Source organism: Caloenas nicobarica, chromosome 31, assembly GCF_036013445.1.
Source record: "Caloenas nicobarica isolate bCalNic1 chromosome 31, bCalNic1.hap1, whole genome shotgun sequence".
In the NCBI taxonomy this organism is placed as follows: Eukaryota; Metazoa; Chordata; class Aves; order Columbiformes; family Columbidae; genus Caloenas; species Caloenas nicobarica.
The window spans coordinates 2527500-2765574 of NC_088275.1; the positions used below are offsets into that span (position 1 = coordinate 2527500).

General features: G+C 59.1%; 23 protein-coding genes across 45 annotated transcripts; 13 read left to right on the forward strand and 10 right to left on the reverse strand.

The window, feature by feature from the left end:
• Positions 1 to 3851: 3851 nt before the first annotated feature.
• On the reverse strand, positions 3852 to 19586 carry PLEKHO1 (pleckstrin homology domain containing O1). Of its 3 annotated transcripts, XM_065653640.1 has the most exons (7): positions 19357 to 19586; positions 18501 to 18647; positions 9816 to 9956; positions 8675 to 8779; positions 6960 to 7061; positions 5691 to 6466; positions 3852 to 5449 (listed from the first exon to the last, which is right to left on the reverse strand). In XM_065653640.1, exons 1-6 carry the CDS (start codon positions 19384 to 19386, stop codon positions 5693 to 5695), a joined length of 1299 nt encoding a protein of 432 aa, XP_065509712.1. In that variant the 5' UTR covers positions 19387 to 19586; the 3' UTR covers positions 3852 to 5449; positions 5691 to 5692. The 3 variants fall into 3 exon arrangements, with proteins under 3 accessions (XP_065509712.1, XP_065509711.1, XP_065509714.1); XM_065653639.1 differs by having other exon boundaries at positions 3852 to 6466; XM_065653642.1 differs by lacking the exons at positions 18501 to 18647; positions 19357 to 19586 and adding an exon at positions 10280 to 10345 and having other exon boundaries at positions 3852 to 6466.
• A 1730-nt stretch (positions 19587 to 21316) lies between these two features.
• On the reverse strand, positions 21317 to 37328 carry VPS45 (vacuolar protein sorting 45 homolog). Of its 2 annotated transcripts, XM_065653755.1 has the most exons (16): positions 37310 to 37328; positions 36148 to 36213; positions 35943 to 36077; positions 35407 to 35467; positions 34458 to 34537; positions 33997 to 34065; positions 33651 to 33788; positions 33161 to 33271; positions 32846 to 32980; positions 32602 to 32715; positions 31804 to 31971; positions 29065 to 29223; positions 28801 to 28908; positions 28404 to 28525; positions 26219 to 26350; positions 21317 to 22445 (listed from the first exon to the last, which is right to left on the reverse strand). In XM_065653755.1, exons 2-16 carry the CDS (start codon positions 36199 to 36201, stop codon positions 22358 to 22360), a joined length of 1674 nt encoding a protein of 557 aa, XP_065509827.1. In that variant the 5' UTR covers positions 36202 to 36213; positions 37310 to 37328; the 3' UTR covers positions 21317 to 22357. The 2 variants fall into 2 exon arrangements, with proteins under 2 accessions (XP_065509827.1, XP_065509826.1); XM_065653754.1 differs by lacking the exon at positions 37310 to 37328 and having other exon boundaries at positions 21318 to 22445; positions 36148 to 36326.
• Positions 37329 to 41002: 3674 nt separating this feature from the next.
• On the forward strand, positions 41003 to 63153 carry OTUD7B (OTU deubiquitinase 7B). 5 transcript variants are annotated; one of them, XR_010607721.1, is made up of 14 exons: positions 41003 to 41115; positions 45347 to 45453; positions 46412 to 46558; positions 47289 to 47504; positions 52515 to 52616; positions 53328 to 53455; positions 55216 to 55328; positions 55745 to 55872; positions 56419 to 56568; positions 56744 to 56858; positions 57737 to 57821; positions 58825 to 60809; positions 60958 to 61006; positions 61150 to 63153. XR_010607721.1 is itself a non-coding variant. In XM_065653876.1 (12 exons), exons 2-12 carry the CDS (start codon positions 45381 to 45383, stop codon positions 60100 to 60102), a joined length of 2535 nt encoding a protein of 844 aa, XP_065509948.1. In that variant the 5' UTR covers positions 41003 to 41115; positions 45347 to 45380; the 3' UTR covers positions 60103 to 63153. The 5 variants fall into 5 exon arrangements, 1 of the variants encoding a protein (XP_065509948.1); XR_010607720.1 differs by having other exon boundaries at positions 58825 to 61006; XR_010607719.1 differs by having other exon boundaries at positions 60958 to 63153.
• A 1605-nt stretch (positions 63154 to 64758) lies between these two features.
• Positions 64759 to 71710, forward strand: MTMR11 (myotubularin related protein 11). The gene is made up of 15 exons (XM_065653877.1): positions 64759 to 64880; positions 64958 to 65085; positions 65799 to 65871; positions 65956 to 66098; positions 66187 to 66443; positions 66598 to 66685; positions 66759 to 66847; positions 66926 to 67047; positions 67130 to 67193; positions 67421 to 67491; positions 68051 to 68226; positions 68372 to 68536; positions 69324 to 69524; positions 70147 to 70386; positions 71382 to 71710. The coding sequence occupies exons 1-15, from the start codon at positions 64835 to 64837 to the stop codon at positions 71511 to 71513; spliced, it is 1995 nt and encodes a 664-aa protein (XP_065509949.1). The 5' UTR covers positions 64759 to 64834; the 3' UTR covers positions 71514 to 71710.
• A 1348-nt stretch (positions 71711 to 73058) lies between these two features.
• On the forward strand, positions 73059 to 77920 carry SF3B4 (splicing factor 3b subunit 4). Its single transcript, XM_065653702.1, has 6 exons — positions 73059 to 73191; positions 73924 to 74052; positions 74378 to 74920; positions 75479 to 75673; positions 76767 to 76937; positions 77424 to 77920. Exons 1-6 carry the CDS (start codon positions 73158 to 73160, stop codon positions 77606 to 77608), a joined length of 1257 nt encoding a protein of 418 aa, XP_065509774.1. The 5' UTR covers positions 73059 to 73157; the 3' UTR covers positions 77609 to 77920.
• Positions 77921 to 82243: 4323 nt separating this feature from the next.
• Positions 82244 to 94991, forward strand: SV2A (synaptic vesicle glycoprotein 2A). 2 transcript variants are annotated; one of them, XM_065653756.1, is made up of 13 exons: positions 82244 to 82509; positions 82629 to 83363; positions 84751 to 84931; positions 85357 to 85508; positions 85592 to 85725; positions 86564 to 86653; positions 86826 to 86936; positions 87025 to 87113; positions 88258 to 88422; positions 88499 to 88632; positions 88710 to 88913; positions 91716 to 91875; positions 94691 to 94991. In XM_065653756.1, the coding sequence occupies exons 2-13, from the start codon at positions 82784 to 82786 to the stop codon at positions 94872 to 94874; spliced, it is 2184 nt and encodes a 727-aa protein (XP_065509828.1). In that variant the 5' UTR covers positions 82244 to 82509; positions 82629 to 82783; the 3' UTR covers positions 94875 to 94991. The 2 variants fall into 2 exon arrangements, with proteins under 2 accessions (XP_065509828.1, XP_065509829.1); XM_065653757.1 differs by lacking the exon at positions 82244 to 82509 and having other exon boundaries at positions 82561 to 83363.
• A 2075-nt stretch (positions 94992 to 97066) lies between these two features.
• On the reverse strand, positions 97067 to 99538 carry BOLA1 (bolA family member 1). Of its 2 annotated transcripts, none has more exons than XM_065653764.1 (2): positions 99416 to 99538; positions 97067 to 98047 (listed from the first exon to the last, which is right to left on the reverse strand). In XM_065653764.1, exons 1-2 carry the CDS (start codon positions 99536 to 99538, stop codon positions 97643 to 97645), a joined length of 528 nt encoding a protein of 175 aa, XP_065509836.1. In that variant the 3' UTR covers positions 97067 to 97642. The 2 variants fall into 2 exon arrangements, with proteins under 2 accessions (XP_065509836.1, XP_065509837.1); XM_065653765.1 differs by having other exon boundaries at positions 97067 to 98070; positions 99416 to 99449.
• Positions 99539 to 101715: 2177 nt separating this feature from the next.
• Positions 101716 to 108422, forward strand: LOC136000075 (nuclear receptor subfamily 2 group F member 1-A-like). The gene is made up of 3 exons (XM_065653753.1): positions 101716 to 102031; positions 106286 to 106810; positions 108148 to 108422. The coding sequence occupies exons 1-3, from the start codon at positions 101716 to 101718 to the stop codon at positions 108420 to 108422; spliced, it is 1116 nt and encodes a 371-aa protein (XP_065509825.1).
• A 6442-nt stretch (positions 108423 to 114864) lies between these two features.
• HJV (hemojuvelin BMP co-receptor) lies at positions 114865 to 122599 on the forward strand. 2 transcript variants are annotated; one of them, XM_065653573.1, is made up of 4 exons: positions 114865 to 115018; positions 117703 to 117887; positions 119244 to 119746; positions 120477 to 122599. In XM_065653573.1, the coding sequence occupies exons 2-4, from the start codon at positions 117788 to 117790 to the stop codon at positions 121095 to 121097; spliced, it is 1224 nt and encodes a 407-aa protein (XP_065509645.1). In that variant the 5' UTR covers positions 114865 to 115018; positions 117703 to 117787; the 3' UTR covers positions 121098 to 122599. The 2 variants fall into 2 exon arrangements, with proteins under 2 accessions (XP_065509645.1, XP_065509644.1); XM_065653572.1 differs by lacking the exon at positions 114865 to 115018 and adding an exon at positions 116679 to 116883.
• A 7420-nt stretch (positions 122600 to 130019) lies between these two features.
• TXNIP (thioredoxin interacting protein) lies at positions 130020 to 133967 on the forward strand. Of its 2 annotated transcripts, none has more exons than XM_065653620.1 (8): positions 130020 to 130436; positions 131299 to 131371; positions 131479 to 131626; positions 131959 to 132061; positions 132195 to 132451; positions 132558 to 132714; positions 132817 to 132965; positions 133077 to 133967. In XM_065653620.1, exons 1-8 carry the CDS (start codon positions 130187 to 130189, stop codon positions 133110 to 133112), a joined length of 1173 nt encoding a protein of 390 aa, XP_065509692.1. In that variant the 5' UTR covers positions 130020 to 130186; the 3' UTR covers positions 133113 to 133967. The 2 variants fall into 2 exon arrangements, with proteins under 2 accessions (XP_065509692.1, XP_065509693.1); XM_065653621.1 differs by having other exon boundaries at positions 132817 to 132919.
• Positions 133968 to 136777: 2810 nt separating this feature from the next.
• Positions 136778 to 139851, reverse strand: POLR3GL (RNA polymerase III subunit GL). 2 transcript variants are annotated; one of them, XM_065653793.1, is made up of 8 exons: positions 139812 to 139851; positions 139520 to 139652; positions 138445 to 138574; positions 138019 to 138087; positions 137853 to 137909; positions 137694 to 137767; positions 137471 to 137584; positions 136778 to 137376 (listed from the first exon to the last, which is right to left on the reverse strand). In XM_065653793.1, exons 2-8 carry the CDS (start codon positions 139631 to 139633, stop codon positions 137290 to 137292), a joined length of 645 nt encoding a protein of 214 aa, XP_065509865.1. In that variant the 5' UTR covers positions 139634 to 139652; positions 139812 to 139851; the 3' UTR covers positions 136778 to 137289. The 2 variants fall into 2 exon arrangements, with proteins under 2 accessions (XP_065509865.1, XP_065509866.1); XM_065653794.1 differs by lacking the exons at positions 138019 to 138087; positions 139812 to 139851 and having other exon boundaries at positions 139520 to 139721.
• A 761-nt stretch (positions 139852 to 140612) lies between these two features.
• On the forward strand, positions 140613 to 143120 carry ANKRD34A (ankyrin repeat domain 34A). The gene is made up of 2 exons (XM_065653684.1): positions 140613 to 140808; positions 141397 to 143120. The coding sequence occupies exon 2, from the start codon at positions 141451 to 141453 to the stop codon at positions 142732 to 142734; it is 1284 nt and encodes a 427-aa protein (XP_065509756.1). The 5' UTR covers positions 140613 to 140808; positions 141397 to 141450; the 3' UTR covers positions 142735 to 143120.
• Positions 143121 to 143379: 259 nt separating this feature from the next.
• On the reverse strand, positions 143380 to 145633 carry RBM8A (RNA binding motif protein 8A). The gene is made up of 6 exons (XM_065653685.1): positions 145543 to 145633; positions 145156 to 145215; positions 144743 to 144820; positions 144352 to 144488; positions 144009 to 144145; positions 143380 to 143837 (listed from the first exon to the last, which is right to left on the reverse strand). Exons 1-6 carry the CDS (start codon positions 145607 to 145609, stop codon positions 143792 to 143794), a joined length of 525 nt encoding a protein of 174 aa, XP_065509757.1. The 5' UTR covers positions 145610 to 145633; the 3' UTR covers positions 143380 to 143791.
• Positions 145634 to 146617: 984 nt separating this feature from the next.
• LIX1L (limb and CNS expressed 1 like) lies at positions 146618 to 156835 on the reverse strand. The gene is made up of 6 exons (XM_065653867.1): positions 156541 to 156835; positions 152517 to 152680; positions 151238 to 151378; positions 150873 to 150968; positions 149714 to 149791; positions 146618 to 148890 (listed from the first exon to the last, which is right to left on the reverse strand). The coding sequence occupies exons 1-6, from the start codon at positions 156833 to 156835 to the stop codon at positions 148651 to 148653; spliced, it is 1014 nt and encodes a 337-aa protein (XP_065509939.1). The 3' UTR covers positions 146618 to 148650.
• Positions 156836 to 157405: 570 nt separating this feature from the next.
• On the forward strand, positions 157406 to 160534 carry PEX11B (peroxisomal biogenesis factor 11 beta). The gene is made up of 4 exons (XM_065653553.1): positions 157406 to 157518; positions 157596 to 157711; positions 158232 to 158433; positions 159241 to 160534. The coding sequence occupies exons 1-4, from the start codon at positions 157463 to 157465 to the stop codon at positions 159605 to 159607; spliced, it is 741 nt and encodes a 246-aa protein (XP_065509625.1). The 5' UTR covers positions 157406 to 157462; the 3' UTR covers positions 159608 to 160534.
• Positions 160535 to 161287: 753 nt separating this feature from the next.
• On the forward strand, positions 161288 to 165050 carry LOC135999941 (toll-like receptor 2). Its single transcript, XM_065653516.1, has 2 exons — positions 161288 to 161300; positions 162506 to 165050. The coding sequence occupies exon 2, from the start codon at positions 162522 to 162524 to the stop codon at positions 165048 to 165050; it is 2529 nt and encodes an 842-aa protein (XP_065509588.1). The 5' UTR covers positions 161288 to 161300; positions 162506 to 162521.
• Positions 165051 to 165647: 597 nt separating this feature from the next.
• ITGA10 (integrin subunit alpha 10) lies at positions 165648 to 178463 on the forward strand. The gene is made up of 30 exons (XM_065653540.1): positions 165648 to 165794; positions 166412 to 166523; positions 167038 to 167135; positions 167227 to 167309; positions 167419 to 167533; positions 167611 to 167738; positions 168210 to 168358; positions 169548 to 169698; positions 169845 to 170010; positions 170101 to 170174; positions 170423 to 170567; positions 171617 to 171765; positions 171841 to 171984; positions 172950 to 173153; positions 173258 to 173388; positions 173578 to 173744; positions 174447 to 174589; positions 174657 to 174764; positions 175516 to 175601; positions 175677 to 175818; positions 176149 to 176241; positions 176314 to 176390; positions 176472 to 176555; positions 176630 to 176714; positions 176793 to 176906; positions 176988 to 177074; positions 177168 to 177281; positions 177372 to 177467; positions 177556 to 177669; positions 177759 to 178463. Exons 1-30 carry the CDS (start codon positions 165743 to 165745, stop codon positions 177813 to 177815), a joined length of 3468 nt encoding a protein of 1155 aa, XP_065509612.1. The 5' UTR covers positions 165648 to 165742; the 3' UTR covers positions 177816 to 178463.
• Positions 178215 to 184905, reverse strand: RNF115 (ring finger protein 115). 3 transcript variants are annotated; one of them, XM_065653550.1, is made up of 9 exons: positions 184720 to 184902; positions 183644 to 183702; positions 182864 to 182915; positions 181439 to 181650; positions 181093 to 181164; positions 180867 to 180939; positions 180217 to 180310; positions 179364 to 179479; positions 178215 to 179262 (listed from the first exon to the last, which is right to left on the reverse strand). In XM_065653550.1, exons 1-9 carry the CDS (start codon positions 184777 to 184779, stop codon positions 179146 to 179148), a joined length of 855 nt encoding a protein of 284 aa, XP_065509622.1. In that variant the 5' UTR covers positions 184780 to 184902; the 3' UTR covers positions 178215 to 179145. The 3 variants fall into 3 exon arrangements, with proteins under 3 accessions (XP_065509622.1, XP_065509621.1, XP_065509623.1); XM_065653549.1 differs by having other exon boundaries at positions 184702 to 184901; XM_065653551.1 differs by lacking the exon at positions 179364 to 179479 and having other exon boundaries at positions 184702 to 184905.
• A 22-nt stretch (positions 184906 to 184927) lies between these two features.
• Positions 184928 to 190160, forward strand: POLR3C (RNA polymerase III subunit C). The gene is made up of 15 exons (XM_065653546.1): positions 184928 to 185009; positions 185739 to 185911; positions 186556 to 186811; positions 187089 to 187274; positions 187372 to 187460; positions 187667 to 187771; positions 187855 to 187947; positions 188052 to 188132; positions 188438 to 188489; positions 188588 to 188648; positions 188727 to 188877; positions 189131 to 189232; positions 189676 to 189725; positions 189803 to 189952; positions 190023 to 190160. The coding sequence occupies exons 2-15, from the start codon at positions 185765 to 185767 to the stop codon at positions 190102 to 190104; spliced, it is 1605 nt and encodes a 534-aa protein (XP_065509618.1). The 5' UTR covers positions 184928 to 185009; positions 185739 to 185764; the 3' UTR covers positions 190105 to 190160.
• A 54-nt stretch (positions 190161 to 190214) lies between these two features.
• NUDT17 (nudix hydrolase 17) lies at positions 190215 to 193074 on the forward strand. Of its 2 annotated transcripts, XM_065653548.1 has the most exons (9): positions 190215 to 190393; positions 190973 to 191110; positions 191177 to 191345; positions 191455 to 191480; positions 191565 to 191657; positions 191740 to 191838; positions 191919 to 192055; positions 192143 to 192360; positions 192647 to 193059. In XM_065653548.1, the coding sequence occupies exons 1-8, from the start codon at positions 190322 to 190324 to the stop codon at positions 192342 to 192344; spliced, it is 936 nt and encodes a 311-aa protein (XP_065509620.1). In that variant the 5' UTR covers positions 190215 to 190321; the 3' UTR covers positions 192345 to 192360; positions 192647 to 193059. The 2 variants fall into 2 exon arrangements, with proteins under 2 accessions (XP_065509620.1, XP_065509619.1); XM_065653547.1 differs by having other exon boundaries at positions 192143 to 193074.
• Positions 192706 to 207340, reverse strand: PIAS3 (protein inhibitor of activated STAT 3). 4 transcript variants are annotated; one of them, XM_065653545.1, is made up of 14 exons: positions 207273 to 207340; positions 202938 to 203343; positions 198908 to 198992; positions 198388 to 198438; positions 197996 to 198086; positions 197109 to 197243; positions 196853 to 196958; positions 196330 to 196403; positions 195760 to 195836; positions 195370 to 195497; positions 194896 to 195064; positions 194560 to 194693; positions 194100 to 194137; positions 192706 to 193779 (listed from the first exon to the last, which is right to left on the reverse strand). In XM_065653545.1, the coding sequence occupies exons 1-14, from the start codon at positions 207294 to 207296 to the stop codon at positions 193537 to 193539; spliced, it is 1761 nt and encodes a 586-aa protein (XP_065509617.1). In that variant the 5' UTR covers positions 207297 to 207340; the 3' UTR covers positions 192706 to 193536. The 4 variants fall into 4 exon arrangements, with proteins under 4 accessions (XP_065509617.1, XP_065509613.1, XP_065509615.1 ...); XM_065653541.1 differs by having other exon boundaries at positions 195760 to 195920; XM_065653543.1 differs by lacking the exon at positions 207273 to 207340 and adding an exon at positions 204614 to 204671 and having other exon boundaries at positions 195760 to 195920.
• Positions 204942 to 213664, reverse strand: ANKRD35 (ankyrin repeat domain 35). The gene is made up of 15 exons (XM_065653517.1): positions 212806 to 213664; positions 212497 to 212692; positions 212194 to 212346; positions 212028 to 212116; positions 211733 to 211797; positions 211374 to 211431; positions 211214 to 211284; positions 211032 to 211138; positions 210638 to 210750; positions 208398 to 210556; positions 207906 to 207995; positions 207756 to 207821; positions 207525 to 207665; positions 205836 to 205893; positions 204942 to 205751 (listed from the first exon to the last, which is right to left on the reverse strand). The coding sequence occupies exons 1-13, from the start codon at positions 213662 to 213664 to the stop codon at positions 207561 to 207563; spliced, it is 4131 nt and encodes a 1376-aa protein (XP_065509589.1). The 3' UTR covers positions 204942 to 205751; positions 205836 to 205893; positions 207525 to 207560.
• Positions 213665 to 213939: 275 nt separating this feature from the next.
• ARHGEF2 (Rho/Rac guanine nucleotide exchange factor 2) lies at positions 213940 to 231695 on the reverse strand. 5 transcript variants are annotated; one of them, XM_065653589.1, is made up of 22 exons: positions 231542 to 231695; positions 223668 to 223845; positions 223004 to 223071; positions 222815 to 222878; positions 222460 to 222589; positions 222271 to 222380; positions 222045 to 222191; positions 220634 to 220884; positions 219751 to 219876; positions 219417 to 219534; positions 219064 to 219321; positions 218191 to 218267; positions 217444 to 217613; positions 217251 to 217318; positions 216755 to 216949; positions 216531 to 216626; positions 216381 to 216448; positions 216238 to 216279; positions 216089 to 216139; positions 215367 to 215792; positions 214496 to 214689; positions 213940 to 214430 (listed from the first exon to the last, which is right to left on the reverse strand). In XM_065653589.1, exons 1-22 carry the CDS (start codon positions 231557 to 231559, stop codon positions 214229 to 214231), a joined length of 3057 nt encoding a protein of 1018 aa, XP_065509661.1. In that variant the 5' UTR covers positions 231560 to 231695; the 3' UTR covers positions 213940 to 214228. The 5 variants fall into 5 exon arrangements, with proteins under 5 accessions (XP_065509661.1, XP_065509658.1, XP_065509657.1 ...); XM_065653586.1 differs by lacking the exon at positions 231542 to 231695 and adding an exon at positions 229853 to 229983; XM_065653585.1 differs by lacking the exon at positions 231542 to 231695 and adding an exon at positions 227754 to 227836 and having other exon boundaries at positions 216534 to 216626.
• Positions 231696 to 238075: the final 6380 nt, after the last annotated feature.

Consider the following 238075-nt stretch of genomic DNA (forward strand, 5'->3'; position numbering starts at 1 on the left):
AAAGCCTCTTAATAGTCGTCTTCTGCTGTAGAGAGGCCTTGCAGTAATTCGGAACTTTTGCAGCTGCTCTCTTTGTCTGCGTTTGCTTTGAGTTATTGATTCTGAAGGGCATTTGCAACCTGATCCGATCCCCGTGAAATGTAACCAGAAATATTTCTTCTCAACCCCCTTCTCCCCATCCTGTCTGTGTTTTCAAGGCAGAGTTGTGCATAAACAAGATTCCTTGGCCATTAGCAGCCTTCAAAATTGTTCTTTTGCCAGGGTGCTCTTTATTCTTATAATGACACAATTTTCTGTCCGTGGAGCTGACACAATGGACACGCTGGACAGCGCAGCTCCTCATCGGGCTCTTTGTGCGGTGTTATCCCCGCATGGATGGGCCCACAGCACCGGCGTGCGCCGCACAAAGCACCTCTGTGCTCGTTGGGCTCTGGAAGCTCCATCTGGGTTCAGCACGACGTGCCGGCAGCTCTGGAAACTCCACCGGGGACCCTCCGGGGGCTGGCAGGAGGGAAAGGTGGAAAACAGGAGCGAGAGGTGAGGACAGGACAGGAGCCGAGGCTGGGCCTGGAACGCTGAGGTTATCTTGGACATAAACACCAGAGTAAGCGTCCACAAACAGGTATTTTGGGAAGCCGTGCGATTTGTAGAGCAAGAAGGAAAGTAGAGGTGAGGTTCCTGAAAAGCTCAAGACATCAGCCGGCAAAAAGAATTCCATCTTGGCTCTTTAAAGCTCTTCTCAGCGGGTTTGGGATTTCTGTTGCTCACCAGTCCAGCAAAGACAGTTGTCAGTTATTTTTCAACTTACTGCTTCTGCTTTTCTAAGTTCTGCATGAGACTCAACACAGAACCTTGGAAAACTCTTCAGGCCTTTCCAGACTCACAGAATAAAATCTGTCCAGCCTGTTCTTTAGACTTCTGAAATATCTTGGAACAACATTTGAATTCTGAGGGCTCATCCAGAGGAGTCGAGACACGGCATTTCTTAAGATGTTAGATTTTAATTTTTAATGTTAAAAATTTAAAAAATAGTCACTTTTTTGTGACAACAAAGCGCCAGGCAGCTTTTTGTGCAGGTGTTGGCGGGCTGGCGACGGCCCCGTTGCAGACACGTGTCCTGTGGTTGGTTTTAACCCGCGGACCCCCTGTGTTTGTGTCGTGGCGCGTGGTTCCTGCCCCCACCCACTGCCCAGCTCGCTGCCTCTGTCTGTCTGTCTATCAAGTATCTTTGGACTTCTCTAGGGAAAAAAATTCCCTGTGGAAACCTCCTTCTTCATCAGACTCCGCATCAGCTCAGACAGAGTGTGTCTGAGGTACAAAAAATACAGGAACGAGTGTATCCAGCTGGTTGTGTATCGCGACATGGCCTTGTTACCAAAGCGGAACATGTGGGGTTATAAATCAGGATTTTTTCCTTTTGGGTTGATTGGTGTGATTTGTAAATCTCTAATAGGATCTGGAAATCTGCAGCAGGGTTAATAAAACTGAGCTCATGGTTAGAAACGGGGAGTTTGCAAATCCCTCAGCCCAGCTCCTCCTGCTGCCCGGTGGTTTATTCTCCGCTTGACGGGTTTTGAAAGCGGGCTGTGGGAGTCGTGTGCAGGTGAGGGTGTTGAGATACGAACCAAGAAACAGGACATTTCGTAGGACTTACGAACGAGCCCAGAAATCATGAAAACCATGGGAGAGTTTAATGCTTTTCGTGTTCTGAGTTTGCTGGCAATGGCAACTTCCCGTGTTGCAGGATGGACAGGGAACGCTGGTCACTGCCCTTAAGAAAGACTCTTCTATTTCTTTCTTTTTCATTTTCCTTTAATTTAAAAAATTCTTTTCATCACAGCCTTAAAATCAATCAAAATAAACAAAGCTGCAGCAGACTGGAACAGTGTCCCACAGTCTGTACATATGGAAGGTTTAATTTACAGAAAAATCAGTGCAGATTTCTTTCCAAGAGCAACAACCCATTCCATTTATCCCCCCCCAGTCCCCTTGGTAAGAAGAGGAAAGGAGAACCTGAAATACAAGTCAAAGAGCAAAAGAAGGGATAGAACAAGCAACGATCAAATCAATATCATGTTTATAAATATTCTTTTGAGCAGTTGCAGCAAAAAATAGCACCTTCAAAGCCCCTTTGTATGATGTGTGGAAACCGAGGATTTTCAATGAGTTTGAGACATGAAATGATGGTTCGTTTATGGACAAGAATCAGCTCCTCCAACTTCATTCGCAAATGACTTGATTCCTTCGATTATGGGGTAGAGGAAAGTGAAAGAGGAGAATGTTCTTTTCTCCCATAAAGGTTAGTTTGGGGGATTTAGAGGGATTTTGGACCATTCTCTGATATCGATCGGGGGTTTTGTTCCTGGAGCTCAGATACAAATAGCTCTGGAAACCATTATTTATTGGGGGAGGTCTGAGGCTTTTTTGCAGTTCTGCGAATTGAAATTTGGTGCCAGTTTGGTGGGTAGAGAAGGGTGGAGGTGTTGGATGGGGGATGGTTTCTGCTCTAGATGTGGAAGGGAGGTGAAATTCCCAGAAATCGGGAACGTTGAACTTTTCTAGGACAGTCAGAGCCCTGAAGAAGAGTTAATCGGGATCCTTCACCCAATCGCTGCCACTTAGAAACTGGGGGGAAGTTTTCTTTGAAGGGGCTTTCTGTGGTTTTTTGGAGGGATTCCGGGATTCCTTTTTGCGAGGATCCAGACGGTGGATTCCCCAGGGGAAGACCCAGGAGGAGGACGGGAGCAGTTCCGAGACCGAACTGCTCCGTGCTCCCAGTTGGATTTACCATTTTTATGAATGTTTCTCATTGTCAACGTTTGCATAACACTATAGGTGAGAGCTGAAAGGGAAGAAAGTCCAAAATCCAAACAAAAGGCTTTGGGGAGTGTCCCTGAAGGAGAAGGTGGGGATGATTTTCTGGAACCAAATGCAGGCTGGAAATCTCCTTTGCGAAAAGGAGCTTGAATTCTCCCCACAGCTCAACACCTGAATCCCTGACTTGTGTTCTGGGCCGACATTCAGCCCATCAGCACCCCTGCTGTTCCAGTGCCTGGTTTACACTTCCAGCTCTTGCACCATCTACTTCAGGCAGTCGCTCGCCCTGATTCACGTGGCAGCTCTTCACCCTCCAGGGAATCGAGGCTCTTGCTCTTCGCATTCTTTTCTAAAACTGATTTGCCACTGCGCGTTCCCTGCGATGGGGCCAGTTCCTCTGCCGCCCGTGGGGTGAAGCGTTTCAGCGTCCAGAGGAGTTTTCCCTTTGGGTGACTTGCATAATAAAACTCACACGGGCTCCTGAACCCCCAAAACTCCCAAACAAAATCTGCTGGAATCCTTTTCAAAGGGTCTAGTGGCAATTCAAGGATAATTCCCTTCCGTCGGTGACTTGGGGGTGTTACGGTGCAGAGAGGAGAACTTTGCAAAATTGAGAATAGATTTTTAGAAACTAATAATAAGAAGAGGGCAGAATTCTAGCCCATGCAGGAGAAGGGGAGCGAGATCTTTCAATCCCGCATTTCTGCACAATATCTAGAGGCTCCCAGCGAGTTTCTAGATATTTTTGTGCAGTATCTAATAACAGGCAGAAGCCCCTGGCCCGGCCCTGGTTCGGCAGCGCGGAGCTCGCTGACCAGACCTGCTCGGAGGCTGATATTTCTGCTTTGGGGAGAATTCCACAATTCCAGTTGCATTTGGGTTGGAATGAAAACCATGTAAGAATTGCCTGTGGGAAAAAAAAAAGCGTCAGGCTTCTTGAAGGGGGATAGTTGGTAAAACAAAATGTTTTATTTTGACTTGGAGGGATTTTTAAGAAAAAATTCACATTTTTTATAATACAAAAATATTCCCAAGCGAAAAATACATATTTTGTGTTCTGAAAACTCATGGTTTTTTTCTTCCTAAGTTATTCCTTTTCCCTTTTCCCCTTTTCTTTTCCATGTTCTCTCAATCACAGAGCTGAACGGGAAGGGTTTTATCAGAGCAGCTGACGTGAGTTCTTTTTATTCTCTTTTAGGGATTATGCTTTTTCCTCTGATGCATCCAAACAGATCCTTGAACTGCTAGAAAAGGTAAGAAAAAAAATCATTGAAAAAACCCCAAATGCCGGCGGGGTGACATGTGTGTACCCCTGGAGGGCTGCAGCGGGGTGACAATGAGCGACACCGGCCCCACATTGTCATCGCAGGGTGGGCACAGAGCTGTGCCCGAGGAGAAGGTGTTTGCAAGGGCCAGAGCTGGAGTTTGGAAATCGTAAGATCTTCAGCAGTAGTAGTTCTAACAGGGAAGTGGGAGGAAGACTCATTAAAACAAACCAGAAATGGTTTTTTCGCAGCGCTGGCAGCTCCACGTCAGCACCACGAGCCTGGATGGTGAAGCTGAGCAGACACGAGCCGCTTTCCTTTCCACGGGAGCTCACCCGGTGAAAGAAAACAGACAACACCGACCGCTGCCAGGAATAACTCTGTTGGGTTTAATATTTTCATGGATTGGTTGCAATGTAGGTAAGGGAATTGGATTTTCTTTTTTATTTTAAAGTACCAGCTGGACGTTACCACATAGGTGCACTTTAAGCCCTTTGACACATCTTTGACATCCTCCTTTCCTGGCTTGCTGCTCAAAGGCGTGAAAACTGAGCCAGCTCTTGAGCCAGGCACTCAGCGTGCCCGCCAGGAGGGTATTGGAGCTCTCGGCCGGGCTCAGCTTTCCTTTTGGTGGGGCTGGTGCTGGGCGGGGGGAGCAGCGAGGACAATCCATTGCAGCCCGGCAGCACAAACCGAGGAACAGAAGCAAACCTACCAAAACTACTTTTGGCTCTTGGTTTCCAGCTGCCGCCTGTAAACCCTGATTTTGCCATTTCCCCTCAGCTCAATGCAAAAAAAAAAAAAAGAAAATGGAAAAAAAGCCAGGAAACAACCCCCCCAAACATCCCGTATGGGGTGTCTGTTAAATTCAAGGCTTTGATCCTCTATTTGCACAGAAAGGAAGACATGGAGCTGTGAGCTCCGTTGGCCGGGGGGTCTGTAAAGCACAGGGGCCGGGCGGCTGTGGGGACACGGGTCGCAAACCTCTCGCCCTCCTTCCGGAGGGCTCCGAATGTACCACAGAAACACCGACTGCCCACCCGGGAGTTCAGCAAACCCCAGCGCCGCCGCCTCACACCGGAGCTCAGCTTCCACTTCCCAGCGTCTCCACGACAGCTCCTGGATAACAGGGACTTGCAAGCGTTGGCTGGGATGGACACTTTTGTTTTTGTCACTTATTTCCAAGAGGACGGTGAGGGAACAAGACGAGAGTCTTGGTCAAGGAGCTCAGACGTTACGAGCAGCAAAGCCAGGGCTTACAGGAGCATCTGTCCCTGTGGTTACACACATGCTGCTCCGGGCATGCAGGGACGTTCTCTAGGAACTGGCGCTTTCTTCCATCCTCGGAGCGGGACACGAGTTGGGGCCTGCGGTGCAAAGGGCGCTCTTTAAAAAAGGAGGTATAAACGAGAACGGGATTTACTGGAACGCGGGGGTTGTTTCATGAGGGGATGTGACGGAGGAAAGGAAGGCTTCAAGCTTTGAGAAGCAAATCTGGGGTGAGAACAGGCACCTTTTCACTCTTTTGAACACTGTAAATAATAATAATTAAAAAACCAAGGCGGAACAGCCGCCCACCCCGGCCCTCCCTCCCGATCCCAGGCTTGCCTTCACATCATGCTCTTCCTGTACTGAGACTGTGAGCTCTGTCTGCCTTTGCAGTCCGACTGCTGCAGTTCCAAGTGTCTGTACAGGTCCCTCAGCTCCCGGATCTCCTGCAGCACCCTCTTGGCCTGGCTCCACGTGGAGGACGCCTCCCCCAGCAACCGCTCCGATTCCTGCAGGATCCTCTCACAGTCCGACTTGGAAGATGATGAGGAAGAAGAAGAGGTGGTGGTGGTGGTGGTGGTGCTGGTGGTGGAATCCTTGGTCTTTCTCTTGCCTTCCCCGTAGCCCTTCACTTCTGTCAGCAGTTCCTGAGTTTTTTCCAGTTTCAGTGCAACCAGTTCTTGTATCCGGGACAGCTGCTCCGGTTCGGCCGAGGCGAACTGAGCCTCCAGCCCCCTCCTCAGCACCGCCCGGTGCGCCGAAGAGTCCCGGCGAGACAGAATTTCTTCCATGGAGGCACATTTATTCTTTTCTGAGTGCGAGAGCTTTTTGGGGACCTGCGGCGTGTACATGGTCCCTTTGTCAAAGGAGTCATTGCGCTGCCCGGATCTGTCCCACGAGGTCACCTCCTGCCTCGGGAGGCTCCCTGTCCGGCCTTTCTCTGACGGTTTGACGTTCTCGGAGTCTGAGCGGCGCCTGCCAGCGGTGAGATGAGCCACTGACTTATCCAGATCCACCCGGAAACTCTCCTCGCAGGTGCCGTGATCCTCGGGAGAAGCGTCTTCCTCCTGGATCAGGTCGAGCGTCAGCATGCCGTCAGACGTTGAGGTAGATGCCTGAAGAAACAGAGACCCTCAAGATCATGGAGTCCAACCAGAACCTCAATCCAGCACTAAACACGTCCTGAGAACCTCATCTCCATCTGTTCAACCCCTCCAGGGACGGTGACTCCACCACTGCCCTGGGCAGCCTGTTCCAATGCCCAACAGCCCTTTAGGGAAGAAATTCTCCCAAATTTCCAACCACAACCTCCCCTGGCGCAACTCGAGGCTGTATCTTCTTGTCCCATCATCCCATCCCCTGTATGGCCGCTCTCTGTCAGGAACTTGAAGAATTCTGTCATTTCCAGCATCAGGAAAAGGGGTGTCGGTGATGGCAAGCTGCCACTTTGCCAAAGGGTTTGCACAAAGCAACAATCTACAAGAACAGAGGACCAGATCCAGACAGCTCTGGGCCTTATGACAATTTCCAGTTCAGCTCTTCTTGCATTTCCTTATAAATGAAACCTAAATTTTACCTACAGAGGCATCTGGAACTTGTTGTACATACCACAGCCATCAGATGTCCTCGTGTGGGTGGGCGCCGGGAGTGCTGGATCTTGGCCCTGTCGCGCGTGGGGTGCGCCAGGTAGCTGTCCTCTTCCACGGTGACCTGCGGCGGGACACAGCCTGTGAGCGCCTGCACGGACCGGCCGTTCCCACTCACCGCCTGGCGCTCCTGGCTGCCCAGAGTCTGTCCCAGCCAGCGTGTCCGTCCCCTCTGTGCCGAGATGGCATCGGATCTACTTAAGTCATTCCTGACAATTACTAATCCCTGCTTGTAGAGATTTTGGTTGCAGCCTCTCCCTGAAACAATCTACACCATTGTTTGCTCTGCTGCTTTCTGCTTTAAAGCTTTTCCGACAGTCTGACCTTCGTTTTCCTTCGCTACAGGGTTTTGTGTTGCCATCCATGCGGACACACAGCATCGCGGCAGCGGTAAGTTAAATGGGTGTAAAATAGATTTGAGACCAATCTAAACCAAAGAATAGTTGTTGTGAAGCGTTCGAGTGAGACAACGTTGAAACGCCCTGTCAAACTGCAGCCCTGGTAGCGAGGGCAGAGCCTTCTCGAGGTAGTTAGCATTTAAACCAGACTGAGCCATGCTCAGACTGATCTAAGCCTGGCCTCTGTCCACTCAGCTGTGGTTTTAAGCGTACACTTTGTTCCTTTTTCTAGTAGAAGCTGCTCCGCATCATTGTGGAAGTTCCTTTGGGAGTTCTGTGCAGCACTAACGCTGCCGTTGGGAAGCGGTAGCAGCCGTGCTGGTCCACTCGGTGTGGCTGTGTCCCTCCTGGCACCTCATCCCGCTGGTTGGCCCTTCTGTTTTCACTAAATCACTGAATTGTTTCGGTTGGAAATACCCTCAAGATCATCGAGTCCAACCGCTACCCCAGCCCTGGCACTGCCCCATGTCCCTGAGAACCTCATCTCTGGGTATTTTCAACCCCTCCAGGGATGGTGACTCCAGCACTGCCCTGGGCAGCCTGTTCCAACACCCCACAGCCCTTTGGGGAAGAAATTCTCCCAAATTTCCAACCTCGACCTCCCCTGGCGCAACTTCAGGCCGTTTCCTCTCATCCTGGCACTTGTAAATGGAGATTCTGACTTGACAGAAATACATCCGCCACACAGCGCTGAGAAGGCAGATTAAACATTCCTGTTTGGACCCTAAAGGATTTGTGAAGTTGAAACGTGCAGAAGTCCCCGTCCCTCAGCCCAGCTGGGGCTACGGGCCTGTCTCTGGAAGACGGTGACTGAGGGAGGGGTTGGTGGGATGAAGATGGACCGGGATGGGCTGACAGATGGTGCCGCGCTACTGCTTTTCAGTTAATTCCTTAATTCAGTTCCACTACTTAAAGCTCCTTTGCGAATGAGCCCATGGCGTCATCCCCCAGGAGCAGCGGGCGGGAGGAAAGACTCCCCGAAGCCCCGGGAAACCATTCCCATGTGAGGGCTCTGCGGTGCCGGGACGGGACAGAGCCCCTTGTCCCCGCTTTGCAATCAGCACTGCAAATTAATCCCTGGGCTGGGATTAAACTGTCCCAAACCTCCAGCAGAGCCCACTCTGTAGGTGTTGGTGGCTGCGTTTGAGTGCAGTCCATAAATAAACCTCTTTGTGTTTCTTTTAAATAGAAAAAAACTGGCTCCAGTTGTCTAAAATCTTCAGCCAAGGTTAAAGAGGAGACAACAGAGCCCAGGCCCAGCCCCCGGAGTCCAGCTCACCTCGTCTAGGATGCGGTTTTTAGCGCGTGTGATGGCAGAGTTGAGGGCGTTAATCCAGGACTCTTTCTCTTCCGGACTCACAGCCAGGAAGATCAGATTCGGTGCCTACAAAAGAGAGAATTCAGGTCAGTGCCAAAGACTAAACTCATCCGGGGATGCTTCCGTGCTGTCCCTGCCCACAGCAAAGCGACGTGGCCTTGGCTGCCTTGGCTCCGTGGGAAATGCGAAGCAGAGCGGGTCCTGCAGACGCCTCTGCCGCTCTGCTTCTTGGCAGCCCTTTGCAAAGCAGACCCGCAATACCTCACAAACCCCAGCTTTCCGACCCAGAACCCGTGTGCATCTCGACATCCCCGCTGGCTGCAGCTCCTCCTTCCTCCCTCTTCACTTCCCACACACCAGCCCAGACTTTGCCCTCCTCAAACGGTGATGCAGCCTTTCTGTGCAGCTGCTGCTCACGCGCCATTTCTCTGTCTGTTGTACCTGCAGAAAGAGCTGGATTTTCCATCCTTTACTATATTCGTTGTACACCGAGGGCAGAGCATGCCTGAAAACGTGGCTCGTATAGGGAATATAGGGTTTTTTTTAAGTTAGATACTCAGTAGAAATGAGTTTTAGCCTCAGAAGCATTTTGTGAAATTGTCCAGAATTAAGTGCTTGGGTGTATTTACTCAGTGCAGCAGAGACCTGAGTCCTCTCGCAGCAGAATCACAGAATCATTTTGGTTGGAAAAGAGCTTTAAATTCATGGAGTCCAAGCGTTCCCCCAGCCCTGGCACTGCCCATGTCCCTGAGAACCTCATCTCTGTGTATTAAACCCCTCCAGGGATGGCAACTCCAGCACTGCCATGGGCAGCCTGTTCCAACACCCCACAGCCCTTTGGGGAAGAAATTCTCTCAAATTTCCAACCTCAGCCTCCCCTGGCACAACTTGAGGCCATTTCCTCTCGTCCCAGCGCTTGTTCCTTGGGAGCAGAGACTGAAACTCTGTTTCTCTCTCCATCTCTCCCTGTTCCTATCGATCCTGATATGGTTAAGGGTCATTTAGATATTTTTAACCAATCTGGGCTCCCACACAACTGGGCCTCTCCGGTTTCCCCCAGTGACGGTGTCGGGCTCTCGGGAGCAGGCAGAGCTGAGCGTACCGTGTTTCCAGGCTGTCTGGAGTGGGCGAGGGTAAATTTGCTGTGGTTCTTTTTACTTCTGCTTTTGGACTTCCTGAGCTCTTCACATTTCTCATAATCACTCAGGTCAAACATCTCCTGGATGTTTTTTTCATCTTTTACCTGCAAAATAAAACAAAAAACCAATCCAATGACAGCCTTGCAGATGTCAGACAGAGAGGCAGGAGCTTTTTGTTGCAAGGCAGGGGGTGCACAGGGGGGTTGAACATCCAGAACGTGTCCTGGAGCTTCTGCTCTGGGATGTGGTCACTGAAATATTGTGCAAAAGTTGACACCTTAAGACACAAATTCAGGGACAGCACTAATAGCTGGGCAGTGCTATGCTAGTTTTGGAGGGGGAGAAACAGATTTTCAACAGGATCGTTTTGACTCGAGGCTCTTCTGGAACTAGTGGGACATACTTAGAAGGATAACTTGAAAATCACCGTCTCCTGGGTTAATTCCTGGGGATCCCTCCAGGATTTAACTGCTTCTCCCACCCCAAAGTCACCGGGACTGGGCTGAGCTGCCACACAGGTGTGATCAGACATGGTGTCTGTGTTGGGGACCCTCCAAACCAACTCGGTTCCCTCCAGCAGCAGGAGGAGCCCGTCTGCGCGCAGCTCCATGCGGGGGACGTGGCCAATGAAAGGGACAATCCCATTAGCGCTCCTGCTTTCCTGGAGCCAGCACCGCCAAAGTTGGAGGGATCAAGATTAACACTTGCTATTTTTACCCCGTCAGCCTGCGCCGACAGCTGATTCGGGGGGTGGATTACCCATTACCCACCAAGAAACACTTGTTGTTTCTTCTTTTCCAAGAAACGCTTGGTTGGCCTTTAGAGAGTCACCGAGTGGCCACTTTGCAGCTCTGACGAGGTCTATTCCCCAGCACTTTCTGGATGAAGGCACACAGCTGTAGATAAATACTGCAGAGGCTTAAATTGCAATTAAAGGCGTGACTTGCACAAGGTCACGGAGGCAGCGGCTGAGCTGGGGAGGGAGCGGGTTCGCGGTACTGCCCCACGGCAGAGCCCTCACCACAAGGTGTTGTTGCTCGGGGAACACAAAACCAAGAATTTCGAGCCTGTCGTGTGCGTGGCCCCGTTAGTTTTGTGCACCCTCCCTTTTCCTCACTCCCTTTAACACCATCTCCTCGCATCGCACTCCTACAGCACAGGAGCTCTGCTTTTTCCACGGCAAACACAAGGCGTGTAGGTAACGGGATGGGACAGAACTTGGGTTTTTTGCACGTCCGCTAAGGACAGAACTGCGGCAGGTTTAAATCCGGCTCAATCTGCTAATCCCAGCCCAGCAGGGTCAGCGCTGGCTCCGCGGGGTCTGGGTCCCCTGGGCGCTGGAAAGGCGGCCGGTGACGAGGCCTCGGCTTTGGATTTCCTGAAAGGAAAGGACTCCACCCCATTTAATGAGTTTCCTCCCGACTTTTGGGAAGCACTGAAGGAATTCCCCATGATTTTTTTTTTCCAAGATAATTTAAATAAAGAGGCTGACTAACGTGCTATAACCAGATAAACTGGCCATCTGGCCTTGTGTAATGACTGCGATTCCCCCTCCATCCTTTTTCCTTCTATCCCCTTAGTTTGTCTTCAAGAACAAGGAGGCAAACACTGCACACAGCTATTCCTGAACCCCAGCAAACATTTCTGATTTCTGCTCTTAACAACAGCCACTGTCTCCGGGCTGTTATGAACAGATATGGAAATATCTCTGGCAGACAATGTCTATCTAAATATCCTCCCCGCACACTTCTAATCAGCTTTTATCTCTTCCCAGCGCTGTCCTACAATCCACCTCTTTCCAAGAACCTCGGCGGAATTTGCAGCAGGAAAAGCTGATTTCCCCGTGAGCCCCGAGCGGCGACACGGCAGCCGAGGGACGAGTCCTGACTCCAGATGCTTCCTCATGTAGGTCACTGGGACTTCACACTCGGTAACATAACGAGGCCATAAAGTGAACGGGGCTGTAATTTCGTCATTTGGAGGTGGCTTTGTTCTGCCCCGCTGGTGGGAAGAGGCATGGGAGGCCAAAAAATAAGGAGGTGGGGGGTGTGAATTACAGAATACAGCAAGCTCAGGGGCAGGAGAGGGTGAGGGTTGTCGTGCAGCTCATCTTCTGTAAAAAAAAACCCAAAAAATACCAAAACCAGGCAACTCCTACCTCACAGCTGCCCGGTACGCAGTGAGCCAAGGGCCTCAGAGCCTCCTGGGCAGGTAGGTCTGGATTTAAAGGATTAAGGTGTATAAATCCCAGCGATTGCTGCTGCTGGCTGTGCTGTCCATATTGCACCTACCCCAGGCAGGCAAAACAACTTCTTACCCTCCTAATGCTCCTACAAATGCTTCCACACTCCAGCTATGCCAGGTGAGGGAAGGGAAACTGAGGCACGGAGCAGGAACCCACGGTGTCCCCATCATGTAAGACAAAGGGTCCCTAAACGTTCTCCCCTGGAGCCGTGAGCCCCCCAGGACACCTCCGGGGGCAGCTGCAGGTGCTGGGGTGTCGCTCATCCTGGCCTGTGGACAGCAGTAGCTGCGCGCATTCCTCATGGCCTCGCCCCGCAGCTGCTGCCCTGCGGCCGCCAGGAATCCCCGCGGACACGCCAGGACCCACGGCCCTTCTCCCCGACCCTCACAGGCTTTATTTCTGTCCTTGCTGCTTCCAAAGGGCTGTTTCCCCCCTGCAAACGCTCCCTTGCAGCGTTCCGGCAAGGGGAGGATCCCCGATGCAGTTTAAATTAACTTGGGCGGCTTGTTAAAATTTCCTCCCTTGTCAATTTGTCACCTGTGACGACTCTGAACCTCTTTGACTCCTGGGGTCAAACCAAGAGCAAAGTGGACGAGCGGTTGCTCAGTCACCAGGCAAAGTTCTGTGGTTTTCCTCTTTTTTTGGTGGAGATTTGCCTGAGCAGTTCCCTGTTGACATGCGACATGCTCAAAGAAAATGCGGAAGGGACAGAAAAAAATCACAAGATGCTGAGTGTAATGTATCCATGAGACACTGAGGAGGTCAGAATGTGGCTTGGGGAGTAACAAGAAACCTACAGATTCTCAGTAAAGCTGAATATCCAAACATGGGCAGTCTCGGGGACGGCAGCAGCGTCTTCCCCTCTCAAGCTGAGCTGGAAGTTTCACTTCCTCGAGCTGAGCGGTTCTGCCATCCAGCAAGGGACAGAGCTGAGCGAAAATCAGCGACCGTCCCCTGCTGGGCACTGGGGAGGCCAAACCGCGAATCCTGGGGGCCGTTTTGGGGCCGTCAGCTCAGGGCTCAAAATGGTGATGCCAAAATCACCTCAGGGCTCAAAATAGCACCAAAATCACCTCAGGGCTCGACATGGCGGGCAGAGGGGTGGCGGGATCACCTCATAGACAAGAAAGAGCTTGAGGAGCTGGAGCGAGTTGAGAGAAGGGAACAGAGCTGGGGAAGGGGCTGGAGAAGGAGGTTGAGGTTGGAAATTTGGGAGAATTTCTTCCCCAAAGGGCTGTGGGGCGTTGGAACAGGCTGCCCAGGGCAGTGCTGGAGTCGCCATCCCTGGAGGGGTTGGAAATACCCAGAGATGAGGTTCTCAGGGACACAGGGCAGTGCCAGGGCTGGGGGAACGCTTGGACTCCATGATTTTAAAGCTCTTTTCCAACCAAAATGATTCTGTGATTCTACCAGCACAGGCTCAGAAACACCGCAAGTGCTTTGCACGTTCCATCACACGTATGTGGACTCTAGACACGACTTTAAATATGTCCACACCCCCTTCCAGGCAGTGCTGTGCACTGTTCGATGGCACCGTAACAAACGAGGAGCCAGAACAGACTACTTTTCAAGTGCACTTGTCCTTAATTGAGTCGATGCTTTTGCTGGCAAACAACAAAAGGCTGAAGGAAGCCCCGAGAAGCGTTTCCTCGTTAACATCTCGTCATCAGCGAGTCCGTCCGTGCTGTCTGGCCAGCCCTTGCCTTCCGGAGCGGCCGCGGTGGCCCAGCTGTGTCTGTGTGTCTGGCCGCCCTTCCCCAGCACAGAGCGATAACAAACACAGCAACAATTACCAGAAATTTGCAGAGGGGGAGGGACCCGGCGAGGAGGAGAGCGAGGGGAAAGAATGCAAAAATGATATTAAGAACGTGGTTTTTGCTTAGCAGAGCTCAGCTCACTTCAGCAGATCTTCTCGCGTGTGGTTTCTGCCCTGAATGCTTTTTTTGGCCGATGAGCAAATGCTAAATAATGAAGTTTGGGTTTTTTTTGCAGAAGTTCACTGAGTTTGCTTGCAGCAGGGGTACAGATCGCTGTGCCGGCTCAGAGCCCTGCATTCAACACGGGCTGGAAACCTCAGCTCCCATTTTAGTGCAGGGTTGGAAGAGCAAAAGGTGTTGGAGCAAATTTCACAGCTTCCAAAGGCTGATGCCCTGACAAGAAAACCATCACTCAAAAGCCCTGTTTGCATTTTTCCAGGTATAAAGTATATTTCCTCTCCTTACAGACCTGGTTTGTGCCCAGGCTTCCCTCTGGCATTCACACCTTCTCCTAACAGAGAGAAATAAATCAGGGCAAGTCTCTAAGCCCAGCTCCTCCTGAAGCAGCACAGTGATTCCCAGCAGGAATACTGATGGGATTTGGGGAGTTTAACACGACCTGTGGGATTCCACCTTTTGGAAACCGCCGTCCAGCCCTTCCAGATCTCAGACGGGTCTCGTTCCCCGCCCTGAGGCGACGTCTTTCCCAAGGGAACCCCCGTGTGTGACGATTCCCCCTTCCCGGGCACCTCGTGCCTTAGGGAGAAGAGTGTTATTAACCCTGCTTTCCAGATGGAGAAATTCAGGTGAAAGTAAATAAATGACCCGTTTGAATTAATGTAGTGAGCACACGGCAGACCCGAGGAGTCCTGGTATTTAAGCCCTTTTTCTGCGCTGATGGGGAAAGGCTGGGAGTCCCGCTTTACCCGCTAAACCCGCCTTCTGCTCTAGAGCAGCCGCTGAGCTTAAGAGGAGCTGACAGCAGACACTGAGGTTAATACGAGGTCAACTCGTCAGCCCCATCCGCCAAATCCACGTTGCTGCGGCGGCTTTGATGGAGCAAAAATAATTTATAGCAGAGGAGGACTTGGATCTTTTGCTGAATTGAGCCTCCTTGCCCATCGCTGCAGGAATCGGGCTGAGATGCAACCTGTCTAGTGGCCGTTTCCACTCGAGTTTTTTATTTGTGTCTCTTCAGGGTCTCCACTATTTAATTCTCCCTCCGGCTGCATCCAGCGCCCGCCCCACGGCCGCGGTTCCAAAGCAGAACGGCCTCTCACACAGCCCATCAGCACAACCCAGCAGCGGCTCCGTTTTCTCCACTGGCCGTAATCTGGTATGTGAAAAAAATTTAAAAAACCCAAGGCCCTGTCCTGTTCTGCTCAACAAATCCCAATTTATGAAGCTATTTGCAGGAGCCGCAAGCACCTGCTGCCGGGAGAGCGAGTGTGCGGAGGGAGCAAAGCTCGGAAATGCGCATTAGGGCCTGGCGACGGGCCTCCCCAGAGCAGATCATAGAATCACAGAATCATTTGGGTTGGAAAAGCCCCTCAAGATCAAGTCCAACCATAACCCACCCTGGCACTGCCCCATGTCCCTGAGAACCTCATCTCTGTGTATTTAAACCCCTCCAGGGATGGCGACTCCAGCACTGCCCTGGGCAGCCTGTTCCAACGCCCCACAGCCCTTTGGGGAAGAAATTCTCCCAAATTCCCAGCCTCACATCTCTTGGGTAGGTGAAAGCCTGGCTGTGCTGAAAATTAAACATCCAGTCCGTACCAAACAGACCCGTTGCGTGTTAAAAGACCCGTCTGCCTTTGAACAAAAACTCTCAGAAACACACAAGCGCCAGGCAGCCACAGCAGACCTGTCCCCCTGTCCAGACACACACATGTCCCTCTGTCCCTACACACATGTGTCCCCCTGTCCAGACGCACACATGTCCCTCTGTCCCTACACATGTGTGTCCGTCTGTCCAGACACACACGTGTCCCTCTGTCCCTACACACGTGTCCCTCCGTCCAGACACACACGTGTCCCTCTGTCCAGACACACGTGTCCCTCCATCCAGACACACGCGTGTCCCTCCGTCCAGACACACACGTGTTTTTCCATCCAGACGCACATGTGTCCCTCTGTCCCTACACACACCCGTCCCTCCGTCCATCCACACACGTGTGCCGCACACCACGTGCCGCAGCCGCCCCGTAGCCAGCGATTCCCAGTGACACAGACGTATTCCTGATTCCCGGTGACACAGACATGTTCCCAGTGACACAGACATATTCCCGGTTCCCGCAGGCGCCGCGTCGCTCGGGCGCACACGTGCGCCCAGACGTTCCCTCTGTAACCGCGTTTCTGTACAACCGCAGATTCTTCCATATAAAGACATCGGCGGGCGCCGCTGCCTGTTATTTATGGGCTTTCACACACATATTCGTACACGTAGAGCCGCTGCTGCTTCAGCTGCACGTGCGCTAGGGGTTTATTTTCCTCGCTAAAAAATGCACGGAACAAACACAAGTGCTGCTGGGTCGGGAATGGCGCCCAGGTCTGCTGCGCTCAGAGCGCGCAGGTTTTAAAGAGGGTGGATTTGAGAGGGAGGGACAGACAGATGCATCTTATTCCTGCGCATCTTCATCCCTGTATTAATACATTCTTGCTTGCGCAGGGTTTCCTGCTCTTTAGCCAAGCGGAGCCTTTTGCTGGCGGTTTATTCTCCGGGGTTCAAGGAGTTGAGGTACAAAGAGAGACAGAACCACCCACCGGCAGCACAGGGTGTGGGGACATCCCAGTGTCACCGCAGCCAGCGGCGATCCAGCTGGGCCTGCGGGGCGGCCACGAGTTTGGAAAACACTCTTTTTTCGGTTGTCGTTTTCCCCAGCAAGATCCAGAATCCTTCCCCTCAAAGGGAGTTCACACTCTGCCCGCCTGTCCGGCTCCTTCCCCTGCTGAGAGGGACCCCAAAAGTTCCTCTGTCTGTCTCAAAGTCTCCCCAAAACCACAGACACAACCTCCCTGCTCACTCAGCTAGAAATTACAGGTTTATTCAGTCTAATTGCTGAGATTGAATCACCATCTCTGGAGGGGCTGAACAGACAGAGATGAGGTTCTCAGGGACATGTTTAGTGCCGGGGTGGGGAACACTTGGACTCCACCTGAAAGGTCTTTTCCACCCAAAATGATTCTGTGATTCTATGGTTACTTCTCTTCCAGTTCCTGGCCCAAAACCTCCAGTTCTATCCCCATTAAACTGGGCTTAAGTATACATTTCTACTCAAGCACGTGCTGCTTTGAATTGGGACCCCAGTGCAGAAAAACCATTGGCCCAGCCCGGTGGAACACGAGGCCGCAGGTGAAACCCTTCCCGCCGTGTCATCTGTCTGTCCGGCACTTTCTAAACTCTGCTCCGCGGCCCCAGAGCTACGTGAGCCGCTTGTCGGTTGTGCCAGACGAGCTGGTGACAAATCTGCGCTCCAGACTCCGCGGTACTCCCCGAAAAATAAATAGATAAATCACAGGTTTTGTGTCTCATCAGCACTGGCGTTGTCTCTAATATTTCTCTTTTCTGTCTCTGGACCTGCAGGCACCGTCTGTTCCCCACGCCCGCGTCTCTCTCGGTCCTGGAGCAGCCAAGAGACGAGGTGAGCTGTGCAACGCCAGCACATGGCTAAGCGTGACCTAGGCTGTCAGGCCGCGCTTAGGCTATTTCTGTCCTAATAACCCCTGATCCATCTGTGATTCAATTAGCCTCTAAATCAAATTACGCTTAGTGCTCTGGACCCTTTTATCTCTAAAGGGATAAAGCTGGGCCAGGTAACGACGCATCTGAACAACAGACCCCCCATCAGGGAGTAACCCACCGGTGGTTTACCCCACATCCCCTGTCCTAAGCCTGGCCTAACTCCAGCTGGCCCCCGCGCCTCGTCTCAGGGCACAGCTCTCCCCGGAGTTTGCAGGGTGTCAGCAGAGCTGGGCCTGGGGATTTCTTCTGATGAATTGATCAAGACAAAACCAAAGCGGGGGGAGCTGTGCAAGGACAGCGGGATCCCAGCCGGCCTGGCAGTCACATCCAATTAATTCTCAGTAACCACCACATTAAACCCCAAACCCTGGTTGATGTCGAGCAGAGACGAGGGGGGAGGAGAAGGGATGCGTTTTTTTTTCAAGAAGGTGTTGCATCCGTGCTTCAATTTCCCCGCTGTCCTCTTGCAGGGAGGAAAAACAAATATAAGAAATAAAGGACCCGTAAATGGCTCGATTCCAGTCAGGGACCAGTTCTTCCCAGCCAGCCCAGTGCGGCAGCGGGAGCGAGGGCAGCGTCACACTGAACACCTGAGCACGGGCACCCGAGGAAAAGCCGTTTGGCCGCAGCAGAAAGAAGGATGAAGGTTTGAACCCTGGAGAAGCGAATCCTTCCGTGTGCACCGCGCTGGGAAACGTCTCCCAGCTGGGAGAGTTGCTGGGGCTGCCACAGACCCAACCGGCTCCCAACGCGGCTCCTCGCGGGGTTTGGGGAGAAAACCACCCGAGAGAGACAGAGACCTCCACAAGGGGCTGGGGACGGGACTGAGAGGCTGGAGCTTTTCATATGCAAAGGGCAGGAAAAAGAGGGGGATGGGAAAGGAAAAGGAAACCGATCCTACCTCCTTCTCTGAGATGTAAAGCTGATCTCCCTTCAAAACCACGTAACGGTTTTTCCAGATTTCCCTAAAAATGCCTTTCCCGCAGAATTTCCGCACCCAGCCGACCTTCTCTGGCTGCGCAGGTTGCTGGTTTCCATCCTGGTGCCCCTAACACAAAGAGAGGGGGAAGGAAACGGGCGGAAAAACGGGATTATTCTTCATTTTACGCTCCTTGTCCCCCCTCCCTCTTCCCCCAACTTTGCCTCCCTCCCCCGGCCCCTCTCGGCGCCGCCGCCGAGGGGTTCGATTCCCTCCACAGAGATTTTCTGCTGCAGACGTGAAGCAACAACAATAATCCCGAGGCAACAGTGCAAAAATCGCAGGCAGGGTTTCCCCCGCGCATTATATAAGAAAAGCTGTTGTGTTCCACCCGCACAACGTGCGTTTCCCCGCGGAAAGAGGAACGGGAGGGTGTTGGGCAGAATTTAAACCGGCGGCTTTATTTCCTGCAGCAAAAATTGCGGGTTTGAGCCTTTTATCAATCCATCCTAGCGGTAAAAATCTGCGGCCGGGTTTTTATTGCGGGTTTCTGGATGGAGAGCGAGGAGATCCGTGGGCGCAGCGGCCGCACGGCGCGGAGCCCACACGGAGATGGTGTCTCGGTGTTTTATCATCTCCTTGCCATCGAAAGATGCGCAGGGCCGTGGCGCGGCCGTGAGCAGAGGAGGAAGGCGAGTGGCCGCTGCCCCGCGTCGCGCTCGCATCTGCCGGGGGGCTGCTTTTTCGCTAAGCGAGGGTGGGGGAGCAGAGGCTGAACTGGAAACCAAGAGCCAACCCCCCTCCCCAAGCCCCCCTGCGCAGAACCCGTCGCACTCACCCTTTTTGCAGAATTGTATTTTTTCATCATTCCTCGGCGCTGGGAGAGCTGAGGGGGGTTGGCGAGGGGCTCCTGTGGGGTCCCGAGGAGGGCGGACGATCCTCCTCTTCCTCCCCTTCCTCCCCGTCGCTCTGCAGATCACGGGCGCTCTCTGGTTACGCGCGGAGCCGCCCGGCTCTGTAATCCATCCTCACACCCCCGCGCCCCCCCAGCTCCATCGCTGGGCTGCGCTGGGCGCGCTGGGCCGGCCGGGCCTCCCGCTCCATCCCCAGCGCGGTGACGTCTGAGCGCGGCTCGCCGCCCGCCAGCGCCTTTTTTAATTATTATTCTTTGTTTCCCACTCGATCTGCAGCTCGGTGGGGGCGCGTGGGGTCGGGGGGGGACGCGAGCGGACGGCGCATCCTCGGGTGTCCCTGTGTCACCGCAAAATAAACCTTCGTGCCGAACGGAAAAGCGCCCAGGTGGCACCGGGAGGGTCTTTCTGCCAAGAGGGTTTAGGATTTTAAAGAAAAAACCACTTTGCAGAGAGTGCTTCCCTGGGAGGGGCCAGGGAGGGTCTGGGAGCAGGTGAATAAAACCCAGCGAGGTTTAGATGCTGCTTAGAAAAACCCCCTTTTTCTGTTTATTCCGTCTCCCTATAAATCCTGCAAGTGCAGAACTACCTGAGCTGGGGCTGAGGTTCCAGACTGGGCTTAGAAGAGGGATGCATAAAAAGAGAGAGAAAACCAGAGAAAGGAAGAAGTAGTTGTGTTCGGGTGAAGAAAGAGGTTGAGAAATTGTCCATCAACCCATCGGCTGCTGCTGTACAGTGCAACCCTTCCGGCCGCCCCTTGGTCTGGCGCACACCACGCCGAGACCTCAACCCAAATCCTCTGGAATGAACGCGTTGAGGATCCCGACGATGCCTCTTAAACCACGACCTTCTGCAACCAAAGCAATTCGTGGAGTATCTGCAGAGGTTTTGAGTGAGGGGCTGGGGGGCCGTGTCTTTCCTTGTTGCGTCGCTGGTGTTTCCGTCGTGCTCTCCAGAGCCATGGGATGTGAAAACAAATTCAAATCCACCCTCTGAGACGCTCGGAGCAGGAACTGCCACGTCGTGCCTCCGTTTCCCCAGTTATACCATGAGGATAATGATAGTTGTGGGGGTTTTTTTGACAATTTTATTTAAAAAGTGGCTCAGCACTTTGTTCCTTCCCTTATTCTCGGTGGTAAATTTAGCCCTGGCTTAGGTGGGTCCGGCGCGACAAAGCGCGCGAATGGATTTAATAACATTTAATACCATCTTGCTGTGTTTTGGGCAGGTCGCGCGGGCGCTGATGGCGCCGGTGGCAGCGGGACGGGCTCGTCGGGCCCTTCGCACCGAGCGCTTTCCTTCCTAGCCCTCTGCGTTGCACCGGGACCCGACGCGCCGCGCACGCCCGGCCCGGGGATCCTCGCTGGGGCTTCCTCGAGGGGTTTGTGCTGGGGTAAAACCCCCATCTCCACCATTTTTAAACAGCTAATGGAAGAATTTACTCTTTTATTAGCTGCTAATTAACTCAGCCTGGAGTCTGATGACCTTTGTGGGTGGTTGTATTTCCAGCAGCGATGTCATTTTTGTTTCTGGTCGCAGGATAGATCAAAAGTCTCTAAGAAAAAAGCAACTTGTGGCCAGAGCCGGGAGCGCCCACCTGCCCACAGAACCAGAAGTATTTCCGTTATAATGTTACAAAACTACAGCGATCGCTTCTTTCCTACCTTTTGTTACATGAGCACAAATATATCGTTGTTCTTAAAATGTAAGAGGGAGGGAAAGGACCTTGAAAATGGGCAAAATGAAGAGAATGTCTCTCAAAACCCGTTTGCGTCCTGCTTGCCGTCCCCAAACACCCTCTGTGCTGCAGCCCTGAGGTTGCAGTTTTGCTCCCTGCGACGTGTTGATTCATAATAAACAGTTACCGAAATATCTTCTTGCTGCAAAAGCCGAACAACAAACGCTCGCGGTTTATTTCTGTGTTAACGCCACCACGCGCCAACCCCCCCGCATCGTTTTGCCTCTGGATGTTGAGTGTGAAACTGCTGCTTCGGAGAGGAGTTGAGTTTAATTAGGATGTGTGGGTTTTCTTGTCTCTGGAGATAATTACAGCACGATGGGAGAATTGACCCCTGAATTTCCGTGTAAGGGCCACGACATGGAGCAGGAGTCCTGCTGAAATACGTGACATTTTCCAGGAGTGGAGGCAGAACTGCAGCTGGAACCCGTCTCTGACCTCAGACCTTCCGAGTTTGAGCCAAGCTCATCACGTTGGCTTAAGGCAGGCGTGAGCCAGGGTTCAGGCAAACCAACGTGAAGCTGCCGTAGGACACCGGTTATAGAGCCAGTGGAAGGGCCAGAGCAGCTGCAACTTCTCCAGCACCTCCTCAAGATCTCCAGCTCTGCGTTTCCCGCGGGAGGGTGAACCCACCTTAATCCCAGCCTAACCAGCCTAAACCCCCCGCTGAACCTTCGCGCCTCCCGCGTTCCTGCCCAGCGGCCGCTCTCTCCTCGCACTGCGGCTTTCAAGCGCTTGCAAATTGGTTTATTTTGGCCGTAAATGACGTGCCCCGTTACGTGTTTCACCTGCGACATTTTCCCTTCCTGCCCCGACTTCTACCCCGGTGGTGCTACAAAAGGGATACGAGGAATCATTTAATAGACGAGAGATTCAGCAGGACTCAAAATATACAGACAACGAGCAAAGAGCGTCTCGTGCCCATCAGCTCCGCCGCACACAGCGCCTGGGCCAGGATTGTTCATCGGGGACAAAACCCGCGCGCTGGGACGAGGTTTGTCCGCGGTGACGCTTTTCCCCGCAGGTTCCCGTTCCAATTCCGCATGTTCTGAGCCGCGTTTGTGAGAAGACGAGGAGGGTTCCGCAGTTCGGGGCACGTCCTGGTTCACCGGGGCAGATGTTTCTGGTTCCCGTTGAGGATCCGGCGCTTTGGGGAGCTCTGGGGGGCCAGACGAGGGTTTGTCCGGGATTCACCGTCTGCTGCTCGACCGCAGCGGCGCTTGGGAGCTCTCGGTGGCGCGGCCGCGGAACCCAGAAGCCGTCACCTCCTCCAGGAAGCTGCCGAGCAAAGAGACAAGGAACAACTTTTCACTCATCCAGACACAAAATAACCACAGACTGAATGGTTTTGGTTGGAAAAGCCCCTCAAGATCATAGAGTCCAACCATAACCCAGCCCTGGCACTGCCCATGTCCCCGAGAACCTCTTCTCTGCGTATTTTCAACCCCTCCAGGGATGGCGACTCCACCACTGCCCTGGGCAGCCTGTTCCAATGCCCCACAGCCCTTTGGGGAAGAAATTCTCCCAAATTTCCAACCTCAACCTCCCCTGGCGCAACTCTAGGCCACTCCTCATCACACTTGTGCTCCAGCCCTTTCACATCCTCACTTAACGTGACCAATTATCATTAAACTCCAGCCCGACTAAGCGCGGCTCCTCCTGGGCTCAGCTCAGCACCTGCTGGGCACTGGCAGCTCCGCTCACCCCAGTAACAAAGCCGGGAAGTTTTCCAGTGGCCCCGTTTGGTTTTGTGCTCCCTCCCCGGCTTCCTGTGTGACCAAGGGCAGGAAAGGGCTGGCTGGAAACTCCTGCGGGGCGTCCGCCTCCCAGCTCCTCATCCTCATCCGCTGCTGCCTCCTCCCAGCTCCTCATCCTCATCCGCTGCTGCCTCCTCCCGGCTCCTCATCCTCATCCTCATCCACTGCTGCTTCCTCCCGGCTCCTCATCCTCATCCGCTGCTGCCTCCTCCCGGCTCCTCATCCTCATCCGCTGCTGCCTCCTCCCGGCTCCTCATCCTCATCTGCTGCTGCTTCCTCCCGGCTCCTCATCCTCATCTGCTGCTGCCTCCTCCCGGCTCCTCATCCTCATCCTCATCCGCTGCTGCTTCCTCCCGGCTCCTCATCCTCATCCTCATCTGCTGTTGCCTCCTCCCAGCTCCTCATCCTCATCCGCTGCTGCCTCCTCCCGGCTCCTCATCCTCATCCTCATCCGCTGCTGCCTCCTCCCAGCTCCTCATCCTCATCTGCTGCTGCCTCCTCCCGGCTCCTCATCCTCATCTGCTGCTGCTTCCTCCCGGCTCCTCATCCTCATCTGCTGCTGCCTCCTCCCGGCTCCTCATCCTCATCCTCATCCGCTGCTGCTTCCTCCCGGCTCCTCATCCTCATCCTCATCTGCTGCTGCCTCCTCCCAGCTCCTCATCCTCATCCGCTGCTGCTTCCTCCCGGCTCCTCATCCTCATCCGCTGCTGCTTCCTCCCGGCTCCTCATCCTCATCCGCTGCTGCCTCCTCCCGGCTCCTCATCCTCGGTGTTGCCCGCCCTCCCATTTCCAGCCTCTTTAAACCCGGCTTAAATCAATACCGAGCCGCACGGAAACCTCTGGGCACTACCCAGTCAGATCTCAAGGAAGTTTGAAGCCAGTAAAAGGCTTAAACACGCACTCAGGCTTCATCCCAGTCTCTCTGGATGATTTTCCAAGGAAACTGAAGGGGTTTGAGGCTGAACCCCAGGGACCCGGCAGATTCTCCTCAACGTGACTGTGCCGTGTCCAAAACCTGATTTAACCAGGTCCCTGCGATTCCGCCCTGTGCACACACCAAAACTGGGATTTTTTCATCCCGACCATGAGTATTTTTTCACCTCCAACGCTTTAAAGCATCGACTTACGGTGTATTCACCAGAAAATGCCGATTTCTCCTTCGCAGATACGCTTTAAATCTACAGCTCTACCAACATAACCAGCTCCAAAAGCTTGTTTGTCTCTTTGTAAAAAATAAAGCTAACTCTGGCTGTCCCTTAAGCCCGGCCTAAGCACGGCTGCTGAGCCCAACTGGAGCTGGAGCGGGAAGAACAATGAAAACCAGGGATTAACGCGCTTACCCGGGTGGCTCGGGCATTACCAGCCAAATCGCCTTGTTTATTGTGACATATCGACCCTAATCCGGCAAAAATCAGCAACAGTTCATTAAAGGGAGGCCGGGGATCAGCGGAGGAGTCGGGACACAGGGAAATCTGGGGCTCTGCACTGGAATATCTGTGATTTCACGCGTTTTGCTAAAATTGCGGTTAAACTCCTCATTCCTCCGCTGTCCTGCTCCTCTCTGCCCTCCCTTGAAAAGGCCTCGAGATCCCCCACTCAAAAATTCGGGTTTTTTATCATTTCAGTGGCCTCCTTTTAGGAAACCTTCCCCAACGCCCAGGGAACGCCGCTGATTAGGGTATTTTCATCCTCCCCCCGCGCTTCCCAGGCAGGACCCAGAAAAAGCAACAACCTTGTTTTTTCCTTTTTCCTTTTTCTCCCCCACTTCATTCTTTGAAATGCAAGTTTTGAGGCGGCATCCTCGTTTCTCCCTAAATAATTCAAAGGCTGCGCCAAAACCATCGGAGCCCTAACGAGCTGATCCCACTCATTACACAAATCCGCCCGTGGAGCCGGCGCTGAGTTTTCCCTGTTCCGTCCCCAAAAAAGTGACGGCTTTTGCCGAATCTGCCACATCGATGTGTGGATGACGGGACCAGACGCTGCGAAAAGTGGAGCAGGAATGTCGGGAAGTGTCAAAACCCACCTCAAAACATGAGGTTCCAGTGGATTACCAGCCTGGTTTTACTTTGGTGTCCTTGCAAGATGACGATTTATTGAACTTCCTCCGTTTTCTCAGTCAAAAAGCAGCTGGGATGTCCAGCGATCTCTTATTCTTCCTATTTCTGGGCTTGGCTGAAACAGGATTTAGTTCAAAGGCCACTTGTGGAGCAGGAGGTCGACAAGCTGGGTAATTTGGGCCAGAATCGCTCAATATGTGGGCTAATCCAGACTTGCCTTTGTAACCCAGTTCGCCAACGCAATTTGCTCCTGTGCTCACAGCAGGTTTCCGATAATCTGACATTAAACTAAAGCAGGAGCCAAATTTCAGGGAATTTGGGTATTTTTCTGAGCAATGAGAGGGGCAGCTGAAGTTTGGGATAATTCCTGCTCCTGCGCGGGCACTTGTGGAGCCTGAGGCTCCTTTAGGGCGTGCAAAGGAAGGGCAGAAGCGCAGGGATTTCATAAACACCCCGCCAGGCTCTGCCGCGGCCGCAGCGCACGGACACGGGCTGAAAAGCCAGCGGGTTCCTCGCCTCCTCGCCACCCCGAGTCCACCTGTCAGTAACTGAGATTATAAAGCGCTTGTCAGCTGGATTTGGGACACACGACACGGGGTGTGAACAGCAAGTGTTCCCGCAACTCCCAAAGCTGCTAACCCTCAAAATTTCACCCCAAACGTGGAGAAGCGTTGCTCCGCCTTCCCTCTGCGCAGCTGCCGGACGCCGCCGCGGGCGCTCCCAGGGTTTAAATGTCACCAATTTCCTGCTGCGACACATGGGGGAGATGCGGGTCACCTGTCGCATTCCTGCGTCACCTGTTCCAGCGGCTCCCGGTCACAGGGAAAGGAGCGCGGCGCCAAAAATTCCTGCCGGCCTCCCCGGAACGGCAACTGGGAGCGTCCAGCAAACCAGTGTGGAAAGCTGCATTCTGCAGGGAGAACTGGGAACGACCCGGAATCGCAGAGCTCGGCTCTGATCACAGGTACAAGAAACCGCCGCTGGCAAACACTCCAGGTTTCAACGAGCGCTGAATCCCTGCCGCTGCGCCGGCTCCTTGTTCCTATTAGAGCCTGCGGCCAATTATAAGCAGCAAAAACCACCCAGATTGAGCTCCCTGACCCTGGACTTGGTAAAACGCACGTTGAACCTCGAGCGGGTCCCAGCGAGCAGAGTTGCGCTCGGCCCGTTTTGCTGCGCTGCGAAGGTCCCTCGACCGCCCCGCGGAAGCCGCGGGACCCGGCGCGTTTCTCACCTCCTGGTGTTGTGGATGGTGGTGCCGCCCAGCACGATGCGCACGCCCGCGGTGCTGCGGTTCAGGTTGTACACGGTCAGCGCCTCTTCGTACGTCGCCCCCCCGATGATGAAGACGATGATGTCCTGCGGCCTAAAATAACAACGCCAACGGTGAGACGGGATCAGACAACACCCACAAGGATCAATCCCGGACCGCAACGATTCCTCTCCCCAGACCACCTCATTTTTGTGATGTTCTGCGCTCAAGACTAACAATAAACGGCTTTTTAAACGTTGTCTCCCCTGAACGTTTACACAAGGTGCTAACGGGCTGTAAAAGCCGCCTCCGCGATGCCCCCGCGCTGCAGCGCTGATGTTTAATGCATGACGGAGCCGCTGCCGCGGGGGAACTCCATTGATCTGGAGCCAAACGAGGACGCGAGCGGCGCGGCGCAGGGTTTGCTGGCTGGTCACACCATTATTGGGGTTTACGCCTCAGTTTAAACCTCGGAGGTTCCGTTCCCTCACCAGCCTGGGGACGTGGGATGGTACAGAGATGGAGAGTGAGGGGAGAGGGGGGAAAGGAGGGAAAAAAGAGGGCCAAAGGAGAATTCTGCAGAATTGCAGCTAAAAGGTGCGGATCACATCCCATCCGTCACCCGCAGAGTCCGAGCGGCCGCGTCTCCACACAATTAATTTTCTGTTGCCGTCTCAAACCTTGTCTCTGCTTTCCAAGCAGCCACTTGCTGCAGAGCTGGAATTCACCCGTCTGCGATATCCAGCACAAAGATGTGAAATCGGATGGAGAAACCCAGGAGGAAGGATAACCCGGTGGGATGGGACAGCTCAGGTCTGTGCTGGGCTGCAAAATAAACTGGAAATGCCTCCGAGATGAGAAAATTTCCTGCGTGGACATTATATCGAATTTCCGCACAGTTGGGATCGCTGGGTATCAGGAATACGGCGCAGAATATACTTCTTTTTGCTTTGGTATTATTCCTGCCTTCCTTGCAGGATTTAAGCTTGGCTTAGGGGAGCGGCGGCAGAACTGCAGCCTCTCCCAAAGCCTCCAGCATTTACCCTGCCGAGTTCGCCCAGAGCAGAAAGCAAAACCACGCAGAGGCGAAAGAACACAGGGACCTCGCTGCTCCCCCCAGTGCCAGGGAATCACCACCTCTAGCCAGGGCGAAGCAGAATAAGTAATTCCAGAAGAACCCCCAGACCAGTGGGCTCAGCGGTGAGCGATTCCCCCTGCTCTGCTCCTCAGGCCCAGTTCGCGGCTGGATCTCCTTGGGTTAATTGCCAATTGAACAGCAGAGGAAAAAACAACTTTCCTGAACGAACAAGGCCAGAGTTTCCAAAACACCTCCCAAAACCAGACTAAGCTCAAGAGAATCGATCTGGTTTAGCCATGGTGTCGCTTGCCCAAATCTTCAGGGCCGTACGCGGAGCTGGATGGAAAAGCCAAAGGGTTCCACAGCTGACGTTGCCAAAAAAGGAGATTTTTGCGTTCCCTGCCCGAGGGGATCCCTGGCCCGTCCCTTCAGACGCGCGTCAGCTACCGACGGCTCTGAACACTTCCCAGTTCTTTCCAATTTCCAGCGCTGCATTTGGAGCAGGAGCTTTTCCTCCCTTGCACCAGTGTGATGTTTAATACAGAAAGAAATAGTTCAAAAGAATCCTTTCAATTGCAGCAACCGCGGCCCTTTGATCAAAAAATGCAAAGCCTGTCAGCCTGACCTCCTGCTGAACTGCCGCCAAGGCCGTGACGCGAGGGGAGCGTCGCCGGCCTGCCTGCGGCTCTGATGCTGTTACACTGAGTTCTGTGCAAGTGTTAACTTGAAATTCCTCGCTCCGTTGGTTTGGCACTAAGGCCAAACCATCGAGCGGGTCGTTTTCCTCCAAACCCGATCACGAAAACGTGTTTTGAGATGCGCCCCCGTTTTCATGACGTTGGAGATGAGGATCCCAGAGATGAGGTTCTCGGGGACTCCATCACCTTAAAGCTCTTTTCCAACCAAAATGATTCTATGATTTCAGCCTCTCGGGCCACCTACTTGAGAATACACAAAAAGACCTTCGCAATCAAGACATTTCTCTGCCAGGCTCAAGTTTTGTTCATCCCCAGGCGAACAGCAAAGCGAGCGGCGCTGGGAGGAGCAGACGCGCTCGGTTCCACCAAACCGCCCCAAATTGCCCCGTACCTGTCGCGGAGCGTGTTGGGCCCCAGGTAGGGGAACTGGCTGTCCCGGAGCTTCCCCTTGATGAGCTGGTCCAGCGTCTCGTGCAGCAGCGGCTGGTGCTGCGTGTACACGTTCTCAACGCCCTGCGGTGCGAGAGCAGCTCCGGTTACGGGTTAATCCAGCACAGCAGCCGGGGAGAGAGAAAATCAGCAAAGATGCATAAAAAAGCAGCGGCATCTGATAGATACATCACGCATTAAAGTCCAGATTTAGAGGGGCTTTTCAGCAACTAACCCCTTGGTTTTCAGTAAGAATTATGGCCTAAAAGCCCAGTGCACTGATTACTAAAGCTCTGACAGCTGTGACGCAAGTAATTTTGACCAAAAGTGTGGACATTTCACCTGTGGCAGGTCCGTACCTTCAGTCCTTTGAGGAACTGTTTGGTGATGGCCACGGCGTCCTTGGGACTGAACAGGTCGCTGCCCCGGACCCGTTTCCCTCCGTACTCCACGACGGCCGACACGAGCTGGACAGACAGAGAGAAAACAGAACAGGAGTGTTCTTAACCCGGGAGAGCAGCTGCCAGGGCTCCACGAGGTGCTGCAGCGACCGCCAAGGAGCCGGGAACATTGATCCCAAGCAGACAGCGTGGCCAAGGTGGATTTTCCACCTCGGCGGGTACCTTTCGGTATTTGTCGGCCACGCCGCGGTTCTTGAGCTCGGTGAGCAGCCCAGGGAGGCTGTTGCTGCTGTGCCGCTCGTAGTGCAGCGCGTAGAGCATCACCAGCCGCGCCGCGTCCAGCTCCGTCACCCGCGGGTTCCGCAGCAGCCGCCGCACGTTCTGCGGACACAGGCGCAGCAGGGTGAGCAGAAAGCCCTTCAAAATACCGTAAATCAGAGCAACACGGACCCCGCTGCCCGGCGACAAATCCGCCTGCAGGAGGAACGTGAGAGAATGAAACTGGCGTAAGAAACACAGAGTGCGACGGAGCGCCAGTTGCTTTTGGGTGTTTTCCTGAAGCTGGGAGTTCCCAACCCAATTCCGTTGGCCGTTTTTAACTCTTTGGGGTGAGCTCAGGTTCCTGGACCAGACACAAAACTTGAATCTCTGCCCTTCCCTTCCCAACCTGAGCCAACACTGGCCCGCGGGTTCCATCCTCAGATTGACTATAAGAAAAAAACCAGCGAGGACAACGACCCAAATTCCATTTTCTTTTGGAAGATGCGGGGCAGAAGCATCGAAATCTCAGGTAACCTCTGGATGTGACAAGTGGAGGAGCAAGTATCAACCACTTGGAAGTGAAGGAAGAAAGGAATCAAAGTCTGAAAAGAAAGATTACTGGAGGTAAATACAGAAATCTACAGTTATTACTTCTAATACGGAGATGATTACTTTTTCTGCTGAAGAAAAGATGATCCCGTCATAAATATAAATGAAGAAGCTGCCTGTTGAAGTGCAGGCCCTTTCCCAAGAGGTTTGATCCCCGGCACATGCCATGGCAGGATAGAACTGCTTGTGTAAACTGAAAATGAGCTGTATAAGAACTCCTCGTGACACCAAAAAGCTCCTGTTTCCTCTCTGCAACCTCCCAGTCGTTGTGTTGAGTCAGAGTAGAGATAATCGGAGTTGAGAGAACAAACGCTCCCCAAACTCCCAGCACCGGTGGGCAACGGGGAATCATCCAGCAGCGAAACCATGTCGGGAAAGTGTTGGCATTATTTACCATTCGCTGTAATTTGTTTGCCTGGTCACACAAAATACAGGATAAACCCCTGGCTTTGAGGAGGACCAACGGGGCTCTCCGTTAACCTCGGTGAGCCCGAATTCACCTGTGCGGGTGGGCCGGAGCCGCGGGGGGACGTTTGCTGGCAGGAGTTTCGCTCCCGCGCCGCAGGGCAACGCGGCGAACAGCAAAACCATTGTCCGCGCCAGCAGCCGGGACTCCGGCCCCCCGTCCATCTCCCCAGGCTTGAGCACCGTCGGGATGCAGAGCAGCCCAAGTGTGCTGTACCAAAATGAACAATCGCTCGAGTGACATCAGCGGGAGGACAATTCCGCCTTTATTTGGTGCTCTGCCTCATTCTTTATTGTTTCTGTGGCCCTGGCCCTTTGCTGCCATTAGGGAACAGCCCGGGGCAGCTCGGAGATACCGATCTCTCGCCTAAAAAGGCACCGGGTGGTTTTGCCTTTATTCCGTGCTTTTCAGTTGGGAGAAATCCAACAGAGCCCTTTGGGCTGTGAGCAAACCGCGGGCAGCTTCTCCGCGTTCCAAACTGCAGGAATACTCGGTTAGTGCAGACTAAGAGCTAAATTAGCAGCCAAGCGACCCCCGGGATTCGAGCCGGGGACACAACTGCATCGCCACCAGACCTTCACGTCCTCCCTTTCCTAATGCACCTGAGAGAACTTCAGAAAAAGTCAACCAATATTTCCCGAAATGGCCTCCAGCGCCAAGCACGGAAGTTTCAAAAATCAGCTCTGCGCTGGGTTAATTAATTAATTAACAGATCGCAGCACAGACACGAGGGGCTGACGGATCCAAACTCAAATATGTGACGTTTACACTGCACAAGCTGGATCTAGAAACAATGATCTAGCGAGGAATTGAAGTCTAAAATTGCCGTACTGGGAGTGGAGAATAACAGAAGCCAAGAAAATATGTATTTTAAATCTGTTGAAGATGCTTAATTTTCTAGCCAAACTGTTTCTCTGCTGTTGTGTGAAGGAGTCTGTTAAACGGTTAACTTCCACCTTAGCTATAAAAAATGTAGGAATTGGTTTTAAATCCCGAATCGCTGGTTGAACTTCCACAATAGCGCTATTTTCTGGGCATGCTCAGCAGCCACAATCCGTCACTATCGACGTCCCACAGACCCTGGGTCAGGTCACAGAACCCCGAGCCAGCGCGGGTCAAACTCCCGGCTCTGCTCAGCCAAAGCAGCCTCTGTTGGGCTTTTTCAGCCCTCTTTGCCACAGAAATCTTTTCTTTCTGAGGCTTTCCATTGTTTTTTATTTTTAAAAAATGTAAAAAAAGGTAAAAGCAGCTCAATGAATTTCAGACAATTTCAAGGATTCCATTTCTTCTCCCCAACAAATACAAGATTCTGCACAGGGCTCCCAGTTGTTATTTTTCACTGGTGCCTGTTGCCAGGAGCCAATGGAGCGCACAGAATGCAGGAACGTTGGCTCGTGAAATGTAAAGACAGAATTTGCAGAGACGCTTCTCGAGCCCGTTATTAACGATGATTCATCCCCATCTGAACCAAGCAGGGAGGAGGATCATCCCAACACCTCCCGCCGCAGCCCCGCGGGACGTCCGCGTGCGCAACTCCCACGGGCTGCCAGCAGCACTGGGGCAGTTCGGGACCAAACCGGCCGCGTTTAGACAAAGCTCAGGGTCAGTTTTGAAGCGTGAGGTACCTGGAGGGCGCTGGAATGGTCGTTCTGACAGGCCAGCTCCTGCTCCACCTCCGACACCTCCAGCAGGTTCCGCTCGGCGACCAGGCGCGAGAGCTCGCCCACCACCGTCACGTGCTTGGACACCGTGCCCGACATCTTCCTGAACTGCGGGTAGTTCTCCACGAACGCCTGCCGGGGACACCGGGGCAACCGCCGCCTCAGCAGCCACGCGCGAGGCAGCGGGCGCGCGGCCCGGCCGGCATTCACACCGGTTCACGTGCGGCAACGCAAGCGGGAGCGGCGCGGGAGCGCGGATGTCGGGCACCGCAGCCCCGGGAGCCCGTGGGATTTCTCCAATTACTGCGATTTCTGGATGCGCTTTTGATTTATTCTTAAAGCGCAGAGACGGAATCTCCAAAGACATCGCCAGGATTCTTTAAATCTGAATCAACAGCCTGTGCTCTGCGCTGTTGCCAAGTGGCCCAGCTCAGGTCTAAAGTCCATATTGGACTGAGCTCCGCACTTAAACCAGAGCTTAACAACTCAGCTCTCGGGCTTTGGGATTCCGGCTGGCTCTCCGCAGCAGTTACGGAATAAGCGGGTTTGCAGAACGTGCTGCAGTGGTGCAGAATCGAGGCGCTCGTTACAGAACCACCGTAACAAATGCAGCACAAAAAGGAGGTTCCCGCTCCGCAAAACCAGCACGGCACCGAGATGTGCCCAGGTGGTACTGGCGGTGGGACAGCAAGTCGTGATCTGCGCTACCCCGCGACGGACGGGCTGTAAAAATCCCCTGGGTCACACCTGGATTGTCCGTACCTTCATATCCGCAATGGATTCCAGCTTCTGCTGCTCCTTGGGCTTCCTCCTCTGGAAATCCTCCATCAGGTTCTTGATGTTGCTGCCGATCTCCGCGAAGTTCAGGTACATGTTCTGCGGGGAACAAGAGAGAAAGCAAGTCAGTTCCACGCCAATTTTTCACATCGCCACCTCAATGCTCACTGCAAAGCTCTTTTTAGGTGGCAAAACCCCGAGCGGAACTCGATCCCACCGAGACACCTACGTTGGCGTAGAACTCGTCGTTCTCGGCGGACAGAACCACCTCTCGCAGGTCCTTGCTGATCCCCGGCACCCGCGAGAGGTCGATGCGGTTGTTGTTAATCCCCAGCAGCTCGTGGACCATCGCCTGGTACGTCCACTAACGAGCGTGGCGAAAGAGAAAAGAAAATCATCACCTCAGTGAGATAAATTAACAGATTTCAGGCTGTGACTCAAACAGAAGCCAGTTGAGATGAGGTTCTCAGGGACGTGGTTTAGTGCCAGCGTTAATGGTTGGAGTCGGTGATCTCAAAGGTCTTTTCCAACCCAAATTATTCACCTGGTTCAGCAAGGGGGTGATGGCGTCATCAGAGCGATCCAGGATGAGCAGCAACGGAGGAACCTCCGTGCGCCGAAAGTCAAACAGCTCGTACTCCTTAGTGATCACTTGCTGTCAAGAAAATGAAAAATAATAGATACAGACCTGAGAAACGTTTCCTCTTGGTTTGGATACAGGCGAATAAAAAGCGAAGAGCTGGTGGAAAATAAGTTGTGCTGCTGTATTAATTGACGCTGCTAACGAAGAAATAATAACCTGCTCTCCAAAGGCGCTGGTAACCTACTGCGATTTCTGATGCTCACGGGAAATATAGTTTTCCACCCGCTCTCTGGTTGAGAGCGGAGAGGAGGGATGGGACTCACCCAAAAATAAAGGACAGAATTTACACGAATCACCTGAAAAAGGGTATTTCTCTCCAACGGATCAACACGTAAAAAAGTGAAATGAAATCTGAGCAGGTTGCTAAGTTGCTGGCAGGTTGTGAGCGTACCTTCACGCACTCGGCCAGGCGCTTGGCGGGCTCGGAGGAGAGCTGGTACCGGATCATGGGGCACTTCTTGAGGGACAGCAGCAGCGCGGTCAGTCCCTGCGTGCTCCTGGACAGCTGCGCCGGGTCCCAGTGCCGGCCCTGCGCAGAAACCGCCCCAAACTCACCTCCGCTCTTAGTGCTGCCACTCTTACAGCCCTAGAGCAAAGTGGAGTTTGAAGGAGCCACGAGCTGAATTCCCCGGAACTCCTCTCCTTGTAAGGACCAGCTTACCACTGCGCCCAGTTTGTTGTGGCCACTGGTCTATTAGCTGTAAAACAAGGTGCTTTTTTTCACTTTTTTTTCATACCTGGCAGCAGCCCAAGAGGTTGAGAGAAAACACGTGTGGATTCACCGCGATGTAATCGCCGTAGAACTCCTGCCAAGAAGCAAAAGCCGATTGTGACGTGCAGCCCCACAGCAGCTGCATTTTCACCCAAATTACACCCGGATTGTTTCTCCTGCCTCCACCTGAACCTCTCAAATCCCTACACGTGCGCTCAGGACTCCACCGGGTGTATTTTTCAAGCATGAAGCTTCGTTGACACCACAAATAAAGAAAAGGGCAGAAGCAGCAGCGGCTCTGACAACCAGAGGACACCAAAACCAGATGACACAGGAGATTTTCTTTCTTTTACTTTGTAATCCCACGTGTATGTTCATCTCTTCTTCTCCAAGAACTAGAGTCCTCCCCCTACCAAGTTTAGTAGCCTGTACATTTGCTTTGCTGGTGTTTTGGGATTAGATCTACTGAAAATATTGAAAATTCACCTGAACTTCAGCCACGACTTCCTGCTCATCAGCCTCAGCCAGCGCCTTCACGTCACTCTTGCTGATCACGTTGCTGAAATCTGAAAGAAAATAACAGCAAAAGAAAAGGCAGGCTCTGTGAGTGACACAAAACCACCACGGAACCGTATGACCCGATTTTCCCCTGGAGAAGGAGCCAGCGATGGATTAAACGCCCCGTTTCATCGTCTGTCCTCACACCCGCCTAATTAAACACCAGCACGTCCAGCCCAGGTGCAGTCCGGAGATATTTATGCGTAAGAAACAAGTCATTAAATAGCTGAGCGCAGCGAGAGCTGCATCCGCGCTCCCAGCGCCGTCCCCGCAGAGCGGCAATGACATCTAGAGGCCACTCCACTCATTCCCCAGGACCTCCCCAGGCGATGCCTGTGCCCGAGGACCAGATTTAGTTATTCTGCTTCATTTCCCAAAACCACAGAGTATTTTGTGGCATGAGAAACACCCGCTTGATGCGCCAGACACCAGGAGACGCCGCGCAGCAGGTTCAGTCCAACCCTGCCACGTGAAGTCTCTCCAAACCCCATCTCTGAACTATTTACCTTCCAAATTTGGGCCAGTTTCTCATCTTATGCACCTCTGTTTTCCTCACCTCATCCCCAGCACTGACCTTATGAAGCTCCAAAACCCCAGAAATGTTCAGGGATGAGCCACATTGGAGAAACGCAGACTTACGGTGTTGCTTTGTAAAGATCTCTTACAACCTGCTTTGGTTTAATTATTTTATCTTATAGGTATCCACCCTTTGCTAAAAGAATTTGGTGACCTAGAGACTAGAAATCCCCCGTTCCCTGGATTTTCGTGCGGTTCGGTCAGCGGGGGCGCTCCCAGCGTCTCGCATCTGTATTTTCTGCTGAACGTCAGATCGGTCTCTGGCAAGTTGGACTCACTGGACAGAACAGGATGTACTTACAAATAAAATAGATGCTGTACTTTGGCCTCCGCAGCTCCTGAATGAGGAACTCCACGTTCTCCTGGACAAAAACAGCACCGAGGTGAGCAGATTTTAAAAATGTGGAATAAGAAAGGTTTGTGGTGACCTGTACCCCCTTGACATGGAATTATAGATTCATAGAATTGTTTGGGTTGGAAAAGAGCTTTAAGATGGAGTGTAACGGCTGGCACTGCCCCGTGTCCCTGAGAACCTCATCTCTGTGTATTAAACCCCTCCAGGGACGGCGCCTCCAGCGCTGCCCTGGGCAGCCTGTTCCAACGCCCCGCAGCCCTTTGGGGAAGAAATTCTCCCAAATTTCCAACCTCAACCTCCTTCCCCAGCTCCGTTCCCTTCTCCCAACTCACTGCAGCTCCTCAAGGCCTTTCCTGGCGTGAGGGTCCCAAACCCGCCCCCAGGATTCCTGGTTTTCCTCCCCATTCGCAGGCAGGGCCGCTCGCTGCCGCGGTCGCGCCGGTGCCGGCACACCCGGGCCCTGGTGGCCTCTGGGCTCCTACCTTGGTGGGCCGCAGGAAGCAGATGGCCTTCAGGTGCTTCATGGGCTCCCTGTTGGCGGAGTCCAGGCGCTCGAACAGGTAAACCTCCCTCTGCAGGATCTCGGACTGGGTGTACACCATGCTCACCGCGCCGGTCTGCGGAGGCGCGGACACCGTCACCCCGGCCCCGCCGCGGCCCCCGCCCCGCGCCGCCCGCGCCGCTCACCGTCTCCCGGTCCATGAGGAGAACCTTCATGCCGGGCCCGCTGTCCTCGATCATCTTGGACACGTACTGCTTGACGGCCAGCACGGCGTCCATGGCCGCCCCGCCCGGCTCCCGCAGCCGGGCCGCGCCGCGGGGCACGCCGGGAGCTGTAGTCCGCAGTCCTCCCGGCGTGCCCCGCCCCTTCCGGAACCGCCCCTTCCCCGGGGCTCGGTCCCGCCCCTTCCGGAACCGCCCCCTTCCCCGGAGCTCGGCCCCGCCCCTTCCGGAACCGCCCCTTCCCCGGGGCTCGGCCCCGCCCCCAGCCGCTCAACCCCCCTTTTCCGCCCCCGAAAAACCCCAAACCGCCTTTTCTGCCCCCAAAAGACCCCAAACCGCCTTTTCTGCCCCCAAACCCCCTTTTCTGCCCTCGAAAAACCCCAAACCGCCTTTTCTGCCCCCGAAAGACCCCAAACCGCCTTTTCTGCCTCCAAAAGACCCCAAACCCCCTTTTCTGCCCCCAAAAGACCCCAAACCGCCTTTTCTGCCCCCGAACCCCCTTTTCTGCCCCCGAAAAACCTCAAACCGCCTTTTCTGCCCCCAAAAGACCCCAAACCCCCTTTTCTGCCCCCGAAAAACCCCAAACGGCCTTTTCTCCCCGCGCCAGGCACTAAACCCTTGTCTTTCCCCCTACCAGGCACTAAACTCCCTTACCCCGCCACCCGCAGGCACTAAACGCCCCGTCTCCGCTCCCAGGCACTGAACCTGCTTTTTCCCCCTTTTTCCTCACAACCCGGCACTAAACCCCCCTTTTCCAACCCCCCGGGCACCAAAGCCACATCTTCCCCCCACAAGCACTAAACCCCTTTCCCCCCCAAACTGGGCACTAAACTCCCTTTTTGCCCCCCAAACCAGGTATTAAAACCTTTCTCCCCAAACCAGGCACTAAACTCCCTTTTTCCCCCCAAACCAGGCACTAAACTCCATTTTTCCCCCCCGAACCGGGCATTAAACCCCTTTCCCCCCAAACCAGGCACTAAACTCCCTTTTTCCCCCCAAACCAGGCACTAAACTCCATTTTTCCCCCCCGAATCGGGCATTAAACCCCTTTCCCCCCAAACCAGGCACTAAACTCCCTTTTTCCCCCCCAAACCAGGCACTAAACCCCTTTCCCCCCCCGTCATACCTGCAGAAGTTCAGCCCCTCCCTGGCAATCCTGTTTTCCAGCAAACAAAAGGTAAAAAAAACCCCAAACCCGGCATTAATAGATCACTTCAATACTGCGCATAACAAAGTGATGGGGGCAATTGCGTCTCACGGGAATTTCTCCCCAGTACAACCCACCGAGTGACCCGGGATGAAGGTCCAGGCCTGGGCAGGGTGAACACAACAACAACGTGCCGTAATTTCTGTTTCAGAAGCCCCGCGGGGGTCCCGTGTCCCTGTCCCCCGTAATGTCCCATTTTCCGGGAGCCTCGACCTTCATGGGACAACTGGTGCAACTGGAGCTCGGTCTATTTTGCCAACTTATAAAAGAGAAAATCTGCGCTGTTCATTCTGCTGCTGTTATTATTCCTGAGCGTGACGGTTTTGGAAAAGGGTTATTAACGTTCCTAAAAACGCGCTCACCGAACGTGCGCGTTTTATACCCAAAACGGGGAGCAGGTGGCGATGGAAAACGAAAAGTTATTTGCAAACCTTGTAAGTCGCTTTTCAGAAAAGCTGACGCGAGGGAGCTCGGCTTCTATTTCATCTGCCGTTCTGCTCCGTCTACATTTAATATACATCAAAATACATCACGGAAACGGGAACAGAGCTTGAAATTTTTGTGTTTTATAGGAAAAATAAAGTTGGCTGGAAATCTTGAAGCTTTTTCCCAACCAAAATGATTCTCTGATTTTGCAAATCCCATATTTTGGGAGCTTTTTTCCTCCTTTTCGCACCATTCCAATCTCTTCCATCACTACTTCTGCTCCTCATGCCCAAATTTACACCAATTTTTATATTTCCGCTTGTCCCGTGGAGCAGCAAATCGAAAGAATGTGCTTCCAGGTTCAAAGTACCAGAACGTGACAGAGTTTTATTAAAAATCGGGTAATTCTCCTCAAGACCAGCGGCTCCGCTTGAGGAACGTCCAAAGCGCGGGTCCCGTTAATCGCGGCGAGAACGGAGTCGGGATTAGCGGCTAAAAAGGGCCCCGCGCTGTCACCCCCTATTTATAGCAGGTGATAAATGATTAAATCCCGCCTTTCACTTCTAATTAAGCGACTCCCCTGCTCTCCCACCCGCGCTTGGATCTCGGCCTTGGCGAGGAAACGCTCTTCGTTACGGGCAATTGTTGACGTCACCTCGTTATATTTTCATCATATTGTGCTTCCCCTTTTAACAGTGATGAGAGGGGGGGAAAAAAGCCAATAAACAAGCAAAGGTCCCTTTGGGACTTTTGTAAACCGTGTCTGTATGTCAGTTATGGGGAGTTAACTGGCCACTGTGAGGGGTTTTTTTGGAAAAGCCAAGTGAGTTTTAAGGCAAGAATAGCTCTTTTATAACCCCGCTCGCCACGGCCTTTAGAAATCTTCTTTGCAAATGATTCCGGAGTGTAAGTCAAGCTGAGAAGGCTCCATGTCTCCGATCCCAGCAGGTTTTCCCCTTGGCCAGTGAGACAATTTCTGCACGAAGCCCAAACGCCGGCGGTTCCAGGCTCCCCAGCTCCTCGTCTCGCTTCTCGCCGTCCGCTCCTGCGCCTTTATCCCCTCAACTCCAATCCCTGATCCTCTTTGCGGCACTTTTCTCCTTTATCCCGACGTCCCCAATCAAATCCAGGCGAGTCGCAGCGCTCGGTTGAGGCCGCGCGTTAATCTCCGTTTGCGGGGGTGACGTGGAGCACCGAACGGTGCCGCGGGTGTTTGATGACAATTGGCAATTGGAGAGATCAGCCCGGTGCTCCTTGGGGTGTTAATTGTGCTTCAGAAGAAAGGGAAAAACTCGATGTTTCGCCTCTTTGCGCGAAGCTCTGGCTTCGTTCCTCGTCACCAGCCTGAGAAGTTGCGCCAGAGGAGGCTGAGGTTGGAAATTTGGGGTAATTTCTTCCCCAAAGGGCTGTGGGGCGTTGGAACAGGCTGCCCAGGGCAGTGCTGGAGTCGCCATCCCTGGAGGGGTTGAAAATACACAGAGATGAGGTTCCGAGGGACACGGTTTGGTGACAGCGTTGGGGTAACGCTTGGACTCGCCGTCACCGTCACCATCACTGTGCCCAACACGTGGTTTCAGACGCAAGGGCAGCACCAGAGTTATTGACGATTATTCCCAAAGCAGTTTCTCCCACCTGCGGAAACGCTTTAAACTAGAACTGGCAGAAAAGAGGCAAAACTGGGCTTTATCGCTGAGCCTGGGCAGTCGCTGGGAAGAACCAGCCAAGGCGACAAGCTCAGGAGGACGACGACACGGAGCCAGCGCTGGGGGGACAAAAAAGCCTCTGGGGAGGCCGGGACTCCACGGCACAGACTGTTCTTTCTTTACTGGACTTTTCTCTGCCCCCGTCACGATAAACAATCCTTTTGTGCGAGGTATAAACAACGCCGGCTCACTGGCGGAGAACAAAGGCCGCGATTCAGCGCCGGGATCAGCTGAACGGCTGCGCATGATGGGCCCCGACACCCCCAGAGCTTTCCCCGCCGTTCCGAGGGAAACGCGGTTGTGCAGAAGGACCAGGAGGGCAAACCCACCCGCCCCAGCTCTGTCGGGATTTACCAGCCTGTCCCGATACGGTGGCACCACGAGCGTCCCCGCGCCGGCCACCAAAACCCCCGGGTTGGCTTCTCGCGGCCGCGCGTCCTCCTGGTTTTGCGAAACAAAGTGAATGGCAGCGCCGGGCGCATTTTCCGCGTTCCTCACGCCCACGGCCTCGGGGACCCCTTGGGAGCTGGGGGGCACGGGGGGGCACAGCCCCGCACTGGGGACACGAACCCCGCGGGGGGTTATGGGCCCCACACTGCAGGTTTAGGCCCCGCAGGGGGACTAGAGCCCCACACTGGGGTACGGACCCCACACCGGGGGTTCAGGCCCCACATGGGGGTTCAGGCCCCACACTGGGGGTACGCACCCCACACCGGGGGTACAGACCCCACATGGGGGTTCAGAGTCCACATGGGGGTTCAGGCCCCACACCGGGGGTACAGGCCCCACATGGGGATTCAGGCCCCACACCGGGGGTACAGACTCCACATGGGGGTTCAGAGCCCACATGGGGGTACAGACTCCACATGGGGGTTCAGGCCCCACACCGGGGGTACAGGCCCCACATGGGGATTCAGGCCCCACACCGGGGGTACAGACTCCACATGGGGGTTCAGGCCCCACACCGGGGGTACAGGCCCCACACCGGGGGTACAGGCCCCACATGGGGGTACAGACTCCACATGGGGGTTCAGGCCCCACACCGGGGGTACAGACCCCACATGGGGGTTCAGGCCCCACACCGGGGGTTCAGGCCCCACATGGGGGTTCAGAGTCCACAGGGGGGTTCAGGCCCCACATGGGGGTTCAGGCCCCACAGTGGCCCCTCCGGGGGCTTACAGACCTTCCACAGGCTTCAGGCGGGCAGTTCAGGCCCCACTCGGGCCGTTCAGCCCCGCGGGGTTCCCGGGCCCCACTCGGGGTTCGTTCCCCCCGGGGCGGGTCCGCGCCCCTTGTGCCGTCACCGCCCGGCCGCGCGGGGGCGCTCCTCCCGCGTGCCCACTCCACGTTCCGCGCATGCGCCGTCCCGCCGCCGGGGGAAGGAGGCGGGGCCGCCTCTGCGCTGCCATTGGCTGAGCGCAGCCCGGCGGGGCGGGGCCGCCGCGTGCGCCCGCCAAAGCGTTCCGGGCGGGAACGGGGGCGGCGCAGCGTTCCGGGCGGCGGCGGCGGCGGCTCCGCGGTTCCCCCCCCGCGCCGTCCCCTCCCGCCCCTCCGGGAGCCTCGGCCGGGACCGGAGCGCCATGGAGCCGCGCACAGGTACGGCGGCGCCCGCCCGCGCTCGGCGGCGCCAGCGGGAAAGTTGTTCGGCGGGACCGGGGCCTGAGGTGGAGGCGGCGGCGGCCTCGGGTCCCGCGTGGGGTCCCGGGGGGTCCCGCCTCAGGCCGGCGGGGCCGGGGGTTCCCCCTGGGGCGGCGGCCGCTCCGCTGGGTCCCAGCCCGGGGCCGGCCCTTGTGCCGCTAAACCGGGGCTGGCGGGGGCTTCGCGTGGCGCCGAGTCGAGCTTAACAACTTAGGCTCGACTAAATCCCCGGGGGGACGGAGCCGGGCTGAGGAGCGGGCGGCGGAGCCCGCAAACCTGCGGCGTCCTCGCGGGTGCTGCTTTGGGGCCGGACTCCCGCGGCCCGCTCGCTCTCCCCCGGCGCGGCCCGAAGCGCGTTTGCCGTTGAGACCCGTGCGGCTCCTCGAACCCCGAAAAGCTCCGTCGCCCTCGCCGTGCTGAGGGTTTCGCCTTTTGTTTTCGTGCCCGTTTCGCTCCGTTAACACCGACATCCCCGCGCAACGCCCGGGCTTGGGCCGCGCTCGCGACACGAGCTTCAAAACAACCCCAGGAGTTTAAACCTCGGCTTATTCTGGGAGGAAAGGGAGTTTGTGGGGCAGCGAAGCGACAGGTTTCCTCGCCGTGGGCTCCCGGCGCTCTCTCGTGGGCGAGGAGCCGCCGGTGACTCACGGCTCCAGCATCCGCCGCCACCGCGGGCGCGGGGAACGTCGAGGGAGCCGCCGGCGCCGCCGTAACGGGAGCGCCGCGGCGCCGCCGGCTCCCGCTCCCACCCGCCTCGTCCCGCCGCGCCCGTCCGCAAAGCGGGCCGAAACCAGCGCCGAGCACGCCGCGATCCGTCGCACGCCGCGATCCGTCGCACGCCGCGATCCGTCGCACGCCGCAGCGATTCGCGGGGGATTACTTTCGCCTGTGAGTCGCAGACCCAATAAAGGCATTATTGTCGGAAGAGCCGAACTTGCCGGAATTCTCCGCATCGGGTGGCTGGAAATGGCCGATTTTCTTCGTGCCGCCCGTTTCCAGCCCTCGAAAACCGGGCGCCCGCGGTCGGACCCTCTGGTTTGTGTCCGTCGCGGATCTGTACGTCGTGACGTGAAGAGCGTGGGAGCTCCTGGCGCTCACTTGGGGCTTGAAGCATCGCGGCCGCTTTTTCTTCGGCGCTTCTTTTCTTCGTGGTGATTAAAATTTTAAAAAGAAAAGCCTCGCGGGACCGCGAGCGCCGTTCCGCGGGTTGCGCCTCGTCGCCCCGGCGTAGCCAGAAAAATGTTATTTTCCCTGGGAAACGCGAGGGATGTTCTTGACGGAAAACACATCGCCGAAGCTGCTTGAGCGGCGCGTGTCCGCGTTGGGTCGTTTTGGGGGAGAAATGGGGTGTTTCGCTACTTGAACTTTTCCGTTTGATGCGTCTGGAAGGGGAACGTGTGGGGATGCTCGTGAGCAGAGGTGTGAAACGTGCGAATCCCCGCCAGGAATGGAGGGATTTTAAACCGGGGCCGTGCACCGGATACTTGTGAAGATCAGGACCGCGGGCTTCCTAGTGCTTTAATTCTTTGATGTTTTAGGGGTTTTTTTGCCTGAAATGGAATTCTTTGCGCTGAGAAAACCACGTTTATTTGAGATACGTGCCTCGCAGCCGGCTAAAACGGGACGAGAACCTAATTCAGATCGTTATATACTTAATATAATTATGGGGAGTCAAAACCTGCTGCTTTTTTTAACATAATCCCCGTCGGGGTTTGTGCCGTTGTTTCGCCTTCAGGATCCTTTCGAAACAGCGATCCGGGGGCTGTAATTGATCCGGAAAATCGCAAAACTCTCCCCAAAGAGGAATCGGTAACTTAGAGCGATGACGACGTGGGTGGGGCCTCGGATTTAACGAACCCGCTGGGACTTTTCTGGCTTTTGGGTGATTTTGCGGCTCCGTTCCTGCGCTGCCGCCTTCAGCCCGACTTTTGGAACAATCCGGGCGTTGGAATTTGCGGCCGCTCCTCGCATCTGTTTATCCGTTTTCCTCTTTTTTTTGCCTCGCGAAACGGCTCCGACGATTTGCCGGTTTGATTATTTTATATTCTATTCTTTATTTTATTTTTTCCCCCCTCGATGAACCCGCGTCCCGGCACCTGGTCGGGGCTTAGCGCCCGTAATAAAAGTATTAGGTCAGGGCAGGTTCAGCGCGGCGGCTTTGTTCTGATTAGCCTCGTTAATTAGAGCGGGGCTGGCACCAGCATCTTGCGCGTTAGACGTGGAATCCGCTAATTGCCCATTTTCAGGTGGATTTTTGCTTCAGGAGCTCAGCAGGTTTCGGTTTTGCTGCCCCGCTGGTGGAGCTTTGCAAAGCCGAAGCGACTCTGCGCAAAATCCTGCTGGTAAAAGTCAGTTTTGGGGGGATTTTTGGCACCTCCTGCCTCAATTTTCACCCGAAATCCCCCCAGGGTGCAGATTTTTGGGGTCCTTTTGCCCTTTTCGTCGCCCCGTTGGGTCGTTGCGCTGACTTTGCGCTCCCGTCCAAAGAACCACGTGGGGAATCCGGGGCCGTCGCAGTTTTGCGCTTCGAAAACTGTTTCTGGAAATACCTTTTTTTTTGAACGTTGTGGGGGCGACGAGTTTCACGTTGTGTTTAACGCTTCGTTTTGACGTTAGCCCTTAAAAATACATTCTTTTCTTTCTCTGAAGTTCGTGGTCGAGATGTTAACAAAATAAGAAAATTCAAGCCCCTCAAAATCCCGATCCTGGAACCGACGCTGCGCCTTCCGCGCCCCGCAGGGCTGTGGAGCGGGCGGTTGTAAATTTGCGCTTTTTTCCTCTTGTATTTGCCCACAACTGGTGCAGAAAAGAGATTTTTTTGGAACTAGAGCTCAATACGTCACCGTATAGTATATATACTATCTATTACATATAACATTTATAATAATACGTATTATATGTATACGCGATAATAACGAGTTTGTTATTTATTAGATTAGAGTCTCGTGCTCTTTTGCAGGCGAATATTCGGAATGTTCACCCCGCTCTTTGCCGCTGGCGACGAGGCAGATGCACTTGCTGGTTGTCCCGTGATTTTTCCCCAATATCGCTTACAAAATACTCCCGTGGTTTTGGTGCCCGTCCGTCTCCTACCTACAAAAGCCCCGCAAATCCTTCCCGTGTCTCATCAGGGTGAGGCTTAATTAAGCTTTTTAGAGCGTTTCCCAAGTATTAACGAACTTGATGTTGTGACATCCCTATGGGATAGGTGGGTTTTTAAAATTTATCCCAAAAAAGCCGTTTTTATCCACGCGGGCGCTGGGAAAATCGCTTTTCAAAGGACGTTCCCCCGTCACCGCGGGCTCGACGTTGTCCCGGGCTGCTCCGAAAACGGGGGAATTCGCAGGATTTTGGGGGCGCCGATGTTGCGAAATGACGCGGTTTCTAAAAACGAGGAGTCGCGGCGGCTTCTGGTTTTTACCGTTTTTATCGTGACCCCTTTAACTGCAAAAAACCCACCAAATCCCGCGGTTTTTTGGCCGCTCTCACCTCCCGCTCTGCGCTTCTGCCTCCAGGAATGCGGAAAATCGGGATTTTTTGAACACACACACACACACACCTTTCCGAACCTTAAAACTTCAGATTCACGTAATTTACCTTCGGACGGGCAGTTTTTGCTCCATCCCAGGAAGGACACCCAGGCTGGCGCCTTTATTTTTTCTGCAAAAAAAGGAATTGGTGCTTTTAAAATTTTTTTTCCCCAAAACGGACTTTTTGTTTTGCATAAGCAACATTCACTAATTGCAGCGGTTTGGCCTTTTATTGGGCTCCCTGCAAACGCGTCGGAGGAACTTTGCGCTTTCCCACTGCTCCCAAATAAACTCATTTCTCCTCCCGCCTCCTTGCCCACGATTTTGGAAATCGAAGCTCTTTTGACGTGAGAATTGGGGTTTTTTGCTGAATTCGCCACTCCTGGAGTTACTACAGCGCGTGGGTAGAAAACAGCAAAATTTGGGTTTTTTTGTTTTTTTTTTTTAATTTTCCCCCCCCAGTTATCAATGAGTTAAACAACAACCCCAAAGCACAATTAATTTTAAGGGGCAAAAGTTGATTTTCCTCCTCCTCGGGGGGCACCGACTCACCTGCTATTTGATACTTCCCGGCCGTCTTGGTGGTTAATTATTTTATACCCTGTGAGGCGAACCCCGCGCTTCCTTTTTTTAATGTTTTCTCTGTTTTTTGTCCCCAGATTGACGCCCGGGAGGGACCCATGAGCCCGCGCCATGGACATCGTCCTGTCCGACTTTGTGCGCTCGACGGGGGCAGAGCCGGGACTGGCCAGGGACCTGCTGGAAGGTACCGAAATCGGGGATAAAACAATAAAACAACCACCAGGGCGGGGAAAAAAAGGGGGCGAGGGCGACGCTAAAATCGCGGCCCTGGTGAAATCCTGCTGCGGTTTCTCGTCCCGCGGCCGTCGGGCGACGGGTTTTGAATTTAAAGGGGGTCGAACGAACGCGGAGCGCGGGGGTCGCCGCCCGCCGCAAACGCTCGGGATTATTTTAATTTTAATTTCTGGCAGCGGCGCCTTGGGAAGGCGGAAGGAGCGAAGGCTGCCTGCGTTTTGAGGGCGATATAGGGGTAATTATAGAGGCAAAAACGGGTTTGTACGGGGACGTCTCATCCGGCTCGCGGAGGCGGTTTGATTGCACCGGTAGAAATTGCCGTTTGGCCGATAGAAGTTGCCGTTTCATCGCCGTTCCTGCCAGAGCATCCCCATAAAACCCCGTTCGCACCCAGCGCGGAGGCTCCTACCCCACAGCACCGGTTGCTTTAAGGGGATGGAGATGCTCGGGATGTGGGGGTTTTTTTTCTTATCGTCCCTTTTTCTTGTATAATTCGGGTCGTTTTTGTTGTTGCTCCTCCAGGACCCGCACCGGCTGCTCGGGATGCTCGTGAATTCAACTGAAATTGATGCTAAAATCTGTATCTTTAGGCAATTTGCTCCACCCGGCACTCGCAGCATGGATTTGTAGCTTTTTCCTTTTCACAAATCCTGGGGTTTTGCTGGGTTCAAGGCTTCACCCTTTAATTCTCATTATTTTTTTAAATTTCTGTTAAGTTTTACAGCGGAAGTCTGGCGAGCTTGTGGGTTTCGTGGTGCGCTCGTATTCCGGTTTCTGGCTTTAGGTTCTTTGTTTCGAGTCAGGATTTCAAACATTCTCTTCCGGAATAAACATTTGGGCGGCAGAAAAGCTCGGAGCGGGTTTTTTTCCCCTCAAACTCTCTTTTCCCTCCTTCTCGTCCCATCCAGGCAAGAACTGGGACCTGAGCGCGGCCCTGAGCGACTTTGAGCAGCTGAGACAAGTGCCCGCGGGGAACCGCGGGTGCAAACCCCCCGAAAAAGAGGCGCCCCACGCGGGGCGGCCGCCGCTGCAGCGCCAGGATGACATTGTGCAAGGTCGGTGTCCGTCCGGTGGCTCCCACACAGCCAAAGTCACCAAAAAATAAAAAAAATAACGATGAGGCGGATCGATGGAATCTTCCTGCTGCCCGAGATATTTATACGCTGGAGCGATCCGGCCGCTCGCAACCGAAAAGAAAATACTAAGCTGAAGGCAGCGGTTGAATGATTGCTTCTGCAAAGCTCGCTGTAAAATCGGCAAAGTAACAGACTCTTAAAACCACGTTTTAAAGGTTTTAAAAGTAGCGTTTCTTAATCAGCGCCGGGGCCGGACCGAGGGTGTCCCTCCATAGCTCTGCCGCTGATCAGTTGCTCATACGTGGCTTATATTGACAGAAAAATTCCATATTCGTGACAATTCTTGACACACATCAACGTGTTCCACACCTGTTGTAACACAAGCTGTCTTTTAAGCAACGCTAAGCAACATTCGTGTGTTTCTCAGTTGCTTCTCGGTTACCTATTTTAACAGAATATGTCGTAAATCTGTGATAATTTTAAGAATAGGGAAGGATTACCAAGTACAAAGATCTTATGGTTACAAGGTCTGCTTATACAAAGACCCTACGGTTACAAGGTTGGTTGATCTTTAAAGTTTGCTGCCTTAATATTCTCCTAACCCATGAGTTCTGTAATTCCGTGAAATACAGTCTAATAACTAGGAATACGGGCGTCACTTCTGCGCTCGTTCAGGAGTTTTCCCTTGTTGCCTTGGTCTGATTCTCAGAAAAACGCCTGTCTCGCGGCATCTCCCACGCCAGCTCCGCCATCGTCTCGCTGGCCCGCTCGCACGTCTCCAGCAACGGCAGCAGCGAGCACCTGCCGGAGATGCCTGTCTGCACCTTCCAGCTGCCCGACCTCACCGTGTACAGCGAGGAATTCCGCAGCTTCATCGAGCGGGACCTCATCGAGCAGTCCATGCTGGTGGCGCTGGAGCAGGCCGGTGAGTTTTCGTCGGCGCGTCTCTGCAGCGGCGTGGCAGGGGAGGGAGCGCGCTGCGGGGACGCGTGTCTCGTGGAGTCCTAGGATTGTTTCGTTTGGAAAAGCCCTTCAAGATCATGGAGTCCAACCACAACCCACCCCGGCACTGCCGAATGGCCCTCAGAACCTCATCTCTGGGTATGTTCAACCCCTCCAGGGATGGCGACTCCGCCACTGCCCTGGGCGGCCTGTTCCAACAGCCCTTTGGAGAAGAAATTACCCCAAATTTCCAACCTCAACCTCCTTCTCCAGCCCCTTCCCCAGCTCCGTTCCCTTCTCTCAGCTCACTCCAGCTCCTCAAGCTCTTTCTTGTCATGAGGTGATCCCGCCACCCCTCTGCCCGCCACGTCGAGCCCTGAGGGGATTCTGGTGCCCTGGGGCCGCCATTTTGAGCCCTGAGGTGATCTCGGCCCCCCTGGGGCCACCGTTTTGTGTTTTGAGGTGATTTTGGTGACCCAGCACCACCGTTTTTTGTGCTGAGGTGATCCCGCCACCCCTGGTGCCGCCATGTCGAGCCCTGAGGTGATTCTGGGGCCGCCATTTTGAGGCCTGAGGTGATTCTGGGGCCGCCATTTTGAGGCCTGAGGTGATTCTGGTTCCATTTTGAGGCCTGAGGTGATTCTGGGGCCGCCATGTTGAGCCCTGAGGTGATTCTGGTTCCATGTTGAGGCCTGAGGTGATTCTGGGGCCGCCATGTTGAGGCCTGAGGTGATTCTGGGGCCGCCATGTTGAGCCCTGAGGTGATTCTGGTTCCATTTTGAGCCCTGAGCTGATGGCCCCAAAACGGCCCCCAGGATCCGAGGTTCAGCCTCCCCAGTGCCCAGCTGGACGACATGATCTTTAAGGTCCCTTCCAACCCAAACCCTTCTGTGATTCTACGAAATTGTGGGTGTCGTCATCGCTCGTGCTGCTGGACGGTGACACTCAAAAAATTAAGCTGCATTATCTCACCCCCTGAGCTTCTGTGTGCCCCGCATGTCCTGTCAGAGAAGGTGGGAGAAGTAATTCCTGCGTAACAAAAACAGTAGCTCATCGCCACTGGCAAATATTAGAAGCGATTACAAACACTTTAGATCGATGATGCATTTTATGAGCTGGAAAACTTGTCTGCTGGCTTTCGGTTTGCCTGGGGAGGAACCACCTCCCGAGTGCAGGTGGATTTGTTTTCCAACACGCTCTTTTCCTCCTGAATAGTTGCTGAGTGATCTGTAAATAAGACTGAGCTGAATGAGCGGGAGAGAAAACCTAATACATGTTCCTAGGCCAGCTCATGGTTGGGGTGGGGGACAGAGGGACGCCAGGCAAGATTTCACCTCTCCTTTGCTTTTGTCATGGATGCACACACCTAGAAGAGAATTTCTTCGGGAATAACGTATGTTCTTAACATCAAATGTTCGCTCTCTCGTGCTCAAGTGTTCCCGTAGTAACTACGTTTTGGAAATGAGCGCTCGTCTCGTGGTTTGGAAAGGAACACTCGATCTGAGCGATCCCGTTACAGCAGCGTTGCTGCCGGGCGATGGTGAAGCCGTCGCGCCTCATGCGAATAAAACATCCCCATCTACACCTGGGGTATCGAATTGCTGTGTTTCAGCCCAAATTCTGGCCGAGGGAATAAGGGGCGGCTGCGCTTTTGCATCAGTGTGCTGGGGATGCTTCCTGGCCTGCGAGACAACTTTAACATTAAGTAATTGATTTTTTTAAACATGCCTTTTGAAGACTTAAGTGTATCTGCGCTACGTATGTGGGTTTGTTATAAATGGGTGTTTATTAAAGGGCTGTACTGCATGTATAAAATATTCCAAGCTTAATTTGAAGTAGGATTTTGAACGTGGCGCTGTGATCCGCGGTGGCTCCCGTTATTAATTTAGTACGTGCTGTCCTTAGGGGATTAAGCAAATATTTTATAGACCAATAAATGTCCAGATATTCTCCTTCTACCCAGAGATCCCTTCACACCACTGTGGCAGAGCAAGCGCCTTAAAATGGCTGTAAATTGTAATGACATCCTCTGGGGAAGCTCTTAACACGCTCGGACTTGGATGAAAAGGTCTTGCTGGAGCTGAAAATTTGGCCCTTGCCGCAACCTGAAGTGTTCTTTGTCACAAACCTCGATGGGTTCAGCCTTGCCCCGTGTTTTTGAAGATGCAGAGCGTCTTTTCTCGTTGTACACAAATAAAAATCGGGAAGAAGTGGAATTAACCCCTGGGTTTGACAGCTTTGCCGTGGTGCTGAGGTCAAGCTTTCTCCTCGGGGACACGGTGCCTTCAAAAGTATTGGCAAGAAACCTCCTGCTTCGTGCTTCCGACTAATATTTAATGAATATTTATAGGCGGACTATTAAAAACTGCCAAGTTAAGACATCAGCGTCCTCGCTTCGTCCAGGAACGGCAACGGGGTTCCTCGTTCTCCAGGAGCCGCCGTCCCGCGTCTCGGGGCGGGCGATCAAAGCAATGGGTGCCTTGGCGATGCGTCACCCGGCTTTTGAGCGGCTTTTCGGCCCGTGCGCGAGCAGAGACACGTGTGGACACGTCCCCCGCTCTGCCTGACCCACCCGGCATCCGACCCGCAAATATTTTCGCCCGTAAGTCACAGGCTGGGCTGGTTCCCGGCGCAGGGGACGGCCGGGTGACGGAGCACTCGCAGCGTCACTTGGAAGCCTTTGATTCCCATCCTTCCCAAAACGCGTGAGAAGGCAGCTACCAATGTGTAAATGCCTTCAAACAAGCTCTTGTTGCTGCCAGGTCCTGGAATAAAAACGTTTTCTGCAGGTGTTGCTTTTCGCCAGAGATGGGCTCCTCCAGATTAGATAAGGAGACTCCAGGTGAATTATCTGATTTGAGAGATGCGGAGCTCGCTCGCTTCGGCATGGATGCTGCTTCTCCCAGGGTCTGCGGAGGTGGGTGTTGGAGCTGTCACGTCAGCGCGAGGCCGAGTCATCCCTTCGTCACGCAGCGAGCGCGGCCGCCTCGTTACAGCGCCGGTAGCCTTGGGGGAGCCCTTTGCCTTCCCGTGAGCCAACCCTCGTCTTCGGGCCCGGATGAGGCGCCGTCTCTGCTCCTTCCAGCTACCCTGACCTATGGAGATGGTTCCTGTTGGAAGGAAATGACGGGATTTTTACCAAACGTCCGTCTTTGCCTGCAGGTTCCTGATCGCCGCTGATTTCTGTAGCAAAACCAGCTGTGCAGCAAAACTGGGGCCAGCAAGAATCGTGGTGCCGGTGGACGTCGCCGACCTGGTCCCTCAAGCGAGAGAAGATCCCTCATGCTCTTAAATCCCATTATCTTCCTCCTAGAGCTCGCTCCTAATAACCACATGCAGAGAAATATGTTGTTTTAAATGCTTCTCGAGGGCCCCTCAGCCTTTCCGCCGCCTCGACGGGAGCGGAACTTTGGGAGGAGGGTTTGGGGAACGTGGTTCGTTTCGCGACAGCTCCTCTTGCGTAACTGCGAAGCCGCACGAGTGACTCGGAGCTGCAAATAGAAGCAGAAATGCCTGCCCGAGGTGTGTCCCCTCCGAATCGCACCCCAAAGGTCGCGAAACCTCCCAAACGCTGACCGGAGACGCAAACACCTCCCACCCTCCTCCAGCCGTCAGAGCAGCAAATTCTCCAGGAATGACATTGAAATGGGTTAAAAAAAAAAAAAAGCTACAGAAGCGTTATATTTTTGTCAGAAGCTGCTTTGCTGCTGGGTTTGCTCTGCTGGCCCCGGGCCATTTGGCTTGTGCAGGCGCCTGGGCCGTGCCAGGAGCTGAATTAGTGAAAATAGGCGGCTTTTCCGAGCGGATCCATTGTCCCCGGCTGCCTACGAAACACTCTTCAACTCCAGCGGGTTCCTTTTCCCCCTCGCCGAGAAATCGCCTGCCTGGCGCTGCAGTTAGCGCCGTGTTTTTGGGTTTTCCTGTGTTTATCTGTGCTTAAAAATGCAAGTTTTTCCATATTTAGCCCCTCTACAGCTGCTGTTGCTGAGGCCGTGCAAACAATTTCAAGAAATCCTGTGTCTGAGAGCCGGGGTCTGTGCTCGGGAGTGAATTCATTACAAATCCTGGGAAAAGGCTGATTCTTTTCTGCAAGAGCGATTTAAATTGCGATTTTTTTTGGAAGCCCGAAGAGCATCTACCAGCCAAAAAAAAGCTGTGTGTTGCACAGGATCTGCTGCAGAAAAAGCTGCCGGAAAAAGTGGCAGCCAAGGGAGAGGCAGCGCCTGTTTTTTGAGGGAATAGCAGAGCTGGGTTGGGAGTTCAAAGTCCTAATTCAGCCCAGCTTTGTTCCCTTGATAAATGTTTAACCTCCCGTCGCGCTCCACTTGACCGCGGCGTGTGTCATTTTTTTTCCTAACTTCTATTTTTAGCTGCTCTCGACTTGAGTTACGACAAGTGCCTTATATTACCAAAAAGCTGCTATTTTTAAATAGCGTCGAGCGCTGTCAGTTTGTGTTTTATTGCCGGGATCAGCAAAAGGTCCTGAGGATTGTACCCAAACCAGGGAGCAGGGAAAGAAATGACTGACGTGAGATGCTGGAAATAGGAGTGATTTGGTTGTAAGAAGAAAGGAAAAAAAGCAATTATTGGCTGGAAAAGTCACTAGGCACCATTTGTGACGGGCACTTCAGGGGGTGTTTTCAGCCTGAGGGTTTTGGGGGTTTTTAAATAAGTAGGATGGGGGGAGAAATGGAGAAGAGGAGAGTTCTGGGCTGGCTCCTAATTAATTCTAATTTGTGTGACCTTAATTTCAGGCTGGCCATTTCCTTGCATCCCTGTGAAGCGTCGCAGCTCCGATCTCCCTTTTTCCTTTTTTTTTTGCGTTATTATCATCTTACGATCATCTTCCTTCCAGCCGCGGGCCGCGTCTATAACCGCTCGTCTCTTCGGGTGCTCCCCCTGCAAATTAAGCAGCTTTCCGTCCTCGATGGCATTTTTCGAGTCCCGTAGCTGCGTCCTCGGGCTCCGTTTTCACTCCCAAATGTTCCCTCAGGTCGTCTGAACTGGTGGGCGAATGTGGATCCCAGTTGCCAGAGGCTTCTCCCACTGGCCACGACCGGCGACGGGAACTGCCTGCTCCACGCCGCCTCCCTGGGTAAGCGCTTAATTCACCAAAAAACCACCAAAAAAACCTCAGCTCTGGTCAACGTGCGCCGCGCCGGAGCCTCCTCCCTTGTTTTGGGTGCAGAACTGACCGTTTCCCACCCATTCTGCACCGTTTCCCACCCATTCGCGACGCTGCGGCTCTGCAGGAGAGAAGCGGGTTAAAGGAAACGCGCTGCCAACACATTATATCCTTCAAAAATACCTTTTCCCATCTATTTGGCAACTTTCCCTGTATTTCTGAAGGCAACATGAAATAGCGGAGCCGGCCCTTCCCTCCTCTGGCACGGCGAAGTTTCAAGACCCAGGTTTGAATCCATCGTAGTAAATTTGCAGAGGTTTCCAGGCTTTAAAATCTGGCGGTTTGTGCGTTTCCTTCGTGGTCCGTATTGCGGACGTGGCGAAGCCGCCGGCTTGTTTAACCCCGGCTCATTTTCCCATCAGACGTCGCTGGGATTTTTGCCAACAAATATTTTGCTGCATCTGCGAGACGCTTTAGAGGTGGCAGCATCTCTGTTGATCTGTGTGAAAAACCCCGCGGGTGGAAAATGCGGGTTTTAAACCCCAAATTGTAGTGTTTAAATTGAGAAATGGTCGTTTTCCCGCCTCTGTTTCCCGATGTCCCCGGGATGTTGGCAGATGGACGGGGCGACACCGGCTGCTCCTCATCCTCTGCTGCTCTTTCTTTTTCACCCCCGTGCAGGTATGTGGGGTTTCCACGACCGAGATCTCATGCTCCGCAAATCCCTGTACACCCTGATGGACAAAGGCGCCGAGCGGGAGGCCCTGAAGCGCCGCTGGCGTTGGCAGCAAACGCAGCAGAACAAGGAGGTAGGAACCGGACCCAGCGCCAGGGCAACGTCTCCTAAAACACCCCGGGGCCGGGAGATGCTTCTATCGGGAGAAAATCCTGAATTTTGGGCAGCTCCCTGCCTGGCAATGAGACGTATCCTTCAATCTAAATCTCTGGCAAAATTCTCTTTATTGCAAGGTAGGAAAATTCCTTTTTTTGAACCGTGTTCTGCCCAGTGTTGATGGAAAACAAACGTCACCTTCTGTGTTAAGATCCAGCAGGATGTGATGGTCAAACTGGTCCTTTTTTTTTTTTTTAAGAGAAGAACGACGCTGGGGCTTTGGTCTCTCCAGCGATAAAGATCAATCGCAAGCGTGGAGCAAACTCCAAAAACTCACCACATTCAAGGCTTTTCGAAGCCGTGAAGCCCCGGGGGCCGGGGGTGGCGTCTGGAGCTGCAAAGTTTCCAGGTGCCCCCACCTGGCTCAGGTTTTGCGAACAGGGTCAACTCGTGTTTCCTCGTTTACTCTCCGGCTTCCTTTCTGCTTTCGGAAGGGCACAAAGATTTTTCCTATCTCAACAGTTTGCAGAAAAAAAACCCCACACCACGTTTCCCTGTTTGAAGCAGAGTAGTTAATAAATAATCGGAGGTTTTATTGCTCTTAAAAGCGTGTTTTGATGCATCTCTTTAAACTGCCCGCTGCGGAATTGGCCATCAGCAAAGTACCGTGTCTTGCAAATCTTGAAAAGGGCTGAGAACGGCTGCGGGTGGAGGATCCACTCGCAGTCCCGGGCACGCGCGGCGGGATTTTGGCGGCCGGTGCAGGTGGTGCCGCGGGCCGGGACGCGCCGGTCCTGCTGGGTTTACGAGCTCGTCCTTTCGAAAGCAGCTGCAAAGACGCAGCCCGGGGGGACGGGTGTTGCGGGAGTTTCACAACCCGCCGCGGGTCGCGATGTTCTCCTCGTGCGCTTTTCCTTCACGAGCTTTAGATCGGCGAGGAAAGAATTGGCCTGGACGACGTAACCAGGAGCAGAGATATTAATTAATCCCCCTCCCGCAGTCGGTCGCTTTGGAAGGTTTTTCTCAGCTTGTTTTTTCTCTTTTTGAGGATTTTGGGTGTTGTTTGGATGGAGGAGGAGGAGGGTGAGGCCACTGCCCTTCCCCTCGCCTTCCCCAGCGTGGGACCCGAAATCCAGCAGGCTCCATTGGACCTTTTTTGCACAGTTTTATGATTTTTTTTTTTAAGATATTTCTCCCCTTCCTTCAATAAATGCAGCTCCTGCCGCTTTTCAACTCTGGGATTGCGTTGGAATCTGCTGGAAAAGCTTCTGCATTCAAGGGAAATGGTGTAATTCCTGAATTTCGTCCTTAATTCAGGCTTCATAAAGTAGGGGGGTTGTACCAAAGGTGACGTTCTTAAACTGAGTATTTATGGATGCTGTGGTGGCTTTTCCTGGGTTTTTCTGGAGGAAAATACGTTCTGTAGTTCAGCCAGTCGAATTCTCTGTCCCCCGGTAAATTCTATCATCTTTAATACTGGATTTAGTGTAGGAGTGAAGGTTTCCTCTCATTCTGTGGGTTGAAACATTTTCTTCCACCCTGCAAAAGGGCAAACTTTCATTTCAGGCAGGTTATCTTGAGAACACGGATTTGGAAATGTCTCTCTTGTTTTTTGCATAATACATTGATTATTTTTGCATGAATCCATAGAGAAAAGCTGTCGCCTGTACCAAAGCCCCCTGCAGAGGCTGGCAGGCGTTTCCCTGGAGGATTTGGGCTTGGTTTGGTGTTTTTCAGTCCGGTCTGGTTTACACGGAGGACGAGTGGCAGAAGGAGTGGAACGAGCTGATCAAGCTGGCGTCCAGCGAGCCCCGCGTGCACTATGGCACCAACGGCAGCGCCTGCGCCGGGTACGTGCGGGGGAATACGTACAAAATAACAATAATCCCAGATGTAAAACACGGCCAATATCTTCCCTCGGCGTACAGCTCCAAAACGAGAGTCGTAAGCCAAAGTTGGGGGTTTCTGCAGCGCTCGCTCTGTATTTTGCGGACGCTTTATCACTGCAGACATCCCAAGTAAACACTATTTTTGAGGCTTTTTAGCTAAAACACTCCCAGAAGTGCCAGTTTCCTGGTTACAAACCTCGTCTTAGGACATTTTATTTTTTGGGTCTACGTCTTCAAATCCTAAATCAGATCCAAGATCAAACCGTTAATGTGACCCACCTCTCGGCGGCTGCCTCTAAATACTTTTTCCCATATTTAAAAGCGACGATTAGCTACGCGAGGGGGGAAAACTGAAATTTCTTTCTGGCTTCCCGCAGCGTGGAGGGCTCGGAAGAGCCGGTGTACGAGAGCCTGGAGGAGTTCCACGTCTTTGTCCTCGCCCACGTGCTCAAGAGACCCATCGTGGTGGTGGCCGACACGATGCTGCGCGACTCGGGCGGAGAAGGTGACAATCCCGCTTTTACGCAGTTTTTTGCTCGATTAAGCCGGATCGTTAATTGGAGAGCAGAGCGCGGGGGGATGAGACGCAGCTCGGTATCGCGCTCTGAATTTTTGCTGTTTCTAAGAGCATCCGTGTATTTTATTTTTCTTTTTTCTACTCCTTTTGCCCCCGCACGTGTGTGTAGAGCTGGGAAATTCTGCTCCCTGTGTCGTATTTTCCGCTGGCAGACTTAATTTCCCGTCAGAAACCATTCATTCAGTTACTGTCATTCTGCGTGCAAATGCGAAGTTGTCTTGTGGGGGAGTAAAGAAAAGGTTTTTTTATAGAAAAAAGCAGGTTTGTTTTGCAGCTGCGTTCCTCCCACTGTCAAATAAATGTCTATTTTGGGTTGTGGTTTGGTTTTTTTTAGTGTCCCTCGGGCCGACAGATAATTGCAGGTGAGACCTCGAATGAAGCAAACGGCTCGTTCTGGAGCAGTTTTAGTGTCAACAACTCGTAAGTCTTTAACCTATTAACAAAAACTAACAAACCGCCCTGATTTCTTTCCAGCCTTCGCCCCGATTCCCTTTGGGGGGATTTATCTGCCCCTGGAAGTCCCGGCCAACAAATGCCACCGCTCGCCCTTGGTCTTGGCCTACGACCAAGCGCATTTCTCTGCCCTGGTGTCCATGGAGCAGAAGGAGCCCGCCAAAGACCAAGGCAGGTGCTAAATAAAGATTTAAACCCGTAGAATACTGAGAGCGGCCCCGCGGAGGAGGACTCGGGGTTCACCTTATTCCGTACCATTTGCGATCAGACGCGGTGGCCGCTCGCCCTCCACCGTGCCGCGTTGGGTCCTTTTGGGCGTTAAAAGTGGTGTGTTTGTCTCGTGCAGCCGTGATCCCGCTGACGGACTCGGAGCACAAGCTGCTCCCCGTGCACTTCGCCGTGGACCCCGGCAGGGACTGGCACTGGGGGAAGGACGACGGCGACAACGTCAAGCTGGCCAGGTTGGTTTCCCCACCAAAACGGGGCGTACTCGGGCACCCACCAGCTTTTTCTCTCGTTTCGTTCTCTTCCGACACCCCCATTTCCGGACGTTTTGGGGAGGATCGGGACGTTTCACGAGCTTTGTTGCCACAAGGTTAAAAAGGCGTTTGCTCCAAATCCTGAAGCTCCAGGCTGGGCGTAGCTCAGAAACGAGCAGTGGTGGCGCATTGGCCATCGCGTTCACCCAAAAAAAGGGGTTTTTTCCCCATTCCTCACTCCAAGATCATCAATATCTCCGAGCGTGGGTCTCCAGAGCTGCCAGACACCTTATTTTTGGTTGGGAGCAGTGAGTTTCCTCTTATTGAGTATTTAAGTATTAAAATTCAGGGTGGGTCCTACCATTTTGAGGGTTTGGAGCCAGTAGAAAAGACTCCATCCCTGTTTTTTTAATAGAAATAATTTTTTTTTCTTCTTTTTTTTTTTTTTTTGGCGAGTGGGGATGTTTTGAGAAAACGTCTTTATCTTTCCTGCAGTTGTTCTCATGCAGAGGAGGATCGTTTTGAAGCCAGCTCTGTTGAGATGCCCCACATCCCCTTTTTTATTAGTTGCCGCGTGTACAAGGAAGATTATTTGTCGAGTTAATTCATAGCCAGCTTGATTTTTTTTTTTTTTTTTTTTTTTTTGACATTCAGGAATCTTCTTCATTCATTTGAGTTTGAATCGCAAGGTTTGGACGGCTACAAAAACGTTCCTTTTGTATCGCTACCGTCCCGATGCAATTTTACCTGTCGTGTTAAAATGCGCTTTAATATAAAGACGACAGGCAAATAATTTTGAATACAGAGGAGAGAATCTCAGTTGTTCGAATTAAACTTGACCTTTTTGTTTAAAATTCCAGTGTGACGCTGTCGCTGGAAGCGAAGCTGCACTTGCTGCACAGCTACATGAATGTGAAATGGATCACGTTGCCTTGTGACACGCAGGTAAAGAGACCAGAGTGTGTCTTTTCTTTTTTCTTGAATTATTTAAACCTCCCTTAATTATTTAATCCTCACCTGGCTGCTTCTCCTCCACCTCAGCTTCTCTTTGCCTCCAGAAATTGCAGCTGATGTTGCTCGGAGCTGATAAACATCTTGGTTTTTTGCGTATATTGTTTTCTTAGAGCTTTTCTCGGCTGTTTTAGTGCAGACTCGAAGCGTGGCCCTTTTCTTCCTGCAAAGAAAATCCCTGCTGATCTTGGCTGTGAAAACAGAGAACAAATGTGATTTAACCGCGTTTTAGTTTGAACTCGCCACTGCGCAGGAGCAGCTCTGGCTCCTGTGTTTCTTCACATCAAAAACGCCGCTTTATTTGCCTTTAAATGCTTCACATAGTGCAATTCTGACAACACATTATCGTAAAATTGTGCTTACACATGTTATTTGCTCCCTCATTGGTTTTGACCTTTTTCTTTTGACAAAAATCGCTCTAAGCCACCTGATTAATTCCTGTGGAAGGAACACAAGTTCCTTCCACACAATCGGTCATTTTTAGTTCAAATATTTTAAAGCCAGCTCCATTTTCAAAGAAGAGTTTTTAATGTGTTGGGTTTATACATGTTAGAATCCTAATCTTCAAACAAACCAACCCAGAAAGTCTTTCCAGGACTATTTTAGTATCTGAGCAAATGTTAAAGATGAAGCATGGCTCAAACTGGCAGCAAATTAATTGTTTGGGAACCTTTCTATTTTACGGTGGGACTTGATGATCTCAAAGACCTTTCCCAACCTAAATGATTCTATGATTTCTTAGTTTTTCCCCTGAAACCTCAGCAAATTAAGACAATTACGGACTAAGACATTTACAGCCGCTGAGGCCACGTCCCGCAGCGCGTTTCGATGTTGCCCCCTCCGTTCAAATCCCCGCTTCTCCGTTTCACCTTCAGCCCGAAAACCCTTATCTGAGCGACTTCCCAGACTTTGATATTTCTATTTTCTCCCTCCCCAGGCGCCGCTGGCGCAGCCGGAGTCTCCGACGGCCTCGGCGGGCGACGACGCTCGTTCGGCCGCGGAATCGGGCGAGTCGGACAAGGAGTCGGTGTGCAGCAGCTCGGCCAGCAACGGCGGCAGCAGGGCCAGCAGGGACCGGGACAAACCAAAGAAAGACCGGGAGAAAGAGAAGGAGAAGGACAAAAAACGGGCAGACTCGGTCGCTAACAAGCTGGGCAGCTTCGGCAAGACCTTGGGAAGCAAATTGAAAAAGAACATGGGCGGCTTGATGCACAGCAAGACTCTGAAGGGCGGCGTGAGCAACGGGCAGGGAGACACCTTGGAGAAGAAGAAAAAAGGCTCCTTGAAGTCGAGGAAAGGCAGCAAAGAGGAATCGTCCCAAGGAGACTTGGTGGCTCCCGTGGAGAAAACCTGCCCGGGGAAAGTGGCCCCCGAAAAGCCCTTGGACCCCCACAAATACAGCAACGACGTGCGGCTGAGCCTGAGCATCCTGCGCGCCGCCATGCAGGGCGAGCGCAAGTTCATCTTCGCCGGCCACCTCAAAACCAGCAACCGGCACCAGTACCAGGAGGAGATGATCCAGCGGTACCTCCTGGACGCCGAGGAGCGCTTCCTGGCCGAGCAGAAGCAAAAAGAAGCCGAGAAAAAGGCGCCGGGCGGCGGCGCCCCGGCCAAAAAGCCGGAGCCGGACGCCCACAGGGGCGAGGAGCTGCTGCTGCCCCCCGCGTACCCCCAGCCCCCCGCCGCCTACACCATCCACACGCCCGATTTGGCTCTGAGCGCCAAAATCGCAGCTTTTCCCTCCGGATATTCGGGTGTTTTCACCTTCCCCAGACCCTCTGCGCTCGCCGAGGGGCCGCGGCCCCCCGCTTACCCGGACGGCAGGCGGCAGGTGGCGGGGGGCTCGTGCGCCAACCTCCCCCCCTACGCCACCTTACCCCGAAATTGCGCCCAAACGCGGGCGAATCCCCCCCAGACCAGCCCTTCCCACCCGGGGAGATTCTCCCCCACGGACACGGGCGTTCGCCCCCCCGGCCCGGCTGAAAGCGACGGCTCCGCCTGCCTCCCCCCGCACAGCAACGGCTGCCGGGACCCCCCCGAGCACGGAGCGGCGGAACGAAACCAAAACCGGCTGTTCTACAGCGTGCAGCAGACCAAATGCAAGCAGCCGAACTGCGGGTTTTACGGGCACCCGGAAACGGGGAATTTCTGCTCCTGCTGTTACAAAGAGGAGCTGAAACGCAGGGAGCGGGAGGCTCTGGTGCACAGGTTCTGAGCGCCCCCATCTTGGGACCCATGGAAAAATGGGGAATGCAATAATATATAAATATATATGTTATTTTTTTTAACGCCCCCTCCGCGCTGCTCTCCCCGGAAGGAGCGAGCGGGTATTTGGCCGGAGAAGAAACAAAAGGGGGTTTTGCTGGCGGGCCGGAGGATGAGAGGGGGCGAGCGGGTGCGCTCAGGCTGGAAATTGGGGGAAAAACTCTGCAAAACGATCCACTAAACCAGACCAAAGCTTTCGGAGGAGGGAGCAGCGCCCGCTTCGACGGCCCCGAATGGAGCGAAAACACCCCGACACCTTCAGTTTGGACATCGCAGACCTTTGGAAGGAGAGAATTTTGGGGTTTTTTTAAACACCGTTTTTCTTTTCTGTTTCTTTTTGCCGGTACTGAGCGCAACTCAGTTGGAATTGGACGTGACTGAGGGGTTTTTTCGGTTGAACTTGCCCAAACGCGGCCGCTTTTATTTTTCAAACATTCTTTTAAATTCTTCCTTGGGGTGGGGGGACACGGGGGCGCTCGCGGCGCTCGACTGCTTTTCAGGTTTGTTGGTTTCTTTTCCTGCAGAAGTACTGTGCAAAAAATCCCCCGAAAACGTTCTGTTTGAACCCGACTTAGTAAGAACCGAGAGTAAAAAACGCAAGGTCAGTGTCTCCAGCCAGCAATAACCGTCGAGAGAGGGAAACGTTGCGTCTGGGAGGTAAATCCCCCCGCGATAACTCTTTTCTACTTGAGCTACTCCTGTACTACCTCGAATTAACTCGGCTCCATTTTGCTGAGCCACGTTTAACTGACCTTTAGGCTGAGGAATATTCAAAAGCTTTTTTTTGTTGTTTTTTTGATAATAGGGCTAAAACAAGCGAAAACGTCGAGGAAAAACAATTAAAAAGCGAAGCGGTAACTAAGCGACGTGGGCCAGCGCGGCCCCTTCTCGCCCCGTCCCGGTGAAGCGGAGGTTTAACTTTAGCACTGCGATGTTTGCACAGATCTTGGCTTTTTTTAATCTTTTATTTTTTTCCCCCTTTTTTTTGTAACCGCAGCTCGCGAACCGGCCCCGACCCCGCGCGGAGCGACGGCCCCAGCGTTTCACCGCCTGCGAATAAGCCGCCAGTTCTACCCGCCATTCGGAGCTTTACAACGTTCCCTCGGTTTGAATTTTTTTTTTTTGGTATTTTGATTTTCCAGAAGGCATCAAACTATGCAATTAATTCCCTTCCGCGGAGAAGGGCCGAAAAACCCAGGCAGAGGAGGCGAGAAGTGTACTTAGCGCTGGCAGAATCACCTGAAGCCTTATCCTCACCAACACGCTAAGGCTTGGCTCCAACCTCCACCTTTTTCCCTAAAAAACCCCAAATTCCGGCTTTTTTCCGAGAGGCGGTGGCCGCGCGGGGTCGTTTAACCCGAGTCCTAACGGCAGTGGCTTCTCTGCGGGTTTTAAACCCCCCAGCGACGGTTTAACTCGAATTTCTGTTCTCGTTGGTTTGAATTAAACTGCCGAGCTTAGCTAAGCCTGGCCTAGGGCTTTCATGTCCAGCTGGGGCTTTGCTTTCAGGTCGCAAACGCCAGACTGCAAATCTTCCCCTCAAATGGTGGTAATTCCCATTTATTTTAACCGGGGGTGGTTCCTCGGCAGCTTCACCCCAAATATTCAGTGGAAATGTTTAAAAAAAAAAAAAAAAAACCAAACAAATTTTGAAATATGGGGGCTACTTGGGGTTTTTTGTTTGGTGTTTTTTTTTTTTTAACCAATTTCTGCTGTTTATTTTGCCCAGAATTGCTTTATTTTGCTTTGGGGAGGATCCTGTGCTTTAATTTTAGAAATGTGGCCGCATTGTGCAAAATACTGGTTTAAAGGGGAACAAAGTGGGGAATATTGGTGGCGGGTTCCCCATTTGTGTCCTCCTCAAATTTCAGATCTCAAATTTCAGGTCTCAAATTTTGAATCTCAAATTTCACATAATCTCAAATTTCACATTCCCAGAGCTGCTGGAACTTCTCCTCCTCCTGAGGGGTTTTTTTTTTGGGGGGGAAGCAAGTTTTTGTTGTCCCGAGTGAATCGGGACAGTCCTGGGGACGGAGCCCACGCCGCGGGGGGGACACAGAACTGGTTTTTAAAAAACCCAAAAGGAAAAAACCACCCAAACAATTGAACTTCAGGCAAAGGTTAAAAAATCTTTCAAGTATTTTTTCTCCAAAAGCCCGGATTTTGCTGTTCCCCGACCTGCTTTTCCGCACCACCAGGGATTTTTTCAGGTCATTTTTGTTTCCTTTATGGTGAAACTTTTGGTTTTTAAGCGACTATTAAATCCAAATTCTATTTATTGACGTATTCTCCACCACCTGCTGGTTCCTAAACACTAAATCCGGGGCGTGGAAATTCCATCTTTTTCCGGCACCTGTTATTTTCAAGCTGGGTGGGGGGACTCGCACTCCAAAATCCCTTTTGTTTGGAGGAAAAGCACCAAATTCCCCCCCCGGGAGGGTTTTTCAGGCTGCGAATTGGGGCCGAGGTCAGAAACCAAGTGCACTTAATGGTGTTTTCGATACCAACGTTGGTGCCGTCGGGCCCTGGCTGCGGTAAAGAGATTTTTTTTTTTAAGGGCAAAACCCGTTAATTGAGCATTTTAATTTATGAATATTGACCTTTCACTGCCGTTACCCTCGGTGGGGAGGAGCCCACGAGATGCTTCGCTTCTCACTAATCCCCCCAGGAGTGACCTGAATTAATTCCACGATTGTTCCTTTGCAAAATATAGATAATTTTTTTTTGTATGTTTGTTTTTATTTCAATTCAACGTTAGGTTGGCGACGGGTTTTTGAAGCCGTGGCGAGCGCGTGGCGATCGGGCTGTACCCCCGTCCTCCCGCTACCGGAGATCTCACCGACAATAAACCAAAATCCCACTAATTCACCCCAGAACGGCGCCCGCGACTCTTTTTTCCGCTCCACCCCCCAACTCCAGCCCCAAATTCCCTTTTTTGGGGCTGCTCTTTGCCCCAAATTATTGGATTTTTCTTATTCTGGGGGATTTTTGTGCAGCGCAGCGTCCTCTTTCCTGGCGTTTGGGGACGATTTCCTTTGATTTAAATACCAAATTCAGACTTTAACTGAAAAAATAAATCCCTCCATCCCCATTTTTGTCAAATTTACTATTTTTGGAGGACCCTTTTCCCAAATTTAGACAGTTCCATACCCAGGGAAGGTTTTGCGCAGCACAAAGGGAGAATCCAGCCGCTCGCTGACGCGGAATATCTTGGATGCTGAAGCTAAAACGGGTTTAAAAAGAGGAAAATTGGCTTTTGAGCGACGGCTCCAGCTGCGTCCGTGCTGAATTCGGGGGGTTTGGGGTGGATTTGAGCCCCGTCTCGCGGGGTTTCACCGCCTTGGGGTTTTCTCTTCCATCTCCCGGTGTTTGCTTTGGCTGTCCCCGGGTTTCGGGGCGTCCCGGGCTGACCCCGCGCTGGCGCAGCCGCTGCCCCAGCCTTGGACAGCGGCCCCGCAGGAAATTCCACCGATTTCACCGCGTTCCGGAGCCAAAAACCCGACCTAAAAACCCAGGGACGCTGCGCCGGGTGATTTTCCTGCAGGAGGAAATGGGGGTGCACAAGCTGCAGCCACCGACGCCCCCAAATCTGCAGGAAATGCGCCTCAGATTGGTTTTAAGCTCGAGGGTGTGTTGGAGTGTTGCTGGGCTGCCCCTAAGCCTGGCCTAGGCCGGGTTTATCCCCCTGCGCTGTCTTGGCTCCCTGGCAACCGGGGTTTGGGGTCCCCAGGGGGTCCGGGGCACCACAGGGCCACTGGGCACCCGCTGCCGGGGGGGTCGGGGTCCCCGTGTCCCTTTGGCACCCCGGGCGGGTTTTGGGGCGGAACGCGGGGTGTTGGGGGCCGGGAGGAGAAGGTCGTGCCTGGGCCGTGAGTCACCGGGGAGAAACCGGTTCCTCCCCAAGCGGAGAGGCCAGGGGACGGGGGGGCACCCCGAGGGGGGGGGGGCAGAAGGGATGGGGGCACCCCGAGGGTGGGGGGGCAGAAGGGATGGGGGCACCCCGAGGGTGGGGGGCAGAAGGGATGGGGGCACCCCGAGGGTGGGGGGGCAGAAGGGATGGGGGGACGCCGAGGGTGGGGGGGCAGAAGGGATGGGGGCACCCCGAGGGGTGGGGGGCAGAAGGGATGGGGGCACCCCGAGGGTACGGGGGCAGAAGGGATGGGGGCACCCCGAGGGTGGGGGGGGCAGAAGGGATGGGGGCACCCCGAGGGTGGGGGGCAGAAGGGATGGGGGCACCCCGAGGGTACGGGGGCAGAAGGGATGGGGGCACCCCGAGGGTGGGGGGGCAGAAGGGATGGGGGCACGCCGAGGGTGGGGGACAAAGGATTAGGGGGCCCAGAGGGCGGGGGGGCCCCGGCGCGGGGCTGCGCGCCCCTCGGCTGGCAGAGCGCCACTTTCGGGGTGCCGGGGGCCGCGTGGACCCCGGCCCGCACCCTCTGTCTTGGGGTGTCCGGGGCCGTTGCGGGCACCCCCAGCCCCGCCCGTCACCGCGGGGCTGCCCCCGCTCTTTCGGGGGGTCCCGCGCGTCTGCTGCGCCCCGGGGCCGCGGGCCGGGAGCGCGGGGTGGCGGCCCCGGGGCGCCCGGCGGGGGGGTGGCGGGGGCGGCTCCCGGGGCTGGGGGCGGGACGGCGGCCCGGGCCGGGCGGCGGCGCTCGGGGCCGCCCGGCCAAAGTCCCCCCGCCATGAGCGCGGCCCCGGGCGGCCGCCCGGCCTTCCCCGGCCTGCCAGGTACGGCCGGGCCGGGATGCTGGCGGGGAGCGGGTCTTGCGGGGGGGTCGGGGCTCACCCAGCGGCCCGTCCCGCAGGGGAGCTGGTGCTGGAGGAGGCGGCGGGTGCCCGGCGCTGCGGGGACGGCGGAGACGGAGGCGGCGGCGGTTCCGTCCCCGGGACGCTGCTCTGCACCAACCGCCGCGTCGCGTTCCTGCCCGCGCAGGTGGGAGCGGGACCGGCCCGGGGACCCCGGACACAGACCCCCCGACCCCCGGACAGGGACCCCGGACAGGGACCCCCCGGCCCCCCACCCCAGCTGCGTCCTGACCCCTCCCAGGGACACCCCCACCTCATCCCGACCCCCAGCCCAGCTGCACCTGTGCCCCGTCCCAGGGGCATCCCAGTTCCATCTTGATCCCATCCCAGTAGCGTTCCAGCTGCATCCTGGTTCCATCCACACCCCATCCCATCCTAATCCCGTCCCATCCCATCCTAATCCCATCCCATCCCATCCTAATCCCATCCCAGACCCATCCTAATCCCATCCCATCCTAATCCCATCCCAGACCCATCCTAATCCCATCCCATCCTAATCCCATCCTAATCCCATCCCATCCCATCCTAATCCCGTCCCAGACCCATCCTAATCCCACCCCATCCCATCCTAATCCCATCCCATCCTAATCCCATCCCATCCTAATCCCATCCCAGACCCATCCTAATCCCATCCCATCCTAATCCCAGCTCCATCCTGGCCCCATCTCAGCCCCATCCTGATCCCCATCCTGGTTGCACCTTTGCCTCATCTTAATCCCACCCCAGCCCCGTTTTATCCCACCCCAGCCCCATCGTCATCCCATCCCGCCCCCCCCTCGCTCATCAGCCCCAGAACCGACACCGTCACCCCAGGACGCTGGTTTCCATCTCCCCCCGCAGGCCCCCGGCTCCCGCGCGTCCCTGCGCAGCGAGGACGACGTGGCGCTGCCCTGCATCCGCGAGCTGGTGGCAGGTGACGGCGGCGGCCCCCGGCCCCCGGGTGACGAGCCGGGCAGGTCCCCGGCGGCGCTGACCCCCGTGTCCCCCCCGGCCACAGCCAGCAGCTTGGCCAAGCCCAAGGTGCTCACGGCCGCCTCCACGCTCAAGTTCATCCCCGAGGAACTGGCCGTTTTCTGCCGGGATTTCCGCCTGCTCCGCTTCCACTTCCACGAGGACGGGCTGGCTCCACAGGCCTTTCGGGTGGGCGGCCGGGGGGGGGCGCGGGGGTCTGGACCCTCAGCTGGGGGGCGGTTTGGGGCACGTCCCCCATCGCGCCCCCGCCGTGCAGGTGGCCAACGCCATCGCCCAAGCGCGGGAGGCGGCCGCGTGGCTTGGGGACACCGGCGAGGGACGCGGCGGCTGGCCCGGCCCCCCCGAGACACGGCCGGAGGGCGAGGAGGAGGAGGATGGAGGTGAGGAGGACGAAGGCTGGGCCGCCACGCCGCTCTTCGAGACCCTGCGCGACTGGGAGAAGGAGCTGAAGCGGCTGGGGGCCAAGGGCTGGAGGGTCAGCGCCGTCAACGAGCGCTTCGACATGGCCCCCAGGTACGGCCCCCGCCCCGGACGCCGGGGTCCGCGGGCCCCCCGCGCCCCAAAGGCACCAGGGAGGGGGGGGAAATCCTCCCGTTTGGCAGAAAACACCCTCTAGAAACGACCCCCCTGGATTTTGGGGGTGCACCCACCGCATGCCCCCCCGCAGCCTCCCGCGCTACCTGTGGGTGCCCAGCGGGCTCCTGGACCACGACCTCAAACGGACCTTCGCCCACTTCCAGGAGCGCCGGGTGCCCGTGAGTGCCGGGGAGGGCGCTGGGGGGGCGACGGGGGATTTCTGGGGGGGGTGTCACCCCGTTTCGCCCGCAGCGCCTGTGCTGGCACCACCCGGGCGGGGGGCACCTGCTGCGGGGCGCCGGGTTCCACCCCGCGTCGGAGCCGGGCGGCGAGGACGTGAGGTGAGGCTGGGGGCGCGGGGGGGGCCGGGGGGGCCGTCCCCACCCCGTCCCCACTGGGGTCCCCCCGTGTCCCCCCAGGTGCCTGGAGGCTCTGCTGCTGGGCGGCCGCGGGCCCTGCGTGGTGGCCGACGCCACCGAGCTGCCCTCGCTCGCCGACATCCAGCTCGCCCACCTGAAGCTGCGGGCGCTGTGCCTGCCCGGTGAGCGCCGGGGGGCACGAGCGGGGACCCCCCCCTGCGTCCCGCCCGGGTCCCCGTTCTGACCCCCCCTGCCCTTGGCCAGGCGCGGCGGCCGAGGAGAAATGGCTCTCGGCGCTGGAGGGGACGCGCTGGCTGGAGCACGTGCGGTGGGCGGGGGGGATTTTTTTTGGGGAGGGGGTAAAACCTCACCCCAAACCCACCCTTATTATGGGGGGTGGGCTGCCCCCCCATTGCGTGATGGGGGGTTGCAGTGGGTGCATGGTCCCCCCCCCCTCCATGAGCCCCCAGGGTGGGCTGCAGCCCCCTGGGGGGGGGGAGTGTTTCGGGGTGCCCTGACGCCCCCGTTCTTTTCGGCCCCCCCCCCCATCCGCAGCACGTGCTTGAGAAAAGCCGTCGAGGTGGCGTCGCTGCTGGCGGGGACACGGTGCTCGGTGCTGCTGCAAGGTGGAGCGGGGGGACACGGGATGGGGGGGACAGGATGGGGGACACGGGATGGGGGGGGACACATTGGGATGGGGGGGACACAGGGATGGGGGGGACACAGGTATGGGGGGGACATTGGGATGGGGGGGACATTGGGATGGGGGGGACACAGGGATGGGGGGGACATTGGGATGGCGGGGACATTGGGATGGGGGGGACACAGGTATGGGGGGGACATTGGGATGGGGGGGACATTGGGATGGGGGGGACACAGGTATGGGGGGGACACGGGATGTGGGACACGGGGATGGGGGACACAGGGATGGGGGGACATTGGGATGGGGGGGGACACAGGGATGGGGGGACACTGGGATGGGGGGGACATTGGGATGGGGGGGACACTGGGATGGGGGGGACACAGGGATGGGGGGGGACACTGGGATGGGGGGGGACACAGGGATGGGGGGACACTGGGATGGGGGGGCACAAAGGGATTGGGGGATGCACCGGGATGAAGGGCAAGCCCCAGGATTCGGGGTGACCCACACTGGGGCCCCCCCCACCGCCCGTGCCCCCCCAGAGCCGTCGGACCGGGACCTGAACTGCCTGCTGGCCTCGCTGGTGCCGCTGCTGGGGGACCCGCAGTCCCGCACCCTGCCCGGCTTCCAGAGCCTGGTGCAGCGCGAGTGGGTGGCGGCCGGACACCCCTTCCCGCGCCGCATGGGGCTCCTGCGCCGCCGCGGCCCCCGCGACGAGGTGACCCCCATTGTGTCACCCCGTCCCGGGGCTGTCACCCCGTCCCGGGGCTTCCCCTTCGTCCCGGTGCAGCCCCCAGTCCCCCTGTGTCCCCCCATCCCGGTGTGTCCCCGGCCGGGGGGGGTGACGGGGTGTCCCCCCCCAGGCCCCCGTGTTCCTGCTGTTCCTGGACTGCGTGTGGCAGCTGGTGCGGCAGTTCCCGGCGGCCTTCGGCTTCACCGAGGCGTTCCTGCTGGCGCTGCACGACAGCAGCTTCGCGCCCTATTCCAGCACCTTCCTCTTCAGCTGCCAGCGCCAGCGCGGCCGCCCGGTGAGACGGGGGGGGCACACGCGCTCCTGCTTCCCTTGCGAAAACGTTGGGTTTGGGGGCTTGGCCGTGCTGTGCCTCAGTTTCCCCATCTGCATCCCCAATCGGTGATTGATCACAGCCCCGTGCCTCAGTTTCCCCATCCGTGCCCCCAATTGGGGATTGATCACAGCCCCGTACCCCAGTTTCCCATCCGTACCCCCAATCGGTGATTGATCACAGCCCCGTGCCCCAGTTTCCCCATCCGTACCCCCAATTGGGGATTGACCCCCAAATCTAAAAGCTTCTGTTTCCCCCTCCCCATAGCACAAGTCCTGTGCCTCAGTTTCCCCATCTGTACCCCCAATTGGGGATTGATCACAGCCCCGTACCCCAGTTTCCCCATCCGTACCCCCAATTGGGGATTGATCACAGCCCTGTGCCTCAGTTTCCCCATCTGTACCCCCAATTGGGGATTGATCACAGCCCCGTACCCCAGTTTCCCCATCCGTACCCCCAATTGGGGATTGATCACAGCCCTGTGCCTCAGTTTCCCCATCCGTACCCCCAATTGGGGATTGATCACAGCCCCGTACCCCAGTTTCCCCGTCCGCATCTCTGACCCGGGGTTGGCTTTTGGCTGCTCCGTGCCTCGGCTTCCCCATCTGCACCCCAAATTGGGGATTGACCCCCCTATCTAAGAGCTCCTGTTTCCCCCTCCCCACAGCTCAGGCCCCGTGCCTCAGTTTCCCCATCCTCATCCCCACCTGGGGATGCCCCCCCGCACTAAAACCTCCGTTTCCCCGCGCAGCAGTGGCCCCCCAGCCAGAGCTACACGCCGGTGGGCGGCTGGCGGGAGCGGGGGGGCGGCGCTGCCCGGGGGCTCCCCCCGGTCTGGGCCTGGGGGCTGCGCTACAGCCGGCAGCACCGGGCCCGATTCCGGAACCCCGCGGGGGGGGGCACCCACGCCCTGGGACCCCCCGACACCGCCGACCCCCCGAGCCCGGACACGGTGAGTCGGGGGCTGCTTTGGGGGACCCCTGGGGAGGGACCCAGGCGTCCGGGTTGTGTCCCCCCCCGCGTCATCCCCTGCAATTTGGGGGGGGGGTCAGTCCCTTCGTGGCGCCATGTGCCCCCCAAACGTGCCCCAGCGCTGACTGAGGGGTTTACCCTCTGGCTCCCCCCCCACTTTTTCCCCCCAATTTCTATATTTTCCCCCTAATTTCTGTTTTTCCCCTAATTTCTATATTTTCCCTAATTTCTATTTCCCCCCTAATTTCCATTTTCCCCCTAATTTATATTTTTCCCCTAATTTCTATTTTCCCCTAATTTCTATTTTCCCCCTAGTTTCTGTATTTCCCCCCTAATTTCTATTTCCCCGTAATTTCTGTATTTCCCCCTAATTTCTATATTTTCCCCCTAATTTCTATATTTCCCCTGTAATTTCTATTTTTCCCCTAATTTCTATATTTTCCCCCCTAATTTCTATATTCCCCCTCATTTCTAAATTTCCCCCAATTTCTGTAGTTCCCCCTAATTTCTATATTTTCCCCCTAATTTATGTATTTCCCCCAAATTTCTATATTTCCCCCTAATTTCTAGATGTCCCCCTAATTTCTGTTTCCCGTTCCCAGCCCGACGCCGCGTGGGCCGGGACCGTGTTTGTGCTGAGCAAGGGGACGCTGTCCCCCCAGCCCCTCCCCTGGCGGAGCGGCCGCCCCCCCCCGCGGGGGTCCCGTGGGGCCCCGTCCCCGGGGCGGCCGTGGGAGCGGGGGGGACACGGGGCCCCCCCGGGGCTGCTCGTCCCCTGCGCCGCGGGACCAGCCGTGCGGCTCTGGCGCAGATGTTACCTGCGGGGGCTGCCCGAGGCGCAGGTGGGGAAACTGAGGCACGGGGGGCGTGGGCGGCTGAGCCCGTGTCTGTCCGTCCATCCCAACCCGTGTCCGTCCATCCCAACCCATGTCCGTCCATCCCTGTGTCTGTCTGTCCCAATCCGTGTCCGTGCATCCCCATGTCTGTCCATCCCAACCCGTGTCTGTCCATCCCAACCCGTGTCCGTCCATCCCTGTGTCTGTCTGTCCCAATCCGTGTCCGTGCATCCCCGTGTCCATCCATCCCAACCCATGTCCGTCCATCCCTGTGTCTGTCCATCCCACCCCATGTCCGTCCATCCCACCCCATGTCCGTCCATCCCTGTGTCTGTCCATCCCACCCCATGTCCGTCCATCCCACCCCATGTCCGTCCATCCCAACCCGTGTCCGTCCATCCCACCCCATGTCCGTCCATCCCTGTGTCTGTCCATCCCACCCCATGTCCGTCCATCCCACCCCATGTCCGTCCATCCCACCCCATGTCTGTCCGTCCCCGTGTCCGTCCATCCCAGCCCGTGTCCGTCCATCCCACCCCATGTCCGTCCGTCCCTGTGTCTGTCCATCCCAACCCGTGTCTGTCCATCCCACCCCATGTCTGTCCCTGTGTCCATCCATACCTGTGTCGGTCCATCCCACCCCATGTCCATCTGTCCCACCCCGTCCATCTGTCCCCATGTCCATCCATTCCCGTGTCTGTCCATCCTGACCCGTGTCCATCTGTCTGTCTCCATGTCCATCCATCCCAACCTATGTCCATCCATCCCACCCCGTGTCTGTCCGTCCCACCCCATGTCCATCCTGACCCGCGTCTGTCCATCTCACCCTGTGTCAATCTATCTGTCCTTGTGTCCGTCCATCCCACCCTGTCCATCCGTCTGACCCTGTGTCCCTCCATCCCAACCCGTGTCTGTCCATCCTGACCTGTGTCTGTCCATCCATCCCCTGTCCATCCGTCCCCGTGTCCATCTGTCCGACCCCGTGTCCGTCTGTCCCGCAGCGCGGGCGCTTGGCCGCGTCCCCCGCGGCGCTGGCCGAGGAGCTGATGCTGCTGCAGGACCGGCTGCGCACCTGGGGGGTCACGGGCCCCCCCACCGAGGCCGCCGACACCCCCCTGCCGCCCTCCCGGTGACACCCCCAGAGCCGCCGGGGCCCCCTCCAGCCACACAGGTTTGGGGACCCCCCTCAAGCGGTGCCTTTGATCTGTGTGCCCCCTCCCTGGGGCTGGATCCTGGGGTGGGGGCGCAGAGCCGGGGGGTGTCCCCCGCTGTGTCCCCCGCTGTGTCCCCCGCTGTGTCCCCCGCTTCCAGCACGCACGGCGATTTCTAATCTTCCCGTTACGTTTCTGCTGCCTCGGGGGGCGCAGGGTCTGGGGGGGCCCGTCCGGCGGGGGGAGCAGCATCGGGCCCCCCGCGGGGCGTGTGGGGGTTCGATGCCGCAGGGTCCGCGGACCCCGAGGAGCGCGGGCCGGGGAGCCCCGCGTGCCCCCGCGCCGAGCCATTAAAGTGCCGTTTGGTGGTGACCGCGTGTGGCCGACGGGGGGACCCCGGAACGGGGGCGGGAGCGGGGCACTGGGATCCCCAGAAATGGGATCCCCCGGAAATGGGATCTCGTGGAAATGGGATCCCCGGAAATGGGATCCCTGGAAATGGGATCTCATGGAAATGAGATCCCCGGAAATGGGATCCCTGGAAATGGGATCCCTGGAAATGGGATCTCATGGGAATGGGATCCCCCGGAAATGGGATTCCCTGGAAATGGGATCTCGTGGAAATGGGATCCCCCGGAAATGAGATCCCTGGAAATGGGATCCCTAGGAAATGGGATCCCCAGAAAATGGGATCTCATGGAAATGGGATCCCCTGGAAATGGGATCCCTGGAAATGGGATCTCATGGAAATGGGATCTCATGGAAATGGGATCCCCCGGAAATGGGATCCCTGGAAATGGGATCTCTGGAAATGGGATCCCCAGGAAATGGGATCCCCAGGAAATGGGATCCCCAGAAATGGGATCCCCCGGAAATGGGATCTCATGGAAATGGGATCCCTGGAAATGGGATCCCCGGAAATGGGATCTCATGGAAATGAGATCCCCGGAAATGGGATCCCTGGAAATGGGATCCCTGGAAATGGGATCTCATGGGAATGGGATCCCCCGGAAATGGGATTCCCTGGAAATGGGATCTCGTGGAAATGGGATCCCCCGGAAATGAGATCCCTGGAAATGGGATCCCTAGGAAATGGGATCCCCAGAAAATGGGATCTCATGGAAATGGGATCCCCTGGAAATGGGGTCCCCTGGAAATGGGGTCCCTGGAAATGGGATCCCCTGGAAATGGGATCCCTGGCACTGGGATCTCCTGGCACTGGGATCCCTCAGCGCCAAGATCCCCCCAGCACTGGGATCTCCTGGCATTGGGATCCCTTTGAACTGGGATCCCCTAGCCCTGGAATCATTCAACACTGGGACCTGCCGGCACTGGGATTCCCCCGGCACTGAGGGCCCCTAGCGCTGGGGCAGCGCTCCTGGCCGTGGCGGTGACGTCGCCGCCCGTCGCGACAGGGGATATCGCGACAGAAGGGCGGCAACGCCCACCCGCCCACACTCAAGATGGCCGCCGCGCCTTCGCCGCTCTCAGCCGTGACGCCGCTTCCGGGGTGGGCGGTGTTACGCCTACGCGAGGTGGGGGGGGTGTGGGTTTGCGTCTGACGTCACGACGCGCGGCGTTGCGTGACGGCGGCGCGGCGCGCGCGGGAGCGGGCGGCGGGACAAGATGGCGGCGGGGCCGATATCCGAGAGGAACCAGGGTGAGCGGCGGCGGACGGCGGGGGCGGACACGGGCGGCGGCTGAGCGGGGGGGTGGGCAGCGGGGGGGTGGGCAGCGGGGTGGGGGCGGCGGCGGGCGGCGGCGGCGGCGGCGGCCTCACGCTCCATGGAGATAATCCGGGGTCTGGTGTCCCCAGAGAAAAAGGGGCGGGGGACTCCGGGGGCCTCCCCGGTTGAGGTGCAGTTGCGGGGGGATCCGGTTAAAAGTTTAAGGGGGATTTATTGAAAGGCTGAGGAGCTGGGGCTCTGGAGCTGGAGAAGAGGAGACTGAGGGCTGAGCTCATTCATGGGGATCAATATGGAAAGGGGGAGTGTCAGGAGGATGGAGCCAGGCTCTTCTGGGTGACAGCCAGTGACAGGACAAGGGGCAATGGGTGCAAACTGGAACACAGGAGGTTCCGCTTGAATAGGAGAAGAAACTTGTTCGCGGTGAGGGTGCCAGAGCCTGGCCCAGGCTGCCCAGGGAGGTTGTGGAGTCTCCTTCTCTGCAGACATTCCAACCCGCCTGGACACCTTCCTGTGTAACCTCAGCTGGGTGTTCCTGCTCCGGCGGGGGGGTTGCGCTGGATGAGCTTTCGAGGTCCCTTCCAACCCCTGACACTCTGGGGTTCTGTGACTCGAGCGGTTTCAGCACCAAGCCCTCAACTCCTCACGCAGCTGAGATTTCCAGCCTCACGGCTTTAACTATTTTTTTTTTTTTAATTTCTCTCCAGATGCCACCGTGTACGTGGGGGGGCTGGATGAGAAGGTCAGCGAGCCGCTGCTCTGGGAGCTCTTTCTGCAGGCGGGACCCGTGGTCAACACCCACATGCCTAAGGATCGGGTCACCGGCCAGCACCAAGGTGAGGTTTTGACTGGCTTTTTTTTCTCTAAAAATCTGGATGTTGAGTAAAATATTTTAGCTGGGGACAGCTAGAGAGAAATTACAGCAGGGAGAGAGATGATCCCCAGGAAAATCGTCTTCCTTTCCCAAGCAGGGCCTTGTGTAGATGAGGCTCTTTGGGTTAGTGCTGGAATTAGGTTACGGTTGGACTCAATGATCTCGAGGGTCTTTTGCAACCAAAATGATTGTATGACTGTTTTTTTTTTTCCTATGAATAAATCAAGGAGGGTCAAACAAGCCGTGTGTCTCCTAAAGCTCTTTTTTTGGGGGGGGATTTATTTTAGGTTATGGGTTTGTGGAGTTCCTCAGCGAGGAGGACGCGGATTATGCCATCAAGATCATGAACATGATCAAGCTGTACGGGAAGCCCATCCGCGTGAACAAAGCTTCGGCCCACAACAAAAACCTGGACGTGGGCGCCAACATCTTCATCGGGAACCTGGACCCCGAGATCGACGAGAAGCTGCTGTACGACACCTTCAGCGCCTTCGGCGTCATCCTGCAGACACCCAAAATCATGCGAGACCCCGACACGGGCAACTCCAAGGGTTACGCCTTCATTAACTTCGCCAGTTTCGACGCCTCGGACGCTGCCATCGAGGCGATGAACGGACAGTATCTCTGCAACCGCCCCATCACCGTGTCCTACGCCTTCAAGAAGGATTCCAAGGGCGAGCGGCACGGCTCGGCAGCCGAGCGGCTCCTGGCTGCGCAGAACCCGCTCTCGCAGGCCGACCGGCCCCACCAGCTCTTCGCCGACGCTCCTCCGCCCCCCTCGGTCCCCACGCCTGTTGTCACCACGCTGGGACCCGGTGTCACCCCTCCAGGTGGGTAAATGTCCCCGTGGCGGCTGCGCTTGCGGTGCTGGACTCGTTAGCCATTAAAATAATGAACCCCGTCAGCAATTGCCAACCTAAGGGTATGTAAATCATGTCAGTACTTACTGACTATGTAAATAGTCTGGGGTCAGTCCTCTCCTTAAACAAAAATAAGAATGATTTGAAGAGCTCTCCTTGCCGTTTGAACATCCTGGAACGTGCACGATTAATTGCGGTTTTTTAATGCGTATCTTGAGACTGTCAGAGTGTCCTTTAGATGAACTTTGCTTACTACAAGCTCATTATAATATGAATTAATTAATATTTGTTTTCTTTTTTCTTTTTCATTTTATTCCCCCCCGCATTTCCCCCCCCTATTTCTCCCCATTCCCCCCTATTTCCCCTTTTCCCCCCCTTATCCCCCTTACCCCCCCTTTTACCCCGTTTTTCTTTCTTTTTTTTCTTGTGCTTTATCTTTTCTCTTTTGTTCACGGCGGGGTGTTTTGCGTTGGTTCATTTGCTGGTGCTTCTCTCCCCGCCTCAGCCCGTTCTCTTGTCTCTCGCCAGGTCTCCCCCCGCCCGGCTCGTTCCCCCCGCCGGTGCCGCCCCCCGGCGCGCTGCCCCCCGGGATGCCGCCCGCCATGCCCCCCCCGCCGATGCCGCCCGGTGCCGGCGCCCCCGGCCCCCCCTCGGGAGCTGCGCCCGCCGGGGGACACCCCCCGCACCCCCACCCCTTCCCCCCGGGCGGGATGCACCATCCAGGTAAGGAAACTTGATTTTCCCCGGCTTTCCCCATTCTAGACATTCTTTTAAAATAATTCACTCATTTCCAAGTTGTTTCGAGTTGAAGAGGGACCCCGCACAAAGAAAACCCTGAGCAGTTATCCCCTCGCAGTCTAAAATTCCCACCCCTTGTGTGTTAATTCAGGCAAACTGGAAAAATTCGGGTGTGGGGTCCCCCTGTTCTTCACTAAATCCCTTAATCTTCGTCAGACGGGCCATTTCTCGTTTCTGCGGGAAATTGTTTGTCCTCTACGGACCGGATATCAATCCAAGTCCTGCCCTTCAGTCGCTATTTTGCGCCCGCGAGAAAAACAACTCCTGGGCAATAACCAAAATATTCTGGTTTTTCATCATCTTTTAGACGCTCCTTTCCATTCCTCTGCTGACCTCTCGGGACGCAGCCTCTACCTCCAGACTCTGGTTTCAAACGCCAAAATGAAGCTAAATTAACAATCTAATTTCATTTTTGTTTAATTCTGCCTGTTCTAAAGTGCCCCCTGCCCCTGGCGCTGGCGATTAGGCAGCTTTGTGTGATCGCCAGTGAGCAGATGGCAGCTGTTTGTCCCCGAGTACCAGCTGGATTGTTCAAGCTTTAAAGCAGCTAATTACACACGGAAGCCCTGCGGAGGAGAGAACCCACGTTGGGCTTTTTAAAAGGGGTGTAAATAAGAGAATAATAGAAAAAAAAAGTCGATTTGGAGGGACACGGGGTGAGCTGCAGAGTCAGGAGCTTGGCCAAAATCTCCCAGGATGGGGATTTCTGTCCCAGGATGGGGATTTCTGATCCAGGGTGAGGATTTCTGTCCCAGGATGGGGATTTCTGTCCCCAGTCTGCACCCCACCTGCTGTCACATCGTTGTCCCCCACACACTTCCATCCCAGCAGCATTTCCTGTTCCCTCTTGGCGGCGAGCGCTGCGTTTTCTCCCTTTTTAACCTCACTTTGGGAACAGAAACCCCTTTGCAGACCTTCTTTCCATACCCGACAACTGGATTGAAGGCCCCTCTGAGCCCCGGGTGCCCGCACCGCGCGTCCGCCCACGTTCCGGTGTAACGAGCTCGTTTTTCCCCAGGAATGCCGCCCATGCAGGTGCACCACGGCCCGCCGGGGATGGGCCAGCACCACCCCGGGCCGCCCGGCTCCGGGGGGCAACCTCCCCCGCGCCCCCCGCCCGGAATGCCGCACCCTGGACCCCCGCCCATGGGGATGCCACCCCGAGGACCTCATTTCGGGTCACCTATGGGTGAGTGGGTGCTGCTGAGGGACCTGGGGTGGGTAGGTTGGGTTTGGGGAACAATTTATTCCCGGAAAAGGGTTGTTGGGTGTTGGAAGAGGCTGAAGTGGTGGAGTCACCATCCCTGGAGGGTTGAACAGACGGAGATGAGGTTCTCAGGGACAGGGGGTGGTGACAGAGGTGGGTTATGGTTGGAATTGATGATCTTGAGGGGCTTTTCCAACCAAAATTCTGATTCTGTGATCGTGGAAGGGTTTGGGTTGGGAGGGACCTTCAAACAGCATCTGGTCATGGGCAGGGACATCCCCAACGCATCAGGGACATCCAGCGAGACCAGGGACATGTTCAATGGATCAGGGACATCCAGCCAGACCAGGGACATCCTGGATCAGGGACATCTCCAAGCAGAGCTGGCACCGCGGGTGGGTTTTGGGGCGGAACGGGCTCTTTCTGTGTCCCCCGCGGGGCTGTTAACGTGTCGCTCTGTCCCCGCAGGTCACCCGGGCCCCATGCCGCACCACGGGATGCGCGGCCCCCCTCCGCTGATGCCTCCGCACGGCTACAACGGGCCCCCCCGCCCCCCGCCCTATGGCTACCAGCGTGTCCCGCTGCCCCCCCGGCCCGCCCAGAGACCCCCCGGGGTGCCGCCCCGCGGCCCCTTGAGGGGCCCCCTCCCCTAAACGGGCCGGCAGAGCCCCCTCCCTGCCGGGCCCCAAACTTTCCTGTCCCCTCAGACCGACGTCACCGCACCCGAGAGGGGCCGGTGGGTCCATCCCTGTCACCCCTGCTCTGCGTTTCCCCCTCCCCACCTTTAACCCCTTTTCTTTTTATAACATTCTTTTTCATTACTTTTCCTCTCCTCCTTCATTTAGTCTCAGCCTTGAAGATTTCTCAAGGTACCTTTACCGGTATTTTTTATTTCTTTGTAAAGCAGGGATCTCCCTTTTACAAATAAAGCATTTTAAGCCCATGGAGGGGTTGTCCCTCTGAAATCGGCTGCTGACGCCTCTTCCCTCGCTTGCAGCTCGTGATGTTCATCAGCACCTGAAAACTCTTTGCTGATACTGATCCCGCGGATCTTTTCTTGGTGAGACACTAAATTAGGGTCGATGCGCCTGGTCTCTTGCTTTCTCCAGGCTGGTTTTGGCTCCGTGGAATCTGGTGCACCCGTGGTGATGGAAATAAATGATCAAGCCTTAAAATTCTGTCATATCCTGGGGCGTATCTCGTCCCAGAGAGCGCGAGGAAACGGGCAGGACATTTGGACCGATAATTTGGCAGCAAAACCTGCTCCCTGTGTCCCTGCCAAAATCAAACAACTCCGATGAAAAAATGGGCCCCGGCACAGTCGTACCCTGGAATTTGGTGCCATTTGCTCCACGGCTTGAGATTTAATTTTGCAGCAAGGCTGGTCCAGGCTTCCAAAAACCTCTATGTGGGAGAGAACAAGTTCAGTTTTAATAGCAAAATAAAACCACAGATGCTGAGTCTTGTCCCTCTCGTAGAACGGTCCGGACAGGCTGCGAGAGCGCGACAAGAACCATAAACCTGTTTCTCTCCCAGCACCTGTTTTCTTTTTTAGTTCCGTCACCCCCGGGTTTTATCCCATCACCCCCATTTTCACTTTTATCCTGTCACCCCTGGTTTTTATCCCGTCATCCCTGGTTTTTAGGCCCTGCCCAAAGGAAAAAGCCGCTCCTGTCACTCCCATGACGCGTTTTACTCCGGTTATACACATTGAAGCTCCCGGCTGCTCAACGCGGAGCTTTGGTGGTGACAATGTGGCACATGAGTCACTGCTTGATGGGCCCGAGGAAGCCGCGCTCAGCGCTCCGGCCCAGCCTAACAAAGCTGGGGCTCGTTAGGCACGGGATTAACCCGATGGAGCACGCGGGGAAGGACACAGGGTGGGTAAAAACACCAATGACGCAGCAACGATCCCCTTTTTTGGGTTGTTTCCAACAGGATCTTGATTATTTCACAGCTTCCAGTTTCCTAAATCATTCTCCGTGCTGGTACCAGGGGCGTGGACTGGTCCGCAGCACTGTTTGCCTGGTCTGAGCGCTGGGTTTTTATTATTATTGTCAATTATTATTATTATTATTGCTGTTGATGTCCGGGCACTGGTTCCTACCCTGGCTGTGCTTGCTTCAGCCTCAAGCACACCTTCCTCCTCCTCTCATTAAATGATGGTCTGCTGGGGACTGGGAGTTACTGGGAGTTATTGGGAGCTACTGGGAGCTCAGCACAAGCAGTTCAGGAGAAACCCGTCCCTGTCCCCTCCGATGGATTTGGGGCGAACGTCCTGAAGCTGAGACCGGCTCAGCTCATCACACGTGTGCTGCGAGTCAGGGGGGTCAGGGAAGCTCCAGCTCCCCAATTTCCCACCAATTTGGGGCAAATTGGGGTGGGTTCGGGTACCCCAGACCGTGATTTGCATCCCCGCAATAGCCCCGTCCCCCCCTAAAAAAATACGTTGGTGGCATTTGCGCCCTATCGCAATGGGGGGGGGCCGGGTCTGGCCGGCCCAGGCGGAGCCGATTTGATGCGAAAAAATGGGAAATTGAGCCCCGGGGAGGCCGTGACTCAGATTTCCCAGCCTGCGCTTCCACCCGCGGCGCCTGCAGCTGCGGTTGGCGGCGGGAGGGGGACAGGGACATCACCGCAGCCAAATCCTCACGGCTTCACCGCTGCCGATCCCCGGGGAGGGGGCACCGGTGGCTTAGACCCCCCCTTGCCACCGTCATCTTCATCCCAGCGCCTCCGGTACCGCAGCATCTTCATCCCGGCGCCTCCAGTACTGCAGCTCCTGGGGGAGCTCCCCGCGGGGCATCACCCTCCTTTGGCCGTGGCTAATTAGCGAAGAGGATTAACGAGCCCCCCGTTTTGCGCCCGGCGTGCCCCCCCGGCTCTGTCGCAGCCCTCCCCGGTGCGATGGACTCTCCTAGCGCTCAGCGCGTGTGGCGGAGGCTGCGGCGCTAACGCTGGTACCCGGCAGCTCTCGTCTCGCCGTATCCTCTCCCGAGCATCCTTCGGAGACGGACGCTGCGCCGAGGGCTGGATCCCAGCGAGGGCTGAAACAGGTGAGGAATAAAGCAAAAAATACCTTTGATAAAGCAGATTTTCCCCCCTTCCTCTCCCCGCTGCTTTTTAATTAGCATCCCCGAAGCCGCCGTGCCGTGGATTGGGGGTTCGGCTTCGCGTTTTCCACTCACTGTGGCCATTTTGTCCGGGAAAACCTTTGCCTCTGGCTTCGCTCTGGCTTTTTCTTGGCGTGTTTAAGGGCTTCTCGTCCCCCCTCGGCGTGCGGCCGGGGCGGCTGTGCCGGCGGGGCCGGGGTCTGGCCGCGGGGATGGGGTATTTACAGCGGGGGGGTTTGGGGAGGGGGCAGCGCTGCAGGTTTTGGGGGGGGGTGTTGGGAGATGACCTTGGCCGTGGGTGATTTGAAAACTCTTCTCCCTTGTCGCCATGTTCTTGCCATCACGCAGAAAGGCTGGGGGGCTGCGGGGGGGTATGGACCCCACCGAGCCCCCAGGGCTGCGGCTGGCAGGAGGGAACTGGTCCAAGGGCCGATAACCTTGTCTGGGGCTGGTGGTGGCCACTCCGGATGGGGCCGGCAGGGCCGGCGACGTGTTTTTTGCCACCAGAACAGCATTTTTCGGGACCCCCCCCCCCACCCCCGGCTCTTGCGTATAAGGTGCCTCCGTCTATCCGTGATTTCTGGCTGGCTGGTGAACGCAAAGCTCTGATGGCCAAAGCGTCTGGCGCTCCAGGCTCCCCGGCTCGTTTGGGGCAGCGTCGCCGTCACCCAGCCCGCCCGTGACCTTGCTCCCCATCCTCATCCTCAGCGGATATTCGGCCTCTGGCCGCTCCCCTGTCCCTTCTCCCGCTTCTCTATACGTCCCGGGCCGTGTAGCGGTGTCCCGGCCGCCTCGGGAGGCACCGCAAGGAGCTGCCGGCCTGGCTGGAGCCAAATGACCTTGGCCGTGAATCGGCTCCTTCCAGGGGCGGCGGGTGGCACCGGGTTCCACCCGAGGAGGGGACCGGGGTGTCCCCTGGGTGGGCACAGGGCTGGGGGCGTATTGGTGATTTTTTACGCTGCTTAAAAGCACCTTAAGAGCTTAATGAAGAAATTGGGGGGGTCGCGTTGTGCCGCAGCAGCGTCCCTGGGTCCCCGCCGGCTGCGCAGCCACTGTGGGGTGTCCCCCCCGGGAGCGCTGCCGCCAGCCCCGGCTATTTTGGAAAGGCTAATTTTAGCTTCCCCGTCCCCTCGCTCGGGGAGGGGGGACGCGGTGCCGGCTGCGTCCCCGTCCCCGCGGCTCGATTCCTGCCTCCTCGGCAGAGATAAAAATAGTGTTTTGGGGGGGTCACGCCAGCCCCCGCGGCTGGGCCGGCAGGGCCCGGGCTGGGCGGCTGTGTGTCCATCCCGGTCACGAGCTGCGCTGGGCTCTGCGAGGCCTGGGGGGGGACACCGCGCGCCCTTGGCAGCCTGTGGAGCGGGGGATGCGGGATGTGTGGGGACAGGGAGATGCCACCCCCCAGAGACCCCCAACCCCACCTGCCCCCCTGAACCTGGGGCACCAACACCCAGCGCTGCGGCCGCCCTGGGGGGTTCTGGGGACCCTGGTGACCTTGGCGGGGGACGGTCCCCTCGCTGTCCCCTCGCTGTCCCTCCAGTGCTGCTGCTGCTCAATCCCACGGGTTCCCAGGAAATCTGGGGGGTTTTGGTCCAGGCCTAGTTTTTGGTGGTGACTTGCAATCCTGGGCAGATGGCGCAGGGACAGTGACGTCCCCTGATGTCCCCCCCGCTCCCTTGTCCTCTGTCCCTTGTGGGGACAGCCATGGAAGGGCCCGATTCTGGCTGCAGCCCAGGGGCGCTGGGCCGCGTCCCCCCTCCTGCTGGCGACGGGCAGGGGTGTCCCCTGGCCCGTGCTGTCACCGGGGACCTGCCACCCTTGGGGTCACCCTGTGGCCCGCTGGGGTCAGCTGACCCCCCTGGCGGTGTCCCCGGGGTCCCCAGGCTCCGTCCCCCCGCGCCGCCACCCCCGCTGCCCGGGGCAATGCAGCCGCGTGGCCACGCCCCCCTCGGAGCTCATTGGCTGAACAGCTGGGCCGCGCCTCTACAGCCCCATTGATGGTGGTTGGTGGCCACGCCCCCTGGAGCTCATTGGTCCTCGGCCGGCCGCACCTTCCCAGCCCCATTGAGAGGCCGGCGGGGCCTTTTCCCGCAATGGGGCGGGTGGGGACGGCGGGGTCCTTGGGCCTGGGGGGCTCTGGCCTACGGACGGGTGGGGGACAGAGGGGCTGCGGGACCCTCCTGCTCCCTCTGGGACCCCTCACTGCGGGGATCCCCGCCGTGGGGCCGATTTGGGGGGCACCGCAGAGCTCTGGGCTCAGACCCCTCCCTGTCCACTGGGGTCCCTGGGGGGGCAGATGGGGCAGGTGGCCTTGCAGTGGCAGGGGACACAAGGGACACCCCCCGTCCTGTTTGTCCACGCCAATCCTTCCTTCCTCTCGCCGCACTGATCCCGCAGCTACCGCACTCCCGTCTCCTGCCGGCTTATCGATTCGGGAAGTACCGGTGGGTTTTGGTTCAACCAGCAGCTGGCAAAAGGGGACAGAGGGAGGTGACCGAACACCACGGCTGTGCGAGGCTGTTCCCACCCTAAACCAGCCCCCGCTTGTGTCTGGGCTCCTCAGGTCTGGGGTCCCCCGGTGTCCCCTCCCAGCTGGATGGGTAGTGCCGTCACCCGTCTTTCCGCATCCCACCGCGGTCCCCGGGCGTGAGGGCGCAGCCCCCGACGCAGAGACCCCCCCGTCTCCATCCCGGCGTCCCGGCCCGTCCCACCGGCACCATGGACGAGAGCTTCCGAGACCGGACGGCGTTCATCCGGGGCGCCAAGGACATCGCCAAGGAGGTGAAGAAACACGCGGCCAAGAAGGTGAGCAAGGGCATGGACCGCGTGCAGGACGAGTACACCAAGCGCTCCTACTCCCGCTTCGAGGAAGAGGAGGACGATGACGATTACGCGCCCCAGGACGGCTACTACCGGGGCGGCGAGGGGGCCAACGAAGAGGAGGGGGCGTCCAGCGACGCCACCGAGGGTCACGACGAGGAGGACGAGATCTACGAGGGCGAGTACCAGGGCATCCCCCGGCACGACTCGCTGAAAAGCGGGGAGCGGCTGGGAGCCCAGCCGGCCGCCGGCGCCTTCGATGACAGCGAGGGCCAGCGGCGCAAGGACAAGGAGGAGCTGGCGCAGCAGTACGAGCTCATCCTGCAGGAGTGCGGCCACGGCCGCTTCCAGTGGACCCTCTACTTCGTCCTGGGACTGGCCCTCATGGCCGACGGCGTGGAGGTGTTCGTGGTGGGCTTCGTCCTGCCCAGCGCCGAGAAGGACATGTGCCTCTCCGACTCCAACAAGGGCATGCTGGGTGAGGAGGGGACGGGGGGACAGCGGGACGGACAGGGGGACGGAGGGACTTGGGGGATGTGGGGCGAGATGGGGCACGTGGATGCAAGGAGATGGGGATACGGGGGGACGTAGGGGCTATGGGGGGATGTGAGGGACAGGAAGACGTGAGAAGAGGCAAGCAGATGGGGACGTGGGGGACATGAGCAGATGGGGACGTGGGGGGACATGGGGGACATGAGCAGATGGGGACGTGGGGGGATATAGGGGATGTGGGGGGACATGGGGAACTGAAGGGACACAGAGGGTACAGGGGATGTGGGGTGGCACGAGCAGATGGGGGACAGAGAGGGACACAGGAGGGACAGGGGGACATGGGGAGATGTGGGGAGAGATGAACAGGGGGGGCCCTGGGACCTGTGGGGATGTGAGAGGACATAGAGGGACGTGGGGGACTCGGGGAGATCACAGATCAGGGGTCACAGAGGGTCTGGGGGGACGTGGGGAGATGTGGGTGTTGGGGACACGGAGAGGAGTGGGGGGACACGGGAGATGTGGGGGGACACGGGGGGCACAATCCAGGGGGGCACGGGGGGACCCGGGCTCTGGGGGGGACACCACGAGCTGTGGGAGGGACACGAGGAGATCTGGGGGGGCCATGAGGATATGGGGGGGCACAGAGATGCAGCGGGAGATGGGGGGGGCGGGAGGAGACGGAACCCCCCAGGCACACGGTCAGTGGGGGGCCGGAGGGTGAGGACGGCTGCGCGGTCGGGCTGTGCCTCACGGCCCCCCCGGCCCCGCAGCCCCCCCGGCTGATCCGGCTGCAGCCGCACGGCGGGGGGGCCGCGCGGAGCCCCCGGCCCTCCTGCGCGCTGCTGCTAAGGGGACGCTGAGCGCGATCCCTGGGGGGGCTGCGGGCGGCAGCGCCGGCCGCGCTGCGGCGTGACCCCCCCGTCGCAGGTGGCCCCCCCTTCCCTGAGACCTGGCAAACACGGGGCAGGAGTGGGGGATCCTGGGTGCCCCCCCATCCTGTGGTACCCAAATAAATCAGGGGGCTGACCCAGGTGGGCGTCCCCGCCCCATTCATACATGGGGCTCAGTCCTGGGGGTCCTCAGCCCTGATGGTCAGCACCTCCGTGGGGTGACTCAGGCTGCTCTTCCCTGTGTCCCCCAGGACTCATGTCCCCCTGTGTCCCCCCCCTTGTCCCCAGGGCTCATCGTGTACCTGGGCAGGATGGTGGCGCAGGATGGGGACATCTCTGTCCCCCCCATATCCCCTCCGCCCCCCATTCATATGTGGGGGCCCCCAGCACCGATCACTGTCACCCTCCGTGGGGTGACTCAGGCTGCTCTTCCCTGTGTCCCCCAGGACTCATGTCCCCCTGTGTCCCCCCCCTTGTCCCCAGGGCTCATCGTGTACCTGGGCATGATGGTGGGCGCCTTCGTGTGGGGCGGGCTGGCGGACCGGCTGGGCCGAAGGCAGTGCCTCCTCATCTCCCTCTCCGTCAACAGCGTCTTCGCCTTCTTCTCCTCCTTCGTGCAGGGCTACGGCACCTTCCTCTTCTGCCGCCTCCTCTCGGGTGTGGGGTAAGGGGGGACAGCACCCCCAGGGGACCCGCAGCACCCCCAGGGGACCTGGGCGTCCTGAAACCCCCCCGTTTGCGGTGGCGGTGGGGGGGTGACACCGTTCTGTCCCCCAAAGCATTGGTGGCTCCATCCCCATCGTCCTCTCCTACTTCTTGGAGCGGGTAAGGGGGGGACAGCACCCCCAGGGGACCCCGAGCACCCCGAGGGGACCCGGGCAGCCTGAACGCCCCCAGTTGTGGTGGCGGGGTGGGGGGTGACACCGTTCTGTCCCCCCCAGCATCAGTGGCTCCATCCCCATCGTCTTCTACTTGGTGTGGCTAAGGGGGGAACAACGCACCCCAGCGGGGTCCCAGGTGTCCGGGTACCCCAAAACTCCCCATTTGCGGTGGTGCGGCAGGGGGTGACACCGTTCTGTCCCCCCCCAGCATCGGTGGCTCCATCCCCATCGTCTTCTCCTACTTCTCGGAGTTCCTGGCGCAGGAGAAGCGGGGGGAGCACCTGAGCTGGCTCTGCATGTTCTGGATGATCGGGGGCATCTACGCCTCGGCCATGGCCTGGGCCATCATCCCCCACTACGGTAAGGACGGCCCCGGGTCCCGGAGGGTGCCACGAGTTCGGGGGGGGCTCAGGAGCACCCCCGACACGTCCCGTTCTCCGCAGGGTGGAGTTTCCAGATGGGCTCCGCGTACCAGTTCCACAGCTGGCGGGTGTTCGTGCTGGTCTGCGCCTTCCCCTCGGTGTTCGCCATCGGGGCGCTCAGCACCATGCCCGAGAGCCCCCGCTTCTACCTGGAGGTGAGGGGACCCGGGGGACCCATCCTGGGGGGGGCGTGTGAGGACGGACCCTCCGCAGCTGGGTGGCGGGGAGGTGGGCAGGGGGCCTGAGAGGGCGGTGGAGATGGGGGCGCCCAACTGGGGACCAGCAAGGGGGTGATGGGGACGCAGGGACCCAACTGGGGACCAGCGAGGGGGTGATGGGGACGCGGGGACCCAACTGGGTGATGGGGACGTGGGGACCCAACTGGGTGATGGGGACGCGGGGACCCAACTGGGGACCAGCAAGGGGGTGATGGGGACGTGGGGACCCAACTGGGTGATGGGGACGCGGGGACCCAACTGGGGACCAGCGAGGGGGTGATGGGGACGCAGGGACCCAACTGGGGACCAGCGAGGGGGTGATGGGGACGCAGGGACCCAACTGGGGACCAGCAAGGGGGTGATGGGGACGTGGGGACCCAACTGGGTGATGGGGACGCGGGGACCCAACTGGGGACCAGCGAGGGGGTGATGGGGACACGGGGACCCAACTGGGGACCAGCGAGGGGGTGATGGGGACGCAGGGACCCAACTGGGGACCAGCAAGGGGGTGATGGGGACGTGGGGACCCAACTGGGTGATGGGGACGCGGGGACCCAACTGGGGACCAGCGAGGGGGTGATGGGGACACGGGGACCCAACTGGGGACCAGCGAGGGGGTGATGGGGACGCGGGGACCCAACTGGGGACCAGCAAGTGGTTGGTGGGACCCTGAGCAGTTGATGGAGGTGGGGGCACCCGGGCAGGGACCCCAGGCGGGTGGTGGGACCCCGGGTGGGTGGGGGGACGTGGGGTGAGCCCAGGGTGTCCCTTGCAGAACGGCAAACACGATGAGGCCTGGATGGTGCTGAAGCAGGTCCACGACACCAACATGAGGGCCAAGGGCCACCCCGAGAGGGTCTTCTCGGTAAGGACCCCCCAGCCCGGGGCTGGGGACACACAATGCCGGGGCTGGGCTCCCGCGGGAGCCGGGGGGAAACTGAGGCACGGGGCGGGGATGGGGCCCACCTGGGACCCTCGGCTGAGGCTGGCGCACCCCAGTGTCCCCAGACTGGTGTCCCCACCCCGTGGCCCCGCAGGTCACCCACATCAAGACCATCAAGCGGGAGGACGAGCTGATCGAGATCCAGTCGGACACGGGGACGTGGTACCGGCGCTGGCTCGTCCGCGTCCTCAACCTCTCGCAGCAGGTGGGGACGGACCGCGCCCCGGGGTGTCCCCGTGTCCCCTCGTCACCCCCCGTGTCCCCTCGTCACCTCTCGTGTCCCCGCCGTGCAGGTGTGGAGCAACTTCCAGCAGTGCTTCGCGCCCGAGTTCCGGCGGGTGACGCTGATGATGATGGCCGTGTGGTTCACCATGTCCTTCAGGTGGCACCGCGGGGACACCCGGCGGGGCTGCGAGGGCACTGGGAGTGCTGGGAGGGAACTGGGAACACTGGGATGGGATGGGACTGGCAGCACTGGGATAGAACTGGGAGGGGACTGGCAGCACTGGGATGGACTGGTGGCACTGGGATGAACTGGTGGCACTGGGAGAGGACTGGCAGCACTGGGATGGACTGGTGGCACTGGGATGAGCTGATGGCACTGGGACAGGACTGGCAGCACTGGGGTGAACTGGTGGCACTGGGAGAGGACTGGTGGCACTGGGACGGACTGGTGGCACTGGGATGGACTGGCAGCACTGGGATGAGCTGATGGCACTGGGACAGGACTGGCGGCACTGGGACAGGACTGGCAGCACTGGGATGAACTGGTGGCACTGGGAGAGGACTGGTGGCACTGGGACGGGACTGGCAGCACTGGGACAGGACTGGTGGGACTGGGACAGACTGGTGGCACTGGGAGAGGACTGGTGGCACTGGGATGGACTGGTGGCACTGGGACGGGACTGGTGAGACTGGGACGGACTGGTGGCACTGGGAGAGGACTGGTGGCACTGGGACGGGACTGGTGGCACTGGGATGGACTGGTGGCACTGGGACGGGACTGGTGGGACTGGGACGGACTGGTGGCACTGGGAGAGGACTGGCAGCAGTGGGACAGGACTGGTGGCACTGGGACGGGACTGGCAGCACTGGGATGAACTGGTGGCACTGGGAGAGGACTGGTGAGACTGGGACAGACTGGTGGCACTGGGAGAGGACTGGCAGCACTGGGACAGACTGGTGGCACTGGGACAGGACTGGTGGCACTGGGATGGGACTGGTGGCACTGGGAGAGGTCTGGTGGCACTGGGACGGACTGGTGGCACTGGGACAGACTGGTGGGACTGGGATGGACTGGTGGCACTGGGACGGACTGGCAGCACTGGGATGAACTGGTGGCACTGGGAGAGGACTGGCAGCAGTGGGACGGGACTGGTGGGACTGGGACGGACTGGTGGCACTGGGACGGACTGGTGGCACTGGGATGGACTGGCGGCACTGGGAGAGGACTGGTGGCACTGGGACGGACTGGTGGCACTGGGACGGACTGGCGTGGCGGTGCCGGGCTCACCTGTCCCCCGCAGCTACTACGGGCTGACGGTTTGGTTCCCGGACATGATCAAGCACCTGCAGAACATCGAGTACGCGTCGCGCACCAAGCTCTTCACCCGCGAGAAGGTCCGGCACTTCACCTTCAACTTCACCCTGGAGAACCAGATCCACCAGGGCGGCGAGTACTTCAACGACAAGTGCGTGTCCGCCCGGGGGGGCCCGCGGCTCGTCACGCGTGCGGAGGTGACGGGTCCCTTCCCTGCCGCCCCCAAGGTTCATCGGGCTGAAGATGAAGTCGGTGACGTTCGAGGACTCGCTCTTCGAGGAGTGTTACTTCGAGGACATCACCTCCAGCAACACCTTCTTCAAGAACTGCACCTTCATCTCCACCGTCTTCTACAACACAGGTGGGGTGGGGGGGTCCCCGAGCGGGGGGTGACAGAGATGGGGGTGACCCCACCGAACCCGCTCTTGGTCCCCCCAGATCTCTTCGAGTACAAGTTCATCAACAGCCGGGTGGTGAACAGCACGTTCCTGCACAACAAGGAGGGTTGTCAGCTGGACTTCAGCGACAACAACAACGCCTACATGATCTACTTCGTCAGCTTCCTGGGGACCTTGGCCGTCCTCCCCGGGAACATCGTCTCCGCGCTCCTCATGGACAAGATCGGCCGCCTGCGCATGCTGGGTGGGTGGGAGGCGCCGGGACCGGGCTGGCCGGGGAGGCGGTGGGATGCTCGGCTTGGATGAGGTTCCATGGGGGAGCGTGCTTGGGTTGGAGATCGTGGGATCGTAGAAGGGTTTGGGTTGGGAGGGACCTTCGAAGCTCATCTAGTCCATGAGCAGGGACGTCTTCACCCAGATTGGGTGGCCAAGTTGAAGGAGATGTCTCTGCTCAGGATTAGATGGGCTTTGAAGGTCCCTCCCAAACTAAACCCTTCCATGATCATAGAATCACAATTTTGGTGGGAAAACACCCTCCAGATCACGGAGTCCAAGCGTTGATGCACCCCCGGCACTGCCCCGTGTCCCCGAGAACCTCATCTCTGGGTATTTAAACCCCTCCAGGGACGGTGACTCCAGCACTGCCCTGGGCAGCCTGTTCCAACGCCCACAGCCCTTTGGGGAGAAATTCTCCCAAATTTCCAACCTCAACTTCCATTTATCATGACAACATCCGAGGATGTGGCTCTGAGTGACCTGGTCTGGTTGGAGATGTCCCTGATCTGGTTGGATGTCCCTGATCTGGCGGGGATGTCCCTGTTCTGGTCGGATGTCCCCGATCAGTTTGGATGTCCCTGTTCTGGTCGGATGTCCCTGATCAGTTTGGATGTCCCTGTTCTGGTCGGATGTCCCTGGTCTGGTCGGATGTCCCCGATCAGTTTGGATGTCCCTGTTCTGGTTGGATGTCCCCGATCAGTTTGGATGTCCCTGTTCTGGTCGGATGTCCCTGTTCTGGTCGGATGTCCCTGGTCTGGTCGGATGTCCCCGATCAGTTTGGATGTCCCTGGTCTGGTCGGATGTCCCTGGTCTGGTCGGATGTCCCTGGTCTGGTTGGATGTCCCCGATCAGTTTGGATGTCCCTGGTCTGGTCGGATGTCCCCGATCAGTTTGGATGTCCCTGTTCTGGTCGGATGTCCCTGGTCTGGTCGGATGTCCCCGATCAGTTTGGATGTCCCTGATCTGGTCAGATGTCCCTGGTCTGGTCGGATGTCCCCGATCAGTTTGGATGTCCCTGATCTGGTCAGATGTCCCTGGTCTGGTCGGATGTCCCCGATCAGTTTGGATGTCCCTGTTCTGGTCGGATGTCCCTGGTCTGGTCGGATGTCCCTGGTCTGGTTGGATGTCCCTGATCAGTTTGGATGTCCCTGGTCTGGTCGGATGTCCCTGGTCTGGTCGGATGTCCCTGGTCTGGTTGGATGTCCCCGATCAGTTTGGATGTCCCTGTTCTGGTCGGATGTCCCTGATCAGTTTGGATGTCCCTGGTCTGGTCGGATGTCCCTGTTCTGGTCGGATGTCCCCAATCAGTTTGGATGTCCCTGGTCTGGTTGGATGTCCCTGGTCTGGTCGGATGTCCCCGATCAGTTTGGATGTCCCCGATCAGTTTGGATATCCCTGGTCTGGTTGGATGTCCCTGGTCTGGTTGGATGTCCCCGATCAGTTTGGATGTCCCTGGTCTGGTGGGGATGTCCCTGGTCTGGTTGGATGTCCCCGATCAGTTTGGATGTCCCTGGTCTGGTTGGATGTCCCTGGTCTGGTTGGATGTCCCCGATCAGTTTGGATGTCCCTGGTCTGGTTGGATGTCCCTGATCAGTTTGGATGTCCCTGGTCTGGTTGGATGTCCCTGATCAGTTTGGATGTCCCTGTTCTGGTCGGATGTCCCTGGTCTGGTCAGATGTCCCTGATCAGTTTGGATGTCCCTGGTCTGGTCGGATGTCCCTGGTCTGGTTGGATGTCCCCGATCAGTTTGGATGTCCCTGGTCTGGTGGGGATGTCCCTGGTCTGGTCGGATGTCCCCGATCAGTTTGGATGTCCCTGATCTGGTCGGATGTCCCTGGTCTGGTCGGATGTCCCCGATCAGTTTGGATGTCCCTGTTCTGGTCGGATGTCCCTGGTCTGGTCGGATGTCCCTGATCAGTTTGGATGTCCCTGGTCTGGTCGGATGTCCCTGGTCTGGTCAGATGTCCCCGATCAGTTTGGATGTCCCTGTTCTGGTCGGATGTCCCTGATCTGGCGGGGATGTCCCTGATCAGTTTGGATGTCCCTGGTCTGGTCGGATGTCCCTGGTCTGGTTGGATGTCCCTGATCAGTTTGGATGTCCCTGGTCTGGTCGGATGTCCCTGATCAGTTTGGATGTCCCTGGTCTGGTCGGATGTCCCTGATCAGTTTGGATGTCCCTGGTCTGGTCGGATGTCCCTGATCTGGTCGGATGTCCCTGATCAGTTTGGATGTCCCTGGTCTGGTCGGATGTCCCTGGTCTGGTTGGATGTCCCTGATCAGTTTGGATGTCCCTGGTCTGGTCGGATGTCCCTGTTCTGGTCGGATGTCCCCGATCAGTTTGGATGTCCCTGGTCTGGTCGGATGTCCCTGGTCTGGTTGGATGTCCCCGATCAGTTTGGATGTCCCTGGTCTGGTCGGATGTCCCTGGTCTGGTCGGATGTCCCTGGTCTGGTCGGATGTCCCTGATCAGTTTGGATGTCCCTGGTCTGGTCGGATGTCCCCGATCAGTTTGGATGTCCCTGTTCTGGTCGGATGTCCCTGCCCATGACCAGCTGCTCCTTGAAAGTCCCTCCCAGCCCAAACCCTTCCGCGATCACAGAACCACAGACCCGTCTCGGTTGGACAAACCCCTCCAGCTCATCAAGTCCAACGGCTGACCCAACCCCGCCAAGCCCACCTCTCAACCGTGTCCCCAAGAACCTCCTCCCCGCGGCGCTGCCTCGGCGCCCCCGGCAGCCCCGGCCCTGACGTGGCCCCGTGTCCCCCGCAGCCGGTTCCAGCGTCATGTCCTGCGTCAGCTGCTTCTTCCTCTCGTTCGGGAACAGCGAGTCGGCCATGATCGCGCTGCTCTGCCTCTTCGGGGGGGTCAGCATCGCCTCCTGGAACGCGCTCGACGTGCTCACCGTGGAGCTCTACCCCTCCGACAAGAGGTGCCGGGGCTGCGGGGCAGCTTTGGGTGCGGGGTGCGAGATTTGGGGTGCTGGGGGGCAGGTTTGGGGTGCTGGGGGGGAGCTTTGGGTGCGGGGTGCAAGATTTGGGGTGCTGGGGGGAGCTTTGGGTGCGGGGTGTGAGATTTGGGGTGCCCGGGGGAGCTTTGGGGTGCCAGGTACGAGAGTTTGGGGTGCTGGGGGGGGAGGTTTGGGGAGGTTTGGGTGCTGGGTGCGAGATTTGGGGTGCTGGGGGGGAGGTTTGGGGTGCTGGGGGGCAGGTTTGGGGTGCTGGGGGGGATGTTTGGGGTGCCAGGTACGAGGGTTTGGGTGCGGGGTGCAAGATTTGGGGTGCTGGGGGGGAGCTTTGGGTGCTGGGTGCAAGATTTGGGGTGCTGGGGGGCAGCTTTGGGTGCTGGGTGCAAGATTTGGGGTGCTGGGGGGCAGGTTTGGGGTGCCGGGGGGGAGCTTTGGGGTGCCAGGTACGAGGGTTTGGGTGCGGCGTGCGAGATTTGGGGTGCCGGGGGGGAGCTTTGGGTGCGGGGTGCGAGATTTGGGGTGCTGGGGGGGAGCTTTGGGTGCGGAGTGCGAGATTTGGGGTGCTGGGGGGCAGGTTTGGGGTGCCAGGTACGAGGGTTTGGGGTGCTGGGGGGGGAGCTTTGGGTGCGGGGTGCGAGATTTGGGGTGCTGGGGGGCAGGTTTGGGGTGCTGGGGGGGATGTTTGGGGTGCCAGGTACGAGGGTTTGGGTGCGGGGTGCAAGATTTGGGGTGCTGGGGGGGAGCTTTGGGTGCTGGGTGCAAGATTTGGGGTGCTGGGGGGCAGCTTTGGGTGCTGGGTGCAAGATTTGGGGTGCTGGGGGGCAGGTTTGGGGTGCCGGGGGGGAGCTTTGGGGTGCCAGGTACGAGGGTTTGGGTGCGGCGTGCGAGATTTGGGGTGCCGGGGGGGAGCTTTGGGTGCGGGGTGCGAGATTTGGGGTGCTGGGGGGGAGCTTTGGGTGCGGAGTGCGAGATTTGGGGTGCTGGGGGGCAGGTTTGGGGTGCCAGGTACGAGGGTTTGGGGTGCTGGGGGGGGAGCTTTGGGTGCGGGGTGCGAGATTTGGGGTGCCGGGGGGGTGCCAGGTACGAGAGTTTGGGGTGCTGGGGGGGGAGGTTTGGGGAGGTTTGGGTGCTGGGTGCAAGATTTGGGGTGCTGGGGGGGAGGTTTGGGGTGCCAGGGACGAGGGTTTGGGTGCGGGGTGCGAGATTTGGGGTGCTGGGGGGGAGCTTTGGGTGCGGGGTGCAAGATTTGGGGTGCTGGGGGGCAGGTTTGGGGTGCTGGGGGGGATGTTTGGGGTGCCAGGTACGAGGGTTTGGGTGCTGGGGGGCAGGTTTGGGGTGCTGGGGGGGATGTTTGGGGTGCTGGGTGCCAGATATGGGGTGCCAGGTGGGTTTTGGGTGCTGGTACAAGCCTTGGGGTGCTGGGTGCCAGGTGTGGGGTGCTGGCTGCTGGGTACAAGATTTTGGGTGCAGGGTGCAAAGTTTTGGGTGCTGGGTACAAGATTTTGGGTGCAGAGTAGAAGATTTTGGGTGCTGGATGCAAGATCTTGGGTGCAGGGTACAAAGTTTTGGGTGCAGAGTACAAAGTTTTGGGTGCTGATTTAAACCATGGGGTGCAGGGCACAGGATGTGGGTGGAGGGCACAAAGTTTTGGGTGCAGGGCACAAAGTTTTGGGTGCTGATTTAAACCATGGGGGGCAGGGCACAGGATTTTGGGTGCAGGGTACAGGATTTTGGGTGCAGGGCACAGGATTTTGGGTGCAGGGTACAGGATTTTGGGTGCAGGACTTTGGGTGCAGGGCACAAAGTTTTGGGTGCAGGGCACAAAGTTTTGGGTGCTGATTTAGACCATGGGGTGCAGGGCACAGGATTTTGGGTGCAGGGTACAGGATTTTGGGTGCAGGGCACAGGATTTTGGGTGCAGGCTGCAGGATTTCGGGTGCAGGGCACGAGGTTTTGGGTGCTGACTTAAACCATGGGGTGCAGAGTACAAGGTTTTGGGTGCAGGGCACAAAGTTTCGGGTGCTGATTTAGACCATGGGGTGCAGGGCACAGGATTTTGGGTGCAGGGCGCAAAGTTTTGGGTGCAGGGCACAAAGTTTTGGGTGCTGATTTAAACCATGGGGTGCAGGGCACAGGATTTTGGGTGCAGGGTACAGGATTTTGGGTGCAGGGCACAGGATTTTGGGTGCAGGGCACGAAGTTTCGGGTGCTGATTTAGACCATGGGGTGCAGGGTACAGGATTTTGGGTGCAGGGCGCAAAGTTTTGGGTGCAGGGCACAAAGTTTTGGGTGCTGATTTAAACCATGGGGTGCAGGGCACAGGATTTTGGGTGCAGGGTACAGGATTTTGGGTGCAGGGCACAGGATTTTGGGTGCAGGGTACAGGATTTTGGGTGCAGGACTTTGGGTGCAGGGCACAAAGTTTTGGGTGCAGGGCACAAAGTTTCGGGTGCTGATTTAGACCATGGGGTGCAGGGCACAGGATTTTGGGTGCAGGCTGCAGAATTTCGGGTGCAGGGCACAAAGTTTTGGGTGCTGATTTAAACCATGGGGTGCAGAGTACAAGGTTTTGGGTGCAGGGCACAAAGTTTTGGGTGCTGATTTAGACCATGGGGTGCAGGGTACAGGATTTTGGGTGCAGGGCACGAAGTTTCGGGCGCCGATTCAACCCGCGCCGTCCTGCCCGCACGTTTCCCACGCCGCGCTCGCGTCCCCCCCCGAGGCCGCGCAGCACGAACCCGCCGCCCCCACCCCAATTCCGTGTGTGTCCCCCCGCCAGGACGACGGCGTTCGGGTTCCTGAACGCGCTGTGCAAGCTGGCGGCCGTGCTGGGCATCAGCATCTTCACGTCCTTCGTGGGCATCACCAAGGCGGTGCCCATCCTCCTGGCCTCGGCCGCGCTGGCCCTCGGCAGCTCCCTGGCCCTCAAGCTCCCCGAGACGCGGGGGCAGGTCCTGCAGTGACCCCCCCCCCAAAAAAAAACCCCTTCCCTTTGCCCCCCCCAAATCCCAGCTCCCCTCCCGTCCCCCCTCGCCGGGGGGTTTAGTCTCGTTAGACACTGTGAAACGTCTTTTCTTGGAGCATTCGGGGTTTTTTTTTTTTGTTTTTCATTTGCACTTGGCCCGCCCCCCCCCCCCCAAACCTCCTGCGCCCCCCCCTCTCCGTGCCCCCCCCCAACCCACCCTGTGCCCCCACCCCCCAAGCCCTCCTGCCCCCCCATTTCTTTTCTCGGTGTCACCCCCTCTGTGAATTGCTGCTCACTCCTGGGGGGCTGAGGGTGGCGGGGGGGGGACAGGCCCTGTGCCCCCCCAGCGGAGCTGCGGGACCCGGGGAGGAGGAGGAGGATGAAGGCTCCGTCCTCAGCCCCATGGCGGGGCCGGGGGGGCCGGGGACGGCTCCGTGCCTCAGTTTCCCCATCTGGCAGGATGGGGGGGGCGGGGGCCATCTGCACCCCGGGAGGGTTTGGGGGGGCACCTGGGGGTGCACAGAGGCTGGGCAGGCGCGGGGCCTCGGGTGGCTTGGGGTGCATGGTGTTTGGGGGTGCTCGGCCCAGAGGGGTGCGTGACTCGGGGTGCACAAGGCTTTGGGGTGCACATCCCTGAGGGGTGCACAATGCTTTGGGGTGCTCAAGACTTTGGGGTGCACACCCCTGAGGGGTGCACAATGCTTTGGGGTGCTCAAGACTTTGGGGTGCACACCCCTGAGGGGTGCACAATGCTTTGGGGTGCACAAGGCTTTGGGGTGCACACCCCTGAGGGGTGCACAATGCTTTGGGGTGCTCAAGACTTTGGGGTGCACACCCCTGAGGGGTGCTCAGGGCTTTGGGGTGCTCAAGACTTTGGGGTGCACACCCCTGAGGGGGTGCATGTCTTGGAGTGCACGGCACATTGGGGTGCCCAAGGCTTTGGGGTGCTCAACCTGAGGGGTGCACAAGGCTTTGGGGTGCACAAGGCTTTGGGGGGTCCTCAATGCCTCGGGGTGTACAGCACATTGGGGTGCTCAAAGATTTGGGGTGCTCAACCCTGAGGGGTGCACAATGCTTTGGGGTGCACAGCCTTAGGGGTGCATGGTACATTGCGGTGCTCAAAGATCTGGGGTGCACAAGCCTCTGGGGTGCACGGCACGTTGGGGTGCTCAGCGTTTTGGGGTACACGGCGCATTGTGTTGTGGGGTGCAAACCCCTTCGGGGTACCCCAGCCTTGGGGTGCACGGCATTTCAGGGTGCACCCCATCTTAAAGCACAACTTTTTGGGGTGCAAGGCACCTTGGGGGGTGCACGGCACTTTGGGGGGTGCACGACCTTTTGGGGTGCACGATGCCTCGGTCTGTGGCGCACTTTGGGGTGCACATGATTTGGGGGTGAAGAGCCTCTTGCTGAGCACAGCACCCCCAAACCTTCACCTAATTTTGGGGTGCAGTGCTGCCCCCCCCATGGCTGGGTGCCCCTGGACCCCCCCCTTTTTGGATAGGAGGGGGGCACAGCTGCATTTTGGGGTGGGGACACCCAAAACTGCCTTTTTTGTTTTTAACTCGGTTTTTAAAGGATTTTCTTTTTCAGGAGTGCTGGTGCGGGGGGGCACAGGGTGTTCCTGCACACCCCCCCCCCCGCGCCCCCTTTTTTCCCCCCAATCCCAGAGCACAAAACCACCAGCGGTTTGCAAAGCACAAAGCGACCCCCCCCCGCCAAAAAAATAATTGGGGTCCAGGGGGTCCTGGGGCTGTGTCCCCCCCCCGGGTGGGTCCCCAACAAGGGAAATGTTGGTCTATGCAAAAGCGCTTTGCGCAGCGCCCCCCCCAATTAGGGCAGAGCCCCCAATTAGGGCAGCCCCCCCCCAATTAGGGCAGAGCCCCCAATTAGGGCAGCCCCCCAGCATCACGAGCAGCCCCCCCAAGCGATCGAGCGGCGTGTGCTTCATCCCCTCCTCCTCCTCCTCGTCCCCCCCTTCGGTGTAGCTGGTCCTTTTGGGGAGCCCCCCCGCCCCCCGTAGTTCTGTCCGTACAGTCGTGCCGTGCTGTAGTTTTTAGATGTTTGTAAATTAATTAAACTTAAAAAAAAAACCCAACCAAAAACCTGTAAGATTAAGCAAAAAAAAAAAAAAAAAAGAAAAAAGATGCAAAATCCGCCCCCCCCCCAAAAGGATGATCCAAGTCCTGGTTCTGAGCTGCCCCCCCGCATGGGGGTGCGTTTATTTTTGGGGTGCACCTGAGATGGTGAATCCATTTAAGAATTAAAAGGGGGGGGGTCACCCCCTACATCCCCCCAAAATTTGGGGGGGGAGCTTGAGGGGAGGGGGTGAGGTCAAGGTGGGACCCAGGGGGTGTCTGGGTGGGGGGGTCACCCCAATGTTTTGTTCCCCCCCAAAGTGGGGTTGAGGGGAGGTTGTGGGGGCCGGGGGTACAATGCAGGGTGGGGAGGGGTCACCCCAATATTTTTGACACCCCCCCCTAAAGTGGGGTCAGGAGGTGTCTGGGTGTGATGTGGGGTGGGGGGGGGGTCACCCCAATATTTTTGCCCACCCCCAAGGGGCCATGGGGAGGTTGTGTGGGGTCCGGGGGTGCAATGCAGGAAGGGGGGGGGGGTCACCCCAATATTTTTGCCCCTCCCAGAGGGGTCAGGGGGAGGTTGTGTGGGGTTCAGCGGGTGTCTGGATGCAGTGCAGGGTGGGGGGGGGGGGTCACCCCAATATCCCCCCCCCCCCCAATTCCCGCTCCACCGCGGCGTCACCGCCCGTCACGGCTCCCCGGGCGCGTCCGCGTCCCGCTCGTGCTTGGACCCCCCCATGCAGGGCGGGCGGGGGGGGACGCGGGGGTCGCTCTCCCACTGCTGGGGGGTCCTGGCGACGATGGCGAGGGCGTGCAGGGGTCCGGCCAGCTCGGCGCTCAGCGCGGCGTGCACCAGGCGGTGCCGCTGCAGCGGGGACATCCCGGTGAAGCGCCCGCTCACCACCACCACCGAGAAGTGGCTCTCGGTGCCGGGGGGGCCCCCGTGCCGGGGGGAGTCGTCCAGGACCTGCAGGTGCGTGGGCTGGAGGGCGGCGGTGAGCTTGGTGCGGATGGTGCGGGCCAGCGGGCCCTCGGCCATGGCTACCAGCGCCCGGCGGGTGGCGACCAGGACAGGACCCCGCATCCGGGGGGGCTGCGAGGGACACGAAAACGGGGCTGTGGGGTGGGAGGAGGGAGAATGGGGGGGCTAAGGGTGATGAGCTTGGGGGCGCTCTGCAGGATCAGGTCCCATCTATGGGGGTGGCAGGACTGGGCAGTGGATGGGGGGGGGAGTTTGGAGGGGGCTCTGCAGGATCGCACCCCCAAACCAACCCCCCCTGTCTGCAATGCACGGGTGCACCCCAAACCAACACCCCCTGTCTGCAATGCACGGGTGCACCCCAAACCAACCCCCCCGTCTGCAATGCACGGGTGCACCCCAAACCAACCCCCCCCCGTCTGCAATGCACGGGTGCACCCCAAACCAACCCCCCTGTCTGCAATGCATGGGTGCACCCCAAACCAACCCCCCCTGTCTGCAATGCACGGGTGCACCCCCAAACCAACCCCCCCTGTCTGCAATGCACGGGTGCACCCCAAACCAACCCCCCCTGTCTGCAATGCACGGGTGCACCCCCAAACCAACCCCCCCCGTCTGCAATGCACGGGTGCACCCCCAAACCAACCCCCCCGCCTGCAATGCACGGGTGCACCCCAAACCAACCCCCCCTGTCTGCAATGCACGGGTGCACCCCCAAACCAACCCCCCCTGTCTGCAATGCACGGGTGCACCCCAAACCAACCCCCCTGTCTGCAATGCACGGGTGCACCCCCAAACCAACCCCCCCTGTCTGCAATGCATGGGTGCACCCCAAACCAACCCCCCCCGCCTGCAATGCATGGGTGCACCCCAAACCAACCCCCCCCGTCTGCAATGCACGGGTGCACCCCCAAACCAACCCCCCTGTCTGCAATGCATGGGTGCACCCCCAAACCAACCCCCGGGTCTGCAATGCAGGACTGTCCCCCCCCGTGCAATGCAGGGCTGCACCCCAAACCTGCCCCCCCGCGTGCCATGCGGGGGTGCACCCCAAACCCCCCGTGTTCAATTCCGGGGTGCACCCCAACCCCCCCTGTCTGCAATGCACGGGTGCACCCCAAACCCACCCCCCCATGTGCAATTCCGGGCTGCACCCCAAACCCGCCCCGCCATGTGCAATGCAGGGGTGCACCCCAAACTCCCCGTGTTCAATGCGGGGGTGCACCCCACAACCCCCGTGTGCAATTCCGGGCTGCACCCCCAGCCCCCCGTGTGCAATTCCGGGGTGCACCCCCACCCCCCCATGTGCAATTCCGGGGTGCACCCCCCAGCCCCCCGTGTGCAATTCCGGGCTGCACCCCACTCCCCCCGTGTGCAATTCCGGGGTGCGCCCCAAACCCCCCGTGTGCAATTCCGGGCTGCACCCCACTCCCCCCGTGTGCAATTCCGGGGTGCACCCCACTCCCGCCCCCCGGCCCTCACCCGCGCGCCGCTCCGCTCCGCTCCGCCGCTGAGCACGCTGGGAAATGGAGTCCTCCCGCCCCCCTCCGCCCCCTCACGTGACCCCCGCGGAACTACAACCCCCACAATGCCTCGCGGCCCCATTCGCGCCCCGCAGCTCCGCCTCGCTCTGATTGGCTGCGGCCCTTCGGCGCTCCGAGGCGGGGAGGCTGATGACGACACCAACGCCCCGCCCACATGTCCTTATATGGCGCGGCGGGGCCGATCCGGGCGGGGCGTTGGCTGCACGTGACGCGCGGCGGACGCGGGTGAGGACTGCGTGTCCGTGCGGGGACACGCGTGGGACCCCCCCGGAACCCCCCCGGTGTGCACGGGTCGCTGCGCAGCCCAGCCCGGAGCACAGGGGCCCTGCGCACACCCCTGTTGCACAAACCCCCTCGTTGCACACTCGTCCCTGTGCACACTCGTGTCCCTGTGCACACCTCCCTTCGCACACTCGTGTCCCTTCGCACACTCGCGTCCCTGTGCACAGCCCCCCTGTGCACACTCATGTCCCCGTGCACACCTCCCTTTGCACACTCGCGTCCCTGTGCACAGCCCCCCTGTGCACACTCGTGTCCCTGCACACTCCACGCCCCTCCCCATTGCACACACGGACCCGTTTGCACACGCAGACATCGCATACCCAGGTCCCCGCACGCGCTCCCGCCCTGTTGCCCGGGGGCGGGCACCCCCACGCCCCCCCCGCCTCGGACAGGCTCCGTTCACCCCCCCCGTACTGCGGCCGGTTCCTCCCGGGGGGGCCGGGCTCTCGCTGCCGCCGGCACCGGGCGGGGGTCGTGCCGGGTCCCCGCGGGGGGGCGGCCAGGGCTGGGGCAGCACCAGCCACCCCGGGGGGGCCGCTGGGACAGCCCTCCCCCCGCCGCCAGCCCGGCCCCCCGCGCCTCCCGCAGCTCCGGGCAGCCCCGCGGGGAGGAGAATTAACTTTTTCTCCTCCTCCTCCTCCTATTCCTCCGCCGCCGTCAGTCCTTCCCCGTCCCTGTCCCTCTCCCGCGGCTCCGCCGGCCCGGGGGGTCCTTCCCAGCCCGGGGTCCCCTCGCCATCCCGGGGCTCCTTTCCCTCAGCCCGGGCGCTCCCTGTTCCGGGGCTCCTTTCCCCGCTCCCTCATCCCCGGATCCCTTTCTCCATCCCGGATTCCCTCCTCCATCCCCGGACTCCGCTCTCTATCTGGGGCTTCTTTCCATCTGTCCACCCCATCTCCATCCCCAGACCCCTCCCCACCCCAGGACCCCCACCTCCATCCCCAGACCCCTCTCCCCACCCCAGGACCCCCATCTCCATCCCCAGACCCCCCTCTCCACCCCAGGACCCCCATCTCCATCCCCAGGACCCCCACCTCCATCCCCAGACCCCTCTCCCCACCCCAGGACCCCCACCTCCATCCCCAGACCCCTCTCCCCACCCCAGGACCCCCACCTCCATCCCCAGGACCCCCATCTCCATCCCCAGACCCCCCTCTCCACCCCAGGACCCCCATCTCCATCCCCAGACCCCTCTCCCCACCCCAGGACCCCCATCTCCATCCCCAGACCCCTCTCCCCACCCCAGGACCCCCACCTCCATCCCCAGACCCCCCTCTCCACCCCAGGACCCCCACCTCCATCCCCAGACCCCTCTCCCCACCCCAGGACCCCCATCTCCATCCCCAGACCCCTCTCCACCCCAGGACCCCCATCTCCATCCCCAGACCCCTCTCCACCCCAGGACCCCCATCTCCATCCCCAGACCCCCCTCTCCACCCCAGGACCCCCATCTCCATCCCCAGACCCCTCTCCACCCCAGGACCCCCATCTCCATCCCCAGACCCCCCTCTCCACCCCAGGACCCCCACCTCCATCCCCAGACCCCTCTCCCCACCCCAGGACCCCCATCTCCATCCCCAGACCCCTCTCCACCCCAGGACCCCCACCTCCATCCCCAGACCCCTCTCCACCCCAGGACCCCCATCTCCATCCCCAGACCCCCCTCTCCACCCCAGGACCCCCACCTCCATCCCCAGACCCCCCTCCCCACCCCAGGACCCCCATCTCCATCCCCAGACCCCTCTCCACCCCAGGACCCCCATCTCCATCCCCAGACCCCTCTCCACCCCAGGACCCCCATCTCCATCCCCAGACCCCTCTCCACCCCAGGACCCCCACCTCCATCCCCAGACGCCCCCTTTCCGTCCGCGGCTCCTCCTTTCCCTCCGCACCCCGTTCCTCCCCACGCCTGCCCCAGAACACCCCGTTCCCCGCGGGGGCTCCCTCCCTTCCCCCGGCATGGCTCTGGCGGCGGGGCCGTGGCCGGAGCCTCCTCTTCCTCCTCCTCCTCCTCCTCCTCCTCCTCCCCCCGGGGTGCCGGAGGCGGCGGGGAAGGCGCCGGGGGATTGCCTGGTGTGCGGGGACAAGGCGAGCGGCAAACACTACGGGCAGTTCACCTGCGAGGGCTGCAAGAGCTTCTTCAAACGCTCCGTCCGGCGCAATTTGTCCTACAGCTGCCGGGGGGGCCGGGACTGCCCCGTGGACCAGCCCCACCGCAACCAGTGCCAGTACTGCCGGCTGCGCAAGTGCCTCCGCGTGGGGATGCGCAGGGAAGGTGCGAGCTGCGGGCGGAGGGGCCGGAGGGACGGCCGGGGGGGACGGGAGGCGGGGGAGAGGGCGCGGGGGGAGGACACGGGGTGGGGGAGAGAGGGAGAGGGTGCGAAAGAACAGGAGAGAGCATGCGAAAAGGAAAGAGGATGGAAAACGCGAAGCTGGAAAGAGGATGGAAAAGGAGAGAGGGTGGGAGAGAGGATGCAAAAGGAGAGGGTGCAAAAGGAGAGGGCATGCGAAAAGGAAAGAGGATGGAAAACGCGAAGCTGGAAAGAGGATGGGAAAGGAGAGAGGGTGCAAAAGGAGAGAGGGTGCAAAAGGAGAGGGTGCAAAATGAGCGGGTGCAAAATGAGAGGGTGCAAAAGGAGAGGGTGCAAAAAGGAAAGAGGATGGAAAATGCGAAGCTGGAAAGAGGATGGAAAATGCGAAGCTGGAAAGAGGATGGAAAAGGAGAGAGGGTGCAAAAGGAGAGAGGGTGCAAAATGAGAGGGTGCAAAAGGAGAGGGTGCAAAAGGAGAGAGGGTGCAAAAGGAGAGAGGGTGCAAAAGGAGAGGGTGCAAAAGGAGAGAGGGTGCAAAAGGAGAGAGGGTGCAAAAGGAGAGAGGGTGCAAAAGGAAAGGGTGCAAAAGGAGAGGGTGCAAAAGGAAAGGGTGCAAAATGAGAGGGTGCAAAAGGAGAGGGTGCAAAAGGAGAGGGCATGCAAAAAGGAAAGAGGATGGAAAACGCGAAGCTGGAAAGAGGATGGAAAAGGAGAGAGGGTGGGAGAGAGGATGCAAAAGGAGAGGGTGCAAAAGGAGAGGGTGCAAAAGGAGAGGGCATGCGAAAAGGAAAGAGGATGGAAAACGCGAAGCTGGAAAGAGGATGGAAAAGGAGAGAGGGTGCAAAAGAGGGAAAGAGGATGGAAAAGGAGAGGGGATGGGAAAAGGAGAGAGGCTGCAAAAGGAGAGGCTGCAAAAGAGGGAAAGAGGATGGGAGAGAGGGTGCAAAAGAAGGTGTGAGGATGGAAAAGCAGGAGAGGGGATGGAAGAGGGAAAGAAGGTGGAAAATAAGGTGAGAGGATGGAAAAGCAGAGGCTGGAAAAGAGGCAGAGCGGATGGAAAAGGAGAGAGGGAATAAAAGGAGAGAGGATGGAAAAGAAGAAGGGTGCGGCTGCAAAAGGGAGAGAGGGTGGAAAAGGAGAGAGGATGCAAAAAAATACGAGAGGAGCTGGAAAAGAAGGAGAGAAGTTGGAAAAGAAAGAACGGAAAAGAGGGAGAGGGGGTGGAAAAGAAGGAGAAATGCTGAAAAAAGGAGAAAGGATGGAAAAGGAGATGGCGCAAAGGGAGAGGGGATGCAAAAAAAAAAGCAGCGAGGATGGAAAAGGGCAGGGGGTGCAAAAGGGAGAGGATGCTGAAGAGAGAAAGGCAGGAGCGACGAGGAACAAGCAAAGGCAGAAAAGGAAAGGAGGGGGGGAAAGTGAAAAAGAGGGAGCAAAAATTTAAAAAATTAAAAGGGGAAAGGGAGGAAAAAAGAGAAAAGAAAGAGAGAGAAAGAGGGGAAAGGAAAAGAGAAAAGAGGGAGTGAGCCCCGGTGGAAAGAAAACAGAGAAAGGTGAGAGCAAGAGAAAGCAAAAAAGAGAAATCGAAAAGAGAAAGAAAAAGGGAAGGGAAAGAGAAAAGAGCGTCTGGAGAAAGAGAAAGTCAAGGGAAGAAAGTGAAAGGGCCGGTGGGGAAGGCAAGAGAAAGAAAAAGGGTGAGAAGAGAAAGAAAAAGGGTGAGAAGAGAAAGAAAAAGGGTGAGAAGAGAAAGAAAAAGGGTGAGAAGAGAAAGAGCAAACTCCTCATTTAATGGTTTTTTGGGGTTTTCCCTCCGGGAAAGGCTCTGCCGGGGGAGCCCATTCCTTGTGCCGCTTCATTGTACCATCGCGTAAACTCCTCTTTTCAACTTGAAGTTTCTCCTGGGCTCAGCTCAGGCTCCGTTTATAAAGCCAGGTTTATGCCATTTAGTTTTCCTCTCCGTTATACGTAGCCCGGGGATGTGGCTGTTCAAAAATGTGGGGGTTAGAGGGCAATAAACCAGGTATTCTTTAATATATTAAGAATTCAGCTTTTTGGGAGGATTGTCCAGTAAATTTGAAGTTAATTAGTGGGAATATTTAGCGCAACGGGGATTAAAATCGCATTTCGAGCTGCCAGCGATGTGCTGGTCGCTCTGTCTCCAGCCACCCCATCATCACATTTTTGGGGTGATTTTCTTCTTCTTCTTCTTTTTTTTTTTTTTCCTCAAACAGCCACAGTTTTGCAAGCAGGTTTTTTTTTGGGGGGGGGGATTTGAAGCCCAAAATGGTGCGTTGGGGCATCGGCTTCTCTGCGCCGAAGCCTCGGCGGCAAATCTCTGCTTGAGTTAAGGGCTCCTTGTTTATATCCGAGGTCGTCATTTATAAATTTAGGATTTACAGATAATTACGGTGAGGGCCCCGGCTGGTGGCAGCTGCTCAAACACCCCAAAACCAGAGAATTTACTCCGCAACCCCCCGGCGGTGCCGGCGGCGGCGACGCTCCCACCCAGGAAGTCACTATTTTAGCATTAAAAAAAACCCCCAAATCACGATAATTGCAAAGTTGCCTTTTCTAGCAGAAAAAAAAAAAAAAATTAAAAATCCTCCAAATGTAAAAGTTGTCTTTTGTAGCATTAAAAAAATTAACAAAAGTTCAGATAAGGGGGGAAAGGGACCCCTTGGTGTCCTGCACGAGTAAATGGGAATTAGGTGGGACTGGGGTCAGGGACAAAATCAGCTCCGTTTTCTCTTTTTTCCCCCAAAAAGGCCTGTTGGGTGTGTGTAGGGGGTATTTTTGCAGGGACCCCCTTGCATCAAAACATCCGCCCGCTTTGTGCCGAATGAATGGGAATAAATCCCTGGGCAAAACAAACCAAACCACACCAAAAATCCGCGCTCGTTTGGGGTCAGATTTGGGCTTTTTAAAAATCGTATTTTGTTTTTTAAATGTTCATTTTAAATTTTTTTTTGATTTTTAATTTCGATTTGATTTCGTTTCATAAGCTGAGTTTTGATTCAGAATCGCCGCTGGTTCGTGCCGAGCTCCAGCACGTTGGACACGACGTTATTCCCCAGGCAGAGCCCCCCCCCATTCCCCCCATACACCCCCCTTAAATCCGATTTTTGGGGCGATCCCGGCTGCCCGGAGACGCGTGTGAAGCTGCTGTGGGGATGCGACACCTCCAGGCGTGAAAAAACACCCGTGGGGGGAGTTAAACTTTATTGGGAATTGAAGTTCTTGGGTTGGGCTGCTCCGTGCCTCAGTTTCCCCACCCCGTGGCGGCTCGAGCTGGGGTGCCCCGAACTCACCGATCCTTGCACCCCGTGATGCTCCTATCTGGGGAAAAACAGATTAAATCTGGATTTCCCGAAAATCATCCAGGATGAGCCCAAGGTGCAAATAAACCCAAGAGGTGGGACCCAGCGGGGACCTCGTGCCCCCCCCAGCATCTCCTTGGGGACCCTCACTAACAGCAGCCCCTTGCAAGAAGGGGGGGTCACCAAATACTTGCACAGGGCCCCCCCAGAATCCACCGTGCTCTATTTTATGGCCGTCCCGGATGAAGAACTTGGGATCTGGGGCTGAATGGAGCTTGGGAATCACCGGGGGGGGGTTTGCCCAGAGTTTGGGTGGCACGTCCCCCTCTACCAGGGATGGGGGCACTTATGCAATCCTGGGGACCCTCCAGCACCCGCCCCAACCCGGTGCATTTAATCCTGGGGGGACCTTTTAGCACCCGCCCTGTGCCCCAACCTGGGTTATTTAATCCTGGGAGGTTCGGGGGGGACACCCCAGTGATGGTGATGGGGCAGGACACCCCCAGGGCTTTTGCAATCCTGGGGACCCTCCAGCACCTGCCCTGCGCCCCAGCCTGGTGCATTTAATCCTGGGGGGACCTTTTAGCACCTACCTTGCGCCCCAGCCTGGTGCATTTAATCCTGGGGGGACCCTCCAGCACCCGCCCTGCGCCCCAGCCTGGTGCATTTAATCCTGGGGGGACCCTCCAGCACCCACCCTGCGCCCCAACCTGGTGCATTTAATCCTGGGGGGACCCTCCAGCACCCGCCCTGCGCCCCAGCCTGGTGCATTTAATCCTGGGGGGACCCTCCAGCACCCACCCTGCGCCCCAGCCTGGTGCATTTAGCCCCGGGGCGCTCGGGGGGTGACGCGGGTGCCGGCGCCGGGCGGGGGTGGGGTGCTGACCTCCCGCTCCCCCCGCAGCCGTGCAGCGCGGCCGCATGGCGCCCCCCCCGAGCAGCCCCGGCCAGTACCCCCTGGTCCCGGGGGACCCCTACGGCGGCCACGGCTACTTGAGCGGCTTCATCTCCCTGCTGCTCCGCGCCGAACCGTACCCGCCGGCGCGCTACGGCGCCCTGCAGCCCGGCGGCGTGCTGGGCGTCGAGGGCATCTGCGAGCTGGCCGCCCGGCTCCTCTTCAGCGCCGTCGAATGGGCCAAGGGCGTCCCCTTCTTCGCGGAGCTGCCGCTGGCCGACCAAGTGGCCCTGCTGCGGCTGGGCTGGAGCGAGCTGTTCGTGCTGACCGCGGCGCCGGCGGCGCTGCCGCTGCTCGCCGGGCCCTTGCTGGCGGCCGCCGGGCTGCACGCGGCGCCCGGCGTGGGGCCCGAGCGCGTGGCGGCCGTGGTGGAGCAGGCGCGGCTGTTCCAGGAGCAGCTGGAGAAGCTGCGGGCGCTGCGCGTCGACGCCGCCGAGTTCGCCTGCCTCAAGGCCCTGGCGCTGTTCTCACCCGGTGAGCGGGAGCGGGCGGCGGGTGGCGCGGGCGGTGGTGGGCGTGCGGGGAGTGAGCGGCTTAATGGGCTGGGGGGTAAGTGGGGTGTGGTTGAATGGGGTGTGGTTTAATGGGTGTGGTTTAATGGGTGTGGTTTAATGGGTGGGGCTAAATGGGGTGTGGTTTAATGGGGTGTGGTTTAATGGGTGTGGTGAAATGGGGTGGGGCTAAATGGGGTGGGGCTAAATGGGGTGTGGTTAAATGGGGTGGGGTTAAATGGGGTGGGGTTAAATGGAGTGGGGTTTAATGGGCTGTGGTTTAATGGGGTGGGGTTAAATGGGGTGGGGTTAAATGGGGTGTGGTTAAATGGGGTGGGGTTGAATGGGGTGTGGTTTAATGGGGTGTGGTTAAATGGGGTGGGCTAAATGGGGTGGGGTTACATGGGGTGTGGTTAAATGGGATGGGGTTAAATGGAGTGGGGTTAAATGGGGTGGGGTTAAATGGGGTGTGGTTGAATGGGGTGTGGTTTAATGGGTGTGGTTTAATGGGTGGGGCTAAATGGGGTGTGGTTTAATGGGGTGTGGTTTAATGGGTGTGGTGAAATGGGGTGGGGCTTAATGGGGTGTGGTTTAATGGGGTGTGGTTTAATGGGTGTGGTTTAATGGGTGGGGCTAAATGGGGTGTGGTTTAATGGGGTGTGGTTTAATGGGTGTGGTTTATTGGGTGGGGCTAAATGGGGTGGGGCTAAATGGGGTGTGGTTAAATGGGGTGGGGTTAAATGGAGTGGGGTTTAATGGGGTGTGGTTTAATGGGGTGGGGTAAATGGGGTGTGGTTAAATGGGGTGGGGTTAAATGGGGTGTGGTTTAATGGGGTGTGGTTAAATGGGGTGAGGTTACATGGGGCGTGGTTAAATGGGATGGGGTTAAATGGAGTGGGGTTAAATGGGGTGGGGTTAAATGGGGTGTGGTTGAATGGGGTGTGGTTTAATGGGTGTGGTTTAATGGGGTGGGGTTTAATGGGTGTGGTTAAATGGGTGTGGTTAAATAGGGTGGGCTAAATGGGGTGGGGTAAAATGGAGCGGGGCTTCATGGGGTGGGTGTTGATGGGTGCGCAGGGAGTGAACGGGCTGGGGGTGACTGGGTGGGGCCGAAGAGGGTGAGGCTTAATTGGGAGGGACTTAACGGGGTGGGGGGCAGGGTGCACTTTAATGGGTGGGGCTCAGGGTGGAGGCTTAATGGACTGGGTGGAGCTTAACGGGGTGGGACTCCAAGGGGCGGGAGCGGGTGCTGTGGCGTGGCGGGGCAGGGCAGGCTGGGGCGGCTGGTCCCGCCGTGCCTCAGTTTCCCGTGTCCCGCAGACGCGGCGGGGCTGTCGGAGCCGGCGCGGGTGTCGGGGCTGCAGGAGAAGGCGCAGTGCGCGCTGGAGGAGCACGTGCGGCGGCAGCACCCGGCGCAGCCCGCGCGCTTCGGGCGCCTCCTGCTGCGCCTGCCCGCCCTGCGCGGCCTCTCGGGCCCCGGCATCCAGCAGCTCTTCTTCAGCCGCCTGGTGGGCAAGACCCCCATCGAGACCCTCGTCCGCGACATGCTGCTGGCCGGGGCCACCCTCAACTGGCCCTACGGCCCCGTGCAGTGACCCCCCGGCCGGGGCCGGGGCCCCCGAGGAGGGGGGACACCCGGGAAGGGACCCCAAGGATGAGGCCCTAAAGATGGGACCCCCAAGGTTGGGGACCCAAAGATGGGGATCCCAAGGATGGGGATCCCAAGGATGGGGATCCCAAGGATGGGACCTCATGGTTGGAGACCCCAAGGAAGGGAACCCAAAGGTGGGACCCCAAGGATGGGGACCCAAAGATGGGGATCCCAAGGATGGGGATCCCAAGGATGGGGATCCCAAGGATGGGACCTCATGGTTGGAGACCCCAAGGAAGGGAACCCAAAGGTGGGACCCCAAGGATGGGGACCCAAAGATGGGGATCCCAAGGATGGGGATCCCAAGGATGGGACCTCATGGTTGGAGACCCCAAGGAAGGGAACCCAAAGGTGGGACCCCAAGGTTGGGGACCCAAAGATGGGGATCCCAAGGATGGGGATCCCAAGGATGGGGATCCCAAGGATGGGACCTCATGGTTGGAGACCCCAAGGAAGGGAACCCAAAGGTGGGACCCCAAGGATGGGGACCCAAAGATGGGGATCCCAAGGATGGGGATCCCAAGGATGGGGATCCCAAGGATGGGACCTCATGGTTGGAGACCCCAAGGAAGGGAACCCAAAGGTGGGACCCCAAGGATGGGGACCCAAAGATGGGGATCCCAAGGATGGGGATCCCAAGGATGGGGATCCCAAGGATGGGACCTCATGGTTGGAGACCCCAAGGAAGGGAACCCAAGGGTGGGACCCCAAGGTTGGGGACCCAAAGATGGGGATCCCAAGGATGGGGATCCCAAGGATGGGACCTCATGGTTGGAGACCCCAAGGAAGGGAACCCAAAGGTGGGACCCTAAGGTTGGGGGCCCAACAAAAGTGACCCCAAAGATGGGATTCCCAAGGATGGGACCTCATGGTTGGAGACCCCAAGGAGGGGACCCCAAAGGTGGGACCCCAAGGATGGGGACCCAAAGATGGGGATCCCTAAGATGGGACCTCAAAGAGGGGATCCCAATGATGAGACCACAAGGGTGGGACCTCATGGTTGGAGACCCCAAGGAGGGGAACCCAAAGGTGGGGGAACCAACAGATTGGACCCCAAAGATGGGGATACCAAAAATGGGACCTCAAAGATGGGACCTTGAGGATGGGGATCCTAAAAATGGGACCCCAAGGATGGGGACCTGGAGCCAGGGATGCTGCTGGGGATTTTCCCCTGTATTTATGGCAGAAAAGCAGATTTTTGGGGGGTTAAAACCACGAGCGCCAGCAGCGGACAATTATTTATAAAGAGAAGATGAAATAAAATAAGAGCCTATATCATATCCTCATTCCCTTCGGAGGCAACAGAAATATCTATTATTGTTCATTTCCTTAAAAACTGTTTTTTTCCAATTCTCTGTGCAACCCCTGCCCTGCAGCTCACGGATTACTGGGTTATTTTGTTATTTTAAATTTATCTCATTAAAAAAAATAGAATTCTACAAATTCAACGCTCTTTTTTTTCCTCTTTTTTTTTGGCTGGAATTGGAAGGAAAAGTGACGGTGGGTGGTGTCAGTAACGGTCCCATTCTCATCCCAGTGTGTACCACAGTCTGACCCCTGCATGGTCCCAGTCTCATCCCAGCAAGCCCCCCAGTCTGGTCCCAGTATGGCCTGGTCCCCCCCGCAGCTCCGGGGTGGGGGGAGTTGCTGTTTTATTGCCGATTTTTAACAGCCCATTAGAGAAAAGTCAGAAATGGCCTTTTCAAAGCAGCGGCCCCATTTCACCTCCTTATAAATAATACGTTAAATAAACACGGAGCAGGACACGGGGTTTTAATTCAAGGACAAGCTGGAAAAGGCCACAGCGAAAAGTTATTGTCCTGGAGGGGGGGAGCACCAGGACCCAGCGGGGGCTTTAATCCCCTCCCCGGAGGGACGTGAAATCCTTATTAAAATATCCCAATTACATCGATAACGTGAGCGGGAGCTGCAAATCCATCGTCGATCAGAGCCGAGGAGCCCGTCGAGGGGCTCGGGCAGGACCAGCGCCCCCAGGTTCCAGTTCAGCGCAGCAACTGCCCTCCCTGCCCGGGGGAAACTGAGGCACGGCGGGGACAGGACACCCCCGTGTCCCCGCCCCCCAGCCTGGGAGAGCTCGTCAAGGTCGCGGCGGTGCCGGGACTTAATTTACAGCCCTGACATTAATGCACTGGAGAAAATCCGGCAGCGCGACGCTGGGCGGGTTATATACGGCGGGAGGATTTATCGTGAGCCCCTGTCTGTCCCCATCCCCGCCTTCAGCTCCATCTCTGTCCCCGTCCTCATCCTCATCCCCATCTTCATCCCAAACCTGTCCCCATTCCTGTCCCCGTCCCCATCTTTGTCCTCAGCCGGGCAGGGGGAACCACCCTCATCCGAATATGAAGATTTGGGGGAAAAAAAAACGACCAGCCAAACAAATCAACAAGAAAATAGTAAGGGTGACAATCCCCCAGTGCCGCTGCCCCCTGAACTGCGGTCAATCACCCCCCTGGGACCTCCTGCCCCCCGCAGCCTAATTAAGTCCCTAACGAGCTTAATTCCCTGTTGAGCCAACACCACGGTCCGGCACCCCCGGCCCCCATCCCGCTCTGTGCCTCGGTTTCCCCAAAACAGGGAGGGGGTGGAAAGTGGGCTGAAAATTAGGGGTCCCCAGCACCCGCGTCCCCTCCCTCATTAACCGTCCCCTCCTTCGTTAACCAGGCGCTTCGTTAGGCTCGACGTGCCCTGGGGATGGGACAACGGGCCGTCCCCACGGCTGCTCCCCTGGCAATCCATCCTCCGGAGAAAAAGCGCAGCGCTCGCCGGGGCGGGCGCCCCTTCCCGTAAGCGCTCGTTAATTTATTAATTACCATTAATTGCAGGATTACAGGACGTGGAAATCAACCGAGGTGACGGCGATGACGGTTTGTGGCGCCGCGATGAAGAATCGTCTGGTGCTGGGTAGAAAGGGACAGGGGGAGCGTCGGCTGGGGACAGAGGGACGGTGGCACCAGCGCTGGCACCGAGGGACACGCCGGGTGGCTGTCCCCTCGTCCCCAGGCCACTGTCCCCAGGGTGGGGAGGCGGGACACTGGGGACACCGATGCCATCGATGGGGTGGGGACACCGGTGCTATGGGAGGGACGGGGACACTGGTGCTGTGGATGGGACACTGGGGACACCAATGCTGTAGATGGGACAGGGAGCATCTCTTGTGCATCCCTTGAGCTCGAGCATCCCTGGAGCCTGAGCTGAGCATCCCTTAAGCTCGAGTATGGCTTAAGCCCGAGCATCCCTTAAGCCTGAGCATCATCGATACCCGTGCGGCCGCCGCCCCCTCCCACGGCCAGCGAAAGGTCAACCCCTGACTAGTTCGTTATCATTAGCGAAGGCCAATTTAATCACCGCCGATGACGAATAAATCACGGCGGACAGACGGGGGCACTTCCCCCCCCCGCCTCAGAGGTTGACGAATCTCCCGCTCGGTTCCCCACCCCCGAAACCCGGAGGTTTTGGCTGGTTTTGCCCAAATCTGAAAGGACGTCGTAAATCAGCATCCATCAGGCTGTCAGCCTGAAGGTCAAGGTCACGGTGGGAAAGGTCAAGGGCCGAGCGGGGCGGGGGGGCGGGCGGAGCTGGGGGGGCCGGGGGGGCCGTTGGGGACACCCAAAACCTGCCCCGTTGCGCCCGGGTCCTGCTCGCGGTGGGTTTTGTCACCTCCCGCGGGGACGGGCAGGTAAAGTCGGGATTAGAGGCTCAAGGGGTGCTCAGGCTTAAGGGCAAAAATCAAACCAAAAGCCGCCCCGCCCCGGCAGCAGCCCCGCAAAGCCGGACTTGCCAAGGCCGAGCCCAGCCGGCCAAGGCCCCAGCTTTTCCTCGCTTCCCCCCTCCCCACCGTCCTTTGCTTCCCTTTTTTTGATTCCCCAACCCCCTTTTTCTTGCTTTTTAAAAATTAATTTCGTTTCAACCCGTCCCCAGGTCCTTGGGTGCTGAGGACGTCGCTGTCTCGCTCCGTGCCTCAGTTTCCCCTGAAAAAGGACAAAATTCCCCATAACCCCCCCAAAAATCTGGCGGAAAAAAATCTGGGGAAATATCAGGTTTTTAAGAGGCACGATCTGAAAGCTCCGATTAAACCAGTGATTAATAGCGTCCTTATTTTCCATCGCTGAATCCTTATCCCCTTTTTGCCATAATTTGGGGGTTTTCTCCTGTTTTAGTGGCCTCGGCCCAGCCCTTCTCGGCCTGCACGGCACGTAATTCACATCGCTCCAGTAATTTAGATCATTGCGGTTGCAAATCCGCCTTTTCTCCCGTTTTGTGCCCCCAAGATGCCCCGGTGCCTCTTATTTAACTTCAAAGCCCTGACGCCTTTTTAAAATCCAGGAGGGCTAAATCCATTACTTTTGTTAAAAAAAAAAAAAAAAATTAAAAATTTAACCTTTAGCAAAAGGCAGAGAAGTTGATTATAGGAAATCTATACAATTTCTATAAAATAAGGACAGGAATACGTCATTTCTTTGGGCTCGGACGGACTCTGAATTTATAAAGAGGAGGAGATGCCACCAGCTTTAAGTCATGGCCCTTACCGGGTATTTAGAGACCAGAAGAGACAAAAAACATGAAATAGAAAATAAAATAAAATATAATAAATAAAGTAGAAAGAAATTTTAAAAAGCCAAAGCAAACTTAGATTAAGCCAACATACCTTAAAATTTAAAAAAAAAAAAAATCACCCCTCAGCGTTTTTATTTTCCAAACTGATTTCTTAAAAAAAATAAATGGGGGGTTGGCTTGGGCTTTTTTTGGTTATTTTTCCCCCAAAAAGCAAGGCCAAGGAATTGAATAAATTTGAGGTTTACGGCTTTAGAGCTCACTGTCGCGGGCCCTGGATGGCACTGTGGAAAGGGGGAGAAAAGGGGGAGAAAAGGAGGAAAAAAGGGGGAAAAAGGGGAAAAAAGGAGGAAAAAAGGGGGGAAAAGGGGGGGAAAAAGGGGGGAAAAAAGAGGGGAAAAGGGGGAAAAAGGAGGAAGAAAGGAGGGAAAAGGGGGAAAAAGGGGGAAAAAAGGGGGGAAGGGGCAAAAAAGGAGGAAAAAAGGAGGAAAAAAGGGGGGAAAGGGGGGAAAGGGGGGAAAAAGGGGGGAAAAGGGGGAAAAAGGGGGAAAAAGGGGGGGAAAGGGGGAAAAAGGGGGGGAAGGGGCAAAAAAGGAGGAAAAAAGGAGGAAAAAAGAGGGGAAAAGGGGGGAAAGGGGGGAAAGGGGGGGAAAAGGGGGAAAAAGGGGAAAAAAGGTGGGAAAAGGGGGAAAAAGGAGGGGGAAAGGGGGAAAAAGGAGGGGAAAAGGGGGAAAAAAGGGGGAAAAGGGGGGGAAAGGGGGAAAAATGGGGGAAAAGGGGGAAAAAAGGGGGAAAAGGAGGGGAAAAGGGGGGGAAAGGGGGAAAAAGGGGGAAAAAGGGGGGGAAGGGGCAAAAAAGGAGGAAAAAAGGAGGAAAAAAGAGGGGAAAAGGGGGGAAAGGGGGGAAAAAGGGGGAAAAAGGGGGAAAAAGGGGGGAAAGGGGGGAAAAGGGGAAAAGGGGGAAAAAGGGGGAAAAAGGGGGAAAGGGAAAAGGGGAAAGGGGGAAAAAGGGGGAAAGGGGGGAAAAGAGGGGAAAGGGGGAAAAAGGGGGGAGAAAGGGGGGAAAAAAGGGGGAAAAAGGGGGAAAAAGGTGGGAAAAAGGTGGGAAAAAAGGGGGGGAAGGGGGAAAAAGGAGCCCTTTGGGCTGGCGGCCCCGCGGCCCCTCCGCCCCCGGCTTTTTCCAGCCCCGCAGGGGCCGCGGGGCCGCGCCGGGCCGTTTGTCCCTCCGGGAGGGTCTCGGAGCAGCGGGACGGGCGGTTTTGCTCCGGGGACACCGGCGTGGAGCGGACGAGGGGACACGGGTGGCACCTCCACAGCCCCACAACCTTCTCCAGATCGTCCCCCTCCGAGATTTTGGGTCCTTCCCAGCAGCTGCTCTTCTCCGGGACCCCCCGAGCAGCGCGGGGGGAAAGTTCAGAGCTGGAGAAACCTGGAGAAGAGTTAAACTCAACTCCAGACTTGGCGTCTTCACGGGATTTCCCGTCTCCCTCCTCGCTCCGGCGCTCCAGGTGCTGCCGAAGTTGGGAGCTGCCTGCAATCCCCAGGATTTCTTTGCATCCCCAACCTGCTCGTTTTTCCCCCGAAGCCCGAGATCCGCCGCTCCGAACGGTCCGGCCGGGACCCCGTGTCCATCTCGCCCTCTGTTTGCCCACATTTAAAGCTCGTGCCCGGGAATCCTTCGGTTTCTCTTTCCCCCCCATTCCCCTCCCCACCAGAATCCGCCTTTCGGGATCAAAAATCTGCCCGGCTATTTTTAAAAGCCTCGGCTTCGCCCCCCTCTCTCCTCCGGCTCGCGGTGACGGGCCGAGCTGCCGTCAAAGGTTCAGCTGTTTTCTGCCCCCCCGCCGCGCTCCCGGGGCACTAACAGCTGCGATTCCATCCCACCCGGAGCCAAATCTGCGCCGGGACCGGGATCCACGTCCGCGGGGTTTAGGGGCATTTGGCGACTTGTCCGGCGGCGTTTGCTGGGGTAAGTGGGATGCTCGGTACCCGGATCCTGGGGAGCGATGCTGGGGGGCAGGAGCGTTTATCTCCCGTTAGAGACCCGACGCCTCTTTAGACGCATTTTGCTCAGTCTCCCCATCCCCACAGGCCATTTCTGGGGGGCAAACCCGGCGGTTTTGCAGCAGGTTCGCAGACACGACCAATGCCAAGCTAGGGCTGGTCAAATCGCATCAAACCCGAGCAGATTAAATCTCCAGAAGTCAACGGTTTGAACCAAAAGCCCTCCCCGAACTCATGGCGTCAGCGGTTGGGCTGCAGACGAGCTGCGACCGCGCCGTCCCCACCCTTTGGGGGGTGACACGGCCCCAGGTGACAAAACACCCGCTTGGCACCAAAAATCAAGCGACCACCAGGATCAGGGGCTGTTCCCCACTCCTGGGGCACGGGGAAAACGTCATTTTTGGGGGGCAGGAGGGGGGATTTTGTGACCCAACTGCCTCCTAAATCAGCTGATTTTACTGGTGGGAAGCTGGGGGGGAACATTGGCTTTTGGCAGCGGTTTGGTCACAGATACTTTTGCCTGGGTGCTGTGACTCTGCCAGCTCGGGATTTGATCCTCGACATACACGGGACCAGAGGAAACGGCCTCGAGTTGCGCCAGGGGAGGCCGAGGTTGGAAATTTGGGGTAATTTCTTCCCCAAAGGGCTGTGGGGTGTTGGAACAGGCTGCCCAGGGCAGCGCTGGCGTCGCCGTCCCTGGAGGGGTTTAATACCCAGAGATGAGGTTCTCAGGGACACGGGCAGTGCCAGGGCTGGGGGAACAATTGGACTCCATGATCTCGAGGGGCTTTTCCAACCAAAGCGATTCTGTGATTCCATCAGACCCGTGTCCTCACAACGTACGCTACAATACGGGTCTTATTTTTTTTTGGTTACCCACCATTTCTCCTCTCTGCACCCAAACCCTCGCGGGTGGGATTTCGGGGAACCTGGTGTCCCCCGACCCCTGGGGACACCGGCCACCGTCAGCCTGTGCCCTGTCTGTCCCTGCGCCCTGAGAGGGGACACTACGAGAGACACGGCTAAAGAAATTATTCCCTGGGGGAAATTCAGTGTTTTTCCACGGGGACGCAACATGACCCAGGGAAGGAAAAATCAAGGATCTCCAAGGATCCTGCAACCCCGTGAGTGACATGCCCCCGTGTCACCGAGTGGCATCACCCAACTAGGGGGGTTTGGGGGCTCCCAGCTCCTCCTCGGGCTCCTCCGCCCGCCCCGTGTCACACACCGGCCCCCTCTGCCACCCTCCACTTGTTGTTCTTGGCTGGGTTTGAGCCGGTCTAAATTTAGGCGGGTCTATTTCAACACCCATCCCCTGCCCCGCGGGGGGGACGAGGACGGAGCAAAGGTAACCGGGGAGGAAGGGCAGGGACCGCGGGGTCCCATGCGGGGGCTGCTCCCCGCGTCCCCTGCCGGGGAGGGACACCAGCACCTTGGATTTTATCCATCTGCGAGGCCATGGAGGTGCCCAGGACTGAGGCTGGCGTTTTCTCGGCTGTCATTTCTCTGGCTGTCACTCACGGTAGAGCTGGGTGACAAGGACAAGCCGGTCCCTGTGCGCACTGCGGAAGGAGCTACTGGTACTGGGAACCAGCTGCTGGTACTGGGAACCAGCTCCCTCTCGGCTGTCATTTCTCTGGCTGTCACTCACGGTAGAGCTGGGTGACAAGGACAAGCCGGTCCCTGTGCGCACTGCGGAAGGAGCTACTGGTACTGGGAACCAGCTGCTGGTACTGGGAACCAGCTCCCGGCACTGGGAACCAGCTCCCGGCACTGGGAACCAGCTCCCGGCACTGGGAACCAGCTCGTCTCTGGCGGACTCAGATGCAGGTGAGTGGGGCTGGGACGAGCGTCCAAGTCACAGGGTATTGTCACCAGCACCATGGGGGGCTCCAGGGTCTGGTCCCGTGTCCAGGTGGCCCCAAAAAGAGGGAGGGCTGGGGTGTCCGAGCCCCCCGGCTCCATCTGCTCTCCCAGGTGGCATCACCTCGGGCTTGTGGAGCATCTCCAGCCACCGCTGCCGCCTTCGTCCCAACGCCATGGGGCTCGGGACGTCCCAAAGAAGGTCCCATCGCCTGCAAGACTCATGGCTGGGCCTCTCCTGGCCCCGGCCAGAGCCACGTTACACATTAACCAGCTGTTTATCTGCCAAGCGCTGGGACAGGGACAGGTCCCCTCTCTGTCACCATCTCCTGGGGATTTTGGGCACCGAGAGGTCACAAGCTCCTGTGAGCCCCAAGAAAGATGTTAAGCCTGGTCAACCAGGGTTAAGCCAAGCAGGGCGAGTGGTTAAGGGCTGGACTTGATCTGAAAAGGTTTTTTTAGAGAATCAGAGAATCATTTTGGTTGGAAAAGCTCCTCGAGATCATCGAGTCCAACCATAACCCACCCCTGGCACTGCCCGTGTCCCTGAGAACCTCATCTCTGGGTATTACACCCCTCCAGGGACGGCGACTCCAGCACTGCCCTGGGCAGCCTGTTCCAACACCCCACAGCCCTTTGGGGAAGAAATTACCCCAAATTTCCAACCTCAGCCTCCCCTGGCGCAACTTCCCCAGGTCCCTCAGCTGCTCCAGCCCCTTCCCCAGCTCCATTCCCTTCTCTGAAGTCGCTCCAGCACCTCAAGCTCTTTCTTGTGTAATATCCCAGGGCAGCCGCACTTATAATCCGGATTTCCAACCCTTGGTGAGGAACCCCCCCGGGTGAGGACCCCCCAGGCTCTGCATGGATTGGAATGGGGACACCCACCTGCTGTAAGAGCCCAGGGCAGCTGGACAACCCTGGCTTCTTCTTCCTCCGAGCTCTCTTCTTCCTCCTCCTCTTCTGCAGGCATGGTAAGGAACCGCACGGGCAGAACCGTCATTCTGACGAGAGTCCCCATGGGTGTGCGGGGGTGGACAGGGATGGCAGAGCTTCTGGGAGGTGACTGGAGCAAGGAGAAGGTCCTTGCATCATGCCCTTGGCCACCAGAGCCGTGCGGAAGGGCTGGCAGCATCCCCAGCAGCATCGCCTGCCCCTAGCAGGGTGTTCCTCTGCAAGGACAGCATCCCAAGGAGAGCATCCCAAAGAGAATATCCCAAAGAGAGCATCCCAAGGAGAGCATCCCAAAGAGAATATCCCAAAGAGAGCATCCCAAGGAGAGCATCCCAAAAAGGGCATCCCTAGGAGAACATCTGAAAGAGAGCATCCTCAAGGAGAGCACCCCAAAGAGAGCACCCCTAGGAGAGCACCCCTAGGAGAGCCTTTAAAAAGCTCCATTATCTCCCAAAATAAGATGGGGACAGCAGGGCACAGCCCAAGTTCGAGGTCTTCCAGTGAAAGGCACCAGCCACATCCACCACTTGGTCCCAGCAGCTCTGCTAGGAGAGCTGAGACCTCCACCCTCCAAAACTTAAATTAATTTCGCAGCACCCTGCCCAGCTCACATTCACCTCCTGTGAGGGCAGCCATCCCTTATAACCCCTAGCTTAATGAGCTAAACAATCCCTGCCAGGGGGTGTTCGTTGGCTCTTCCCGGAGCTGTGGGACACGGCACGGCCTTCTGCAGCACCAAGCAATCGCATTCCAGGGGCAGGGTGCCCTTGGTGCCACCAAGCCTCTGGCCAAGGAGCGACCGCACAGCCCGGCCAAGGTTGACATGGGAAGAAGGGGTTTCCCAGCTCGGAAATTTTGTCCCTTTTGTCCCCTGGCAAGGCCGGGGTTGGAGAATCTCTGTCCCGGCCACGTCCCAGGGCTGCGGTCCCAACGGCTGCCCTTGGCTCTCGGCCCCGCGCGTGCCACGGGTACCACCTCCCGTCCCGGTTGGTTTGGGACACCCCATCGGCATCTGCACCGGGACGTTTCTGCAGCGGGCAGCCCTGCATTCGTTCCCCTCAGGCGTGAAAGAAGCAGGTCAACTAAACTGGCCACCAAGCTCGTTAAAACTGGGAGATAAGTGCTTCCAGAAAGTCGCTCCATCATGAGATCACGAGGTAGTCTGTTCATCTCCACAAACCCTTTGGGGAAGAAATTATCCCAAATTTCCAACCTCAACCTCCGCCGGGGAGAGGAGACCAACATCCCCCATGCTCCAGCCTCGTCTCAGGTAGTTGTAGTTGGACTGGGCTGGGTGGTGGGAGGAGAAGCAGCTGCCACCCCCGCCAGGTCCCACAGCTCTACTGGGATGCTCCGAGCCGTCCCGTCTCTCCCAGTTTCTTCCCAGTGCAAGATCCTGCGCTGCAACTCGGAGTACGTGGCCGCCACCCTCAACCTGCGCGGTTCCACCAGGAACGCCGCCTTCTGCAACGCGCTCCGCTCCTACTCCCACTGCACCCGCAAGACGGCCCGCACGTGCCGGGGCGACCTGGCCTACCACTCCGCCGTCCACGGCATCGAGGACCTCATGATCCAGAACAACTGCTCCAAGGAAGGTCCCACGTCCCCTCCCCGGCCGCGTCCGCCGGCCCCCAACCACCAGGGCTTCGAGTCCCTCGACATCTGCAACTACGAGAAGAGTTTTCTCTACAAGCACGGGCAGCCCCCCAGCTACCAGCACTGCGCGGCTTTCGGGGACCCCCACATCCGCACTTTCCACGACGACTTCCACACTTGCCGGGTGGAGGGCTCCTGGCCGCTCTTGGACAACGACTACTTGTTTGTGCAAGCCACCAGCTCGCCGGTGGCGAAGGGCTCCAACGCGACGGTCACCAGCAAGGTAATGTAGGGCTCGACGGCAAACCCACGCGTCCCTGCACCCCCGAAAATGGCTGGAGAGGCTAGCAATACCTTCAGCTGAACCCAGGTGGGACCAGGAGTGAAGGTCTGCAGGCATCAAGGTCCTTGAGGGGACAGGAGAGACATGCAAACGCTCCCATTGCTGCCTGGGGATGGGTTATTGTGAGGTCCATGGGTGACCTGGACAGTCATAGAGTCATAGAATTCTTGAACCATAGAATCATGGAATTCTTGAATCATAGAATTCTTGAACCACAGAATCATGGAATTCTTGAGTCATGGAATTCTTGAATCATAGAATTCTTGAACCATAGAATCATGGAATTCTTGAATCATAGAATTCTTGAACCATAGAATCCTAGAATCGTAGAATGTCCTGAGTTGGAAGGGACCCACAAGGATCATTGAGTCCAGCTCTTGTCCCTGCATAGGACAACTCCAAAATTCACACTTAGTCTCTATGGTCTTGGCTCCACCTCAGTTTTCAGGTGGTTAAACGGTATTAAAGAAAGAAATGACAGATAATAAATAAAGGAAGAAAAGAAGGAAATGTTGCTTCCCCAAAAGGGTGGCGGCAACGTGGAAGAGATGGTTTGGGGCAAAAGGAGGATGAATCAGTGAAGCAGATGTGTGGGATCTGTGATCTCAGTCATCTTGAGGGTCTCTTCCAACCCAAATGATTCTCCAGTTCTCTGATCCCCTCTCTGCAGCTCACCATCATCTTCAAGAACATGAAGGAATGCATTGACCAGAAGGTTTACCAGGCTGAGATCGACAACCTCCCAGCGGCTTTCGAGGACGGCTCGGTGAACGGCGGCGAGCGGCCGGGCGGGAGCAGCTTGGCCATCCGGGAGCGCAGCCCCGGGCGGCACGTGGAGATCCGTGCCGACTACATCGGCACCACCATCGCCATCCGCCAGGCCGGCCGCCAGCTCTCCTTCTCCATCCGGGCGGCCGAGGAGGTGGCCCGGGCCTTCACGGAGGAGCAGGACCTGCAGCTCTGCGTGGGCGGGTGTCCCCGGAGCCAGCGCATCTCCCGCAGCGAGTGCCGCCGCGGCCGCCTGCCCGCCGAGACGGCCCGGGCGCTCTGCAAGGAGATGCTGCCCGTGGAGGACGTCTACTTCCAGTCATGCGTCTTCGACGTGGTCACCTCGGGGGACGCCAACTTCACCATGGCGGCTCACGGGGCTCTGGAAGACGCCCGGGTTTTCCTTCCCAACGTGGAGAAACTGCACATCTTCCAGGCTGGGGCAAGCTGCCCGCGCAGCTCTTCTTCCTTCCTCCTCCTCCTCCTCACCTCTGGTTTTTGGGTTGTTTTGTTGCACTTTTAAGTCTTGCTGGCATTGGAAGAAGGAATCGGAGACCCAGACCTTGGGAGGTGGAAGATGGAGGGACACCGGTTTGCATCCGCTGCCAGCACTGACTGGACCTGGTTCCTCTCTCGAAGGCAGATCACTTTTTCTTCCGTTGGATTCTGATGCTTTTTCTTTTTCCCCAAAGACCATAGAATCATCAAATCATCAAATCCCAGGTTGGAAGGGACCTCAAGGATCGTCTGGTCCAACTTTTCTTGGCAAAACACGGGCTAGACAAGCTGGCCCAGCACCCTGTCCTGATGAACCTCAAACGCGTCCAACGTCGGGGAACCCGCTGCTTCCCTGAAGAAATTATTCCAACGGCTGATTGTTCTCATTGTGAAAAATCTTCTTCTCCTCCAAGAGCCTGATGAGGACATTGCAGCTGAATTAAAAAAAAAAAAAAGAAACATGAGGCGAAGACACATTCAGAAAACCTCTCTGCCCCTTAAGGCCTTTCCAGAAACTCACTTTGCACCTTTTTTTGCGGTGTTGCCACAGCAGATTTTTACTCTGGGTCCTTACAGATTCCGAAATAACAGGCTCCAAGCCCAGATCTCAATTTTTAGCAGTCAAAAAAAATCCTATTTGATGGATTTTGGGGCCCTTGACCCAGCTGCTACCAGAGTCACATGACGAAAATTGAGGCAATAAATCAGGTTTTGGAGCGCCGTGACCAAGGGTTGGGATTTCGGGGCTGGAAACCCACCATTTTGTACTGTATTCTCCTTTTTCTGGATTAATAACGTGCTGATTTCCAGCACCGGGAGCTGCAGAGCGTCAAGTTCCTGACATTTCAGGCTCCCGTTGCTATTTTATTTTGTTGTCTTGGCACCTGTCTAGGACTCGATTTAGCCAGTTCTGGACTTTGGACCAGTGTTGAGTTTCAGTGAGGAAAAATATCCCCCTTGGGCCCAACTTTGCTCTGTCACTGTCACAACCCCCTTCAAATCCAACCCAGGCCGTGGGTTTCGCTTGTAAAAAAGAGAATTAATAACGAAAAAAGATATAAAAAAAGACGGTATCGATGGGCAGGGGAACAACGAGCCGATGTACATAAATATAGAGCTGAATCCAAATTAGATGTTTAATATATTTAAGAGGCTTTAAGTAAAGCAGATAGAGTTCTATATGATCAGAAATATTTTCTGTATGCATTTTTTTTTTTTTAATAAAGAGGACTTATATTAAAATGCAGCTTGGGAGAACTGCAGCTCATCCGGGTACGGAGGATCTGCTGAGCCACAATGGGAGGTTTTATAATCCACATGTTGGTATCTTCGCAATTTTTGGTCATTTTTTTGTTTCCTCTGGCCAAGGGCGCAAAGAGTAAGTACAGAACATTTTGGAGAAATCTCCACGTGTTTCCTCCTCTGACCCGCGCTCGAAGCACTCGGTGGCTTTTTTTTGGTTTTCTCCATTTCTTCACTAATCCCCGAAGGTTTTGCCATTAAAAGTGTCTATTTTCGAAGTCCTCATTTCCTGCCATCCGCCTTGTTACTTCTTTGGTCGGCAGCAGCAGGTGAAGATAATAATATCTCCCCTGCCCCCCCGAGTCCTTTCACCCCACAGCATTTTGTGGGCTATATTTACCCTGGTGAGCGGGTGTCCATCTGTCCTGCTGTCACAGGAGGCTGCGGGTCCCCCCAGTCCCAACCTCCCCCCGGGTAAAACCCTCCGGAGCTGGATGTGAGAAATACAATTGAACAGACAAACCGAAACAAACTAGCAAAAAGAAAATAAAACAATAAAAAACAAAAAATAAAGAAAACAAAATAGCATATGACATATAACATACGACACATGACATATAACATCTAACATATAACACACGACACGACATGTAACATGTAACACATAACACGTAACACATATGACATATAACCTATGACCTATAACATGTAACACATAACGCGTAACACATAACATATAACACATGACATATGACATGTAGCATATAAAATATAACGATAAAATAAAAACCAAAAACAAAACACAAGAAAATAAGAGAAAACAAAAGGAGAAAGAAAAGAAGAGAATATAAGAGAAAAGAAAAAAAATAATAAAAAAATCTAAAAATCAATCAAAAAATAAAAGTAAAATAAAAGTAAAATAGAATAAAACCAAAATAAAAATACAATAAAAGGCAGCCGCTTCCAGGGTGTGAAAACTCGGCTTTTCCACAGCACCCAGCGATGCCACACAGCTACCAGAAAAAGCGTCACGGTCAGATCTGGCGATGCAAAATAGAATTATCCTTTGGATTTTGGAGCCACTCAACCAGAATTCCACGGGGGGAGGGGGAATTTCCCCCTGGAGAGCCCAGGATCCCGCTCCCCGGCGAGCACGGAGCCGAGCGGGGCCGCGGTCACCCCGGCCCCAACCTCCTGGTGCCTCCAGAGCCACCAAACGGGGCCACAAGTGTCCCCAGGACTCGCCGCCCCAGCTCTGTCCCCACCGCGGAGGGTGACGAGAGCCCACCCGGACCCTCGCAGCTCTTGCTTTGATGGTTGTTCAGCCTCAACTCTTCCCAACCCGCCCACGAACGTCCCGCTGGGGAGGGGACAATGAACTGGGCTCCAAGGGCTTCGTTGCCCTTGAAAAGAACAGCGGGATTTCCTGGGTCTACCTGTGAAAGGTGGATCCGAGACCCCTCACGCATCATCCACCTGCCAAAGCCCATCAGAAACATCAAATATCTCCCGTCAGGACCCATAAGCACCATCGAGTCCAACTTCTCCTCGCAGGGCTTCCTAAACCCAACCCAGCCGACCAAGAGCATCCTCCAGACGCTCCTTGAAGACTTGGGCCGGAGAGGGGACGCTGGACCACCCCGAGCAGCCCACGGAGCTCTGAAGCTCCCGACTCTGGTTGGAGCAGGTCCTGGGGAGTCCCAGCAGGTCACGAAGCCACCACACCCCTCACGCCGCCGCTTAAACCCGATCCGCGGCCTGGCCGAGCTCCAGCGGCCAACGGGTTTGTGCCTGTTCTCCAAACCCTTCCCGGCTCCGCATCCTCAACGGCTGCCGAGGAAGCAAGGCCATGCGAAGACGTGTTGAAGCCTGCAAGGAGAAATAAAAAAAGACCTTTCTACCCCTGACAAATTGCAGTCGGAAATAAAGAAGTGGAACGTAGGCCCGGGTCCAAGCCCCGCTGATGTCAACAAGACTATTTCCATTGACATCAGGAGAGTTTGGATCTCGCCCTTAAATTTCCAAGCATGTGCAACCTGCTAAAAAAAGACGTTGGCAACACCAGACAATGTCTTTGGGCTGTTTTGTGTCCAGATGCCCAACCTGGGCGGTTGGAGCAAGGGGATTCCTAGTCTGGGATCAGAGCTGGGCTTTGCCAGGCCCAGGTTGTCACCAGCGGGAGGGTGTGACAAGTTGGGGACAATCTGCTGCTCTGACATCCCGTCCCACCCCGATTCTGCGTCGTTCGCGAAAAAGAACCTCAAAGCACAGAAAAATTTAAAGAATTAATAGTAATAATAATAATAATAATATATATAAAAGAAATAAGCTGCCAGTGGCATTTGGGCAGCAGGTGCGCGAAAGCCAGATCTCGGGAGGTCCAACCTCCCTGTGTCCTCATGAAGTGGCAAACGTCACCCTTATCACCCTCTTCCAGCCATTCCTTCCTCTTCTTGTAAATACACAACGATTAACGCCCATCCTCACCTTTATTTACATGCTCAAAACACGAGAAATTGGCTCAGAGAAGCCAAAGTCAAACGCAGCTTCGCTTCCCTCCTCTGAAACTTTGTACCCAGGGCCGGGCAGGCCGAATACAGGAATACAATCCAAATAACACCATTGTATTAATAATCCAAATACACCAATATCATCCCAATACACCAATATAATTTAAATACGCCAATATAATCCGAATACGCCAATATAATCCACCCGAGCAGCCCTCCTGTGCCATTCCTGGTGAAGCCTCTAGATGTCCACACAACCCAAAATATGAGAAAGGACTTGGGCAGACTCAGCAAAAAGGATGTCGTTCATCCTCACCCCAAACGCCACCAAATGCTCCCAGAAAAGTTCCACCACCCAGAATCACTGCCTGCGACATGGTGAGGAGGACCAAGACGGGGTTGTCCCCCCCTCAATTTTAGGCACCCAACCTGGTTCTCGAAATTCGGGAGCTCGGTGTTCGGGGTGAGCATCCCCGCTCAGGCCCCCCAGCAGCCTCTGACTGCTGAAGAGTAAGAAATTTTCCTTATTTCTTCGCTTTCTCCAGCATCTGGGGCCTTTTGAGGGACAAAAGCAGGGACGGAAGCTCAGGAAACCTTTTGCTCTACGATACTTTTTTCCTCCCTCTGTCACAACGTGTTTCAAACCCGGTCGACACCGAAGGCCAAGAGGGGCCAGTGGGTCGGTTTGGCCGAGAAACGAGCCGGGTTTGTGCTTTGGGAAGAGGCAGGTTTGGCGGGCAGAAGGTTGTGCTGGTCCTGCTGTGCGTCTGGAGCCCGCGAGGGGTCATGTTCTCCCAGCCCGAACCTCCTGGAGCAGATGACACACACGGGACTCTGCAAAGCCCCAACTCAAATTCCTCTTTGTTTATGGATGACTGAGGGCTGAGTTCAGCCTCTTTTCGCAGGCGCTTGGCTTTCCGCTTCCTCTCTTGCAAAAAAAAAAAAACAAACATAATCTGGTCAGAAAAAGAAGTGAAGAAATCCCATCGTGGCAAAGCGTCATGTCAAGAGATGGAAATTTGGGATTTTGGGGGGGAAAAGTCCTCCTGTCCAAGCCCCGAGAGCATTTCTCTGTGTTCAGCGGGGATGGGCAAGGGAAAAAGGGGATCCCAAGCTGTGCCCCAAAGCATTTCAAGCCTCTGGAGCACAGGCAAAGCAGCGAAAAAAAAGGTGAATTTTGCAAATCCCAAACAGGGATCTGCCCTGAGAAGTTTCCAACCCATTCTGGGTCAATCCCTGGGAACGCCGCTGCATTCCAGCCACCACAAACCTTCTAATTCGCACCAAAACTGCTGCTTTTGTTGAGAAACTGAACCAGAGACATTCCCCTCCTGCCTCCAAACCCAGAACCCTCCGGCAGCCCTTTGGCTGTCGAATCACAAGCCAAGCGTGGGGACAAGTGGTGGCTTTCCAGGAGCCACCGAATCCCACGGCCCCTCGTTTTCCAGCCGCGTGATTGATGATGTTCCCGGGACACAAACAACCGACCCGCAGGAAACGTCTTTTCCTCCCTGGCTCCCGCACCACCGGCACGCTCTGTCCCTTCGCTCGGGACATTGCGAATCCCTCCCCGTCCCCCTCCTCCTCCTCCTCCTCGCTTCGAATTTGCTGGAAGCAACCATATACGGTGGAAAAAAAAAAATATACGGAGAAAACCTCAGCGAGAAGCTGCAGGCTCCGGCAGAAAGCGGCTCTTTCCAGGGGCGGCAGCGGTTCTCTGGAGACGGGCGCAGGACGGGACGGGTTGGGGTTCTGCAGGTCCCCAAAACTGGGGAGAAAAAATACTTGTATCAGCATCCAGCTTTTATCATAGAATCACAGCATCATTTTGGTTGGAAAAGACCTTTAAGATGGAGTCCAATTGTTCCCCCAGCCCTGGCACTGCCCATGGCCCTGAGAACCTCATCTCTGGGTATTAAACCCCTCCAGGGATGGCGACGCCAGCACTGCCCTGGGCAGCCTGTTCCAACGCCCCACAGCCCTTTGGGGAAGAAATTACCCCAAATTTCCAACCTCGGCCTCCCCTGGCGCAACTCGAGGCCGTTTCCTCTGGTCCCGTGTATGTCGAGGATCAAATCCCGAGCTGGCAGAGTCACAGCACCCAGGCAAAAGTATCTGTGACCAAACCGCTGCCAAAAGCCAATGTTCCCCCCCCAGCTTCCCACCAGTAAAATCAGCTGATTTAGGAGGCAGTTGGGTCACAAAATCCCCCCTCCTGCCCCCCAAAAATGACGTTTTCCCCGTGCCCCAGGACTGGGGAACAGCCCCTGATCCTGGTGGTCGCTTGATTTTTGGTGCCAAGCGGGTGTTTTGTCACCTGGGGCCGTGTCACCCCCCAAAGGGTTGGGCCGGCGCGGTCGCAGCTCGGCTGCAGCCCAACCGCTGACGCCATGAGTTCGGGGAGGGCTTTTGGCTCAAACCGTTGACTTCTGGAGAGGTTTGGCCTCCCCAGTGCCCAGCCCGGAGGGAATTACAAGCAGGATTCGGATGGTGGGATTAAGGGCAGTTTCCAGGTGTCACCGACACAAAGCGCGGCGCCCGAATCTGCTGCGCCTCCCCGGCCGTACGCAATTCCTTTGCCGTGACCCTGGGTTGCAATGAGTCACCTCGGGGCCTGGTTTCTGGCTCAGCCCAACCCTGCAGCTCTTAAACCGGGTTCTTCCCAGCGCCGTGAGTCATTCGGCTCTCCCTGTCATTGCTGGGAGAGAATGGGATGGGTTGGGTTGGGACCTTGAAGATCGTCTCGTCCCAACACCTCCCACCAGACCAGGTTGCTCCGAGCCCCGTCCAACTTGGCTTTGGGCACTCCCGGGGATGGGGCACCCACGACTTCTCTGTTCCAGGGCCTCACCGCCCTCCTGGCGAAGAATTCCTTCCTTAGATCTAATCCAAATCTACAAATCCACCATCTTGCAGCTTCAAACCAACCCGGCGGGAGCGAGGAAGCTCCCACGAGCTGGTCTGTGCCCAGAAACCCAACTGGCTTCTCTCCGCTGCCCTTTTTTTTTTTTTTTTTTGCAGAATACGTGACATTTCGAAGCTTTTGCTTTTATAACCTAAAATCCCGCGGCGTTTCCAAACCCCTTGCTTAATTCAGGGCGCTTGCTCGCGTGGGAAACCTTGCGAACCAAGTCGTGGCCCCGAGGAAATTCCAGCTGCTCCTTCTGCAGAAGGGCCGGGGAAGCATTTCCAGTGGGGTAAGGGTCAGCGGAACACAGGGCAAAGCTGACTGACAGATAAAGAGAAATTTGGAGAGGATCTGGGCTGTGGAACGTGCCTTGGACCGTCTCCTTCTTTGGCTCAGGGCTCCATCACCCTTTGACATCGCCGGAATGTGTTTTACAGTCCGATAGCTGGATGCGGCTTTTTTGGAATGACGAGCACCGAAGGAAACTGGAGAGCGAGAGCGTAAACACGGCTCTGAATGGCACGCCGGGGTCTTTGGGATCAAATATCCCATCGCTGGCAAAGCTGGAAAGAGATCTCGTTTTGGCCAAATTAGAACAAACCTGTAATTCTTCGTTAATCCACCACCCTTTTTTTAATTTCTCCTGGCGTGGCGGGAGACAATGGGCTGAGCCGGCCGGGGCCAGAGGCGGCAGGAAAAAGGTGCATTTCCTCCGTTCATACCCGATCGCGAAATCATTTGCTCGCAGTAAGGAAATTCACTTGGCAGGCTGGACGGTTTATGCCCGGAGGTTTATCTGGCCGGTTTATCGGTTTATACTAACAGGTGTGAATTAACTCCGGGGGGGGAAGGAGAGGATGGCGGAGAAAGAAAAGCAAGACCCGTGCCAGAAACACACAGATAAACAAGCTCCAAAGGACAAGGGAGACGATTCCAAACAAAACCCACATCCCTTTTCCTCATTCGGGGTGGGGAGCTCTTAGAAACCCCCATTTTTTCCTTTCCTGCCCTGTTGGGCGGCTCCAAAAAACCCATTATTTTCCCATTTCCTCTGCTCTCTGTGTTTTCCTGAACTTAAGGGCTTCTAAAACCAAGGGTAAAACAGCCCCCTGCCCGTCCGGGAGGAATGTGTGCTCAGCAAAAATGGTCTAGGAAGGAAAATTTGAGAGTTTCTCCGAGTCAAAAGGCTCCTATGGGGACAACACAACTGTCCCTGCTCCCTAAATTGGGGCTGGAAACCAGAGACGGGGCCCCTGCCCTGGGCAGAGTTTATCAGGGGGATGTGGCTTGTTTGCCACCCCTTAGATAAACTTGTTGACAAAAATAAATTTAAAAAAAAAAAAAAAAAAAAAGTCTCCCATTTTCAAACAGCTGGACCTTGTGATCTTAAAAATAAACATTTCTCATCGGTGACTTTCTGCCCCATTCGCTCCCCCGTCAAGATGACGGATCCGGGGAACGGGGGTGTCACGCTTCCCCTTTAGTGATATGACGGGGTGTGGAGAGGGATTATTTCAGGATGATTTCGGGGAAGGGCCCCGAAACGCAGCGGGTGTGGGGGGGGTGCGGGTCCCCCATGGGGCGGTCATGGGGGGCTGCAGAAAGTGGCAGATTTGGGGGAAATACCCCCGCTCCCCATACCCCACAAGGAGGGGGAGAGGCCCCCAGGGTCAGGCCTTGCTCCCCTACCCCAAACCACCTCACACAACGCGGGGGCGGCTGGGGAGGCTGAGGAAAAGCCTCAGGTGCTGGGGGGGGCTGTGGAAATGCCCCCGGGCTGCCCAGGGGGGTGCTGAGGAAGGGGGGGAAACGCCCTGAGGGGTGGGGGGAAGCACCAGAGGCCCCGTGAATCCGCTCCCAGTTGGCCCAGAACGGCAGGACCAGCCCCGTTAAGTCCCAAACTGGGAACTGCCCCCCCGAGGGGGGTTATCCCCCTCGCTCCTGCCTGGGAACATTACGTCCTGTTCCCTGCGCCTCATTGGCCGCCGCCGCCGCCCTTTCTCGCTCCCCATTGGCCCGCCGCGCTGTCACTCCGCTCCCCCTCCCACCGCCCTCCTCCCGTGCACACGCTCCCCTCTCCTTCACACGCTGTCCACGCTCCGCACCCGGCGCCCTGATTGGCCGGCCGGGCCGTAAACAAGGCGGCGGCGGCCAATGGGGGCGCTGATCACGCGAGCAGCACGCCTGTCCACGCGCCCTCAGCGTGGCGCCGCTACCATCAACACGCGCGGGCGGGGGGGCGGAGCCTATAAAAGCGCCGCGGCCGCGGGGGCCGCGCTCACATCGCTGCGGGCGGCGGGCGGAGCGCGTCGCTGCAGCCCCGGCAACCCGAGGCTCGGACCAGCGCTTTTGCTTAAAAATCCGGACGCCTCCGGTCAGCTCCTGCCCCGTGCGGCGCTCCGGTTCGTTTCTCGAGTGTTAGCCCACGCTCCCCCCCCCCGCCGCCACAAAGCCATGGTGATGTTCAAGAAAGTGAAGACTTTCACGCTGGCCTTCAGCGAGCCCGAGAAGGTTTATTGCAGCGGGGAGAAGGTGGCCGGGCGTGTGCTGGTGGAGGTGGCTGAGGTGACCCGCGTCAGCGCCGTCAAGGTGCTGGCGTGCGGGGTGGCCAGGGTCAACTGGGCCAAGGGGCCGCAGCAGTGCAAGCAGGAGATGGAGTATCTGCGCTTCGAGGACGTGCTGGCCCTGGAGGAGCAGCCCACGGGTGAGGAGAAGGGCTGGGAGGTCATTAACCGGCAGCTTTTCCTGCTGCTTGGTGTCCCGGAGGGGTGGAGAGTCTGTGGTTGGGTGTTGGGGTGAGGGGTTGTGGTGGTGGGATGGGAACGGGCGGTGGGGCTGGGATGGGAACGGGCGGTGGGACTGAGATGGGAACAAGTGGTGGGGTTGGGATGGGAACGGGTGGGCTGGTGGCCCAATCTGGGGAGAAACAAGCAAATTCATTGAAACCTACAAAGAGGCAGAGGGGGCGCTTGGCTGAGCCAAGTCCCAAGTTTGAAAGCCGAGGGGTATAAAGCAAAAGCTGGAGCATGGAGAGCGACACCGTTGATACCTAAAACCAGCGATTAGGTTTATTCAATGAGCTGGTTTACGGTGTCGGCGCGGTTGGCAGAAGCGCTGTGCCCGCGGGCAGCGAGTGCCGCGGTTGTGTCACGGCACAGAAGGTCCCGGCGCGGGCAGATCTCACCCCAGACAAGGGAGTTTTTCCTCCTGGGTACAGAGAACTGCCCCCAGCAGCTTCCTCATGGGGCTTCTCCCAGAGATAGAGACTTGGCAGAGCGTCCCGGGAGATAACGGGGTGACGCGGAGTCTGGGAGATCAAGAGATTGCGGGGAAAGAACCGGCGGGTTGGTGTTACCGCGAACGGGAGGGTGTGGTGAGGGGACGGGGCTGGAGCGCAGCGGGACACGCTGTCCCGGCTCCCATGGGGGTGTCGAAAGGAGGAGTGAGATGAAAGGAGGAGTTCCCGGCTTTGGGGACGCGGTGTCAGCAGAACGGAGATCACACTTGAGAACAAACCCACGGAGCTTCAGCTGACGTTTCCCTTCCCCTTTCTTTCCTTTTCCCAGATGGGGACGGCTCCGTAATCCTGAGACCCGGCAATAAATACGAGTACAAATTTGGATTTGAGCTCCCCCAGGGGTGAGTACGAGCTGAACGTTGCCTCTTAAAAAGAAAATTAAATTAGATTGTTACAGAAAAGTGCGTCTGTTGCTTGAGATGTGTCTAACAAGTGTCTCATTCCGCAGGCCTCTGGGTACCACGTTCAAGGGCAAGTACGGCTGCGTGGATTATTGGGTGAAGGCTTTTCTGGAGCGCCCATCCTTCCCCACCCAGGAGATAAAGAAACGCTTCGAGGTGATGGATCCCGTCGATGTGAACACTCCGGAATTGTTGGTAAGTGCAGCTTTACCCCGAGAAATTTGGGTGTCAGCAGGCGTTACGAGAAAGAAAAGCCTTTAGGTAGGGTCAGTCCGACCTCTGGCATTAAGACTCCCCTAATGAGCTTTATTGTTGAGCAGGGATTAAATACTTAGTTGTTAAGAAGTCCTAGTTACTTCTAGAAATCTACACCAAGCGAGGGGCTTGTTCTGCTTTCACTTGGCTGCGAGACGCCTGAGCCTTGTGGGGAACTTGAAGTTCTTGTTGCAAAATAAGAGGAAGGAAGGAGAGGTGGGATGGGAGCAGCGGGAAGGTTGCACCTCAATAAATACCTGATTTCTCCACAGTCCCCAGTTGCTGCCAAGAAGGAGAAGAAGGTGTCTTGTATGTTCATCCCTGATGGACGCGTGTCGGTCAGCGCCCAGATCGACAGGAAAGGGTTTTGTGAAGGTAAGAGCTTGTCCTCCCTTCTCAGAACTGGGGAGAAAGGGGGCGTTGGGACACGAGGGGGAGCGTTGGGAATACCAAACAGGCAAGGAAAAAGCCCCTACTTCGCTAAACACTGCATCATCTCCCCCCGCAGGCGACGACATCTGCATCAACGCCGACTTCGAGAACACGTGCTCGCGCATCGTGGTGCCCAAAGCCGCCATCATCGCCAAGCACACCTACCTGGCCAACGGGCAGACCAAGGTCTTCACCCAGAAACTCTCCTGTGTCCGCGGCAACCACATCATCTCGGGCATGTCTGAGTCCTGGCGCGGCAAAACCATCCGCGTCAAGAAGCTCAAACCCTCCATCCTGGGCTGCAACATCCTGCGCGTCGAGTATTTCCTGCAGGTGAGGAACGGGGCTTGATGTTCTTTGTCCTTCTTCGGTCACTGCGTGATTTTTGTCCCCTCTTGGTCCCCGACGTGCTGTAAAACTCTGTTTTTCCCTCTTGCAGATCTACGTGAGCGTCCCCGGCTCTAAGAAAATCATCTTGGAGCTGCCCCTGGTCATCGGCAGCCGCTCGGGCATCGGCAGCCGCAGCTCCAGCATGGCCAGTCAGACCAGTTCCGAGATGAGCTGGGTGGACTTGAACCTCCCCGATGCTCCGGAAGGTGAGTGGGGTTTGGTGACAGCGAGAGGTCGAGTTCAAGGGGCTGAGATGGGGGAAACGGAGATTTTTTGGGGGAGCTGACAGGTCCCTCTGTCCCTCGCAGCCCCCCCGTGTTACCTGGACATCGTCCCTGAAGACCATCGCCTGGAGAGCCCCACCACCCCGCTGCTGGACGACCCCGAGGGCTTCGACAGCCCCATCTTCATGTACGCGCCTGAGTTCAAGTTCATGCCACCCCCCACCTACACCGAGGTGAGCAGCCGAGCTTTGCCTCCGGCCTAAACCACCTCAGCGGGTTTTGTTTTTAAGTCTTGAGGTTAAAACCTCGAGGCGTCTCAACACTCTTTCTGCTTCCTCCCGCAGGTGGATCCCTGCATCGCCAACAACAACGTGCAGTGAGCGCCGGGGCGGATGTTCCTCTCCTGCTTTTGATTTTTGGGACTAAATCCGCCGTGCGGTGACACCCGCCCCGGTGCCAGCGTCCTGCTGCGGCTCCCGGCGAGCGCGGAGGTGGCCGAGTGTCCGGAGTCTGTGTGTTCCCTCCCGTGTCCGAGGTTTTGGACCTTGCCGACAGCCAAAATCCTGGGAAAAGCCCCAAACTCCCTTTGGTGCTGGAGAATTGTGAGCAGGGGAGGTGTCGAGGTCACAAACCCTTCGGAGAGGCAGAGTCCAGCCTAAAAAAAAAAAAGAATGTCCAGAATCGATGCCACACACCGTCCTTGGGGACACACGCGACCCGCGTTGGTTCCCTGTCTCTGAACGCACATGTGTGCAAAGCTTGGGACTAAACCCGGCTCAATGACAGCGGGGTTGTTGGTTTTAAACTTAAAATCCTTTAATCCCGGAGTGCAACCCGTCCCTGGTGCTCCTGCTGCTCTGGGGGGGAAGCACCAGCCCCGCTCCAAGCAGCTAAGCCTGGCCTAGAGTTCCATCAGGAAGCCCTGCCTGCTAAGCCTGGCTTAAAGTTCCAGTTGGGAGCTTGGCTAGGCGGCAGAGCTGGTTTATGCTCTGTAATCTCAGTCTGTATTTTCTCAACCCACTCAACCCGTGGGACGGGGAGAATCCCAGCTGCCTCTGACTGTTAAAAAGACACAAAAATGTTGAAAAAAATCCTTGTTTTCTACTGGTTTTGTATTTGTTATTTTGGGGGGGGGGGGGGGGGGCGAGCGGGGAAGAGAAAAATGTTCTATTTTGTACTGTTAATATTTCTGCCCCCATGGGGTGATGTTTATAATAAAGAGACAAATAAAGGTTGTGGCGCCTCTTGCATTTGACCTTGGGGAAGGGGAGGGGGGACAGGGAGGGGACAAGGTCCCAAAACCTTGGGGTCACCGTGGGGGGGTGACACGTTCCCTCATCCCCAAGGAGCCACTGGGTCCCTCCTGCAGTAGAGCTGCACTCACAAGACTTAGAAATTACTCAGATTTTTTGTCCGCTTTTTGCTTCCCCTTTTCCTCTTTTTCTTTCCTCCTTTTCTTTGCCTGTTTCTGCTTTTTCTTTCCCCCCTTTTTTCATCCTGTTTTCCTGCCTTTCTCCCTTTTTTCCCCTTTTTCCAGACCCCCCTTCGCAGCCCTTTCCCTGCTCAGCCGGGCTGCGCAGCCCCTCTCCGCTTCCATTTTTCCAGCGCAAAAACCCCAAAATTCAGTCAAAAAAGCAGCGTTTGGATCCACACCCACCAGGAGAGGAAACTGAGGCACAGGGAGCTGGGCTGGGGTTGGAATTCCTGGTCCTCATCACTGTTTTAGTGACACCTCCCCCTGTCCCCCCCCTCAAGAACTATTTTTGGGGAAGTAGGTGAAAGGTGACGGAACAAAAAACAGGCGGTGACGCCAGCGCGGCGGCATCGAGGAAGAGGAAAACCAGCCAAAAACAGCCGCGACCTTGACCGTGGGCTCCGCTCCCTCACCCCTCCCCGACTTGGCAGCCCCCCCGGCACCGCGGGGAGGACACAAGTGACAATGGGGTCCTGGATCCCCTCTGGCTGCCGTGCCTCAGTTTCCCCATCCCGGGACCCTCTTTCCCCCCCTCCCACCCTTATCCCCCCGCTGCTGGCAGCACCGGGGGGGGCCTCATCAGCCGCTCTGCTCCGTGCCTCAGTTTCCCCTCCTGGGGACACCGCCAGGCGTGGGGCTCAGCCACAGTCCCCCTGCCCCGCTGGCACTGTCACCGCCCCCTGGGCCACCCACAGGGACCCCCCAACTGGGGGACCCTCCAGGCCCTGGCTCCCCCGTGCCTCAGTTTCCCCTCCCGGGGCTGCACGCCGGGGCGCGGGGCTGAGCCGCTGTCCCCTTGCCCTGCTGGCACCGTCACCATCCCCGGGCCACCCTCCATCCGCCCCAGACACCTACGGGGACCCCCCCAATCCACGGGGGGACCCTCCAGGCTCCATCTCCCCGCATGCCTCAGTTTCCCCTCCCTGTGGCCAGGCGCGGGGCCCAGCCGCTGTCCCCGTGCGCGGCTGGCACTGTCCCCGTGCACGGCTGGCACTGTCCCATCCCGGCTGGCACTGTCCCCGTCCCGGCTGGCACTGTCCCCGTCCCCGGGCCGCCCTCCAAGCCGGCGAAAGGTCGCCCCCCGCTCCGAGCCAAGTATGGGCAGAAAGAGCCGCGCTGGGGGGGCAGCGGCCGGGGAGGGGGGGACACCAGCCCCAGGGGGTCACATCCTGCCCCCCCTCCCGTGTGTCCCCCTCCCAGGGGTATTTTCACCCCCGCCCGGTTTTTCTCCTACCTCTTCAGGGGATGGTGGCGGCTGCACCGAGTTGCACCAAAACCAGTGGGTTTTCTGCAAAATAAGAGAGATTTAGGCTGCTGCCCCCCTCCTGGGGGGTGACGGTGCCCCTGGCCCCAGAGCCGCCCCACAGCCCATGGCGGGCGCCGGGGGGTCCCTGCGGGTGGCCCGGGCTGGCAGCGGCCACCGGGGGAAAAGGACACGGGAGGACTGGGAACGAGGAGGGGAATTAACTGGGAACGGGAGTGGAAATGGGCTGGGAATGGAATTGGACTGGGAAGGGACTGGGAATGGGGAGAGGAATAGGGATGGACTAGGAATTGACTGGGAATTGAATTGGACTGGGAATGGGATGGGAATGGACTGGGAATGGGATGGGAAAGGACTTGGGAATGGGATTGGACTGGGAATGGGATGGGAATGGACTGGGAATAGGATGGGAATGGGAATGGGATGGGAATGGACTTGGGAATGGGATTGGACTGGGAATGGGATGGGAAGGGGAATGGGGACAGGAACGTCCCCAAAGGGCCACATGGAACATCCGCAACTTCGGGGGGTGTTTGATGTCACCCAAACTAATGTCACCCAAACCCGCCAGGGGGTGACACGGGGGACCCCAAACCCGCCGGGGGGTGACACGGGGGACCCCAAACCCCACCGGGGGGTGACAACCGCGGGGGCAGCTGCTGGCGCTGGGCACGAGGAACCACAGGGAAACTGAGGCACAAACCCGGGCGCAGCTTTTCCAGCCGGGTTTATTGCTGGGGGGGTCCCGCTGCCCCCTCCACGTGACATTATTTATTTGCCCCAAGGAAACCGCCCCCGCAGTCCCGTGGCGGCGCCGCCACCCTTGGGGACACTTTTGCTTTGCGGGGGGGCGGGGGGTAGGGAACAAGCTGCTGCTTTTGTTTGGTTTTTTTAATTACCCAGGGATTAAAACCGGCCATAAACAGGAACCTTGCCCGGGGGGGGCAGCACCTCCCGTCACATGAGCTTCACGTGAGCGGCCCCGGCTTGTTCCCTCCTGCACAGAACACCTCGTGCCCCCCCCAAAAACACCTTTTCCCTCCCAAAAAATCCACTTTCCCCCCCGCAAAAAACCATCCCCTTTCCCCCCTCCCGGCAGCTCGTCCGGCCGCTGGTGCCTGTGCTGAGTTCACCGAGGCTCAGCCCAGCCCCTAAACCAGCCCTAAGTGCGGGTTTGGGGGGGGAAACCTCATGGGGACCCCCCACCCCAGCCCTTCCCCCCCGGGCTGGAGCGGGGCTGGAAAACCCAATATCCGCCCCCCACCCCCAAAATCACGGGGGGATTGAGGCCAGGGGACAAAACGAGCTGGAAATACACAAACTCACTTTAATTCACCCCAAATCTATTTTTAAAAAAGCCCCAATGTTAAAAAGCTGCCAAAATAAGGCAGGGGGGTGGGGGGGCCCATCACCCCTAAACCCACCTCTTAAAGGGACAACGCCACCCACCGCCGGCCTGGGGACAGGCTGGGGGTGTCACCCCCCCCGGGGTTTGGGAACCCCCCGGGACCCCCCCAAGTTGGGGACAGCGGGTCTCCCCATGTCACCCCCCCAATCTGGGGTGTCCCCTCCGTCCCTGGAGCACAAGTGCCACCTGCTGGCTGGAGGGGACGGTGACAGGGGACCCAGGCGTCCGGGGGAAGCTGGTGACAGAGAACCCTGGTGTCCTGGGCGGGGGGGTGACGGGGACCCCAGTGTCCCGGGGGGGCTGGTGACGGGGGACCCAGAGATCTGGGACAGGGTGACAGGGGACGCTGGTGTCCTGGGGGGGTGACAAGGGATCCTGGGGTCCCGGGGGGGGTGTGACAGCGAGGGGGGGTCAGTAAATGGCCTCGTCCATGTTGTCATCGCTGTCCCCACCAAAGTCCTCCCCGTTGTCGAAGTAGGACATGATGTAATCGGTCTCCTGGGGACAGAGGGGACAGGGAGGGGGTGAGGGGACACCCCAGCCCCCCCGCCAGGGTGACCCCCCCGCAGTGTCCCCCCCAGCCCCATGTCACCTCCTCGTGCTCCTCCTCGTCATACTCCTCCTCCTCCTCCTCCTTCCCTTCTTCTTCCTCCTCCTTCTCCTCTTCCTCCTCCGATGTCACCTCCTCCTCCTTCTTCTCCAGGCTCTAGGGGTTCAGGGACCCCCCCCAGCTCAACCGGGGGGGCAGACACCCCAAAATCCTCCCAGGGACCCCCCAACACAGGGGACAGCGGCCGAGCCTTCGGCCTCAGTACCTCCAGTTTTTTAATGGTCTCCTCCTTGTCGAGCACGATGCGCTGCTTGGACTTGGGGATGAGGATGGTGGTTCCTGGGGGGGGCAGAGGGGAGTGTGACCCCCCCAGAGGGACGGGGACAATGCGGGGACAACAAAGGGACAATCTGGGGACACTCACGGCCTTTCCGCAGCCGCCGCACCCGGATCTTCAGCTCCTGCGGCAGCCGCCTCCAGTCTGGGGGGGCAAAGCGAGGGGGTCAGACACCCCCCGAGGCCCCCCCAAGGTCCCCATGTCCCCCCCCAGTGTTTCTGTCACCCCCCAGGTCCCCGCGTCCCCCCCTCACCCGGGTTCCAGTCGATGGCGCTGTCGACGGGGCTGGAGAGCTGGTACTTGTCTGAGTAGCGCTCGATATCTGGGGGGGCCATGAGGTGGGGGGGTCACACATGCGGGGACACCCCGGGGTGCAAAGCAGCTGGAAATGGGCACAATGGGGCGGGGGGGGGACGTTGCAGGGGGGTTGGGGGGGCACGAAATGGTGGCGAGGGGGTGATGGGGCTGGGGGGGTCACCACAGTGAGGGTGTCTGTGGGGCTGGGGGGGTCACCAGAGTGACAGCGGGGGGTGATGGGTGCGGGGGGTCCCACCACGGGGCTGGGGGGGCGACGGGGTCCCCGCTGCATTTCCCCCCCTCTCTCCCCACCCCTGCCCAAAGGGGGTGCAGCGGGGTGTGTGTGGGGGGGTCACGCCCTGGGTGCCCCCCCAGCCCATACCTCTCCGGGGGGCCCCCGGTTTGACGAAATACGGGAGGTTCTTCATGGCCCCCCGCAGCTCCTGCTTCAGCGCCAGCATGTACTCGCCCTCCTCCCCCCCCGGCAGGGGCGCCGCGCGGTGCTCCAGGGGCTGGGGGGACGGGGGGACAGGGGGGACAGGGGGGGACAGGGGTGATGAGTGTCAGTGCTCCAGGGGCTGGGGGGACAGGGGGGACAGGGGGGACAGGGGGGGTGAGTGTCGGTGCTCCAGGGGCTGGGGGGACGGGGGGGACGGGGGGGACAGGGGGGGACGGGGGGGGCAGGGGGGGACGGGGGGGGCAGGGGAGGTGAGTGTCGGTGCTCCAGGGGCTGGGGGGACGGGGGGGACAGGGGGGACAGGGGGGACAGGGGGGACAGGGGGGACAGGGGAGGTGAGTGTCGGTGCTCCAGGGGCTGGGGGGACGGGGGGGACAGGGGGGACAGGGGGGACAGGGGGGGTGAGTGTCGGTGCTCCAGGGGCTGGGGGGACGGGGGGGACGGGGGGGACAGGGGGGGACAGGGGGGGACAGGGGGGATGAGTGTCAGTGCTCCAGGGGCTGGGGGGACGGGGGGGACAGGGGGGGACAGGGGGGGTGAGTGTCAGTGCTCCAGGGGCTGGGGGGGCTGGGGGGACAGGGGGGACAGGGCGGGGACAGGGGGGGTGAGTGTCGGTGCTCCAGGGGCTGGGGGGACAGGGGGGACAGGGGGGGACAGGGGGGGACAGGGGGGGACAGGGGGGGTGAGTGTCGGTGCTCCAGGGGCTGGGGGGACGGGGGGGACGGGGGGGACAGGGGGGGACAGGGGGGGTGAGTGTCGGTGCTCCAGGGGCTGGGGGGACGGGGGGACGGGGGGGGACAGGGGGGGACAGGGGGGGTGAGTGTCGGTGCTCCAGGGGCTGGGGGGACGGGGGGGACAGGGGGGACAGGGGGGGACAGGGGGGGTGAGTGTCGGTGCTCCAGGGGCTGGGGGGACGGGGGTGACGGGGGGTGACGAGTGTGCCCGTGCTCAGCCCCCCTCGGGGGGGTCACACACAGCCCAGGGACCCCCCCGGACTTACCGGGAAGAGCGGGGAGGGCTGGAGCGTGGGGGGGGGCAGCGCGTCCCCCTTCCCGATGCCAACGGCCTCCACGTTGAACGTCAGCTGCCCCCGGCCCCGGCCGCGGGCCGCCATGGCGGGGGGGCCGGGGGCGCTGGGGGAAGGGGGGCACGATAGAGGGGGGGCCCGTGTCGGGGGGGCGGCCCCCCGAGCTAGGAGACTTCCGGGGGGATAAGGGAGAGGGAGGTACGGGGCAGCCCCCCGGACACGGGGACACACGGGGCAGCCCCCCGGCCCCCCCGGCCGTGCTCACCCCGCGCATGCGCAGCCGCTCCACGTGCGTCCGGGATACGCGACGGTCGCAGGGGGCGGGGCGCGCTCCTTTCGGAGGCGGCGGAGCCAATCACAGAGGAGGGGGCGGGGCGAGAGGCGGGGCGGAGGAGATGAATGAGTGAGCGAGCGAGTGAATGGGGCCGGGGGGAATGAATGGGGCCGGGGGGAATGAATGGGGCCGGGGGTCGGTACTGGGGGGCAATGGGGAGAGAGGGGCTGGAAGGGAAACTGAGGGGCGCAGGGCTTGCCCCATAGCCCCCAGCCCCCCCGCTCTGTGGCTTTGCTGCCCCACAGCCCCCCGTGCTGCTGCTCCGTGGCCCCCAGCCCCACCTCGCTGTGTTGTGACCCCCAAACCTCGCTGTGTTGTGACCCCCTCAGCCCCTCTGTATCGGGACCCCCAACCCCATGGTCGCCCCAGTCTCTGATGTCCCGTGACCCCCAGACCCCTGTGTTCTGCCCCCCAGCCCTGCTGTGCTGTGGCCCCCCAGCCCCACTGCATTGTAACCCCCAGACCCCTGTGTTCTGCCCCCCAACCCCACTGCCCCATGACCCCCAGCCCCCCTGTGCTGTTGTCGTCCCCAAACCACATCTCTGTGTGCTACGATTTGGGGTTTTTTTTGCACACCGAGTGACAGAACCCAGGCTCGGGGACAACACTGCGACCCCCAGGCCGGCCCCCACGGCCGCCCCCGCCGTCGCCCCCCCGCGCAGGCAGCTCAGCGCAGCGGGTGCGTCGCTGCCTGCGCCGCCGGGTGATTCATCCCACTCCGGCCCTCCCCGCACCGGCAGCTGCCAAAAATAGCGATGCAGCGGGGGGAAAAACCCTCCAAATAACCTCCCCTGCCTTCTCCCCCCGCCCGCTACGCCGGCAGCCGGGCCGGGATGGCGGCCACGGCGCGATGTCCCCGACACCTCCACCACCGGGACAGCGGGGACCAGGACCCCGCGCTGGGGGACGCGATGCTCCGGTTGCCATGGTAACAGAGGAAGGGATGGGGGAGAGAGGGGCGGTTGGGGGGAGTCTCCTCTCTGGGGTGTCCCCCCCCACAGTGGGGACGGTGCAGCCCTGAGCGCCAGGCCCGGGCTTGCTGGCAGCCGGTGTATTGGGGGGGGCGCAGCCAGAGCCAGGCGGGTGAACCGGGGGGGTAAAATGGGGGGGTCGTGGTTTCTCCCCCATTTTCTTGGCGGGTCAGAGCTGAGGAGCAGGATGAGCCGCGGTCACCATGGGAACGGCGCGGGCAGGGATGTGGGAGGTACCGGGGGGGGCAGGAGGGGACACAGGAGGGGGACACGGGCAGGGGGTGAGGAGGGGGCGCAGGAAGGGATTTGGGGCGTATGGAAGGGAATGGGGGGGGACAGGGGTGCAGGAAGGGGGTGACAGGCAGCGGGATGGGGGACACGGGCCAGGGACATGGCAGAAAGGCCCAGGGAACCGCGGGCTGTGCCGGTTGGTGGTATCCACGGGAACCGTCCCCTCGTGGGACCCAGGTGGGGAAACTGAGGCAGGGACTCCCATCCCGGAGGTTTGTGGGGGGGAATTCGACCTGCACCGTGTCCCCTTGCAGTGAGCAGGTGACACCTGGGGACCGTCACATCCCCCCGCTGCCATAAACGCCGCCATGCCCAGCCCCGTCCGCCGCCCTCCCGGTGCCACCGGGCCGCCCGGCGCCGCCGCCACGTTACCGGCCGACGGTTCGGCCCTGCTGCGCGCGGTGGCCCAGGGCAAATTCCGGCTGACGCGGCTGCTGCTGGAAGGGGGCGCCTACATCAACGAGGGCAACGCCGCCGGGCACACGCCCTTGATGGCGGCTTGTGGTGCCGACTACGCCGACCCGCCGGAGCAGCCGCGCATGGTGCGGTACCTCCTGGAGAACGGCGCCGACCCCAACATCCCCGACAAGACGGGGAAGACGGCGCTGATGCACGCATGTGCCCAGGGCGCCGGGCCCGGCGTGGCCGCGGTTCTGCTGGCCCACGGCGCCGACCCCAGTGCCCGCGATTATGCCGGCGCCTCGGCCTTGGTTTACGCCGTGGAGCGCGGGGAGCGGGAGACGCTGCGGGTGCTGCTGGACGCCTGCAAAGCGCGGGGGAAGGAGGTGATCATCATCACCACCGACACGTCCCCCTCGGGGACAAAAACCACCCGCCAGTACCTCAACTCGCCCCCGTCACCGGGGCTGGAGGGGAAGCGCTCGCCAGGGGTTTGCATGTCGCCCTCTGACATCGAGGTGCGGGCAGCGGCGTCGCCGGCCGGCAGCGAGAAAGAAGAGGAAAGGGACATTTTCTGCTTCCCCCCCCCGCCACCCGTCACCGCCGTCCCGGACCTCCCCCGGGGCGCACGGGGGCGGCCGCTGAAACGCCTCAACTCTGAGCCCTGGGGGTTGGTGGCTTCGGGGACGCCGGAGGGGACGCGGGGACCCACGGCAGAGCGGTTGGTGCCGGGCATGGAGGGGCTGAGTCTGGGGGGGCGCCCGCGGCGGCACAGCGTGGAGGGCCGGGAGGCAGCGGGGCTGCCGGGGGCCGCCTGGGCCGAGCGCGTCCCCCCGGCGTGTCCCCAACCGCTGCCGCGCCGCAACACGGCCCCCGAAACGCCGTGGGGGGGGAAACCGCGCCGGGACCCCTCCGAAAACGAGGGGCACCCCCAGAGTGGTGAATCGTCCCCCCCCGGCACCCGCCGGCGCCCACCAGGTTTGCTGGAGCGTCGCGGCTCCGGGACCCTCCTGCTGGAGCCCTGGGCCCCTGGGAGGTTCCTGCCCCCCCTGCCCCCACCCCGCGCGCCCCCCCCGGGCCCCCCCTCGCCCAAGGGCCGCCGGAAGCTGCTGCGGCGCCACTCGATGCAGCCGGAGGAGCTGCGGCTGCTGGTGAACTTCCAGAGCGGGCTGGCGCCAGAGCCGGGAACCTAGGGACCCCCCGGGTCACCCCGCCAGCAAAAAGCGGCACCCGGATGCCTGGGTCCCACTCCCGGTGTCTTTAGGGACCCTCCCAGGCCGCTCTGACGTCCCCCGGCTGCTCTGGTGTCACGGCAGGGCCTCCTCATGCAGGTAGTGGCACGTTCACTCTGAAACCTACTGATGCCCGCGGGCTCACGCCATTTCTTCCATCGCTGCCGTCGGCAGAAACTTTGCACGACCCCAAATTCCTTCAGGAGCTGGAGTTCCCCCCACCCCGTCCCTCCCCGGGGGTCTCCCCCTATTTTGGGGTGCGGGGTTCCCGTGAGGGGGTGCAATAGGGTGGGGGGGCAGACACTGTCGGTGTCCCGGTGAATAAAGGCTCCATAAATAAAACTATAGCTTCCAAATGGTAATTTTAAGGAAAAATGGCTTTTTTTAAACAAATAAATTGTTTTACTGCCAGCCCCGGGAGCAAGAACTGGGATTAAGAAACGAGATTAAGAGCCGGTTCAGTGACACCAAGTGATTTTTAGGCAGATCTAAAATTAGGACGGACATGCGGAGGGAACCGGCGCTCGGTTACGGCTTCTGAGAACGTTTAATTAAGGACAAATAACGAGAAGATTTTTTTTTTTTTTTTTTTTTTTTTTTTTTTTTTTTTTTTACACAAAATGAGAATTACTTAAAAGGCCGAGTTCACTCGCAAACGTCAAATCAACAGAATAAACCCTCAGGAGGTTTAAGGAACATTTGTCTGGGGAAAAAAAAGTAAACTTTTCTCCAGAAAAAGAGTGACCGAACCGCCGGGTCGCTCCCAGGGGTAACAAAATGGTGAAAAACGTTGCAGTTTGGGCCAAAACTGGGCGCGTTCACCCCAAAACCGAGTGAAAATGACCCCTAATGCCTCCGGTTTTGCTTCTTCGTCACGTTTTCTTGATTAAAACCAAGAAAAACGTTAAAAGAAGCAAGTTCGCCGAAGTGACGAATCGTTTTACGGCTCCGACGCCCCCTCCCCCCGCCCCAGTTCCCTCCCAGTTCCCCCAGTTTGGCGGTTGGGGACGAGGCTCCGTCACCGGCGGCGCCGGTCGGGACTCCTGCTGCGCCGGCGCCCGCCCCTGTTGGGAGGAAAACCTGGGCTTAAACTGGGAAAAGCTGGCCTTAAACTGGGAAAGGGGGCTTTAAACCAGGAAAAGGGGGTTTAAGCTGGATAATGGTGGGTTTAAGCTGGACAACGGCGGATTTAAGCCGGACAACGGCGGATTTAAGGCCGCCCCCCCGTTCCTCACCTCCTCTTGCTCTTGGGGGGCCCCCGCACGAAGCACCAGTCCACGCTGATCGGCTGCCCCATCAGCTCCTGCCCGTTCAGCCCCTCCATGGCCGCCTGCGCCTCCTTGTACGTCTCGTACTCGACCAGCGTGTAGCCCTGGGCGGGGGGACGCAGCCTGAGCCGCGGGGGGGCCCCAAAAACCGGGATAATCCCCCCCCGAGCCCCTTCGATCCCGGGGAACGGGCACAGAACCGCGCAGCCAGCGCCGTGTCGGTGGATTTGAGGCGAAACGGGGGCGGCGAAGCAGCCGAAAAGCTCGAGGCGGGGGTCGAATTCCGCCCCCCCGCCGCTGTCTGTCCTACCTTCAGGTAGCCCGTCCGTCTGTCCAGGTTGAGGTGGATGTTTTTGATCTCGCCGTACTCGGCGAATTTGTCGTGGATGTCTTCTTCTGTTGCCTCCTCGTGAACGCCCGTGACGAAGAGGATCCAGCCTTCCACCGCTGCGGGGGGCGAGGAAGGGACCCCCCCCCAGAATAATTAAGCAAAGAACGAGCCGCACGCGGGCGGGAAGAGACCACAGAGCCCCAGAGACCAATGGTCTTGGTTTAAGCCGACATTAACCCCAGCAAAGCGGGGATTTTCCATCCTGGGAAGGGCTGAACCCCCACATTGAGGCAAATCCGCCCTGTTTTGGCGCTGCCCCCCCACCCTAAAACCCACGGGGGGAGGTGGAAGGTGCCCCCGTGATACTCACAGCGCTGCGGCCCCGGCTCGTCCCCGTCCTGCTCCACGCTGTCGTAATCCTCGCGCGCGCGGGCCCGGGATCCCTCTTCTGGGGGGAGAGAAATGGGGCGCCAGAGAGAGAAACGGGGCGAGAGAGAGAAATGGGGGGGCAGAGAGGGAGAAATGGGGGGGCAGAGAGAGAGAGAAATGGGGGGGCAGAGAGAGAGAGAAATGGGGGGGCAGAGAGAGAGAGAAATGGGGGGACAGAGAGAGAGAGAAATGGGGAGACAGAGAGAGAGAGAAATGGGGGCCAGAGGGAGAAATGGGGGCCAGAGCCATCACCACGATAACAACGGCACCCAGGCAACCCCCAAAACACGTAAAACTCCCTCCAAAACACGAAGACCGAGGGGTTTCGCCGCAGCCCCGGCGGCTGCTCCTCACCTGAACCGAACCCTCGACCCTTCCGCTTCTTGGCTTTTTCCTTCAGCTTGTGGATGCTCTCTGGGGGAGAGAGAGGCGGGTCGGGGCCGCGCAGGGGACCCGGAACGCGGCGGCGGGGTGGGCAGGACCCCCGGGCCGGGCCTGGCCCTGAGGGGCGCAGGGAGCAGCGGGGCCGCAGCGGGGCCGCAGCGGAGCGCCCCCGGGGGCGGCGGGAACCGGCCCCGTGAGGCGCCACCGGCCCGAGCGGCGGGAAGCGCCACAGGCCCCGGGCGGCGCGGGGAAGCGGGGCCGGGGGGAACGACACGGGCCGCGCCGGGACAGGAGGCGGCGGCAGCGGGGCGGGGCGGGGCCGGGCGGGCTCAGGGGCGGCCGCGGCGCCGCTCTCACCGTCGCCATCCTCGTCCATGGCGAAATCTTCGCCTCCCGCCTCATGTAAATCCAGCACGTCCGCCATCTTGCCGCTCTGCCTGCCGCCGCCGCGGGGCACGCCGGGAAACGCGCCGGAAGTGCAGCCGCCATCTTGGGGAGGGAGTGTGGCGGAAGAGCCCGCTGCGCCATCTTGGGGAGGGAGTGTGGCGGAAGCGCCCGCTGCGCCATCTTGGGGAGGAAGTGTGGCGGAAGGGCTCTCTGCGCCATCTTGGGGAGGGAGTGTGGCGGAAGGGCTCTCTGCGCCATCTTGGGGAGGGAGTGTGGCGGAAGCGTCGCCGCCGCCATCTTGGGGAGGTCAAGGCATCTCGCTGGCGACGCCATGTTGGGAAGGGCGATGGGGCCTCTCGTCACCCCCAAACTGGGACCATACTGGTGGAAACTGGGGTGACAGGGGGTGACAGCAGGTCCCAGGTAACGAGCCGCTGCACAGGGACGAGTCAAAGGAGAAGCTGGGGGCAGGATCTGCCGCTTCTGCCCCAGAAGAAGGGAAAAGCCACTAGAGCGACTCCAAAATCCCCTAGTTTATTGGCTAAAATCATTTAAAAAAATCATAAAAAAAATCATAAAATCAACGACACGTGAAGATTTACCCTGTCAGTTTTGCTTTAGTTACTGGCCTGAAGAACAACAACCCCTTTTGGATGCTGAGAAAACCTGGATTTGTCCAGTTTCTCACCTTCCAAGCGCATCCGGAGAATCAAAACCCACAAAAATCATCAAATATCTTTTCTTTTTTCCCTTTTTCTTTCCGCCAGGACAAACGGAAACACCGTAATCCTCCCCGACCCACTCGGGAGTGGCTCCTGGCAGCGGCTCGTGTAGCACAGAGTCACAGGGAGCTTTGCTAAAAACATTAAATTCCTGACGCGCAAAAGCGCTTTTTTTTGTGTCATCGAGTTAAAAACACCAGACAGGGCAAAAATAAAAAGTGATAAGTCACCGTTTCACACGACACGCGGGTGCGGAGAGACCTTAAACCAGAGCAAAGTGATTAAAGCCGAATATAAAATCTGGATATCGCAAGATTGAAATAAAAACCCCAACTCCACGGTGTTTATAATCACATTTATAAACGTGTTAAACATCAATACTGTCGTGTAAAGAGGCTGCGTATCAAAAAATATATAAAACCAACCCAAAATAGGCTCATTAGGATGAGAATATAAAACTAGGATACCTACAGATAATGCAATTTTTTAAATCTCCATCTCAAAAATCAAGATTATTGCTCCAAAAATCAAAGAGGGCGAGAGGGACGAGCAGAATCCCAGCGGGTTTGAACCCAAAAAAAAAAGGTCAAAGAAAGAAAAAATAAAATTTTGCCTTCAATTTCTTGTCCCGCTGAGACACCGCTGGCTTTTTGGGGCTAAAAATGGGGAAAGTAGGAAAGGAAAGAGGAATTAAGTGGGAACAGGTGGCTGCTCTGACTGTGAACTTGAGCTGTAAGACGAGTTTAAAGTCAGAAAGGGCGTTTTTTTAAATCTAAAATCATCTAGATTTAGTCTTGATATGTTATACGAGGAATAGGGAATTATTTCTTTTTTAAAATAGTGCATATAGGGGTTGTGTTTTTGGTGAAAAAGGTGTAAATTTGGCCCAGCAAAGGGTCAGACCTCTGGATCTGGCAGAGAAGAGCTGGGGCCAAACCTTAGTCTGAGCTTCATCTGGATCCGCACTCTGGTTTAGAGGCTTAAACTCAGTTTAATTAAACAAGACTTGCCTTTGCAAGAAAGGAGCTCAACAGCTTCCCCTCCAACGAGTTCGAAAACTCAGGCCAAGCTTCAACTTGGCCCTGCAAAGCCTGACTTTTGGGCTGGAACAGCACGTCCACCTCTCCTGGTTTTTGCACGTTTCTCCAAAAACCTGACATTTTTCCAGCTGGTCTGGGGAAGCCAAACAACTGCAACGCTGCGTTTGTAGCAAAATAAAACCCGCCGGGGCTCGGGCTGGGATTTGAGCGTCTCCGTTCTGCCAGACAAGCCTAAACCCAGGAAAAACCTCAAGAGGACCGAAAACGAGCAGAGCAGGAGGTTCAGACTAATCAAAACCGCCCAATGCGACCCCTTAATTACCTTGGAATTTGTTGTTCGGTGCGTTATTTACATCGAGAGTTAAGCAGGTCCTACTACAAGTGAAAAGCTGAACAGACACCAGCGTTAGGCTGCGAGTCCCGCCTAAGCCTGGAACGGGAACCCTGGGGGCTGCTCCCACAGATTTAAGTCTGGCCAAAAGAAAATCCTGGTTTTTAAATCCTTTTTTTTTTTTTTACGGTTTTCAATCCCTTTTAGGCACTTGGGAGCATTTCCCCCGCATGTCGCGTTAACGAGAACACTGCGGTTCGTTTGGTTTTGCAATTAGTGTCCTTCCCAAGCTGGAGTTTTGCTAGGCCCTGCCTAGAGCATAAAAACAGGAGAGAAAAAGCCAAAAGCGGGTCTGGGTGACGTGCGCCAGCTCTAAAGAACCGCGGCTTTGGGGAAAAAGTGCTACATTTCAGGGAATACCACTGACCAGATAGTACCGATGGACGGATCTTCTGTGTTAATCCCGAAAAAACGGCGGTTTTAACACCATCTTTTAACAAAAAAGTGACATGAGGAGGAGCGGAGGAGTGAGGCGAGAAGCAAGGTTTAAAGTTTAAAAATCGAGGATTGACGTTTAAAAATTGAGGACTGAAGTTTAAAAATCAAGGATTAAAGTTTAAAAAGCTGTACAGGGCGTCGTTTTTTCTAAAAAAAAAAAATCTGTTTAAAATGTGCAAACGGGCCACGATTCTGGAAGAGGTGACACCAGAGAGGGATGAACCCCCTGGATGGATCTGCGGAGCCGGGGGGTGAGTAGGAGTGGGAGGTTTACTCACAGGATCCTAGCAGGAGGATGGAGCGCACTGCTTAAAAATCAAGGATTAAGGTTTAAAAATCTGTACAGGGCGTAGTTTTTTCTAAAAAAATCTGTTTAAAATGTGCAAACGGGCCATGGTTCTGGAATAGGTGACACCAGAGAGGGATGAACCCCCCGGATGGATGCGCGGAGCCGGGGGTTGCAGGAGCGGGGTTTACTCGCAGGATCCTAGCAGGAGGGCTGCGTGCTGCCCAGCTGCCCCGCGGCCAGCGTCAGGATGTCTTTTTTCTCCTTGTGGAAGCGCAGCTCCTTCCCCGCCAGTCGCGCGTCGTCCAGCTCGCGCTCCGTGGCCGCCAGCTCCCGCGAAAGGGCCCCCGGGCTGCTCTGCTCCCGGTTCACCCAGTCCAGGGCCATCTGGTTGCGGATATCGTCATCCAGCGCGCGGTGGGAGTAGTGGGCCAGGACCTCCTGTTAGGGGGGACAAGGGACACGTGGCACGGCTGGAAACGGGCTCAGAAAACACACGGAGCGCGGGGAGGGGGTCGGGGGCTTCGCTCAAGTTGCGCCAGGGGAGGTTGAGGTTGGAAATTTGGGTGAATTTATTCACAAAAGGCTGGTTGGGTGTTGGAAGAGGCTGAAGTGGTGGAGTCACCATCCCTGGAGGGTTGAACAGACGGAGATGAGGTTCTCAGGGACAGGGGGTGGTGACAGGGGTGGGTTATGGTTGGAACTGATGATCTTGAGGGGCTTTTCCAATCAAAATGGTGATTCTGTGATCATGGAAGGGTTTGGGTTGGCAGGGACCTTCTAACAGCATCTGGTCATGGGCAGGGACACCCCCAATGGATCAGGGACATGTTCAATGGATCAGGGACATCCAGCCAGACCAGGGACATCCCCAATGGATCAGGGACATCCAACCAGACCAGGTTGCTCAGAGCCGTGTCCAACCCGACCTTGGGTGTTCTCAGGGATGGGGCATCCACCACCTCTTTGGGGAACCTGGGCCAGGGTCTCCCCACCCTCGGCATCAAAAATGGAGTTTGGAGATGGGATCTTGGGGACAATTTCTTCCCCAACGGGCTGTGGGGCGTTGGAACAGGCTGCCCAGGGCAGTGGTGGAGTCACCATCCCTGGAGGGTTGAACAGACGGAGATGAGGTTCTCAGGGACAGGGGGTAGTGCCGGGGTGGGTTAATGCTTGGGCTCGATCTTAAAGCTCTTTTCCACCCAAAATGGTTCTGTGACTCTAAGGAGGAGGTTGTTGTCACCCGGGTGTGGGGACAGCTCACCTGGCGCGAGCACTGCCGCTCCCGCATGGCCTTGAGGCTGCCGTTCCAGTGCAGCAGCTGGAACACGGTCATCAGCTCCTGCAATGGCAACAGAAAGTCAGCGGCGATGGGACACGGGAACGCGGGTTCAGCATCACGATTGTCCCCAGCGAGGGGGACGCAGAAGCGAGAAGGACTTGGCAAAATCCTGCCCGCTCCTTCGCGATGGGGAGGATCACAGAGTGTGTTCGCAACCCCCGAGTCTGTAAAGAAAAGATTTCCAGCGTTAATGAGCTAAGGCTGATCAAAAACAGAAGAAAAGCACCGAAGCAGGGAGGCAGGAGGCAGCACCAGGACCGCAGATCCCAGCTCACTCCACCAGACAGAAATCCCCGAGGATTAGAGAGGAGACAAAGCTGCCGACACTTCCCAGGGACTCAGGATTGTGACTCTGTCACCTCCGAACCTTTGAGAGCAGGTGACAATCCAATATCTTCCACGCAAACGTTTCTCTCCCAAAGCCACACACAAATTTTCCTGCAGAAACTCTCCAAACGCTGGGAATCTCCAGAGCGGACTCTCCCTGCATGAGCAGGACCGTTCATGTCGGTGTTTCCAGCCCAGGGAAAGGAGCCGGGTGAGAAATCGGCTGCGGGAAGAGTTTGCGACAGCAAAGAGCCCAAACCCAGCGACACAACTGACTCAAGGCGCCTGCTCAGAGAGAAACCCAAACCCGCTGCGCTCGCTGCAGCAGCTCCTGGCTCGTTTCTCCGCTTCAATTTGTCTGCACGAGAATTGGTTTGAGTTACTTTGGAAGCCCGAGTTTAAATTAAAAGGATTCAAAGAATCGTTTTGGTTGGAAAAGAGCTTTAAAATCATGGAGTCCAACCACGAACCCACCCCTGGCACTGACCCACATCCCTCAGAACCTCATCTCCGCGTCTGTTCAACGTAACAACACTTGTAAAGACGCATAATTCCACAATCAAAGTGGTTTTTGGATGAAAGATCCTCCCCAGCTCGCAGAGAAAAGCCCAATCCCAAGTATTTCGCCGCTACACAAAGTGTCACAAACCCTGAGCTGCGCTCTAAGAGGAAAACCCCACTTTTGTGTCGAACCCATCACCGAAAGCTCCGACCAACCGTCCCTTGAGCCGCGGCGTTAAACTGTGAGCGGTACCTGGAACTCCAGCATGGATTTGCCCTTGTTGGACTCCAGCATGAAGCGGAACGCGCCGATCCCGGTGTTGGGATTATCGGCCTCCTCCCGATTGCCCTGCAGGGGATATTGCACATGAAAAACGCGATTCCCAACCAAATGGGAGTTTTGTTCTCCTGCCCTGCCTGATCTGCACAATAAATGCGAGAGGAACGCGGGACTGTGTGGGAGGGGAAGCAGGAGAATGAGAATTAGGTTTTAATACTCAGAAGTCACCGGAAAAAAAACAACCCTGCCATAAAGAGTTCCAGATGTAAAAGAAAACTCTTCTTTGAGGCTGTTTTTCCCCAATCTGTCCCCGGCAATGGGGCAGCGAGAAGCCTTACATTGAAAGACGCCAGTGCCTCCGAAACGCTCTTCTCGATGAACTCGTCCGTGATGCGCCGCGAGGGATGCTCGTTAAACACCGAGTTCATTAGCGCGATCTTGGCGGCGCTCCTTCGGGCTTCGGCCTTGGTCGGGCAGAACTGAGGGAGAGACAGACGGCGTCAGGACAGACGGCGAGATGACCGAGGTCCCTGCGGCCCCACGCTCCAAATTTCACACAAAACGTGGGAATTCGGGGGCGGCGTTGGCCGGTTTGGGGCCGTCGTTGCTCTCAGACATCCTGAAATCATTAGTTTGAAACCACAGTTATCCCGACCATGCTCAGCCCCCAGAATTACGGTAGGGAGCTGAACTCAGCACATCGGGAAACGCCAGCGTCAAACCAAATTAATTGGCTTAAAAGCAAAACGTAACCAAAGGACTCTTAAGTGCGAGGGCTGATCTCTGGGACGGGGAGCTGCTCAAGATGTTTCTTTTGGAAACGTTTGTCAAACGAAGACGAGAGATTAACGACCTAAAGCCGCGATGACGAGGGAATCCGAAATGCAGCCGGGACCCGCTGTGATTTTTGGACCTTAATCTTTTGAGTGAAGTGTTTGGGTTGGACTTTTTCCTTTTAAACAGAAAGAAGGGGAGAAATCATCGATCCAATGTTGCGTTTTGATTTCTCGAGTGCTTTGGCACCTTGAGAAGAGGTTCTGGGGCAAAGCCAGAGCCCCTGCGAGGAAATCGGGCTCCACCAGTTTGTCCCAGTTGCATCCTGTAAATAAATCCCAGCGCTTTGAACTGGGAAGGAGAAGGAATTCCCAAAACGGGCCAGTCTCACAGTTTTCTCTGATACTGTGTATTTTCCCTCAATGTGCAGGGAATACACCCAAATTTAGAGCCAAACCTTCCCAGGTTGAAGCCAGACAATTAGAAACACTTATTAACCAGCTTGAAATTAAAGTGGGTGACAGGCAGAGCTTCACATTGGCAGGAAAATGTTTATGCCCACCACAAAAAAAAAACTAATTCCGGTGGGGAAAAGATTCTCTGAGCGCCCAAATTAGGCTAATGAGGAGAGCGAGGGACGTACCTGGAAACTGAGCACCCAGATTAGGTTAATGAGGAGAGCGAGGGACGTACCTGGAAGCTGAGCACCCAGATTAGGTTAATGAGGAGAGTGAGGGACGTACCTGGAAGCTGAGCACCCAGATTAGGTTAATGAGGAGAGCGAGGGACGTACCTGGAAGCTGAGCACCCAGATTAGGTTAATGAGGAGAGTGAGGGACATACCTGGAAGCTCCCGAAGCAGCTGCCGCCCGGCAAGGTGACGTAGCAGACGTAGGGGGGGCTGGAGGACGGGACCATCTCATACACAACCAGGGCCCCGTTCTTCAGGTCGGCCCCGCGCGACTGCTTCATCTGCCAGAACTCCTGCAGGGCCTCCACCACGTTCACTGCAACGAGAACCGGGGTCAACGAGGAAAATACAGCAGCAGCGCGGAGCCGAGAGAAACCGCAAAACGTCCCGAACTTGGCTCAAAACACCGTGACCGAGACACACGGAGCAACCCAGGGTGTAAAAGCGCAGGGGAGAAGCGAAACGTCTCGGTGCAGAGTCCCCCTTCGCAGGTTAAAACCAGGATTAGCTTCGTTACACAAAGCTTTTTTCCAGCCCAGTTAGGAAACAGAGCTGAAAATGTTGAGTTTTGGTAATTAGAGTCTCTTCAGGAGAAGGGAATTTTAAGGAGCGCCAAATTTCGAGCACGCACAGCCCAAATCCACACGATTAAATTCTCCTCCTTTTTAAAGAACATTAATTTAACGCCAAGCCGGCATCTGCTTGCTCTCCTCATTTCTGAACCCCCAGTGTCACAAAAACTCCCTTGAAGATGTTCTAAGTTTACCCCCCTTGTTATTTTGTCAAGATTTGGGTAAGAAAAATGAACTTTGTAGTATCTAATGCCCTAAATCCCTCGTTTTAAGCTTCTTTCTGTGTTGAAGAGTTTGCCGGGCAGCTGTCGGCACAGCCCTCAGCTCCTCCGAGACTCTTTAATCCCGGCAATCGCTTTGGATTATTTTCAAGTTGTTTTTTTATTTTGTGAAGAAAAAAGCAAGATGGGCAAAAAAAATGGAAATTGCCTTGAAATCTGAATTGGAAATTGGGCTGAAAACGCCATTTTCGGCCCAAGACAAGGGCTCCTCTGTGCCAGACACCGGGCGGTTCTTCATGGGTCAGACAGCTGAGAAACAGCCAAAAAGGAGCTTTTTCTCCCCAGACTGCGTTCAAGGCTTCCAGCTGCCACCGGCAGGACGGTTTTTAGGAGACAAGAGAGTAAAACACCGAATTAAAAGGCTACAAATGCTTCAGAACAATATGTTTTTGTACATCACAAACCAGCGACGTGGGGGAAAGGGGCGGGAAATGGGAAGTTTTTTTGCTTTTCGTCCTAAATCCCATTGCGTCTCACGTTTGTGAGAATGCAGGGAGACCCTGCGTACCCTGAGGGATCCTAATCCTGTATGGAGCATGAAACACGATGCGGGGCTGGAAAAAAAACAGAGAAAACCAGAAAAACAGAGAGAAAAACGAGGGGGTGGAGTGAAGGCAGGGAAAGGGGCTGAAGATGCTTCGCATCCAGGCTGAGGTCACGTCTAACGGGAAACCCCGCGTGTAAATGGAGATATTTTAATAAAGATATATAAATCTATATCAATAATAAAGATATATCAATAACAAAGATATATCAATAATAAAGATACATAAATATAAAGATATTTTAACCGCCTGCAAGCAGAACAAGTCTCACTCCCAGCTCAAAACGCTGGAATTTGCACTATTGGCACCAGTTGACACCTTTATCACCTGTTTGTTTGCATTTTTGAGGGCAGGAAGTGGAGATGCTGCTGATATAGAAAAGAAAAGAAACGTCGTCACCCATGTGGGGAAGAGCCGCGGATTTTACCAGCTGGATTCACACCAAGATAAAAAAGACCCAGCGCAGAGGGGCCGTCGCTCCGTCTGCTTATTGCTCCGTAACCCACGTCCCGTACAACGACCCCACGTCTGACTCGTGTGTTAAATCCCCACCGAATAAGCGATTCCACGTGGCGCTGGGCCCCGCGCAGCCGGACAAGCTCATCCCTCCTGCCAAACCCCGTTTGGAGGTTTTGGAGCCTCCGAGCGGCTCCTGGACCCGCTGCCCGAGCCGGAAGAACTTGGGAACTCAAAACAGTTGCAAAGTGTCTCCTTTTTGGGTGGGGTGGAAGATTCTTTCCATCGCAAGGCCGCTAAAATATGTGCTTTAAGCTTTTTTTTTTTTCATCCCACTTCTGTGCTTTTTTTTTTTACTTTTTATTTAAAAACCAGGAGCTTACAAGAAACACAGACGGAGGGACCGGGCGCCTGCGATTCAATATTTGCAGCACCTCACGCCCCCAAAACAGCCCCTTCCAGCCCCAATTTCTCTTCCCAGCCGCAGAGTTTTTATATCACAGAACCCAGGGGGATCTCAGGAAAACCGCAGCCCGGGGCTGCCCGGCACAACCCTCTTTTTTGGAAGAAGTGAGCTTTTTTTTTTGTCCTGACATCAGGTCGAAGTAAAGGAATTACACAGAGGGGACTAAATCGCTACTGCACGAGCACCCTCCTTGTAAAAACATCTAAAAAAACACCTGAAAAAAATAAACAGCCTCTTCTTTTCTCTAACTTTACCACATTTACCTGCTACAGGTACAGCTCGAGCAGGAAATCTCCATTTTTCTGCCTGGCTCAAGTTCCCACACCCGTCTCGTCACCCAAATACCTGCGTTGTCACCCAAAAATCAGCTTCGTCACCCCAAATCCTGCCCACCCTGACCTCATCTTCTTCCCCTCATTTACAAAAGCAAAAAACCCACATCAAATGAAGCCCAAAGAAAGCCAAAAGTTTGCGTTTAAGAGGCCATGGAGCTTCCCAAGAACAGCAGACTCAGGAACGTTTCTGAGCTTGACCCCTGAAACCGCAGGATTCCCGAGGAAAAAGCAGATCTGGTTTTATTTTCCTCACTTTTACGGTCCTCACTTTCTCATTTTTGGCACAAACAGCCCCAGAGAGATGGGTTTGGATTGGGGATTCTCACCTTTAATGTCACCCAAACCATCCAAGCTCACCCTGCATCCCCAGCGTGAGGAAAAGTCCCCAAAAACAGAAAAAAAAGGCACTTATTACTGACATTTAACCTGATGACAACAGTCAAGGGCGGCTCCTTGGTCATTTTTAGAGCCCGTTGTGTGGGCAAAGCACTAGCTGGGATGGGGAAAATCAGCACAGGGGCTACCAAATCTCTTCTTTTCCCAAAAATCGTGGATCTGAGGGGAAAAGGGGAGCAAAGGGAAGTGGGTTCGGGGAAAGAAGAGGGTCCTGGAGAGATCTGCACCTTCAATTTATGCAACAGTCCATGGAGCAAGGAAAATGGGTTAGAAGAGGAATCCCAGACGAGGGAGAATTAGTGGAGAAGGAGGGCTGGGAAAAGGGTCTGAAACACGAGGAAAAGGGGGAGTTGACACCCTGAGAATGTCCCAGACCCTCCAGCGATGGGATGGGACAGGAGGCGTCTGGGGGAGGAAAAAGGGGCTAAGAAAAGCCCCAACCCACCGGGGCAGAGCGAGGAGAGACCATCCCATGGCCCAGCGGGGGGAGATGGGGAACGAGATGGAGAGAGAAACCAGCTCAAAGGAGCAGCCCCGGGAGGGGGGCGAATCCCACAGAATCCCAGAATGTCAGGGGTTGGAAGGGACCACGAAAACTCATCCAGCGCAATCCCCCTGCCGGAGCAGGAACACCCAGCTGAGGTTACACAGGAAGGTGTCCAGGCGGGTTGGAATGTCTGCAGAGAAGGAGACTCCACAACCTCCCTGGGCAGCCTGGGCCAGGCTCTGGCACCCTCACCGCGAACAAGTTTCTTCTCCTATTCAAGCGGAACCTCCTGTGTTCCAGTTTGCACCCGTTGCCCCTTGTCCTGTCACTGGCTGTCACCCAGAAGAGCCTGGCTCCATCCTCCTGACACTCCCCCTTTCCATATTGATCCCCATGAATGAGCTCAGCCCTCAGTCTCCTCTTCTCCAGCTCCAGAGCCCCAGCTCCTCAGCCTTTCCTCGGCAGGGAGATGCTCCACTCCCTCCAGCATCTTGGTGGCTGCGCTGGACTCTCTCCAGCAGTTCCCTGTCCTGCTGGAACCGAGGGGCCCAGAACTGGACACAATATTCCAGCTGCGGCCTCCCCAGGGACGAGAAGGCGCCGAACGCGGGACCCCCCCGCCCCCCGGCCCCGCTCACCGCGGCCGTAGCCCTGCGTGTGCTTGGCGAAGCTCCTCACCACGGCCTCCACCGCCTCCCTGAGCACGGCGGGCGGCCCGGGCCCGGGGGGCGGCGGCGCGGCCGGGCCCTGCAGCCCCAGCGGCGGCGGCGGCGGCGGCAGCGCCAGCCCCGGGCCCAGCGCGGGCGGAGGGGCCGCCCCCGCGGCGGGAGGAGGCGGCGGAGGGGCGGAGGCGGCGGCGCCGGTGACCCCGGGGCGGAGGGAGCGGAGCGTCCCCAGGCCGGGCTGCGGCCGCTGCGCCCGCACCGACTCCATCACCGCTCTGAGGGGAGAGCGCCCGCGGCGGGGCGGCTGTCACTCACCGCCCGACGGGCCAATGGGCGCGGGGATCGCCACGGGGAGGGGGCGGGACGGCGGCGGGAGGTGGCCAATGGCGGTGGGAGGTGTTGAAAGCGGCGGCGCGCCAATCGCAGGGCGAAGGATCGCGAAGGCGGGCGGGGCGGGGGAGGACTGGCCAATCACAACTTGCTTGCAGGGCGTGGCGAGGGCGGGGCGCTCTGGCCTTGCTTGGGCCAATCGCAAGTGAAGGGCGCGGTGACGAGCGGCAGCTGTCCAATCACGCTGCAGGAGTGACGTGAACTACAGAGGAAAGAACGAATCAAAATGCAAAGCAGCAGGGGTGGAGGTACGGGTTACAATCACGTCGTTATTGGTCGGGAGAAGGCGGTGGAAAAATGGCAAAGCTAACCAATCAAAACCTCTGTTTTGACGGGACGGGGCGTGGCCTGCCGCATCCAGCCAATAAGAACGAGGCCGTTTTGCTTTCCTCCCAGCCGCTGCGTGGCGCCAGCTCCCGTTTCCGTGCCGCTTCCGCCGCGCTGCCGGAAGTGGTTTCGCCGCCGCGTCCCCGGCGAGGCCGCGCAGCCCCGGGCCGGCCCCGCCATGGACGCGTGGGTGCGGTTCAGCGCGCAGAGCCAGGCCAAGGAGCGGCTCTTCAGGTGGGGCCGGACCGCGGGGCCTCCCGGGGGGGACCCGGCGGCCGCGGGGGCCCCTCACGCCGCCCCGTCTCTTCCAGGGCCGCCCAGTACGCCTGCGCCGTGGCCGCGGACGCGCTGCGGAGGAGCGGGGCGAGCGCCGAGGCCTTGGCCAGAGTCCGGCAGCTGGAGGCGCATCTCAGCCTGGGCCGCAAGCGTGAGCGGGGGGGGAGCTGCTAAATTACCCTAATTGCCATTAGTTACAAAAGCCGTGCCCGTCGTCGACCCCTTGACCCAACCACCACCTGCAAAAACGGGATGTTTTTCAAGTTTTAGATCCCTGAGCGAGACGAGAGATGAAGTAAAACATTGTTTGGAAGCAGAGTGCCTAGTTTGTATTAAACTACTCGTTAATAGATGTGTTGTAAGTAAGAAACTAAATAGTTACAACCAACGTCATCAATTATTTCTTAGTGTAGGTATGTTCTATGTTAAAAATTTACAAGAATTGTAATCAATATGTAGTAATTGTGTGGATATAAACAACACAAGCGCGTCCAGTGGTTGGAGCGCTTGTGGAGGGTGAGCCCAGCGCTGGTAAAATAAAGATAAAATAGAGACAAAACCAATCCCTGCTGAACAGCATCATTGGCTCTGCTGTTCACTTGGTTTCAGGGGGACCCCTGGGGACCCTCCCCGCCCCCCGGTGACCGTCTGTCCGTCTGTCTGTCCCGCAGTCGTGCGCCTGGGCAGCTGGGCCGAGGCGCTGGAGGCGGCGAAGCGCGGGATCCACCAGCCGGATGCGGTGCTGCGGTTCTGCCTCACCCTGGGCCACCTCAACCGCGCTCTGTTCTGCGCCTGCGACAACGTCCTGTGGGCGGCACGGACGGGGCTGCTCCCCGCGCTGGACCAGGACAAGTGGGGCCAGAGATCCTTCAGGTGAGGGGGTCAAACCTCCGTTTCCGGGGAGGGTTTGGGCTTTTCTTTCAAGGGGCAAAGCAGCAGGATGGGAGGAAACGGCCTCAAGTTGCGCCAGGGGAGGTCGAGGTTGAAAATTTGAAAAACTTCCTCATAAAATGGAACAGTTGGAACAGGCTGCCCAGGGCGGTGGTGGAGTCACCATCCCTGGAGGGGTGTAAAAGTCACACGGACGAGGTTCTCAGGGATGTGTTTAGTGCCAGGGGTGGGGGAACGCTCGGACTCAATCTTAAAGCTCTTTCCCACCCAAAACGCTTCTTTGGATCCTTTAAATTTAAAGTCGGGCTCCAGTGGTAACTGGGATCGGCACGTTCCGCTTCATGCTGGAGTTCCAGGTACCGCTCACAGTTTATTTAACGCCGCGGCTCAAGGGATGGTTGGTCGGAGCTTTCGGTGACGGGTTCGACACACAAGTGGGGTTTTCCTCTTAGAGCGCAGCTCGGGGTTTGTGACGCTTTGTGTAGCGGCAAAGTACTTGGGATTGGGCTTTTCTCTGCGAGCTGGGGAGGGTGTTTCACCCAAAACCCACTTCGATTTTCTGGAGATTCCTGGTGCTTGGCAAGTTTCTGCAGGCAAATTTGTGCGTGGCTTTGGGAGAGAAACGTTTGCATGGAAAAGACTCGATCTCGAGGCTCTTTCTCAACCGAAATGTTTCCACGATTCTCGCTTGCATTTTATTTTCGCAGCCGGATGTCCCGGCCCGCCGTCCCCACCTCGTTTTCCCCTCTCTTTGCTCTCCTCTCGCTTTTCTTTTAATTCTGTTTTTAGATATTACCTCTTTGCCATCGTCCTGAACCTGAGCCGCGACGCCTACGAGCTGCGGATCCTGCTGGAGCGCGAGGCGAGTGGAAAACGGGCAAAAAGCGCCGAAAACGGGCGCCAGCCCCGCGCCGACACCCGGTTCCAGCAGCTGAGCCTAAAGCTGCAGATCCAGCTCCGGCTGCTGCTCCGCGTCCTGCAGAACAACCCCCCGCTGCTGCTGGACCTGCTTAAGAACGCCTGCGACATCTTCATCCCCCTGGATAAGCTGGGCTTATATAAAACCAGCCCGGGTTTTGTGGGGCTCTGCGGTCTCACCTCCTCCATCCTCTCCATCCTCACCATCCTCCATCCCTGGCTTAAACTCAAGCCTTAGTCATGCCCAGAGCCTTCCTGCAGGCTTAAACCTGGTTTAAGCGGATATTTGTAGGGTTAATCCTGGTGTTGGGCCAGGACTAAAGCTGAGTCTTGCTCCCGTGGCTGCGGAGCTGGGAGGGAGTCGCTCGGGCTGCAACGCTCAAAAAAACCAAAATTTGGTTCTTTTTCTCCGTCGGCTGCAACGTTTTTCCAGCTTTTTGAGGGGTTTAATGTTTTCCCCTCTTTTTTTTAGGGGGGGTTTGACCCCAGATCCAGGGCTGGGGGTGACTTTAGCGTAAACTGCGTGTGTCCAGAGCCAGTTTTATCTTGTTTTTAAGAAATTCACACCCAGGCAGAGCGTGAAAGGACTTCGCCGGGTGTTGGGAGCTGAGTTTGGGGTCAGTTCTCGTGGTTTTGAGGTAAAACGGGGCATGTTTTGTCCCCCACAGCAGAATATTTGCTTCATTGCCCCTTTGGGCAGAATTTGCTCATTTTCCTTGGGTTTGGGAGACTTTGAGCTCCAGCAGCTCCGTGCACAAATAGCTCGGCCATCCGGGTGCGTCTGCGCTGTGGAAAAGGCTTTTTTGGGGCTGAAAAATCGTGATTTTCATCGCGCGAGAGGTTTTTCTTCAGTCCGGACGTGGCACCAGGACCTTCCTGGCACTTTACATTCAGCATTTCCTGAGTTTTTGGGGTGAAGTGGGCAGGAAAAAGGCCAAATCACTGGGACAGGCCTAAAACTGAGCTGAACTCCACGGAGCTTTAGTGAGGAGGAGTTTAATGGAGCCGGATAATGAAGGTGGAAGAACCGGTCGTGTCGGGGAAACGCAGCAAATTCCCCCAACGCACTTTTCTGCGGGTAAAATTCCCTTAATTAGGGAAAAATTGGCGTTAATTGGGCTGGGGCTTCGTTAGCCAGTGCCTAATGGGGGGGTGGGGGGGGGGGCGGTGACCCCACTGTGAGGGCTGCCAAATTAATAAAAATATTATAGAGAGAGATAATATATCTGCTTTTGTATATAGAAATATTTTGTATTTGTTTAATTTTCATCATTTTCCTCTTTATTTCCTTTTCCTATTGATTTCATTTTCAACCCTTAATTTTTTACCCTTATTTTCCCCCTTAATTTTAATTTTTATATTATTCAATTAATATTTGATGTTAAACTTGCATCTTAGGGCCCCCCCGCCATCTCCACCGCTCCTATTTTACACCAAAACCCCCCGATTTCTCCCCAGAATCGTCTTTAATAATAAAAAAAATGACACTTATCCCCCCTGGGATCCCCCAGTGTGGAGGGATGGAGCTGGGGGGGGCACTGGGAGGACTGGGGGTGCTGCTCTTGGGGGCACTGGTTTGAACTGGGGATACTGGTTTGGACTGGAAGCACTTGGCTGAGCTGGGGCTACTGGTTTGAACTGGGAGTGCCGGGACGAGCTGGAGGCGCTGCTTTGAACTGGGAGCACTGGGCTGGACTGGGGGCACTGGTTTGAACTGGGGGCACTGCGCCACGCCCGTCACAAGCAGTGTCGCCGTTTCGGGGACACTTCAGCCCCCCCTGCCATGCACTGGCGGCTCCAACCCCCCGGGGGGGGCAGAAAGTGACCAGGGCTGATGTCCCCACCCCGGTGACACCGACACCCATCCTGTTGTCCCCATGTCACCCGCGTCCGCTCCCGCCCCGTGACACCGGCCGGACTCGTCCCCCCAGGTAGGGGCTGCAGGTGATCGGGGGTTGGGGGGGCTATTTTGGGGGGTGACAAAGGTGACAGGAGTGTCCCTGCGGCACGCGGGGAATGAGGAAGATGCGGGTGGGGATGAAGGTCGCTCGTGCCTCAGTTTCTCCACGTGGGTGCGGGGTTCCCACGGGGGGGACAGACACAAAGGGACCCTGAGCGGGGGCACTGGGGACCCCCCACCCCTGCAGATCCCCCCCAGCACATTTTTGGGCCAATTCCAGGTGTTTTTCCTCCTTTCCGTGCCAGCGCGGGGAGGAGCGGCTGGCGCGGGGGTGACATTTTTAAGGCTCCTGTGTCCCCCCCGGGGCTGGGGGGACAATCCGGGGCGGCTGTGACCGCGGGGGGGGCACGTCTGTCCCCGCAGGACAGACCCCCACTGGGTTTTCCCCAGTTTCCTGGAGTTTTTTAGGGTTTCTTTCCCTCCTCCCTCTAATAAAAACACCCAGATGTGGCTGCACCCCCCGCGGCTGCTGAGCACAAGTTCGACTCTGTGTGAAAAAGCCCATTTTTTAGGTTTTTTTTTTTAATATATTTTTAAAATTTGTTTAATTGGAAAATGAAACCCCACCCACAATCCCTGCAGCGCAGCCAAGCGGGGGCTCAGCCTGGGGGGGTTTGGACTCTCGGCTTGTGGGATCCGGTGGCCCAAATCCCCCGGGATCTGCCCCGGGATCTGCTCTGCAAGCCCCCGGGGATTTGAGGTGTGTCCCCCCTGGCCTGGGGACCCTGGGACATGGTCCCTGGGATCCAGTCCCTGATCTCCCCCCCAACCTGAATACGGTTCCTGATCCCCCGGGGATCCTCCAGCCCCCAGCGCCCCCGTGATCTGTTTCCTGAGCCCTGGGATCCAGTCCCACCCCCCAATACCGACCCTGTTTCCCAGGATTCAAACCCTGATCCCTCTGGGATCCAGTTCCCAATTCCCCCAGTCCCCCGGGATCCAGGATCTGATCCCTGGGATCCAATCCCCGATCCCCCGGAGATCCAGGATCTGATCTCTGGGATCCGATCCCCAGTTCCCCCTGGGGTCCAGTCCCTGAGCCCCCAGGGGAGGATTCACCCATCCCCATCCCACTGGATCCAGGTGCCACCTCCTGCCCCTGGTGTCCCCCCAGAGCTTGATCCCGGGGTTCGGGGACCCCCCGGTGCCACCGCTGACCCCCCTCTCCCGCCACAGGACGGCTCGGCCGCCGATGCCCGGATGCCCCTTCCAGCCCCGTCCCTGCCGGTGGTGGCACCTCCCCGTGTCCCCCGTGTCCCCGCCGGACGCCATGCGTCCCCCCCCGGCCCCCGGCGCCCGCGGGGTTTGGTGGCTGGCGCTGCTGGCGCTGGCGGGGGGCGCGGCGTGGCCGCCGTGCCAAATCGACGCTGCGGGCGGGACGGGGCTGTGCCGGGGGCAGGACCTGGCCCGGGTGCCCCCCGCTCTCCCCGGTGGCCTCCGTGAGCTGGACCTGTCCTACAACAAGCTGCGGGAGATCACGGCGGCCGATTTCGCCGGCATGGCCCAGCTCCAGCGCTTGGACCTGGCTTACAACAGCATCTCCCGCATCGCGCCGGGCGCCTTCCTCTCCAACCCCCTCCTGGAGCATCTCCGGCTCTTCAACAACTCCCTCGACCACATCCCGGCGCCGGCGTTGGCGCCGTTGGCCAACCTGCGTTGGCTGGACATGTCCAACAACCTCTACGGCAGCGCGGCCTTGGACGGCGTCTTCGGGCGGCTGCGGCGGCTGCGGGAGCTGTCGCTGGGGGGGCCGCTGCTGCGGGACATCTCCCGCGGGGACTTCGCCGTCTTGAAGGACACGGCGCTGCACAAGTTCGCCATCAAGTCGGCCTCCGGGCTCCTGCACTACGAGGCCGGCGCCTTCTCCTGGCTCAACACCACGGAGCTGTGGTGCGACGTGGCGCTGGACGAGAGCGCGGCGGCTCTGCCGGCGATGCTGCGGGACCTGCGGGACAAACCCCTCGAGCTCCTGCGCTTCCGCAACCTCTTCGAGTTCACCTACTACTCCGGTGACGCCGACCCCTTTGCCGGTCTGGCCGAGTTGCGGGTCACCAAGCTGGTCTTCTACCGCGGCAAGTTCAACGAGAACCTTCTGCGCTTGGCCTTGCTCAACATCCAGCGCTCCCGCGTCCGCGACTTGGCGCTGGTGGCCATCGACTTCGCCCGCTCGCCGCGGTGGGACGGCTCCGGCGTGGGGACGGCGGCTCCGCGGCTCGACCGGCTCTTGCTGCAGGACATCAGCAACCCGGACGTGCTGCGCTTCGACTGGACCTTCACCTGGCTGAGCGGCGTGGTCGCCCTCTCCATCATCAACGTCAACTTCAACTACGTCCCCTGCGACGCTTGGGGCGAGATGCGCAACGTGGAGGCCTTGGACATCTCCAACAACCGCCTGGAAGACGCTTTTATCTACAACCAGCGCTGCCGCTACCAGGGCATCATGCCCAAGCTGGAGAGCTTCACCTTGGCCACCAACCAGCTCCTCAGCCTGGCCGTGGTGGCCACCTTGACGCGGAGCTGGCCCCGGCTCACCCGCCTCGACGCCAGCCACAACGGCTTGGGCGGCCTGCGGGAGACGTGCCAATGGAGTCCCGCCTTGCGCTGGCTGGCCCTGCGCCACAACCGGGCGACGGTGGGGACCTTTGGGTGCCTGCCCACCACCCTGGAGTTCCTGGACCTCTCCTACTCGCAGCTCGACCGCTTGGACATGGACTATTTCGCCCGGAGCCCGCGGCTGCGGGAGCTGCGCTTGAGCGGCAACAAGATCAAGTTCATCCCGTCGGAGTGGACGTGTCCCCGCCTGGAGGTGCTGGCCATCGACGGCAACTCCTTCGGCGTCATCAACCGCGGTTCCTTCGTCAACATGCCGCGGCTCGTCAGCCTGGCGGCCGGCAACAACCCCTACCACTGCGCCTGCGACCTGCACCTCTTCTTGGAGGAGACGCGCCGGCGGGGACGCCCCGTCCTGGCCGACTGGCCCCAAAACTGGACCTGCTACCACCCCGAGGCGCTGCTGGACACGGCCGTGGCCGCCTACGCCCCGCGGCCCTTGGAGTGCGACGTGCCGGCGCTGGTGGCCGTGGCGGTGGCCAGCACGGCGGTGGCGGTGGCCGCCTGCGCCGTCCTCTGCTGGAAGCTGGACGCCGGCTGGTACCTCCGCGCCACGTACCGCCTGACCCGCGCCAAGTACGGCGGCCAGCGCGCCGCGGGCGCGCCGCGGCGCTGCTCCTACCACGCCTTCATCTCCTACAGCCGCGCCGACGCCGCCTGGGTCCGCCGGGAGCTCCTGCACCGCTTGGAGAATGCCACCCCGCCATACCGGCTCTGCATCCACGAGCGGGACTTCACGCCGGGGCGCTGGATCATCGAGAACATCGTGGAGAACATCGAGAGGAGCTCCAAGGTCGTCTTCGTCCTGTCCCGCAGCTTCGTGGACAGCGAGTGGTGCAACTACGAGCTCTACTTCGCGCACCAGCGCGCCGTGGGGCTGGGCGCCGGGGACGTCATCCTGGTGGTGAAGGAGCCCGTCGAGGTGCAGGGCTTGCCGCGGCGCTTCGCGCGGCTCCGCAAGATGTTGGGCACCAAGACGTACCTGGAGTGGCCCCGCGAGGCCTCCAGACGCCCCTTCTTCTGGCTGCAGCTCCGCAGCCTCCTGGGGGCAGCCGGGGAGCTGGGGGGGGGCAGCGGCGAGGGGGACGCGGCTGTGGATGTCACCATGTAGAGGCGGCGTCTTGCTCCAGTGTCCTGCAGGAATGGGGAGGTGGTTTCGGGGACACACACCGTGGGTTGGGCATCTCCCCTGCCTCAGTTTCCCCTGCTCAAGGGTTTGGGGGGGTCCTGGCTGAGGTCACTTCATCTTCTCAAGCTCCTCCAAGGGACAAGAGGAGATGGGGACAGCGGCCGGGAGGTGGCAGTGCCACCCGGCGGACGCGCCCACCCTCAATCCAGCCCAAATCCAGCCCAAATCCAGCCAGGAGGACACGCGGTGACCCCCAAAACCCCCGTCCCGACACCCCCAGCCCGACACCAACGTCCCCAAGGAGAAGCTCTGGGTGTCCCCGTCACCTCCACGGGACATCCCGCCCCAGGGGGACACACGTGCCCCCCTTACTGGGCCCAGATTGCCAGAAAACGGGGGAAAAAAATCCCATTTATCAGCACCAGGTGCCCCCAAATCCCGCGTCCTCCTGCCCGCCCCCCCAAATTATCGGTTTTTTCCCTGTTTTTCTCCACTTTGCCTTTTCTTTCCTTAAATCCACCCCCCCAAAGAAAAAAAAAAAACACGCTCTGACTGTTTATTTTTAGCAGCCAATTGAAGATGAAGGAGGAGGGAAAAAAAAAATTAAAAAAAGAGGAAAAAAAAATATATAAATATCCCGGCCGGAGACAGAGTCACCTTTGAGCCGCTGGGCGATGGAGGGCGGCGGGTGCCGGCGGCTTCTCCCCGCGCTGCTCCTGCTTCCAGGTAAAATCACCCCAAAACGCAGCCGGATTTTGGGGGAAAAAAAGGTATTTTGGGAAAAAAGGGTATTTGGGGAAAAAATATGTGGGTTTTTTGGGGGGTGCAAAGTGAAGGAATCTGGGGTTGGGGCTGAGCTGGGTGTTGGTCACCCCGAGCGCAGCCGCGCGGGTCCCCCCGGCGAGCTGGGGGGGGGGCGCCCGATTTGGGGTCTTTTTCTTCCTCGCTGTGTATTTTTGGGGTTGGGGGGGGGGCAAACTACCCCCCTGGTTTTGTGGCTGCGGAGGTTCAGTGTTGGTGGGGAACGAAGCCAAACTTGGTTAAACGGAATTAAAAAAAACAAGTTTAATGGAAAATCTCTACATTTTGGGGAAGAAAAAAGATAGAAAAGGTGGGGTTTTTATTTTTTCTTCCACCCCCTCAAGGAGGGGGGGGTGGCAGTTGTGTCCCCAGCCCGTCCCATCTGGGCACGTCCCCTCCACATGGGGAAACTGAGGCACGCAGCCAGCGCTGGCCCTCGCCCGCCCCGTGCCTCAGTTTCCCCACCCGGAATTTGGGGTGCTGGGTGCTGCAGGACGCCTGGGTCCGCGGGTGTCCCCCCATCAGGGCGTCCCCCCCCCCAGGGCTGTGCGTGGGGTTCAATGTCGACGTGAGGGACCCGCGGCTCTTCCTGGGGCCACCAGAAGCCCAGTTTGGCTACAAGGTGCTGCAGCGGGTGGACGACGGGGAGAAGTGGTGAGTGGGGGGGGACACATGGTGGGGGGACCTGGGGACACCCCCTGGGGCTGTGATCCCCCCCGGGACACCCTGTGGGGCAGGGAAACTGAGGCAGGGAAGGGGGGGGCGCCAAAGCCCACCCCAGTGTTTTTTCGGGGCCAGAAATGGTGTTTTAAGGTCCGACGCAGATTTGTGCTTTGCCGTGACGCAGCTGAGTGGGGGGACACGCGTGAAAATAAGGGTCCCACGGGTAAAACTGGGGGGGGCCCCGGGGCTTGGGACACACATCAAAGGCAGGACGGACAGACGGCAGGACAGACAGACAGCTGGACAGGCAGACAGACGGAAACCGCCCGGGGCTGGTGGCGGAAGCGCCGTGGCACGATGCCGGTGCCGGTGGCGCGATGCCGGTGCCGGGGGCGGGCAGGATTTGGGCATTTTTCCCCCAGAAAAACCCCACGCGGCTCGGGTGGCGCGGTGACAACGCTGGTGCCCGTGACCCGGCCAGTGTCCCCTCGCCACGTCCCCACAGGCTGCTGGTGGCGGCGCCGTGGGACGGGGACGGCCAAGGTGACGTCTACAAGTGCCGCGTGGGACCCCAAAACGCCACGTGCGACAAAGCCAACCTCGGTACCGCCGTGTCACACGGGGGGGTGACAGCGGGGCTGGCGGGGGACGCCGCGGTGCTGACCCCCCCCGTCTCTCTGTCCCTGTCACCGAGGGTCCACAACGCCCCTGTTGTCCCCTCCCCACCGCGGCCACCTCGGGATGACCCTCCTGGACTCCGAGGACGGTGGCTTCGTGGTGAGAGGGGAAACTGAGGCACGGCGGGGTGCGGAGGGGTCGGGTCTCGGGCTGTGTGTCCCCACGTGTCCCCATGTGTCCCCACGTGTCCCCATGTCCCCCCGGGCAGGCGTGTGCCCCGCTGTGGTCCCAGACGTGCGGCACCTCCGTCTTCAGCACCGGCGCCTGCGCCCGCCTGGACGGGGAGCTGCGGGCGGTGGGGACGATGGCGCCCACGGCTCAGCGTGAGTGGGGACGGCGGGGACGGGGCGCCCGGGGCTGTGACACGCCGGTGCCAGCCGTGTCCCCTGTCCCCTGCCAGGCTGCTCCACCTACATGGACATTGTCATCGTCCTGGACGGCTCCAACAGCATCTACCCCTGGGTGGAGGTGCAGAACTTCCTCAGCAACGTCCTCAGCAGGTTCTTCATCGGACCCGGGCAGATCCAGGTGAGCTGGTGTCCCCAGGGCTGTGACAGTGTCCCCGGGGCCGTGCTGGTGTCCCCAGGGCTGTGACAGTGTCCCCGGGGCCGTGCAGGTGTCCCCAGGGCTGTGACAGTGTCCCCGGGGCCGTGCTGGTGTCCCCAGGGCCATGGAGATGAGGTTCTCAGGGACACGGTTTGGCAACGGTGTTGGGTCAACTGTTGGACTTGATGATCCTGAGGGACTTTTCCAACCAAAATGTGATTCTATGGTGGTGTCCCCAGGGCTGTGACAGTGTCCTCAGGGCCATGATGGTGTCCCCGGGGCAATGCCATTGTCCCCAGGGCAATATCACCATCTCTGTGGTGATGCCACCATCCCTGGGGTGACGCCATTGTCCCCAGGATGATGCCGTTGTCCCCAGAGTGGGCGCTGGGGGATGGTTTTGGGGGGGATATTTTGGGTGGATGTTTTGGGGTCTGAGCCCGTCCCGCGCAGGTGGGGGTGCTGCAGTACGGGGAGCACGCGGTGCACGAGTGGGCGCTGGGCCGGTACCGCTCGGCGCAGGAGGTGGTGGAGGCCGCCAGGAACATCAGCCGGCAGGAGGGACGCGAGACGCGCACGGCCATGGCCGTCCGCACGGCCTGGTGCGCGGCGTGGGGCGGGATGGGGGCTGGCGGTGGGATTCGGGTCAGGGTTGGGCTTGGGGTCAGTGTTGGGGTTGGGATTTGGGTCAGGGTTGGGCTTGGGGTCAGTGTTGGGGTTGGGATTTGGGTCAGGGTTGGGCTTGGGGCCAGTGTTGGGGTTGGGATTTGGGTCAGGGTTGGGGTTGGGGCCAGTGTTGGGGTTGGGATTTGGGTCAGGGTTGGGGCTGGGGCCAGTGTTGGGGTTGGGATTTGGGTCAGGGTTGGGCTTGGGATCAGTGTTGGGGTTGGGATTTGGGTCAGGATTGGGTTTGGGGCCAGTGTTGGGGTTGGGATTTGGGTCAGGATTGGGTTTGGGGCCAGTGTTGGGGTTGGGATTTGGGTCAGGGTTGGGCTTGGGGTCAGTGTTGGGGTTGGGATTTGGGTCAGGGTTGGGGTTGGGGCCAGTGTTGGGGTTGGGATTTGGGTCAGGGTTGGGGTTGGGGCCAGTGTTGGGGTTGGGATTTGGGTCAGGGTTGGGGTTGGGGTCAGTGTTGGGGTTGGGATTCGGGTCAGGATTGGGTTTGGGGCCAGTGTTGGGGTTGGGATTTGGGTCAGGGTTGGGCTTGGGATCAGTGTTGGGGTTGGGATTTGGGTCAGGATTGGGTTTGGGGCCAGTGTTGGGGTTGGGATTTGGGTCAGGGTTGGGGTTGGGATCAGTGTTGGGGTTGGGATGGCTGTTGGGGTTGGGATCCAGGGTTGGGATTTGGGTCAGGATTGGTCTTGGGATCAGTGTTGGGGTTGGGATTTGGGTCAGGGTTGGGGTTGGGATTTGGGGTTGGGATTGGGGTTGGGATTTGGGTTCGGATTGGGGTTGAGGTTGGGATTTGGGTCAGGATTGGTCTTGGGATCAGGATTGGGGTTGGGATTTAGGTTGGGATTGGGCTTGGGATCAGGGTTGGAATTGGGATTGGAATCAGGACTAGGGTTGGGATCAGGATCAGTATCGGGACTGGGTCGAAACTGGAGTCGGGATCAGGAGCAGAGTCGAGGTTGGGATTGGGGTCAGGATTAGCATCAGAATTGGCATCGTGGTCGGATTTAGGGCTGGGATTGAGGTCAGGGTTGGGACTGGGACTGGGGGGGAAGTTGGGCTCAGGATCGGGATCAGGCCCAGGACTGGGATCGGCCTCACGCCCCGTCCCCGCGGCAGCACCGAGGCCTTCAGCCCCGAGCGGGGCGGGCGGGCGGACGCCACCCGCCTGATGATCGTGGTGACGGACGGGGAGTCCCACGACGGCGAGGAGCTGCCCGAGGCGCTGGCCGAGTGTGACAAGCGCAACGTCACCCGCTACGCCATTGCAGTGAGCACCCATTCCCCCTGCGTGCCGTGCCTCAGTTTCCCCATTCCCCCTGCGTGCCGTGCCTCAGTTTCCCCATTCCCCCTGCGTGCCGTGCCAGGGTAAGGCCAGGATTTGTCCCCAGTCTGACGCGGTGTCCCTGTCCCCAGGTGCTGGGCCACTACCTGCGCCGGCAGCAGGACCCCGAGGATTTCATCCGCGAGATCAAGTTCATCGCCAGCGACCCCGACGAGAAATATTTCTTCAACGTCACCGACGAGGCCGCGCTCAACGACATCGTGGACGCCCTGGGGGACAGGATCTTCAGCCTGGAAGGTGACGCGGGGCCTGGAGCCGGGACGGGGTGCAGAATAAACAGCTGGAACCGCATCTGGAGGAATAATGTCCCCTCCGCCCCCTCCCCAGGCACCCACGGGTACAACGCGAGTTCCTTCGAGCTGGAGATGTCCCAGATCGGCTTCTCCGTCCACGTCCTGGAGGTGACACCGCGGGGACGTGCAGGATCGGGCCCTGGGGGGGGAGGGGGGTGGCAGAAGCGGAAAATCACCCTCAGCCCGTCCCGGGGTTGTGCGTCACCGCCCCGCCGGGCGCTGAGTGTCCGGAGTTGGGACAATCCCCATTTTGGGGCATTTTGGGGACGGTGACGCATCGCCGCACACGCCACGTCCTCGAGGTGTGTGACACACGCGTGTGTCCCCCCCGAGCTGCCACGGTGTCCCCCCCGCAGGACGGGCTCCTCTTCGGGACGGTGGGCGCCTACGACTGGGAGGGGGCCGTGCTGGAGGAGAGCGGGCGCGGGCGCATCGTGCCCCCCCGCAGCCAACTGCGCCCGCACTTCCCGCCCCAGCTGAAGAACCACGCGGCCTATTTGGGTACGGGGGTGGCCCCAGGGCCGGGGGGTGGCCCCAGGGGTGTCCTGAGGGATTTGGGGTGAACCGAAGGTGCTCTGTGCCCAGGGGTGCTCCGTGTCCCCGGGATGCTCCGTGTCCCCGGGATGCTCCGTGTCCCTGTGATGCTCCGTGTCCCCGGGATGCTCCGTGTCCCCAGGGATGCTCCGTGTCCCTGTGATGCTCTGTGTCCCCAGGATGCTCCATGTCCCCAGGGATGCTCCATGTCCCCAGGGATGCTCTGTGTCCCTCTGATGCTCTGTGTCCCTCTGATGCTCCATGTCCCTGTGATGCTCCATGTCCCCGGGATGCTCCATGTCCCCAGGGATGCTCCGTGTCCCTGTGATGCTCCGTGTCCCCGGGATGCTCCATTTCCCCAGGGATTCTCCGTGTCCCTGTGATGCTCTGTCCCCAGGGATGCTCCATGTCCCCAGGGATGCTCTGTGTCCCTGTGATGCTCCGTGTCCCCGGGATGCTCCATTTCCCCAGGGATTCTCCGTGTCCCTGTGATGCTCTGTCCCCAGGGATGCTCCATGTCCCCAGGGATGCTCCATGTCCCCAGGGATGCTCTGTGTCCCTCTGATGCTCTGTGTCCCTGTGATGCTCCATGTCCCCGGGATGCTCCATGTCCCCAGGGATGCTCCGTGTCCCTGTGATGCTCCGTGTCCCCGGGATGCTCCATTTCCCCAGGGATGCTCCGTGTCCCTGGGATGCTCCGTGTCCCCGGGATGCTCTGTGTCCCTGTGATGCTCTGTGTCCCCGGGATGCTCCGTGACCCCAGGATGCTCCGTGTCCCCGGGATGCTCCATGTCCCCAGGGATGCTCCGTGTCCCTGTGATGCTCCGTGTCCCCAGGGATGCTCCATGTCCCCAGGGGTGCTCCGTGTCCCTGTGATGCTCCATGTCCCCAGGGATGCTCCGTGTCCCCAGAGATGCTCCCTGCCCTGGGGACACCAGGCAAACCCGGGACACTCAGTGCCCTGGGGACACGCGGTGACGAGCAGCAGCAGCACCGTCCCCGCTCTGTCCCCCCAGGTTACACCGTCTCCTCGCTGCGGCTGCCGGGGGGGCAGCGGCTGCTGGTGGCCGGAGCCCCCCGCTTCCAGCACAAGGGCAAGGTCATCCTCTTCCAGATGGCCACCACGGGGGCGGTGACAGTGGCCCAGGCGCTCACGGGGGAGCAGGTGGGAGCCGTTTGGGGGGGACAGGCAGCCGTGGGATGGGGTTCGCCCTCACGGGGCCGCCCGCTTTGTCCGCAGATCGGCTCCTACTTCGGCAGCGAAGTTTGTCCCCTGGACGTGGACGGGGACGGTGTCACCGACGTGCTGCTGGTGGCAGCGCCCATGTACCTGGGGGCGCAGAGCAGGGAGACGGGGCGCGTGTACCTGTACCGCGTGGGGCAGGTGAGCGGGGGGAGCAGGGGAACTGGGGGACGTGGCTGGGTGGGGGGTGCAGCTATTTTGGGGGGATGAGGGGTTTTTGGGGCTGCAGTGGTTTTGGGGTGTGCAGGGTTTTTGGGGTGATGCAGAGGATTTGGGGGATGCAGGATTTTTTGGGGGGGATGCAGGGGATTTGGGGGATGCAGGTTTTTTTGGGGGGGATGCAGGGGATTTGGGGGATGCAGGTTTTTTTGGGGGGGATGCAGGGGATTTGGGGGGTGCAGGTTTTTTTGGGGTGATGCAGAGGATTTGGGGGATGCAGGATTTTTTGGGGGGGATGCAGCAGGGGTTTTGGGGGGGTTGCAGCGGTTTTTGGGGAGTAGAGCGGTTTTTGGGTGTGGAGGGGTTTTGGGGCCATGCAGGGGATTTGGGAGACGCAGGATTTTTTGGGGGGGATGCAGGGGATTTGGGGGATGCAGGTTTTTTGGGGGGGATGCAGGGGATTTGGGGGATGCAGGTTTTTTTGGGGGGGATGCAGGGGATTTGGGGGATGCAGGATTTTTTGGGGGGATGCAGAGGATTTGGGGGATGCAGGATTTTTTGGGGGGGATGCAGGGGATTTGGGGGATGCAGGTTTTTTGGGGGGGATGCAGCAGGGGTTTTGGGGGGGGATGCAGCTGTTTTTGGGGAGTAGAGCGGTTTTTGGGTGTGGAGGGGTTTTGGGGCCATGCAGGGGATTTGGGAGACGCAGGATTTTTGGGGGGGATGCAGGAGTTTGGGGGGCTATAGGGGTTTTGGGAGGGGTGCAGTGGGTTTCTGGGGGGGGACACAGCAGGGCTGGGGGGGTTGCAGTGGGTTTGAAGGGGATGCAGCAGCCTTGGGACGACACAGCAGGACCAGGAGGGGACGCGCAGCCCAGGGTCCCCCCTTTGTCCCCCGTCCCCGTCCTGGAGCCCACCGCAGCCCTCGGGGTGCCCGTGTCCCCCCAGCGACTCCTGTCCCCCGCGGGGACGCTGCGCCCCGAGCCCCGGCCGCAGGACTCGCGGTTCGGCTTCGCCATGGCCGCGCTGCCCGACCTGAACCACGACGGGCTCGGCGACGCCGCCGTGGGGGCCCCGCTCGAGGGGGGGCACCGCGGGGCCCTCTACATCTTCCACGGCGCCCCGGGGACCCTCCTGCCCCAGTACAAGCAGGTGAGGTGGGACTGGGAGCGCTGGGAGGGGCTCGGCGGGGGCGTCGCGAGGTTGAGCGCAACGGCGTACGAGCCGGCGGCGAAGCCACGCGGTGTCCCCCCCAGCGCATCGAGGCGGCCGCGCTGGCCCCCACCCTGCGCTACTTCGGGCGCAGCCTGGACGGACGGTGGGACATGGACGGGGACGGGCTGGTGGACTTGGCCGTGGGGGCCCAGGGGGCCGCGGTGCTGCTGCGGTGAGTCCCGGGGATGGGGACATGGGGAGGGGACGCGTCGGGGCCACCCAGGGCCGGGACGCTCCTGGAGTCCCCCCCGTGCCTCAGTTTCCCCTTGCAATGGGAGGATGGACGTGACCGTCCCGGTGGCGATGTCGCCATCCCGGTGGCGATGTCGCCGTCCCGGTGCCATTGTCCCCTCCCCGCCAGCTCCCGCCAGATCGTGCAGGTGAACACGTCGCTGTTGGTGGAGCCACCGGCCATCAGCGTCATCCAGAGGAACTGTCACCGCGGCGGCACCGGCGCCGTCTGCCTGCGCGCCAGGGTCTGCTTCCGCGCCGCCACCCGCGCCCGGGGACAGCGGGACAGGGACATCGGTGAGTGCTGGGACCGGCGACACGCCGGGTGGCTGGGCCTGGAGTGTCCCTGGGTGTCCCCAGAGCATCTCTGGGTGTCCCTGGAGTGTCCCTGGGTGTCCCCAGAGCATCTCTGGGTGCCCCTGGAGTGTCCCTGGGTGTCCCCAGAGCATCTCTGGGTGTCCCTGGAGTGTCCCTGGATGTCACCGGAGCACCCCAGGGTGTCCCTGGGTGTCCCCGGAGCATCCCAGGGTGTCCCTGGAGTGTCCCTGGGTGTCCCCGGAGCATCCCAGGGTGTCCCTGGAGTGTCCCTGGATGTCACCGGAGCACCCCAGGGTGTCCCTGGGTGTCCCCGGAGCATCCCAGGGTGTCCCTGGAGTGTCCCTGGGTGTCCCCGGAGCATCCCAGGGTGTCCCTGGAGTGTCCCTGGATGTCACCGGAGCACCCCAGGGTGTCCCTGGGTGTCCCCGGAGCATCCCAGGGTGTCCCTGGAGTGTCCCTGGGTGTCACCGGAGCACCCCAGGGTGTCCCTGGAGTGTCCCTGGGTGTCCCTGGAGCATCCCTGGGTGTTCCCGGAGCATCCAAGGCTGTCACCACGGCATCCCAGCGTGTCCCATGCGTGCCCAGATCATCCCGGGGTGTCCCCAGAGCACCTCCGGGGTGTCCCCAGCCCCTCAGCTGTCCCCAAGCCCCTGACCCACTTCGCTTTCCCGTCCCCCCCAGAGCTGCGGTACAACGTGTCCCTGGAGGAGGGGACGCCGGGGTCCCGCGCCGCCTTCGACTCGGGCGCGCGGCGCCTGCTGCGGCGTCACCTGCAGCTGCCGCTGGGCCGGCAGAGCTGCCACCGCGTCCCCTTCCACGTCCTGGTGAGTCCCCTCCCTGGGGACACCGGTGGCTTTTCCCGCCGGGGGGCTCACAGGGACCCTCCCCCAGGACACCTCGGATTATCTGCGTCCCCTCAGCGTCACCGTCACCTTGGCCGTGGCCGAGGCCGCCGGGCCGGTGCTGGACGAGGCGTCGCCCACCACCATCCGCAAACTGGTGGGTACTGGTGGGGTACTGGTGGTGGGTTACTGGTGAGTCCTGGTGCGTTCTGGTGGGTTATTGGTGAGTTACTGGTGGGTTGTTGGTGGTTACTGGTGGGTCCTGGTGGGTTATTGGTGAGTTACTGGTGGGTTATTGGTGGTTACTGGTGGGTTCTGGTGGGTTATTGGTGAGTTACTGGTGGGTTATTGATGGTTACTGGTGAGTCCTGGTGGGTCCTGGTGGGTTATTGGTGAGTTACTGGTGGGTTATTGGTGAGTTACTGGTGGGTTATTGGTGAGTTACTGGTGGGTTATTGATGGTTACTGGTGAGTCCTGGTGGGTTCTGGTGGGTTATTGGTGAGTTACTGGTGGGTTATTGGTGGTTACTGGTGGGTCCTGGTGGGTTATTGGTGAGTTACTGGTGGGTTATTGGTGGTTACTGGTGGGTCCTGGTGGGTACTGGTGGGTTATTGGTGAGTTACTGGTGGGTTATTGATGGTTACTGGTGAGTCCTGGTGGGTACTGGTGGGTTATTGGTGAGTTACTGGTGGGTTATTGATGGTTACTGGTGAGTCCTGGTGGGTACTGGTGGGTTATTGGTGAGTTACTGGTGGGTTATTGGTGAGTTACTGGTGGGTTATTGGTGGGTCCTGGTGGTTATTGGTGGGTTCCAGTGGGTTCCGGCGGGTACTGGTGCGTTCTGGTGGGTTACTGGTCATTACTGGTGGACACTGGTGACCAGGTCCTCACCCCCACCCCCTCCCAGGTCCCCTTCTTCAAGGACTGCGGCGAGGACAACGAGTGCGTCACCGACCTGGCGCTCAGGGCCACCATGGACATCGCCGGCTCCAGGTACCGGCTGTCCCCGGGGTGTCCCCAGGGTGTCCCCGGGGTGTCCCCGGGGTGTGTGACCCCCCGTTTCCGCAGGCAGAGCCCCCAGGTGCTGCGCCGGGGCCGCAGGAAGGTGACGGTGACGGCGGCGCTGGAGAACCGGGAGGAGAACGCCTACAACGCCAGCCTGCGCCTGCGCCTGTCCCCAAACCTGCTCCTCTCCAGCCTCACCCCCCGGGTACGGGGACACCGCGGGGTCCCCAACACCCGCATTGTCCCCAAACACCCACATGGTCCCCAAAACCCGCATCGTCCCCAAAAAATGGGGCTGCCCTGGCCCTGGGCAGCCTGTGTCCCCAATCTATTCTAGGCGGGAATTTGAGGTCCCTTTGCCCCGTATGTGTCCCCAACCCATCCTGGTGGCACTTAGGGCTCCATTTGGCCCCATATGTGTCCCCACCCCCCAAGGTTGGGCTCCATGTCCCCCCACCTCTGTGCTCACCCCACTCCCCCCAGCCCCTCGTCCCCGTCCCTGTCCCCATCCCACCCCGGTGACGTTTCCCCCCAGGACCCCGGCGCGGTGAAGCTGGAGTGCGCGGCGCTGCCGGGTCACCAGCGTCTCTGCAGCGTCGGTCACCCCGTCTTCCGCTCCATGGCCAAGGTAGGGGACCCAGACCCCCCCCGGGACCCCCCGGGACCCCCAGGACCCACCGTCCCGCCCTGTGCCCCCCAGGTCTCCTTCACCCTGGAGCTGGAGTTCAGCTGCTCCATCCTCCTCGAGCGAGCCGAGGTCACTCTCGAGGCCACCAGGTAGGGCTGGGGGGTTTGGGGACACCCCATGGGGGGGCTCAGGGTCCTCCCGACCCCCCCATGGCCACGTGTCCCCTCCAGCGACGGCACCGAGGTGACACCGGAGGACAACGTGGTCCAGCTCTCCGTCCCCATCCGCTACGAGCCCGAGCTCTTCCTCGCCAGGTGGGGCCGGGGGGAGGTTTTGGGGGGTTCGGGGCGGGGGGTTCGGGATGTCACCCCCGCTCTTGTCCCCGCAGCGATGCCACCCTGCACCGCTACGAGGTTCACCCCCCCGGCACCTTCCCCCACGGCCCTGGCCCCGAATTCAAGACGACGGTGACGGTGAGGAGACGCGGGGGGTGGGTTTTCTTTGGGGGAGGGGGGGTCCTGCCTCACCCCGCCGTGTCCCCCCTTTCCCAGGTGCAGAATTTGGGGTGCTACCCGGTGCGAAACGTCACCCTGCGCATGGCCCTGCCAGCCCTGGGCTTCCGCCGCGTCCCCTTCCTCTCGGTCACCCGCATCCTGGCCGACAACGTGAGTCTCCCCCCCAAATTTGGGGGTCGGGGGGGTCCCTGTGCCCCCCCAGTGATGATCTCAGCCCCTCACCCCCCCCAGGCCACCTGCACCCTGCGGCCCCCCCCTGAGGACAAGGGGACCGTTGTCCCCGTGCACCCCCAGGACCTTCTGCACGTGGACAGGCTGGTGAGCGTCACCATGACCCCCCCCGGCCCGAGATGGGGATTTTGGGGGCTGGGGGGGTCCCCCAGATGTCACTCCCCCATTTTCCGCCCCCAGGACTGCGGCAACGCCTGGTGCCAGGAGCTGAGCTGCCGGCTGGGCCGGCTGGAGCGCGGCGGGGGCGTCTCGGTCCAGCTGCTCCGCTCCATCCACAACGAGTTCTTCCGCGGGGTGAGGAGGGGGCGACGGGTGACCCCCCCCCCACCCCAAACTCTGCGGGTGTCAAACACAACCCGAACCCCAAGCTTTCCCCCTCCCCAGGCCAAATTCAAGAGCGTGAAGGTCGTCAGCAGCGCCTGGCTGGGGGTCCCGGGGAGCCGCGTGTTGGTGCTGGAGGAGGGGGCGCATCGCAGGGAGGTGGGAACCCCCCTGCGCCCCCAAAACCCCCCGGAATTGGGGAGCGGGGCTGTGGGGACCCCCCCGTGCTGCCGGTGTCGTTGCGCAGGTGGTGCTGGAGATCAGCCAGGCCAAGCGGGTGCCCGTGTCCCTCTGGATCCTGGTGGGGAGCGTCCTGGGGGGGCTGCTGCTCCTCGGCCTCATCATCTTCTGCCTCTGGAAGGTGACGGGGGGGCTGGGGGGTGTGGGGGGGACAGGGGGGACAGGGAGCTCTGCCCTTCATCCCCACCATCCTCCCCCTCTGCCCCCCAGCTCGGCTTCTTCACCCGCAAGAAGCTGCCGGAGGAGGAGAAGGAGGAAGAGCAGTGAGGGCTGGGGGGGCCCCGGCGCTGTCAGGGGGGGACACGCGGCCCTTCCCGCCCTTGGGGACCAGCGGGGGGCTCGGGCCTCTGTCCCCCCCCCCGACGCCTCTGGATTGTGCTGGCGCGGGGATGCAGCGAAGTGAGGTCGGGGGGCGCGGGACCCCCCCAAAGCGGGACCCCAAGCACTGGGGGGGCGCAGAGGTGGGAAAATGGGGTGAGACCAGCGGCTCCATCAATAAAACTTCAGCCCCGCAGAAACGCTCGTTTGGTGCTTGAAACGAGTGGGAGCTGGTCCTGGGGGGGCTTTTGCGGATCCGGGCAGAATTCAGGACATTCCTCCCCCCAAAAAAACCCCTCATGCCCCCAACAATCTTCCTCCGTGTGTGTTTTTTCTTTATAAAGTCCTTTATTTGACGGAATAGCAAACAAAAAACCCCGGGGTTAAACTCGGGTGTCCGTGGTGCACCGGGCACGTTTAGGCGGGACTTACCTCTCCCTTAGGCTGAGTTTAACCCCCCCGCGGCGGGAGGGGCTGGTTTAGCGGGTGCTGTAAGCACAGACGGTATCAGGACGATAAAAACGAGGCGAACGCGGATGAGATGTTACAGAAGTGGGAAAATAACCCAAAACAACACAGAAGTTAAAAAAAAAGAAACAAAAAAATCCACAAAAATAAAGAGATTCTCTTAAAATTCTGGGATGAAGGGAGAATGGAGGTTGTTAAAGGCTGGAATGGGCCGATGAAGCGGTTTCCTTGATGTGGTCCATACGATACGAGGCAGCTACGGATCCTAAAGGACTCGCTGCGGGGGGACAGCCCAAAAAAACCCCAAATAAACCAAAAAAATGAGTCCGCAAGACAGAAAAACTCCACTGGGTGCAGGAGCTGGGGGGGGGACACTGAGATCCTGCTGCTCCCTCAAGAAAAACGACCATTTTTCAAGAGGAAAACAGGCAAAAATAACCCCCCCGGGTTTGATTCCGTCCCCCCGGCTCGAGACACAGGGGAGAAAAATGGAAAAATCTTGTTTTTCTCCCCATTAGCCCGAGGAGCATCGCGAGGTGATGCGAGAGCTTGGGGACAGGGCGGGTTGTCCCCAAATTGCTCCCCCCCCGACCCCAGAGGTTTCCTCGGGTATCAAATCAAGTCAAAACCACCCAAAAAATAAAAGCTGGAATTTGGGACTAAAAGGCGGCGGTTCCCACGGAGATTTCAGGAAGGAGCCGGGACGGTCGCGGTGACGCCGCAGGGGGGACGTCCCTCCCCTGCCCTCTATTTCCTGCTACTTTGGGGTTTTTTTGTTGTTATTTTTTTCTTATAACACGCCCCCCCCGGGTCAGAAAGTCCATCGCTCGTGCGCACGGCTGTCGCTGCTCGAACCGTCGCCGTTGGGCGTTTGTCGGGTCGAATCTTCCCCTTTTAAGCTTTTCCTGCAGACGGGACACGTGTCGTGCTGCGAAAAAACCCGTAAAAATGAGACAAATGCCGCTCGGGGGTGGATTTCTGTGGCTTTGGGGGATATTTGGGGTTCATAAAGGCCGGGGGGGTTCTTACCAGCTCTAACCAGGGCACGATGCAGCTGCTGTGGAAAAGGTGGTTGCAGGGCAGCTGCCGCACCTGCTCGGCCAGCGCGTAATCCTCCTTGCACACCGGACACTCCAGACCCGCGTCTGCCACGGGAATTAAGCGCCGGGGGGGGAAAAGCAGCTTTATCCCCCCGGGAATACACAGTCCCGGCTTCATGGGGCCCCTTCGCCCTCAACCCACCGCGTGTGCCGGGCGGGGAGCAAAGAACATCCCAAAATAAAGCGAATTAAGGGGGTTGGAGCTGCCAAAATTCCTCGGTGGTTTTGAGGCCGATGGCAACGACACTGAAACCCCGCGTGTGTGTCCCCCCCCGCGCCACTGTCGCGACGGTGATGCCGATGTCGGGACTGTGGGGGGTGCGGAGCTGCCGCCTCCGCGGGGTCAAACGGCAAAACCCAGAATCTGCCGTGGATTCGGTGAAAATTTGGTGGAAATTCAGTGGAAATTCGGCCGCTCGTGGCTGCCCGGGCGGGAGGGAAGAGCCGCGGGGATATAAAAAGCGCCGGACAAAAATATCTGCGGTAGAAACGGCTTTTTTTGTGTTTTAATGGAGTGTTTGGGCCGCCGGGGACGGGTCGGCTGGGGCGGGATCCTCGTTCTGCAAAAATGGGGAAAATCCTCAGGAAGAGGCGATTGCGAGACCAGGAAATGGTGTGAAGAGCCCCCAGGTCTCCGCACCGCAAAAACCCGCGAGTTTTACACTGCGTTTCCAGAGGAATTTGGAGCTGGATTGAAAGGGTAAAATGTGATGGGAGCAGAAATGGAACCCGGAGCGTGGGGAGGGGGTGACGCCATCACTGGTGTCACCGGTGTCACCTACCGACTTGTTCCTGAGTGACCGGCACCGTGGGGAGGGACGAGATCTTCTCCTTGTCGGCCGGAGGTGGCCCCGTGTTCTCCAGCTGTCCCAGGAGCTGCGGGAGGAAAACGGCACCAAACACGTCACCAAACACGTCACCAAACACGTCCCGGCCCTGGGGACACCCCCGACCTGCTCCTGAACCCCCAAAGTGACACAAGTGACACCGCGGGCGCCCCCGCGCCAGGAGCACCCAGCTCGGACGCTCCACTTTTGGTGCTTAAACCTGATTTTTGTACCTCAAACCCCAACAATCCCGCTCTGAACATCGTCACCCTCAGGTGTTTTGTGCTCCCGGGGGGTTTTGGAGTCGGGAGAGATGTTTTGCGACAAAGAACCTCGTGCCGCAAACACCCTGGGCTTAGAATTCCTTGACTCATAAGAATTTTATCCAGTCAAGGCCTCGATTCGGCCAAATCAGCCCCAAAACGGGTGCGAGCGTGGAGGAGCCGACTTTAAACCCGACGGTGACGGGGATTTTAAGCCGTGGCCATTCCTGGACCTGAGCCGCTCATCCCACCCGACCAAAACGCAGCACAAAAACCCTCCGGGCACAGCAAAACGCCCGGGACAAGCAGTTTGGGTGTTTTCTCCCCGGTTTGGGGTCTGACCTGGGTGACGATGGCGTCCAGGCCGCTCTGTCCCCACGCGTAGTCCCCGGGGTTGGAGTGCAGCATCCCGCTCCTGCCACGGGAGCCACAAATCACCAAAACCGCCGCGGCCGCCCCAAAACAGCCCCCGGGGTTCGCGCCAAGAACCCGCGGAGCTGCGAACTGGTGGCTGCTGGTGCGGGTTACTGGTGCGACGGCTCTGGTCGAAGCCACGCTCGGCACTCACCAGGAAAACGGGTGTTGGGAGCCCGGAATGGCCGAGTTGGCGAAAAACCCCGCGAAGATCTGCTGGATGATCCTAAAGGGGGAAGAGATGGAAAAGGCACAAAAAAAAAAGAACAGGTTGAGCAAAAAAAAAACGCCGGGGTAGAGGTAATAATAAAAAAAATCACCTTTTCCCACTGCGTGGCTTCGATTTGTGCCGACAAAGGGCAAAGTAAACGTGAAAATTTGAATTTTCTGCTTCAAAAAGTCACGTACAATGAGTGTCGTGACCCCGTTTTGTCAGGTTTCTCCCCGGGATTCTGTGTTTTAGCCCTGATAAAACCAGTAAAAGCAACGGAGGCTCTTACCCTTCGATGGCGGGGGAGCGGTCGGGCCGCGAGCTACCCCGGGGCCGGTACCGGCGCGTCACGGGCAGCCGCGGGGGGCGGCCGGGCCCCCAGAGCTCGGGCTGCGCTGGGGGGACCCGCTCGGGCTCCCGTGCGTCCTGGTCCAGCGAATTCCCGCTCAGGAAGGGGCGGAAATCGGGGAAAAACATCGTGTGGTCCAAGTGGTCCCAGAGCTGCAAGGGGAAAAATAAAGGGGGAAGACACAGACACGCCGGCGGCCACGTCAGGAGCGGCGGGGACGCGGGAACCGGTGCGGTTTCCGTGGCTCCCAGAGAGGGGGAAAAAAATAAAAATAATCCGGGAAAAAAGGTGAATTCCAGCCCGCGCTGATGAGCTGTGACGCCCCCGGGGAGAGCGACGCGGCGGCTGCTCTGTGCTGGGCGCAAACCCCAAAAGCGGCGGCTTTAAGGCGGGTTTGTGTCCCTGAGCGTTGGGGTTTCTCTCCAAGGGTTGGTTTGGGACGCAAACCCGGAGCTGCCGGGGGAACCGATGGGTTTGGGCAGTGAAAATCGTGGCCCCAGAGCCCCCCCGGTGACCTTCTCCTCCTGGTTCTAGTCCTGAGATCAGCACCGGCTTAACTAACGGCTGAGGGTTTGCGATGTTTGCGGAAAAGGACAAAACGAGGAGCACCCGGCAAGTCGACAAGTGACGCTGGACGGGGCGAAGTCCTGGGATTCACCGCAGGGACCGAACCCGTCACGCCAGGGTTGCGATTTTCTTTTACGCCGCGATCAGAGCGGCTTAATTTCCATTTCCCACCCAATTAGCTCATCTGACAGGTCTCTCGATGCCGCCTGGTACCGGAGGAAAGGGAGAAATCAGGTTGATGACCTTGTTTTCTGAATTAACACCCGCAGACGGGAGGGTTTTCTTTCTCTGAGCTCGAGACAAGACTTTCATTTATTATTAATCCCAAAAGCTGTTTAAATTTACATCCCGAAGCTCTTTGTAAAGCGAGACGGGGGCGACAAGAGGCGATCGCTTCATCCCGCACAAACACGGGCGAGAATTTTGTCCCCAAGACAAATCCAAGGGGAATTTCAGGTGTTTCTGGCACTGAACCGAGCCGTTTTGCTGCCCAAAAAGCGCCCCCAGCTGAGGAGCCGCCACTCCAGACACCGGGGAGGACCCAAAACCAGCTAAAACTCCTTAAAAACCCAAAAACCCGAACAGCCTGACCACTGAGCGAGGCAGAGCAGACACGTAAAAATTGTGTTTCCGCCCGTTTTACACAGCTCCCGACCCTGGCAGCAAAATTTGGCAAGTTCCTGAGAAGTTCTGGGGAGACGAGGTGTGTTTTGTGCAGGGCGGTACGTGAAGATGCTTCCGGAGAATAATTTTCTTTGTGAGTATTTAAAAGAAAAAGAAATAAAGAGGAAAACTCACCTCTGCGAACTGCGTGGACGGGCTGTCGTCGATGCCGCCGCCATCTAGAAAACTGGAGGAAAAACAGGCGGGTGAGAGCAAAAAAGTGCCCAAAAGACCCAAGTCTTGCCTTATAGACACCGATATTTAAAAAAACCAGATGGAGCGTGACGTTATTTCAGAAGAATGTGGCATTATTTCAGAAGAGTGCGACACAAAGTCAAACGCGGCCGTGACAAAGGCTCAGGCAGCGGAGCTCGGCTTAACCGTTCCTCTCTGACCCAAATAAAGCCGTTTTCGCAGGAATTCATTAAGACTGAACATAAAAAGCACCGAACAGGCGTCGTTTCAGATCCCAAATTTGTTCTGCTGGGCAATCAGGGACCAAATTTTAGAGAGAAAAGGGTTTTTTTCTGTCTTGGGCTGAGATGTTGGAGAAGAAAAAAGAACCGTCCTGCGGGTCACTGAGATTCACGCTCAATTCCTAAAAAAATCACATTTTTCACTCTAACAGACCAAAGAAAAAAGGCCTCAAAGACCCCAAAGCGCTTTTGTTCGTGGGATGTTGTACGGTCTTAATTCACGACTTGGGAATCTTCCCCCAAATCCTCCACGTTTGTGGCTCCAGCCACTTGGATTTTCAGTCTTGTTGGGGATTAAGTCCGAATTCACACTGATAAATATGTTTTTATTTTGCATTCCTTATTTTAGCCTCGTCGTCCACAGTTTTTAGAGGCTTTTTTAAAAGGTTTTACACCTTAAAAACCCAGAAGAAACATTAAGCATGCGGTAAAACGTTACCTGGAATCATCTGTGACTTCTTCGATAAAGCCGGATTCGCACCTGGGGCATGTGTATTCCTGGAAAAACACCCAAAAAAAAGGGGTTTAGCCACCAAATTCGGGGAAAAGCTGAGGCCGCGTGTCCCCGAGCCAGGTCAGGCCCTAAGCCCGGCTTAGCACCCACAGAGACCTGAAAAGCCGCGTCTGTCCCCAGCAAAGGGGACGAGGCGAAGGAACAGGTTTGGGGACAAGGACGTGGGTTTGGGGACAAGTGACGCGGGTTTGGGGACAAGTGACGGGTCCCCAGGTCACCGGGAACCCGCCCGCCCCCCAAAATATTCAATATCGGGGGCAGGTGCAAGCTCCAAATCCACGTTTTAAGACCCAAACTGTGACAATATGGGGGTTTTGGGGGGGTCACCCCATCTCTGGGGTTTATTTTGGGAGGTCACCCCATCTGTGGGGGTTATTTTGGGGGGTTTTCACCTCTCTCAGTGGGTTTTTTGAGGGTCACCCCATCTGTGGCGGTTATTTTGGGGTGTCGTCCCTGTCTGTGGGGTCTTTTGGGGGGTCACCCCACCTGTGGGGGTTATTTTGGGGGGGTCATCCCATCTGTGGGGGTTACTTTGGGGGTTTTCACCCCTCTCTGTGGGTTTTTTGGGGGGTTTTCACCCCTCTCTGTGGGTTTTTTGAAGGTCACCCCATCTGTGGGGGTTATTTTGGGGGTTTTCACCCCCCTCTGTGGGTTTTTTGGAGGGTTTTCGCCCCTCTCTGTGGGTTTTTTGAAGGTCACCCCACCCGTGGGGGTTATTTTGGGGGGTCACCCCACCCGTGGGGGTTATTTTGGGGGGGTCGCCCCACCTGTGGGGGTTCCTTTGGGGGTTTCACCCCCCTCCGCGGGTTTTCCGGGGGGGTTCCCCATGTGGGGGTGTGAAGGGCCCAGCCGTTCCCAGAGGGCCCAGGGAGGGGCCGGGGCCACAAACACCCCCGATGTGACCCGGGCAGCGGAGCCCCCGGGCTGCGGGGACCCGGCCCCCCCGCCCGGGCCCCCCCCGGCCCGCGCAGCCCGGCGCTCACCGGCAGCTTGGGGCTGACCTCCCCCTTGCAGCTGTGGCAGAAGAATCGGTGCTGGGACACGGCCGCGGCCTCCGCCATCTTCTCTCCCTGCCGTCAGTCCTCCGCCGAGCCAGCGAGCCCGCGGGCCGCCGGCTAGAGCGTCGGCGGAACGACCCTGCTAGCCTCAGACTTCCGGCGCGCTCGTCTGGCCCGGTCCGCCAGAGCGGCCAACGAGGCGGGGCCGTGCCGAGGCAGGGCGGAAGTAGCGGGCGGAAGGAACCGGAAGTGCCCGTTGCCATGGTGGCCGCATGGGCCTAGGCCGGGCCTGGGTAAGTGAGGGCCTGGCGCGGGGGGGACACGAGGGACCGCGACCCCTCTGACAGGACCCCAGTGCCCTGGGGGGGGACACGAGGGACCGCGACCCCTCTGACAGGACCCCAGTGCCCTGGGGGGGACACGAGGGACCGCGACCCCTCTGACAGGACCCCAGTGCTCTGGGGGGGACACGAGGGACCGCGACCCCTCTGACAGGACCCCAGTGCCCTGGGAGGGGACACGAGGGACCGCGACCCCTCTGACAGGACCCCAGTGCCCTGGGAGGGGACACGAGGGACCGCGACCCCTCTGACAGGACCCCAGTGCTCTGGGGGGGGACACGAGGGACCGCGACCCCTCTAACAGGACCCCAGTGCTCTGGGGGGGGACACGAGGGACCGCGACCCCTCTGACAGGACCCCAGTGCTCTGGGGGGGGACACGAGGGACCGCGACTCCTCTGACAGGACCCCAGTGCCCTGGGGGGGGACACGAGGGACCGCGACCCCTCTGACAGGACCCCAGTGCTCTGGGGGGGGACACGAGGGACTGCGACCCCTCTGACATGGGGGGGACACCCATGGACTGAGGACCCTGCCATGGCTGCCACCCCCCTGGCCGGGGACACAAGGGACCCCGAGCCCCCAGCGCTTTGTGTGGGGGGGACACAAGGGACCAGCAGCACGGCCCCCACCCCCTGGGCCCCCTAAACCGGCCGTTAATGACATCGGTGCTTTTCCGCAGGGTGTTTTGACGAACCCGCCGGCGCGATGACGCAGGCAGAAATCAAACTGTGCTCCCTCCTGCTGCACGAACATTTCGGGGAGATCGTGGAGAAGATCGGCACCCACCTGGTGAGGACGGGCAGCCAGGTGCTGCGGGTCATCGCCAGCGACACCGGGCTGCTGCTGGACCAGGTGCGCGTTAAGCCCGGCTTTAGATCCCAGGCGTTAGATACGTGGCAGCTCCTGGAGGAGAAATTGGTGGGAGAACCACGAGAAGGACAAAAATTAGAGCTTTGCGTCTTATAAAATAAATGATGATAACAATAATAATCATCATCATCATCAGGTGGGTTTTCTTCAGCGAGAGGGATGGTTTGTTATTGATATCTCACTTAAGAAGCAGGAACGAGGAGAGTGTGACTCTGGCTTCTCTGTAGGGAGCAAAGGGAGCAGAGTCCAGAGCGATGGGTTATAAAATCAGAGAATCATTCTGGTTGGAAAAGAGCTTTAAAATCATGGAGTCCAACCATAACCCACCCTGGCCCTGCCCCCTGTCCCCGAGAACCTCATCTCTGTGTATTTTAAACCCCTCCAGGGATGGTGACTCCACCACTGCCCTGGGCAGCCTGTTCCAACGTCCCACAGCCCTTTGGGGAAGAAATTGTCCCCAAAATCCAATCTAAAATGACACATAGGGGACAAGATGGTGGCACAAACACCAGCAGCTCAGCTCCGTGGAAGGTGACAGAGCGGGGACAACAGTGGCCGTGCCGGGGGTTTGAGCACATTGAGGGCTCCTCCGTCACCCCCCCCTCACCCTTCTGTCCCCCCCACAGGTGAAAAAAGCCCTTTGCGTCCTCATCCAGCACAACCTGGTGACGTTCCAGCTGCAGAAACGGGGCTGGGTGGAGTACGAGGTGCAGTGCGGGCGCGTCCTGCGCATCCTGCGCTACCCCCGCTACATCTACACGGCCAAGACGCTGTACGGCGACACGGGCGAGCTCATCGTGGAGGAGCTGCTGCTCAACGGCCAGCTCACCATGAGCGCCGTGGTGAGGAAGGTGGCGGACAGGCTCACCGAAACTATGGAAGGTGGGAAGCTCCGCTCCTTAAATTAAAAAAAAAAAAAACAACAGGGTTCGGAAGCGGGAGGAGGTTCAGGAGCTGGTTTTGCGCTTTGGGCTGTGTCAACAGCCTCGAATGTGGAGAAGGAGCCACCCAAAGCAGCCGCGTTGCCAGAAATGCTGCTCCCCCAGCCCAAAGCGGCCTCTGAGCAGCCTGGTTGTGGCAGTTCCCTGGGGACCGTCGTGTCACCTCGTCCCCCGGCGCTGGCACAACTCGGTGCCACCGTCTTTTTCTTGTGTCCCAGACGGGAAAACCATGGATTACGCCGACGTCTCCAACACCTTCGTGCGCCTGGCGGACACGCACTTTGTGCAGAGGTGCCCGCTGGTCCCCGAAAGTCCCCAGAGCCCCGAGGTGCCACCTCCCCCGGCACCCACCTTGGTGATCAACGAGAAGGACATGTACGTGGTGCCCCGGCTGAACCTCATCGGTGAGGAACCCCCCGGGCTTAGTGGGGTGTTTGGGAAGCACCTGAGACCCCAAAAGTGTTGGTTTTTAAAGCAAACGCTGTGTTCTTCGTGCGGCAGGGAAAGGGAAGCGGAGACGATCGTGCGAGGAGGAGGAGGACGGTGAACCCCGCGCAAAGAAGCAGAAGCAAGAGGGGGAAAGCTCCGAGGTACCGAGGAAGCTGATGCCGTGTCGCCCTCGCTGCTGCTTTTCCCTCAGATTTGTGACTCATCTCTCCTCAGTTTTGTTGATCATCTTCTTCAGTTTTGTGACTCTTTCCCCTCAGTTTTGCGTCTCTTTCCCCTCAGTTTTGCGTCTCTTTCCCCTCAGTTTTGTGACTCTTTCCCCTCAGTTTTTGTGGCTCTTTTCCCTCAGCCTCCCCCCGACGACGGCATTTACTGGCAGGTCAACATCGACCGCTTCCACCAGCATTTCCGCGACCAGGCGATCGTCAGCGCCGTGGCCAACCGCATGGACCAGGTCGGTGCAGTTAAAGGATTCAAACCCTGTTTGGGACGGAGATTCCTCACCCTAAAGGTCTTTTCTTTCCCCCAAAATTCCAGACCAGCAGCGAGATCGTGCGGACGATGCTGCGCATGAGCGAGGTCACCACGTCCTCCGGTGCACCCTACACGCAGCCGCTCTCTTCTAACGAGGTCGGATCCAGCAGCAAAAGCCCGTAAAAGACGTGAAAATTTATAAAAAAACACAGTTATTCCATTTTCCCCCATTTATATCTGCTTTTCTTTTCCTCCCTTAGATATTCCGATCTCTTCCAGCTGGATACAACATCGTGAAGCAAGTTTTGGACCAGTATCTCACATTGTTGGCAGACGACCCGGTGAGAAACATGGGGTTTGTATCGTCCTAATGCAAGAAATTGGGTGTGTAAAGAAATTAAACGCTACTCGATGACGACTCCTTCACTGCGAGTCTCAGCCTGAGGGAAAAGCCATTTCCTACCAATATTTAAAAGATACTGAAAGCAATAAAAATACAGAAGGCGTTCTTAGGCTGTTGAGATCAGAGAAATAGATTTTTTTTTGTAAAATATTTGTATCTTTACAATCAAAATTTTAAGAAAATCAGGATTTTTATTGCTTTGGGATGCACTGAATTATTTTTTTAAAAAATCTTTTCTTGTAGCTGGAGTTTGTGGGTAAATCTGGAGACAGCGGCGGGGGCATGTACACTGTCAGTATCTTTTGGGGGTAAAATACCCAACCCGGCGTTTTCCGGTGCATAAAATGATTCCCAAGTGTTTACCCCCTTGACCTTGACCTTGACCTTGACCAGACCTTCACAAGGCCCTTGCGTCTCTGGCCACGGCGACCCTGGAGTCCATCGTGGAGGAGAGGTAAAAACGGACTTTTTTTTAAGACTTTTTGCCTCTTTTTCCCTTCCACCCCCTGATGAATTTTCCCGTCCCGCTCAGGTTTGGTTCCCGCTGCGCCAGGATTTTCCGGTTGCTCCTGCGCAAGAAGCATCTGGAGCAGAAGCAGGTGGAGGATTTCGCCATGATCCCGGCCAAGGAAGCCAAGGAGATGCTCTACAAAATGCTGTCGGAGAACTTTGTGTCCCTGCAGGTGAGCACGGCCACCCTGTCACCAGCGGGGACAAAAGAAATGAGGTTTCGGGGCTGGAGCGTGATGGGTGTTGAGGCTTTGAACATCTCAAGGGCTTCCCCAAGCAGATGTCGCTCTCCTGCTCCTCACAAAATGACCAAGGGACACGGCGTCCCGCACGGGACACCAGCACAGCCCCGGCTGCGTCCCCACGCTGAGGTGGGGGGGACGTGCGGCTCGGTGACATCCCGCCCCTCCTCTCGTCCACCCGCAGGAGATCCCCAAGACCCCGGACCACGCACCATCCCGCACCTTCTACCTCTACACCGTGAACGTCCCCGCGGCCGCGCGGATGCTGCTGCACCGCTGCTACAAGGTAGCGTGGTTCTCTTCCTTCTCCTCCACCACGCGTGGTTCTCCTCTTCCTCCTCTACCATGTGGTTCTTCTTCTCCTCCTCCTCCTCCACCACGCATGATTGTCCTCTTCCACGACCACCACGCATTATCATTCTTCTCCTCCACCACCACCACACATGGTTCTTCTCCTTCTCCACCACCATGTGTGGTTCTCCTCCTCCTCCTCTTTCATCACCATGTGCAGTTCTCCTCCTCCTCCACTTTGTGTGGTTCTTCTTCTCCACCACCACCACCACGCATAGTTCTCCTCCTCCTCTTCCTCCACCACCACAGATGGTTCTCCTCCTCATCCTCTTGCATCACTATGTGTGGTTCTCCTCCTCCTCCTCCACCACGCGTGGTTCTGTTTGGGGTTCAGTTTCGGGCGGGGGCGTCACCCCCGTTCCTCTTCCCTCCCCCCAGAGCGTGGCCAACCTGATGGAGCGGCGCCAGTTCGAGACCAAGGAGAACAAGTGAGCGCTGGGGGTCACAAGGGGGGGTGGATTGTGGGGACACGCTGAGGCCACCGTGTCCTTGTCCCCGTCCCCAGGCGGCTGCTGGAGAAGTCCCAGCGCGTGGAAGCCATCCTGGCCTCCATGCAGGCCACCGGCGCCGAGGCCGCGCAGCTGCAGGAGATCGAGGAGATGATCACGGCCCCCGAGCGCCAGCAGCTGGAGACCCTCAAACGCAACGTCAACAAGTGAGTGCCGGGGACGGGGACATGGGCGCGGGTTGGGGACAGCGTTGTCACCTGTGTGTCCCCCCACCAGGATCGATGCCAGCGAGAACCAGGTGGATGAAACCATCTTTGTGCTGGAGTCCTTCATCGAGAGCACTGTGAAGAGGCCCTGAGGGGCAGGGGGGGACATATGGAGGGGACAACAAAGTCGAAGGGACAATAAAGCCAAAGGGACAATAAAATCAAAGCCACCGATTCTCCGCGAGTTTCCCTCGTCCCGGGGCCGCCCGCAGGGGGCGCGCTCGCCGGGCAGGAAGGCTCCGCCCCTTCTGGGAAGGCCCCGCCCATTCCCGGCCCCTCCCCCGGGAGGCCACGCCCCCCGCAGCGGCCATGGCGGGATCGGCGCGCGTGCTGGTGCACGTGAGGCGGGGCGGGGCCGCGGGACCCGCGCGCTTCGGGCAGGTACTGGGGGGGGTGGGGGGGAGGCGCGGTGACAACGGGACACGGAGCGCGCGCCTGCGTGTGCAAATGGGGCACACGAGTGTGCACGGGGGAGATGTCACCTCCCCCCTCCCAGTGCCGTGGCAGTGGCCATCATGGTGGCCATCGCAGCACCACGGTGGCCATTCGCAGCACCATGGTGGCCGTTGCAGCACCATGGTGGCCATGGCAATACCGTGGTGGCCATGGCAATACCGTGGTGGCCATCGCAGCACCGTGGTGGCCGTCGCAGCACCATGGTGGCCATGGCAATACCGTGGTGGCCATCGCAGCACCATGGCGGCCATCGCAGCACCATGGTGGCCATGGCAATACCGTGGTGGCCATCGCAGCACCGTGGTGGCCATCGCAGCACCATGGCGGCCGTGGCAGTGGCCATCATGGCGCCAGAGTGGTGACAATGGCAACAGCCATCATGGTGGCCATCACAGTATGATGGTGGCCCTCACGCTGCCGTGGTGGCCACTGCGGTGGCCATGGCAGTGCCCTGGTGGCCACAGCACCCCCGTGCCCCTGTCCCCCGCTCCGTGTCCCCCCCAGAGCGTCACCGGCTTGTTCTGCGCGGCGCACGAGGACGCGGCCCTGGTGAACGTGGCCCTGGTGAACTGCGGGCTGGCCCGCGGCCACCTGCTGCTGTCGGACCAGCCCTTCCCCGGCTCCACCGCCGCCCTCCTCAAGGTGCGTGGGGGCCGGTGGGACCCCCCCGGTGCCCCCGCCTGGCCCCTCACGTCCCTGTCCCCGCAGAGACCGCCCTGCGGCCCCGCCGAGCAGCCGGGGGGGCAGCCGGGGGTCCCTGTCCCCTCTGGGGTGGCCGCGGGGGTGGCCGTGCTGCTGCGGGCCAGTACCGGCCACGTCCTGCTCACCCGCCGCGCCCGCAGCCTCAGCACCTTCCCCAACGTCTGGGTGCCGCCCGGTGAGTGCCGGGGAATTAACTGGGGGGCTGGTTCATTAATTTGGGTTGCCACTCACTTTGGGGCGCCAGTGCCTTTGGGGTGTCCCTGACCTTCTGTCCCTTCTCGCAGGTGGGCACGTGGAGCCAGGTGAAGAGGTGAGGGGACAACGTGGGGGCCACCAGGGGCAGGGGGAGGTTTGGGGGGCGCTGGGGCAGCCTGACCTCCCTTTTTGGCCGTAGCTGCTGGACGTGGGGCTGCGGGAGCTGCAGGAGGAGACGGGGCTGCGACTGGGAGCGGGGACCTTCTCCTGGAGGGTGCTGGGCCTCTGGGAGGTAACACTTGGGCTGGGGGTGGCCTGAGGGTGGCCCTGGGGTCCCCTCCTGTCCCCACGCAGGCAGCACCGTGTCCCCACAGTCCATGTACCCACCCGCGCCGAGCCAGGGGCCGCCGCGCCGTCACCACATCGTCACCTACCTGCTGCTGCTCTCCGCCGAGTCCCACCGGTGGCTGGAGGTGAGCGTGGGGCTGGGGACAGCCCCGGTTTGTCCCCAAGCAGCCGTGTCACTGTTCCCGAGCGCAGTGTTGGCATTCAGGCCAGGATGCGTCCCAGCGAGAGCGAGGTGAGCGCCTACGCCTGGCTGGAGCCCCCGGTCCTGGAGGCCATCGCAACTACCGAGGAGGGCGCTGAGATGCCAGGGATCGTCCCCAGCGCGCTACCGGCCACCATCAGGTGGGGGACAGGGACAGAAAGGGGGTGCGGAGCCCCAAACGGCTCCATCTCTTGTCACCTTGTCCCTTGTCACCTCCCCTCTCACAGCATCACGGAGCTGAGCGGCGGCTCCTCCCGCGTCACCCACATCCCCACCGTGACGCTCCTGCCTGCGGCACTGGCGCACGGGGACGACGTGGAGCGGGTCAGCGCCGGCACCAGATTTGCCCTCCGGCTCTGCCTGGAGTCCCTGGGGCACCGGGGACACGGTGGGGACCAGGGCAACGTCACCCCGCTCCCCAGTAAATAAATGAACTGCTCACGAGGTTGGTGTTGGAGCAGGAGGGGAGCGCTGGGGGGTCAGGGCTGCGGTGTCGCCAAAAACGGGTGCTCTGGGGGGGCGGTTTGTTCTGGGTCTGTACAAGAGGTTTTGTCTCCCGGCTGTACCTGGAGCGCTGCCCGGGGTCCCGCGCTGGGCACGTCTGGCTGCGGGAAAGCAGAGCAGAGTTAGGGGTGCGGGACCTCGCTGTGACCCCCCCCGGGAACAAACCTCCCCAAATCGGGGGCTCAGAAACACCCAAATTCCTCCCCAGCGTCCCTGTTTCCCCCCAGACTCCAACTCCTCCTGCCGCACAGCACAAACCTGCAAATCCGCAGTGGTTTAAACACCTTTATTGCATCAAAATATTGGCGGCGGTTACAAGAAAATAGGAAAATCGTCCAAGCAGAACAGTGTGCGCTGCTCCCCCGGCCCGGCGGGGATCGTCAGGGCAGGAGCAGTTTAAAAAAGGTGCTAAAAAATGTGCTACATGTGATACCTGCGGGTGCCCTGAGCCGCAGGAATCGGGAGCTGAGGATATAAACCAAAGGAGACGTTTAAATACATAAATAACTTGTGCAACGGGCGACGCGCCAGCCCCAGACACGACGCGAACCTTCATTTAAAGTCCTCGCATCGAGAAACGGGGGAAAAGTCTTTGGGGTTTTTGTATGTACAAAAAGCTGGAACTGAAAATATAGATCATCTGTTCTCTGTACAGGTCTGCGCTGGGGATATTTAAAAGGAGGAAAACAAACCTACAATTTTTTCAAAAATACATTGTAATAACAAGGGAGACGAGGGAGAGGTGGGAGGAAGCAGCGTCACCCCGTCCCTGTCCTTCTGCTGTCCCCTTCTCCCAGTAAAAACAGGGAATAATTCCCAGTTTGGGACTAGGGAGGCTCCGCGGGGGCTTTGGGGCAGAAACACTGCTTCTGCTGGTTGAACGATCCCCCTCGGGTCTTCGTGGCAGAATCCTACATTGTAGAAATGTTGCTGTTTTTAAAAATATTTCTTTGAAGTCGGGGGTTCAGTGAAACCCTCAGAAACAGGCGCTGGGACTCGGCCTCCCCGAGGCGGGAGGACTGGAAACCAGCGGCGCCAGCACTGGGAGGCGAATCCTCCGGCAGCTCCAACAAACCCGGCGCAGAAAACGGGCACAAACCCCCCGGCGCGGGCAGGCTCAGTCCAGGGAAATGACGTCTGGCCGGTGTCCCGGCAGCGCCGCGGTGCCGCCGGCCCCGGGCGGGTCCCGCAGGGCACCAGGGGGGACGATGCTGCTGCCGCGGGCGCCGTGAGACCCCCCCAGCAGTGGGGGGGCCAGGGGGTTGACGCCGAGGAAGGCACCGGAGCTGCCGCGGAACGGGAAGAAGCGGCCAAGCGCGTCCTGCTCGTCCAGCGCGGTGACGATGGACGGGCCGTAGCGCTGCCGAAACAAACCCCCCATCAGCTCACGGGGCCCCCAAAATTATTTCATCCTCCCGTCTGCTACTGTCGCCCGTGGGGTCGGGCTCGGGGAGGCCAAACCCGTCACCTCCGGGCGCTCGGAGACCCCCAGTTTGCATGAGCGAGATGTGGGTGTTAAATATCTCCCCATGGAAGCGCAGATCTGGCACCCCCGCAGCTCTCGGAGGAGGAGGATGGAGGAGGAAGGTGGGCTGAGCAAGAGGGACGTGTTGGCCAGACGGCAGATTTGGGGGGGGGAAAAGGGGGAAGAAACGAGAAAAAGAAAACCCCACACCTTACCTGATTTTCGCTTGGAAAGAAGGAAAACAAATCCAGACCTAGAAAAATAAAAAGGGGAAAAAAATTATAATAAGTCTCTGGCTGGTAAACAAACATCTTAGCAGGAGTGAAACCACACGAACGCAGGTGGGCTCAGGCTCTTCCAAACTCTCGACACCCCGATATCGGCGGCTCCAGCCCTGTCCCAAACTCCAGCTCTGTTCCCGCAGCCCTTGAACTCATCGCGTGTCCTTCTTCCCTCTTCTGTGTCGGGCCAGTGAACCCAAAACCACTCAAAACCGCTCAAAAATCCTCACTCTGATGTGCGGGACCCACGAAAAACCCCCACGGGCCGCGCGAAAGGCCGGGGCAGCGCCCGGTCCAGCCAGAGCCTTCGGCTGCTGAACTAGGACATTCGGCGTGCTGCAAACCCACGATTCCGGGGGTTTCAAACCCGCTGCCGGGGGGTTTTTGCCGTTACCTTGGAGCTCGGAGGGCAGCGGGTAGGACGGGGGGTATTCGGGAACGGGGAGGCTGGACAGGTAATCGCCGCCGAGAGCCGCCATGGGGGGGCTGCGCAGCACGGAGGACGGTTGGTGATCAAGGCTCAACGCCCTGAAACAGAATTTACAGACCCAGTGAAGCTTCCCGGGCAAAATTTCTCCCTCGTTTATCACCAAAATCAACCCCCGGTGCTCCCACAGCAAAGGCGAATCCTCCCTCCTGCCGCCACTGGTGACGCCAGTGCTTGGGGATGGGAACGAGCGGAGAGGAAGGAGGAAAAGGAGCCAAAATGCAGGAAAACGCGGGTTCTCACCCTTTGGGGCCGGGCGCTGCGGGAAGGGCCGTGCTGGCCATGGGGCACGGCCGCTTGGCCGGCGGCTCCTCCTCGTCCGAGCTGTCCAGGGTCAGGTCGATCACCTCCACTCTTCCCCTGCCCTCCGGAGGGTTCCTGCCCGCGCAGCCCACGGGGCAAAGCGAAGCGGCTGCGGGGAAAGCGGCATCAGCGGAGAGAACAGCGAACAGCGACCCCGCGATGTACCCCCAAACCCACACCCCGTCCCAGAGCAGGAGCATCATCCCCAGGATAATGATTGGGTCTCAATTTCCATCACCCGCCTGTGGTTTTCGAAGAAACCTGCGTTTTTCTGGCTTTTTCCAGCACAGGGATGCGCTAAGCGCCTGTTGCGCTCAGCGTGGTCCCAAGTACCATCTCCTGAAAATCAAGAGTGTCGTTTTGGCAAGAAAAAGGATGTTTAAGCTGAAGATCTGGCGAGCGCGGCTGCCGTACCCTCAAAGGCGGGCGCCTGGCGCAGCTCCGGCTTCTCCTTCTTGGGCTTCATGGGGCACCAGGATCCGTCCTCCATGAACTGGATCTCGTCACAGTCCGTGCAGGAGTTGAGGATTTCCATGAACAGCCTGTGGGCGAAGAATTCTCCTCCTAAAACCCGCGGGTTTGGTTTTACGCTGTTCCCTTGGTACCGAGCAAAGCCGAGATTCTGACAAAAGCGTCTTATTCCTCACCAGAAATCTCCCCCAGATCGGCACCAAAAGCCGTTTAGGGAATGAAAAAATCAGATTTTAAGTGAGCTGAGGGTGTAACTTGTCCATTTACGCTAACGTTAGAGGATAAGCCTTAGAGAAACCCTTTCTCCAGGCGGCGCAAAGGCGCCGTGCTCACCCGTCGATGATGAGGGTGTCGTACGGGGCTCGCTGGTCGCAGACGGGGCAGGTCCAGGTGGGTTTCTTCTCGTTCATCTGCAGGTAGAGCGCGGCGTCGAAGCACTGCAGGTGGCTGCAGGTCGCGGCGCGACATGGCACCGCCAGCCGCATCTTCCCCAGCTGCGGCCACAACGGCGAAAATCAGGCGGGTTTGTCCAACCGCGAGCGAAGCCGCCGGCGTCACCCCCCAGTTCACTCCCTTTTCTCCCCACCCGGCGCTCAAGGGGTTAAACTAAACCTCAACGAATTAAAAGGGGAGAGAAAACAAACCTTCCCGAGGGTATTTTTGCCATTTTGTTTTGGTTTTAAGCTCATTTCCACCTCAAAGGTGAAAGGCAAACAAAAGCAATTTTTTTTTTCGCAAGGCAGTTCGGGCAATTTCCTTCCGTCCTGCTTTGATTTGGGAATCAAAGGTGCTTTTTCAAACAAAGCCCCGGCTGCAGCGGCGTCCGCTCTGGTAAAGCGGGGAAGCTGCTCGCAAGGGTGTTATCCCATTAAAAAAAATGAATTAAAAACTGTAGGAACCTACCGGACACATGAGGGAGACGCGCAGGCTGGTGGTGGCGATCTCGCTGTCGGGATCAGCCGTGAGCTTTTCTTTGACTGAGAGAAGAGGAAAAAGGAGTCTCCTGTCAACATCCTCCTTTTACGCGCATCAGGATGTACAGACGCCGTTTATAATTTGTGCCGTGACGCTTAATTATCCAAATTACAGGCAGGTGTTGCTTACAGCTGCAGGAATTTTTACCATGAGGTTAAGAGTCTCCTCGGTTTGATCGTATTCGCCACAGTCCCTGCCTTAGAAATTTTGCAGCCCGCCTGTCAAAGGGCAGCGTGGGGGAAATATTTTGTTGCAGGGAAACACTTATTTGTAGGGAAACGGTACAATTTAGGTGCAAGCAGCAGCGGCTCCGCTCACGGGACGTATTGTGGACGTGTCGCGACAGAGACGGGCTGGAAAAGGTTTGATTTAGAGCTCTGGGCGACGGCATTGCTGAAGTTACCGGGTAACATTAATAACCGAGCGGAACGACGCGTTCCAGGGTACGCACTGAGGGCTCGTGAGTGGTCGGGGTTCCGGATGCCCTTGGCCCGCAGCTTCTGCAGCAGCGTCACCGACGTCAGCTGCTTCACCAGGTACACGGACAGCGAGTAATTCTGCCGAAAAGACACCGAAACGCCTCAAATCTCAAAAAATAACAGCAGGAAGGGGACGGGGCGGCAAAAAACACCTCGACCCAGCCCCGAGGCTGAAAAAAAATGGGTGTTTGAGGCAGAGCGGCAAGCGGGAAACGGTTTTGTTCTCACCCGGCCGAACTCCGAGGACCAGTTGACGACGATGGTGTTGGGGACGGTGGCCGAGAGCCGCGCCAGGGCGGTGATGTTGATGGGCCGGCTGGGCCGCTTGGGCTCCGCGCCGTTCTTGGTGGGCGGGAGAAAACCCTGAGGGGAAAGGGGGAAAATCCGGCGTCAATCGACCCTCCCTGAGGTGCAGGAGTCCACCGACACAAACCCCGTTTCCTCCCGGCACCTCGGACCGACGGGTGTTTCATGTCACGTCTCAGAGATCTAGAATCTCATTATTCCTCCTCGATGTCAAGAAATTAAGCAGCAGAGGTTTCCCGAGGAGCAGACCGAACCTCTCCAGAGCTGCCGGCCCGGGATGTTTTAATGTGAATTAAAAACCAAGCCCTACCCCATTCAACTGAAAAATCACAGCCCGTGACAAACCCCACACTGAGCGCGTTTTTGCTTCGTTATACCCACGTTCCAACTTGATTAGAAACCCGTTATCCAGCCCGAGAGCGTCTGTTCTGTCATTTATTCTGTATTTTGTACACATTACCCTTGACCGCAGTGTCTAGCTCTTCCTGCCATGTGATAAACTAAAGGCAGTGCCATTATTCCAGTAACTTAATTTACTCTGCATTTTTCTTATCAAGTTTCTCCTCAAAAAAAAAAAAGAGAGAACCCGCTAGTTAATAAGAACAATAATAATCAGGCCCAAAGTTTGCGTATTGCTGCACTTCCAGACCACGGTTTTCATCGCCAACCCGCAGCCTGGAACGTGAAATTGTTTTTTAACCCGATCAGTCTTTCATCTCCACAAAAACTGGACTCATGGGGAGCTGCGGCTGCGGAGAACGGGCAGATTTGAGTCTACAAGATATTACAAATAAATCGGGTTTACTCACAGGCAGGGGACAGAGTTTGCCGTTGACCTTGACAAATAAATTAGGAGGGAAATAATCTTCCTGGGGACAGCTGGTTTCGCACAAGCAAAACCTGAAGGGAGGAAGCGGCGAGTGAGCAGCGACGTTTGCACAAAACCGTGGCCAAATCGCCCCTTAAAAGGGGAAAACGCGTTTCCCCAACTGCTTTAAGTCGCCCAAAAATAAACCTGCTCCATTGTTTTTTTAACCTCTCTCCACTCGCCAAATAAAACAAGGAATAAAACAGAGAGCTCATCTTTTCCTCGCTCGGGATGTGAGAAGAGCGGGAGAGCAGAAATGATCCCAGCGGCGCTAAAATTCACTTTTTTCAGGGGATGGGACTTGGTGTGTTCACCAAAAAGACATTTTCTTACCTTAATTGCACCTGGACAGTGTAATCGCACTTGGCACCTGGTAAGATGTCTCTGCAAAAGAAAAAAAAAAGGTCTTAAAATTGTCAGATTAAAAGAATTACAATGATGGCAGCATCAATTTGTTATATCGATATTGATACACAGGAGTTGTATTAGGAATAAACCAGGGCAGCTGAATGGTAAAAACAGGTAATTCCTGGTCAAAACAGGAGGCAAAATTCCCAAAAAAGGGAGATAAAGCAAAAGCTTATTGAACAGAGAGAATGTGGTGGGAAAAGGAGAAAAATCAACCTCAAAAATTCCTGCGAGCATGAAGTTTTCCGAACATAACGCCAGGCACGGAGTCGCCCGTGAAAACAAACACTCGTGTCTGCAGGCCCTACGTTTGGGGATGAATTCACTCTTTTTTTTAATGCCGATTGTGATCTTTTCCTTCCTGCAGGCAAAACCCGAGGCTCTGGGGCAGGTGGGTGAAATTCCCCTTTTTCCACCCAAATCCCAGAGCCGCTGTTTCACTCACCGGGACGTGAGGATCTGCTGGACCTGCTGGGGGCTGAGAGCAAATGTGAAATGAGCTTCTTCAAAGCGCTGACTGTTCGTCGAGGCTGAAAAATCGAGAGAATAAAGACGAATTAAATCATCACCGGGTCGTTCTGGCACCCGCAGAAGGTGCAAGAAAAGCACCAAAGGAGAAGAGAATTTGGGCCGAGCTGCACCAGGTTCCTGCTGCTTTCGCGCCCTCGGGAAATGAGGACGTGTCCAACGCCCCGTGAGCTTTGAAATTCGTATTTGTGGTTATCGGTAGCATAGAACGAAGACCCCAAAAAAGCCCATTCCAATGGTTCCCCGGCTCCGGAATGTCAGGAATGCGAGGCCCCGATTTCCCTGGAAAACCAGCCAGAGCTTCAATCGTGCAGTTTTCCGGGTTCTTTGCTGCGTTTAGAACCGATAACGAACCTCCGTCTCATGGCCAATTTGTAACTGGTGTTATTGCTGGAGAGAAACACCAAAAATCTCCGAAATTCTCCCAAATCACAGTAACACGGCGAGAGGTTTGGGGGCGGGAGAGTCAAATCGTTAACCCCCATCGCCACCCTCTCCATCCCCTTTTTCGTAGTTTTTTTCCAATATATTGCTTATTTCTGCTGGTTTTTTTTCCTGACGTGACCTTACACATCACAAATTAAAATACAAGAGTGGGAAGGGGATGTTTACACTGAAAAGATGCTGGACCCCCAGAAGCCAGAAATAAAGCGAAAAAGCCCGTGATCCCCCGGGAAATGCAGAAAAACTCTTTTCAAGCCCAAGCACCAACACATAAATAAGGGAGTTTTACCAGAGGAGAGGAAAAAAAAGACATTTTTTTTGCAAGGCGAGTGTCCCATTTCAGGGAAGAGGCTCAACCGCAGGTCGACCGAGAGGCTGAACAAAGCCAGACCCAAGAAAAGATCAGTTTTAGTAAAACAGGAACGAACCCAAACCCCCCAAAACGCCGGAGGTTTGGCCGGAGCACGGATGCACTTATCTCGGCTTCAGCAAACATTGCGGTGTTTGTACAATGAAAACCAGCCCCGGATCCAGCGAAAAACCATTTAAAAGGCCTGAGACGGGCGGGTCGGGTCTGAGGAGCCACAAGGGCTCGACCGTAAGTAAAAATAACATGTAGAGCTTATTGGAAACACCAGAACGGGCACAAATCGCCCCGAGCGCGGCGGCGCTTCCAAACCCACCAGTGATTCTGGGGCTGATCCGCACCCTGTGTCCCCACCGGCGTTTTAAAGGCAGCAAACACACAAATTTGCCAGAATTAGGCCCAAAATGGCATCTTCTTTTCCCTCTTTTACAAACGGGGAAGCGTTGCAGTGCTCGGTGGCCGCAACGCGGTGAGAAACCAGCGGCTTTGCCCTCGTCACACCCACTTCTGCTCTTTTTAAAGACCTGTTTGCTGCATCCTCTTGGATTTGCAACGAGCTGGTCTGTGACGCGTAAACCAGCTCGTCAATTTTATATATCAGAAGATTTCAGGCCTATGCTTTCGTTAATTAAGGCGGAATTAGGACTCGAGTGTGGCAGAGGATTTTTGAAGCTGTTTTGCTGGAAGTCACTTGCAAAATAAAATCGCTTTTCACAATTAACGAGTTTGGAAAGGGAGCCAGCGTGGTGGGTCTGACGGATCAGATCAGAACGCACACGTACCCAGCGCGGTGGGTCTGATGGATCAGATCAGAACACACACGTACCCAGCGCGGTGGGTCTGATGGATCAGATCAGAACACACACGTACCCAGCGCGGTGGGTCTGACGGATCAGATCAGAACACACACGTACCCAGCGCGGTGGGTCTGACGGATCAGATCAGAACACACACGTACCCAGCGCGGTGGGTCTGATGGATCAGAACACACACGTACCCAGCGCGGTGGGTCTGACGGATCAGATCAGAACACACACGTACCCAGCGCGGTGGGTCTGACGGATCAGATCAGAACACACACGTACCCAGCGCGGTGGGTCTGACGGATCAGAACACACACGTACCCAGCGCGGTGGGTCTGATGGATCAGAACGCACACGTACCCAGCGCGGTGGGTCTGACGGATCAGAACACACACGTACCCAGCGCGGTGGGTCTGACGGATCAGATCAGAACACACACGTACCCAGCGCGGTGGGTCTGACGGATCAGATCAGAACACACACGTACCCAGCGCGGTGGGTCTGATGGATCAGAACACACACGTACCCAGCGCGGTGGGTCTGACGGATCAGATCAGAACACACACGTACCCAGCGCGGTGGGTCTGACGGATCAGATCAGAACACACACGTACCCAGCGCGGTGGGTCTGACGGATCAGAACACACACGTACCCAGCGCGGTGGGTCTGACGGATCAGATCAGAACACACACGTACCCAGCGCGGTGGGTCTGACGGATCAGATCAGAACACACACGTACCCAGCGCGGTGGGTCTGATGGATCAGAACACACACGTACCCAGCGCGGTGGGTCTGACGGATCAGATCAGAACACACACGTACCCAGCGTGGTGGGTCTGATGGATCAGATCAGAACACACACGTACCCAGCGCGGTGGGTCTGATGGGTCAGATCAGAACACACACGTACCCAGCGTGGTGGGTCTGATGGATCAGATCAGAACACACACGTACCCAGCGTGGTGGGTCTGACGGATCAGAACACACACGTACCCAGCGCGGTGGGTCTGACGGATCAGATCAGAACACACACGTACCCAGCGCGGTGGGTCTGATGGATCAGAACGCACACGTACCCAGCGCGGTGGGTCTGACGGATCAGAACACACACGTACCCAGCGCGGTGGGTCTGATGGATCAGAACGCACACGTACCCAGCGCGGTGGGTCTGACGGATCAGAACACATACGTACCCAGCGCGGTGGGTCTGATGGATCAGAACGCACACGTACCCAGCGCGGTGGGTCTGACGGATCAGATCAGAACACACACGTACCCAGCGCAGTGGGTCTGATGGATCAGATCAGAACACACACGTACCCAGCGCGGTGGGTCTGATGGATCAGAACACACACGTACCCAGCGCGGTGGGTCTGACGGATCAGATCAGAACACACACGTACCCAGCGCGGTGGGTCTGATGGATCAGAACGCACACGTACCCAGCGCGGTGGGTCTGATGGATCAGATCAGAACACACACATACCCAGCGTGGTGGGTCTGACGGATCAGAACACACACGTACCCAGCGCGGTGGGTCTGATGGATCAGATCAGAACACACACGTACCCAGCGCGGTGGGTCTGACGGATCAGATCAGAACACACACGTACCCAGCGCGGTGGGTCTGATGGATCAGATCAGAACACACACGTACCCAGCGCGGTGGGTCTGACAGATCAGATCAGAACACACACGTACCCAGCGCGGTGGGTCTGATGGATCAGATCAGAACACACACGTACCCAGCGCGGTGGGTCTGATGGGTCAGAACACACACGTACCCAGCGCGGTGGGTCTGATGGATCAGATCAGAACACACACGTACCCAGCGCGGTGGGTCTGATGGATCAGATCAGAACACACACGTACCCAGCGTGGTGGGTCTGACGGATCAGAACACACACGTACCCAGCGCGGTGGGTCTGACAGATCAGATCAGAACACACACGTACCCAGCGCGGTGGGTCTGATGGATCAGATCAGAACACACACGTACCCAGCGCGGTGGGTCTGATGGGTCAGAACACACACGTACCCAGCGCGGTGGGTCTGACAGATCAGATCAGAACACACACGTACCCAGCGCGGTGGGTCTGATGGATCAGATCAGAACACACACGTACCCAGCGCGGTGGGTCTGATGGGTCAGAACACACACGTACCCAGCGCGGTGGGTCTGATGGGTCAGATCAGAACACGCACATACCCAGCGCGGTGGGTCTGATGGGTCAGATCAGAACACACACGTACCCAGCGCGGTGGGTCTGATGGATCAGAACACACACGTACCCAGCGCGGTGGGTCTGATGGATCAGAACACACACGTACCCAGCGTGGTGGGTCGGATCAGCTCGTCGTACACGTCGTAGAAGGGCAGGCTCCTCATGGTGACGTCGGGGTGCACGGGGAGCGGCGCCTCGGCCTCGCGCTTGCCCGCGGGCAGCAGGGACGCGGTGATGGCAGCACCGTGGTCGTAGGGCAGGTGACAAGCATCGCGGGGCGTCCCCGGTGTCCCCGGGCCGTGCAGCATGGCCAGGTCTGGCGGGGCGAGCAGCTTGCGGGGGAACCTGCGCCGGTAAAGCTCCTTGATCTTCATGTGCACGGCCGCGTCGCAGCCCAAGCGCAGCAGCTGCAGGGCCTGCGACAGCAGCTCCTGCTTCCTCCCACTCCTGTTCCACCCAGCGAAGCCCAAGAGAACCTGCAGCTCCGACACCCTAAAGCTCATCACCATGTGCTGCGAGGAGAGAGAAAACAAGCGCCGTTAGAATCGCCACGTGGGCCAAAAACCCCCCGCGGGTTTGCTGAGGCCCTAAAAGAGGCACTGTCAGGCCGGAGTTCCCCTGTCCCCGTCACCAACGGCTCCTCAGGAGCAGAACTAGAAATATTCCCAGTTATTTTCGGCTTTTAGATACTTTGCTCCGATCTGGAAACGCAAGAGGTCCCGTTTGTTTCCCGATGCGAAGGGCTGAGCTGGTACCCAAAGGGTCGTTAAATCACCCTAAATCGTCTTCAAATAAACCAGCTCTTGTAGCATTAAACTCACATTTAAACTAAAGCTTTTTGTGCCCCTCTGGGCTTAAGCTCCAGCTTTAAGGCCCAGCTTAGAACGGCTGAGCCCCAGCGTGACCGCGGGGGCTTTCAGACATCAATTTGATTCTTTTATTGCAAAAATAGACGTTGGGAACGCTGGGGTTTTGCCCGATGTTTCTCTAAGGAGACACGTCAGACATCAAATCTGAAAATAGATGTTGGTCGTTAATGAGAAAGGCTGTAATTAAAGAAAACCAGACACCAGGCAGCACTTCTATACCGAGGCTGTTATCAGTGGAGAGTCCAACAAACCCCACGGGGTTCAAGTGAAAGATGCCCAAAGAGCAGAAAATACAGAGTATTTCTGTGCATATTCCAGCACCATTTTTCATTAAAAAGGACTAAACCTGGGACACTTTGAAATACAAAAGGAGGTTCAGCACCGCTCTGCGTCCACAGAGACTTTTCCCGAAACGCACCCGATTCAACAACGGGCGAATTGTTCTCAAATCAGTTACAACTTGGGGTTACCAGGAGGTGGCTTTTGCGTTCGGGTCAATTCTCCAACCCAACGGAGCCGTTTTCTGTCCTGATGGGAACATCTCAACTTTACCTCTTACCGACCAAGTTTTCTAGAGTCGCTTAGAAATTCGGAATGAGGAGGCGCGCAGGGGTCAGGCTTATTAGATGGTTAATTGATTCTGGCCCGTGCGCCAAGGGGTTTGAAGGCAGTTTAAATCGCTTTATTAGGATGGTGTTACCCACACACCAACAAAAAAGCATCTCGGGAGGACAATGCGACAGATGTTCCGCTTCCCAGGGAGGAAAGACAAAAAGGGAAGGATTTGGTAAAGATCTTAAAGCTGCTTCTGTCGCTACAAGTGCCGTGTGGTCCCTGAGCCAAACAGACACGGCGCCAGATTAAGGGTTTGTGTAGAAATAAACCCTGCGGGTATGTGGGATTCGCCCGTTACCTTCGCTGGGGATACGCTCGAGAGAAGAACGATGAATTTAGACTTTTTCCCCCATTTTGGAGCCGGGAGGACTCGTCAGAAGCAGGAAACCTCTGTTGTTTACGAGGAAAAACAGCTCGGCTTGGGGTCTCTCAGCTTTGACAGTGCCCGTTTTAAAAACCTCTCGGAAAACACCGATTGGGGACACACCGTTTATTAAATACTCCTCTCACCAACTCCCCCCCATCTCGCCACAATCGCTGCAAAGGCACCAACCCCCTTCCCGCGTTAGTTATTCCCCAAACCCTCCGGATTTGGACCACAGATGAGTGTAGCATGGCTCGCCAGCACGGGGTTCACGCTTTAGCGTTAAAAACACACAAAACACACGTATTTGTGCCACTGGCCGGCTGTGTCACCACCGCTGTGGACTCGCATCTACCCCGAAAGCCTCTCGGGTCACTCGGAGCAGCAGAAAAAAGTTGTTTATTGCCGTAAGAGACGGCAGCGAGAGCTCCCGGAGGGCACCTGAGCCTTTTGACTCAAATAAAGTGTCTTACGCCCACCACGGGCTTTATAAGGAGAAATTATTTCATTTTGAACTGGCCCGTCTTGTTTTTACAATGAGGCGCAGATGGGAAAAAGCTCAAACCACCTCCTGGTGAGGAAACCAGAAAGGGGGTAAAAGGGAGACGGACGAGGGGAAAAGGAGCAGAGATCGAAAAATAAAGCGAAGGAGCCTCAAGTTGTGTGAAGCTCCAGCGAAAGGCACTCGGGGGTGCGAACCTGCGCGCTAAGCTGCGTCTAGACCCGGCTTTGCCGTCTGCCAAAGGACGGCCCCAAATCGCAGGATTAGGGACGCGGTCGCTGGAGCTCGACTCCCGCGCCGACCCCGCTCGCCTAATTACAATTATCAGATCCAATTTCTCCACTGGTATCGTTAACGTTTTGCCATAGGGTAACCCTGTAGTAGCTGGGTTTAAGTTTTAGGGGAGGGAGAAAGATCATGATGTAAAGCTGGGTCAGAATTTGGGCAAGATTACGGACAAATATCCCTCCAGAGAATTACGTTCTTGCTGGGGCTGGCGGCCAAAAAGGTGCCAGTTCCCAAAGGTCTCACTGTTCCCAGCAAAGGGAAGGGGGCAGGATTCTTATGTTCCTGTGGGGGGAGAAAAAAATATTAAATCGCCAACGAGGAGAGGGAAAAAAAAAAAAAAAAAAAATCAGCTTTGGAATTAGTTACCGGGGGCAATTTCATATTCCACAGTCTGGTGGGCAAAGGTGGTGACACACTCTGACTCCTAAAAAAAAAAACAAAAACGAGAAAAAAAACGAGAGTGGAGGGAGGTGAAACCCGTCAGACACGGGCAGCGCTGCAGCAGCGCCATGGTACACGCTCTGCTCCCCAAAACCGCCTCGCGCCCCCTGCTCTGCTCCCCAAAACCACCTCCACACCCCCTGCTCTGCACCTCAAAACCTGCCCCCTGCTCTGCTCCCCAAAACCGCCCCGCGCCCCCTGCTCTGCTCCCCAAAAACCGCCCCGCACCCCCTGCTCTGCTCCCCAAAACCACCCCCACACCCCCTGCTCTGCTCCCCAAAAACCGCCCCGCGCCCCCTGCTCTGCTCCCCAAAACCGCCCCCACACCCCCTGCTCTGCTCCCCAAAACCGCCCCCACACCCCCTGCTCTGCTCCCCAAAACCGCCCCCACACCCCCTGCTCTGCACCCCAAAACCGCCCCCACACCCCCTGCTCTGCTCCCCAAAACCACCCCCACACCCCCTGCTCTGCACCCCAAAAACCACCTCCACACCCCCTGCTCTGCACCTCAAAACCTGCCCCCTGCTCTGCTCCCCAAAACCGCCCCCACACCCCCTGCTCTGCTCCCCAAAACCGCCCCCACACCCCCTGCTCTGCTCCCCAAAAACCACCTCCACACCCCCTGCTCTGCTCCCCAAAACCGCCCCCACACCCCCTGCTCTGCTCCCCAAAAACCACCTCCACACCCCCTGCTCTGCTCCCCAAAACCACCCCCACACCCCCTGCTCTGCTCCCCAAAACCACCCCCACACCCCCTGCTCTGCACCCCAAAAACCGCCCCCACACCCCCTGCTCTGCTCCCCAAAACCACCCCCACACCCCCTGCTCTGCTCCCCAGAAATCACCCCCACACCCCCTGCTCTGCTCCCCAGAAATCACCCCCACACCCCCCGCTCTGCTCCCCAAACCCGCCCGGCTCCCCCTTCCTTCGGTTTCTGTCTCTCCCCCTCTGGAGCCCCCCAGGGGTTCTTGGCCCCCCGGACTCGCCGCTGGGGGCACAAAGGTCCAAACCAGGAGCCCCCGCTCCGCTCCCCCCCCGGCAGCCCGTGCCCCCCACGTCCCCCCGACCTGGGGGTCCCCTGGGGCTCCCCCAGCCCTGCAGCCCCACGCCTCCCCCTGCCCCCCACGAGCTCTCCGCCCCCCAGCCCCACGCGTCCTCTCCCGCCACTCCCGTCCCCACAAATTCCTCAGCCCCACAGACGCCTCAGAACCCCGCAGCCCCACGCGGCCCAGCCCCAGCCCTAGCCCCAGCCCCAGCCCCGGCCCCTTCGCCCCTCCGCCCCCTCCCCGCTCCCTCACCCTCCGCACCGCAGCCCCGGCCCGGCCCGGCCCGGCCCGCTCCCGCTCCCCCCCGGCTCGCACCTTCAGCTCCGCCGCCTCCGCCATCTTGGGACATGGCAGCGGGCGCCGCCGGAGCTGCGCGCGCACCGCGCAGGCGCGTCGCCACGCCCACACGCGTCGCCACGCCCACTTATCGCCACGCCCACTAATCGGTCGCCACGCCCACTAATCGGTCGCCACGCCCAGCAGGACCCCCCCAAATCCAGCCCTCTCGGCTGCAGACGAGGACACCGAACGGGGACGTGGGACGGGGACGGGGACACGGACACGGACCGGGGACGCGGGACAGGGTCATGCGGCTTTTCCAGTTTAATGGCTCGGGGGGGGCGATGGGAGCGGGCCCGATCCTGCCCCCCACTCCCCCGTCCGCAGGATCCGCAGCAGCATGGCGTGGACCCCCTCGTCCATGAAGCCCTGCGGGGAGCAGAGCTTGGCCATGGGGGGGGACCTCAAGTTGTCCCCCACTCCATGTCGCCCCAAAACAAGGGGGACAGGGGGACCCACCTGGGCAGCGTGGAGCAGGTGCGTCCTATAGACGGCTACGATGTCCCGGTGGTTTTTCTCCTGGACCTGAGGAGCAGAAGAAGAAGGTGCAGATGGGTGACGCGAGGTGACAGCGGGTGACACGAGGTGGCAGCGGGTGCTGGCGCCCACCTCCAGCTGGAGCTGCAGCCGGGCGTTCTGCCCGCGGAGCCCCAGCACCTCGGCCGACAGCTTCTCCGTCTCCACCAGCAGCTTCTTGGTCTGGGGGGGGACACAAGGTCAGGGTGCCGGTGGGGACCGGCAACCCCCTGCCACCCCCCGGGGTTGTCCCTTTGGTCCCCATCTGCTCCAGCCCCTAAATTTATCTGGGAGATGGACTCGAGTGGGGAGAAGATCCTGGTTGTCCAGAGGTCTCCGGGCAGCCCTTGCCCCCCCGAAATGTGGGTCGCATGGGGTGTGGGGATGCGGAAATGGTGGGGTGGGGTGGGGGGTGACAGGGGAACAGTGGTGGGAAGGGGACAGCGATGGGGACAGTGACAGGAAGGGGATGGGAAGGTGCTGGGGATGGAGACAGCAATGGGAAGAGGATGGTGATGAGAAGGTGACAGTGATGGGGACAATGACAAGAAGGGGCCCCTGTCCGCGTCCCCACCAGGCCCTCACCGTTGTGTCCTTGTCACGGCAGGCGCTGGCCAGCTGGCCCGCCCTGGCCCGCAGGGTCCCCAGGCTGCGCTCCAGCCCCGACACCTTGTCCTGCAGCTCCCGCTCCCGCGCGGCCGCCACCGCTGTCACCTCCTCCTGCGCCCGCGTCGCCGCCGCCCGCCACCGCTCGGCATTGCCGCTGTCACCGGGGCGCTCCCGGCCGCGCAGGGCGGTGACGGTGACGCTGAGCCGCTCCAGCAGCTGCTGCGCATGGGGACCCGGTGCCGTCCCCAGCTCCTCAACCAGTTTGCCCAGTGCAGCCTCCAGCTCAGCCAGTAGCCCAGCCCCGGTGTCCCCATGGGTGCCATTGCCACCACCAGGGGTGCCATCACCATGGGTGCCACCACCACCCCTCCGGGTGCCATCACCACTGCCATGGGGGTCAACACCACAGATGCCATCTCCATGGGTGCCACCACCATCATCATGGGTGTCATCAGCATGGGTGCCATCACCACCCTTATGGATGCCATCTCCACGGGTGCCAACCCCACGGGTGCCACCACCATGGGTGCCACCACTACCCCCATGGATGCCCCCTCCACAGGTGCCACCACCATGGGTGCCGTCCCCGTCCCCGTGGGGCCCGTCGCCCTCCATCTCCGCGATGAGCTGCAAGGCCTCCTGCTGGGACCTCACCAGCCCGTCCAGCTTGCGGTGCAGCTCCCGCAGGACGCCCGCCTCGGCGCCACCGTCACCCCCCGCCTCCCGCACCCTCTGTCCCACCCCATCCCTCAGCGCCACCAGCTCCCGGGCCAGCGCCGCCATTCCAGACCCTTCCCGTGCCGCTTTGGCACGGCGCTCCCGCTCCCGCAGCCCCCGCAGCTCCTCCTGCAGCCGCTCCCGCTCGCGGCCCAGCCGCACCAGTTCCCCCAGTAGCATCCCGTTGCTCTCCTTCAGCTCCTCCAGCTCCTTCTCCACATTCACGCCCTCTGTGTTGGTCGCCGGGCTCTGGGATGGCCCCATGTTGGTCGCCGGGCTCTGGGATGGCCCCATGTTGGGTGTCAGGCTCTGGGATGGCCCCATGTTGGTCACCGGGCTCTGGGATGGCCCCATGTTGGGTGTCAGGCTCTGGGATGGCCCCATGTTGGTCGCCGGGCTCTGGGATGGCCCCATGTTGGGTGTCAGGCTCTGGGATGGCCCCATGTTGGTCACCAGACTCTGGGATGGCCCCATGTTGGTCACCAGACTCTGGGATGGCCCCACGTTGGTCGCCGGGCTCTGGGATGGCCCCATGTTGGGTGTCAGGCTCTGGGATGGCCCCATGTTGGTCACCAGACTCTGGGATGGCCCCATGTTGGTCACCGGGCTCTGGGATGGCCCCATGTTGGGTGTCAGGCTCTGGGATGGCCCCACGTTGGTCGCCGGGCTCTGGGATGGCCCCACGTTGGTCGCCGGGCTCTGGGATGGCCCCATGTTGGTCACCGGGCTCTGGGATGGCCCCACGTTGGTCGCCGGGCTCTGGGACAGCTCCGTCCCGGCCCACGACTCCTCCCGCCGGAGTTTCTCCAGGAGGACGCGGGATCCCCGGAGCATCTCGGCGTGGGTGTCATCGGCGCAGCCCAGCGCCCGCTCCAGCCCGGCCACCAGCTTCTCCCAGGCCGCCAAGCTCTTCCGGACGGCGGCGGCCGACACCACCTCGTAGTGGAGTTTGCTCCGCAGAGCTTCCTCCACCTCCCGCCGCAGCCCCTTGCTGCGGGTGACGGCCGTGGCCTTCATCGCCCGCAGCTTGGCACACTCGTCCCCCAGCCAGCTCAGGAACGGGGCCAGCGCCGGCGTGCCATCGTCCCCATCCCGCCACGCCGCGGCTTGGTGACCGCCATCCTCCTCTTCCTCGGCCACCATCCTCTTCCTCAGCTGCTCCAGGAGGGCCAGGCAGGCGCCATCCTCATCCTCATCCTCGGTGCCGGCAGCGGCTCCGCAGCCGGGCAGGAGCAGCGCCAGCTCCCGCACCCGCTGCCGGATGGTGTCGGCCGCCTTCGCCAGCCGCCGGCATTCCCTCCTCTTCCTCGCCAGCCGCTCCCGCAGCCGCCGCACCCGCTGCTCTTCATCCTCCTCCTCCTCCTCGCTGTCGCTGCCCGGCGTCTCCTCGCCCTGCGGCGCGCCGGCGCCGTTCTCTGCTGGGAGGAGAAGAAACAAGCCCCTTTTTCCCCTGTTTTTCCACTTTTTTTATAAGGGCAGGGAGGTGGCGGGGGCCTCACCTGTCCCCCCGGCACGGTGACGCCGGTGCCTGTCCCCCGCGGCTGCCCCGTGGCGCAGCAGCAGCTCAGCCGAGTCGCGGCTGCCGTGCTCGCGGGCCAGCGCCAGGGCTGTCCTGCGGGAGAGGTGACACGGCGACACGGCGGCACGGTGGCACGACAGCCTGATGCAATGCTGGCACCACGGTGACGTGGCGGCACAGAGATATGGGTCCCTCCCCGCCCCCTTCTCCCCCCTCCCTGGGGACACCCGTGTCCCTTGGGGACAGGGGACAGCGCCGGAGCTGCCTTTGCATGGGGTCCCCACTGAGCCACCACCCAGGGCATGGAGGAGGCAGAGCAGAGAAACCCCCTCCCCGCCACCCCCAAATGTCCCCCTGTCCCCGCGGCCACCCACTTGTTGTCCTTGTCACCCAGGCTGGGGTCGGCCCCTCTCTGCAGGAGCTGGGCGCAGATGGCAGCGTGGTTCCCCCGCGCCGCCAGCATCAGCGGGGTCTGTCCCTGCTGGGGGGGGACACGAGGCACCTGTCACCCCCGCGGTCCGCCGCCACCCCCCGCCACCCCCGGCACCCCACTCACGGCGTCGGTGACGTCCAGAAGGGCCTCGTGGTCGCAGAGCAGGAGGACGCTGGAGGCGCAGCCCGAGGAGGCTGCGGGGGCAGGGGCTCAGAGGGGCACCCCCAAAAGAGCCTTCGACCCCCTCCCAGCCCAGCCCAGTCTGGGGGTCCCCGTCACTCACCAGCCCAGTGCAGGGGGGTCCGGTTCTGCGCGTCCACGTGGTCCTCGTTGGCACCGTACTGGGGGGGACAGCGGGCAGGGACTGTCCCCAAGAGGGGGACAGGACCTGGTGTCCTGCCCTGCCCCTCCCCATCCTCATCCCTGTCCCCATCCTCATCCTCATCCCTGTCCCCATTCCAGTCCTCATCCCTGTCCCCTTCTGTGTGTCTGTCTCCATCCTCATCCCTGTCCCCATGTCTGTCCATCCCCATCCTCATCCCTGTCCCCTTCTGTGTGTCTGTCTCCATCCTCATCCCTGTCCCCATCTTTGTCCCCATCCTCATCCCTGTCCCCATCCCTGTCCTTGTCCCTGTCCCCTACCTGCAGCAGGACCTTGACACACTGGGGCTGGCAGGCAATGGTGGCCAGATGCAGAGCGGTGCTGCCTGCAAGAGATCCGCGGGCTGGGGACCTTGGGGCCATGGGGACACAGCCAGCGGGGAATGCTCCCCCCCAGGGGACATCTCGCCTTGGGGACATCTCGCCCTGGCACGGCAGGACAGGGCGCTGCCCCAGCACCTTGGGGTGCGGGGCTGGGGATGCTCACCCAGAGGGGACACGGGGACGGGACACTGTGTCCGTGTCCCCCCCACACCAGGCGGTGTCCCCAATTTACCGTCATCGTTCCTCTCGTTGACGGGGGCCCCGTGCGCCAGCAGCAGCGTCAGGCACTCGGTCAGACCCCTGGACGCAGCCAGATGGAACCTGGACAGCAAGAGGCGGCTGTGACCGATGTCACCGCCCCGGAGTCCCCCCGCGCGTGTCCCCCGGGGGTGACATACGCGGACTGTCCCACGGCGTTGAGCTTGGCGGGCCGGGCGGTTTTGCGGGCGGCCAGGGCGGCCACCCTGCCCACGTCCCCCCTCTCCACCGCCTCCAGCAGCTTCTGGTCCTGCTTGGTCCAGCTCTCAACCTGGGGGGGTGACAAGTGACACCTGCGGGGACAGGACCCCCGTCCCACCCCACCAAGCGGCGAGGGGAAACTGAGGCACGGCTTCTCCAGGACTAACACCTCTTTTGGGATGTGGCCCCCCACAATGGACCCCCCCGCGGTGGCGCAGGGCCGTGCCTCAGTTTCCCCACACATTGGGTGCTCCCTCAGCGACGGGGCGCTGGGGACCCCGAATCCCGGCACAGCCCGGCCCTGGGCGAGGCCACGAGCGTGTCCCTGCCTGCGCCGGCCCGGCTGGTTTGGCGAGCTGTGCCGCGCCGGCTGCACCGCGGTGCGGGGTGGGGGCACCAGCGCCAGCACTGAGACCAGCACAGGAGCCGGGACCAGGCCTGGGGGTGCGTGGCCGGGAACTGGGGGTCAGGGCTGGGTGTCTGGGCTGGGACTGGGGCTGGGACTGGGCTGGGATTGGGATTTGGGCTGGGATTGGGGTTGCGGGTGGCACCAGAGCCGGGATTTGGGCTGGGATTGGGGTTGCGGGTGGCACCAGAGCCGGGATTTGGGCTGGGATTGGGGTTGCGGGTGGCACCAGAGCCGGGATTTGGGCTGGGATTGGGGTTGAAGGTGGCACCAGAGCCGGGATTTGGGCTGGGATTGGGGTTGCGGGTGGCACCAGAGCCGGGATTTGGGCTGGGATTGGGATCGCAGCCGGCGTTGGAGCTGGGACTGGGGCTGGGACTGCAGCCGGCATCAGCGCTGGGGTTTGGGCCGGGGCTGGGGTTGGGGTTGCAGCCGGCGCTGGAGCTGGGATGGGGATTGCAGCCGGCATCAGCGCTGGGATTTGGGCCGGGGTTGGGATTTAGGCTGGGATTTGGGCTGGGACAGGAATCGCAGCTGGTGCTGAGCCCCCCTGGCCGCTGCAGTCCAGGACTGGTGGGCACGGGGGGGCTGCAGCATCCCCTCAGCCCAAATATGCCCGCAGCCCCCCCGGGCACCGCGGCAGCACCCACGGGTGCGGGCAGGACAGGGTGCCACCCCCATCCAGGCCGGGGGGGACACGGGGGACACACACTCACCGCCACCTGCGAGCTGGAGCAGGAGAACATCCGCTTCATGGTGGCCGGGGGGGTCACCGGGACCCCCAGCCCCTCGCCGGGGCGGGTGCGGGAGCCGAAGCGTCGCGGGCGTGTGGGTGCGGGCGCCGGGAGCGCGTCCTCCGCCCCGTCACCTCCGTCACCTCCTGCGCCGGGGGGGCAGCACCGCGCCCGGGCTTGTCCCGTCCCGGCACCTCCCCAGGGACCTCCCGTGTGCCGGAGAACCGACCCCCCCACGCTGCACGGCTGAGACCCCCCACTCAAACTCATCACACGGCTGAGACCCCAAAACTCATCACACGGCTGAGACCCCCCACTCATTGCACAGCTGAGACCCCAAAACTCATCACAAGGCTGATACCCCAAAACTCATCACACGGCTGAGACCCCCCACTCATTGCACAGCTGAGACCCCAAAACTCATCACATGGCTGAGACCCCCCCATTCATCACACAGATGAGACCCCAAGACTCATCGCACAGATGAGACCCCCCCACCCCCCTGCCCGCCCCCCCCAGCCACCCACGTGCAACAGTTTGGGTCCAAAATGGTCTTTTTAATTATTTTCCTTTTTCGTTTTTCCTTTTTACAGTTAAACCAATTAAAACCACATGTCCCTGTCGTCCCCCCATCCAGGGCAGCCCCCCCAAAACTGATGGGGGGGGACGACAAGCTTTGGTTGACACGGGTTCACCCCCCCTCGGGACATCGCTGATGGGGGGGACACAGACTGGGACACCCCCCCGAGACGACAAAATAAATAAATAAACCCGAGCGGCGGGTTTGGGGGGACACACTTCGGTCCCAAATTTCTGTGTCCCCCCTGCCCCACGTCACCAGCAAGGAGGGGGTGACCCCCCCCAAGTCCCATAAGGCTCCCAGGGGAATAGCAGCTCCCCAAAACCCCCACGGGGGCCCCCAGCGTCTCGTGGCGGGGCCGGGGGGGCTGGACTGGTCCCTAACTGTCCCCGTCGCCGTCCCTCAGCTCCTGGCTGCTCTCCACCTCCTCGGGAATGTCCTGCATCCGCAGGAAATCTGCGGGAAAACACGGCGTCACCCCCGGGAACAGGGGGGGCCCAGGACCCCGTCCCCTCCCGGACCCACCTCGGGGGCTGGCGGGGGGCGAGCGGCCGCGCCCCAGGTCCTCGTCCTCCAGCAGCGTGTCCAGCGCGCCCTCGCCCCCGCGCAGGGTGTCGGGGTCCCCCCCGCCCCGGTAATCCAGCTCCGGGCGGGGGGCGGCGGCGAAGGCGGGGGGCGGGTAGGACAGGCCGCCGGGGGGGGCGCCGTGGCTCAGCTGGGGGGAGAAGGGAGGGGGGTCAGGGGTGAGCCCCCGCGCCCCCAGGCCGGGGGGGCTGAGGCCGGACACGCTCACGACACGGAGCACGTTCCCCCCGCCCATCCCTGAACCCCGCGGGGCTGAGGCCGGAAACTCATGTTGTGCATGAGCAGCATCTTCTTCCTCCCGCCGCCACCTCCCGAAACCCCGAAACCCCGAATCCCTGAGGGCCGGGACCTGGCACACTTGACGAACACGAGCACGTCTCAACCCCGGCCCGTCCCCAAACCCGCGAGGGCTGAGGCCGGACAAAACTCACGTCACGCGTGAGCACATCTTCTTCCTCCTGCCGCCACCTCCCGGCGCCCCGAACCCCACACTTGGGTGGACGGAGGTCAGACGCACTCATGACACACACGAGCGCATCTCTACCCCACTGGTCCCCAAACCCGCACGTGCTGAGACCTGACACACTCCTGACACATGAGCGCACCCTTCACCCCCAGTCCCCAAAACCGTGAGGGCTGAGACCCGACACACTCACGACACACGAGCACATCTCTACCCCCCCAGTCCCTAAGCGAGGATGGGGGGCTGAGGCCGCATGAAACTTAAGACACACACGAGCACATTTTTCTCCCCCAGCCCCCAAACCCGCGCGCCGAGACCCGACACGCGCCCCCGCTGCCCGTCACCTGCGGGGGGGTGAAGCTGAGGTACAGCGCGTCCCCGGCCGGCAGACTCCTGCGCCGCGGCTCTGTCCCGCGGCGCCCGCGGGCGCTCCCGTCCTGCCGCGCCGGCCCCGGCCCCCGCGCCTCCTCCAGCTCCCGCTCCAGCCGCCCGCGCTCCCGCTCGCTGTCCCGCAGCCGCGTCTCCAGCGCCGCCGCCTCCTGCGCCCGCTCCTGGCACAGCTGCCGGCACCGGCACAGCTCCTCCTGCACCAGCGCGTGCTGCCGCTGCAGCAGCGCCAGCTCCGTGGCGCCGGGGACGGGAGCGGGTTTCTCGCCCCCTCGTGCCGGCGGTTCGGTCGGGGTCACCGGGTGGGAACCGCGGCGGGACGGTTTCTCGGCGGCTTCTTGCAGGCGCAGCTCCAGCAGCGTGTCCTGCCGGGTCACCACCGCCTGCGGGGACGTGGGCACGGCGGGTGACAGCTTGTCCCCTGCCCCTGTCACCCCATGTCCCCATAGCCCCCCCGTCCCTGTCCCCAAAGTCCCCCCATCACTGTCCGTGAAGGTGTGGGGGTGACACCTTGTCCCCCGTCCCCATCATCCCCCCATCCCTGTGCCCAGCAGGGGGGATGTCGCCTTGTCCCCTGTTCCCGTACCCCTCTGTCCCCATCGTCCCCCCGCCCCTGTCCATGCAGGCAGGTGGGATGTCACCTTGTCCCCCACCCCTGTCCCCCGCCGTCCCCACCGACCTGCAGCCCGTGCAGGAGGCTGTAGAGGTTCACCAGCCGCTGGTTGATCTCCTGGGGGGGAGCAGAGAGGACAGGACGGTGAGGCCCCCCCCCACTAAACCAGAGTGGGGAAACTGAGGCACGCTGGCGCTCCCCCCGCCCCCGCTTACCTCCTGGGGTCCCCTCTGCAGCAGCTGGTTCCCATTCCCATCCTATGGGGACAGAGCAGTGACACACGGTGTCCCCGGCACAGGGTGGGGGTGTCCCCCCCATGTCCCCCCCCACCCCGGTGTGTCCCCCCCACCGCGCTCACCCTCTGCCCAGCGTCCGAATCTGCCCTGCAAAACTCCAAGGAGCCGTTGAAGCTGCCGGCGTCACCGTCTGCGGGGAGAGATGGGGGTGTTAGAGCCCCCACCGCGGTGCCGGGGACCCCAGACCCTCCGCTCCCCCTGTCCCCTCTCACTGCTGGCGCCGGGGCTGGGGCAGCTCTCGCCCTCGGTGACATTATCCTGGTCCCGGTCCCGTCCAGCGCAGGTGAGTATTTCCTTCAGGCTCTCCACTGTGGGGAAACGAGGGGTGAGCCCCGTGCCCCAGTTTCCCCACCCAGCCCCATGCCCCAGTTTCCCCACCCAGCCCCGTGCCTCAGTTTCCCCACCCAGCCCCGTGCCTCAGTTTCCCCACCCGTACCTTCCCGGATAGCGTCGTGCAGCAGCTTCTCCCCTTGCGCAGCATCAGGTGAGTCGGAGCGGAACAGGGGCCGGGGGGGGCCCAGGGGGGCCGGGGGCTCCTCGCAGCCGCTGGCCAGGGCCAGCATGTCGGCAAAGAGCCCGACCTTCTCCTCCAGTAGCGCCGAGATCTGCTGGTCGTGCTGCTGGATGCGGTCTGGGGGGGGACAAATGGGATGGGGGGACAAGAAGGGAAAAGGAGGGATGAACATGGATGGGGGGACAAAGAGGGATGGGGGAACAAACGGGGATGGGGGGACAAAAAGGGATGGGGGGGACAAAGAGGGATGGGGGAACGAATGGGGATGGGGGGACAGACAGGGAAAAGGGGGGACAAACGGGGATGGGAAGGCAAACAGGTATGGGGGGACAAATGGGGATGGGGGGGACAAATGGGGATGGGGAGATGAGTTGCGGTTCAAGCAGGGGGGGGTGGGACAGGGCCAGGGACCCCCCACCTTTCAGCTTGCGTATAGATGCTTCGGTCTCCGTCTCGATCAGGGGAAAGTCCTGGCGGCTGGGGCAGCTGGGGGGACGGGAGGGGGGTCAGAGCTGGGACCCCCCCACCCCATCACCCCCCGCGGCTCAGCAGACCCGCCTCCCCCGGCCGCGGGGACCCCCCGAGCCCCCCGCGGCGGGGGGGTCACTCACAGGCTGACCGTCTGCTGGATCAGGCGCATCCAGGCGTTGCGGTCGTCGCGCGAGGCCGCGTGCACCTCGTACATCTCGGGCGGCGCCGCGCTCAGCAGGAACATCCCCTTCTCCTGGTTGGCGATGTCCCGCACCAGCAGGTTTTGCAGCGAGATGACGGGGGGTTTGTCCTGGGGGGGCACAGGGGACGGGGTGGGAATGGATGGGGGACCAGGGACCACATCCCGCTGCCATCCCGGCGATAAGAGCGACAAAAATCTTTTAGAAACCCCCAGGCATGACATGGCAAGACCAAGCCTAACGTAGCAAGACTAGGCTTAATGTAGCAAGATTAGGCCTAATGTAGCAAGACTGGGCCTAATGTAACACAAACCTAACAGAGAAACAATAGCTCTATAGAGACTGGACTCGAGTCGGTTTGCAAGCTGGGAAAGCAGAATGTTCCACTAAGCGAAGAAAGAGACGCGTGATTTTTGCTGAGTATCAGCACAAAATGACAACGTGCAGGCTCAAGAAATCAGGTCAAGGAGCCGACACTGGGGGGGGACCAGGTTGCAAAGGACCAGGGGCCCCCAGAGACCCCCGGTGAAGACCCTCGAAAACCAAAGATGGACTTTTAGCAAAGGGCAGGATTATGTTTGCCATCCCAGTGCCATCCCAGTTTCCGCACAGCCACGGCGGTGCCGGCACAGCCACGGCGGTGCCGGTTGTGCGGGGGCGGCGGGGGGGGCCGCTCGCAGCTCTCACCAGCGTGGGGAACGTGAACTTCTGGTCCTTCTCTTGCAGAAAGATGAGAACGTCCGTCAGCAGCAGCACCAGCACGTCTGGGGGGACGCGGGGGGGGAGGTGTCGGGGGGGGTGCCGGTGGCGTGTCCCCAGGGCCACCCCCCGAGTCCCACGGCTTAGTCACCCCAGTCCCCCAGTGTCCCCAAATGCAGGTGCCCTCGTTCCCTGGCATCTCCCACCCCTTGGCACTGTGGTCCCTGGTCCCCCATCCCCTGGTACCCCAAATCCTTGGTACCCCCATTCCACATCATCCTGGTCCCCCAGCACCCCAATGTCCTGGTACCCCCATCCTCCAGCACCTTGCTCCCCCAACATCCCCATCCCCTGGCACCCCAAATCCCCTGGTTCCCCCATCCCGCACCACGCTGCTCCCCCAACATCCCCATCCCCTGGCACCCCAAATCCCCTGGTACCCCCATCCTGCACCACGCTGCTCCCCCAACATCCCCATCCCCTGGCACCCCAAATCCCCTGGTTCCCCCATCCCACACCACGCTGCTCCCCCAACATCCCCATCCCCTGGCACCCCAAATCCCCCGGTACCCCCATCCCGCACCACGCTGCTCCCCCAACATCCCCATCCCCTGGCACCCCAAATCCCCTGGTTCCCCCATCCCGCACCATGCTGCTCCCCCAACATCCCCATCCCCTGGCACCCCAAATCCCCTGGTTCCCCCATCCCGCACCATGCTGCTCCCCCAACATCCCCATCCCCTGGCACCCCAAATCCCCCGGTACCCCCATCCCGCACCACGCTGCTCCCCCAACATCCCCATCCCGCTACCTGCTCCCCTGCTCCTGCATCAGCCCCTGCTCCCCCATCCCCAGCCCCACCTTTGAAGCGCCCGGCCGCGGTTTTCCAGAGCAGGCAGCCGCTGTGCACCAGCTTGCGCCGCAGCAGCTCGTCCTTGCCGAAGACGCCGTCGCGGCTCTCGCCGGGCAGCGGCACGCGCGCCCGCCCGTCCAGGCGCCGGTGCACGTCCCCCAGCCGCGCGCTCATCTCGCAGGCGTGCACCTCGGCGTTCACCGCCGAGATCAGCTCCTTCACCAGCGCCAGCGCCCGCGACAGGTCCGTCACCTCGGCCTCGTTGTCTGGGGACACACACACACACACACACACACGGTCAGGGCTGGAAACCGCCCCCCCGCCAAGCCACACGTGTCCCCCCGAGCGCCGGCGCCGTCACCTTTGGAGTTCTTGAGGATGCGCTCGATGAGCACCGGGTACTTGGTGATCCTCTGCGTCACCAGCAGGATGCACTCGGGGACGCCGTGGCGGCGCAGCAGCGGGGACCGCGTCATCCTCTGCCCGGCCCGAGGAGGGAGAGGGAGGGGATGAAGCGCAGAGCAGCCGCCAGCCCCCCCGGCGCCCGCAACCACATTAAGAAACATTAGGGAAACCAAGCATCGGGGAAACTGAGGCACGGAGTCGGTAGAAGCATCTTCGTGCTTGGAGGCTGGAGGGAGACCCCAAAACACATCCCGGGGACCCCCCGGCGCCGTTTGGGGACGGGTCCTCACCCGGATGAACTGCTGGAAGCGCTTGTCCCGCGCCAGCAGCTCCTTGTACTCCTTCAGGGCCCGGGTGTGCTTGCTGCAGAACTCCGAGTAGGCTTTCTTCAGCTGCTCCGCACTGGCACCCGAAAACTGGGGGGACGAAGGGGACATCAGCGAGGTCGTACCCCCCGCCAGCCCTGGTGGCCTGTGCCATCCCCACCTGGTTGACCAGGATGTTCCCAAACACCCCATACCCCCCCAGGCCATCTCCGGTGTCCCCACCCCATCCCCACCTGGTTGACCGTGATGTCCCCAAGCAGCCTGTGTCCCCTCAGGTGTCCCCACCCCATCCCCACCTGGTTGACCGTGATGTCCCCAAGCAGCCTGTGTCCCCTCAGGTGTCCCCACCCCATCCCCACCTGGTTGACCGTGATGTCCCCAAGCAGCCTGTGTCCCCTCAGGTGTCCCCACCCCATCCTCACCTGGTTGACCGTGATGTCCCCGAGCTCCCTGTACTCCCCCAGCCAGCTCCGGTGTCCCCATCCCCACCTCACTGACCAGGATGTCCCCAAGCACCTTCCACCCCATCCCACTCGCACCCAGTTGACCAGGATGTCCCCAAGCAGCCCATGCCACTCTAAGCCATCTCTGGTGGCTCCGGTGACCCCACCTCATCCCCACCTGGTCAACCAGGATGTCCCCAACCAGCCCATATCCCCCCAGGCCATCTCCGGTGTCCCCATCCCATCCCTACCTGGTTGACCAGGATGTCCCCAACCAGCCCGTGTCCCCTCAAGCCATCTCTGGTGGCTTTGTTGACCCCATCCCACCCCCACCTGGTTGACCAGGATGTCCCCCAGCGCCCCGTGCCCCCCGGCCAGCTCCGCTGTCCCCGTGCCACCCCCACCTGGTTGACCAGGATGTCCCCCAGCCTGTCGATGACGAAGTTCTTGTTGCTGTCGCAGGCCAGGGAGTGGCGGCGCCGCTCGAGGAGCTGGGCCAGGAAGCGCTGGTGGATCTGGCGCAGCTCGTCCAGGCCGGGGAAGATGCCGTGGACGGTGCCGGGGTCCAGCGCCAGCTCCTCCAGCATGGCCCTGCGGAACAGGCTGCCCATGATCTTCAGCGTGCGCACGTGGTGCAGCTCGGTCTGGATCAGCTCTGCGGAGGGAGCGGGGGACAGCCGGCGATGTCACCACCGCCCGCGGGTGGACACCAGCCCTGCAGCCCCAGCCCTGCGTCCCCAACCCTGTCCCTGCGTCCCCCACCCCGCCATCCCCAGCCCTGCGGTTCTGACCTGTCCTTGTGTCCCCTGTCCTGGCTCTGCAACCCCATCTCTCACCTGTCCCTGTGTCCCCTACCCTGTCCTTGTGTCCCCATCTCTTCATCCCTGTTCCTCCGACCTGTCCCTGTGTCCCCCATCCTGTCCCCGTGTCCCCCATCCCACCATCCCCATCCCTGCGGCTCTGATATGTCCTTGTGTCCCCCTGTCCTGGCCCCATGACCCCATCTCTGACCTGTCCCTGCGTCCCCATCTCTTCATCCCCGTTCCTCTGACCTGTCCCTGTGTCCCCTACCCTGTCCCTATGCCCCTTAGCCTGTGTCCCCATCTCTTCACCCCTGTCCCTACATTTCTACCCCATCCCTGTGTCCCCTACCCCGTCCCCACCTCCCCATTCCCCTCCAGCACCCCGTCCCCCAGTGTCCCCATCCCCCGGTGTCCCCATCCCCCAGTGTCCCCATCCCCCAGTGTCCCCGTCCCCCGGCGTCCCCGTCCTCCGGCGTCCCCATCCCCCGGTGTCCCCGTCCCCCAGTGTCCCCATCCCCCGGCGTCCCCGTCCCCCGGCGTCCCCGTCCCCCGGCGTCCCCATCCCCCAGTGTCCCCGTCCCCCAGTGTCCCCGTCCCCCAGCGTCCCCGTCCCCCAGTGTCCCCGTCCCCCAGTGTCCCCGTCCTCCAGTGTCCCCGTCCCCTGGCGTCCCCGTCCCCCAGTGTCCCCGTCCCCCGGTGTCCCCGTCCCCCGGCGTCCCCATCCCCCGGCGTCCCCATCCTCCAGTGTCCCCGTCCCCCGGTGTCCCCGTCCCCCGGCGTCCCCATCCCCCAGTGTCCCCATCCCCCGGTGTCCCCGTCCCCTGGTGTCCCCGTCCCCCAGTGTCCCCGTCCCCCAGCGTCCCCGTCCCCCGGTGTCCCCGTCCCCTGTTGTCCCTGTCCCCCGGTGTCCCCGTCCCCCGGCGTCCCCGTCCCCTGTTGTCCCTGTCCCCCGGTGTCCCCGTCCCCCGGTGTCCCCGTCCCCCGGTGTCCCTGTCCCCCAGTGTCCCCGTACCGTAGATGACGTCCTGGCGCTTCATCACGTCCATCTTGTGCTGCTGCAGGAAGCTGTTGTCCACGGCCAAGCTCCAGGAATCCGCCTCAAAGTCCTTCCCGTCTGTCTCCAGGTCGCTCAGCAGCTGGCTGAGGATGACGTCGGGGCCTGGGGGGCAGGAGGGTGAGGCTGGGGGGCTGTCCCCGCGCCCCGCGTCGCCCCGTGCCCCCGAACCCCGCGTCCCCACCTTCGTCGATGAGCGACTCCACGGACAGCGTGCGGTTGCGCACGTTGAGGGAATCGGTGGATTGGGACAGGATCCGCCGGATCCCCAGGGGAGACTCGTCGTTGAACGTCCTGGGAGGGGACAGGACACGATGGTGACACCCTGGGGACACCCCCGGGCCTCCCCAATCCCGTTTCACGCCCCGTTTACCCTGCGATGTTGGTGGTGGAGACGCTTTTGGAGAGGGACAGGGAGGGCCGGCCGCGGCGCGGACCCAGCAGCGTCTGGCGGAAACTCTCCGAGGGGTAAATGGCCGAGTTGGGACGTTCCCGGATGGCATCTGGGGTGGGGACAGAGAGGGGACAACACCGTGACCCCCCCGCCGCCCTCCACACGGTGTCCCCACTGCCCACGGGGACAGCGGCGTCCCCAGAGCACCCCCCGGGGGGACGCGTCCCCCAGCCCCCCGGGGGTGTCCCCACAGCCCCCCGGGGACACCGCGGTGACGGCAGCACGGGGGGGACACCGCTGTCCCCCGCCCCCCGGCACGTCGCTCCCCACTCACTTTTATTGCGCAGCGAGACCGACTGCAGCGCCGAGCTGTTCTTCAGCAGCGCCGCTTTCTGCTGCTGCGGGGGGAGCGGAGGCGTCACCGCCGGTGTCACCATCCCCGTGCGTGTCCCCAGCACCCCCCCAGGCTTCTGCACCCCCGCTGAGCCCCCCAGCCCGTGTCACCTGTGGGGCCGGGACTCACCTTCTGCTTCACCTTGGTGCAGTTGGGCAGCGTGTCCTTGCAGCGGTTGTGGATGGTGACGTTGCAGGCTGGGGGGGGGACACGGGGAGAGGTGACGGCACGGCCACCCCCCCTCCCCGCCCGGTGACACCGCGAGGGTCCCCCCCGCCACCCCCGTCCCAGGGGAGCGACGGGAGCAGGTGACGGTGACACCCGGAGCTGCAGCTGCTGGGGAGCAGCTGAGCCGCCGCGGTGACACCGAGACCCCCCCAGCCCGGGTGACACGGTGCCCCACGCCAGCCCGGTGTCACCACGGTGCCACCACCGAGACCCCCATACCCTGGCGGACACGACGCCCTATGCCAACCCAGTGCCACCAGCAAGACCCGGTGCCACCACCAAGACCCCCCCAACCCAGGGGACACGGTGCCCCACACCAGCCTGGTGCCACCACCACCAACCTGGGGGACAAAACGCTTCCGTGCCAGCCCGGTGCCACCAGCTCCATCTGTCACCATGGCACCCCCCGCACCAGCGCAGCCGGCGGTGCCGCCAGCCACGCCGGGATGTGCCAGGACACCCCAGAAAATTCCCCTCCACGCGCGACCCCCCACGAATCCGTGTCCCCAAACTGCGCCCAACCAGCCACTTGTCCCCGGGGTCACCGCGGTTTTCGGGTGCTCACTGGGGCAGCTCAGCGCCTCCTTGGCCGTGATGCTCTTGTTGCAGGCGAAGCACATGGTGGTGCCGGACACGGTGATGGTGCTGAAGAGGTGACCGTTGGTGTACCGGGCGTCCTTGTCCTTCCCCTCCTTCAGCGTCATTGTCACCTTCTCCTTCCCCTCCTTCATCTTCTCCTTGCTCTGCCCGGAGAGATGCGCCGGGCGGGGGTTATGACTCGCCAAACGCCCCCCGGCACCCAAACCGGCGCCCCCAACTTGTCTGGGGACGCGGCTCATGGCCGCGGGGAGCCGGGGGTGCCGGGGGACGCCCCGGTCCCCAGCGATGCCCGGGGGGGGGTCCTGCCACCCCGGCGAGGAGGAGAAGCCGCCGCGATGGCTGCGCTCGCCCGGGCTTCCCATCATCCCGTAACCGTGACAACGGGAGAAATCCCGGCCCCGTGTGTCCCCCCCCCGGCACCACAGCCACCAGCCCCAATGGGGACGAGATGCGGGGGCCGCAGTGGGGGGGTGACGGTGCCGGGGGGTGGTGACGATGCTCCCCAGCACCCACGAGGTCGGGGGCACTGCCGGAGCGCAGCCTTCCCACCTCCTCTTCTTTTAATAAAAGTGGCTATTTTTGCCTTTTTTCCCCCAAAATGGGGGTTCAGAGGAAGCAGCTCCCCCATGGGGACAGCGCTTTGGGGCTCGCCATGGTTTCCCCTGGCAAAAAGGGGGGGCCAAGCCGGCGTTATCCCGCTCCTGCCCGCACCCCCACCACCACAGAGCCGCCTTTGTCCCCCCCGGCCCCCCCGCCGTGTCACCAGCCGTGCCTGGCACCGGGACACCCCCCGCACCACCCCCCCAAAACGACGGGTCCCCAATCCCCCCCGGCGATGCCAAAGGGGGGGCCCCAGTTTCCATCCCCCCACCCTGGAAGGTGGGTGAGAGACCCCCGAGGAAGAGCCCCCCACCCAGGGCCGGGAGCCGCGGGCGCGGGGGGACACGCCGGGGGCTCGGGGGGACACGCCGGGGGCTCGGGGGCTCGCCCGCTCCGCACCGGGGGGTCCGTCCAAGTCCCCGGCCCCCGGGCACGGGGCGCAGGAGCAGCGGCGCACCCCGGCCCCCCCGCGCACCCCCCCGCTGGGAGGGCCCGGCTCAGCCCCGGCCGCAACATCTGCCCCGATTGTTCCCAACTGCCCTTGTTTTGCTTTTCCATTTGCTTTGCCCTTTTTTTCTTTTTTCCCCCAGCTGCTTTTTTTTTTTCACTATTTTTTTTGCCCTGTTTTTTTTTCCCTTTTCTGTCCTTTTTCTTGTTTTGCTTTCCTTATTTTTTCTTTGTTTTCTCTTACCTTTTTTTTTCTTATTTTCTTTGCTTTCCTTTTTTCGGCCTTTTTTTTGCTTTTCTTTTTTTCTGTTTCGTTTGGGGTTCTTTTTTTTTTTCCCCTTTTCACCTTTCTTCTGCCTTCCTTTCTCTGCTTTTCTTTCCTTTTCTCTGCTTTCCTTCCCTTTCTCTGCTCTTCTTTCCTTTTCTCTCCTCCTTTCCTTTCCTCTACTTTTCTTTCCTCTTTCCTTTTTTCTCCGCTTTCCTTCCCTCCGCTTTCCCCCGTTTTCTTTCTCTTTCGGTTATTTCTTTTTCTCTCTCCTTTCGCTGTTTTTCCTCCCTCTCGCCGTGTTTTCCTTTACTCCCCCCGCTCCCCCGGCGCGGCCCGGCCGCAGGAAACCGAGCCCGCCAGACAAAGGCGGGAGGCGGCGATTCCCCTTCCTGCCCCCCCGCCGGGATTCACTCCCCGGTACCGGCTCCCGGCCCCCCCCGCCCCCCCGGGGCCCCCCAACCGGCGGCGGTGCCATAAACCCCCCCAAGGCTTCAGCATCGCCCCTAGAAGTATTTTTTTTGGGGGGGGGGGCACATGCAGCCTCGTCCCCATCTGTGGCACACAGGGGTGATGGGGGGATTTGCCACCAGCTCTGCCCCCCGAACCCGCCCGTGGACACCCCAACAAACCCCCCCCCAGCATCACCCCCAAACCCACCCAAGCCCCCACCTCGCCGCCCCCCCCCCAAACCCGCTACGGAGCCAAACGCCCAACACGGGGGTTCCGGGGGGGCCCCCACATCCGCCCCCCCCCGGCGCGGGCGGGGCGCAGAAAGTTTCTGCGCTTTAAATAGAATTGGGGTTTTTTGGTGTTTTGTCTCTTTTCCGGCGGGTGGATTTTTGTTGGCACCGACACCGCGTCGCCCAAGATCGCCCCGAAATTCACACAACCCCCCCCCCCGCCGCCCCCCCGAGCCCCAAAACTCCGGCCACACTCAGGGGGAGCTTTTGGGGGGGTGACAACCCCGGGTGCCACCACCCCCCCGTGTGTGTCCCCCCCCAAAACCAGCCACCTGCGGCACCACCGCGGGTGCAAAGAGCCGGGAGGGGGGTGCAGCCCCCCCAAAAGCCAAGGGCTGACCTGGGTGATGGATGCGACCCCCCCGAAATGGCACCGCGGTGACACGTCGGTCCCCTCCTGTTGGGGACAGTGTCCCCCCCCGCCACCCCGCGCTGAACAAAGCGGCGCGTGGCAACAAAAGGTGCCGGGGCCCAAACTGCCCGGGGGTGCCCAACAGCTCCCCCCCCCCCCAAAATACGGGGTGCCCCCCCCAGGGCACAAAAGTCCTGTTTTGGCCCCAAATTTGCCCCCTCTAAGGAGCGGTGTGGGGGGTGGAGCGTGGGAGCGGTGACGACCCCCCGTCCGCTGTTTTGGGGAGGGGGGGGTCCTCAAAACAAGGTCCTGGCCATGGGGTCGCCACGGGGGGGGGGTCTCGTACATCCCATCTGCCACCAGCACGTCCCCGTCCGGGGGGGTCCCATGGCCGCGTCCCCCATTGACAGGGGGCTCCCCCATTGACAGGGGGCTCCCCCGTTTCTAAAGCCAGGACTAAAGCTGGTGGTGGGGACAGTGGCTGCGGGGGGGACACAGCGACATCGCCCCCCCGGCACAGCCCTGGGTGGGGCGAAACGGGCTTTAATGAAACTTTCTTTAAACAAAAACCGCCATTTCCCCCCCGGCCGGCGCAGGAACCAACAACCACTTCCCCCCCCCGCCAGCACCTCCGGCAGTGCCCCCCAAACAGGGCTGGAACCCCCAAAATAGGGCTGGACCCCCTCAAATAGGGTCGGATGCCCCAAACTCAGTGCACGCAAGGCCGGTCCCTGTGAGCCGGGGGGAGTCCTCATGTTCCCCCCCCAAAAAAACCATCCCCAGGCTGGGGTAAACTGAGGCGCGGGGGGGCGGCGCTGTGCCCGCAGCAGCCGCAGCACAAAGCCAAGCGCAGGCACCAGCTGGGCCCCCCCGCCCCCCCTTACCCACCGTTTCGCCACGCCGGCGATTGCCACATGCTCCGGGGCACCACGATGTCGCCTGACCCCCCCCGCCCCCCCCCCCCCGCCAAGTCACGGGTGACAACGGGGAAACGCGCTCCGTGCCTCAGTTTCCCCAAACGCTCGGGGCTTTGTCTGTGGCGGGTTGTGGAGGATCAAAGCGGGGCGGGGGGGTCCCCACTTCGCTCCCCCCGCCTCCCGGCAGGAGGAGCCGCCGCTTCCTCCCCGGGGGGGGTTTCCAGGCCGGCAAAGGGGCCGGAGCTGCGGCGGAAACCGGGCGGGGGGAAGTTCGGGCCGAGGAGAAGTTATGGGCGGGACGGGCGGGGGTCGCGGGGGTCCCTGCCCGCGGGGGGGGCGCGGGCAGCGCTGCAGGCAGGGGGGGTATTGTCTTCCCAGGAGACACAATGGGGAGCGGTTTGCGGGGGGGCCCCTCCCTGCGCCCCCCCCTTTTTGCTAAGGGACCCCCCCAAAGTGCATAACCCCCCCTTCCTATGAAAGCCCCCCCCCCGCACCCTGACCCCCCCAGCTGGGTGGGGAAGGGCGGAACCCCCCGAATTGCGGGGGCGGCGGGGGTGGGTGGGGGGCAGCGATTTGCGCGAGTTTTCCCCCCTCCAAAGCGGGGGGGGCTGCGCGGGCCGGGGGGAGCAGGAGCAGAGGAGGGAAATGCCCCCCCAGGAGGGGGGGCTGTGGGGGAGCCCCCAACCCAGGGAACCCCGCCCCCGCTGCCCCGTGCGCCGGGACCCACCTTGGCGCGATCGCTCCTGGCCCGGGCCAGCGACTCGATGCGGGACATAATCCGCGGAGCCGCCGCTCCCGCCCGGCGCTGCCCGGCCCGCCCGGCCCGGCCCGCCCCGCCCCGCCGGGGGCGGGACAAAGCGCCGGTCCCGGCCTCGTGCTGCCCGCGGGGCCTTTGTTCGCAACGGGCAGGATCGGGCCCCGCGCCCGGGAGCCGGCAGCGTGGGAACGGGGCGCTCCGGAGCGGCTGCGGAGCCGCGAGCGAAGCCGGGCACGGCCCCGCCCCCACGGAGCATCGATCCGGATCCAGGCGGGGCCTCCCCGGACCGCTGCCCTTGCTCGCCTGCCTCAGTTTCCCTCCGTGCCTCAGTTTCCCTCCGTGCCTCAGTTTCCCTCCGTGCCTCAGTTTCCCCTCCTCACACGCACCCCCCGCCCTGCCCAGGCTCCTTTGGGGACCACGACCCGTCTCCTCCCTGGGGGACACCGGGACTGGAACCCCAAAAAGAAGCAGAAAATCCCGTGGGATTTCAACCTCCCATCACTGCGGGACCCCCCAAAACCCCCAAATACCCCGAAGTGCCGTTTTAAGGTGACGTACGAATCCTGTCCCCGCGCTCTGGGCCCGGCGTGACCCTTTTCCTCCATTTCAGGGTTTTTAGTTCCCAAACGGAGCAAATCGATGTCAGATCCTGCCCCCAGCGACGGAAAGTTGGGCTGAAGGTGATATTTTGGAAAAGAAAAAGGCTTTTTTTCCCCTTAAAACGCTGTATTTGGAGAGAAGCCCAACAGCAGGAGCTGGTTGAACCTCAGCCCGGTTGAATATTAACTCGCTGGCTGGGAGAAAACGGGATTTATCGGTTCATGCCGGAGATAACGCTCCCGGGGTTGCCAGGAGAAACCGAGGCACCGGTCACGGCTGCGCGTCCCGCAGAGCCCAGCGGGGGCTTTTTTGGGGACCCGTGTCCCCACGTGTCACCCCGGGGCAAACCCACCCGCCCCGCAAACGGCTCCTTAAGCAAATAAAATGTCCCTTTTTTCCGCATTTCCGAGCCTGATGGCACTTGACGCTTGACAAGAGGACGGGGACGAAACCGCGTGGGCAACCAGGAGCGAAGCCGGTGGCTCTCGGCTTAATGAATAACCACAGAAAGCCACCGGTGCTGCCAAGAGGTGCCGCCGCTGCCTCAGTTTCCCTGCAGAAATCAGCCAAAACCAAGTCACCGCGGCGCCAAACCCGGCCCTGCGAGCCCTGGGAAGGGGAGACGTCGGGAGCTCGAGCGCAGCTGTCGGGAAAAGTCGGGAAAACGCATCAAATGACCCCAAAGCAGGCGGAGCCGCTTTCCGGGCGGCAGCTGCGGCCGTTAACCCGTCCCAGGCTCCTTCCCGCTGCCAAGGCCGGGTTTAAATTAAACCACAGCCCCAAAAGCAGAACCAAACCCTTGCGAGGCCGCCCCGCGCGCCGGGCAGGGACGTGGTGACGCTGCCCCGTTCGCCCTGAGCCTCCATCCGGATTTCTCGCTTCCTCCCTGGGTACAAACCCCCCCAGCCGGGGTTCACTTCTGCTTCCCCCTCCCTGTCCAGAACCCCAAAACTGCCCCGAAACCAACAGAAGGAAACCCCGAACGGGAGGACGCGGCGGGTGGGGAGGCCCCGGTGGCGCCCACGGGGGGGTCCGGTGCCCCCCACATGGCGGGGCCCGATCCGGGCACGGGAAAGTCCCGCGAGCATCACGTGGGAGCGGAGGGTGACGGGGGAAGCGGCGGCGCAGCCATAAAAAGTCACACAGGGACGAGATGGGGGGGTCTGGTCACAGAGGGGACCCCCATAGTCCTGGGGGGGAAGCCGCGCGGTCCCCCCCAGCACAAGGACAGAGTCACCCCAGCATCGGCCCGTTGCCAAAACCACCGACGGGGATATGGGCATCACCGCGGGGATGCGGTCACCCCACGGCATCGCGGGAGACGATTTTTGGGGTCCCCCCCAACATGTCCCCCAGCAAGGACAGGAGCCCACCCGGTGATACGGGGGGCTCAGGCGAGACCCACAGCGGCAGCGACGCCCCGGGACCCCCAGGGGCCCCCCCGGGGCTGAGCGGTTCCCGTGACTCACCCGGGGCGCGGGGCGGCCGGACATGGTGGGGTCCCCAAGTGGGTCCGTGGTGTGTCCCCAAAACAGGACCGCGCCGAGTCCCCAAGATGGGACGGCGCCGAGTCCCCGGGCGGCGCCGAGCTCGGCCCCGCCGCTGGGATTATTATTATTATTTCTTCCTGAAATAGCTCGGATGTCCCTCCCCTCCTCGCACCCGCTTCCCAGCCAGTGCACCAAAGCCCCCCTGGCCCCAGCGTGTCCCCCAAAGTGACACCGTGTGCGCGCTGCTGCCTGCACAGCTCTCGGGGTCCCCTCTCTTGGGGTCCCCTCTCTTGGGGTGACCCCCACCAATGTCCCCCATTGCGCCCCAGTGTCCCCCTCCCGCAGTGCCCCAGGGACGTGTCCCCATCCTGCCGCAGGTTGGGACCCCCCCAAATCTCCAAGCACCCCCAGGCCCCAGGGTCTGTCCCCGCCATGGGGACGGTGCCACCATCCCTGTGCCACGTGCTCGGCCGGGACCGACCCCCCCGTTCCCCATCCCTCACCCGCAGGGGGGCGGATCCAGACCCCCACCGGCACCCCCCCTTTTCCAGGCCCCTTCTTCCTCCCCGGGGATTTTATAGGACAAACTTTGCTGAGCCGAGCCTTAGCGTGACCGCAGCCTAAGCGGCGCGTTCCTCCCGCTAAACAATAATAATAATAATAATAACAATAATAAATGCTGAATTTAAACCCGTTTGCAGCCCCGGGTTGGCACCCGGGGGGACGCAGACGGAGTCACCCCGGCTGGGGGCCCGGGGGGGCTCTGGCCCCACACTGATGTCAACATCTGGCTGCTAATCCAGCCAGCGGGGAGGAGGCGGATGAGATCGGGGCGGGGGGAAGGGAGCGGGATTAATGGCTTCGCTTGGTGGCAAATCACAACCCCGGGGGGGCGACGAGGTGGGTTTCGCCCCCCAGAAGTGAGTGGCAGGGGACACAAAGCCACCGGCGGCCCCTGTGTCCCCAAGATGCCGCGTGTGGCCGTGCCTCAGTTTCCCCCGAAGCTCCTCCGGCCCCACGGGAGGGGCGGTGGTGGCCGGGGAGTGCCACTGTGACCCCCCCGCGCCCCCCCGCCCCCCCGAATCGGCCACAGCTCCCTGCGAGCAGGCGTCGCCGAGTGGGGAAACTGAGGCACGGGGGGGCTCGGCGGGGTCCGAGCTGGGAAGGAGCCGGAGGAAAATCTCCCAAATGGAGGAATCGCGCCAGGAAAGGGCCGGGATGGCGCGGGGGGGCGGGGGGGTGAGCTCAGCGCACAAACAAGCGCCCGTCGCCAGGAAAAGCCTCATTTCCTCCGCCGCGGGGGGGGGACGGAGCCCGGGGACCCCGGCGGGGACTGCCCCCCCCCCCCCCCGAGCCGGGGGTCCCCTTGTGCCCCCCCGGCGGCTCCGCACGCACCGCGATGGTGACGACGCGGGGACAGGGACAAGGGGGGGGCAGCGCCGCCGAGCCCGCGCGGGGCCCCGCTGGCTCCGTCCCCCCCCCGCCCGCCTCGAGCACATTCGGGGGTTTTCCCCCAAATCCCAAACTCCGACAAAGCGGCAGCGGAGGGGAAACTGAGGCACAAAAGTCAGCGCGGCCAACGACCCCCCCGAACGCCGCGTTTCGGGGCGCGACCCCCCCTCCCCAAGCACCCCCCCCGCCTCCCCATCTTCCTCATCCTCCTCTCACCTTCGTCTTCCCCGTCATCCTCAGGATGAAGCTGAGGGTCCGGCCCAGGGGGGTCTCCTCCCGGCCCCCCCCCGCCAGCTGCCCGAGGCTCCCGAAGCTGCGGGAGATGGAGGAGCCGGGAGGGACAATCCCCGTCTGTCCCCAGCGTCCCCGGGCGCGGGAACGGGGAGGAGCGAGCCCAGCCCCCCCGCCCCCCCCGGACCGCCACGAGAGCCCGTTCTGTCCCCTGACCCCCCCGGGCTGGTGGCCGCGTCCCCCCCGCGGTGACACCCCAACCGCGCCACCTGCTGTAACCCGGGGGGTCCCGGCTTGTGCGGGGGCAGCTCGGAGGGTTTGGGGCGCTACGGGCAGGGACCCCCCCACTTTCCTGGGTGGTGGCAGCTCAGGACGGGTCCCTGGGGACACCCTGGGTGGGGGACGGGACACCCTGGGTGGGGGACGGGACCCCTTGGGTGGGGGACAAGCCCTGCTCCTCGGGCGGGGGACACGGAGGGGACATCTGTGGGCCACACGGGTGACACAGCCCGGTCCTTTTTGGCTTGGGGGGGCCACCCTGGTCCCCTCTTGTGTCCCGCCCCTGTCCCCGCGTGTCCCTGCGGCGCTCGCCACGGTGCCCTAATGAAGACGGGAATGGGCTGTGACAGGCGCTGGGGACAAAGGGGACCTGCTTCCACCGGCACAATGTCCTGCCAGGAGCGGGGGGACAGTGTCCCCCGTGTCCCCTTCCAGCCTGACAGTGCCCGTCCCGTCCCCTCCCTGCAGCCACCAGCAAGAAAAAATCCATTTTGGGGCCAAAATCGCCATTTCTACATCTCCCCTCGGGGGTCTCTGGTCCCCCAGTCACACCCGGCACGGGGGGACAGTGTCCCCGTGTCCCCCCCACCGCCACTCACCCATTGACCAGGCTCTGCTGGGAGGCGAACGGGGAAATTTCTGAAAGGGTGGAAGAAAAAGGAAAGAATAATCATAAAAAATTAAAATAAAATTAAATTCAAAAGCCCCCCCTTTCAAAGGGCCGAGGCGCAGCCGGCTCTGCCGCAGGGCGAGAAATAATTAACTTCGGCGGCGGCGCCATCGATTTTGGGTCGTTATGAGGGAGGGACGGGGCTGCAGCACCGGGGGTGACATGGGGGGTGACATGGGGAGATACGGGGGGGACACGGGGGGTGGCACAGGGGGGACATGGGCACTCACCGTCCCTGTCGGGGAAGGTGTCAATGACGCCGAGGGACGCGGATTTGGAGAGGGCGCGGGCGCTGGGCCGGTACCGGGCGTCCTCCTGCTGCAGTGATGGGGTTGGCACCGGGGTTGGCACCGGGGCCACCACCTCCTGTCCTTGTCACCCTCTGGCAGGGCCCGGGGGGGGCCCGGGGCAGCTGCCGGTCCCCGGGATGGTGGCCCTGGGCTCATACTTGTGCCACATGGTCCCCAGGACGGTGACCGGGGCTTGTACCAGTGCCCGATTGTCCCCAGGATGGTGGCCCTGGGCTCATACTGGTGCCACATGGTCCCCAGGATGGTGACCTGGGCTTGTCCCAGTGTCCCTAAACCCAGCCGGGGTGGCAGGAGGAGGAAGATGAGGAAGATGAGGGGGCTCCTACCTGCGCGTCGGGCTCGTCCTCGTCCTCCTCGGAGAGCAGGGACCCCAGGTCGTCGTTGCTGTGGAGCAGGGGGGCTCGCCGGGGGTCCCGCCGGGGCCCCCCCAGCCGCTCTGCGCTGGAGCCCATGTCATCGGGGCTCACGCTGCCGTGGGGACAGAGGCACCCTTAGCTGGGGTGGGGGGGACACTGGGATCCCATCCCCATGGGGTGAGATTTTGGGGCGCAGCACAAGGGATGCTCGTCCCTGGGGTGCACCCGGGGACACTGCCCGGGGGACGCCGACCCCCAGGGACGCTGCAGGGCCGGGCTGGGGACCGGGGACACGTCACCCCTACCTGAGGCGGTCGTAGCCGGGGCCCCCCCGCAGCTCCGTGCCCGGTTCCCAGCTGTGCCGGCGGAACGGGTCCCGGCAGCGCACGGAGGACCGGAGGGCGCAGGATCTCCGCAGCGGCACCCCCCGAAATCGCTCTTCGTCCCCCTCCTCCTCCTCCTCGGCCCAGCCGGCCCGCGCGCTGGGGCCGGTGACGGGTTCCGGGGGGGACACGCGGCCGCGTTTCTGCCCCGGGACCCCCCCCAGGGCCCCTTCGCTGGGACCCAGGAACACGTCGGGCCCCTCCATGCTGGACACTGGGGAGCACAAAACAAGTTGGGGGGGTCTCAGCCGAGCTTTTTGGAGTTTCAAACAGCCCATAAAGCTGCGACGGCCACAAAGAGCGGCCCCCCCAGCCATGCCCCCCCGCTGACCTTGCCGAGGCCCCCGCGCCGCTCGGGTCCCCCCGGCCCTGCACAAACACAGCGACACCCACCCCGGGCCCCCACCTGGCGCCGGTTACTCATTAAGCGCCCAGGAATTTGGCTGGGACCAGAGCGGCTCCTCGCTGGGGGGGGGGCTGAGGGGTGGTGGGGTCCCGCCTCCCCCCCCACTGCCACCCCAGGGGGACGCAGAGCAGACACCCCCCGCGCATCCTGGCACCCCCCGAGCATCCCGACATCCCCTGAGCATCCTGACACCCCCCCGGGCCCCCACTCACCCCACAGCTCTGCCCCCCAGCCAGCCCAGTTTGGGACTGGGAGGGAACTGGGAGCACTGGGATGAGCTCAGCCGCTTTCCTGTTTGTTCGCATTCCCAGTCAGCTGATAAAAAATCCCCATTTCCTCCCCATCTCCCATCACCTGCACCGCGCCCCAGCAGAACCAGCTGCTGGTTTCGCCGTAAATACAGAAGAATAAGTAAATAAATAGGAAATGAAGCGGCCAGCGCTCGGTGGCACTTCTGTCACCCCAGGGCACAGGGCGACCCGCTGGTTTCTGGGCTCCCGGGCTGGTACAGTGCCGGTGCCAGGAAAGCGGCCCGGACGCCCAGCAGCTCCCCAGTTTGGCACCAGTAACCAGCTGGGAATGGCGGGGTGCGGCCCCCACCTCTGGTGGGACGGGGGTGTCCCGGTGTCCCCAGATCAGCGCCTGACCCTGCGGGGACCGCGGCACCCCCTGCCGGAGGATGCTGGTAGTGGCCGCCACTGCGCGATGGGGAAACTGAGGCACGGAGGGACGAGAGCGGCTCGAGTCAAGCCCCGTTGTCACAGACGCGGGGACCCCGTCCCTCTGTCCCCGCGGTCCCTCCCAATGCCACCCAGTCGGCTCATTGCCCCGTTAACCCTTTGCCAGCGGACGGACAGACGGACACGGCGCCCCCATCACCATGGGATGCCCCCAACCCAGCCCCGCTCCCGTTTCTCTCTCCGGGTGCCCCAGCACCCCTCTCATCGCCCCCCCAGCAGGTTTTGGGGTCCCAGAACAGCTTTGGGGGTCCCGTGCCTCAGTTTCCCCACTGCCCAAGCGGGGGTTTCCTTCCCCGCTCGGCACGGCCCCACTTTCCCACCCCCCGGCCCGGGGCGGGGCTTCGAGCCGCCAGTCGGGGTGTGGGGAGCCGGCGGGGGGGCAGCACCCACGGATGCGATAACCGCGGAGGCGCCTCAGGCTCGCGCCGCACCGGCCGGGCCCCCCGATCCCCGTTGCCGTGGGGCTGAGCCCCCCCGATCCCCATTGCCGTGGGGCTGAACCCCCCCGCGCCCCAACTCCATGGGGCTGAACCCCCCCGATCCCCGTTGCCGTGGGGCTGAGCCCCCCCGATCCCCATTGCCGTGGGGCTGAACCCCCCCGCGCCCCAACTCCATGGGGCTGAACCCCCCCGATCCCCATTGCCGTGGGGCTGAGCCCCCCCGATCCCCGTTGCCGTGGGGCTGAGCCCCCCCGTGCCCCAACTCCATGGGGCTGAACCCCCCCGATCCCCGTTGCCGTGGGGCTGAACCCCCCCGCGCCCCAACCCCATGGGACTGAACCCCCCCGATCCCCATTGCCGTGGGGCTGAGCCCCCCTGCACCCCAATTCCGTGGGGATGACTCCCCCCACACCCCAATTCCGTAGGGTTGAACCCCCTGATCCCCATTGCCGGGGGGCTGACCCCCCCTGCACCCCAATCCCATGGGGCTGAACCCCCCGATCCCCATTGCCGTGGAGCTGACCCCCCCTGGACCCCAATTCCATGGGGCTGAACACCCCGATCCCCATTGCCGTGGGGCTGACCCCCCCTGGACCCCAATTCCATGGGGCTGAACCCCCCGATCCCCATTGCCGTGGGGCTGACCCCCCCTGGACCCCAACTCCATGGGGCTGAACCCCCCCGATCCCCGTTGCCGTGGGGCTGAACCCCCCCTGGACCCCAACTCCATGGGGCTGAACCCCCCCGATCCCCATTGCCGTGGGGCTGAGCCCCCCTGCACCCCAATTCCGTGGAGATGACTCCGCCCACACCCCAATTCCGTAGGGTTGAACCCCCCGATCCCCATTGCCGGGGGGCTGACCCCCCCTGCGCCCCAATCCCATGGGGCTGAACCCCCCCTGCGCCCCAACTCCATGGGGCTGAACCCCCCGATCCCCATTGCCGTGGGGCTGACCCCCCCTGCACCCCAATTCCATGGGGCTGAACCCCCCCAATCCCCATTGCCGTGGGGCTGAACCCCCCCAATCCCCATTGCCGTGGGGCTGACCCCCCCGCACCCCACTCTCCCAGCCCCCCCGATTCACGCACCTCGGCCGAGCCCAACGCGTCCGGATCCGGGAGAAATTTCATTTCATGTCAACCCCCCCGGGACAGAAGCAGCGAAGGGTCCCCAGGGCGGCGGCACGTGCGCCCCATGGACCCCCCGGCCCCGGCCCCACCTGCCGGGGGTCACATGAAACACCCGCCCAGCGGCAGAAAAGAAAGGAAGGAAAAAGAAAGGAGAAAAGTAAAGGGGGGAGAGGAAAGGAAAAATAAAGGGGAAAAAAATAAAGGAAAAAAGGAAAAAAGAAAGGAAAAAATACAGGAACAAAATAAAGGAAAGAAAAGGGAGGGAAGTAAAAAATAAAAAAAGAGGAAAAAATAAAGCCAAAAAAGGGAAAAATACAGGAAAAAGTAAAGGAAAAAAGTAAAGGGGAAAAAAAGAAAAGATAAAGGGAAAAAATAAAGGAAAAGTAAGGGGGAAAAAAAAGAAAAAAAGGAGGTGAAAAAAGAGGAAAAAATAAAGTGAAAAAAAGGGGGGGGGGGAGGATAAAAAAGGAAAAGAAAAAGGAAAATATAAAGGAAAAAAAATGAAAATAATAAAGGAAAAAATAAAGGAACGGTAACTAAATTCCCCCCGCGCTGCGCTGCCCCCGGCAGCGGCGCTGCTGCCCGCGGGTGGGGGGTCCCGGCCGGGGCGGAAACGGCGCGTTAACGGGCGGCGTTTAACGAGCAGGGTTGAACGAGCAGGGTTGAACGAGCAGGGTTGAACGAGCAGGTGGCACCGGGACCTTTGCGCAGGTTGGCGGTGACGTCGGCCGGCGGCGCCCGCGGCCCCAGGTGGCACCGCCGCAGCCTCCCGGCCTCACCGGCACAATAACCGCGAAAAAGAATAGTAAAACCCCATACAAACAAATAGAAATGCAGAAATAGAAATAACAGAAATAGAAATAATAGGCATAATAGGCATAATAGACGTAATAGAAATAATAGAAATAGAGATAATAGAAATAATAGAAATAGAGATAATAGAAATAATAGAAATAGAAATAATAGAAATACACAAATAGAAATAGAAATACACAAATACAAATAGAAATACACAAATAGAAATACACAAATACAAATACACAAATACAAATACACAAATACAAATACACAAATACAAATACACAAATACAAATACAAATACGAATAGAAATCTGAATCCAAATCAGACAGACACCGCAGCCACACGACAGCCTCCAGATCTTTCCCCCAGCGTTTCGGCTGCCCCTCATTTCTCCATTTCCCTCCTCTCAGTCCCACCCACCCAAAAAATCCTCTTTATTTCCTCTGTGATTCTGAATTTTGGTCCCTTTTCAAACAATTTTTGGCAGGATTGGCGCAAACATCTGGATTTCCCCAAAGCAGCTGCAGATGCAGCTGTTTGGGCTCCAGGAGGCAAAAAGGAGCCGAGATGCCCAAATGTAAAATCACGTAAATATTTCCGAGGGTTTTTTCTGGAACGGCGGCAGGACGGGGCGCGGGGCCTGGGAAATGCCCCAGCGGAACCGACCAGCGTCAGAGCTGCCCGCGACCAGTAGCGCCAGTGCGGGGCTCAGAGAAAACCCCGAAAATTAAAGATACAACACGGAAAAATCCTCTTTAAATCCCTCGCCACCTTGAAATCCCAAACCCGTCACGGGCACCAGTTCCCGGCACCAGTGTATACCAGTGGATCCAGGGGGTGCGGCTGCCCGAAACCAGCGGGAAGCGTTTTGGGGGCAGAAACCGTTTTTTTGGAGCAAACCCCATTTTTAGAGCAGAAGCTGGTTTTGGAGCAGGAACAGTTTTTGGGGGCAAAACCTGTTGTTTTGGGGGCAGAAATGGCCTTACCTCAGCCTGGCGAGG

What these genes read in the sequence shown, in the direction of transcription:
- PEX11B (XM_065653553.1), top strand. Translation starts at nt 157,463, where the DNA reads ATGGACGCGTGGGTGCGGTTCAGCGCGCAGAGCCAGGCCAAGGAGCGG. An exon ending in GCCAAGGAGCGGCTCTTCAG is followed by an intron (nt 157,519 to 157,595) that starts GTGGGGCCGGAC and finishes CGTCTCTTCCAG; the next exon opens with GGCCGCCCAGTACGCCTGCG. An exon ending in TCTCAGCCTGGGCCGCAAGC is followed by an intron (nt 157,712 to 158,231) that starts GTGAGCGGGGGG and finishes TCTGTCCCGCAG; the next exon opens with TCGTGCGCCTGGGCAGCTGG.
- POLR3C (XM_065653546.1), top strand. Translation starts at nt 185,765, where the DNA reads ATGACGCAGGCAGAAATCAAACTGTGCTCCCTCCTGCTGCACGAACAT. An exon ending in CATTGTTGGCAGACGACCCG is followed by an intron (nt 188,133 to 188,437) that starts GTGAGAAACATG and finishes CTTTTCTTGTAG; the next exon opens with CTGGAGTTTGTGGGTAAATC. An exon ending in TGCTGCACCGCTGCTACAAG is followed by an intron (nt 189,233 to 189,675) that starts GTAGCGTGGTTC and finishes CCCTCCCCCCAG; the next exon opens with AGCGTGGCCAACCTGATGGA.
- MTMR11 (XM_065653877.1), top strand. Translation starts at nt 64,835, where the DNA reads ATGAGCGCGGCCCCGGGCGGCCGCCCGGCCTTCCCCGGCCTGCCAG. An exon ending in TCGCGTTCCTGCCCGCGCAG is followed by an intron (nt 65,086 to 65,798) that starts GTGGGAGCGGGA and finishes CTCCCCCCGCAG; the next exon opens with GCCCCCGGCTCCCGCGCGTC. An exon ending in AGCGCCAGCGCGGCCGCCCG is followed by an intron (nt 68,537 to 69,323) that starts GTGAGACGGGGG and finishes TTCCCCGCGCAG; the next exon opens with CAGTGGCCCCCCAGCCAGAG.
- NUDT17 (XM_065653547.1), top strand. Translation starts at nt 190,322, where the DNA reads ATGGCGGGATCGGCGCGCGTGCTGGTGCACGTGAGGCGGGGCGGGGCC. An exon ending in ACGTGGAGCCAGGTGAAGAG is followed by an intron (nt 191,481 to 191,564) that starts GTGAGGGGACAA and finishes TTTTGGCCGTAG; the next exon opens with CTGCTGGACGTGGGGCTGCG. An exon ending in AGTCCCACCGGTGGCTGGAG is followed by an intron (nt 191,839 to 191,918) that starts GTGAGCGTGGGG and finishes GTTGGCATTCAG; the next exon opens with GCCAGGATGCGTCCCAGCGA.
- ANKRD34A (XM_065653684.1), top strand. Translation starts at nt 141,451, where the DNA reads ATGCCCAGCCCCGTCCGCCGCCCTCCCGGTGCCACCGGGCCGCCCGGC.
- SV2A (XM_065653756.1), top strand. Translation starts at nt 82,784, where the DNA reads ATGGACGAGAGCTTCCGAGACCGGACGGCGTTCATCCGGGGCGCCAAG. An exon ending in CTCCAACAAGGGCATGCTGG is followed by an intron (nt 83,364 to 84,750) that starts GTGAGGAGGGGA and finishes CCTTGTCCCCAG; the next exon opens with GGCTCATCGTGTACCTGGGC. An exon ending in GGCGAGTACTTCAACGACAA is followed by an intron (nt 88,423 to 88,498) that starts GTGCGTGTCCGC and finishes GCCGCCCCCAAG; the next exon opens with GTTCATCGGGCTGAAGATGA.
- LIX1L (XM_065653867.1), bottom strand. Translation starts at nt 156,835, where the DNA reads ATGGAGTCGGTGCGGGCGCAGCGGCCGCAGCCCGGCCTGGGGACGCTC. An exon ending in AATCCATGCTGGAGTTCCAG is followed by an intron (nt 149,792 to 150,872) that starts GTACCGCTCACA and finishes TTGCCATTGCAG; the next exon opens with GAGCTGATGACCGTGTTCCA. An exon ending in AGCGGCAGTGCTCGCGCCAG is followed by an intron (nt 148,891 to 149,713) that starts GTGAGCTGTCCC and finishes CCCCCCTAACAG; the next exon opens with GAGGTCCTGGCCCACTACTC.
- RNF115 (XM_065653549.1), bottom strand. Translation starts at nt 184,779, where the DNA reads ATGGCGGAGGCCGCGGCCGTGTCCCAGCACCGATTCTTCTGCCACAGC. An exon ending in CGTCCACGCAGTTCGCAGAG is followed by an intron (nt 181,651 to 182,863) that starts GTGAGTTTTCCT and finishes TTCCCCTTGCAG; the next exon opens with CTCTGGGACCACTTGGACCA. An exon ending in GGTCACTCAGGAACAAGTCG is followed by an intron (nt 179,480 to 180,216) that starts GTAGGTGACACC and finishes TTCCCGTGGCAG; the next exon opens with ACGCGGGTCTGGAGTGTCCG.
- PLEKHO1 (XM_065653640.1), bottom strand. Translation starts at nt 19,386, where the DNA reads ATGATGAAAAAATACAATTCTGCAAAAAGG. An exon ending in CCAGACAGCCTGGAAACACG is followed by an intron (nt 8,780 to 9,815) that starts GTACGCTCAGCT and finishes TCTCTTTTGTAG; the next exon opens with GCACCGAATCTGATCTTCCT. An exon ending in GAGGACATCTGATGGCTGTG is followed by an intron (nt 6,467 to 6,959) that starts GTATGTACAACA and finishes CTGTTTCTTCAG; the next exon opens with GCATCTACCTCAACGTCTGA.
- SF3B4 (XM_065653702.1), top strand. Translation starts at nt 73,158, where the DNA reads ATGGCGGCGGGGCCGATATCCGAGAGGAACCAGG. An exon ending in GATATCCGAGAGGAACCAGG is followed by an intron (nt 73,192 to 73,923) that starts GTGAGCGGCGGC and finishes ATTTCTCTCCAG; the next exon opens with ATGCCACCGTGTACGTGGGG. An exon ending in ACCCGGTGTCACCCCTCCAG is followed by an intron (nt 74,921 to 75,478) that starts GTGGGTAAATGT and finishes GTCTCTCGCCAG; the next exon opens with GTCTCCCCCCGCCCGGCTCG.
- ITGA10 (XM_065653540.1), top strand. Translation starts at nt 165,743, where the DNA reads ATGGAGGGCGGCGGGTGCCGGCGGCTTCTCCCCGCGCTGCTCCTGCTT. An exon ending in GTGCGACAAAGCCAACCTCG is followed by an intron (nt 167,136 to 167,226) that starts GTACCGCCGTGT and finishes CCTGTCACCGAG; the next exon opens with GGTCCACAACGCCCCTGTTG. An exon ending in AATTCAAGACGACGGTGACG is followed by an intron (nt 176,715 to 176,792) that starts GTGAGGAGACGC and finishes CCCCTTTCCCAG; the next exon opens with GTGCAGAATTTGGGGTGCTA.
- PIAS3 (XM_065653541.1), bottom strand. Translation starts at nt 207,296, where the DNA reads ATGGCGGAGGCGGCGGAGCTGAAG. An exon ending in GCAAACTCTGTCCCCTGCCT is followed by an intron (nt 197,244 to 197,995) that starts GTGAGTAAACCC and finishes CTTTCCCCTCAG; the next exon opens with GGTTTTCTCCCGCCCACCAA. An exon ending in TCTTTCCAAGCGAAAATCAG is followed by an intron (nt 193,780 to 194,099) that starts GTAAGGTGTGGG and finishes TTGTTTCGGCAG; the next exon opens with CGCTACGGCCCGTCCATCGT.
- LOC136000075 (XM_065653753.1), top strand. Translation starts at nt 101,716, where the DNA reads ATGGCTCTGGCGGCGGGGCCGTGGCCGGAGCCTCCTCTTCCTCCTCCT. An exon ending in CGTGGGGATGCGCAGGGAAG is followed by an intron (nt 102,032 to 106,285) that starts GTGCGAGCTGCG and finishes CTCCCCCCGCAG; the next exon opens with CCGTGCAGCGCGGCCGCATG. An exon ending in CCTGGCGCTGTTCTCACCCG is followed by an intron (nt 106,811 to 108,147) that starts GTGAGCGGGAGC and finishes CGTGTCCCGCAG; the next exon opens with ACGCGGCGGGGCTGTCGGAG.
- VPS45 (XM_065653754.1), bottom strand. Translation starts at nt 36,240, where the DNA reads ATGGACGCCGTGCTGGCCGTCAAGCAGTACGTGTCCAAGATGATCGAG. An exon ending in TCCTCATGGACCGGGAGACG is followed by an intron (nt 36,078 to 36,147) that starts GTGAGCGGCGCG and finishes GCGCCTCCGCAG; the next exon opens with ACCGGCGCGGTGAGCATGGT. An exon ending in ACGACGAGTTCTACGCCAAC is followed by an intron (nt 32,716 to 32,845) that starts GTAGGTGTCTCG and finishes TGTTCCCCGCAG; the next exon opens with AACATGTACCTGAACTTCGC.
- RBM8A (XM_065653685.1), bottom strand. Translation starts at nt 145,609, where the DNA reads ATGGCGGACGTGCTGGATTTACATGAGGCGGGAGGCGAAGATTTCGCC. An exon ending in GGGTCGAGGGTTCGGTTCAG is followed by an intron (nt 144,821 to 145,155) that starts GTGAGGAGCAGC and finishes CTCTCCCCCCAG; the next exon opens with AAGAGGGATCCCGGGCCCGC. An exon ending in CCCCCCAAGAGCAAGAGGAG is followed by an intron (nt 143,838 to 144,008) that starts GTGAGGAACGGG and finishes TCCTCCCAACAG; the next exon opens with GGGCGGGCGCCGGCGCAGCA.
- LOC135999941 (XM_065653516.1), top strand. Translation starts at nt 162,522, where the DNA reads ATGCCCGGATGCCCCTTCCAGCCCCGTCCCTGCCGGTGGTGGCACCTC.
- TXNIP (XM_065653620.1), top strand. Translation starts at nt 130,187, where the DNA reads ATGGTGATGTTCAAGAAAGTGAAGACTTTCACGCTGGCCTTCAGCGAG. An exon ending in CCTGGAGGAGCAGCCCACGG is followed by an intron (nt 130,437 to 131,298) that starts GTGAGGAGAAGG and finishes TCCTTTTCCCAG; the next exon opens with ATGGGGACGGCTCCGTAATC. An exon ending in CACCCCCCACCTACACCGAG is followed by an intron (nt 132,966 to 133,076) that starts GTGAGCAGCCGA and finishes TTCCTCCCGCAG; the next exon opens with GTGGATCCCTGCATCGCCAA.
- BOLA1 (XM_065653764.1), bottom strand. Translation starts at nt 99,538, where the DNA reads ATGGGGCCGCGAGGCATTGTGGGGGTTGTAGTTCCGCGGGGGTCACGT. An exon ending in CGGAGCGGAGCGGCGCGCGG is followed by an intron (nt 98,048 to 99,415) that starts GTGAGGGCCGGG and finishes TGTCCCTCGCAG; the next exon opens with CCCCCCCGGATGCGGGGTCC.
- HJV (XM_065653573.1), top strand. Translation starts at nt 117,788, where the DNA reads ATGGGGACACCCACCTGCTGTAAGAGCCCAGGGCAGCTGGACAACCCT. An exon ending in CCTCCTCTTCTGCAGGCATG is followed by an intron (nt 117,888 to 119,243) that starts GTAAGGAACCGC and finishes CGTCTCTCCCAG; the next exon opens with TTTCTTCCCAGTGCAAGATC. An exon ending in ACGCGACGGTCACCAGCAAG is followed by an intron (nt 119,747 to 120,476) that starts GTAATGTAGGGC and finishes CCCTCTCTGCAG; the next exon opens with CTCACCATCATCTTCAAGAA.
- ANKRD35 (XM_065653517.1), bottom strand. Translation starts at nt 213,664, where the DNA reads ATGAGTTTGAGTGGGGGGTCTCAGCCGTGCAGCGTGGGGGGGTCGGTT. An exon ending in CAGCCCAAATCCCGGCTCTG is followed by an intron (nt 212,693 to 212,805) that starts GTGCCACCCGCA and finishes ACGCACCCCCAG; the next exon opens with GCCTGGTCCCGGCTCCTGTG. An exon ending in GGCTGCAGCTCCAGCTGGAG is followed by an intron (nt 207,822 to 207,905) that starts GTGGGCGCCAGC and finishes TCTGCTCCTCAG; the next exon opens with GTCCAGGAGAAAAACCACCG.
- ARHGEF2 (XM_065653584.1), bottom strand. Translation starts at nt 227,801, where the DNA reads ATGTCCCGCATCGAGTCGCTGGCCCGGGCCAGGAGCGATCGCGCCAAG. An exon ending in TCCACCACCAACATCGCAGG is followed by an intron (nt 222,381 to 222,459) that starts GTAAACGGGGCG and finishes GTCCCCTCCCAG; the next exon opens with GACGTTCAACGACGAGTCTC. An exon ending in ATCTATACGCAAGCTGAAAG is followed by an intron (nt 216,950 to 217,250) that starts GTGGGGGGTCCC and finishes GTCCCCCCCCAG; the next exon opens with ACCGCATCCAGCAGCACGAC.
- OTUD7B (XM_065653876.1), top strand. Translation starts at nt 45,381, where the DNA reads ATGGACATCGTCCTGTCCGACTTTGTGCGCTCGACGGGGGCAGAGCCG. An exon ending in GGTGGCGCTGGAGCAGGCCG is followed by an intron (nt 47,505 to 52,514) that starts GTGAGTTTTCGT and finishes ATGTTCCCTCAG; the next exon opens with GTCGTCTGAACTGGTGGGCG. An exon ending in GCTCCACGCCGCCTCCCTGG is followed by an intron (nt 52,617 to 53,327) that starts GTAAGCGCTTAA and finishes ACCCCCGTGCAG; the next exon opens with GTATGTGGGGTTTCCACGAC.
- POLR3GL (XM_065653793.1), bottom strand. Translation starts at nt 139,633, where the DNA reads ATGGCGGCCCGCGGCCGGGGCCGGGGGCAGCTGACGTTCAACGTGGAG. An exon ending in AGCCCTCCCCGCTCTTCCCG is followed by an intron (nt 138,575 to 139,519) that starts GTAAGTCCGGGG and finishes CCGTCCCCCCAG; the next exon opens with CCCCTGGAGCACCGCGCGGC. An exon ending in AGACCATTAAAAAACTGGAG is followed by an intron (nt 137,585 to 137,693) that starts GTACTGAGGCCG and finishes CTGAACCCCTAG; the next exon opens with AGCCTGGAGAAGAAGGAGGA.